Genomic DNA, 243368 nt, shown 5'->3' on the forward strand with positions numbered 1-243368 from the left:
GATTAGACTCTTGGGGCAGTCACCGGGGCAGTCATGGCCGGTCCACCGCGTCCGGAGTGTAGGCCTAATTTTGATACGCATTTCATGCATTCATTCGCTTCTGGCGAGAGCGTCATAACTGCTTCTGTCGTCTGCACTGCGAAAGGGACGCGGGAGGACACACAACACTGATACTGATGGATATTTTCGGCCCTACCCCAGGGGCCGAAGTCTATTTATAGCACGGCCAAGGTCGCTTTTAGCTTAGCAGTGTTTATTATCCATTGAGTGCGTTGTGGTCGTCGGCTATTTTTAGAATGAGAATATCACGGCGTGATTGGATAATTTGGATCACATGACCAATATGTGTGTTGTCCTCAATTAGCTGGCTTAAGAAGGATTCTATGTTGAAAATTGTGATATTTCTCGCTTAACTTACGGGTAAGATTAAATCAATGTGTATGGAACGTTAGAATATTTCATTTGATACAAAGTAAATTCGACGGTAGCGAGAAGAGTGCTCCGATTTTGTGGTATTTAATCAAAGTGTTCGACGATTTTCACCGATCGCCAGCCATTTTAGCACTAGCAGGTGCCCATTAAGTATGATACACATTGTATAAACGTGTAAGTTTTGCATGCATGGAGTGACTAGCTGTTGGTGTTGACTTTTTAGGCCATGAAGTTGTCAATTTTAGGGCCTGTATATTGTAGATTTAGTTCCTTATATGTTCAAAGGGCTTGTGCTACTGCCGGGTTTAGAGTGGTGTTGGCCCTAAAATAGGTCAAGACTCCATATCATGTCGTCAGTGGTTTCTCGTTGCTTTGCTGCTGTGCAACGTTCAGGCCAGCTGATCTCTCCCGATATGTCCACAGCTAGCTAGAGGGGGCTTGTCGATTGAGACAGTGGGGCCTACTTAAAGAGGTACGCCGTTCGTTCACATGTCGTATAGGCCTAGTAAGTGTTTTAGTTCCTATTTCTAACGCCAGGCAACGCCAAGAGTCAGTCATAATACATTGGCCTATGCTAGCCTACATGCTACATTTGGTTCCTACAGAACTGTCATTTGACAGGTCGTTAGAAGAGGATTTATCTCTCCGTATCCATTACAATTGACTATGGAAATCTCTCGACACATTGGGGTTGTGCATTCATTGCTGAGACATACATAACTAGCTGCCCACTTTAAATGTGTAGAGTTTGTGTATCTGCAGTTTGGTTGTGCCAGCCTAAGCCATCAGTTTGGTAACAGCTAAAGCAGTTTTCACATGTTACAAGGTTGGTCAGAAGACAGTCTTTACCTTTTGGCGTCGGCGCTCTTCAACAGGTAACCAGGTTCTTCAGACCCAAAGCAGTCCTTACATTTTAGCATAACTGCTTATCCACTGATGACAATGTTGGTCAGAATCTCTTTGTACATTGTGCCGGTGACCTGTCTGGCATTTGCACTAGAAGCAGAGGGGCTTTCCAGATCCCATTCACTGGAGTCAGCCTAACATATTACTGGCTCATAAGATAAACAAGTAGGCCAAATGTATACATTTCTTATGGACCTTGTGAGATTCACTATGTAGGTTAGTAGACCAGACGCTTCATTGGTCTCTGTGACAGAAATAATCTGGACTGGATTAATGGTATGAGTTCATTGACCCCTTGAAAATTACTGAAAGTAGTTATAAGTTTCATCGCTATGGTTGTACTGAATTTATGATTGATTTATACTGTAAAATACAATGCAAATACTGTCTTTCGTTTCATTGCTATGGTTGTACTGAATTTATGATTGATTTATACTACTGTAAAATACAATGCAAATGAGCCTTTCGTTTCATCGCTATGGTTGTACCGAATTTATGATTGATTTATACTGTAAAATACAATGCAAATACTGTCTTTCATTTCATTGCTATGGTTGTACTGAATTTATGATTGATTTGTACTGTAAAATACAATGCAAATACTGTCTTTCGTTTCATCGCTATGGTTGTACTGAATTTATGATTGATTTATTATACTGTAAAATAGAATGTAAATACTGTCTTTCGCTTCCACACCAACATTACTCACTTGATTCGTATGCTGGGTACAACTGGCCCACAGTGATCCGTACCAGTGTTACCCCCAATCATCAAAGCCCTGTGTCAGAATTCCTAGTCTCGGAAATGGCTATATATTGTTTAGCTAAATGCTTGATTTTCCTTCAATGCTACTGCTATTGGAAAAAGTTGTTTGGCCTGATGTACGGTAATTACAGGTTGGTAGTTTGATTATGCCATAGCAACGGAGAAGATAGGCTATAAATAGCAACGGATAGCTAAGGCTATTGATCTAGTAGTGATGAACCTATACTGTCCGATGGGTATGAGATTGCTTCCAGCATGTTGACAGTGGTGAGATGGCCACTGGGACTGTATGAAGTTGGTTTGGTTTTATTATATGAAGATGAAGAAATCAACATGCCTCGCAGTCCTTGCTGCTAACATGAGTCTTTTTTTTGCAGCACAAGTGAAATGTACAGTGTTGAGATGTGACAGGTTTTATGTCGAAGTTTATTTTTCAAAATCTCTGTATGATTGTGTCGTTTCAGATATTACATTAGATCAACTGTAACAACTTGGTAGTTGTTAGGATATGAACATTGTTGGATTATAGACGCCGGCTTACTGACCAAAGATAAGGATTACTACTAACTAGTGCTAGCGCCACCTGGTGCCAGGCATGAAAAAGGGTATAATTGAAGGTACATATAAAATCCATAATACAGAACCTCTCTTTTAAAAGGACACCCTCGGGACTGACAAATGCTGTCCTTTATAGAGAGGTGTCCTGATTAGAGAGGTGGAATTGAGTGGAAACAACCAATTTGTGACCAAAACAGGTGTCCTTAATAGAGAGGTTGTCCTTGATAGAGAGGAATCCGCCAAGTGACGTTCCACTGTAGTGAGCTTCTACAAGCACCCGGTTTGGTCAGCGACTAACATACTATTATTCGGACACACACACAGACAGACAAAATCACTCACTACTAAATATAGTCGCTTGCCTAACCGGGCGTTTGCGAAAACTCACTAAAAATGGATAAACAAATACTCTGACATGTAGTACATGTATATATTCGCATCAGAAGATACACGTATTTATTAAAATATCTTTAACAAAATATAGAGCTCAGCGTTGGATTGGATACAGACTTTGTATTCATCCACCCGGGATAAAGATGATGTATTACATGTACCGCTCTATTACCATTCCTCTTCTGATTGTTGTTCCATAAACAAGATAACGTCTATATATAGCGATAAGTTAAATGCCATCCAATTGGGTGAGGCAAAAATAGACGAGGATCTGTTGTGATAGGGCAGAGGTTAGCTGTGGAGTGAGTGTCCTGATCAAGTCCCAGGCAAGACTATTTAGCCGCTCTTGATTAGATTTCAGGGGACGTGCCTTCTTTACGGATATCCTCCATTCTCTCGGCGCCAGTGACCCAGTGTGTTTTGGGAGACATCTATAAAGCGACTTCATTTCCTGGAATTCGTAATATATGCCCCAGAAATGTCAGTTCGTGGTGGTGGTTTTCGGTTTTCGTGAATATAACCTCAAAAATATTTTGAAGCAAATAAATAGTGGTGAATTTTTTTGCAGGTTTCCATTTTTGGGAGTAAGAATGATGCTCCGTAGCACCCTCACTGGTGACCGGGCATAGCGTAGAACTTCCTGATAAAGTGCAGCACCCTGTCCTTGCAGCCTCCTCCTCCCAGGGACAACTTGGTCTATTCTTAGACATCCGCCATAATGAGAAGCTTCTCAGTGGCTGCGGCAGCGTCCAGGGTATGATCGTTCGCCGATTTCATGAGCTGGTGACCGTCCTAATATAACCTTCGCTCAGCTCCGCTATCTTCTAATCACTTGCTGTGAATCAAGCTGCACAATTTCCACAGCTCCGCATTGCGCTCCGTACAACGACGGTCTCGGGGCTACAGAGGAAAATCAATGAACTAAAAATAGCTCTGCGCCCTGTTTTATTGAAATTTCGTTAGGTTACTCTTCGTTGGATATATAGGAATTGGTTTGTCGGAGTTCTATAAATAGATCTGTGCGCTGTGCGAACGGTAGCTTTGGTCGTGATCAATAACGGTATGGACTAGCGTAACATTGTCTTATTAGAGTGCACGTAGCAGACGTATTTCCCTCTGTGCTGGTGATTCTCTGTGTCCTTACGTTAGTTCTTCCGCACTATTTTATAACAAGGTATGTATCGTGTGTAGGAGGAAGATTGATTTTTCATGGCGTCAACATTGATTGATTTATATACTTTAAAGCGTGACACGCGATATTGTTGTTTGTGTTCTTGTCTGAGCTGTCATTGATGAGGTGTCCTTACAATGTGGCTTCATTCTGGACTATTCTCGAGGAAGGTATGTTTTGTTTTTATTGATTTTCAATGTAATATCATTATGTGATTTTTAGCATCAATACCAGTACTAGCGTACAAAATTCGCTCATTTGCAGGGCGTCAGGTTTGTGAAGATACCTGTGGGGGAGGTGATCAGAATTCCATTGCTTTTTGCATCATGGGTTGCATACATAACAATGATGCATAAATGCCAGCACTACAAGCTACCATCGATTGCCTCGCCCTTCTCAATCTTATTTGTACACAAGGGATTATAACGTCTGTCATCCGAGTTTTCAATATCTGGTATGCTAGGGCTGTTTCTGTGTCACATGCCGTGGTACTAGGGCTTCCACTCTATCTTCAGGGATCTTTGTCATTGTATTTGCAATCGAGGCTATCTATACTGTTGTGAGTGACCGTCATTCGGGGGGGGGGGGGCTTGTGTGAGGGTGACATATCTAGAATGTGATTTGTGTTTGTCGGTCGCACAAACAAGTCAAAGGAGGGTCTCATTATGGGATGGGGCATCAGCTCACACCATTTCACATCGCCATTTTAAAAAAGTACATTTTGCAGAAAGGGAGTGGTCAATGAAAGTGATACACGCAATCAAATATAGATTAGAGAACATGCATTCGATGCAACTAGCCAAACTACAGAACAAAACAAAGCCACAATGTAAAGATAGCAAGAAAAACTTCAAAAGCCAATTGGCATCACTCAGAACTAGCTTTATTAGCATTTACACATGACAAATGAACAATATTTTACATTTATTTATACCCAGATCAATGTAGCCTAGGGCAGATTCGCGATTGAAATGATCAATGCATCACTGAGAATTGATACGCGGAACTTTCATCGATGTTCGATTTGTATGTTTGATGCGATGTAAATGAGTAGGTGCTTTGCGATCACATGACCGGCTTTTTGACAGTTGTAACAAATTTTAAAATTAGATGCTCTATAATGCGTCTTCTTGATATTTCAATCAATAGATGATGGTCAGCAGAGCTTTCTATCTGAAGTAAATTGGTTTGTCATTGACTTTCATGCTCCTCTCTTTTGTGATGGTGTGAAATCATGGGGGTGTACATGTAGTTGGCGACTTTTTGGTTTGCGTCAGTTGGCCTATGGTGGATGGCGAAACCATGGAAATTGGCAGTTGCACATTAGCCTGCATCAATTGATGTTGATTTGGTTCTAAAATCAGTGTTCCCTTTCTCTCATTACAGAACTGATTTGATGGGCCTGGTTGTCACATATCACAATGGACTATTCCAACAGTCACACCAAAAAACAACAAGGTAAGTCATCATGTACTTGTCATTCTTGCTGCTACAAAATGGTCCTATCCCAATTGAGACGCTCTCAAGACGAAAATTGTCTTGCTTTTACTGCTACGACCCTCGATAGCCTCGGCATTCCAGGTCACTTGCTTTAGGCATAACCAAACACAACGCCACTCTTCAAATTTGTCGCCAAATCTCTAAAAATACCCAAAGATGTCCTGCAATGGATGGATAGAAGCCCAAAATGTGCGCCCAAGTTCTAAAAATAACTGCCGTTCTTGTCATCACTTGTCAAGGGTGCGTTCAAGTGGATAGGACTTGTCTAAAAATAGCATCAATTCTCCACGCTATCCATAAAGAGATTATTTGTTGATCTAACGCAGCCAATGGCGGCGTAGAAATGGTGATTTATCAAATCGTAGAGTGAAGGTCGGGTTATTTTTACTGCGGTAGATTGGTCCCTTGATGGCTGGAGAGGGGAGGAATGGGTACGGATGTAACCAGTTGCAGGCGCAGATTTAAGGGGGGGCCCACCAGAGGCACGCCCCCCTTTCATGAAAAATCTTTGAAAAAAACACCCCTGCAACCCTGCAAACACCCCTTCCAAACCCACTGAAAATACCCCTGTAATTTTTGAGCAAGCACTCCTACTCTGCAATTAGAGATCACTAGTTGACAAAGTACTCAGTATTTCTCCTCTAGAGCAGATGTTGTCCACATCTCAGTTGATATCAGGTCGGAATGGAAAAAAACTAAATCTAGCCTAAATAATCAGCATATTTTTATGAAATTTCAAATTCGGATCCCCGCACAATATTATAATTGTGAAATTGCCATTGCAGTTCTGAGTCCTCTTGACATATGATGCCTAATTTGGCCAATCATCAGGAGACATAAGACCCCAGGAGACGTAGGAACCTACCCCTGGAAATATCACAATCTCCGCCAAGACTATAAGAGATAAACATGCCAATCTAAGCTGAAGGCAACACGCTAAGCGCATTAGAGCTATTCTGGTTATGATGTGCTATTTTCGTCATTGCAAATTGGCAATTTTGCGACTCGGCTGACTATCTTTAGCATGGGTGTTTTTTGTCCTCATGACACCCATATTGTAGACAATGTGCAAAATAGACTTAATGGTTGAACTGAAGACGATTATCTAAAAATATATATCATTTCCCTCGTCATAGAGCAGGGGACTGCAAACACCCTTTCCAACCCATAGGCTCGTAAAAATTGATGAAATTGGTTGGAGATGAACTTTTCTATCACTTTGGCTCTATATGTTACATGTAGGTAAGCTTTGGGATCACATGACCTGAAGGGGTTAAGTAAGATACTACAGTAACAGTATTACCAGTCCATTGGTATGTTTACTCTATTATACGATATTCTCATCCTGGTATGCAGGATGACCTTGACCTACATAGGCAGCCCAGAACCCGTGGCTGCGAAGTGATTTTAAATAGAGTGCCTTTCAGTGATTGTAAACCAGGGCAAAAGTGATATTACGAAGCATTTTAAATGTTCCAGAATTCTCATTGCTGTTAGCTTGTATCAAGATAAGAAATGAATCAACCCTTTATGGGCCACATCATAACTATCCTCGTCCCCTATTCAGGACAGATTGTTTGGCTCAGTGACCCAATTCTATAATCAGAAGTACATGTAAGATGACTGCCATTTGCTGTACGTCATCAGTTTATAAGGTTGCATTTAGAACCCAGCAAGATGATATGTTGACACAGGCAACTTAATAGTTGCGGTTCCACTACAGGAAAGTGCGGACTACATCCGAATTAGTTGTGATTCCATTACAGCTAGTCCGGACTAAACAAGTCCGGCTCTCACTAAGAGCGGTCTTATTAAGTGCGGATAGGACAAGCCGAACTTAGAATAGACCCGGATCTAAAGCAGAAATTACCTGTAATGGAACCGCATTAGTCTGGATTAAGATCAAGTTACTAAGTACGGCTACAGGTGGCGTGTCAATGTGAACGTATTGCGCATGAGCGGAAGTGTTGGTTCTGTCAAAACAACACCTAACGCGCATAGAGTGGCGCCGCCTGTAGCCGTATCTGTTAACTTACCAATCCTGTAGTCGAACTGCACCACATTCGTTAGTCCGGACTAAGCTAAGTTCGGACCTGATGCGGATGCGATAGAAAGGGATCTAAACCCTGTAGTGGAACCAAGACTATATAGTTGGGGACTTGGTTGCCCGGTTGATGACTTGAGCCTTGAACCTTTTGAACACTGCATCTCAAACCTAAAATAATGCCATAACAGTCCACCCTAACTTGAACAAACTTACAATGCATACTGACCTGTTATCCTCGATATATGTACACAATATATCACTTGCTAATAGTGCCACAACATCAGCTCAAACTTGTTACATACTAGCTGCTAAGCAGTGGTGATGATGGTTTCCGTTTTTCTGAGAAAGACTAAAAATATCTTCGGTTTTTCACAGGTAAAAAGTACTATGATGAGGAGTAAACTGGGCCGGCTTTTGGATTGGTTCCTTTAAAAATATGCTGCTTGTTTAACGGGTTACAAATGTAAAAGCCTTTTTAAGATGCCTCAAAGCTCTACGAGATAGCATCTCACCAACGTATTGCGTACCAGGACTTGTTATTTTTGACGAATGCTGCTTTGCTCAAGAATGTCTGAATGAAAGCCTTGTGCCAGTCTGTCACATTTGAAAGGCGAAGAGCTGTTTTTCACTCCTTTTTGGAGAAGTAAATCACTCCCCATTCTACAATCTACTGAACAAACCTAAGAATGTGAAAGCGCTCTACTAGAGGACATTTCACGGGTGTGATGCAGTGGGTATATAAAACCTTGCCCCGACTTTCTGGTTTTGAAACATTTAGTTTCAACGCCGCATCGACTGAGAGAACCACAGGTATTCAAAAGCAAGATTAAATTTATATACCAAGTCAACAACCCAACTAGCGCCACCCAAAGAAATATGTTCGGCCTGCGTTGAGACTAAGTGTGTTTACAAGTTCTCTTGAAGTAAAACCCATACACCTGTCCCGTGAAGGGTTATTTATGGAGAGGAATTTCTAAATATACGCAGGGTGAAAATACCAAGGGAACTAGTCAAGTCAGTGACCGAATGCACCTTTGAAGCAAAACACTTCTTGGAACGATCTTGAATATTTGGAATATTCATGATAAATTCAAATTGCTTGCAACTTGGCTATTTGTGATAACTTGCTATTTGGCCTGCAACACCACCTCTGATTTTACAACAGTTGGGGTAAATGAAAGATACAGTCGACTCCCTTAACTGACACCTCTATCTCCATTAAGGACACTTGTTTTGGTCCCAAGTTGGTTGTTTCCATACACTTTCTCCTCTCTAATCAGGACATCTCACTATTAAGGACAACACTTGTTAGTCCCGAGGGTGTCCTTAATAGAAAGGTTCTACTGTACATTCAAAATTGTACTTGTAATTGTACAATTTTGAATGTACAGTAGAACCTTTCTATTAAGGACAATTTGGCTATTTGTGATAACTTGCTATTTGGCCTGCAACACCACCTCTGATTTTACAACAGTTGGGGTAAATGAAAGATACAGTCCCTTAACTGACACCTTTATCTCCATTAAGGACACTTGTTTTGGTCCCAAGTTGGTTGTTTCCATACAATTTCTCCTCTCTAATCAGGACATCTCACTATTAAGGACAACACTTGTTAGTCCCGAGGGTGTCCTTAATAGAAAGGTTCTACTGTACATTCAAAATTGTAATCTCTTAAAACATTAGAACTAAGTATTTAAAGTACAAATTTTATTTGCTTGAGACAATACGAAACAGCTTTTTCGTCGAGAGTGAACCATTATGTTTTTCAGAACATGTGTATATTTTTCAGTTGCATCTCTTTTTATGAATGGGCGCCGCGAAAACCGAGCTGGTTAATTGAGGTACCGCGTTCTTTGTTCTAAAAATAGATTATCGGATTCACAACAAATGGTGAAATGAGAAACAGCGTCTAATTTTTTATCGATATTTAATCTATCGTTTGATTGAGTTGCACAGCCGATTGACACACGTTGAAAGCCTGCCTCGGGCGTTGAATGATTAACTTGATATTTTTCGCGAGAAGTCTCATGTTAAAGGTGTTATTTGGTTTTGAATGGCTGTACTCAGTTTTAAAAATTGACTTACAGTTAGGAAATTCTGCTAAACCCTGTTTGGCTGTTGTGTTTTATCTGATTTCTGACATTTCACTTTAGGATGTATACATGTAGTATCCTTTGACATACTCCCACTTCCACTGGGACTTTGACTCCAAACTTAGTATGCATACCTCTTGGGAAGAGGGTCAGGTGGCCTCTGGCTGACATCAAATTTCGGTTTGACCTGATTTTTAAATTAGCCACCAGGGGGCCAAAACAGAAAACACAGAGAGTACTGTGAGACCTTATACTAATTGTATCATCTCCAAATGTTTATTACATTTACATGTATGTTCTTCAACTTTGGATTCATGACATAATACCCAGGCTCTTACTTGACCTACTTTTCAAGGTCACAAAGGTCAAGCCACTTAAAAATTTCTGTGTAATTACAGCACATTTCTCACCCAAAAATCACTCTGGTGAGCACTACACAGTGGCCGCTACAGTTGCAGTTTTGAGACACCCTGTATACCATATGGCATGAGAGGTGGCGCCTCTTCTGTCTGGTTGGGTTGCATTCTGACATTCATTCAGAAAATCACCTGAATTATTTATTTTGATTGCTGATAGTGATATTATTAATATCATTGTGTGTGTTCTTATTGTCATGCCTGTGTCCAATACTAGCCTGGATCAATATGAAATACAGGTTTTGACTCATATATAGATTCCTGATCTGCAGTTTGGATTGGTTTCGAGGACAAAATCACCAAAAAGATGCTGATATTTTTCGTATTACATTTAGCAGTGCACCTGTGTCATCCACATGCACATTGTGTATAGTAGTTTCAAGTGAAGGTGAAATCCCCCCACGTGGATTTGTGTATTTTGCAGAGGTGCAAAAATTATCACTCGGAGCCTGGCTTATTGATTCAGTAGTATTGTGCTGGGGGGCAGCACATGTTGCTTCTTCCAATCTTTTCTGTCTTATACCTTGTATTTTGATTTTCTTTTTCGGGAAGGTCTGAGACATTTTTGGCTTATTCTTTTGGTTCAGTGAGTTGTTTTGACAACTGCGTTGAGGTGTGTTGGATTTTTTTTGTCTCTGTGATGAAATGGCGTGTTAATCTTGGCTACAGCTGAAAGGTCCACCCATTGATTCCAAAATGAATTGGTGTAAATAAAGCTTCGACAACTCTGTTAGGGATGGTGGATGGTTTTTGTCACTGTTGCTTTCTAAGAAAGTTAAATGGTGTGTTTATCGTGGCTAGCTTGAAGGGTTGTCTGTTGTTTAGCGAATTGGTATAAGTATGTCTCCAGACTGGTATTTTAACATCAGACACCCAGGTCTTCCCAATATCATCTCAAACTCGCATCTCGAGCGTGGGTTGCCGTCATTGTCATAGTTTTGCACATCCACAGATAATCAGAAGACACTCTACAAGCGTAGGCCCAAGTCCCCTGTCACCAACTTCTGCAGTAAAGCGTGGGCTGCAGCAGTCGGCCGCTGTATCATCCAAAATTGGACCGATGTAGCTATTAATATCATTAGCAGCCCTTAGTGGGTGCCTGAAATAGAAAATTGAGTAATCTCCGTAAATTAGTTGTTAAATATAGCTCGGTACTTTGAATGGACCTGGAGGCTGTGTGGACCAATATCTGGTTCAGCATCCGAACAGCTTGACTGATTATAAATTGTCCTTATCAACTAATTCAAATATTCCATAGAATAGAAGTGCATATTCATGGGCGGTGAAAATGTACCAAACTACTTCCAGTTCCTTTGGCCTGCAAGCTGCAGGGCGCGAGGACCATATTTTGTTTCCATGGAATGACACAAGAAATCATCCTCATCTTGCTGTGAGAGATTTTGTGAAAGTCATAATTTCCATTCATGACAAGTTCCAATCCCTGCTCTGGCCTCGTCTGCAGTTGATACTCTAAACAAGATTTCTGCTGATCCATCAGCTGCCCAGAAACTAAGAAATCATTGTGCTTGGCTTCACCGCAATTGAAACGTGACCTACTGTGATGTAACCTGATGAGAGCTGACTTGTGTCAACTTGTGATACTCGTTATGAAGTTCTTATGCAGTTCACTGCCACGCATTACACTGTCGGTTTCGATATTTTCGTAAGCCGATTTGGAATATTTTGGGCTGACCTGTGTTTGACCAAAGATCAACTTGTTTTTGTTCAAAAAAACTTGTTTGTTTTATGGAAAGTATGAGGTAATCTTTTTTCTATTTTTGGTTTCGAGTTGTTGGGATGTGGATATATATGGTGTTCTGTTTTGACTAGTTTTCATATTTGATCAGGCATCATTGATGTGAAGCTGCTTCTCGGCTAAATCAGCATCAATCGTCAATCGTTTTATAAAATATCTGGATGATGTCGTCTGAACGCGACTCATCGCTTGCCTTCACATTTTATCACTACAGCTTATCTATGGTATCGTGCAACAAGAATTTGCCAAAATATTTCTCAGTTTATTGTCTAGTTGGTCACAAAAAACATTCCGATACCTTTCCGAACTTGAGATTTCAATATAACGCTGATTAAAGTGTGTAGGTTGTATTGGGCAATCACAATGACCTTGCATGTTAAACATGCTAACGACTCGTGACTGTATTAAAGTGGATCATGTCGCTAGCAAGGTTAAAAGTTTACTTTGGGAATGAACCGTTCAAGGCTTTAACCGTCTGGGGCAACTCAGTAGGGTTTCCTGCTAAGTCTTCCTAACATCAGATTTAGAACTATTCTAGGGAATTATTATTAAGACCCAATATTTCATTTCAATGCATGATTTAAGACTTTAAAAAGGTAGATTAGTTTGACAGTCACTAAAGATTTCGACCTTGTAGGTGACATCTTAACCCAGATCTTTCATAACATTGATTTATGTATTGAATGGTTTTTAAGAGTTTTCAAAAAACGACCCTTTGAAATAAGCGGTTTAGGTTAACATCTCATCCAAAACTATTTTGGCCAAGGTTTAATACCTGGCGCTATAGTTTGACAAGGTCAAGAGGATTATCCTACAGGCTTCACCTCTGGTGACACATGACCGTTTCAAACTTACTCTACTGTGAGTGTCAATTCAGAAATCTTGCATCTGATTTATATCCCCTTAGCTATACTGGAGACCACTAGCAGTGGCTTCTCGCATAATTTTGAACTCGTCAGGTTGACTTGTTTGAAACAGCGTCACCTTGGCAAAAAAAATTAATTTTGAATTTTTTTTCTTTAGATATCAGTGACCTGTTCCCAGGGTCGTTTAAACCATCATGCAATGCATCCAGGGGACTATAAATGTCCTTAACGATGCATTTAAAGTCCATGAAACTGTAAAAATATTACTTTAAAAAAGTATATTACTGTAGAAGAAGAATCAAATAACAAAATCGGTTTCTGTCCAAGGAGGTTAAGGGGCGACGCGTTTAAACCAAAAGCAAAGGAAAGTACTGTAGGGAGTAGGGAGTCGAACCCACAACCACTTTACTCAAGAGTGCGGCACTCCTATACCACTAGACCACCATAGCTCGCCACCAGAGGTTGCAACTGTTACGTAATGTCGGCAGGAAGTCAGAGAACCAGGAATAACGAACGATTCTCAGAACGATATAAAAAACTCGCCAGAAATACAACAACAATCACACATTTTACCTCGTTTCGCGCCAAAGTTCTCAGAATGTGAAAGCCACGCCCATGAGGCTAATTCAGTCCTTATCGCCCACACTGTTTGTGGACGAAGTCGCCTAGAAAAATTATCTTGAATGGATGACAATTTGATGGATAAATGCCTTGTCTCGTGACAAGTTGGCTTGCGTAATCGTTATCTAAGAGTAGTGGCACAAAACAATACCATGAGCATTGGGGTCAGATAATGTAATCAGAAAAGTGGCTGATTAACCCATTTAATTATGATTTCATCGGTGTTGATGGGTCTGTTTGATGATGTTGGACATAAGGCCTTTCTACACGAGGACAGTTGGAACCGGCTTCGAGCCAGCTCGAGGCGGGTCAGGATAATTTGTACCGTGTAGAACGAAATCAGAACCGTCTCCAAGTGACCTGACCCGAGGCGCGTTAGCACTGCAGTCTCGAGTCACTTGAGGCGGGTTGGAGCCACTTCAAGACGCTTAATCTCTCGTGTAGAACCGATCTGGCCCTGAGTCACTTTGCGCACGGTACTAAAATCGAGTAGTGCGGTATATAGCAGTTCATGAAAACACGCGCCACCATGAGACTGGTTAGTGGTTTAAGTGGCCTGAACTGACCTGGGGCCGGCGATTTGATCCGTCTCCGTGTAGACAGCGCAAAGCCAGTTACAGGTGATCTGGCTTCAAGTGGCTCGAGGTGAGGAGGGCTAGAACCGTCCACGTGTAAAAGCAACAATTGGCCTCAAAGTTGGTATCTTCCAGAAATTAGGCCACTTTAGATATAGCTTTTGGATTCGATATTCATCCCAACAACCTATGGATGGGAATGGGTTGATTGGGGGAGAAAATAAAAACGCCTACTCTTTCACTGTCATGACCAAGGTGACTCTCTTCAAAGCAAATTTGTGAAAAATAACAAACTAATTTAGCTTTGTCTCAATTTATGCACTTATTAGTGGATTACATGTAAGAACGAATTCACGCAATATTTCACTACTACGACTTGATATAATCTGTCTGTGACAATCTAAAAAATCATCATGATCGAACTAATGGGTATCACAGGGTTTTTTTATCGATCATGATCTGCATGTTTATGGTTGAATACTTTGAGGTGGAAGATATCGAATATATATAGTAGGCGGGGAATAATAAAAAAGAAAGCAACTAAGTAACTGGATGAGGCCTTAGAATAGTAACTTCGATTGAGTCTCATACCTTGTTTGACATTATGATATTCCCAGTTAATATACTTGCCTGTACATAAACTTGTGACATTTGTGATTATCACGTTGCCATGGTTTCCGCTTAGGTTCTTCGGTTGAAAATGCCAATTGCTGGCATTTAGCCGCTAATGACTGTAATGAGTGACAAGACGGCAAAGGTCGAAGTTCACCATGATTTCCTGCAGTGTATCATGGGATAGTTGTGGTATTTTTAGAACAGGATATTGGACGATTGGTCTATTAATAACATCTGACTACTTAGCTTTATAAGGTCAGCGAGCGGATCCAACTCAATCTCGATTCCGGGTGAGAATTTTTAGTCATTTTATTCATCTCCAGCATGTATTGTAAATCGCCAAGTATTTGCACCTCGTTATTTTTGTGATTCCCGCAAATTAGAATCATATAATGCTACCTGCATTTGCTGAAAAAAGGAGGGGAAAAAATGTGACAAAAATTTTCTGTGTAATTTAAACAACGGAATTCCTCACCAAATTCCACCTTTTGAAATTTTCCTAAATATTTCCTTCCTTCCCGCCATTCTGTTCAAAATAAATATTCCCGGTTAGTCAGCTCTAAAAACACCCGGTGCAGTTTAACCTGCCACCACGGACACAGGCTGTTGTCACCACCGCACACCCAAATTTATCCGAACAAAACATTTTTTAAATTGCTCGTCTAAATTTACCCTAAAGTGACGTAAACTCCCAAAGTCAAACGCCTGTTACTCAATTTCAGATCCCTCATGTTAGTCCTCATCCCAGACAGGTCCGTCTATTCTAGCGTAATAATTTAAGGGCATTGCCGACATCTTAGAATATCATTTCTTAAACGAATGTTTGGGGATTGCGCGACGGTTGCGTCAGGGGTTATGTCATGATCGACGTTCGAGTAGGGCGGTCTGTTTGTTTGCGAAATTGTGAAAGTAGACGGGAAATTCTTTTGTGATGAGGTGCTGGGTTCAATGCGGTGCAAGATGGTCTGATTTAAACGAGATTTCAGGGGGTAGTGCCCTTGTTCTGCAATCGACACCAATTGATATGCCAAGCGTTGTTGAAGAGGAAAGATTTCATGGGATGTTGGATTCAACTGGGGCTTGAGAGTGGTATGACACAGTCTGTATTCATTTACTTATCATCTCCTCTCCTAGACGTAAGTTGAATAAACTCGTCAATAGGGTATATAGGGACAGAAAGGTTCTCAGTAAGATACAGTGTTACCTCCCCTAGTGGACACCTCTCTATCAATTACACCCTCTCTATTAAGGACATCACTTTTGGTATCAAACTGGTCATTTCCCTTCAATTTGACCTCTCTAATCAGGACACCTCTCTATTAAGGACAGCACTTGTCAGTCCTGAGGTTGTCCGTGATAGAGAGGTTCTGCTGTAATTATGTAATAAAACCAAGTCGGATAAGTCACAACGAAAAGATGAACAGAATTCTGACAATAGTTGGGTGGCCTTGAAGAAACAATGATTATTCGCAAATGGGCATCTTTATATCGGAAAACAATTCAAATTCTCCCAGAAGTCTGTAAAGGTGTCCATGCACAGGAGGCTATTAATATTTTCTTTGCTCAAACTGCGGCAAACGAGTGATCATAGACCATATAATTGCATGTAGGGGGCTGGTAATTTGAAAAACACACCGGGTTGCATTTGTGAAAGCTTGAGTAAAGAGCGGGGGTAAAACCATTAGAAAAAATATTTAGGCGTTGTTTGAATTGAGTGACCCGTATTGGTCTTCTCCAAACTTTTACTTTTCGTTAGCCGCCTCAGAAACCAACAGGAATTTGCCTTAAAATCTCTTCTGAAATGAAACTGTACAATCGGGGCAATGTTTGAGAGACACCTCCTTTTAATTTTGTTTATCTAAAGGGGGAATTACAAAGGTTCGGCAGTTTTGATGATTCAAAATGTTTTTGATCTTGCGGCAATAAAACTGTCAACATTGCAAATTATTTCCATTTTAGGTTATTTTCAACTTTCATCTTGGGAGAATTACGTGATTTTTTTTCTGCTCATTAGTTTATTTTTGGCCACGTATTACATGATTTTCCCCCCTCAACTTAGAGTTCTTTCGCACCAATGAGGGTATAGACCACACATAACTCTTCCCGCCAAAATTCCCTTTTTGGTCCAGAGCATCACAAAAATGTCCAAACAGCTAGTTCACACAAAGAAAAATCATCGGCTAAATTTAACTTTTTTGTAAAGAAAACAAGATAGTCGAACACAAAAGGACTTTGTAACTTTGGCTGTTTTTAGAGTCGACAATTCCTTTCCAAGGGTTGCTTAGCTTTTGTTCTCCTGGTGGTTGTTGCTCTAAGTGGAGGGTTCTTCCCTAACATTGCATAACTGTGTCACCAAAAATTTAAGGAACTTTTCGGACTGTCGTCTTCTGAGAATTCCTCTTGATGCGATCTTCTCCCAACTTCTGATATTTCTTGGTGTGAGACAGTTTGTGACTTCAGATCCTTCCTATTTGGTAAGAATTAGTTGATTATCCGGAAAATCTGTTTATAAATTTGTGCTGAATTTCAGGAATCCATCATTCAACCTGTGTCTTCTTCTGATTCATCTTTTTATATGAATTCCATTCTGAAACCTGTTTTGATGGCCTGTCTCAAGAAATGAATCATGTGCCAGATTGAAATCTGTTCTTCTTTTTATCACAACTAATAAGTGCTCCTTAACCAAGTGATCCTTGCACAATGATCTACAATTATGATCGCATGCAACAAAAATTGCCCATTCGCAGTCGCATCATCACCGGTGTCTTAGCTGTGAATAAAACCTTGTACCTCCGAGGTGACAGGCCATTGCGCCACTCTACGAGTCTCCAATGGGAAAATCTCAAAGTCAGTTACAAATTGTAAATGAAAGAATGTGAATCATAAATAGTTCCTCCTTCTTAAACCATCGTCGCCATGAGCAGGCAACAGATGCTTTGGGCGTCAAGTTGTTGCATAATTTTCAAATTCATCCAATTTTGCACAAATTTAGTTTTATTGAGCTGATAATGTGCGGGTTTCACCGAATATAAACACTCCGTATGCAAGGCTGCTTGAGGCATTGTCGGCAGATTTAGAATCTGTGATGCCGTTTCATCATCAGGAGATGATGGGGATCAGTGGCATAGTGCTCGGCTATGTGACTCCTTTTGTCGTGCTTCATATTGTACAACTGTCTCAATAACCATAGGCAGCAAACACGATATTTACGCTTTAGTCCACATCACAATTGACATCCTTTAATTTGCATCGTTGCGTACGTCGCGCGAGACACACGCAAGACATAGAGAGAGATAAGCGCATCATTGGTGCGCAACTCGCGCGTACGTTGTGCGTAACTGATGCAAGGCAGGATGGATGTCAATTGTGACTTGGACTGTATAGCGCCAAGAATTAATACTCGTCAGATATTGCCAATTTTAAAAATCAGCAAATTCACCAACTTTAGGTGTTGCCAAAATTTCGTTGTTTGCAGTAAACATTCTCAAAGTCGTTGTTGTTTCATGTTTTTATGTAAATTTCGACACCACACAGACTGCCATCAGGTCAGAGGTAACCAAAAGAGTGACATGTTCATTTGCCCCTGCTGTGTCCCTCTGGTGACAACCCAGGCTGCAACAGGCGCTTTTCAACCAAAATAACCATGTTTTCTCCCTATTTCTTCACTTATTTTGGGGGAGAATTGGCTGTACCCTGGATACGTTCATCCAGATGCTTTTTGCTCCCTCTGACAATAGCCTGGTAATTGCGTTGCTGAGATTGCCAGTTTATTTTGAGACGTGATGTTGTGAGTGAGGCTGTTAATTCTTAGGTAATAAGTCTCGTTAGTGTTAGGGTTAGAGGCTGTTCTGAAGTCAGAATCACAGAATATTTCTCCAACATTGTCCACGTAAAGTTGATTCCCAAACGTTAGATGTATTCAAAATTGGCCAGGCAACGCAGTTTGCGGATGTCCAGTTGTAAAATGTGCACAGATTTTTAGCTGAGCTGATCAACTTCAATCGTTTAGGCATCTGAATATGCTAAAAATGTTAATATTGAAAGCAAGCTGCCATGTACTTTCCAAACTGTAGGAGGAGGTCAACTAAGATCTCTCCCTGCCTGTTTCTTTAAATGGGCAGAGCCTACCGGTCAACTTGTAACCTGTTCGTCGCCATGTAGGCGGCTAATGTACATAGCCAGGAGGCTAATGTAACCAGGAAACTTAGTCTTGTTTAGCATAGAACCAGTGTGTATCAGTATTGTGGGCCCGAGAATTTATTAGCGGAATCTGCGGAAATATAACACCAGTGAAATTTGGTGGTTGACAGTGTACCAAAAGGGTTAAAGAGAGCGAAGACCCTTGCCGATAACGGGAGCCATTAAGAAGGGTTGACTTTATTTAGAGATGTCACCACATTTTCGGTAAAATAGGATTTAAGCACCTGTCATTGTGCTCTGACACAAAAAGTGTCCCGTCGAAACACCAGACCTGACGGCACCGTGAAGTTAGCCACCGTGAGTCGCCAGCGGTAATCAGATAGTCGGACAAGGTGGCGAACAATTAAGGGGTGTGCCGAACCGTCACTGCAGAGATTTAGTGCACAATGAAAAAGGGGCCGAAATAAAGGGATGAGGTTCTCAAAATAAAGGGATAGCGTTTTGTAAAAAGGGATTCGGATGCGGTGTGTGCAGATGGTGGTCTGGCGAGGATGCGTCGGTGATGATCTAAGGGGGCGTGTGGACACAGACGTCAGTGTGAGGCGGTGGAAATAATGGGGTTAGGGAGAGGAGGTAATAATAGACGATTCTTGCCTTAGAGGTGGTCGAAAATGAAAGATGTATGAGCAGAAAGTGGCTTGTGGAAACAATGTACAGGGCCCCGTTGTTCAAGACAAGTTTGGTTACTAAGGCTGGTGTTAACTTAAACTTAACTTAGCGTCTCGTCTAAGGGCTCAACTGGAGGAGATAATGCCAAGTAAGGTGGGAGGTGGGAGACCCTCGGAGAGGTTGTTGCCTCAACACAGAGAGGTGGCAGACCTCCAACAGGTTGTTGGCCTTGATTCAGTGAGGTTGCTGACCCTCAGAGAGGTTGTTGCCTCAACTCAGAGAGGTGGCAGACCTCCAACAGGTTGTTGGCCTTGATTCAGTGAGGTTGCTGACCCTCAGAGAGGTTGTTGCCTCAACTCAGAGAGGTGGCAGACCTCCAACAGGTTGTTGGCCTTGATTCAGTGAGGTTGCTGAACCTCAGAGAGGTTGTTGCCTCAACTCAGAGAGGTGGCGGACCTCCAACAGGTTGTTGGCCTTGATTCAGTGAGGTTGCTGACCCTCAGAGAGGTTGTTGCCTCAACTCAGAGAGGTGGCAGACCTCCAACAGGTTGTTGGCCTTGATTCAGTGAGGTTGCTGACCCTCAGAGAGGTTGTTGCCTCAACTCAGAGAGGTAGCGGACCTCCAACAGGTTGTTGGCCTTGAATCAGAGAGGTGGCCGACCCTCGGACAGGTTGTTGGCCTTGAATCAGAGAGGTGGCTGACCCTCGGACAGGTTGTTGGCCTCGACTCGGAGAGGTGGGAGACCCTCATAGAGGTTGTTGCCTCAACACAGAGAGGTAGCTGACCCTCAGACAGGTTGTTGGCCTCGACTCGGAGAGGTGGGAGACCCTCAGAGAGGTCATTGCTTATTCAACAGGGTGTTCTAGATTGAGAGTGAGATGAGAGTTTTGTTTCGCTAACCCATTGATAAATCTAAAAAAACATCAATAAGATATTGAATTCATAATGATATTTATCATTCTTTCCAATAGTGCAACAAGTACAAACGGAGCGATCAAAAGACCCAGGGACCTCAGAGCTTTTTGTGGCATTTGAATGAAGCGATTCTCGATCTAGGCCTAGGGAATATTCCCAATAAAACGTATCTTGACATTTCGAGACAATGACATCAGCAAGTTTTTGTACAATGGGTGACCTGACGATATTTTACATGAGGGAAGCAGTGTTTTTCAGATGACATTCTACATGTATTTGCAAAAAGTACAAGAAAATGGGTTCATTAATTTCGCCACTAATAATGGATAAATATCAAGAGGCCTGGGGACTCTGAAGGACTGATAATGTCACATGAATATGGCTGCCAGGCGGCCATCTTGGATTTCACATTTTGGACTGAAACTGCTGAATCATTCATCCTATAGTCTTCAATTTTCTGTGGCGTGTTGGGGCGAGTTGTTTCTCTCTTATGTTAGTCTCTGCATCCAATAGGCAATCCTGTTTTCTCTCCTCTTCGAAGTAAAACGTTCCTTAAAAGTTAGATAATCAGGGTTGTTTTTCATCTAAAATAGTTGTTCTCGGACAAAAGGCCTGTGTTGCCCATGGTTTCTTGCCATCATTGCCAGTCTGGTAAGGGTGGAATCTTGATAAAAATACAGTAATTGAAAAGAGGAACTAAATGTGGATACGGTGACTGAGGGTTCCAGTTGGGACCCTTATGGTGAAGTTCCTTTTCGACTTCAGGTTTATTTGTGATGACTTGGGGACCCTGGAGACCTAATACTACCTTTGCCTTTCTCAGGTTTCAATGTGTCCCGTATAATTGGACGTCACTACGTTAGTGCCTGGAGTTGTTTTAAAATAGGGCCGGTTTCGACTTTTTCCAGCTTCTAGTCCTCTTGGATTAGATAACCTTTGCCAGCTGGGGCAAGAGCGGCCGACCCTGGATGTGCAAATGATCAAGCAGGGCTTCAGGCCGAGATACCGCAAAGTTTTAAAATGTAAATGTTGGTGATATATGCAGTAACGCAGAATTGAAACAATTTCAGTTATCTTGATTTTGAGATTATTTGAATTTTTCCTTACCTTGAGATGAGAAGGAATTACGAGTTGTAAATATAACTTAGGGATCATGTTTAGTTTTGTTGTGTGAATTTTAAGGGAGGTTCATCGAACGGTAATATTTAGAAATCAGAATGCATTCACAATGTTTAGTTTAATGATTAAGATGGGATTCTTCTAGAGCACTTGAATTCTCAGGTGGCTTTTAGAAGCTGCAGGCAATGTCAACAGATGACAATGAGGTTGTAATTCTGAATGGATAATTTCAACGCCAATGATATGAATGAGAAATCAGACAGTACTGTTCTGTCCAGAAGTAACATTGCATGCTGTGCCCAATTCAACTCTAAAAACTGTTAACTGTTTTAATCTCCCTATCAAAATTTGGGGGGGGGGGGGCGTAATCCTGGGGTGGCGTTGACTCCAGAGCTTCTAGTACTGTATCGGCATCGATTCCTCAGATCCATGCAGGTAGAGGAATGTGACTTTGACATTCAACAGCTAAAAGTTTACAGTCATTAGAGGTTGATAGCAAATTACATATCATCATTGTTTAACCAATCATAATCATCTCATCTCCTGGTGGAGGTAATTTGTTACGTTATTCTCATCCCATGATAGGTCTATTTTTAGAAGAAAGGCTATTTTTATCTGTGATAACCCAGTTTTGCCATGGCGTGTGCTGGCATGCCCAGTCCATCTTCAGATCCTAATCCAGCTATTCCGCCCCCCTCCCACCACCCCAAACCATTCTATTAATAGAAATTACAAGCCTTAAACATTTTCATCGTTATTGTAAAAGGGCCTATATAATAAAGTACATATGTTTTGTTCTGATTCTATTCATAGTGTCTGCTACGTCTATTTATATCCGGAATATCCGATACCTCCCGGGCCTGTTTGTTAAGAAATAATGAACTCTATTTACAATCTAACTTCGTTCTACTATAAAAGAAAGACGCTTATTCCACGATATGTTTGCAAAGCGAATGTTCATTGATAAATACAGTTGAACCTCGTTATTAAGGCCACTCTTGGGACTGGCATATGCTGTCCTCTTCAGAGAGGTGTCCTGATTACAGAGGTCAATTTGAATAAAAAGGGCAGATTTTCTCTTGGAGGAGAACAAATTAAGTGTCTTGCTCGACAAGAGAGAAGACGTAGACCAACAGTGCTGGTTCATCCTGCTAACTGCAGTGAAACCTCCCTTTGTGATTGTTAACCTCTGTTAGAAGGACACCTTGTCGACGGCCAGGGATAATTATTTTGGTCCTAAATAGGTCCTCACTCCAAGAATTGTCTGGGTAGTTTTGAAAGCTCACGGTCAGGCGAGTGTTTAGGTGAGTGAAGGATTATGCTAGGGTAGCCTGAAGACTAGCTTTCCCTTGACTTCATTGACAAATAGAATCTGGGAAAGCGTTGCCGTTTTGCCAAGTATCCATGGTAACGCAGCATCTCTCCTGTCAGCTACGGATGTGTTTCTCCCGTAATAACAACTCCCACGTCTCACTATATTTAGCGGCTAGTGGCTATAAATAGCCTCGATAAAATCGGTGGGATACTATCACAAGAACTAGCATTGTACTATATTTGGCATATTTAGCGTCAGTGTGACTTGTGGCATCTTGGTTGTTCTAGTGCGGACAAATTTATCCCTCCGTTTTCTCGTATTTGATTTTGTGATGTTGTCTCATCAGTCAAGTAATTCCGGGTGAAACTTTTGAATAATTGTTGCTCAGAAATGAAGGGCCATATCTACAAGGGGCCGGAGGCACCATATGTCACAGGAAAACATATTAAAGGGAGATCCGAATGGTCTCCTCTACGCACCCTTTTATGCAGATTTGGTAGGAAAATTACATAAAGTAAGTGTCAGGGGCTGTCATCAAAAATTTGTCTAAAGCCAGCAACACGACATGCAGCAAGTTTTCATCATCAGTCAACGGCTGTTCAAAAACGAAAGGTTATTTTCGAATCTCCAAAAAGTTAAATTAACCAAAATAATGTGACGACAAAATTCAGAGAATGGGATTTGTCTGTGGGCGAATGGACTTGTTGGTTGTGACGGGTTATGCAAGATATTGAAAGATTAGTCTGCAGCTAAAACGAGCATTTCTAACTTTATCGCAAGTATTTTTAGCTGTGTTTGGAGGAAAATTAGCAGGTTGTCTCAGGTTGGGGTTAGTTGAGAATAAGCTGGGAGAGAGGACGGTCGTGAAATCTCAGATTCGTTGGAATTTCTGCTTGTTGGGTGCTTATTTGTCTTAGCAATGATGTTCTGAACGATTTGACGTTTTCGTGAGGTATATTTCAAATGAAGGGATAGTCTGCTATTTCTGGTGGTGAGGTTTCTTGAATTCGTGAACGTGGAATGGGCCGATTGAAAACTGTGTAGAAGGTTCTGAGAGATGACTCGATGTTGACTTCTCTCATTTCTGTTCTGTGATGCTGCTTTGCCTATAACTCAACTGCATGGTAACGTAATTGTATGAAAGTGGTTTGATGGGTCTGTTGTTCTACAAATTACGAAACTCGGAAAAAGCTTTGATTAAAACTAGGCGGACTTTGATCACATTTTTTATTCGATTCCTAAAATTTCAACTTTGTTTGTTCAACTTTGGTTAATGAAGTTCTCAGACAGTTTTAATCTCAGACGGCATAATTTTGCCCGACATTGATAATGTTATTTCATTCATGAATTACGTAGTGGCTTTATTTCACTGCATGGAATTGTCACCTGATATAAATTTATCGCGACTGGAAGTTCACCCATGTCGTATGCCTGAGAGAATATGTGGTCATCATTTAGACCTCCATTACTCTTCTTCTTGATTAATCAAAGTTCTAAAACATTGGCATCATCTGGATTTCAGGCAGTCGTGTGTACGATCTTAAAAAAGTAGAAACTGCTTGGACTTTTTTTCCTTAGGGGACCGTAGGCAGGAGCTGGGTTCGATTAGTCATATGATTCATGCACAGTCTGGCCTGGTGATACAGATAGTTTATGTTCTATTGTAAAAAGTTCTGCCGTACTGATAGTGGCGACACCTGTCAGCGACATTGTGTACTTAATCTGGCCTACCTGACTCCTGCTAGTCTCCCTTTAAGTTGTGACCAACCGGAATGATAGATTTATGGTGGGGGTGGGGGGGGGGGGGTAGGCTCACAATGACTTGCAAAAGACTGCCGAGTTGTTTTCAAACGTTGAAACGTTCAGATGTTCCAAAAACAACCTACCATTTAAAAATAAAATATAAAAATAGAGATAATTTTAAAAAGTAAAGCTTTGCACTTTGTACTGGCACTTCCTGTGGCCAGAACATTTATCATTTACCTCCGACTTTTAATACTATTTTCAGTCTAACTTGGTCTAAGGATTCAGTACAAATGTATTAGATGATGCATGGACGCTTCTATCTAAACAGTATCAACTAGGATGTCATTGACTTTGTTTACCTGGAGACGCTAGAGACACCCTGTGGTGATATGGTGTACTAACTTTTGTCACTGTTGGCAGTATGGTATTGAATGGCAAGACGTGCTGAGGGCAGGGACGGTGTACGACAACGGGCATGTCTATCGTGAAGAACTTTGCAAAGAATCCGTAACAGTTTATACTTCACTTAATTGGATATTGCTAAACATTTGGAATCACATGGACTAGATTTATTTGGATTACAAACTTGTTTTTCTGCTGCTAGTAAAATGGAATATACTGCAATAGTTTACCTCTTTCATGCTTGGAAGGAACATCTATTTTTGTAACTGAAAACTTCCTTGATGTTAGCATTGGAGTAGGCTGATTTGATGAAACTGTCTTTTTTGGGGATGGACGATATTCGGAAGTATCATTGGAGATGTGTAATTTATCATTCTTGTATGAGAATTCATGCATGCTAAAATAGTTTAGAAGGATTTTTATCAGGTTGTTAAGTCAAGAAATCTTTCGACTTGGGCCGTCACTTGGAATTGAAGATGAACTGACAAATTTGCTCGAACATCAGATGTTGGTAAAAACATTGCGAATAAGACTTATAAATTTTGTGTTATTGACGATCGAGATATGAAGGTGATGATGACGCAGTACGCCCAACAGGTCCAGCCCATCTTGGTGCATCCTTACCCTTTGACGCTAGGTCGGGGGGAGACCCCCACGCCTCTTCTCACCCCGACCACACCGACGACCCCAACCTCGGCTACGCGGGGGGGAGTATTCAGTTTTCACCAGGGACATATACTTAGCACGGTACAAGAATGCTCACAAGGTAGGAACGTAGTAATAGTTAGTCCCAATTTCATGACAGGTTTGCTTCAAAACTGAACTTTTTGAGAAAACGTCTTGTCGAAATCTGTATTACTCTGCCCACAATTTTCAGTTAAACCCCACAGACAATGACCAAATTCCAACCCAATTCTCTCGTCAAAATATCAAGTGTTTATTTGTTGACAGCCTTATAAACAGGTCAAAGATCAGATAAACAACTATCGAAATCAGGTTGGAGAAGATTGAGGTTACAATACCACACTGCATATCACTGACGTCATTGTTTAAGGTAACTGCACTTAATATGACTGACGTCATTGTTGTTGGTGTTCTTTCCTGGAACAGGCCTATCCATTGATTATACATATTTTTGCTGTTTGGTTTATCAGCTGTTTAGGTTATATGGTCTGGTTTGGTCCAGATTCATAGAACAGATTGAATCATATAGTGGATAGTTAATTGCGGGACAGGTCCACCATACTATGACAGATCCATCTAGCAGCACTGGGTAACTATCCGAAAACATTTCTGACTTTCTGCTCCGTGTGTGGTGATTTTAATGGTTTTGACTTTTTTCCTCTGGCGAAAAACGTCCAGATTTCACGTTTTTAGCTCACCTCTTAGCAGAGGTGAGCTTATCCCATACCGTGGCGTCCGTCGTCCGTCGTCGTCGTCGTCGTCGTCGTCGTCGTCGTCGTCGTCGTCCGTCGTCGTCCGTCGTCCGTTAGCAGGGCACGTTTCGTAACTGTTAGAGCTATTGAGTTGAAACTTGGGACACATGTACCCTTATGTAATGACACCTTGGAGACCATGTTTCGGTCCGATTCGTTTCATGGTTTGGCCACCAGGGGGCCAAACGTTAAAAGTGAAAATATGCAATATCTCCCTTAATAGTAGTCGGGAAATTTTGAAAAAAATATGGTAGGTACTTCTAGCAAAGGTGCATCATATATCCTCCGGGTTTTTGATTTGACCTCCTTTTCAAGGTCACAGAGGTCAAATGGTGTAAATTGGCCGTTGGGATGTAACGATGGCACGTTTCTAAACTGCAATGACTATTGATACCAAATTTGGTACACATTTACCCCTTAGTCAGGTGATCTCGGGGACCGAAGTTTGGTCCAATATGATTCACCACTTGACCACCAGGGGGCAAAATCCAAAAACCTTAAAAATGTGATTATTCCTTAACTTCTTGCCCGATTGCCACCAATTTGATAACATGGGTACATCTAACCACCATACAGTATATGTCACACAGGTTTTTAATTTGACCTTCTTGTCAAGGTCACAGAGGTCAAATGGCGTAAATTCGCCGTCAGGCGGTAACTATGGCACGTTTCTTAACTACAATGACTATTGATCACAAATTAATTACACATGTACCCCTTGGTCAGGTGATCTCAGGTACCGAAGTTTGGTGCAATCTGATTTGCCGTTTGGCCTCCAGGGAGGGGGCCAAATCCTAAATTCTTGAAAATGCCATTATTCCTAGTAATGACTTGCCTGATTGGCACCAATTTTATATCATAGGTACATCTAATTCTAACAACCATTCAATGTGTCACCCGGGTCTTCTTTGATTTGACCTACTTTTCAAGGTCACAGAGGTCGAATGTACTGTAAATTGGCCATTTTGGGGAAATTGTAATTGCTCGGACCTACATCAAACCTAACACTACATGACACAATACCATGCTCTTTATCCATCTTTCCTCCACATGAGGTGAGCACAATGGCCCTGGCCATTTCATTTGAGCAATCAACTTTGAATGATTGCCATTTCTTTTATAGATTCTGTATTGCCGCTCTTAATGACAGATTGAGATTAATGATCTTGTTAATTACAAGTTGTCTTCCTAATTACGGCAGTGTGGAGATACCGAGAAATCTGTCATTTGATTCATCGCCTTTAGAAATATTTTGTGAAAAGTCATCCTGAATAAGTCTTTTCCACCTTTTAGTTGACAAATTAAAACAATAATACCATAGTTAACCTTTTTGCTGGAGTCATCAGGATTGAAACGATTTGCTATTAATGAAATCAGTAGTAGTTTTTACAACCAGGACTGAATCACCATTAGATCTGTGAAATTACCCTTTGGGAGATTCCATGAGTGCTCATATCTGGGAGTTCCAGATAAAAATATGATATTTCCTATTTAAATCGTTGACTAAGTGTCAGCTATACTACGATTGTGAAAAATACCATCAGTCGCAAATGACTTCTGCTTAAAAAGCCATTTTCTGCGATTCTTTGAACGAATCAGCTTCCATTATCCGTTTTAAGATAAGTCGTCGCTAAATATAGAATGCTGTCACCGGTTATGGCAATTTTTGATCTATTTTCGAGATGCGTAGAGCTATATTTGTCGCCGATGAATAGGTCGTTAATTGATTTGAGGATGCTTGCTAGGGAGTCATCGAGGGTCGCGAAGGGATGCTGGGGACGAAGGGATGCCTTTGAGGGTCTTGAAGGGGCTGCTTGCATGGAAGTCGTAGCGCTGAGGCCATTGAAAAAGAGGTCTATGTGATCGAAGAATGGGTCCACTATACTATATCTTGGTCTAAATACCGCATACCCGGTAATCTCCCGTGCTGTACATTGCATTACACTTCTACCTGAATTCGAGCTTGTCGGGATATGTTGATAATTATGATGCGTATTTCAGTATACACACAGCAGTGACGTGCAGTCAATCGGTATTCTGTCGCAGATCTAACCCAGTGACAATCCCGATTCAGGTCACAGCGGTTCATTGGCCTATAATTCTATGAAATTCATTTTAAAATTGAACACAGCTGGTTAATTTCAGACTTGCTTATTCATCTATCTTTTTGATATATTGAAAATTTTCTTCATTGACTACGGCCTCATATCTCGAAATCCCAGGCTTTTTGATGCCATCTGGTTCATCCTTGATATGATTTATGCAGGGTCATTGTCCTTGATACCAACCTCATCCCTAGCTGGCATTACTTCGAATATGCGTGAATGTGGCCTTGAAACTTGCTACAGTAGGGGATTTGAAAGTTGCGGTGCAGCCATCATGACCAGGTTATGATCTTCATATCATTTTGCCTGCGGTCTAGTCCTGTCATAGATATGTTCAAAGGGCACAAGAGTATGAATAGGTCTGCTAATTCAGCCCTCTGGGAATGTCAGCGTGCAAGAGAAGTGGAGCAAGCAGCGTGGTATATCCTCTGTACCATTTCCTTCCCAGGAGTTTTTAGTGTCAAGCCATACACGCTTGACTTCTGTTTCAAATCAAGGACATCTGGAGGTCCTGCCAGGTCACCTGACGTGGCTATTTTTAGCATCAGCGAGTGGAAATAATTACGTCCTATGAATGCCCAACTGCTTGGAAACAGTCCAGTAATTAAGTTCCTGGTTGTTAGGTTATTGTTGTGATTAGTGGCGACATATCCTAGTTAGGGGCCCCGTGGGTCATGTGAGGTTGTTCTATAAATAGAACGGCTGATGACGTGGCGGCTGTCACCGTGATAAAATCCATTGTGAAATACATGGACATGAAGTGCTGAATTAGGAGGCCTTGGCTTACCCTTTAATCACCAATAAGTCCCCAATAACTCTAAGAGGGAGGATGGTCTTTCTGAAAATGCCTGCATGGGTTAAAGTCAGTCAAAGATCATAAAATTTTATCAGGATTCCATTTTGACAACAAAGGTATTTACAGGGTACGAATTGTATCAGCTGTTGTATGGGTGTGAATCTGGGTGATAACCCAACACATGGATAACGGCATCGACGATTTTGCAACATCAGTTAGACTGATGATGATCGAGGTTGATGATGATGACGATGACGATGCTGGTGATGGCGATGATGATGATGGTGACGATCAGGAGAAGTACATCGCCCCCTTGGAGTTCACCTCAAAGTGTGGATGCCCCTACCTCACTAATAAGAATAGTCTTATCTCCGGGACAATTGGCCATTCTCACTCTGAGGTGAACTCTTACGGTTTATTGTAGGGCACTGTCCTAAGGGTCGTGCCACGGCCACTGCTGGTCAGTTCTAAATTTAGAATGTTATGGTGTGAGCATTTTTCCTATCGGTAGCTCATAGGGGGGTCAAGCCAAATGCCCACAGGCATCAACATGCTTTTATGTTTCGGTGTATAATCTCTAGTCCCTATGTTCTTGATACATTCCAAGTCTAAGCCAAGGTGCCCCGTAGGTATAAAATCATATAAACTTCAGGAATAGGCCTCAAGGGGTTAACTGGTCATTTCTAAATCTAGCTCATCTTAGTTATTTATAATGTAGAACTATTTCAGTTTGTGCCAAGAATATACTCTCTGGGAGAGGGGCTGGTGGTTGAGACTACCTGTATTGTGGATTAAAGGTGCACTGACCTCGAAGCAGTCGCTAAATCAGGTTTGCATGCTACTGTAAAGTATCCGCCAAAAAGCAATTTTAATCGATTTGACCAGCTGATGAGAGACCCTTTTGTCACACAGCAATTATTATCACAGGGACAAAAATCGCTAGTTTGTGCGCGATTGACTGCAAAGTGCAAAGAAATTTGATTTGAAAAACAGAAAGGAATTTTGTAATTGTTGGCGAAAAGCATCCCCAAGATGAAATGGACACTGCAATCCACAGATGGAATCCCAAAAAAATGTTAGTTGGATGAAGCGCAACTTATTTCAGTCAGGAGATAATAAAATACACCAGCTTAATTAGTGGGGGCAGTGCGCCTTTAATATTTGACCCATACCTTGAATGTTGTGGAATTCCACCACAGACATCATTGATCAGGGTAAGTATATTTGGATGGAGCTCTTCCCAGCAGAACAAGGATTTATTTTCGGGACCCCGTGGAATTTAATAATTTCGGCGTGTTTGAATTATAAATTGCAAACGAATAATTTTTCATTGGAGGAAAGGATCGGTTATGATTTTGAAGATTTTGAATGGCTGCTTCAAAATCATGGAATAGTTCATCGAAATTGTATACTGTTCAATAAAGATCTTATAGTTGTATTTCCAGTGAGATATACACGTACTTGAAATGTTCTCCAATTTGTTATAATAAGTTACTGAATTCGTTTTGCCAATTTCTCTGTGGAATGTTTGATGGTTGTTTATTTGAGGTAAGCTGTGAGAAAATTGCCGGGTTTTAATACAGTTTGTGTCAGTTTGGTGTGTCTTTCGGAGGGGATTTTTCCCAGCTTCCTGGTTAAAAAAGTACTGTCTCTATTCCTGATAAGCAACTTCCGCACCAAGTCCGGGGAAAATCCCATAGTTCTATTAAAATTATAGGTGGACTTCTTGAATCTCAGCAGCATTTTTCTGCACATGCATTCCAAAAGCGACCGTTTCTCCCCAGCTTGACCACCAAGGTTTTTGCATCCCAGCCTGGCTAAGTTTAAAGGGAAAATATTGAGACCATGATGTTCAGGATGTTTCTCCCCTTATACTTGCTGTGACCCGACTGGATAAAAAAACCATCATAGTGTTTTTATAGGTATTTGTTTACAGCTACATCCCTCTCATTCCTTCTGTATCCCCATGTTGTCCAACTTCCCCGTAGTCCAATGTAATCCCAAAATAATCAGTCACAGCGCTATTCCTGGCAGCGGATTGCGCTATTTCGGTCTCAGATCAATGAATTCTCACACTCCTAGCCCATCGATGACTTTGTTGTTAGCGCATAGCGTCGTGCTATGCTACGGTTATTGAAAACCGAAAGGTCAGTCGTTAATTATAACTCTGTTGACGTCATTTGGACTTCCTCGGGAATCACAACAACGACTGTGTGGGGTATTATTACTTGGCATATTGTATGTGCGTTTGTGCAATGCGATGATTCTGTGCCGCTGCTGTGGTTTTCCGACTCTGTTACATGATCTGTCAGTTTGTGAGAGAACAGCAAGGTCAGAGGGGAGTGTCTCAGTCAGGCTCGATTACAGATTGAAATGAGGAATTCATGAGATCATCGATGTTGACATTTATCGTGTAGAATCTCGTTATCATTCTTACAAGGACAATTCGATGACGCTGTTCTCATTTCTTAACTTTTTTCGACAACAACGTGAAGTGGTTACAGTGTAGAATGTATGGCCTACTTCTTGGAAAAATAACTTCAAGTTCTGGAGGAACGTTCAAGTCTAAATAAAACAATTTCTGTTACACATATTTCACCATCGTTCAAAAAGTGTTTGAGTTTGTGGATTAGTGTGTACTCTGTCTCCATTAGTATCATTCGCCTGTGATTGAAAACAAATCTGTTCTTTTTCGGATTTTTACAAATCGTACATTCTATTGATTGTCCTATGATGCCCCATCTGGTACATGTAGGTAGGTCAGCCTCCACCCTTCATAGTTTATAAATGCTTGGCACTTGTATTCTAGCTTTCAGTATTCTAAAACCATGTATTGTGTTCGACTGCTGCATCAGCCAGTGTTGAATTTTGTTTTTGGCAGCGTTTAGTTTTCGCGAAATTTGTTGACAAAAATTCTAACAGCGCATTTGCTTCTTCTCATTTCAGATCCCCTTGGCCCGCGGGAGTCCGCCATGGAGATAAATAATCACTTTGGCCATTTACAACGAAAAGGTAAGCAAACTTTGAAATGATGCGTTATAACAAAAGCATGACGGTCACCGAGATTACCAGTGGTTGCTTGCAAGCGATTTGTAACGTCCAATTGCAACGTCAGAATCGCGGATGTTGAAAACTGGGTTTCACATGGTCACCCGCAAAAGGTAACAGCCTATCATTTCAAACCAACACTAGCAAGAGGCCTTTTCTCACTTCTCACCTTTTCAAATTTTCCGACATTGTAACTTTTCACCACGATCGCTTTCCCCGTAGACCTTCATGAATGTCGTCCATGTCCTTGCAGAGATTCCCCATTCTCCTCCGCTCGGCTCTCCCGTCATGCGAGGTCGCGATCTTACCGCGGTAACAGGTGAGGGACAGCAGCTCCATCATCAGCTCTCCGTACTCAAACAGCAACAGCAGTTACAACAGCAGATGTTACTTCAACAGTTCCAACATCAACAGCAACAACTGCAGTTACAACACGACAAGCAGATACAGGATCACATTAAAGTCAGCTATATACAAGTAAGTCGAGCATCCCGCAAACAGGTGATTTTTGTCGCTGCAACATGAGAACATCATCAGCATCTCTGTCGTCATCAAACCAAGGGATAACTGGTTTTACCTGCAGAGGACCAATCTTTTTATCGCTGATCTTGGCGATAATCACCACATAAATTGCCTGTGTGCTGGGTAAAGCAAGGTTGGTTATATTGAAGAAAAAAGGTCATTTTGCAAAATCTGCAAAACTGAAACTCTGACGAAAATTCGTTGGTCTTAAGTATCAATTGGTCTAAAAAATTGGGTCTTGAACTTTTGGGCTGATTGCATCATGTCTCGGTCGCATCGGTGAAACGGGGTCATCAGCCGAAGAGGGTAATCAGCTGTTTTCTGGGTCAGACAGGTTTGTCGTCTAGGTCAGGTAGAGGCCAAGTGGATTTGCAGCTTATCAGGTGTTCATAGTCGTAAACTAGGGATCCAGTATAAAAATTTGGGAAAGTATTTTCTGTTTCAAGTTATTGCTTAAATGCTTTGGTTTCGTATTGAGATTTACATATGATTTATACAGTCTAAATCACAATTAACATCCCTTGAATCACGTCAGTGGTGTGTCACTGATCACTGCTACCCAGTGCATAGGTCGCGCGTAATATCCTTGATCTTTTTAATAGGTATTAAATGCAGTTTAATCAGTGAAACGAATATTTTTCAGAAGCAACAAGAGTTCCTCGAACAACAACAGAAAGATGAGGTCGACCGGCAGGTGCGAGAGCAGCGCGAATTGGAACGTCTCGAACTTATCAAGCACAAGAAAAAAGATGAACAAAGTGCGGTGGCGTCGTCAGAGGTTAAGATGCGGTTACAAGAATTCGTGTTAAAGAAAAAACAGCACGAGGCGGCCATGGGTAGTTTAAAAGGATCTCCGCCACAGTTGCGGCAGTGGTGAGTGTCGCGGCCACAGGATGGCGCTACTGTCCTTGTCCCTGCTGTGCAACCCTGTGTACAATGCTGGGATGTGTCCAAATTTCTGTAAATTTGCCTCAAGGCGGTCTGCTATCCAACATCACAGATCTGGATTGATTTTAGGTTCAAAACTTGAAAACATCTTATGAATTGTTGTGTCCGTCCCAGCATTAACCCTCTGTCTTTCTGTCCTTTCTTGTCTCTCTTTTTGTGATAATCACAAAAATCTTGTTAGCAACTTGCATATTCAATTGTGTCATCACCATGACCTTATTGCAAACAAAAATATTGGAAAAACTAAAGAATTTCATCATCTACCGAAATAAAAATCGTAAAAAGTTTACGTTTTTCGTAAATTTTCACCAAAGATTTGGTGTTTTCGCATATTTCCTCCCATCCCTTGCTTCTCCTTCCCCTCTCTTCATCTTGCTCCGACACCTTGTCTCTTCCGCAGTAACTCTGTCATATCTTCCAGGTACCACAGCTCCATAGACCAGAGTTCTCCGCCTCAGAGTGGCCTCTCACCTCCCTACCACCCGCGGCTGCTCGGTGCCTACGAAGAGGACTTTCCCCCTTTACGCAAAACAGGTTAGTCTCATTCTCATTCTTCGAATCATGTGGCTTTCATTTCCCTTTTTGTAAACAAAGTATTTTGAAACGCCAATCAAGAAGTTTGTTTCATTACCCCTTTATATTATGAAACCCCCTTTATGGATGAGCCTCATAGCCTGGTGGTTAACACTGCCGGGCCAGGTTTTGATACCAGCGAGGACCCAGGATTGTATTTCTGGATGAACTGGCGTTGCTTTCAAGGAACAAAAATTCCTGGCTTTTCAAAGTCAAGCGAATGAGACATAAAACCGAGCTTCTCTATATCACTGTAGTACAAAAAAGTCGTTTATGCTAATAATTGCTTAAAAGCATGAAAGTGAGAAAAAACGTGGGAGGGCGTTGGTAGAAATAGAATGACTCTAAGAATGACAAAATGTCAAATGTATTAGTCTATTTGTAAAATGCGAGAGTGCACATGTATCAAAGGTCATCCTATGGACTTTCTTCGACTTTCTCAACTTGTGTGTGGCATTATACTTTGAAATTGACATTTATGAAATTGACATTTAAGTTGAAACAATCCTTACACGGCGGTATTAGAAACCTTTCTCGACGGAACCATTATTCTCACATTAAGATTTTTCAAGACGCTCAAGTCGATATCTTAACATAGTCTCGCGATCTAAAAATGATTCTTAATATAGACGCGCGCGGCTAAAAATAAAGCGCATATTAAAAAGTTCTTCGAAACGGCCGTGATAGTCTAAGATTGCACCCTGTCACCGCTCTATCGCCACGGCAACAACATCATCTTCCTCATCAAGATCGTGTATGTTGCACTCAGATTCTTAGCTCTCGCTAAACCGCCTCTTTACGTTACCATGGCAACGGGCTATTTTCAGCCAATATTCCATATTGTGCATTGCTATATTTAGATGCGGCTAATGTCGCTTCCTTTGAGGCGAGTTAAAAATGGATCGGTGGCATTTAACCCCCCTATTGGCGACGCACTCTTGTTTTCATTGCCGATAGGCCCGAGGATAGGCCTAACCCACTATGGTGACATTTTACTTCCCAAACAAAACTATTTCTTTGTCTTATTCTGCTGATGGCAGGGAGATTGGCATTTTTCTACCTCATTAACGCAAACCCAACCTTTTTGAAAATGACAAGAAATGCAATTGAAATCAACAAGGCGTTCTCTACGGCAATTTTTTTAATCCCGTGGTTGAATTTCATATTATTTGATATTTTTCAGTCCTGATACATTTGTACAATTAATGTACTATAATAACCTTTAAAAAGCGATAGTTAGTAATCTTTACCTGTTGTTGTCGCTCACTATAATCAATAACTTCATACATTGTTTATTGATCTAATCACTATAATCAATATCTTCATACATTGTTTATGGATTTAAAAAAATTCCTGCCTCTGTATTGCAATATGATTTGTATCGGATATTGTAAATCGAAATGAAAGTGGGTTGATTGAGACTATGATATTTTGGGCGCACGGCCGATAATTCTAAAATTGAGTTGCAGATTGATCGCTGTTGCGGGTATTTTGAGAGGTGGTCTTTAAAAGTGGAACAATCAATCAATAGCGGATTGATCAAAAACATGAAAAATGTATTCTATCGGCTTGATCGTGATTGATCTATAGAAAAAATTGCGTGACAAGTTTTGATCTTAAGCGGTTAATATGTAGGGGGCAGTCGGGATATTTTATAGATTTATGTGTATTTGAGTGCCTTTTGTTTCAAAACTGTTTGAACCATCCCACTTTGAAGCCGACACCGTTAGTTAAAAATTTGTAATTTGTAATTGAATTTGAAAATTTCCAATTGTAGAATGTTATAACTGCAATACAGCATTGTGTATAATTGCATTTCTATTTTCCTGACCAACGATTCCATATGTTGTCTTCACCATCTTTCAGCATCGGAGCCAAATCTGAAAGTGCGCTCCGTACTCAAACAGAAGGTGATGGATCGCCGGAGTAGTCCGTTATTAAAACGCAAAGACAAAGGGGTGTTTCTAAAACGGAAACCGCCGTTAACGAGTAAGTAAGAAACACACTAGCCAAAGCAATATGTATTACACTCCTGAGGTAGTGACTTCAGAAGCTATATATTACACTCCCGAGGTAGTGACTTCAGAAGCCATATATTTCACTCCAGATATAGTGATTATATAACCAGCACTCTGTCTCTTTGACCTTAGATAACTCTGTCGTCTTTCTTTCAGTAGATACCACACTTTGTAATAGCAATCCAAATTCTGGGCCCAACTCGCCTCCAAATAGCGCAACGGGGGTGCTGCCATCTGACGCCAACCTCGGAGCTCTTCAGTCACAAGAGGTACGTTTAAAAATGTCGTATATTCTGTTGCGTGAGGAAATTTGCATTTGGAAGTTTGGTTGCTGAAGTTAATATTCTTGACATTTTGACTTTTAATTCTTGTTCTAGCAAAAATTTAGCTCAGTCTTATTGGAAGCATCTTCCTTAAATTCTTGGTTTGATGTTAAAAGTCATATTTGGTGACAGTCAAAATCTGTTGATTTTGATGTTGACAGTGCCAACGCGACGACATATTCTTGTTGTGCAAACGGGACGACAATACTACAAAACTTAAGTTATTTGCGATGTTTCTTAGAAGAAAGTTCGATATTGAGATGAAAATGGCTCATAAAAACACACCTGAATACTTAAACAATTTCTCAGAATGAACTTGTTGTATGCGTTATCTGTTACCAAAGTTGGAAGAAAAAATTAATTTAAGAGAATGAGAGTTCATGGAGTGGTATCAGAGGTATTGAGTATAAATAATTTGAAATGGGAATGAAAATTGAGATTTTCGGTTGTATGTTTGTATATTTTAGGACGGGATATTTGTTGCTTGAAACTTGTCAATATTGTTATCACTAACATGCTTGCTTAATCAAAATGTCTTGTTTGAGACGGAGTCAATGGAAATATCTGTTTCTTTTCAACCCAGCCCTCGAAAGGCTTTTCCACTTTGCCCAAGTCCTGCTTCTCTCAAGTATAAAATTGATTGGACGTAACAACCAACCTGATTGGCCATTGCACACTGTCAGTTGATAATTGACCAATCACCTTTCCCTTTACAAATTTCAAATGTTGAAAATAATCTTGCTGATGTTATACTTGGCCTTGTACTCAGATTGAGTAGAAGTACTTTGATTTTTCCATTGACTCTGACTCCAGTATCAGAGATGTATGGGTTCTCTGTGATTTATATTTTGGTAAAAGTATAATGTAGTTCCTCAGTTTCTCCATAGAGGGTGACAGTGGGACCCATCTAAAAATCATGAGATTTTCAGACTTCACAAACTGACGATTTCCTGATTCACACCTTTGCCCTAGGTAGTCAAAATGTGGAACTACAGCATATTTTCCTAAATAAAATGAAAATCATTTGAGGATACTTACCCTTTAAATTTGTCCGACTAGTTTCTTCTGCTCCACTCATACCTTAGTGCATTGATGGCAGTGAAAAGTTTCAAATTTAGCTCAGCAGAATTAGAATTTTTAAATTTTTAAATTTATTTCATGTTTTTCCTTTTCCTTTTCTCGTCGCCATTCATTGGTAACTGGTGACTAAACGTCCAATAACAACACCATTCTGTACCACCTACGCATCATCAAGGTGCCATAGCTCACACTCAAAAGGTTTCATGCTCAGAGCAGCTAAATGTCAACGAGTCCTCGTCTCAGTCTCTATATTGATTCTTTCATAGGGACACTGCCATCAGTTTGAAAAGGTTGAGTCATGTTTAATGTGCTTTTAGCTTTCTCCGTTTGTCTGGCTTTCTTCGCTAATATCATCTAGTCGTTATTTTTGGGATACAGGTTTCTTCAGGGTGAATGATCCTGAGAAGGTTAGGGGTGGGCCTTCAAGAAGATATGATTCAGCTTCAACATTCTGAAGGTCAAATATTGACCCATAAGGCTGCCCTGCTTGAAGAAGGTTTGACCTTGAACTTCGACATCTTGACCTTGAAATTCCACATCTTGACCTTGGATGATGTCGCCACAGATTGAAATCCAGTGCAACGAAAGTTTTAACCTTGAAATTAGAGTTCATGTAGGTCAAAGATTAACTCGACCTAATCCTAATCGTCAAAGGTGTTAGCGCAGCTTGAAATGTGATTGTGAGCTATACAATTTTTGACCTTCACCTTAGTACATGTAAGTCAGATATTGAATGGGCCTGTCATTGTAAAAATCTGGAAGTTTTTATCCATTTGGGGGGTGGGGTAATCTGGAGAAGTGGGGGATTATTTATGAGGCCAAATTCAGCCACTGCAGTACTGCCCTGCGTCGTGTTCGAGTGATGTCGATAGGGATGGTTCATTCCAGTTACCAGTATCCCAGACAATCCTAGCTGAGTTGTATTTGTATTGTTGCAAACATACTAACAGGATGCCACGATTTTCCTTTACTTAACATGCTACTACACTGCAATAATATTTATAGACCCATATCAGCGGTCGCGATTGGATAGCTTAGCTATTTAGTTTAGGTACTCAAACGCATTACTTAAGATTAGTTTTCAATATGTTTGACCCCACGCATCATGTTTAATGGCATGTTTTGTCATATTTAATTATGAACTAGCATGCATGTGTCAACTAAGGTCACAGGCCCAAATCCTGTGTTACCCAAAACATTGCACAATTTTCAATACGTAGAAAAAAGTCTGTACGACTAATCCACTTCGACGAAAAAAGATTTTGTTATTTTGAGTCTTCCCAGGACCCCTACTGTTAGAATGAGCTGATCCCAGATCAGTGCATTTGGGATTGTTTCATTCTGACAAGGGGTGGTGGGAGCTCTTTAATGTCTCTTAGTATTGTAAAGTACCGTAACTTCTACAGTCTTCTGCAATAGAATATTGTACTATTAAACTGACTATTGGACAGAATTAGGCATTTCCAAATTTTGTGAATTTACCCCCAAAAAGTGTATAAGCATAGCAGCTACTGGTCAGTCGACGTCAATCTGGCCCCCACTGAAGGGCGTTTCTGATGTTTCGTACTGATTTCTGCTTGAATGTGATCACAGCACCGCTATGCCCGCACCACAGCGCTTCTAAATCTTAATCCACGCCGCCACACACAGCGCCACCTGCTGCCACCTCCTCGCACTAAACCGTAACCATGCTAATCCCGTGTCTCTCCCTCTTCGCTTCAGGTAGTGCCGAATCAGTTCTATCCTTTTTATCTCCAGGTGATGAAGAGTATGCTCGGCGCGAACGCTGATCTCAACCTTTACACGTCGCCTTCCATGCCAAACATATCGCTCGGAAAACCACCATCAGCGTCCTCGCTTACTCAGGTTAGTCCACGCACGTCATCTTGACCACCAAGGTTGCCATGGGTACATTTAAAGGGACTATAGACCATGGCTGATATGAATAAAGTCTAGCAAATGCTTTTACTTCAATTTTGTACAGAAAGGTGTAGTGTAAATGTACATGGCGATTTAGATAAAAGCATTTGCTAGTCTTTATTCATATCACCCCATGAGGTTCAAGATGACATACATGAGAATATTTGGATTTGTTTGGTCAAACTTGTCGGTTGGTAAACCACTGTCAGTGTTATCACTTACGCAGGTGAAAATTTTAAATCTGTGAAATATTTACTTTGTTATAAGCTTTATGTGTATTTTGTAGAAAACAAATTTTGGTAAAAAGTCATCCCCGCATACATGTGATTTTAGTCGCCGCAGCCTGCAATTTTAATCACATGCGATGATAGTGGTTCGTGTGCGGTGGTCACTGCACAATATCAAACCCAGTGGTTACTGGTTTTACACCAAGATGAGAGTACCTTTTGTCGCACAAAGCAGGTTGCTGCGATTTGAATTGCTTGTCTGCGGGTCGCTTAAGAAGTAGCCGAGTATGACCGTTGTATTTTCCCTTCCAGTCGAGTGTGGTGACGCCAGAAACCTCGGAAGCTGAACTACGCGCAATGGCTGCCGCACGACTCGGTTTGCCGTTGACCGGTCATATGCTTACTACATTACCATATTTTACTCCTTCACTGCCAGGTGAGTTATCGTGGGAGGAAACCAGAAAAGCCAGATGATATTTGTGAAATCGTTAAGTTAAAGGCCAGGTTGTGTGGCCCAAGGAAAATACAGTAAACTTTGTATTTATTGCGACGAGGTGCAACAACAGGATAAGAAGGGAAAGCTCCAATAATGATAATAAACTGCTCGTGGGAAACAACATTTCTGATTTTTGGGAAGATCTCCGTTTTCCTCCTCCTGAAGAGGGTTTAATTGGACAACAGAAAGGGATAGATCTATGCCTCAGCTCCCTGTAGAACTTTAAATCTTCAAAATCAGATCAAAATTAAACATTTTTGAGCCATATTTTTGTGAGGGCGATTCTTCGAGCACCCTCACATCCCTTTCAACTTCCAAACTTGTCTTTTCAGTTATTGACGGCGAGTTCACGCCACCCAACAGCCCTGCCTATATCTCTGCACAAATAAAAGCCCTCGAACAGCAGCAGCAGCAGCAGCAGCAGCAGGGGGCACTAGCAGGGGCCAAGCCGACGGGCCCGAGCCCGTTATTAATGGGCGGTGTAGCCATGATGGACACGTCGACATCGTCACAACAAACGCCACAGCAACAAGTCGCACAGGCGCGATTACATCGGTAAGGATCGATTCTGTGCAGAGATTTCCAAAAAAAGACATCAATGATCAGTTCTACATGCAGCCTGGCGATCTGTTTAGCACCCGGTGATAAATATCACACAGTGCAGGATGGATGAGATCAAGTTGGGCCAATTCTTGTTCACCAACAGCCACTTTGATACTTTGGCTCCTGTAGGTCCTCAAAGTTTTGTAGGTATTGAGGATTTCAGTAGTCGAGGATCAGCCTTATCCTGGGGTTATAGAACTTCGACTGTAGACCCAATTGTCACTTGCTTATTTCAGACATCGCCCTGAGAATTGCCCAGCTCTTGGAACTTCAACTTCAGACCCAATTCTACGCTTGTTATTTCAGACATCGGCCGCTTGAACGAACGCAATCTGCACCTCTGCCACTCGGTAACCCGTTATTACATCAAAAGAATATACTCTTACAACATCAACAATCGCAGCCTCATGAACAGCTTATGAACGAACAGATGTTAAAGGAGCACCAAAACCATTACATTAAACAGGTAAGATGAGTTATATGGCACTTAAACCAAATAGAATCTTATATTTACCATTTGGCACCAGTTGTCACGACTATCATACCAGTCGTCTAACCCCTGTCACCCATGTGACAGGCTTGCTGACGAACAATCTCCAGGGCTTAGTTGAAGGATCAAGAAAGCGGGGCAGTTCAAACCGGTGGTGGCTTAGTGACATTTAGGAGTGTACTGATCTGAGTCTTGAATACAACAAACAATATATGCGAAAACTAGAGTGTAAACTTGCAACCTGTTTAACTTATTTTGTTTATTTGGTGTAGAATTTATTGATTTGTTTGTGTGTCTCTGTTGAAAAAAAAATGGGTCACAAAATATTTATTCAGTACATATTTGCTCAGTCATTTGTTTACAAGGCTCTCCATAGTAGATTTGTGGACAAAACACTTGACTGTGGAGGTGAATGTCAAAAGGTTTGCACTAAAAAATATCGCCGTCATCTAGGACTGAGGTGGTTTTGATTCTTATCTAGATTCAGTTCATCTTTTCATCAAGTTAAGAATTTTATGAATTGAAGAATGTCTCTATACTTACACTCACTATTTCACGTAAAGATTTGCCAAATAAAAACTTTGTGGCCTTTCACATAACTTGTTTTTGTTCCCAAAATAGAAGCCATGAATATCCTGTCTGTGTGGAAAGTATTTGGAAAGCAGCCAGACAGCATTTTCTGCTAATAATACATCACCTGGGTTAAAGTGGTTGGTGTCAGTGATACTGGTGCCTCCTGGGAATTGAAAGTGGAAATTCCCGGAGGGAATTTGTGTGAAATGAAACACAGGATCAGGCCAACCTCTGCATAGGGGGGTTGCACATGCTATTACGGTTGCGATGGCCTCTCCTTGCCAACCCCTGCAGACACTTTCGCAAAAGTCAAGGAATTTCACCGGCTTACAATGTAGAATGTCATGTTGTTAAACTATGCCAAACCCTCCTGATTTACTTAGTTAAAAATGAAAAAAAATTACAGCTTTGCAGTGGCTGAAATGTTAACAAAAGTCGAGAAATCTGAAACACGCTGTCAATACCGCTGTCAATCACATCCTTCGTAATAAGCTATTTATAGACAATATTTCCCTATTTAGCGTAAATAGAGAGATGATTAATAATATATCTGCCAATTAAAGGGCAAAAAGATATTTCTACTCAAAATAATATATCCAGGCACGTGAATAATATCGCTAATCTTCCCATTAGGCCATACCAGTTTGATATCTGGGATAGCCGGTGATCAGGTTCATGTTTCTTAATTTGAGGAAGAGGAGAAAATTTCGCAAAAGAAGGAGGGAAAAAAGCGTGGTCATCTGATCATAAGTCCCACACGCTGCCTCTGTGCCATCGGGCCTTTAAAACAGTCAACCTCACGCATGCACTTATCTTTCCCTGGGAACGAGGTGATTCTATCTCAGTAGAGTATGGCTGCCCACGTTACAAACATAACAAAAGACTGGTTCAGGCCAGATATCCTGGTTACTTCTTACATTCCCAGGGTTCGGCCCAGGGCAGAGCTAGACCTAGTTTTATCCGCTCACGCAAGGTATTAAATTGGTGCGGCCCTACCGTTTGTCATCGAGAAAAAAACTTTTGCACAATTGAATGCACCCAAGGCAAAAGCATGTCAATCAATGAAAGCATATTCTTTGATAGTCTCATGAATGATAATCCATCCAATGCTATTATCATCGTGGAAGTGGGCTGCAGTCGATAGTCACACTACATCGGCGGAGATTACGACCTTTCATATTTGCGCTAAAGTATGACTCAATATATCCAGGGTAGCACAACTTTTTGATATCTATATGTTTTCGTTTGTAATGTGTAAACAATTTTTTTCATGTTGAAAATCTGACTGATGATCGATAGTATTTTGTTTTATATTTCAAGGAATGACTTTTGAAGTAAACAAATTCTGTTAGAAAATACGAGTCATTTGAAATGCCGTAGAAAAATATATGATTTTATTGATTTTTTCATCAACTGGTATTTTATAGTGTAGTTCGAAAAATAGGCAGGGGTTAATGTTGTAACGACCTGTGGGCATCCAAAGTGTTAATAATAATTGTACAACTAACAACAACAAAAATTTTCAATAAATCTATCACAAAAAAAGTGGATGATATTATTAAGAATATTTTCTTGCTTTTTTCATACTTTAGCTGCAATTGCATCTGAATGGTTAAAGTGTATTCTGACCCTGCAGCCGCGGGGACCTAGCTTAAGTTGTTTGTTTATGGTGTATAAACTTTCTCTATAACCAGTTGCAATGTTATGTAATGTGAGAGCAAGTAGAGTTCAGTGGGATCATACGTTACGTGTAACGTTGCCCCACGTGATTGCGTTGATAAGAATATCGTTGATTTATATAGCGCACTTTTCAACTCTATGTCTGATATGATAAAAAATTGATGAATGAAAAATACTGAATTCAGCTGCTACTTCAGGTCTGGTGATTAGGAGGTTGACCTCTGTTCACCAAGTCAGTTCAACCTCCCAGACCACCATGGCCTCCAGGACATCTCTATTCGCATCCTCGAATTTATGCACATCGCTCCAGATGGCACAACCGCTAAGGCCACTTGACTCTCCAGAGAGTCTTCCTGGATCCATCGCCTGCGCACCATGTCGCCGTTTGGACTTAACACAAAGGACAACACGTCCTGGTACCTCCCTCATATTCTTCTGGCGTTTCCATCACCAAGTCAGTGTTGAGTTGTAGCAGCTAGCGAACTAGCGATCTGTCACCAGCTGCGATGATGGCAAACTGTTTTGATGGCAACAGTATAAACAGAGTCTTGTTGCAAACACCCGCAATGATATGTTTGCGATTTTTATCGCAGGTCCCAGCAACAGAAATTGCTTGTTTTCATGGCGTTTTAGTCGCCCTTCAAAGTTAATCGAGCCTACGTTTTGAAGTCTTTGACGTCGTCTTTAAAAATGTCTCATTGCAGCACATACGAAATACAGTTTTACAGCGGGCGGGCAGCAAGAATCATATGGAGAATGTGGATGAGGAGACCGAGGCCAAATTAGCGCAGGTAGGCAACTAGTTCTCATATAGCCTTGGTTAGGTGGCGCCACTATCCAGTCGCTCACCGATCAATCTGACGATAGAAGTCAATACAGGTTCAGCAGTATTGTTTTTTTTGCCTCAGATCATGTATATTGCTTTTGTTTTCTGTAAGAAGCAAATATGATTCAGAATTTTTTACCTGGCCTTTGTTTGGCTAGGATGAACTTTTTATAAAGTCCGGCGTCTTTCTTCAGGAAATGAAAGAGGTGAAAGAAAAAGAAGACGACGATGTTGTGGTGATACAAGAAACGGAACCAACGCGGTCGCCGCCACCATTACAGGCCACGCCCCCTCAAGCCCCGCCTGCTCTGCTGCTGGCTAGCGAGCTCGAACTCCAGCAGAAAGAACGTGAATCATTCCTACAACAACAGAGAGAGCTAGTTGCTAGCCAAGCAGTAAGTTTGAACTTTCGTGTATTTAAAAAAAAAATTGTTAAAGGATGAGCTCTACTTGAAGTTAACTGTGTAGAAATGCCTTGCCAGATGTCAATCTGTCTGTTATTCTCAATCTTCTCTGTCTCTTTCACAGCAGCAGGTCTCCCCTCCGCGGCCCATCATCCACCGTCCCCTGTCGCGGACCCACTCAAGTCCCGTCGTCACATTCAACATGCAGTCGCAGGATCCGAATAAACGGTTACGCTACACGACAGGTATCGCCTACGACAGTTTGATGCTGAAGCATCAGTGCGCCTGCGGGAATAATACGACACACCCGGAGCATGCTGGGAGATTACAAAGTATTTGGGCGCGGTTGCAGGAGACGCGACTCGTCGACCGATGTGAGGTAAGTTGATTTTGCCGGCAGCCATTCTCCCAGGGCTAAAGTAGCACGGACAGGGTAGGCTGCTTGGTAAGTTGGAAAGTCTGATAAGATTCGGCAATCAGGGCAAGTAGTTCTCCAGGGTGAAAATGGCTGGGAAAATTTGTCAGTATTTCACGCACGTTGTACGTTATTGTCAACCTCTCTTTCTTTGTTACAGCGGGTCAAATCGAGAAAGGCCACCATCGAAGAGTTACAGTCAGTTCACAGTGAGGCTTATGCGTTATTGTACGGAACGAATCCCCACAATCGACAAAAACTTGATCCAAAATTATTGGAAACGTTGCCGTTGCGTTTCTGTTTACTGCCATGTGGGGGGATCGGTGTTGACTCCGACACGGTCTGGAATGAGGTGCATACGTCACATTCGGCCAGAATGGTAAGAGTTGTCAGTTTGACGTTTTCCTAGAGGTGGCAACACACACACATCACAACAGTGCTGGGCACGTGTTCTTGATAAAAGTACCAGTTTCCAAGGAAGTATCGCTATTGTCCAAGGCTCCAGAGAGGCTTTCCACAAGACCGCAGCAGTTCTGACTTCTGAATTTATTTCATTCAGACTTCTATCTAACGGTGCTTCATAGACCTATCCTCATCTTTCAATTCCAGGCTGCAGGATGCGTCGTCGAGCTTGCATTCAAAGTTGCCATGGGCGAGCTGAAAAATGGACTGGCGATAGTGCGGCCGCCGGGACACCACGCGGAGATCCAACAACCAATGGGATTCTGCTACTTCAATAGCATCGCGATCGCGGCAAGACAACTGAGGGAACGATTGAAAGTTGAGAAGATTCTCATCTTAGACTGGGTGAGTAGAAAAAGTACTTCCGTCTGCTTGCTATGTTGTTGTTTTCCATTCACTTCAGGCGCGTCTGCTCAGAAAGACAGAACAATGACCAATGCCTCTGACACAGGCAAATGATTCTGCATCAAACTCTGCGTAAAATAGCTTCAGTTCTTGTTCTTTATCGCCTCGTGTATGTAACTGAAGTTGGGCACCAAATCGTCAAAAGCTGTAAAATGATGGGGTGTCCTGAATTATTATACAGATATTTTGCCCTATTTCAAAAATAGTTTCATTATTTTGCCCTTCCAGGATGTTCATCACGGAAATGGAACGCAACAAATATTCTACAACGACCCGAACGTTTTGTATCTGTCGTTACATCGTCATGACAACGGGAACTTCTTCCCGGGAACGGGTGCGCCGGAGGAATGCGGCGAGGACCAGGGCCTGGGATTCAACGTGAATCTGGCGTGGTCAGGTGGTATCAGTCCACCAATGGGTGATGCGGAGTATATGGCGGCATTCAGGTTAGTTGACAAATCTTATGAGAATTTCGACGTGGGATATTCGTTAAATTTCAAACCCTCAAGTAGTTAGTGTTCAAATGATTACTGTAGTGTCTGGGGGAGAGAAGCAAGGATTGCGTTTCTGGATGAACCAACGCGACTTCCTTGCTCATCAAAGTCCTTCAGACATGACTTGAACCAAAGGTTGCCTTGGAGGAAAAGACTCCCTGGAGAATAGCACCACTCGCCAAAGTCGGACCACTAGGCCAATAAACCCAATTGGCACCTAACCGTAGTGGCACGCAGGATACGCTCATCCCGCCTTGGAGGAGGATTACTCCTAGGAGAATGACCCCTCCAAGTGCAGAGCGAACGCTGAAGAAGAAGAAGAAGAAGAAGAAGAAGCACTGAGTGCAGAGCAAAAGCTGAAGAAGAAGAAAAGTTTGAGATTTTGTTCTGACCTCTGATGCTTTTCCCTTCAGGACAGTGATTATGCCGATCGCGCGGGTGTTCAATCCAGACATTGTTCTGGTATCTGCAGGTTTTGATGCGGCTACGGGTCATGCGCCACCCCTTGGTGGCTACTTGGTATCATCTGCATGTAAGTAGAGGTTCTTGAGAGCTGTCGGTGTATTGTTTTAATGATGTCAGAGCCAAGTGCAGTGGAACTTAACTGAGCAGACACCTCTGTCAGCAAGTGCAATGGAACTTAACTGTGCAGACACCTCTGTCAGCAAGACACCCTCTGTGTGTAAGGGACACTGATTGGCTTGTTACATGACGTTGACACATTACCTCCTAGTCTAGGTTGAGAGATTCTAGTCCTGGTAAAGTTCAGGAACCAAAAAATTTGCAAATGTTACAGCAAAATACAGCATCTTACTTTAACATCTTCATAAATTGTCAACGTTCCAGGTTTCGGTCTCATGACGCGGCAGGTCATGACTCTGGCGAAAGGAAAGGTAGTTTTGGTGCTCGAGGGAGGTTACGATTTACCCGCAATCTGTGATGCGTCCGAAGTTTGTGCTCAGGCTTTATTAGGGGACGAGGTCAGTATTAATACGCGTATGAGCGTGCATTGGTTTTTAAAGGGCGCTGTGGCATTCTGGGTAAAGTGTCAACTCCCAGTCTGAGGGTCGTGGGTTCAAACCCCAGTCTGGTCACCCATTTATACTCTGTTCTAAGATTCCTGTTTGACAACAGTACTCTTAGTCTTAAATTGTCTGCTGGCAGCCGAATCACTCCCTTCTCTGCTCTTGCCAAGGTACCTAACTTTCCGCAGAAGTTCTCAAATTTCTCACCATTCCAATTTTCAGATCCCGCCTTTAAAAGAGGAGGAATTGTGTCGACCACCGTCAAAGCCTGCCATAGAGACACTGAACACTACAATCCAAATGCAGCGTGACTATTGGCCGGTCTTAATACGGCACGCCGGCTCCATAAACTATTCACTTGTCGAAGCACAAAAACTAGAACGGGAAGAGGCAGATACTGTGACGGCCCTGGCGTCATTGTCAATGGTTGCCGGGCATGGGAGTTTGAGTGATACGGGATCGTCGCAGGAATCTGAACCGATGGAAGAGTCATGAGGTGGCGCCATCTCTCTGTAAATGTTGACAACGTACAGTAGTTAGATCGCCTGCATGCCTTTCGTCCCGACACTATCTGGTGTTGTTCACGTGAAGTGTTAGAATAGGCCACGTACTCGGGTGAGCTTGGTCTACTGAAAAGTGACCAAGATTTGGAAGTACCCCCTAACCGGTTCAAAGATCCATTTCGGTTCACGTAGTGACTATGATTTGGAAGAAACTGGTTCTAAGATCCATTTCTGTGCAGTTGGTGACCAAGGTTTGGAAGAAACCAGTTTGGAGATCCGTTTCTCAACTGTCGAGATGTTGAGAGAGATGGCATTGGAAAGATTCGAAAGAGTTCATGAGAGAGTTTTGTCAATTGAAAAAGTTTGGAAATGATTGGATTTCAGAATGTGATTAACAAAAACAGTGCAATGTTAGCCAAATTACGACTAAATCTAGGACGTGTCGAGGTATTAGACTGATCAGTTCAGATGGTGAGGCGTGAAAAATCGGGTGAGGAGTACTGGAGTAAAGGATTGTAAAAATAGCACCGCTTGTGCGAAACAAGTACCAGGAATGTTTTAAGTTCGTACAATCTCAAAATATCTAAGATGTATTTTTGTGTCTGAACATCACGATTTTGCTACGGTAGCATGAGATAGGTCAGTATAAACGTGTTTTCGTATCTGGTTTAGAATTCTGTCGAATTTTCTGGGTCGCGGTCGATGTGGTCTCCATTAATTCATTTATTGTGACGTCGACATTGGGTGGGCAGTAACGAAAGCTTGACTGAGGGGTGGGGCCCATCAGCTGCCCTAAAAACATGTGTCAGACAAGATTGGAAACCATGGTAACAGCTTTAGCCGCACTTCTAGTTCTCGCATGTGCACTGTTTAGACGTGTAAAAACTGACAAAATTTGAATGGGCATATTTTTTTGCTAAGAGTGTTAGATGTTCATTGAAATTTATTTTGTATGATTTGAATATTTGAATGTCAAAAATTCACACAAATGTAGAGTTTACGTAACAATGAAAGATGGTTTATTTTCAAGTTTTTGTGCAATTTCACGAATGTGTCTGATCGTGTTGAAGCGTCAGAACCACCTCTGTAAAATACAATATTTTAAATAGTTTAGCCAAAATGTTTTCAGTTTTTTTAAAGCACTGGGCACCAATTTCAGTGTTCACTCCATTTGAGTTAAGTTGACTATAAATACTGTGTCGAGACTGCACCCCCATGTACATTGATGTACTAGTAAAATCGTCATGTTACTCTGCTGTCCTTACATAAAAGTAACTTCAGGACAATATTCCAGACACAAAATGGAAAGTGTTTACATGTTGTGACGAAATCCTATACGGTATTACCGCAACATCAGCCATGGGCCGCAATTCCTTTATAGAGGGCAGCACGGTGGCTCTCACGTGATTCACAACACGGAATAGGCTGCCCTGTTTTAGTTGTGGTTCATGCCTGATTTCTTGTGGTATTTGTAAATTGCGTTGAAATAGCACGTACTGTACAAAGGTTCGAGACTCTATCAAATGAAAAATGTTAGTGACATATTTAGTCTAAATTTGTATATCTGTCATCAGGTGGCCATGGCAACAACCAACGCGACCAAACTTAAAGGGGCTGTAAGAGCACCTCAGATTTTTATAAGTTGTTTTATAGTTTAATTTTGTCTGTTAGGCGGCGTTGTTTGTGGCGATGGTGGCCATTCTGTATGTGCTCAATCTTTGATTTTGTGATTGGATAGATCAATATGAACTTGTTGTGTACATTTCTAGTCATTTCAATGTATCAGTATTTGAACCTAATGTAGTAAAATATTGTATACATTTGGATTAATTATAAAGATATCGTTAGGTGGCGCCGACAAGAAGCCCCCCGGCAAATTTACGTAAAGCAATTCTATAATATAAAATAGATGTAGATGTCATATATATATATTGAGAAGATATCTATATGTTTATAAGAAATACTGTGTGCAGACGTCATTTAAGTGTGCTTAGATTTTGTGACCTTCGACCTCGGATGTTGCCTAAGGTCACAGTTTTTTTTTCCACAGTTTGGGCTGTGACATTTGTTATTGAAAATCCCATTGGAATATCACATAACTCTCTATTATTTTTCTTGTTTGACACTTCAGTCTCAATCAATATTAAAATAGCCAGCAATTTCACTTTCTAAAAAAAGGAATTATTTCAAGTTCTCACGTAGTGTTTGGATATTTTCAGGATGTCAGCAATTTATTTGAGCCTGGCACTCAGTTGCATAATAATAGACCAACGTTTCTCGCTTAACCCTTGCCTACTGAGAGAAAAAAGTCACAGTTACTTAGTTGCCTCACACTGTCACTCATTATAATTACACTTGGTGCTGCCATCTATTCATTAATTAGTGTACTAGGGGCCAGCGTAAATTTTGTGGTTATCGTGCAGAGGATGTTGTCGCTTGTTGTCATGGTAACAAAACAGACACATATTCTCGTGTATATTTCATTTGATATGCTAGCAGACGGTGATCGTTGACCCCATCCCCAGCCTTCCCCAGATCAACACCGCGAGTCATGGCCGACTCAATTATACTTGGTTGCATTAGAGATTGAAGAAGAGCCAATCACAGCAGGTTATTCTGGTATTCCCGTAAAATGGTCAGTTACTTTATGCATAGAATGTAAATATATTTAATAGAGACCTATCGTCTGCCTTTGTTGAGCTTTAATTGCTGATTACCAAAATATCACATAGTTATACTGTAAGCTCAGTTTTGTCTGTGACTGTATTGATTAACAAATGAAGGATTTTGTATCCTTGAGGAAAGAGCAATGTGTTTTGAGTAAGGTAGGCTGGTACAGTTATAGCCCCATGGCAATTATTACTCCCTGTGTGCATGAAAGGAAACACTTAAGGCATAAGGTTGGTATTAAGTTGAATGTGGCAGTGGTAGTGTGTAGTTTCGGATGTCTATGGAAAGTTCGCGGAATTGAGATGAAATATTACACTTGCAAACAAAACAGAGTTTACAGTAGACACACGTATCTTCCATTTTAAAATTACGTGGAAAGAGTAGAAATTATTTTTTATTTAGGTAGAATATTCTTATTCTTATTGGGTTTTAGAGTGATGCCCACTGAAGAATTATATGGTGGATTCTTCTTCAAACTGATTGAAGATCGGCATGAAAACATCACTGATATTAAATACGGGGCTGCTATTTATAAAACTTCTTCAAAACCAAAGACACATATTTGTGATATGAATTTGAAGCTGTAATATGTTGAGAGACTTCAAGCTAGGTGAATGAGGTGTACCCGCTGTAAGGATTCCCAGCACATTATCACTTCCTTCTTCTTGAAAATAACTCACCCCCTCACCCCATCCCCAGCACTCATCCAACCTTGTACAAATTCCCCTAGATTGTATACACCTAGTTTGCTTCTGATAAATCGTACCCTCATGATTCATCTTCGTTGTAAATCAGTACCTGATTAGTCTCCTGCTGTAGTCCCTTTCAATGAATCTTGAAGTAATCACGGGCGCATGAAGATATCAGAATCATAGGGATTGATCAGCCCCAAATAATACACCCACACAACTGATAGAATAATGCACATTTCACTATTTTGAGTCCCAAGTTTTATGTGGCTTTGGTGTTGGCTGTCGATCACTACAAAGGGTGGTTGAATTTGTTATATCTTCACTCGCCTGTGATCACATAGTGATATGGAAATGTTGTGTTGGCAGAGAGATAATCTTTCAATCTGCTTGTACCTGAACCAAAAGGCCATTTTCCAAAGTCACCTTGAATCCTTCCTGACTTGAAACTCTGAAATGTGTGTCATATTACAAGTAATCTTGGACCAAATTGCAATTTTTTCGATGTCAGTGTATTGTTTTTGTACAGATTGTCGTGTACACTCTTCAACATGGCGGAGAAAAGCTAGCGTATTTTCACAACAAACTATTGTGAAATTAAGCCATCTTGAGTTGCTTTTCATTATAATGCGATCTAGGGTCACTAAATGACGTTTATTTGACCAGCTCCCTGTTACACTGTTCATGTGGGCAGATAGTACATATGATTATCTCAGAGTCTTCTTTATCAAGCTAAGAGAAACACAATGTATAATATGGACTAAACAGGCCTAGATGATTCTGTAAACCTCGTAGAAAATGTTGGTATGGTTGTTGAAAATCTATCCTAGGAGAGTATCAGGCATTATGGTGCTTTACATATTTTGAGTTCTTGAACACATGTTGTTACATGTTGATTAAAAGCTTGCAAAAATCACCTATCAGAGTATGTGGCAGGTTTTGAACTTAGATGGCCGGAAATAATGAGTTTTACAGTTCAGAGTATGTGGCAGGTTTTGAACTTAGATGGCCGGAAATAATGAGTTTTACAGTATCATAAACATACCACCCAGTGTTGTACTCAATATGTTCGAAAGCACAAAGATTTCAAAACTATAAACATATTTTGTACTCAATCGGCGCATAGGTAATACAGCTTCAAGTTATCTGAATACTTAAATCCTGTTTAATTGAAAGTCACATTTGTTAGTACAGGTAATCTATTGATTTTGTAGTACCAGTATCATTTGGCTGGTATTCATGAAAGAATTTCATACCAGTAGCTCTTGATTTGACAGTGTCTGTAGAGTCTTTCTTTATTTTCAAAATGTATATTTTAAACTCATGAAAAATTGTGTAAAAATCGTCTGGATCATAAGAAATGTAAAAATTGATGATATATTTTCAAACTGACTTCTAGAGAGATGAACAGATATTGTTATCTAGTGAAAGTGTAGTAGCTGTCTTGTAACAAGTTGGGGCAACGAACAGAACCAATTGAGGGTATGCTAAACATTCTGCTAACTGAAATCTTGGGACAACACCAGCTTGTCCAAAACACACTGAATGCTCGATGATTTGGTCGCTAACCAATCCTAAGGCATTTCTCATGGTCTACTATCCCAACTTGATACAAGACTGCTGTACCTTTTATCTTGTTTTTTGTTCGACACACGTTCAAATGTAAATTACTTAATGCTTTTACTTTCGTTTTGTACAGGATGACCCAGTGTAAATGTACATGTACAGTAAAAGCATTTACTAGTCTTTGCTTATATCACCCATGAACTGTACAATGGTTGTCACCATCTGCAGTTGAGCGAAATGGTTTAAAGTTGCGATTATCCTTTGAGCGTGTGTTGAATCAAAAATACTGGCGATATGATTTTTGATGACTCTGGAAGGTGGCGTTGTGATTTGTTATTTTTGTGCATGGCGCACACTGAGGCGCCCCTTCCTTCGACTGGTTCTTTAGTATAGTATGGAGGACAGAAGAATTATGATTTATACGAAAATATGTCGACATGATTTGCGCGGAGACTATGAAGAAAAATCTATGAAATTTCACTCAACTATCTATCTTGTGGTAGTTCATGGAATTAGACGCGAGTGGTTTTAATGTTGTCTTAACAGTACTAATCCCTTTGCCAGATGGTCCTAGACCAATATTCTTGAAGTTTCGAAAACGTTTATGGCGATTTGTTTCTTTACATTCTCCGGGAAAAGGTGTCTCCTGCTATGGTTATGTTGTGGTATTATCTGTGATGATTTAAGCAGCAAGTTCATATACTCTGCGTAGCTACCATGTCATGTGACAGACAAGATGGCCGCCATTCAAAAGACAATTCGTTGGCCTGAACTTTTCAGTGATCAGGAGGTCTTGTGAAAGAAGTTGTGAATCTGACTGTATGAAGTTGGAGAGTGGGTGATCACTTTTCCCACAAATTTGTTAAAGGTTGAAGAATAATGTTTTGAATGGAGCCAACTTGATTGTCATCATTTAAAGTCATTGTAAAAATGCTTCAGATGGGAATAAACGTTGTATGTAAAATGGGATATTGGTCTCTGATATTCCTCTTTGGATTGTGCCAGTGGAATGACCCTATGGCTATGTACAAGACTCACTCTGTGCTATACATGTAGGGTATGTCAGTACACATGGTGGTGTTATGTACTGGCTATACACTGGTAGCAATGAATTGGACATTTTTCCACTATAAATGACAAAGAATGTGGCCTTTGGGCTGTTATTCCTGTCAGTGGAGCAATTCTTGATTTAGATGTGCTTGTAGTCAAGTGACACTGAAATGGCACTTTTTGCTATTACTGGACTTGCGACCGACAAATCAATGGATCTCCAGTCAATAACCTGTGAATACCAATGTCCTCAACCGTCTTTTGTCACCTCCAACATCATCTCTGAATCTCTTCACTCGCCTGTGAATAACACTGTCTGCAACAGTGTATTTTCACCACCAACCATCTCTTCACTCGCCTGTGAATACCACTGTCCTCAACAGTCTATTGTCACCTCCAACATCATCTCCAATCATCTGTGAATCTCTTCACTCGCCTGTGAATACCACTGTCTTCAACAGTGTATTGTCACCTCCAACCATCTCTGAATCTCTTCACTCGCCTGTGAATACCAATACCGTCTATGCCTTCTGTCACCTCCAACACCTCTATTGTCTTGTGTCACAAACCCAACAGCCCACAACAAAGGTCTTTTGTCACATTTGAATGCAAAAGTCCTCTACCATCACCTTCTCAAACCGTCCCCGAACATCTTCTGTCGCCACTGTCAATGTCCTCATCTGTCCCCTCCGAAAATCCCACCCAAGCCCCGAACGTCTTCTGTCGCCACTATCAATGCCTATCAATGTCCTCTGTCCCCACCCAAGCCATTCCTGAATGATCGTCATCTCATAATCATAAACATCATAACAGGCCTCTAAATAGTGGCAAATAGGAGGTGAGAGAAGACAGTAGAGAAGTACCCAGGGATTCCATGAGGTGTGACGTTCAGGGATGGCTTAAAGAACTAGGGAGATGAGCGCAGAATGTTGAGGACACCTCCTAACACCATGAGCCGTCCCTGGATATCATTTCTCGCCTCTAAAAGTGAACGTCCTCTACTGTTCTCAAGCCACCCCTGAACGTCATCTCTCGCCTCTGAATGCGAATAATGTCATATACTGTCTTCTGTCGCCTCCCAACACATCAAGCCATCTCTGAACATCGTCTCCCGCTCCTAAAAGCGAATGTTGGGAGGCAACAGAAGACAGTACGGGACAGTGACATTCAGGGGCGAGAGATGACATTCAGGGATGGCTTGAGATGTTTTGGGGTGACCATGACAGAAGAGGGTATTCGCTTTCACAGGCAAGAGATGACGTAGGGTTGACTGAATTAACTTGAAACGTTTGGAGGCGACAGAAGACGTTCTGGGATGGTTGGTGATGAGTTTGGGAGGTGACAGAAGACATTCGCATTCAGAGGCGGCAGAAGATGTTCAGGGACGGTTGGTGGTGTGTTGGGGAGGTGACTGAAGACAGTAGAGGACATTCGTGTTCAGAGGTGACAGCGATGACGTTCAGGGGTTGAGGTTGAAATGTTGTGAGGTGCCGGAAGACAGTGTGGGGCGTTCGCCTTCAGGGACGAGAGAGTGACGAAGTACGCGCGGGAAATGAAAGGACTTTTTGAATTATCCCGCCTAAAACTTCAGACATTATTACATTAGGCCTTGTGGGATTGTCACATGACCTACACGTCACATCCTAGGCCCTCTCTTGCGGCGAGCAGCAGGTCGAAATGGCAGAGAAATTTTTGATGCTAATTTATCCGGTGTTATCTCGTTAATCCTTTGCCCAAATCATTTTAATCTCTACGAATGGTAACTTCAGGACTCATCAAACTTGTGGAGAGAAACAGTTTGCTGTGAGTAGCAATTTTTGCATGATTTAGAACCACTTTGTGTTCGGATTTATCCCTCGTGCTTTGAACAAGGGTTGTGAGGAGCATTGCCGAAAACCCCGATAAGGTTGCCTAAATTGTCATACATTGTCATTGAGTAGTTGCCCCCTCAAACCCCCATCCCGAGTCTGTCGAGGCCTTCCCCTGTATATAATGAGGATAATAGACAGTTTCCAAAAATATTTTTCTGTTATTTCAAGGGTTGACAAAATGGCGGTACCTATGGTCAACCCTTAAAGATGCCCTTTTCACAGGCAACTGTGTGGGTTGCGATACCTGTCTAATGGAGACTCCACTGACGAAATGCTCCTCAAATCTTATAAATAAAGCAAATTCGCCCGATATTGTTCGTTATGTCAGACTAAGCACTTTTCACATCAAACCTTGTTGAAAAATAGAGAGGTTTAGCTGTCATCAACGTTCAGCGCAACAAGCGCTTGCGGAAATAAACATAGGACCCAATGACGTTATTTCAAGCTGATATATTCATGTGCCATTGGAAAAAGTAAACTAAAGATGGCAACGATATTTGACGAATTTATGGACCATTTTGTTGGCGATATCAGAACTAGTTTCCTCTAAATAGCGATGCAGTGGTCTAATCCTACCCTTGCCTAAAAACAAGGAATCGTCTTCAGGTAGAAGTGTATACGAAACATAGAATAGAATAGAATTTATTGCTCAACAAAATGAAACATTGCATTCAGCAAAGAAACCATACAATGTACATGAGATGGATTTTCGAAAGGATGGCTCCTACCAGAGTTAACAGTAGGGCCTATATAATAAGTGAGACAATGAGTCCCTATCAAGCACTGTTATTGTTAAGGGTATGGCCTAAAAGAATGGAGGATTCCGGGTTTACTCGAAGGGGAAAAAGCACCGGTCCCTTTCTCAAAGCCAATAATCGACCACATGGATTAGAACTATCGTTTTGACCACACCCACTGATATTAAAGCGCTTCAGCGTTAACTGAGTCAGTTCCATCATCACCCTGAAGATGGCGCTTGTGTTGTTTTGACGTCGGTGCCCACAATATACGTTTAGTTTTCAAATCATGGCCAACATCTCTACATTTTGAGTCAGTTCCATTATCACCCTCAAGATGGCGCTTGTGTTGTTTTGACGTCGGGGCCTACAATGTACTTTTAATTACGGCCATCATCTCTATATTGTATTGTAATTGAATATTCAAGTACCTTTTACTAATCGACCACAAGGATTAGAACTATCGTTTTGACCACACCCACTGATATTTAACCGCTTCAGCATTAACTGAGTCAGTTCCATTATCACCCTGAAGATGGCGCTTGTGTTAGTTATCAAATCGGGCACCTTGTCTAAGTTTATGAAAAATGAATAATATGTGTCTGATGTCCTGTCCGGTTTCTTTCAGTTTAGATGTCCGTCTGGCGTGTCTTCTCGTTGTCAACGGGACAGAGACGATGCACACCACATTCAATGTCGCGACGGCTCTTGACCGAGATGACAGTTAAACCGAAGGTCGTCGCTCATTACTGATGATAATCTGCAGAAGTATGATGTCACCATCGCCACTGTCGTGTTCGCAGTAGCTCCCGAGGCATCGGAGTGGTGCGCCATCAATAGAACCCGAGAGCATGATGCCCAACGGAAACGGTCAAGAATGTATGTCATGTGCTAAACATTGTGAGTAAAATCTGGTTTTCTATTGTTTTGAACTTAGTTTTTTTCTTGCTGCGGACGAAATACGCACGGGAGATGAAAGGACTTTTTGAATTATCCCGCCTAAAACTTCAGACATTATTACACTCGGCCTTGTGGGATTGTCACATGACCTACACGTCACATCCTGAACCCTGTCTTGCGGAGAGCGGCAGGTCAATGCTAATTTATCCGATGTTATCTCGGTGATCCTTGCGGAAATAAAGATAGGGCTTAATGCAATGTAATGGCGTTATTCCAAGGTGATATAATAAAACAATATATTGAAACTATACAATGACTTCATTTTGCCAAGCAATGGTTCTCATAGAGACCCAAGACATGCATTTGTCTCTGCGACATTCTCGACGAAGACTTGATTTCCCCTCCGCATTAGCTCACCGTCTCCAACGAAATGTCGCGACGGCTCCTGGGGTATTTCACTGTAATGGTAGTGTCCTGATGTCTGGTTGTGATTGTTTGAGTTAATGACGTAAAACAAACAATGCGGCAGCATTTGAATGATTAATATGCCCCCTAGCTGTATATATTTTGCTTTTGTGGTTATTAAGGGACAAAAATTGACCGAAAAGACCCCCTTTTCAGCACCCCCGACCCACTGAAGTCAGTTCCATTATTACCCTGAAGATGGCGTTTGTGTTGTTTTAATGTTAAAAAGCTTTCAGCGATCACTGAAGTCAGTGCCATCATAACCCTGAAGATGGCGTTTGTGTTGTTTTAATGTTGAAAAGCTTTCAGCGATCACTGAAGTCAGTGCATCATAACCATGAAGATGGCGTTTGTGTTGTTTTAATGTTAAAAAGCTTTCAGCGATCTATGCGGCGGGCGGGGAGGGGCATTTTGACAATAAATCATGTTGTAGGTTACGGCGGTGGTATATTTGGCCGAAAAAAAACTAGGAAAAACTTACCTTACACATAGGCCTACTTGTGTTTTAATTAATTATCCAAATCTTGGTTTAGTCGAATCCCGTACGCGGTTTGCACTCAAAAATTCGATTTAAAAAATAAAAACGGACTGCATTTTATTATTTTTATATTTTTTGGTGATCGAAATATAGTTTCAAAATAAGAGTTGACCATGGCACCATCATTTTGATTAGTGTCGAGCTCTAGTCATAATGCCTATGGCACTCTTATTTTGAAACTATATTTCGATCATCAAAAAATATAAAAATAATAAAATGCAGTCCGTTTTCACTTTTTGAATCGAATTTTTGATGGCAAACCGCGTACGGGATTCGAACTCACGACCATTGGGCTAAAAAACGCCCGCAAGTCGTGCGCCCTATCCACTAGGCCACTACGCGCACTGAAAGACAGGGGTATGTTTTTGTGACAGATTCTTGGCCAGTATTCATACGTCCTGAAGCCAATGATTACTTAATGTAGGCCTACGCTATTCATGTTGGCCGGGAGACACAATAGGTCTTATTTAAAAGCCTTTGAACTGCATATTGTTCCTTTGTTGTTAAAATAACTCAACACAATGTAAATCAACATATCGCGATAGTGAGTAAATTCTTAATTATCCACGAAATCAATTTCGCAATGAAATTAATTTTACTGACGCCTTCAAAAATCGCATATGTATATATATATGTCAGGAGAAAGTGCTATAAAACTCGTTTGAATAAAAGACAGTAGAGTAGTTTCCCCTTGCTTTTTGTGGGATTTTTGTTACAAAGGGACAAAAAGTGACCAATGAGAAATTAGTACCCCAGAGGTAGCCCATTCAAATAGGTTCGCAGATCGGCTACGGCCGTTTGCTAGTGACGAATTATCCACTCGCAGCCGTTCGGATAAATGTATAGTTGAAAGATTCTGGTCTGTCCCCATCTTGACCCGTAATGTTTTGAGATCGCAAATAGGTTCCGTTACTCATAGGCCTACTCCTACTTGTTTTAATTAATTATCCAAATCCCGTACGCGGTTTGCACTCAAAAATTCGATTTAAAAAATAAAAACGGACTGCATTTTATTATTTTTATATTTTTTGGTGATCGAAATATAGTTTCAAAATAAGAGTTGACCATGGCACCATCATTTTGATTAGAGTCGAGCTCTAGTCATAATGGCAGTGCCTATGGCACTCTTATTTTGAAACTATATTTCGATTACCAAAAAATATAAAAATAATAAAATGCAGTCCGTTTTTACTTTTTGAATCGAATTTTTGATGGCAAACCGCGTACGGGAATCGAACTCACGACCATTGGGCTAAAAAACGCCCGCAAGTCGTGCGCCCTATCCACTAGGCCACTACGCGCACTGAAAGACAGGGGTATGTTTTTGTGACAGATTCTTGGCCAGTATTCATACGTCATCAAGCCAATGAGGGAAATAAATGATTACTTAATATAGGCCTACGCTATTCATGTTGGCCGGGAGACACAATAGGTCTTATTTAAAAGTCTTTTGAACAGCATATTGTTCCTATTGTTAAAAGGACTTTAAGCACACTGGAGCGAACCACAGTGCCTGGTTTTAAAAGCATTCAGCGGCTTTATTGGAACACATCTCTTAGATGTTATGATGCGAGGGGCAAAGCAATATTTCCGATGCCCGTCCGCCTGAAAGTTTCGCACACATTGATTACCCTTATATATATATTGGCAGTTCCCCCCCCCCCCCCCCCGATACAGCTGGCCTTGAAAGTTGTCATTGTGTTCCCCAAAATAATTGCACCGCGTTCCTTGCTGGTACCAGCACACAATCGTTATATCCATATCAGTTTTAAACTGAAATTTAACCACGATCACTGAGATGCAATAGGTAAAATGTCCTGTTGTTGGACTTAGTGATTGGTCTGAACGATCACTTCCAAATGTCGCTTTTCATTTCAGTTGTGGAAGTGGCCTATGCACCCCCCCCCCCCCCCCAAAAAAAACATTTTTCTCTTCGTCCATGTGTGTCTGCTGAGGACTAACATATAATTTTCGTCTCATTTCAGGGAGATGTTTATACGAGAACGTAACCACCTGACCGTCTTCTATCGTGGCACCAGCTGGAATACGACGCCCGGCTCCTGATATCCATTGACATTCTTTATGATCGTAGGATGAGCTGTTTTGAGAGCTTGCCAATAAACAAAGAACATATCGTTTCATGAAAGTCCATTGTTCGTCTGTGTATTGAGGAGAAATGCATGGACAGACAGGTAATGAACAAGTGAATTGTTCTTCGATTCTCTACGGATTGGTGCTATTGTGTTTTGATGCATAGAAAGAAAGAACAAAGAAAAACATTGATAACTGTTTGTTGTTCTGTAAATAAACAAACAACATTGTAATTGTGTTTAGCTAATGCAAAGCATGTGAGGTGTTTTGAGAGCTTGATGTTGATTGCCAATAAACAAACAACATATTAGTTTATAAAAGTCCATTGTTCTTCTGTGTATTGAGGAGAAATGCACGGACAGACAGGTAATAAACAAGTCAATTGCATAGAACATTCATTACTGTTGATTGTTCTGTGAATGGCTTCAAACAATATCAATTGTTCTTTGCTGCATAGAACATTCATTACTGAATCTGTGATGGATACAGACGACTGTGACTTTAATGAAACAATGTTAAGTGTTGGTTTTAAAGAAGTCCAATTGTGTCTATTCGACTACATATTGTTTTATGAAAGTCCATTGTGGAGAAATGCATGGACAGACCGGTACAAGTCATTACGGTTTTTTGTGAATGGATACACAAACAGACTTGACTTTTTAATGAACATGGACAGACAATAAACAAGTCTAATTGTGTTTATTTTATGCATGTCTTCATTGGTAATGAACATTCATTAATGTTGATTGGTTATAAAGAAGTCTTATTGTGTCTATTTGATGCATATCTTCATTGTTCTTTGATTCCAGGATATAGAACATTCATTACTGTTGATTTTTTTGTGAATGGATACAAACAAAGAACATTATTCTGATTTGTTATAAAGAAGTCGAATTCTAATTGTGTTTATTTGATGCCAGGATATAGAACATTCATTACTGTTGATTGTTCTGTGAATGGATAGAAACAAAGAACATTGTTCAGACTGATTTGTTATAAAGAAGTCGAATTCTAATTGTGTTTATTTGATGCAGATCTTCTTTCATTCCAGGATATAGAACATTGTTTGATTTATGTCCTCGGTGTTATCAAAGACAGTGTTGATTACAGTGTTGATTACAATAGGATACAAACAACATTAGTTGATTAAAGTCATCCCTGCATATCTTCTGTCTTATCAATGAACATGTGTGAATAAAGAACAATGTTTTATGAAGGTCGATTGTTACATTAGTCTATTATGCAGGTCTTCTGTCTTATTAATCAACATGTATCCCTGTCAAGATGAATATTCATTGACTCCGGAGCCTAGAATATATGCCTGTCCTCGATATTTTAGAGAATACAGGAAACCAAAATAGTGGGTGCCGGTAGTGTATATGTTTTGAATATGTGTACTGTCATCGTGGATATTTTAGAGAAATCGTCAAGAGGAGGGGTAGTGTATATTTTAGAGATTTCCTAACAGCTGGCGCATGCCAAAAAAAAATCCGGCGTGGATTCGCTCCGTAACTTTTTGACGAGAAAAAGAGTTTTGAGGGGGTAGTCATGCAAATTGGCTGTTGTCATGACTATGAACCCCCTCTAAGGTTCAGTGAAGACACAAAAATTAATAATAGCTGTTTATTCATGATTGGAAAAGATGATACAGAAGAAGAGGTTTTACATACTGTTTTTACATACAGTTTTAAAGCCTTGGCCATATAGGTACAAGCATTTTAGCAAGAAGTTGAAATCTTCCCAACGGGAATTTTTTAAGTTGGTGCCAGCCTTGGCCCCCTTATAGTTTTCAAAGTTTATTATGATATTGTTTATTCATTATTGAAAATTACATTCAATACGAAAAGATGAATTGAAGAGAGCGAGACTTCGAGGATGGGCGGAGTCTTGGTGTCGGCGGACAATTTCGTTGAGAGGCTTAAACGAAAGAAGAGTAAAATTGTTAGAGAGGATTGTAAAAGTATACTAGACGGAAAAACGGAAAAGTTTCGATCACGTAGCGAATGTCTTGCTGTCATCAGCATCAGCTAAAAAGCAATGATCCTATAGCCTTATAGCCAACCCTTGAAAGACTGGATAATAAGCGGAATATCTCTAGTTTGATATCAACATGAGGAAGGGATTCCGATGAAAGTACATCATACGAACATCTGGCTGTTCAATGTGCATGGCTATAGAAACCACCCATTGAGAGAACAAGGATATGTAGAAAGCAAGAACCCAAACAAACAGTTGAGCTGATCTGGTATACTGTCTTAAAGGCCATGGATTGTTGGCCGAAATCGTCAAAACACGAGAATGAAGTGGACCTTAGAGGTCGAATAGTTAAAACATTTAATAGTCTACTGACCGTGTAAATGGTATCAATGGTTCGAGGACAAGGTAAAGCCGAGGTATCCTTATGTCAAGACATCAAAGTAGTTTTCCCATCGCCGCCAGCATCTATGAATATCATGAACTGACGGAAGGGCTGGTTGAGGTATCACAGCAGGGCTGGTTGAGGTATCACAGCAGGGCTGGTTGAGGTATCACAGCAGGGCTGGTTGAGGTATCACAGCAGGGCTGGTTGAGGTATCACAGCAGGGCTGGTTGAGGTGATATATGGTCAACATCCTCAAATAACCAGTCAGTCACATCCTCATCCTCATCCCCTTCCACTGGTCGTTAGTGCAGAGTGTTGTCAACTGCTCTATCCATTTACCTGGAAATTAAAGCAGAAATTTATAAGTATGCGGAAAGGGGCAACTCATGTCACCTGTGTTATAGATAAACAGGAAGTTCACAGTTAAATGGTTTCCTTTAAAAAAAAAAAAAAATCTAGGCCCACAAAGGGGGGGGGATATGAGAAGGTTCGGGTGCATGACTAATGCATGCCCTATCCAATAAATGAGGGTATATTAAAAATTGGCTAAAGTAGCATAACCATTCCCCTTTGTGGGCCTAGAATTGGACTTGGAAACATTTAGAATGTGAACTCTCTGTGTACTAGGCAGGTTTCGCAATCCATACAACGACAATGTCTCACGTGGTCTTGGTATGTGTCAGAGTGAAATACGACCATCCCACGCAATATGCATGTTACATCAATACGCGTCTTTGTTCGTAAACAAGGGAATAGTGGACCCATCAGACGCGACAGCCGTAACCCAAATCATTGCTTGTTACATAAGGGTTGACCAAACGTACAACTGTTTTGGCTTGAACTTGAAATCTAAAGGCAATTTAATCTCTTTCAAAACAAAGTGAATGGCAATTTCAAGGGTGGGAAGTTGTTCTTTGTCTTCTAGAGAACAGCCTCCCAGGTTTTAAATCGGCATTGACTTCATTTTGAAGGAATTCTAACTTGATTTTGGATTTCTGGTTCTCGCCAAAATGGTGGTACCCCTTGCCAACCCTTACGTTTCGCAAACCATCTGCAGACAAGCTGCGTATGAAATAAATGTCCGTCATTTTGAAAATACCCTTTCCTCCGGCAATGCATGTTTTCCGTTGAATAACAGTACAAATATACAAGCTTATAAATAATTTACTTGAAGTTGCCCACGTCTTCCAATGTCCATGTATTTTGAATGCTTTTGGTGATGATTTGATTTAAAACATGATTTTTATGTCATGGTAAACTTACGCTGCCCGTGAAAACTCCTTTTCAAAATGGCCGAAATTAATTTTCGCAAACTATCTATTACATGATTTTTACGCTTACATGTTATTTACATCGATACTGTTTAGAATAAGGCCTCCCTATGCAACTATCCTGAACCTATTAGGCCTACAGGAACCCCCCCCCCCCCCCCAAATAAAAACATGACTGTATTTCCACAACCGGATGGACTGCTGACTGTCAGAGAACTTTCTAGACTTCCATGTGCTCAGGCCGCCATGAAATATCTAGATGTCAGCAAAAGTCGTCCGACATGTCTAAAGGCCTAGATTACAAAGAGCCATATCGAGCCTACGAGAACTTTACTTCACACTTTATCAACAAAAACAATTTTCAGATATTATCTTACCGAAATAAAGACATAATATAGAAAAATCGGGACAGCAGGCCACACTAATTCTCAATGGTAGAGGACATTTTTTTTCGGACTGAAAGAGAGGCCAAGAACAAGGGCCTACAAATTCGCCAAGCAAGGGCCTAGGAAAGCGGGAGTTTCAAATATAATTTATTTGGAGGAACGATTAGTCCACAAGAACCCACCGAGCGCAGTAAAAGTTTCAGGCCGAAAATAATGACTACCATCGCAAAATATGATAAAGCTTTTCTCTTATTATCAAATAGAAATATTGACAAGGCCTAATCGGGCTTTGCTGGCCGCATCTTTCGAATAAGACAAGCCATAAGGTCACCCGGTTGCGGTAACGGGTAAATGGTATTTCTTCAGTATGAATACAGACATTGCACAAAAAGCATCGGGTAATCTGAATGTTTTTTCTCCCGTATTAATACATGGTACCTTTAGTTACGCTTGCGCTCTCGAGAGCTGCTTAGGGCGCAAACATCATGCTGACTTACCGGTAGTAAATGTCAATCCTTAAGTCTCACAACGATGGTAGATCGACATGCGCAAGCATGTCATTAGCCACTTTCTGTGCCCAAAACAAAGCACAAAGGACACGACACTGGTTGCGCTGTCGATGCCGTTCAATCGTGTTCTTGATATGCAGGCCGCCAAAGACCCAATGGCAAGGACCGCGTGGTTTCGGTCTCGCTTGTGACCTTATGGCCTTGGTGAAGGTACGTTAACATCGTTCGCCACGTTCTTTAAACGATGTAAAACACTCTATTTGAGGACAAACTGAGCTAGCCCATTTAAGTCATATTGAACTTCCAGCGCTTTTGCCTCTGTGTATTGACGCGCGTTGTCTGAAAGCTGAGCAGTGTCAATCAGTGAGGGTCAAGATTATTCAAATACGGTCCGATCCATTACGCTGCTCTTCTTAACGAAATGTCAGCCAAGCTCTTCTCGCCAGCCGCTGTTCGGCGCTAATGGGTTATTTTGCAATAGTGTTTTGAGGTGACACTCTGGTTGCAGCGAAATAGGCTTCATCCCTTCCGAAGAGGTACACTCCGGACGCACTGGACCGGTCTCGTCCTGTCGGACGCGGTATGGAAAGACAATGAGATTTTCCCGCCAAATTGACTGCATTGGAGTCAACGAAGAGGACGATAAACTCTAGAATTGGCAAATTCACTTCATGACAACACGACCTGGCCACTGACGTGAGACAGTAGGGGACATTTGCAATCTGAGTGGGAGATGACGTGTACGAATGGCTTGGATTTTGGGAGGTGACCGAAGACAGTAGAGGACATTTGCATTCAGAAGAGAGATATGACGTTCCGGGATAGCTTGACATGTTTGGGAGGTGACAGAAGAGGACATTTGCTTTCAGATATGACCGAAGACATTCCGAGGTGACTTGAAGTGTGAGGAGGTGACTGAAGACAGTAGATGATATTCCCTTTCAGAGATGAGAGATGACGTTTAGGGTTGGCTTGAGATGTTTGGAGGTGACAGAAGACAATAGAGGACATGCGCCTTTGGGGGACACAGTAGATGTTCAGAGATGGCTTGAGATGTCAAGGATGTGACAGAAGACAGTGGAGGATATTCGCATTCTGAGGCGACAGATGACATTCAGGGATGACCTGAGGTCCATTCTGCCTTTTGTAGAGCTTCTATCTGTTCTCAAACTCAGAAGTAGATCATGTAACTTATTTAACTAACAAACAAGAATAATGAAGGAGGTGCTCAAGATTGAGTGTAGGTCTTCTACTGAAGGCCGACTGGGGTCGGCTTAGATACTGAGGTGAGACTTTGATCAGGGGTTCTAGATATGAGGTAGAAACTCCACCAAAATCGTCCAGACATCCTTCTGTTGTACAGATGTGTCTCAGAAACCTTCTTGGTGCTGCCAGTCAAGGACATCGTGAAGACAACATCACCAATGACAATTGGCACAGAAGAGCAAATATGATAGGTTACTTTTATCACAGTCCTTCAAATAAATTGAAGAACTCTGCTTTTATTAACAAAGTGGCATTGCTTGCCTATCTTCAAATAACATTGTCTCTCATTTGACAAAATACATCTTTGGATTAGTTCTACCAGCGATCTGACAATTTCTGTCCACCTCATCCGGATGGACACTTAGTAATTTTACAAGTTACTTGGACGTGACAACGATAAATAGTTAGCCCTTGTACTACCACAGGGTTTTGACAGTGTACCATACCAATGGCCTGACCAGGTTTGACTGGGAAGCCTGGATCCCAAACCAATCTTAGGGTTGAGGTCTGCACTGAATTGAGTGCAGAGCTGCCAACTCGTTTTTTGAAGTGTAACCAACCGGAAACTTCTAGGGACTGTGGTGAACAGCAGAACTTGGGCAACATTCAACAGTACTGATTGCTGCATGCCAGTAGTACGCAGTATACGAACTTGGTCTATGCCTAGTGTGGCAGCAAAGAGTTGATAGGAGTTTTAGTCAAAATGCAGTGACGAGTAATGATGATTAGATTCTTTAAAGAGCAACATTGAGGACAGCATCAATGTGGTATATAAATGTTGATTATGATTGTTATCATTGACATAAATGGTTTTGCAACATGAGGCTATCGGATCATGCCGAATATCTCGTGGACTAATCACGTTTCAAATGCAACAGAGTAGTCAATGGTGGTCCTCTTAAATGGGAATCACCACTTCAAGAAGTGAAACCTAAGCAGAGCATTTCAATTAGAACACACCTCCTAAAGACACAACATTTAGCATCAGGAGTGCGTAATAAACATAAAATATATTACATACAATATACAAAATAATCATTACACAATAAAATGCACCAATTTACTACAAAAATACTTTGAATTTGAATAGTACCTAGGTAAAATGGACAGGTCTAACAGGTGAATCTGATGACTTTGAATAATTCGAGCTTTTATACATTTACTTTTATACAAAACCAAAATTGAGGGAATTGGTTGTCTCACCAAACACAGCAAGAGTGAAAATAAAATGTCGGCCAAAACTGAGGCGCTAAGGTTTGAGCAAAATTGTAGCTACACATAGCAATGTTTGGCAAGGCAACCCAAACCAACTACACCATTCACCAACAGCATTTTTGATTACCTGCGCGACACCTACACGTGTAAGCACAGCTTTCGTTAACCCTGATGACGTCACAACTAGGCCCTGTGGCAACTGGTCGAAGGAACCTCCTTGCCGACTAGATTACTTGGGCTTCCATCCACTAATATCGGACAAGTGCTGTCGTTCTTAGAGTGTCCTGATTACATATTTCGTTAACCCTGATGACGTCACAACTAGGCCCTGTGGCAAGTGGTCGAAGGAACCTCCTTGCCGACTAGATTACTTGGGCTTCCATCCACTGATATCGGACAAGTGCTGTCGTTCTTAGAGTGTCCTGATTACATACGTCAAATGCAATAGAACTGACCAGTTTGGGATTAAATGCGGCATCCTTAATAGAAAGGGTGTCCTTATGCAAGTATCAATTCGTGTCTTGTACCCCCCCTCCTCAAGGGTACGACACCTTATCACCCTATAACGACATCTTAAGGCTCAAGCATCACCCTTTTTTCACCAATGCTACTTTTTCTTTCGTCAAGACATCACCATCAACAATATATCAGTTATCACCGTCATATAAAGTAACCGAACTAATTTTACTGGGTAAGGCTGTATGTTCGACAAGACATCGACACATTAGCATCCTTATTCTTTCCAGCTTCGCCAAATTTTCACTAAAGGAAAAATAAATACTACTCAAGCATCGGCAAAGATTAGTGGTGATAGCTTAACTACCCTTGAGGAGGGGGGGTACAAGAAACGAATTGATACTTGCATTAATAGAGAGGTGTTCGTTTAGGGGGGTTCCACTGTACTCCGATTATTATATAAGTTGATTAACAATGAAAAAATATTAGTGTATGCCTTCAGTTTACAATAACACTATAAGTTCAATCTGATAACTGGATTCAAATTTACTGGAGAATGTCACCATTGTTCCCTGCCAATACCCTTGGTCTTCTAACGGGAAGTTGCACGATCGAACGTCAACAGTGTAAATCCCGACGAATTCATTTTCGACGATGGTAAATTTGAATCCAGCCAATGGATGGACTTCATCGAGTTTTAATACAACAATGAAAAAATATCCACCCCATGTTCTGATTTTCTCGTGCACAGAACCCTTTACAAAACTTGACATAATGTGGTTACAGAAATCTTTCCAACTGATTAAGTCAAGTAATCGATATCACAGCATGGACGGCGTAGTTTTTCTGAACAAAAAAACAGAATAGTTTATGCCTACATGAACAAAGGGTTCACATAATCAACTCGCGTAAAGACAATACAGTGTTTCTAACGGACAGAACAAGTTCAGTCTTCGTCCGGTGTAATCCCACACCGCTGACTTCCAGACACCGGACACACGTTCTCCCCACCTTCTTCGTCTGAATCGAACCGGTAGAAATACGGCAAATCGTAAAATAAATGTTCCTTTGTCACGTGATGTAGAACTCGCGCTAGAAGTAAACGCCGTCCATATCCGACTGCTTCGATTCGATCATGTGCCAGGCCGGCCTCGAGTAACCAATCGACAAATTCAGTGCCAGTGAAGACGGCTTGATACATCCGTAGACGCCACCTGGAGGTAGGAATAGGAATTCTGTCATAACATTGGGATACATTAGTGTTTGACAAATCATGTGCAACGTAGACTTGATCGACAATTAGCCTTAACTGCACTAGTATATCAGGGATGTGAGAGTGCCCAGCTGAAAATATTTCACGTGAAAATGTTGTCCTTGGAGTTAGGCAAAATATGCCTCGAAAATGGTTATTTTGCATCCGATTTTGAAAATTCAAAGTTTTACGGAGCGCTGTGGCATAGATTTTTCCATTTTTGCTGTCAATTAAACCTTTCACTTCGGAGAAAAACAATACTCCTCTCAAAATCAGATATGCCTCATCCCGATATTGCCCCGTAATGTACAGGATCAGTTTCTTACCTTCTGTCTTTCGCAAGTTCATTCCGGCAGTTCTCTTTGTGATAAACATTGAATTGATGGCTCGTGTGGAGAATTTCTTCATCTAAATCCTCTTGTCGAGGCAGGTGTAGAATTTCCACCCCATAGACGAACTTACGCCACCTGGAGGGGAGAATGAAACCATAAGCTATTACAGCAAATGAAGAATACATCATCAATGCCTACAGTCAGGCATGGTATTTAGATGGGGGGGGGGCTAGATCCTTTTAGATATGATTTCTGTCCATTCCCGACAATAAAAACACTGTTACACTGACTCCAAGTAAAATTTTTGGAATTGATAGTTATCAATAGGACAATAGCTAAGCGCCCCAAAGCTGGCTGAACGCATCAACGCTGGATATGCATCACCTTCCGAAAACATCCCGCTTCCAAGCACGCAAGAAAAGATTTGCAAGCAGTAAACTCTTCAAAATATTCAAAGATTTATTCAAGCTTTATTCGAAGTGAAATGGGAGCAAAAGGAAGCTCATATTGAAGAAATGGGTTAAGAATGACAACCACACCTACAGGCTCCAACTTTCAACTCAAACAGACTTAAAGGGACAACTTGGTGCGAGATTTACCAAGCCAGGAGGATAATGTCCAAACTAGACACCATGCGCCACCACTTGTACTATTACACTGATGCCACTTGTACTATTACACTGATGCCATTCTCTGATAATGATTTTCACCAGTGTGAGTGTTGGACAGCAGTTTTGGACATGGATTGCGAATTTCAGGCAGGCCTAATGTTACACCCCGTTCCGGTGCATTGTTCATTGATCCTGGTTTGAGAAATTGCGGGCCTGCTGGAAGCCGTTTTTGTCCAAAAAGCTAACATATCTTATTCCCAAGTTGTCCCTTTAACACACACACGACTTAACCAATCATTTACTGTCCATCCAACATGCTTGACCGACAATGTTTTCCTCAAGATAATCTACCTTTCTACTTTCTGTATTGACAACAAATACTTAAAACTCTTTGCTAGACACTGTGCCCTGAATAATGCAAGGGAAACTAAATGAATGTGAGGCCAGTTATCATGGTGTGGTATTTACTGGTCCCTCAAGTCCTTTCGCCTTGGGGGCAATTTTTCTGGAAAATGTACCATCCTGTGGAATTGGCAACTGATAAAAAGATTGGTCATCTACTGCGGGAAAAAGCAGAAATCACAACAGGTCAAGGTCGTCTGTCTGAAGAGGTCAAGGCCATTTGACTTACTTTCTGACGAATGGCATAATCACAAGCTCTGTGTCCAGTCCAAACACGGCAAACGCAAAGAACCCCTGGCCGAAACACGTCACCGCATCGAGGAACTCCAACTCTATATATAGACCAGATGATGACTCATTAAACATGCGCCACATACACAGGAAGAGACCCTGAAATAAGAAGGTCAAGGCAAAAGGTCATGGTTGCACACTAAAGGTCAAGGTTATCTGATGAGGCAATTAATGAATGAGATTTGGATTTCTTCAGCACTTTCATCACTGTCACCATGTTCAAAGCACTCATCATGGGAATAAGTTTCAGCGCACATTATATTTTACACAAACCCAAGCAGTTGCATCCGCTGCCATGAAAATGAGGCACAGTGCTTGTGCAATGTCAACAATGCCACGCTGCAACCAGGGTGTTTCAGAATAACTTACAACAAACATCGATAACGAATTCAACAAAAGCAGAACAACATGACGGGTGATCTGATATTCTCCGATCCTCTCCTCGAGGAGTTCATCACCGATATGTGGATGTGCCGAGCTGTCGTAGTCGCGTAATCGCTTGCGACAGATGCGGCGTTGTACCGTGTCGCATTTGTCGCCCAGGAGACAGGTCCGCTCTGTCATGGCGGCTTCTGTTGGCGGGAAGATAAAATATTAGTTTCTTTGAAGATATTGTAAAGTTGTTTCGATAGAACAGAACTGCTTTAGTTGCAAGTTTTGTTTCAGACATTATTCATTCACAACACAAGTGGTTGATAACTAATTCTGCGATTGAAATTTGGATGAAAATTGTTTTAAGGTTCTTACAGTCGAACCTCTCTATCACATGTATGAACACCCCTAGGGTTGATAAAGGCTGTCTCTAATTGAGAGATGTCCAGATTACAGAGGTCAAATTTATTCATAATAATATGTGGCACGTTACCTATAATGTCAGGGGAAGTGCTAGGAGAGTCACTGGCATCTGATCCTGCATGGACTCGGTGTGCGCCGCTAAGATTTATGGGAACTAAATCTTCAATGTTGATAGGCCTTCCTGAAATTAGAAATCAGAGATTATCCATTAATTGTTACGCTAGTTTAGAGCGTTTTTAGAAATGATTTAAGAATAATCTGCATAATCAAGTACAAGTAATGCCTCCATTGTCCACATCAAAAGAAGACTCTAAAATGGCATATATTTTTTCAGTATTTTTTCGTAATTTTGATTACCCGTATAATGATCGGCGCTAAGCTAAAACTGAAACTTAACCAAATGGCATTTGAAGTCCAGCAAAGAACATGAGAACACACTGGAACTATATAGAATATCGAATTTAGGCTGTTAAAATTAAACAAAATCTAAAAGGAGACACATGGGAACTGCCAACCGTCAAAATTTTGCGGCGCCTTCTTTTTGCCAAAATTTTCTTTTTGTTTTTCAAATTATTAAAGTATTTTCGCCATTAGAGATCTAAACGAACAGGCAAAATGAAAATGCCAGCTAAAATTTGTCGGTCAAATGCAGTAAATCTGCCATATTTTAGCATCGCAAAAATTTGATGGTTTACAGTATTTGGTTCATCTGAACAAGGTTAGGTGGGAACACACTCATATAATACTAATACAGTAGAACCTCTCTATTAAGGACACCCTCGGGACTGACAAGTGCTGTCCTTAATAGAGAGGTGCTGATTAGAGAGGTGAAATTGAATGGAAACAACCAATTTGGGATCAAAACTAGTGTCTTTAATAGAGAGGTGTCCGCTAAGGGAGGTTCCACTGTACTAAATGTTATTATCATGGAAACTGAAAATCTATAATTGGATTGGTTAGTATTTATACAAGCTTTTGGGTTGTGGGTGCATCAGCCCCAGATCGTGGCCCAATTTAAACTGGACACGACAAGAGAATCAGTTTGGCATGTGACTCAATTTGACTATCCTAAATCTGTACAGGGATCACCACCTAACCTTACCCTGGTCTGAGATGTGAAAAACACTACACTGGGCACTTGCACTCTCGTCTATGACACACATTTCAATGCCTTGTTGAAGAAAAATATTGAATAGTTGGAGAGAACTTTTCACATTCATCATTGTTATCGACTGCCAGCGCCAGCCCGATAATGGCTGCTGCAGAAAAAGGGTTAAACATTCCTTAAAGAGTCAGTTTACCTTTAAACTTGAGCATGTAAGGCAGGTACAATTCACCTTTAAACTTGAGCATGTAAGGGCAGGGTACCTGAGGATTACATGTCAATTAAAATGATTATTCAGTCCGTGAACCAATACCTACCAGCACAGCTTCCTGTTCCAGGACACTGCTCGCATGACGTCCGCGTCAAATGATCCCCACTGCCTCCGACACCACTCTCCGAATATGATAGGTTCGGCTCGTGATCAGGACTAGATGGCAGCGAATCAGATTGAAACGATTCCGTTATCTTTCGTGACGGCTCGGCTTTGACGCGGACCGATCTGTTGCTGTAGCTGTGGAGTTTGGATGTGGATTCGTTGAGTAGCGCGTAACTATGGAGACGATGGCGGTCGTAACGATGGCCGACCACAAGACTGACGATCGTCGTGACCAGACACAGGAAGATTATAATAGCGGAGCAGATGATCTGGAAGAAAGGGTTAACTCAAAATGATTGATGGCACTTATAAAATGCTCCATTGGACTCGCTCTTCAGTAGGCCAATAGGTTTTGACCTTGACTTAATAATCACGGCAGTTACCATTTACCAAATCTTTCAACAGAGAGCTCAATTAGGTTTTTCAAATATAGATACAACCAATAACAAGCCTTATCACCTTTAGTTATCACCTTAATTGACACAAGGACATACTAGAGGAAATTGATGTACTCAGTCAGATGTCTCAAAAGGCAGACAACAGTGAAATGAACAACCAGTCCGTCTCAACCTGTCAAGCTCAGAGTGACAAGCGACTTGTTTCATTATGGCGGGTCACATTTTTTACGCCGGGCATACCTGAGGCTGCCCATACTGGAACGCGGGATCTTCAACGACCTCACCCGCTTCATGCTTCACAGCCATCATGAGTACTCCGGTGATGAATACAGGACAACTGAAATGGAACAACCATATTGTTAGAATGAAAGTTATGAATAGATTTGATGCAGCACATATTGGATCAGCACGTCATGTATTGCCCCCTTAAAAATTGAATTCTCCACTTTCTTACACCCTCTCTAAACAATCCCATTTAATACTTTCTTCCTAAAATATAGATGGCAACAATTTTGAATATTTTCGACCAATCAGATAAAAGTAAGCTTGACTGATCAGTATTGGTATCCAATGTCAGCACAAGATGGAGCTGGCCAAAAAATGGCTGCCGCAGCATAAGCATTCAGAGAAGTTGAGTAACCAGGTAAGGCAACAGCAGTGTGATACTCCCCTCACAAAAAACACCAATATACCCCCAGCTAAAGTTTCTGAACATCCTAGAGTGTAAATAGTGCCGAGCCAGGGCGCAAATCTCAACAAGCAGACGGAAAACTCACCCCAATGCAAATATAAACAGCCAGACCCGCATCCTCAGCAGGAAGCAGAAACTACGCACTCGTACGAAACACAGCGCCAGGGCGATGGCCGCCGTCCAGCATCGCGTACTCAGGACACTTATTAGGAACATGATAAACCGCATGTAGTGCTGCCAGTTGACACTGTCGATGTCGTTGACAAAATAGTAGAGGAGGTTGCCAAGACACATGAAGAACTGAAACAAAATTATATGAGGAGTCATTGTTTGCTATGCAGCTGCTCAAGTGTGCCATCTTGAGCCAAACATTGAGGAAGAAAGCTGGAAAGGGGGAAGGCCAGGGTGCAATCCTGACTCACAATTATCTTGGCGTTAAACATAACCAAACCCCAGTGCCCACAAAAATTTGGCAGTTGAAAGTATTTTCGGACCAAGTCTACTCACCTGCATGACCAGCATGGTCAGTGTCAACTGGTGAGGAAGTTTCCGGAATCTTCGACTCAACACGAAGACTCCGATCACCCACACCTGAAAACAGACACGAAAAGTTCCCGTTATTTTTGCAAACAATCCTTTTTTCATTTAATTGAGGTTCATTCAGTTATAAAAACTCCTCCATTTTGAAAAGATATCAGACAACCACGATACGATGCAATAACTTGAGATCACATGATGTGAATCGAATAATACCATTGGCCAAAAACCCCTCGCCGGTCGTCCCAAAATAGCACTAAAAGCAACCTACCCCACAAACCATTCCGAGAATACTGACGTCAAATGCAGTACTCTGTATTAAGTCCTGATAGTCGGATCTGTTTTTGACCGACAGGGTTATCATCCGGGCGGAGACGAACATGAGTGGGGCTGAAAGGAATGTACACACGACCATACCAGTGGCAATCTGAAAGAGGCAGCATTTCATTATCCATTCATTACCGCATTCAAAATCGACAACGATAACCAACACAAATTTGAAAACACCATCCTAATTTAAGTTGCAAGTAACCGTCCTCCTTTTGACCACTGTTATGTGAATGTCACAGGAAGGTAATCAAACTGAATAAGATTTACTTAATCAAGCAAAATTATATCACTTCTTTGAATGAAACAAATTTTGTTAAAGATAGATACATCATACCTTATAAGCTGCCTATCGCGGCATGCCCACTGATCAGACTGCACCATGCATGACAAGTAGTGACTGATGCAGGCTTAGCTGCAGGCATAGCTTGATTGGGCTATGACTGGCCAATCTAATATCCCTGCCACGCCAGTAACTTTCTCTTTCCTTACCATGTCCAATGCCATGTTGTACTGCGATGCGTAAATCAAAACCGTTGGTGCCACGGGGAATGTACCGTACAGGAATCCAAATGAACCGAGACTGGCAGTTTCATTCGTCGAATTACCAGCACCAAGGATGTTTACAGCCTCACGAATGGCGAACGGAAGTAACACTCTGCAAAGGAAAATATATAGGTGTTCGAATATCCTACTATCCACAGAGAGTTTATATCTTTATGCCTCGTTGATGCCCCATGAGGATCACCTCCACGCAAGTCATGATCTGTGATGTGAGTCATCAAGTGGTCTCCCAACTCATTCCCGACATGCTTCCTTCACCTCCCCACAACATTTCAGTTAAGTTCCATACAGGTTTTCCATAAACGTCATGACATCACCTCACTTTCTCTGTAACACTTGACAAGTTTTCACAAGTCCTAAAGTTGTAATTCATACCTCAAAGTTTGTTTAATGTAAAACCACCCTATTATGAAGTTAGGATCCTCACTTGGTCTACAGAGTTTGATATATGCATGTATGCAGGTCTGTTAACTTCTCCATGATGGTGAACCCTATCCTGGCACCAACAACTTTGTCATCAATGCGACCTAGGTATTCACCCCAGGCTGCTAGGTATGAGCTTGTTTAACATGAGTCGAACATCTAGGAGCTAGGTATGAGCTTGTTCAACACAAGTGGAACCTCTAGACACATGGGTCGGTCAGAATCGATGCACGTCTGATGGAAATACTTACGACTTTGCAAAAATGAGCAGAACTGGGGTAAGGAGTGCTGTTCCAACTTGCGAAGTGATTTTTCCGACCAAGCTGAGTCCAAGGTAGAAGAGGGCACAGCTACTGAAGGAGTTTGCTGAAAAAGTAACAAACTACTGCTCAGTTGCTGATTTTATGATTATCAAAAGCACAATTCTTCAGGCGTAGGATGAAGGTGACCAGGAGAATAAGACCCCTACTGGCCACCATGCACCACCATACGCAGGATCACACAAATGCCGATCTCCTTATAATGATTTTTCGCTGTGTGGTTGTGACATGGCTTGGGAATTTCAGCAAGACCTACACGTACGGTGTTTTCCATTTTTGTGAATGGTGTACCGCAGTTGAATGATTTTTCTCTGATCCCGTTTGGAGCACAGTTTTCAAACATACACAAGCTCTTCTTCCCTTACCTAATAAAGTGAGTATTCCATCCAACACAACTGGCACCTTCTGACTGAATGCAAAATTCCCAATTATACCAATCACGGTCATAAAAACTATCGGGTTCGTAATCACGCCCTTGACGACATGCCATAGGACTTTGCAGCCACCGTCATGATGCTCGGAGGTGCGACGTTTCTGAATCTCCAGGAGAACGAATCCAATTGGGTTCAAAATGCAAAACGATATCGGCGCGACGAGGTAGATGTACTTGAGATATTCGGGGTGTGTTTCAGAGTAGAGCGCCAACACTGGAAAAGAAGAAAAAAGCTTTCTATTTTTAAAACAAGAGAACTTGGTTTGGAACATCGTTCACAAAAAAGTGAGCAGTACCCCAAAAAAATCTATTTCGAATAGTACAATGTATGGTTCAATATGCAAATAGCCAAAGAGAGTGAAAAAATTTATTTGAGCATTGTTCCCAATTAAAAATATGGATCTATAGATTGACATTCCCAACTGAAGTGACTTTGGCACACCCAAACATACAATAGCGCCTGCAGTCAGACTGCCAAGTTTAGATATGGCTTCATTACAGTATGACTCAGAAGAAAAAACCGATGTCTCTAGCACTCATCAGTTTTCTCCCAATACTCACTTATAGGGTATCCGAGAGCAAAATCATTACTCTGCGTAGCGAATATTCCATACAAGCCACACTTTCCAATGTTCCTCGGTCGCATCAAGACCAGAGTGAAACATATCACAACAACAAAGACAAGAGCTTTCGCGATTAAAATGCTTCCCAAAAACTTCCAATCGACGGCGGAGAACTCCAGTAGGACCATGCTCCGAAAGACGAGAGCAGGCAGGGCAAAGTTCGATGTGTAGGCACTCAATCCCTTGGCTTGAACGTGCGAGATCAAATTTATTCGCCCTGCGAAATATCCAAAGAGAATGACCACGAAGCATTGTATGATTGCTGGGTAGAGGTTGTCAAAAGCATCGTCGGCCATTTCGTCAGTTAAGTTGGCGTTGATCGCACGTGTGAGATTTTCTGTCTTGTTCTTGGGGTCATGGGCTGCGAACTGTGACCAGTTGAAGTCCCTGAAATAGAGAGAAGAGGACAACGTCTTAGATTTTGAAATTGAATTGAAAGCTTTGTTGATTCTGAGAAACCTTTCTGGAATTGTTTTTTTAAAGGTTGTCATGATCTGAAAAGGAATGAGGCACGTTAGGGGTTGACCCTTCGAGGTCTACTCTGTTTATTGAATTCATTCGTTCATTTGAGGGGCCTTAGGGGATTCTGAAAAGATATAGCTTCTTTTGTAGATAAAAAAATTATTTGCCAACTTTCTACCTACCCAAAATTTTCTTGAGAATGATATCACATAAACAAAGAAGCAAAAGGACTGCCTTCTGGCCCAACTATTCAATCACATTTATGCACACAGTGACACAAGTCCACTTTCCGGTCTTGTTATCTAAACTTCCACATATAGGTGTAATGAAATGTTTACCCACGAGGCACCACGTGTGCATGGTCTTTAGTTCACAACATTGATAACACTGTCGACTATGCCCTGCGATTGAGGTCACGGTCAGGACTGACAAGTGCTGTCCTTACTCGAGAGGTGTCCTGATAAGAGAGTTGAAATTAAGGGGAAACAACCGATTTGACCTAGACCAGTACCAGGTACACAAGCACTCATGTTTATCCATAATGTAGCTCATGAAAATGACATTAACAGCTGACATTGACATATTCTACAGAAAAAAAAATTACAAAAAAATTGATCTAACCTAGTTTCAACTGGCAGACAGTAATATTGGGGGGCCGACATTTGTTCAAAATTTGAATTTAAAATTTCCAATTGCATATGTGCTTGAGCTAAATATTAATTTAAACAATTCTGTTGTGCAAACAGATATACAGCTATACAGCAACAAGTTTCAGCAAATTTGTATGCATAATAACTGCACTATGGCATTGTGTATAACTGCATTTCTATTTTCCTGGACCACTAGTAATTACGAACGGCGTACCCCTTTAAATCTACGACACACACAAGATTATTTCACTTTTGGGAGGTTATAGATGAAGCTGTGCTGTTCACAAGGTCACTCTGACCCATTCCCTGCACGTCATATCTCCGTGGAGATAACAATCTTATTTGAGCAAGAAATCCAGCACGGCCTAGAAAAGACTTTTGAAATTTTGCCTCATGAAAAAAGATGATGAGGTTCTTTAGAAATTATCATTGTCACCTGATAAAACAATGGATAAGACTATAGAGTTAAGTATAATTTCTCTTCCTTTTTTAAAGTGATTCCTATCAAAAACTAAAAGTGATAAATATTCTTATAAAATAATATAAAGAATCTAAATGGCTAGGCTGATGTTATAAGTAAAATATCAATTACCACCAATGGGCATGTACATGAATAAAACAAACCAAATCTACTAAAGTCACCTACTTTGGAAAAGTTATCCTCATCTTGATCAAGTCTATCTTCAATTCAATGTCAAAATCCAAAAGAACAAATTCTCAAAAGTCAGGAAGAAGCCGACTGGGAAAACCAACAAATATCCTGGAGTGTGATCATCACAACATCCTTATGTGGAGTGTTCGCCTGTGCCAATTACAGTCCATCTGAGCCAGACAGGACGAGTGCTGTTCCAGTAACTGAGCACACCCACAGGATTAGTTGATGGGAAGACACAGCACGCTCCATTCTCCAGAACAGACATGATAATGAAGCATTCTCTCTCTGCCAGTATTAACAGTTACTTTACAATACATTTCAATTGCGCAGTGAAATTGGATTGAAAATGGTCACGGCCATAGATTTGAACACGCTTTGAGGATGAACACTGCAGCAAAAGATGGTGGGAATCCCCGGACAACGTAAATGAAGCAATATCTTCCATAAATCTTCCAATTGTTTAGAAGTTATGTGACGATGATTGATGACGCCGAATATCCCAAAACCAATTGGCACCACTTGTCATATATTGACACCTTTATTGGACATTACCGTGGCAACACATCCGCCTATTGTCCAACAAACAAGTGTTAAGTGAATATTTCCGAGGCGGAGGAGATTATTGTAAAGATAGTGATGAATATGAATATGATATGTGACATCACCTTTGTTGAGAAGGATGAAGATATGAACCTCCTGGCATTGAATTGAATGATGATTGATGTACAGAGGTCCGAGAGGAACCTCCCTCAGTGGAGACCTCTCTATTTAGGACAACCTCTATCAAGGACACTAGTTTTAGTCCCAAATAGGTTGTTTTCAATCAATTTAACCTCTTAATCAGGACACCTCTTTATTCAGGACAGCATTTGTCAATACCGAGGGTGTCCTTAATAGAGAGGTTTTACTGAATGCTCATAAATTTTCATTGCAGGCTGCAATCCAATCATTCGATTTAGTTATTGAGAGGTTATTTTTCAATGGCAGTTTTGTGATTATGGCATTGTCACCGAGTCTGATTACTGTACATGGTGGGACGGCCGGGGCAGGTCAAGCTCAAATAAATAGGCCTTTACGGCTTTAGGCCCTAGGCTATAGGCCTATGTGCCGGTTTATTGATGGAAGACTCGTACTGTCGTAGTCGTAACGAAAGGCACCATTTGTGTATATCATTGTATATGAACTGATCAGATACTGAAATGTTGACAATTTGAATGCCATTGCCACAGACACTGATGTACAGACTTTGACATTTGCACATGTCGACACTGCACACCAATCAGTGCAGAGACATGACGATGACAGATGAAGCATAGCAAAATGTACAGGAAGCTACACAGCAAACATATGCCGCAACATCAAAACCGATTAATTCGAAAACTATACAACCGAAGTTTGTCCACTAGGTATCAAATGAGAGAACAAACTTGAATGAACTTACGAATATACTTAAAATTGATTTTTGACCCCAACTTCCTTCATTAACAACGTTTTTCAACACTGTTTTCACAAATTTTGCGACTTCCTTTGCTCATGCGCAGTTACTAACTTCCTTTCTGCCATCTCAAACCCGAAGAAATGGTAGGTTGACAAATATTGTTTTTCAATCGTCGATTTCTTCATCCATCATTGATCCGATTGCGCCTAAAGTTAGATGTTAAGAAAGAATTCAATCTAATTTTGTAGTCATATCTGTCAGTTTGTTAATTTGCCGTGTTTAATTGCGGTTAATTTAGGTGTAAGTTCAATGCTTGTTCTTGCCTATCTCAATCTGGTGTGTACATTTTTGATAAAACCACTGTACATCATCACATACACACTACTACATGACATGTACTAGGTTACGCATGTATAAAATTATCCAGTAAGTAGGCACTAGAATAGAAGTAAGGAATCCTATCCTACCTCTGGCTTGAAAAAGTCCTGCCGGCTACCCAGCACTGACAGTTGTGCATAAAGATAAAGGCACTTACTCATCAATTTTCTTTTCACTTCAGGCCAAGCGTACGAAGAAGGTTGGAATCGTGGGAAAGTACGGTACCCGTTATGGTGCCTCGCTCCGTAAGACCATCAAGAAGATGGAGGTCACGCAGCACTCCAAGTATACCTGCCATTTCTGTGGCAAGGTAAGTTACAACCAACGCCTACCTCAGTTTGACCTAGCGACTCCGTAATGAAGCAGCGAGAAGAATCCATCTTGATTGAGATTGTGCATTTACTCGACTTGGCTTTGGGTAATGATCCCATATAGTAATAAATGTAAGCGTCTAGGTACGTTGCCGTCTGACAAATTAAACCATGTGTGCTTTGTTGTTACAGGATGCGATGAAGAGGCACGCTGTTGGAATCTGGCATTGCAAGGGATGCAAGAAGACCGTCGCTGGCGGTGCTTGGATTTATGCGTAAGTGTCTTTATTGGCATGTAAAACCCCACCATTGGGAAGAGAGGAAAACTAAGTTACAAGCAAGTTTGTATCTATAATGCATTGAGTCTTGTTTGTCTTCGTAGAGCTACTCGCAACAAGGACTCCGAGAATGTTCAAGTCTTATTCGATCACCTGTCAGTTGAAGTAAATGATTCGCCCCATTTCAATTAGTTTCTCATTACTTTCCCTCTTCTTTCCAGCACAACCACCGCTGCCTCAGCAAGAAGTGCAGTCCGACGATTCCGTGAGATGAAGGACTTGTAAAGACTTGGCTATTTTTTATGTAAATTAAGACTGTATAGAAGTGAGAAGAAAAAAAAGATCACAAAATACATATTTGCCTTGTGTTGGTCATGTCTAGTGTGAAAAACCGGAGAATATGACAAGACTGTTTGCTTAACCATTGTGCCTCGGGTCCCAATTTTTGGCCTTGCCATAAGTGCTGGACCCGGTCGACTTTGGTGGACTTTTACGGGCATTTACTGCCCTAGTTTTCCCTCTCCTAGACTAGTTGCCTGCCAGGGCTAAGGAGGCCAGTCGTCCCCCCTCAGAAACAAGTGGCACTGGTTTACAGGGTACCAGTGGCAAGAAGTCAAACCTGCCAGCAACTCGCATGTAGCCTGGTTGCACCTGCTCTGACCTGACCTGAACAGGTGAACTGGTTCAGAGGCTACCAAGTGATAACCAGTTTAACCTGCAGGCAAACTTGGCCCGATTGGTGAAATGTGAATGCAAAGAAGACAATACAATGGCAGTCCATTTCATGAGGAGGAGGTACCTCTGATGAGACTGGCACAGAACTCGCAGGAACAATTTTGCCAACTTATTGCAACAAGTACTGTTCCGACTCTGAAATGGACTCCATGCCAGAGCCTTTGCCCCCCTGCTCTCCGCAAGAGCCTGCACACAGCATTGCGTATGGAGACAAGGACACAATATTCAAACTTACATGATTAATTTGGCAATGAAAATCTGTCTTTACGACCTGTCCTTAGGATGCCCCATCCTGAGACAGAGTAGCATTTGGTCTGGAGACCAGGACACAAAGGATGGGGCATCCCAAGGACAGACTGTGAAGACAGATTATCATTGCAAAGTTCCTTGTGAAAGATGGCATACTGTGTCCTTGTTTGCTGACCAAATTCTAAGCAGACTCTGATCATGAAGACAGTGCATGGTTACACATGTACGGTAGACTGAAATACCGTCTGTAATGTCCTGACCGCTCACAGTCTGTTCTTAGGACGCCCCATCCTTAGACTAGCATTTGGTCTGGAGACAAGGACACAATATCCCAACTTTCACAAGGAAACTAGCAATAATATTCTGTCTTCACAGTAGAACCAACAAGAAATGTATAATCTGATCAGTATATTTATTCATCACAGATACACAGAGCACAGAAGGGTAGAAATCATACCTGGAGAAATAAACAATTTAGTTCACTACCAAATGATTGTGCAGAATTCTTGAACACATACACGCAATGAAATCATGAAAATAAATTTACATCAGATGTACTACATCAAACATATTTTAGCAAATGAACAAAGAATAATACCCAACCACTTGGTTCCACATAAAGAGTACTGAAGAGGGTGTCATAAACATTTTTTAAGGGCCTGTTCTTAGGACCCAATTCAGTGTTTCTTCAAATTGTGTGTGATCCACATCCTCAAGAAGTTCGTTACAGATAAGAGAAATCTTAAGATCCCCATTATACAACTACACCGAATCTGTCTGCATTACAGATTCAAAAACCTATAACAATCCATTAAACATTAACAGAGTCAACTGCATATAATTATCTACTTCCATCCATTTACAATATATTACAATATTTACAAAATAATGATAAATTTTATTCTAGGGACCACCTAAAACATATATACATGCACTGATCACAATATCCAAACAATGATCTCGGACCGTTTCTGAAGATTCAATTCGTTCCCCAAAATGAGAACATGGTGGTTAACACTGCTTTTGGTTTGCAAAAGAAGTCGTCCATCACATCAACACTTGGTTCATGCAATTCAGTTAAAAGTGAAATAATACAGGTTTCTGATCCAACAGAGTAGATTTTTCGCCTTAACATTGCACAACCCTCAGTAATAATATTTTGACTTAGATGCAGAACATAGACCCGTCTATTAACAATCTGTGGTAATTGACATTAAATATGATGACTTTAACTTTGTGGATGAAAAATACAGACACGTTTATCAAAGTGGGTTTGAGCTACACCATTCCATATCTCCACTCAGCAAAGTTAATTTTGGATAAAAGTATGGTAAAGCTGTACAATTTAGAGCCACTACAGTGTTGAAAAGAGCTGGTTGTACACACCAATGCACACTGAGTCTTAATTGTACCAGGGCTATGTACCACATTAACTTAATTGGCCACCACCCTGTTTTCATAGGATATGTTGCATTCTACCAAATGAAAACAAACCTAACAATTCTATTGAGTGTCATCTTGCATAGCATCCAATTCATTTTTGTCCAGAACTTCAAAATCGCCAAGATCTGAATCGGAATGTGAAAGTGATCGCCGTAATGTTCCGGCGTTATTGTTTTGTGTATTATCGTCAATTTCAGTAATCGTGGGCGTCGAACTCGGCACGCGGACCGTCTCGGTTAAACGAGCTAGGCCCGACAGAGTACCTGAAACCACGTTGGATAACGTCTGTGACATCACCTGACCTGCGACAGCGGCCATGACAACAGCCGACGCATCCTTTGACGTTTCCTCTGCCTCCTCACTTTCGTCAAACTTTCCGAAATCTAGTCCCTCGCTCAACGCCCCTTCACCGAGCGTATCGTCACCATTGTCCGAAGAATCGGAGTCCTGTTTAAAATGCGTTGAAACGAATTTCATAGATTCGTCGGTGCCTTCAGCAGTTGGAGTAGACACGCTCTCAGTCACGGTGTCTTCTTCCACCTCAGGGGGCGGTGTTTCATTCGCATCGCCAACCCTGTCCCCAGGCTCTAACTGACCGACCAAATCGGCTAAACTTGGATCAGTTTCGTCGAGGCGCGTGTCTGTGAAGGATGGTAGGCCATTCAAGCCAGCGGTGAAGTCTTCAAGGTCGCTGAGGTCATCATCATGGATATCTAGAAGAAAAGTTTTTGATTATGTCATGTTGTATCTCCAAAACTTATCAACTGAAAATCGGACTCAAAAAATGAGGGTATCAATATATGTTTATCGTATGTGATCTGATGTCTTTTCGATGCTGCTATCCAGTATTGCCTGCCAGTGTAAGGGCAGCAACTGACTCAACAAGAAACTCCCGTACACCGCACAAAATGAACCCCCGACTTACCATCAACAACTGGCATTTCTCTCTCGACACTCCGCTCCATTGGAGAAGGGCACGGTGACCCTTCGTCTTCGCTGTCCGTTATGGCACGAGCTAGGGCAGCGGTTGCCTCTGGGTCGTCAGAAGGCACAAACGATTCGATATCACTGTCAGTGTCGGTTTCTACGCGGTCTTTGTCTTCATCCTCTGGGGGCGTTGGCTTTTTTTCTGAAGTGGAAAATTGCGAGTGAGAAAAACTTCTTCCAAAATCTTTCATCTTTCATAGGTGACATGATTTGCGGATATTTTAATTGCAAGTTTGATGCATATGAAGAAGCTCTTTCAAGCCATTGGAACATGTTGGTAGCCTAATTTCTCAATACTTCTCACTACAGGGTACTTACGGTGAGCTCTCTTCCTTTTAATCTTCATGCTATAATGAAGCTGCATCAGTAGCGGTTCGAATTTGATATAAAATTTCTTCAAGAAATTATGGTAGTACATACAAGGCCAGAGAAGGAGGCTCATTACTGAAATGAAGAGAGACAGGCAAGATCAGTATCAATCCAAGCTTGGCACCTGAAGCTCACCATCATCTACGCCAGGAAAACAAACCATCTTTACGATAGATCTTCATGGTCAAAGGCGCCAGACAACTGAAACATTTCCCAGGTGACAACTTTGTATTTAGAGCTGCACCTACTTGCAAAATTATGCTAGTAAAATGCTTATTTTTGGTTTGATTCATGATGGGAAGGGGGAGGGGGGGGGGGGGAGGGCTGGCACACAATCACTTCAGACTCACCTGTAATGTATGATATCATTATTCCGGTGACGTATGTTCCAACTATGGCAAGCAGCAGACAACCGGAGCAGACATACAGACAAAACTGAAACATAGAAAAGGCACTATGTAGTTTGTCCAAAAGATATCAAGCAAGGTTATTTCAATCAGTCATACGGCATAATATCCCCAGTTGTAATTTTGCAGCCATTTGTGAGGCCACTTCCGATTATTGATTTTGTTCAGAGGACCCATGGCGAAAACCTAATTCTTCACTAAAGTGGTTGCAGGTCGCAATGATTTAAATCACTCGTTTGCCGGGTGCTACATGATTCCTTTTACCTACCTTTCTCGGTTTCGTCCTCCTCAGATCCCAGAATGCGTTACTATAGTATGTTAATGTCGTCCAGTACTCCGCGACGAGATGAGCAAGTTCAGGCACGCTAAGCAGCCGTGGGTGGACTGGTGTCCATCTGGAAAAGAAACAAGAAACCTTGTGCATAACTTCTTCCTCTTCTTCAGCATTAGATCTTGGAGGTGATTATCTCCAGAGAGTATTCCTCTTCCAAAGCGTTTTAACGTGCCACTACAGTTAAGTTACCAATGGGTTTATTGGCCTAGTGAGAGGGCCAAACCACAGACCAAGACGAGGTGTGGATAATGCCAGCAGCTGTTCATTCATTGGGACTGGGATACCAAACGTTTTGTTTTTCAAACATCACATTTAATAAACAATTCTTTTTCACTGGACAACTGATATTGAACCAGGGTTGATGACAGGCTAAGCACTCCACAATAAACGATTTGTTCAGATGTGCTGCGTACATCAATCGTTTATAGGCCCTCCCGAAGCAAAGCTGCGCGTACACCATGAAATATTGGTGGACCTGTAAATGCACCACACACACGGAATGAATCCTTTGGCTGACAGCAGTGTTTTATAACAGCTCAATAAATGCAATCTCAAAGTAATTCTGGATGCACATATACATTTTCATTTATATTTCACTCAATCGCACGACAGCTGTCCCAATCTCAAGACTTGCAACCCTGCACAAGTAATACAATATATTTAGCCGATTTCCCACAAAGGCTCACAATGACAACTGGTCAAATGAACACATGGTCTGACATCCTGAGTTCCAGGGTTTTCCCATTTCTGCCTCATATACAAAATAAACTGCAATATCGAGAGCAGAGTGTATAGCGTACCACTGGTATGCAGGATGATGGTCTGATGGACAATCCATAAGTGAATCAATACATACCCTTCACTGTCTTCATCATCAGGGGTTGGCACTGAAAAACAAGACAATGAGATGCAGATCATCCAGCTCACAAGCATTTTTATTTTACTAACAGGCAGGATTCGTTTTTAGGGGGCAAAAAAAACTTTGTTCATAACTACATGTACCTTCAGATGCATTTCCCAACTGATTTTCATCATAAACATAAACTTGAATACACAGTAATGTTCTAGGTGTAAATGCATGTAAGGTACGTATCCATACTCTTAACTTATTTGAGGGTACGTAAAACACATTCCAGACCATGATAGCATTAAGTGATTCAAAGTAGCCCTATTGTTATGTCATTTTTAGCAACTCCATGATAATAGCCAGTGGTATATAGCCACAGTCTAATTAACTTGGCCTTGGCCCAAACTTAGTTAAGTAACCTCTCTGTGGACGAGGCCTCTAGAGCAATCACATCTGAAAACAATAAACTAAGGCACCGTGCCAATAGACAATTATCTTAAGATTCCTTAGCTAGAACAGGAAAAGGTATGACATCACATACCTTTTCCTGTGGGTTACCATATCACACAACGATTCTCGGCAAAGTCTGTCAGTAGGCAGGCCATTCTGCGATTCTATTCTACAGCAACGAACCATCGTAAAACCTCGGTAACAAGATCACCTGATCAACCTACAAGTCGTGTGATTCTTATTTCCAAGAGGAAATTCACAGCAGAACCTTTCTATCAATCAAAGATCATAACTATGTAACTGGTCAATCCAAGGGAAAGTGAAATTGGAATATGCAACTGCAAGAGTTGTATCTTCTCGAAGAGCCACAGACTCTTAACTAACAATAACACACTATCAACATTTCTTTAAGATTACGACAAATAAGAGTCTCCGAAAAAAAACTTAGCTCAAGACCTCTCTTAAGTGTTAGTGAGTTTACTCATGCTTCGCATTTCTATCTGGGCAGCTAGCTTAGGGCCACAGTCAGCTGTTCTGAGATACACCTGTCTCGTATTTCTTGTTCCAATCCAACAAGCATAGTTTAAGCTTTACGATCACATTGGAACTTTGCCAAACATAGGCTACATGAATAGCCTGCTAGTGCTATCATGTAAATAGTACACAAGTACTAAACACAAAAGTATAATACTCCGTGCTAACAATAATAAACATTACTAAGTTCGAATGTTAAGGTCACGATATGGCCTGATCATTGACACTTAAACTGTATGCGAGATGATGTAATCTTAAGCGAATAAAAGTGATTCATTGTTAGGTAATTATCAGGGGAACTCCTCAAGTAAAGACAGCAACCTCTGCCATGATATTGATGCACTTCTGTTAACTGACTACTGAGGACAGAGAAGAACCTCCCTCACTTGATTATGCCCTTTTCTGCAGACCACCTATATGTATAAACAAATGACACAATTGAAATCAAATCCTGGATGCCTTTGTCAGGGAAATACCTCTCTACTAAAGACACAATTGTCGATAGGTCATCCAACGCCTCTGTCTAGAGGACACCTTTCTGTCAAGAGTGCCATGAAGTATGTAACTCTCACATCAGATCCACCCTCTAGATATCTCATATGTCATAACAGTGAGAGTCTGTGTACCTACCACGTATCTCTGGCCAGATACGATTCTTCCAGGTCTCTAGAAATATCACCACCAGGACCGCCATTGCCAGAAGGTAATAGAATCGAAGGCTAGTTGTTGTAGCCAACCTGAAGAAAAGAAGGTGATTTAATTACGTACTGCTCCAGTGTAATAACCATCACATTGGTTAACAAATATATCTTGGAAAAGGCGTATAGCCTAGGCACAATAAAGGACAATTTCTCGCAATGATTGAATGAGAGATTGAATCACGATTTTGTCATCATCATGGATACCGGTAGAAGTTGTGAGGTCTTTATCAATATGTGTCTATTTCAGATGGATGAAAAGTCATCATTGAGAATGGACATGGCCATGTCATCAGTGACATGTCACAAGTGATTACACAAATCACGCACGTGTATTTTTGTAAACAAACTTACCAAAACATGAAGTTCACGAACAGGAGCATGGCCACTGAAATCCTAGGCCTTTCCCACACTAATACACTCTGAATTCGCATGATCATGGGCTCTAAGGGATTGAGAATGCTTCTCAAGTTATCCTCCCTATTTTGCACTAAGTATTGGTACTCGGGGATGCTCAGGGGAGACATTATTGAAGCACTTTCAATGCCCCTGTCATCTAGCATTGCGAGCTTGCGTTTTGTTATTTAAATAAGCGATTGGTTACATCTTCCAGCGAGTCACGTTTTCTATCAATAATCGTGACGTCAGCATAGGTTTAAGGCGGCAAATACGAATGCGCACCTGGGCGAACACTGGTGTAGAAGTAGAAAATGTCCCCCGGGAAAATTTGTCCGACTCTAAATTGGCCACAGATTAATAGCCCGAATATCCTAGGACATTTTAAACTTCTACACCGGTGTAAAAGAAATACAAGTCTCCCGGAATCTAAGTCCGGTCCTTTTGTTAAAGTTAATGAGTCGCCGAGTTCCTTTGTTGAAAATTAGTCGCTAACCCTAACGAAACCATTAACCACATTCGTTGACAATACACAGCTATTGTATGGGGTCCTGCATTCCTAGGATGTCCATTTCATTTACACCGGGACCCCCACTCTCTGGGTCGAGAGGGCCGCATGCGCGTTCCACTTTCCTCGGGGAAAGGAGCCTTTTTGGCCTGCCGACTCGGACTCGGGGAAAATCCCCCGAGAAATACTGGCTTAGGGGTTGTTTTTCGAGAATTCTGAGAGAAATTCCCGAGAAAGCATTGATGGGGGGGGGGGGCATTAATTCTCCGAGGGGGATCATGAAATCCCCGAGGCAGATGAGCGCGTGGCCGCGAATTTTTTTCCTGAACCTTTCGGGCAGTACATTGTATGTTTGCACAGGGACTTTCAGCCAATCAGATTTCGACAAATACATGACGTCAGATGTCTTAGAAACATCAGAGCAGTTGGTAGAGCGCTCGTCAGGAATGGCAGAATACGATGTTCGATCCAAAGGTCGCGAGTTCGAATCCGGTTGTGGAAAACATTTTTCTTTTTCTTTTTTACTTCAGATTTGGCCGGCATGCTCTCCGGGGGATAACTGCGCCACAATCACGGGCTCCACCCGGTACATAAGGAGATCCAATTAGGATGACGCAATGGACTGCCCCCGTATCTGATAAGTACAGTGTGACCCAAAAAAGCAACCCATAATATATAATTTTCATATTGCTTTATTACTTCATTGTACACATGAGGTAGTGTAGCTTTATTGTCCTGATAACGAACTTGAAAGTGAAATGGTGGCGAACGTTCGGGGCATGTAATTGGTTATGATACGGTCCCGTCGGATAGAGGATCATAGGGGATGAGAGGTGTAAGGGCGCGGCACCGTATAGAATCCTTTGTTCTTACTCCGTTCTCGACTCTCCTCATCTGTGCATGTGGTCCCAAAGATTACGGGACTGCGCATTGTCTTTAGGCGTGGTTGCTGTCACCTCAATAGGCTATTTTAAGGAAGGCCCATCTCTCTATTAAGGACACCCTCGGGACTGACAAGTGCTGTCCTTAATTGAGAGGTATCCTGATTAGGGAGGTCAAATTGAATAGAAATAACCAATTTGGGACCAAGCCTATAGTGCCCTTAATTGGGAGGTTGTCCTTAATAGAGAGGTGTCGGCTAAGGGAGGTTCTACTGCAGTACCTAGTGTTGTTACTGGAGAGACCACTGCCAATCATCCTTGAATACCAGGGTCAGTTTCATGCTCCTCCCCTTGCACACATTGAAGCTCAGGATGCTGCCAATGGGGCAGTGGTCTTCAAAGTCAAGCTGTTCAATCGAATGAACATACCAGTTTATATGGGTCACAATGGACACATCCAAATCACCTCTCAACGAGTCAAGAGGGGGTGTAATATAATATGTATTCCTTATAGTCCTTAATCTCACTTGTCACAAAAGGTTGAGCAGGTTTATGGTTACCACTCTAGAATGGTCAATGGATTGGCCACTGTGATTAAGTGTAAAGAACCATTCCATGTGAGATGAGCCTGGCACTGTGGTAGGTTTGCTCCATCATGAAAATTACTTCAAGATCTAATCCATTGGGAAGAGTAGCCTCCAGAGGTCCACTTCTATCAGAGTTAATCCAACAACCAAACTCATCACCAAATCAAAATAATGATTTTATTATCTACAATGAAGTTACATGCAGTAAACTGTACAAAATTACATAATGAGTTTATGCATTTCAAATTAGCATAACAAAAATATTTGCATATTTACACAGAGATTGGTAGAGCCAGGGCAATATCACTTTCATCGTAAGATAATCTAACACATGGCTTTTTGATGCACATACTTGTTAGTTATCTCTGCATATTACATAAAGGTTATGAGAAATGGAAATACCCTGTTCTACCCTCTTAAACATTTTGGACGGATGAGGTGGACGGCGTTTGTAAATGATACACAGACATTGAGGAAGGTCTACAACAAAATGTACACAGCTTTTTCAACTGAGAAAACACCTGCAAGCACGAGTTAGCCAAAAATCTTAGGATCGGGAATGCTCTTGTAAGTTATGAAACTGTACAGCTGTCTCACCCAGACAGTATAAACTCTGAAGACACCAACAGTGATGACACCAACTTTTCCATCAACTGTGAAGGAGGAATGCTCGGTACGCTGGACCAAATCAGAACAGCCTAATTCAACTTCAAAAGTACGTCTACATGTGAGGTAAGGTGGTACGATTCCAGCTCTGGTACAATTATAGCCTTTATTGTGAGTGTACTGCCAGCTGTTCCCTACACTATGGGTCACAATAATTGCATCACTACCTTACCTGAAATAAACTTCAAGATCATTTCTGTTCACCCAATATTGTAAGCAGCCATCATTGTTGAGTGATACAACAAATCAGTTATCTCTTCTGATTGCTATTGAATTTAATCTGGACACCAGTACAACATTGCTTTAATTGCATATGTTTCAATGTAAAGGAGACAAACGAAGCCGCTGACAGGCTAGCAGACAAAATTGGGTTGACAGTTTGCATCTTGGAAATTCCCCATCAGCGCTATCACAATAATTTATAGTCCTAGAACGAAGGAGACTTGTCCTTGCTCAGTGGCGATATCATTGGTGAATCTGTGCTGTGATTGTGTAGGAAGCCTGTGATCTCGTGGGGTGTGGATTCAACTTCCACGTGGCGTCCGCTGAATGTCTGAAAGAGGAACAGGCAAAAGGTAACGACTCGCACAATATCATAACAGACAGAGCTGATGCCTCTGCTGTGTTTGATCACTAAAGTTGTTGATTGAGACAGCAGACAACTAGGCTGATATAATTCAATGGGATAAGCTGTTTGTATTTACTAGTGGCTAAGGAAAATGGAAATGCAGTTATACACATTACTGAAGTCCAATAATCGAGTACCTGTTTAAAATACATGTAAATTTATTTGGCACTCATGTTCTGAAACAGACAGCAGAGTTAACTGTTCATTTTGGCTTTCAATTGAAAATTAACTGGAATTAAGAAATGAATACTTACAGTTGTAACTAGGTTCTCAAGGTCTGTGCTATGGAACGTATCCCTAAAAGAGAAAAGAAACAATTACATGAACACACATGACAATTGTTATTTCTCAACTGTAGGGCTCTGAAGAAGTTGTGCCTACACAATGTCAGGTAACACTAACTTCCAGATAACACCCTAAGGAAACTCGCTGCAGACAGGTGTTACAGAGTGGCAGGATCGAATGAATTGTACCTAGAAACCCAATAGCAAAATGTCTTAAGAAATCTGCCTAAGGACACAAATACTAACAGGTCTTTGTATCTTGCTTGAATTCTTGATGCGTCGATTGACAATTCCTGTCTCTCCTTGGCCGCTTTCAGTAGTGAGTAGTTCGATGTCCTTGCAACATAGTCGGCGAAGTCCGTGAGGGCCTTCTCTTGCTGGCGGTGGTTCTCTCGAATCTAAAAGAGAAATGTATGCAATTGCAATCGAACTGTCTTTTCTGTGCCATAACATTCATTACGACAAGCATTGAACAGAATGGAGCTGTCATACTAAGAAAGCATACATACCTCAGCATAGTATTCCTGTTCGTCCATGAGGTTCTGTGAATGCTGCGCCTCAAGGAGCTCTGCCTGGGTCAGTGCACAACCCTGGGCCCTCTCCTCCACGGCCCGCTGAATCGTCTCCAAGGCCTCTTGGTCAGGCGTGACCGGCCGAACGCCCTCTTGTTCCAACTCCTCAAAGATTTCAGTCCAAACTTCTCCAAGCTGCAAAAAGATGTTGCTGTTTAGACAGTGCATATCATTCAGTTCCTAGTAAATCTTATAGATTCTAGAATGTGGTGACCGTCAGTCTGAATTCTAGATGAGAGTCAATGCAATGCAAACTGTTTGTATCTCACTTTCAAATTTAGACATCAGTGTTTACATGTTATCCAAACAATAAAACATCAGAAACATCAAACACCAAAATAAACGAGTTCAAGATTAAACTTTGTACTATTCAAGACTCACCTTGAAATCTAGGTATCTCTCGACTATGGAGAGTGTCACATGATCTTGTGTCGTCAACCCAGGAAGTTCCACAAAGCCTGAAAATAGGAAGAATAAGAAACTTAAATGCTTGTCTGACCTGTTGAAAGAGAAAGAGGATTGGAACTACAAACGACCCAGGAACTCCTGTGCAGATTTCTGGTCGCATATGGCCACCATGGGCCCATTTGTGTATGGCTGACCATTACCGCCAAATGAACTTGCCCCAGTGTTCTATGGAAGCTGCCATTTACATGGTGTGACATCATGGGACAGTCTATCATGTCATACCATACCTCTCTTACGCTGAGGATATCTCACTTAATTAAGCTGACCCAATGGGTGATATGAATAAAGACTAGCAAATGCTTTTATCTAAAACTCCATGTACATTTACGCTGGGCCTTTCTGTACAAAACTGGAGTAAAAGCAATTGCTAGTCTTTATTCATATCACCCATTGTCTCTTCATACCACTCTGACTCTGACCAATAACCGTCCAATATCTGATGGCCACTTACCCATCTTGCTGAAGAGAGCATAGATCTTCGCCCTCATGTTCTCCGAGATGTCCACAATGGCCTGGCTGGAATGGGCAGCCGGCTGGGACACCACACCCATGCTCTCCTGAAGTTCTCCCATCAGAGGTTTGGAGAGGTCTGCGGAGGCAAAGAAATCAACAATAAATCTTGTGCAATGGATGGGGGCAATAGTGGCTTTGCCTTTCATTTGGCATGTAGCCTAAACTGGCTAAAGCCCTAACTCGGACCTGGGTCCGACGAATGGAATGAATATTTTAATGGATTTAACGGTGGGACAGAATGTAAAGATTCATTTGAGGTAGGTTTAATGAAAATCCAAAAGATATTGTGAAAATGAGAGTGATATGCAACATTTCTCAACAACATTTTGGAGCAGACTATAGAACAACCGTTTCGATATCTCAAAGCAGTTATGTCCTATTTTGAAAAGCGAAACATGTCAGGTTATTATAGAATAAGAGAAGGTTGAGGAAGTTAGATTGATTAAAAGTTCACCAGGAAAACTGCTGAAGGTCAAGGATTTTCTGTTAAAGACAGCCTGAACTGATGGAGAAAAATTTCAAAGGATTACACCATATAAAATGATAGCTGAGGTAAAATTTCACCAACAATAGAATGAATTAAAGGGAAAAAACTGACAGAATAATTGAGAAGAAGGGATAAGCAAATATCCAAATACAACACGACTCAAACATGCTAACAGGTAGAAAAAAACCCTCGAGGGTGAGACTAGTTTCGAGTCATCTTAGTAGCAGTACAAGAGTTTGGGTAAAATTTGGCACGCTCACTCTCAAACGTTATCGAAACACACGGCAAGCATACAACTACCTCGAATGCTGAAGCGTCTGTCTTTACCGATGACTAGCAAATAAAAACAACTTATCAGGCACGAATAGTGTTGATCTTAGCTTGAACTGATCCTGAAAGAAAAGCTGTTATTTTGCAACCTTCCCTCCCTGACCCTGCATATTATATGTTAAAGGCCTACGCTGTTTGTTGATAATTTGAAATTTGTAATTGAATTTGAAAGTTTTCGATTGTGTAAAAACGTACTGGGAACAGATTTCAACATTGTCCTTGTGTAGGCAGATATATTCCAAGTCCTGACAGCAAAGTTGCATGCATGGTAACTGCATTACAGCATTGTGTATAACAGCATTTCTATTATCCTGACCAACAATTAAATATGAACGGCGTACCCCTTTAACATAACCTATTTCCTATTAAAATGAATGCAAAATGTAAGAGGCAAATTTGCCTAAGAAGCATCAATAGTAGAGTGAATAAAGGGTTCTTATTGGCAAAATATTTGTGAAGAAAATTTTCTCTAATTATAGATCAAAAGTCGGAAACGTCTCATCCATGTCTAAGGTATGATGGGAAACATCTGTTGCCGAGTCATTTCTCTTCTAAAGCGTTACAGGTCAATTGCCAATAAGAACCCTCCTCTGCACTATAAGAATGAGGAACCGGCGCGATTTATCCGCCGCGTGGCGCTGCAATCGATCATACCAAAACTCTCCATTTCCAATGCATCATCATGTTATTTCTGAGCCCGAAAACGATCGCTTATTTTCGACCGATTTCGGCGACGTTTGCATCTTCCTGTTTTAAATTTATTGAGCTATCAGTTTCTTAAGATAATTTTGCGGAAAATATGCGCGATGCCAGTTATTGGGCACGTTTTCTGTCGTTGAAATCCTGTGCAAAAATGTCCGCAATGGTTTCCCGTGATTGACCTCATGCGACGTCAACAGACCAGAAAATGACGGCATGGCGTCAGAAGGTACGATCGATTGTGGCGCCGCCACTGGCATTTATCTTAACGCCGGTTCCTCATTGAAGCCAAGCTACCAATGGAGAATACCCGACTTACCGGCAATTAATCCTGAAGATTTTAAGATGCAAATTATGTAGCAAGAGAATTATCTACAAAAGTACACTAGTGATCGGCCCCCTTGAGTAACACACCTTGTACAACCCACCCCACTTACTTACGTGTGCTTTTGGACTTCGCACGATTTCTAGTTCCATTCATTCCCAAAAATTGTTCAATGGCAAAGCAATTCTTAAAATGAAATGGCCAGGGCCATTGTGCTCACCTCATGTGGAGGAAAGATGGATAAAGAGCATGGTATTGTGTCATGTAGTGTTAGGTTTGATGTAGGTCCAAGCAATTACAATTTCCCCAAAATGGCCAATTTACAGTACATTTGACCTCTGTGACCTTGAAAAGTAGGTCAAATCAAAGAAGACCCGGGTGACACATTGAATGGTTGTTAGAATTAGATGTACCTATGATATAAAATTGGTGCCAATCGGGCAAGTCATTACAAGGAATAATGGCATTTTGAAGAATTTAGGATTTGGCCCCCTCCCTGGAGGCCAAACGGCAAATCAGATCGCACCAAACTTCGGTACCTAAGATCACCTGACCAAGGGGTACATGTGTACTTAATTTGTGATCAATAGTCATTGCAGTTAAGAAACGTGCCATAGTTACGGCCTGACAGCGAATTTACGCCATTTGACCTCTGTGACCTTGACAAGAAGGTCAAATTAAAAACCTGTGTGACATATACTGTATGGTGGTTAGATGTACCCATGATATCAAATTGGTGGCAATCGGGCAAGAAGTTAAGGAATAATCACATTTTTAAGGTTTTTGGATTTTGCCCCCTGGTGGTCAAGTGGTGAATCATATTGGACCAAACTTCGGTCCCTGAGATCACCTGACTAAGGGGTAAATGTGTACCAAATTTGGTATCAATAGTCATTGCAGTTTAGAAACGTGCCATCGTTACATCCTAACGGCCAATTTACACCATTTGACCTCTGTGACCTTGAAAAGGAGGTCAAATCAAAAACCCGGAGGATATATGATGCACCTTTGCTAGAAGTACCTACCATATTTTTTTCAAAATTTCCCGACTACTATTAAGGGAGATATTGCATATTTTCACCTTTAACGTTTGGCCCCCTGGTGGCCAAACCATGAAACGAATCGGACCGAAACTTGGTCTCCAAGGTGTCATTACATAAGGGTACATGTGTACCAAGTTTCAACTCAATAGCTCTAACAGTTACGAAACGTGCCCTGCTAACGGACGACGGACGACGACGACGACGACGACGACGACGACGACGACGACGACGACGACGACGACGACGACGGACGACGGACGCCACGGTATGGGATAAGCTCACCTCTGCTAAGAGGTGAGCTAACAAGTACAGCCCCTATTTTTCCAACTTACAGACCCAGCCATCCTGCAAGAGTGTCGTAAATTAGATATGAAGAGAAATTCAGAATCGAAAACCCAGTCCTTTACACCACACCCGCCTGCTAAATTACTGAATCTATTGTGAAGAAATACTAAAAGAACAGAAGTGAAAGGAAATCCTTACGACTTGTGATAGCTACATCTATCAGTGAAGGCTTCTACATTTTGGATTGACAGCTCTGGATGTGAAAGGGATCAGCGAAAGGAGAGAGTGCCAGAGTTGGACTAAGTCTAACACAAGGAGTCCAGGGAGACCAGTCCTTGCCATGCAGTCCTGTCTAAAGAAGTGCGGGTCACTCAGGAGAATACGTTTTGTTCTACTTGATGCATTGTCTGTCTAAACCTGTTTGTATCGTATCACGAAAATTCTTCAAACGAAAACTCACCTGCGATGGATCCAGACTCTTCTCGCTTCACTCCCATATCTCTCTCCTCGTCTCTCCAGATGTTACACAGAAGATGAGCCGCAGAGATGTCCTCCTTCCCCCGCCACGTGTTAATGTGGGCGATCGTCTTTCTGTTCTCGGACAGGTCCAGGAGGCAACCAAGGATTAGATTGTGCATCGACTTGGGACAATTCTGCAGAGAAGAAACAATGTCAATGTTATGATTGATTCAAAGGGTTGAATTGGTTGACACATGTAGATTAATCGAATATCTGATTTTGTCGATTCCTCCGCAACATACCCTCTGGCTGAGACCCAGACCCCTCTATTACTTGGTGGACTCCTCTGTATCACATTCTTACCAATTCAATTCAATTCAATTCAATTTATTGCACAACTATCAAAGGATAAGACAGTATGACAGTACATAAATACAAATAAAACACATACAAAAATATTTTTAAAAGAAAGTTACATGTATATGGTAATTAAAATAAGACCACAATGACTTATTAATTAGTGCCCCTGAAGAGCTGTCTTTCTTCAAAGGCTTTCGAGATAAAAATAGCAGTATCTAAAATAATCTTGTTGTCAGTAATACTCATAATAGAAATAAAGTCCAGATTTGAAAATAATTGACTACATTTATAAAAATTTATATTTGTGAGATACTCGTCTCTTAATTTATTGTTACCTCTAAGAGATCAAACAGGAGAAACACCCCTTCGCACTCCATAAAGTATTCCTCCGTCGTGTAGCAACCGACGATGGCACACCAGATTATGTCGACTGTGGCCAACATGAGGCGGTGATGTCCAAGGCCGCTGCTGAACTTCTGCGGATTGATTTTCATGTAGCGGACCAAAACGTCGACTCCTTGGCTGCCAAATAGCTCCTAAAATGTGACAAAAAGAAATTCAGTTTCTCTTTCATCATTCGATAACACCAACATATCAATAGTCTCGCTTCTAATTTGTTAATTTTTCTAATAGCAGTGTAAATTTCTGGTAGATAGGCTGCGGGCCAAGTGATTTGGGGGCAGTGCCCACACAGAGTAGTGGCCTCCATATGACCAGTATTATAACAATATTAGACACCTAAGGACAAAGTTTATCACAATTTCACCAACCTTTCTGTGCATGTCTCCCTCACAGATTGCCGACAGGATGAAGAGCATGTCACACTGCATCTCTACATCCACAGCATCATCTGCTTCATCTGATAAGCTCACACTGTTCAAGATGCCTGTAAATGAAACATGAGACAACATGATTCAACACGTTTTTCTCTGGGCAGGTCAATCCAGTGCAATGCGGGCTGTGCCTATGGAATAAACTGCCACCAGCCCCCAGGGCAGAGACAAGCATTAAACAGTTCGAGTCGGTTAAAAACGCTACTTTTCGACAAGTGGTGAGGGGCGCTTTGAGCGTGGTTTAACCGCGGGAAGGCGCGATACAAATGACATTTATTATTTATTATTATTATTATTTCATTACCTCATCTGGGTCTAGAAGTAGAAGCCAAGACAGATAAAACCATTTTTCTTCAAATTGAAGATGTGAATGACAATAACGGACACCGACACCAATGTTGAAAGATACCCGAAAGCCAAAATATTAATCTGACACGTACCAGTTAATTGGTTGATCGCCCCCTGGTCAACAAGGTCTTGAATGACGTTCTCCTCTGCTGTGGATATGACACTACGCATCAGACGCAGAGTGTGCCGCATCTGGGCGCGCTTGTTTCTACGGCCACCAGCACCGTGGAAACTGTTTCCATGACCGCCATATTTTGCTGAAATTGAAATCGGGAGATCATGAACAGTACATCTTAAACGCAGGGACTGACTCACCGATTGTCTCCATGAGTGAACAAGAGGAAGAGGAATAATCCACAGATTCTGAAGATGGGTACTTACTTGGGCCTACACACCACTCTAGAAGTAACAACAACCGCGTGCCTCCCTGACATGTCATGTAATCATCGAGCATCAACGGCGTGAGTGTCGCAAGTGCCGAGAGAGCGTGGAGTTGAATCTCTTCAAATTGTGCAGGTGACCAATCTCTTGGCCCTGACGTCTCATCGTTTGAGCGTACGTAGTGGAACAAGGCAAGAATCACGTGACCTTCGGACATTATCTGAAATACGACGAGGAACAATTTTGATATTTGAGATAATCATGATTGAAAAGATCCAGAAATTTGGGAAAGGGGGGAGAGCACCTAATGTGTGCTTTTGGAAACGATGGAGGGCCTGGAAGTCTTCCCCTTAAAAAATTATTATCATAACCATCAAAACTTACTGGGATAGTAGTCTGATTCTTTGATAAAACTACTAAGATGTTGATGAGAAGCTTCTTGAGTTCAAAATCTTCATGACTTTTTGAATATTTGAGATGTTTCACAAGGGCATGGTGACTTTTCACTTCTTCGAACGTGCTCAGCAGGACGAGCTGCTTGACGAATCCCGTCTCCACAAAAGGCGCTTGGTCGTTCAATGTTGCCACAAGCGATGCCAGGACGAGGAGGTCATTTCGTAGCTGCATATCGTAGTGACTGTAACCCTGGGTTAACTGTCCGATGAAGGCGTCGCGAAGTTGGCTGGAAACGTATGCGAGAATATTAAACAACAAATGAATAAAACTAGAAATCTAGTAACCTCAAGCTGCAGAAAGACTAGTCTGCTGTGGATTCACAACTCAAACTAATAGAGATTTGTGCAATCACTTGGCCAAGATGGCACTGGATATAGGCACTATCAACCACCTCCGGAGAAGTAGAAGATTATCTTCTTCTTTAGGATTCGCTCTGCACTTGGAGGTGCTATATTCCAAGATTTCGAGAGACAGAGAAGAGCCAGGAATTTTCGTTCCTTGAAAGACTGGTTCCTGCAGAAGTACAATCCCAGGTAACCACTAAGCTACTAGGATCCTCTAAAGATCATCTAAGAAACTGGAAACTTACGATATACACTCCACATTATTCAACTGTTCTGCCACGTCCTTGCTTTCACCATTCTCGAGCAAGTTCCACAGAATATCCGCCGATCGAAACAGGAGCTGCCCGGACGCATCAGGGTCGACCAGATGAAGGCAAAGTTTGTTGGCACCACTTGCTCTCAGCATCTGATCACAGGTCAAATCTGAAATTGACAAGAACAAAAATAAACCTATAGTTTACACTTACAGTGTATAACGCACAATGTGGCCACTGCACCTTGCAATTAACTTGTTTTGAAAGTACTTCACACTCAAAATACTAATTGCATTAGCCTACTCACTTGATTTTTTTGAAAATTTCTGCAAAACCTTTAGGACGGCAAGTTTGACCGGGAGGTCAGTCTCGAGCAAGGCTAAGGATTTCACAAGAGTCTCAGACACATCACTCTTCTCCACAATCTTTTGGTTATATGATAGTTTGGAGGCCATGTGTTCTGAAAGAAATGGAATTCATGAGTTAAAAACCGTTATGATTCCGGAACATACCGGGAAGGTAATCATTATTTCTAGAACTTGAGGTTGATTACAGTGGAACCCCCGTTATCGGACAGCTCTCTAATATTAAGGACAATTTCTCTAATCAGGACACCTCTATTTAGGAGAGCACTTGTAAGCTGTGAGTGTGTCCTTATAATAAAGAGGTTTTGTTGTAATACATCACATCTTTTTATAAATAGTTTTGATTAGTCTCTTTTATCTCTGTGTCTATATTTTATGTACAGTACATAGAAAATGTATCTTCATTAATGTTGCACTTTTAATTCAATAAATTATTATCATTATTATTATTATTACAATTATATCTTTCTCCTTGGTCTCTCGTGCATTTACTCTTCAAACCAACACTTACTTTGCACTTCTTGTTTTGGAGGTTTCCGCGTGTAAAAAGATATCAGTGCCTTGCAGATTTCTAATCTGATGTCTTTGTTTGGCACTCGCATTAAATAACCTGAAACAGGGATCCAAGAATGATCCAAGAATGTCACGCTAATTTGATTATTTGCAAACACTTATACCTCGCACCTCAAGCAAGAATCTGTGAATCTGATTGGCTAACTAAGTCACGTGAGCGGGCAACATTACTCTCTTTGGCTCCACAAGAGCAATGCTACATCTTAAGTTGCCTTATAAAAGAAGATTATTTTTTGCGGGCAACATTTCGTTTTGGTTTTTTCCTCAGCCCCTTAAATGCAATGGTACACAGTAAGCTGCTTCATAACAGAAGGTTATTTAAGCAACCGCCATTTCGGCATGGAACTTGATCAAATCAATTTGAGAGTTTTTATGTTGTGTACCTACCTAATTGTGACACAGACTCTATAGCAATTTGTTCGTAAGATATCTCATCTGATGTCTTCTCCCTGAGGAATGGTAGGCTAGCGATCTTCAGCAATTCCATCAGAGGTTCAATATACAAGGGTTGTTCATCAACACGGTCTGTACAGACGTTGAGAATCTTGAAAATGTGAACTAGATCTTTCATAATCTTAGAGAAATGGTCAAGGAAATGGAAGAAATATTTATCACTATCAGAGACATGATGACACAAAGGGTAGCACCCTAAATCTGGCTAAAAATGTAAAGAGAAATTGTGTGAAATTTTAATTGTGTTTAAGCTGTTGTGAGCCACGTCTACAAAAGGATACGAAGCCTTTCTGATAATGCTTGATGACTTTTTTCAGGGCATGAATATGCCGGTCATATAACATCGCCTGAAAAACATAACAGAATGAGTTTATTCAAAACAACATTTGAGGAAGAAGAGTATGACTATATGACAAGCAAGAATAAGACATGTATGTGTTTGAGAAGTCTCTGTGAAGTACCTCACATTTTTCTATTTTAGGGATTGAAAACTTGCATTGCAATAGATCTGAACTGACCCACTAACTGAAAGGCAATGTAAATTGAAGTAATTGTAGTATGAATTTATTATAAAGAAATAAGGTGTAACTTACTGAATGTGGATCAATAAGAAGTTTGATCAGTCTGTGTAAATTGACTGGCTCCAATTTACTTCCCTGAAAATAGAAGACAGTTCATTGATTGATTTTTTTAATATGATTTTGATGAATCTTATCCAGGACTTAATGATCAATAAAACAAACTGGGGCTCCTGGTACTTTTTGCCTTAACCCTGACAACTTTTCTCTGTAAGTGTAATGTTCATTTTGCTTGACTGAATAATAATAATAATAGGACTTACCATGAGCAAACCCATGTCTTCATCAGTGATTTTATGGCCGACAATTGGGATTCTGGGTGCATCCGGCACCACTGCCTGAATCCCTGGCCCAGTGGCCATCCTCGGCGCCATCTGCGTTTGAGCAGCAGCCATGATTACGAAGTGATCCTAACTTTCAAGATGCTTGTGATGAAAATCAGGACTTCTTTGCACTTTCACTGACGACTCGACCAGTGCCTCCCGCACAGCCGTCCAACCAATTCAATTGAAACTTCTCAATCAGGTATGCCAGCTGCGGATGCAATAAATGACACTGACAGTCAGACAGAAAGACACAAAATAGAAAGACATAGGGCCTACTTGTCGTCTTCAGACCAGGCATATGGTAAATCATGAGTGAGACTGAGGGCCAATCTCACTATCACTGACACAAGTGACACGGTCAGCATCACTGCTGAGCATGGGACAGCAGTCGCAGTGCGACTGTCCGTGACGACTGAGTCTAGTGTGACTGTGAGTGTCAATGAGAATTTCTCTGTCCTCTTCTTCCAATACTGGGATGTCGTCATCATATTGACCATCATGCCCAGGGCCTACCCTAGGCCTTTCGGACAAGGAAGGGGCAACTCACATGTATGTGTTGACTGTCCTGCACAATGCTTGCATCACAATATGCAATGCATGAATGGATTGGGATTGATGCGCGACTGACACTGTGCATGCATGCTGTGCGAGTGTGACAGCCAGAGCCGATGACAACAACACACTCACACACTTTCTATTGAATTTTAATAGGTCTTTTAAAGAGGGCATCACCACATTTACGCTATCAATTACTGCCTGGATCATAATTCACAACCCGGCATGACAATATACCTCAAATACGATGTTTTTACAGGTTTATTTCGCCTTTTTGTCAGGTCTGAGTGGTCTCTTTTGACAAAACAGGCGCCATGTTGCTTTTTCGTGTTGCTAGGAAGAAGCGCTGCATTCTGGGGTAGGTGTAAACTGTAGACAAAAGTGTTGACGAAAGTGTGGACAGCGGCCCTCTAAGTTTGGTGGGCTGGCATTTCTTTGTCTTTCAATATATTTAAAAGAAATTGCATTTTAATGGGTCAGCGAAAGTAAAAAAGGAAAAAAATTATTTTGATGGGTGATTTTGATTAGTGGGTGGACGGGCTTTCTACATCCTCATGACCTAACCTTTCAACAACAGGGCTTCAGTGGTGCCGCCATCTTGGATCAACGAAAGTTGGTCTGAGAGAGGGCCAACTATTTTTGCCTCCAACTGAATGATATTGTCATTGTCATTCAAATAAAAGTAGTTTTTGTGAAAGAATATTATTTGGACTAGTTAGAAATATCACAGTTTCAACAAATTCTTTGATAATTAGTCCACATTTGGACACTATACCTCGCATTTCCCCTCCACAAAGTCAAACGGCTTGAAAGGCCACTTCGAAAAAAGCCCGTCCAATTATTGATCAAAATCGCCCATCAAAATAATTTTTTTCCTTTTTTTTTCGCTGACCCATTAAAACGATTTTAATGCATAATATACTGCAATTTCTTTTAAATATATTGAAAGACAAAGAAATGCCAGCCCACCAAACTTAGCCGCTGTCCACACTTTCGTCCACAGTTTACACCTACCCTGCATTCTGGGATTTATTCAGCATTAGTGACGTCACAGCAGTTAAAGCAGAGGTCCCGCGGATCCTCTTCAAAATATGGGGAGTTTTGGGTGGCCCGGTTAAAACCTAAGGCGGGAATAAAGCTTTCATTGATAAATCTAAGGAGTTCCAAGCACTCCAAATCACTTGCAAGGTTCAAGGAATCCTGGTCTCTCATTGAAGCAGCTACAAGAAGATTTGAGGGAGCTGTGCAACCTGGAAACCGTCTGCTCCAAAATCAAAATGTTGAGAAAAAACTGCCGGTGGGAACCAGCCCTGAACAAGTCATTAATTCAAAAGCAAAAAATAGTTTCACTATAGATAATTAAGAAGCTTTATTCTTCCAGATTGATACAATGACTTAATGAAACAAATTTACAAGACTTGTGAAAATTTCATCAAGTCTCATGGAAACTTGATCAAGAGTTCATCAATTTACACTCTCTAGTGCCAACTGCCATGCAAACATAACTACAGGAAATTTTTATTGCAGCACCCTGCGACAGTTGTAGTTAGTGCGCAACAAAAATTCACTCCCTGCAGGGTCAGTGGAGGTGCATTTGAATCAGCATCAACTATTACGAGTGTAAAAGGTACCATGTCACGAGCAGCAAGAATGAGTAGTGTAAATGCATACTACAGAAAAGCCAAGTTGTTCAACAAAATCAAGTTTTTTTGTTACACACTGTACAGGCATTTGAAGGGATTTCTAAATGATGTACGATCTATTAAATGCACTGGCTTCATCATTACCTTCATCAATGCACATGATTACCCAACTATCATACAATATTGCAACAAAATATACGCACATGCACATAGTGACATGTTGATAGTTCTTCCTATTTGAAATTAGAAGAATCTTGAGTAGCCGACTCCCCCGACGAACAAATCGACAGAACCGCCCCCACGGCCAAGCAGATAAAAGCATCACGGCACAGGTCTACCTCAAGGAGGAATCTAGGAGTGCCTAACTCGAGTTCATAGGCGCGCGAAGAGGTTAAAAACTATGGACTTCATCGTAACATCTTTCTCGGAGAATGAAATGTCTTCATTTTGGCAATTTAGTCTATGCTTTATATCGAAATCACGCAAATGAAGAGGCCACTTATGATTACGCCCTAATATAGGGGTTGGAAAAGTCACACATGAAAATCAACTTTGAATGAAATAGTAAGCCATACAAGAAAGTCACACAAAATAATATTTTGAGATACTGTGTTTAATCATACATGTAACCAAGACAATATCATATTACACCAAGGGGTGCATAAAAAAATCAAATTCTCTTCTGAAATTGTATAAAGATTACAGAAGCCTTACTTTTTCAGTGAGAATAAATCACTTTGTATAAGTACGCAGTGCTCTCCATGGAATTTTCTAGGGGAGTGGTAGAATTGAATACATAGATTGGAGTTATAAGAGAGTTGGAAAAGAGGTTCTAGGCGGATGCAGCAACCCAATGGACAACCACTACAAAATTGAATTTAAGGGGAAAATGCAAAAAATCGAGAGGGGTGCCCCTCCCTTTTTTCTGATGGGTGTGGAGAACACTGGACTATATTTTCTTATATTGTGTTTATGACTGGTGCCTAATATTTTACTTCTAGCACATACATGCAGTACAGTAAATACACAGACGTGATGCAACCACCCTACACCTAAACTGCACAGTTGCGCAATAACAATGTCTCAATAGGCTGGGTTAAAATTGAATTCATGTTGTCACTTCTCATGATTCACTTGTCACTTGCCACAAGCCTGTCAGTAACATGTCATAACACGACAAGAGGCTGATAAGTTACATCATGAATCGATGTAGCCACTCTCTGGAAAAGACTTCTTCATGACAAGAAACAACAAAAAGCACATGACATTTTTCTGTTAGCCTTCAAGTATGGGCCTTTTGCATCCAGAGTCCTAGCGCAGGGCGTCTGTCCGTCATGCTATGTACATATGACTACTACAACACATATCCTGATTACAACCAATCAAAGTATGTACACAAAATTTGCATTTACAATTCGACAACTTCAGAATATGATTTTTTAAAATCAAATGGATACTTGCGAGTCTGACGAATGTTACGATTATACCATTATACACTTGCAAAATTCTACATATCAGTTCATTTTATCTCAAATTTGCTAAAACAGCATGCATCCTATGAAACAGGGTTGAGCTGTTGCCCTAAGACGTCAGAATCGACTTTAAGGCGGTCGTCGCTACTGTGCCCTGGTCTGGGCAAGGACCCTGTACAATTAAGCCAATCACATAGGTGACAAATTACCCTTGACAAGCGTAAAATCCTCGGAGTATTGCTTGATGTGAAATTAAAATAGTTCCTACAAAACACTCAACGACGGTTAAAATGTTCACATACACAAGCACCTTCCCTGGCAAATTTGAGATAAAGTAACTCTAAACGGCACTGGCTATGACAATGCTTTGATTTAAATACATTCATTTCAAGATTGAACGACAGTATTTGAAAATTTATCTACTGCCCATTTAGGTGCACTAGTTCCATCAACAAGAGCTTGTCGGTTATAGCTTTTACAGTGAGTAGGACAGAGAAGACATGTACTCCTAGCATCTAAACACTTACTGGGTAAACTAACGCTGTTGGTCTAAAACTGCATCATCCAGAGAAGAAACCATAGTGGGAGAAAAAAGTTATAAGAGTTTAGGAAACAAATGACTAGTCATACTTTTACTAAAACTACCCATTTCACATCTACGAACATGCGGCCATCTTGGTCACATACTCATAAGATGATATGGGACATTTCTCTTCAGTTGCCATGTACATAATCACCTAGAACACAACACGCGGTATTTTGTGTCAAATTTAAAGGGACCACACAGGATAACACATCACACAGCTATACTTGTCAGCTGCTCTTCAGGAATTCTGAAACTTACTTTTAATTTATAAACCTTAATTTTGCAGTTGGATGACATGATGAAAAAAGACATTAAAAGAAGCGATTTAAGATATCATGTTTCCAAAATAATATTATGAACACGAGACAATATCGAGTGGTAGATCCTAGCATATACAACAATCCAACTATCGATGCACTACCTTTTAAACATGGGCCTCTACTATAAAAGCAGACTGTGCAAAGATTACTAGTCATTCACTCCTTCAGCAACAGGTAGAGAGGTTCACCTCGTGCATCAAGTAATGCATTTTCCCATTATGTATTAGAAGGCAACATGGATTGTTCAATACTTGGTAGGATCCACGGTAGGCCCAGATTTAAAGACGACCACAGAACCTACAGTGATGAACCACTAGCAATTCCACAGCTGTACAAATTGGGACACTTTGTACCAAGACATACAGTACAGCATCCATCAGTTAATCAAGTTGATCAGAATTTCTAAGATCATAATGGATATTTCGCCATTCCAATACAACAAGAAACAAATTAACCAAAGCACATTTCAGAAAAGCACGTATTAAGAAAAAATTTGTTGTATTGGCACAAATCTAATCAAATCTTATCAATATTTACTGTACTTTTATAATGGCCGACTAATTGAAAGAGTCCTACTTGCAAAAAGATGATCAGCTTTACCAGATGTTTTATATACTGGTCTTCTAGACAGACTCTGCCAAAACAACACAAGTTATAAAGCTTAGGGCTTGGCTGTTCATTGGGTACATACACACAAAGGGGGAGATGGGTGTAAATTTAAGTTTATTCCACATACCTGTGTGTATAGGGGTGGGTGGGGCAAGGGGTTGAAAGATAATGGAACCTTTTTTACTTGCCAAGAAGATGATATGTTCTATTGCATTTGTACCAAAAAAGTGTTCTATCAAACAGCATAACGACACCAACCATTGCATTGTCTACATACACAAGTATCAACCGACATTTTTTTACACACCTACGTAGGAGGGTGTGTGGGCTCTTGCATACAATAGGGGAGGGGTTAATAAAATTCTGACAATCGTGTGTACGTACTAAATGACTGGTCCCTTATGAACTTGACCAACGCAATGAAGTTATTCAAACTCATAGAGGAATGAGACACAGTTCAGTTTCCAAGTTTAGTAAAACAATATGAAGATCCAAAGAATGATAAACCCTCATCAGAGATGTTCAATGCGTTCAAAGTAAGCGCTATGTTTTCATTGAGAGTTTTTGGTAACACATTTTTCGAATCGTTACCAAATTTTTAACATTGTTACACGTCCGCCTCAATCCTGTAATAGTTAGTAACATTACCAACATGAACCTAGATGACAATGATGCTATTACTCTTGTTCTTCTCTCTGGTATTTGACCTGAGAATAGTCAAACTTTTTTCCCATAGCACGCTCGTAGATGGCATCGATGTCTTCGCATGTCGTCTCGAAGTGGCTAGTTGCATCATATGACTTGCTGATGAATATCTAACGAAAAAAATTGAAAACTACGTGAGATTTTATTACTATAAAGTGACTGTAAAACATTTGTGATGAAATGTTCAAACAAAAGTTTGCAATGCATTTACTGATAGTTAAGTTCCAAACGTGCACGACGTTTTTCTCAAAATGACAAAATCTCGATGGTGATGAAACTCATTAATTTCCAATTGTTCACCGATGAGACTTTCAGACTTACATTACTTTCCTTGCCATCGTCGACAGGCACATACATTGGCGATACGTGATAGACCTTATCCATGCAGGGGCCCAGTAAGTCAATCGCGGGTTTGAGCTCATCCTCCGGTGTGGCCGTCTCAACCGTTGTGCTACACGTGGCGATGAAGTACCCCTTAGCAGTGACATTGTGGGTGGCTGACACCATCGATATATAGATGTCTGTAAGTAAAATCACCAAGCTGAACATTAGAGACCAGACTTGTGCTCATACCATTGATATATAGATGTCGGAAAGTAAAATCACCAAGCTGAACATTAGAGACCAGACTTGTGCTCATACCATCGATATATAGATGTCGGAAAGTAAAATCACCAAGCTGAACATTAGAGACCAGACTTGTGCTCATACCATCGATATATAGATGTCGGAAAGTAAAATCACCAAGCTGAATTTTAGAGACCAGATTTGTACTGAAAATTGCCAAATTGTCACAGGTGTTTTGTTTCTGTAGACTAGGTTACTCACGAAATCCAGGAAAATAACACAGAATAATGACACTTGACAGTAATGAGTCTCAGTCTGGCAGGGGTCTATCTCCAGCTACTTTCTGCCTGGATAAGATAATCTGCACGCCGTGTCAAAATATCATGGCTATACTTTTCACTTAAGTATGCATCAAAAAGATATACAACACCGTAACACAATGCAACGCCACACGAGTCATCTTGGAGAACAGTATAAGAACAAACTGGATGAGATCAACTACGCTGCCCCACCAGCAACTTTCATCACACGTACCTGACTTTCGCCTTGGGATCACTTGATTCTGCGGAATGATAATCTGCACGCCGTTGGAATTATTTGTGTTTGGTATGTGGTGATCCAGAAAACAGTAAGCTCTTACGACCTGCAAAACAACAAGAATCATGACAATTATTCGCTTGGGATTTTTCTTTTTGAACACTGGAATCCTTCATGTCTGGTTTCAACATTGAGGAGTTATTAAAAGAACTAAAAGTATTACTCTGACCCATAAGATGTATGCAGACAAGAAATTCCTTTATCTCCTCTGGCCCATAATCGGAATATTAATTTGAAATGCCAAAGCTGTGGAACAGGAGGATGATAGTTATCCTTTTTTCAATATGTTGGACATGAGACTCATTTTCACTTACATCACCAATTTTCTTGCATCTGTCAAGAGCATACGACGGATCGCAGACGACCATTTTGGCCCTGGCGATCTGGCCCTGGGACTTGACGCCGACACATTTCCCATCCTCCATAACAAGCTCTTCGATTGGTTTATCCAACATGTAGGTCCCGCCGTACACAGCGGACAGCCTGGAAAGAACACAAGACGATACAACCACATCGCTACAAATTCTCGCACTTTAACACAGCCTTTGTTAAATTGAAGTCAAGCAAGTATCATCAGAGGCACATTACTAACCCCAAAAAGATTCTAGAGCACGGACTCGGTCTCACAGGGTAAGTTAGCTTGGCACATATTTCTGGCCTTAAACTATCGAGATTGCTTACCTTGCAAATGCCTGTGGTAGTTCGCCTAAACCGTACAATGGGTACAGGTAAGGCGATTTGCCGTACTGATCAAGAGACCTTTGGTACAGTTTGATGGCCAGGAAAGTTTTATAGTAAGGCTGCGTCAAATAACTGAAATAGAAAAGAGGGCCTGGTTGTTAAAACAAGATTTGTTGCTATGACTGACGTTTAAAAGTTGGTGTCAAGACTGAGGACTTAACTGAAGGATAGAACACCAAGTTAAGTTAATGACTTATCTTGTTTTGGGCCCTGCGGTTGGTCAAGAAGTGTGAGGGACATTTTCCGAACCGACTTTTGAGTTTGGCCAGAAGTGGAAAACAGTTGTGTGCAGCTCGTGTTTTAAGACATTTTCTGTTCAGATATCCAGTGGGGTATCCTGACAAAAACTACCATGATATGCTGCAGTGACATCCCTTAAGACCCCAAATTTAATGATGACATTGTTGTTAGCTGATCAGTCAAAACTACTTGACAGGAAGAACCAAACTCACCTATCCTCTCTGTACAAAGCCAAAGCATGTCCAACAAAGTCTTGAGTGTTTTTGTCCAAGTTAAAGTGCAAGAATATCTCTGCCATGGTCATCTTATGGGGGTCCATTCCCTTCCAGGTCTTCTTGTCATTTTCTTCAAACTGATCCACGTGCATGATGAAGCTTCGAAACTTCCTCTTCTCGAAGATACCCATCAAGCCTGCAAGTGACATGGTGATATTTAGTAAAGTCCTTTTTAAAGAGAAAGTCGATAAAACTGGTCCACATGGCATGGGGAGTTCGTTAACACCCTTAATTTTCAAAAGCCTAATATTTCCATGAGTTTCGTGCAAGAGGGGTCAGAACAGAACTGAGATAATGATGTAATCATGGCAAACCCATCCAATCGCAGAATTCAAAGGTAGTGAAATCTGAAAAGTATTTTTTGGTAAATTCAGGGCTAAAAATAAAGGGGTTTATAGTATTCAATTCCTGAATTCCTGCTTTCAACACCCAGCGCACTCTATGACCTTTCCAGAACCCATAGATTTTCCTCCAATCTGTAGGATTTAAGAGCGGAGAATTTCTCACAAGCTTTGAGAAAAGATAGTCTTACTTGATTTAAGAGCCTCTTCAGCATTCGAGGGCACCTTGTGCAACTTTCCTGCACCAGTTTTCTCATTGGCCAATTTTTGAACGTAGCTTCCGTCGGCCAACTGGAAGTCCAGGTACTTGTCGGTGGTCGTATGGATTAGTAAGTGAGTGAGTTTACCTGAAGAAGTGTGCAACAAAACAATAGAGTGGTTCAGATCCGCGAAGCTGACATTATACGTAAAGACACGCATTTTCATTGCATTTCGAACAGCAGTCAATGCGATATCTGTTGTAAAACGCTACCTTGATCTTGCTTTTAGATTAAAATTCGAAAATCTCATCATGAAGGAATATCATTATGAAGGCGAGTGGAAAATAAGGTGTATATTTTATTTGGAAAAAGTGATAATCAGCAAGTCTGTTCTACTATCTGAATAGGATTTCATTTCATCTATGTTCTGTAAAATATGGGCATTTAGGGCTGAACTGAATATCTGAGCTACAAAATTTCAGTGGGTTCAATATTCTGAACTTTCTCAGTAAAAGAGAATATTTGCCGCAAGAAGTTGTAACAGTGCTTCCAATACCCTCAAGTTCAAAACCTAACAAGAACTTAAGTCTAAAGCTAGTAAAAACAGCAAACTACTGACACAGGAGATATAGGGGGCAACACATTATTTTTAAGAAAAAGATCTTACCCTTGGCCATAATGAGCTTAGGAACAGTGTCTATGTTCCAATCACGTGGCTTTCCATATTTTTTACAAAGTGCAGTGATTTCTTCAGCCGTCTTTTTTGGAGTGAACTTCTTCCAAAACTGAAACATAGTGCATTGAAAACGAAATTACATGATTAGGGCTTCTGTTAAGAAATGAAAATCAAAAGCATCATCGATTAATTTTTTGAATCTATTCTCAAAATTGGGGTAGCAGGCAGACACTTCCTATCTTTTTTTTTCATAGATGGTCTTACTCATAGACACCAGAGTAAGTCCACTGCAGGTTTCATTCTCCATGATGGAGGATTGACTCCTTTAACACATGCAAGAATGAAAACCCCTGATCATGATTTATATCTGCATGTCATCAGGAATTGTACCGCCATGTATCCAACAAAAGTGCTCCAGATCAATGGTATGGGTGGCCAACTTTTCTGAATAGCAGGTTTAGATCAGTGACTTATCACAGATCCTTCCTTATAGTTATACGGCTTGAAATGTAAACAAAATTCGTCCTCATTCTGTAGAGTTTTATCCCTATACATATATATAAAGGATCTGCGATATGTTGCTGTTGTGAAGAGTTCTCAACTTATGTGTTAAAGTGGAACCTCTCTTAGCGGGCACCTCTCTATTAAGGACACCCTCAATATTAAGGACACTATTATTAAGGACACAAGTTTTGGTCCAATTTTTTTGATTCCCTGCAATCTGACCTCTCTAATCAGGACATCTCTCTATTAGTATTAAGGACAGCAATTGTTGGTCCCATGGGTGTCCCTTATAGAGAGGTTCAACTTTAAGGTCACTTACCTCATCAATCGGCGTCAAGGAGGCACTTTCTCCACCATAGTATTTGTTTCTGTCCATGTGGAGTACCACCTTCTTATCTATGGAGAAGATTCCACTAAGAACACATTCCTGAAAAGAGAATACAGGTATTGTGCAGTGGGGAGTAAGAACGATTTGGTCAGTTTGGATACATTGATTCTGCATGTCATTCAGTTTAGGGAACTGTCATCGGTTAGAACCGAATATGAAAAATTCTTCTTCTTCTTGACAAAATTTCTTTGCGATGACCAGCTTTAAATTAATGGAAAGAGGTTGGCCAAGCGAGGGCTTCTAGTCTTCTAGTGTTCCGAGTGGGTTTGGCTTTGGTTCTGGTTTGTCCTTGTCGAAATCATCCATTCGAGGAACTACGTCCCCAGTAGACCCACTAACAGTCTAAAGTTAGATTGATAAAATGCCGGTGACAAGATATCTGTACACACGACACAACCATTCTGACCATGGCTGTCGTGACATGGCAGCTATCCAAACCAGGAAATGATGCACCGGTTGAAAAATAATGGTGGGTGGGCACTTTTCAGTCAAAATTTTGGACGCACCTTCAGACCAGTTCCAAGCACAATCACGTCATAGTCTTCATCCATTGTTGGATTTTGATGTTAGCCAACGTTCTAAAGATACTAAGAAGTTTGTTTTTAAGTGATTTTGCGGGGCAAAAAAGGATTTATTAGACCTTTATTGCACAAAAACTGATCACCAATTCGCTATCACAAGGAACTTCCGGTACAGTGCGCGAAATTGTATGCGCAGTAGCAATTTTAGTTTCATAACTTGTTAAGAGGTGGCAGCAGCTCCGAGCCCAATAATGGTGTAACGGTAAAAATATCCCTTGAAACTAAATCCTTCCTACAATAAAATTCCCCTGATCATTGCATGGACCTGAAGAGACAGCAGATACTGCAACAAATATACAATAACATGCTGCCACAACCAGACCTGATGATACAGCATAATGCTGTCACAACCAGACCTGACAGACAGGAGATGCTGGGACAACCAGACCTGATGAGATTGCAGATGCTGCCACAAACTAGACCTGATGAGCACGACAAGACCCCCCCCCCCCCCCCCATCAAGGGCAGCACGAGCAGATCCGCAACTGATAATCTATCTCAAAGCAGAACAATGGTCTTATCCGTAGTGGGAATAAAACGGCACCGCCTGGACGTCCCTAGTGACGTCACGAATGGAATGGGTCAATGGGGCTAGTAAAAACAAATTCGACTGTAAATCTTCATTTATTTGCGGACTCGCAACGGCAAGGGGATATCGTTTGAGAAACGGGATTGACGGAAATATAACCCTATAAAATGGTGAGTGAACTTTTTTATATCGTAGTTAGTTGATCTTTAATTAGGGCTGGGATGGGGTGCGTAAAGGGGACGAACGGGTTAGTCAATTTCGTTATCCTATCCATACTGTCTTGGGGCGGGACGAGGCTGGTCCACGGGGCACCGCGGCAGGAGTGTAATGAGGGGACGCCTCCCGTATTATTCGTGGGGTTATTTTCTTGCAAGCTGGGAACGAACAAAATTGTTAGATTTTGAGTCAAGACTATCAATTTGATCGATAAATTGTACTTTGGCGCACAAATGATATCAATTTTAATTAGCCAATAGTTTGCACAAGTAAGTTACTGTTTCCTTTTACTAGGCGTTGTCTGGGGTTGAACTAGGGCCCTCCTAACCGTAAGTCGCAGAGAGTCCGACCAGTGTCTCAACCATCCTTCCAGATTCAATGGTTTAGTTTAAAAAGTTGAAAGCGCTACTTATTCGTTGGATAAAAACCGGGGGTGAAAGTAATTAATACACAGTTCATGTATATTTGGTCGAGATATCCAATAATACCAGTCGTCTGGGCGAAATACATGTATATATACGCATAGACGACCGTTAATTTAATAAAAGAATGGGAAAATATAATTCGGGTCAGCTATTATGCGGCCAGATAGGTTAATTTCCAGATTTAAATACATAAATTCATATTCGTTGAACCCTAATAGTATATATAAAGAATGGGATGTTGCATCCTGAATCGCATTTATCGTCTTATCTTTGATACGATGCTGGCATGATGGTGATATTGATGGAGTACTGTAGAATAAACAGAAAACTTTTCGCGCCTTTTTATTTAATTTTTGCGATTTGCGAAAGGCCTTTAAAGCAACCAGTAGAAAAACAAAATCTACGTATAAAGGCCTTATCTTCCAGTAGCGAAAACAAGTTTTGACGGACCAAAACAAAGATATTGACCAGCAAACAACTCCATGTGTATCTGCGTTAAAACGGCTAATCATCTTTACATACCGGTATACTGAATAAAGCCTGATGTCCAAACCAGATTTGCTTTCCAAGTGTCACAGTTAAAGGATTTACCCGAAAATCCCCCAACATGCGCCGGAGCTAAACTGAAGGTCCATATACCCACATACGCGATTCAGAGAGCGTTTCACGCCCACAAACAAAGGTACTGGGCGACGAACCCAGTAAATGTCGTGAATGTGGGTTATGGAACCTTTATTCGAATCAGTCTGCGACACCGAAAAGACAATTTCTGTCACAACCAGTGTCCGTTGGCACAACCTATATCCGACCTCTGTTTGACGTTCTTAGTGACTCGGCCCTTTTAGGAAACGGATTTAGATTTGGAGTATTATGTACCCATAAAACCAAAACACGCATGTGAACAGATTGAAATAGTTTTAAGATTAGTGTCCAACACTCGACCTGCCGAAAACAAGTAGATCTAGTTGTTTACAAAGGTGACACGGGTATTTGAAACTTATTCCTTCATATTGTTTTCGAATTCTTGAGACAATGCCAACGAATACCATTTCTCAAGGTTTATACATGCAGTATCAATACTGGCAAGACATCTGTGAAAAACCAGAGTCAGTCGTATATATCTCCTCCCCTCCCACACGTTAGTGCCAAGTGTGGGCCTGAAGTTCAGGATGCCCAGCAGAGAACTGGACGCATCATAGAATGCGTTGGAAGCGTTTGGAACACATTGCATATCGTTCTGTGGTCACCTGATGAGATTTAAACCAATCACCACAAGGGCCGACGATATCCTGATGAGGCTTGATGTCACTTGTGATTTTAGAAAGGAGTGAAATGTAGTTATTTGGGAATTGCAATATCATGTCAGGCCAGACAACATGGCGGGAATTACCACTCTTTCAATACCTGGCATCAAGTAGAAAGCATAGACATCTACAGGAGTACGACCACAAGTGTGTCCCGTCGATTTCATTAGCAATATGAAGGCCACATACAGAACTCTTCAGCTACAATAATGTTCGTCAATAATGAAAGTAAACAAGTTGGCTTTGACAAGGAATGAGATGCAAAAGATGTCATTGCATTTTGCACCATCCAAGATGGCTGCCACAGAAGCCATCTTGAATGTTCGTCGGGATGGTTACTGAGAATAATCACGTCATTTATCGGGCAAACCTGGCCAGATGTTCTCTTGCACGTTAAACCCTTTTGATGACTTGAACTCGGGGAGCTGTCTGCATTACGACTCTCTGCAAGAATCAACACCATGCTCGGTCACATGGAGACCCCAATTGCACCCTCTGGCTCCTGCCTATAGCCCCCTTTAAGTAAAGAATACATATGTCAATATATTCTATTATTCTTGGTCTGAAAACTCGTCTGGGCGAAAACTAAGCGCAAACTGTAGGGGTCAGAGGTTCTCAACACAACCTACTCACATTCATGAGGTGCCAAGAAAAACGAAATTATCGAAATCGCTTCGGGAAATAGTTCGTGCAAAACATAATCAAGAAAAAGAAACATATATTTGGGCAGATTTGCAAGCTTGGCTGTATGTGCGATAATTGGTTTATTAGGAGTGGATGAAAAAAATCATTAGATTATACAAATGTTCTTTGGTTTAATTCTCAAGGGAGAACCTTTTAGTGTGGCACCGCTAGACACAATAATAATAATTCCGTTGGGACGGGTGGGCGAATGGAACACGGACATATCACGTGCAATGCGTGTCCATGCCATTTTACCCAAGAATATTAGAATCCTTACACATTTCATTCACCTTATAAATAAAACTCGACTCTCTTGAAATCTGTATTGGAAAAAAACTTTGAAAAATAAGACAACCTTTTTATAAAACGCGATGTACTTTTAAGGTCGACCTGAAATTCAAGTTGGCCGAAAATGTCCTTATGATATTCAAACCGATCAGCAGTGCCAGTCGCTATTTAGCAATAGCAATGCACAGCCGTTGTCATCTTTATTTGATTAATTTAATTGATGGGGACAACAAGAAAGGCAATGGTTCGATAAAAAAAAACTTTGGCGGCCATCTTGAATTTGTTTAATGTTGACACAAACGTTGAAATATCTCCCATTGTATTGTACTGCACTCAAAATAGGTTTATGGGTTTTCACCCAAATGCATTTCGACATTATGCAGGGGTTTTAGATCACAACGCATTGAAATCCTGCCTGTTTCGTTCGGTAGGGATCATGTGCTTGCTTGGCTATAAGATGCTTCAAATGCATAAAACATGTCCTATTTGTCATACTTGATATTTGCCGGAGCTAAAAGTGCCTTTCCAAACCAAGGCCAAATGCTAAGTATCAGAAATCGATAAAGCACCTCTCACAGAATAGTATTTCTTGAATTGCTGTAGCTAGGTGCTATTATAGTATTGAACATGCTAAAGTCCTCAAACCCAGAATACTTTAAATGGATTCCCATGTTGCGTGCTTCATCATTGCTGTTGGTTTTGAGAATAGCGCGTGAGAGAGTTCTGCGCACTTCTTTTACGCTGCGCAGAATTGAACTTTATCGAAAGCTTGACGCAAGTTTCATCGGATGCAGACCAGAGGTGGTTGCAGGGTTTCTATAATGGATGAAGTCTCTGCTCCTCAGCAGTCATCTGGGCCCACGCATTCTCTCCGATGCAGAAAGGGTTTTCTTTTCCTACAGGCAATGTGCCACGGGAAAACCTTTACAATCCTTTAAATTGGTTATTTCCCGGCATTACCTTTGTTACTTTTTACTTTGTTCTTTAGTAGATCAAAATGGAAACAATATACAGTAGAACCTCTCTATCATGGACACCCTCGAATGGAAACCGGGAAAAGGGCATTTTAACTTTTAAGACCAGAAGACCAATCGCGTGTTGAAGTGAATCATCTTTCCCACTCGTACATGAAAATCGCATCCCCTTTCCCAAAGACAAAGTAATTTCCTATTACATAACCGACATGTATTATAAATGACAGCGCTTTACATTGAAGATGTCCTCAATTATTCAAGCACTCTTCCAACCTGCGAGTTTCGTCATCGCTTTTGTTCGTAACGTCATTATTTTCGTTGTTACGTCATTACTTTTGAATGATAAGAAATCAATATTGACCAATCAGATGAATCACATTCACTTGAATTCACCAACGGACGGTCCAGATGAGGTCTCAAGATGGTGGGATTGGTGATTACAAGACAAATTTCTGAATAGCTGTAACGAACCGGAAAGCGATTTCTTCTCGTTTCGGCGCCTGGAAACTCATAAGTCAAGCGGTTAAAACGTCTACTGTCTCCTACAATTATGAAACTTGGGCAACCAGGGTAGAGCGAGGGTAACCATGGTGGAGTTATTAAAGGAAGAGAGGGTTACTAATCGTGCTTTGATGCCGAAGGGCCTCTTCATATCGCCCGGCCCGGTTCATGATGGGAAGACGATAAGGATGACGAAATGGACTGCGCAGGAGGTGTGTGACTGTGCCTTCGAAAGAAGGATTATATAAACTCGGGGCGTGTCTCTCGCTGATCATATATTTCAATGACTGTCCTCTTTACCACTGTGACAGGAACACACAATCACGTTCTTGATGAAAAAGGTACATGTATCAATTCACAGTGGAAATGAATGCTAATTACTGGACTGTCCTTGGTCACATCAAAGACGCACAAAATACACTCATGAACAATTAATATCGTCGTGACCATTGCTAAAGTCAAAATGTTAGTCTTTATTAATTCTTGCTACAATGCAAACCACAATAGATAGAAAATATACGACAATGATGCAGTTTCGGATGATGATCATGGAGTTAGTGATAATGGTAGTTAATGCTGCAATTGATGCCGAAATGTATACAAACTATAGGTTGTTTTTTATAGCATAGACTCTACATATTTTTTTCAATCTAGGCATGGTTATTCCATGTTGCTCTCGTCCAACAAATGGGTCTGCTACAGTCTCGGGAAAAAGTTATGTTCCTCAGGCAATCTTTTTCGCGTAACGGGCATGCGTGCATTTGGCAAATGAAGAATGATGATTGTGTAGAGTTAATCGTTGAGCCTACATATCATTGCGCATTGATGATTGTACCATATTACCTTATATGTTTGAGTTCTTAAATCCCAATGCTGACGGCAAGTGAGTTCCTTTACAGTTCATGTAGTTGGTGCTTGTTTTTAGCCGCAGGAAAGGCAAGCAAACTACAATTGTATATACATTATCAAACAGATCGGTTTAATGTGCGCTTTATAGTCAAAAGTCTTCATAAAAGACGTTTATTTTACTGCGTAAATATGTTCTTTGCGCCATGGCTATAGAGAAAGAGCGTGAAAACAAAAATGTAAGTTAATGCTATACCGTATTACTGTGATTTTTTACAGAGATATCTGCTCGCCACCTGGTGTATAGGCTTTTTGTGGACTTGTGTGAATATGTTGATAATTTTAAGCAAATATTCTTGGGAAGTCATAATACTTTATTGATATTGTCATTGACTAAATAAAATGTAGAAGTAAAAAGCGTTGGTTCTGGTCTGGGCATGTCTATCATCATATGGACAGGAACAGTTGTGACAGAGGTGGCGCTAGCACCAAGATATGACCAGACTTTGTCACCTTCAAGATCCGTTAAGCAATCCAATATGCCCGGGCCAATATATGGCTACAATTTCATTTGCTGCCAAGAATGTGTCATGCAGAACGCCATCCTCATATAACCAGAGGCTTTCAATACACTCCGCCTCTGGATTTTTTAAACATGAAACAGCCTGAATCTGAGGATGACCAGACACGGGATGCCATCAAACAAAACCATCCAAGATGGCGGCCATATTGGAATCCAAGATGGCAGACATACTGGAATTCGATATGGCAGCAGTGATGGATTGATGTTTTGTCCTGCCTTCTTGAGGCTGCTGGCGGCAAAGAAATGTGGCATTGATATGAACACGAGAGAATAATTGATGTGTTTCTTATAAACGAGCAGAAATGCTGCTTTAGCTAGAGGATATGGCCAAATGTGCATGGTCGACGGCCAATGTAGGGCAGTCATTCTGTGGGTATTTTACACAATGAAATACTGCAAACCCGGCGAGAAACGATTACCATTGTGACTGAAAGGGCAATATCATCCATTTTAGATGAATTTCACGGATGGTTCAATCATTGCACAACAGAAACTGTCATGGGTTAAAACCAAACCGAAGAGTCCTTCTGTTATTTCGTATTGATGCAGTTTGTTTTTCGGCTTTCACTGTTGGTTCAAATGGTATTGATCTGCAATGTACGTGTGATATACATGACATAGTTCACGTTAACGGCAGCTCTGTTCCGAAGAAACATCCCTGACTGTGCGCGCCATTTGCGTCATCAAAGAATTTAGTGGCAGATTATGTAGAACATAATATATGAATATAAGAATTGATACACCTAGCCCAGGAAAAAAAATTGCGACTCAAGATGATGTGAATATTGTTCAGTGTTTATTTTCATTATATTATTAGCTTAGATGATAAAGCGGCGTTGCACAAAAGTACAATCCAATGGCGCACATATGAAAACGATTTTTGTGCTCCTTTCAGAAAACAGGTATCAACTATGACGGGGATGACTCTACCAGCCGAAATATCAAACGATTTTACCAAAATACTATGCTCTTCACTATAGATTTTGAAACGTTGCAGCAAGCGGTCCACTTCAAAGTGGAGGGCTCAATTTCTCAGTGTTTTGAACAATCATGTAACTTCCCCTGTTCTGCAGAATACGATAGTTGTTAGGGCTTCTGCACAAGAGCGAGAGTTTTGGATGTAAAAAATTGACATGAGTCTGGGACAACAACTCACATACAACATGGGATGAAAAATCTCTGCCGGGCGATCCAAATACCCCTTTACAGTATAGACTCGACAAAGAGCCATCAAGGAAGCCGCACATGGCTTCTTGTAATGGGATTCATCCTTATAAAATTGATGTTGCTTTCAAATTCGCGACGGCTTCTGACCAAATTAAAGTTAGCTTCACCAGTTCGGATTGGAATATATATATATATCGGGTGTGACGGGATAATTGTTTCATAATTTGGTTAAGCCCAAGTCATTTCTCGGGGCTTAGGCAGCGCACATGTACCTGTTAATATACCTTAAGGGCCAACTGGTAGGCCTATGGTATAAGCCCAAGTGAGTCCACAAACCATTCTTCCATTTCAATAACCTAGCAGATTACCCTACTTCGAGTTTTCAAACAAATACAAACACTCAACACACATTGTTAATTTATTTGCACAAACCAGGCAATCAAGGAAATTATTTCCTAAATGCCGATTCTAGTATATATGCCCAAATACCTCAACGCTTTTTTATTCCTACTATTGATAAGTAAAGTGGTAATTGCGTTGAGCTGAGCGTCAACAAGGACATTATTAGCTCTACAAAATATATTGGGCGATTTGCAATAATAAGTAGGAGGAAACCGGAAACCAGGGATGATACTATGGTATAGTAGCCCCAAAAAGATGGAGAAAACAGCACCCAAAGGCTATAACGCCCCGATAGATCGGCATTGGTCTCGGAATGGCTCCCAGCACCTCCAGCATAAGTCAGTAAATCGGGGCCAGCAAATATTCGGTCCTCGCTATATGATTACAAAACATTACTAATGATATGATAACACCTTCAATAATGATTTAAGGTCATCAACTACTGAATGAATTAGATTGATTTTTTTTGTAGCAGCAAAACAGCGAAATATTGCCAGCACTTTTACGCCTGTCGAAACGATTCTGTTTGGAGACGGTCCAGATGAAAGTAATTTTTCAATGAAAACCAGCATATCCCATGCCAAGTTTACCCTTTAAGATTAAGTTTTAGCATCTGATTTATTATTTTGTATGTGTCTTGTTTTCTTCTTCCAAAGTGTGACCATGACAGGCACGAGTATATCTTAGAGGAGTATGGCGTCGATATGGATATACTCCGGAATGGGGTAGGTGGTACAGCCAGCTATATATCACCAAACTAACAAATATAATAACACCACAAACTGAACATCTTGACCACCAAGGTTTTTGCATCTTATAACATCTTAATATACCCCGGCTACTTTAAAGGAGTATAAGACCATGAGGTTCAGGATGCCAACTAAAAGGATCACCGCATTTCACCGAAATTCATCAATGAAACGTCCAAAAAAAGGTTTGGTCTTTTGAGGACAAAGTCACAACCAGAACGACGCAGGGACAAGTTGACTTTAAGGAGGGCACATCAAAGAGGCACATTTATTGTAAAATCTTATGTGGGGACATTTAGGTGAGAATGAAGTGCTATTTAACAAATACGGCCATAACGTGACCCATGATACTATACGTCAACACCAAGGTACCACATCAAGAGTCAAAAGATTAAGCAAACACTCTTTCCTTCCATACAAATATGATAGCATGTTTGCACAGAAAGTGATCTATAGTGGCCAAGTTTACTTTGTGATTAACTAATGTAAAGTTCCAAGGTAAAGGTTCATCTGCTGAGCTTAGAATGTCGGCTATATAGTTCCTTCACTTTCTGTTGTTTTTCAAATACCGCGGGCAGCATCAGCGAGGTGATTTCCTTTAGTCCCTTTTTACTTGCAAATACTGTATCTTCTGACCTGAAGAGAGACTGTTTTCAAATTTATGACATAAATTTGCAATCCCTTTTCTTTAAAAAGTGCAAAGGGGGAAAGAAATTCAAGATGGTTGCCCAAGCCGCCATATTGGAAGAGAGTAGTTGTAACGGTAATATATTCACCCTGGAAAAAGAGTCTTGCCCTTTGGTTAATTGGCAGATAAAGGCGCATGGCTTTAGAAATTTGTCTGCAGGACTCCAACAGTCTTCACGAAAAAGACCTGCAGCTGCTAAAATATTCTTCTATTTCTTATTTTTCTAGGCAGACCAATACACTGATGAACAGATTAAAGAATTCAAGGAGGCATTTGATCTCTTTGACGCGGACGGCAATGGCAACATAGACGTAGATGAACTTGGGGCCATCATGAAGTCACTAGGAAAGGCTCTCTCAAGGAAAGACCTCGAAAACATGATCGACGAAGTAGATGAAGATAGTAAGTTCATAGCTCCTTCAATGGGAAGGGGGGGGGGGGAGCGGTGAAATGTCCAATAAATGTTCACTGAAAAAAAACTATCATGGTACAAATGATAGCCAAAAGCGGTGAAGAAGAGCTTTCCAACGAATGGTTTTGTTGTTAAGTTTCACCACAGAATCAGAGAATGATATCTGACACCTTGAACTGACTTTGAACCAACTTAGCCATCAACTCTGACATTTGTTAAAATAGTCTAAATCACTTCTACTCTTCTGTTTTAGAAAATGGGACGATAGAGTTTGATGAATTTTTAAATTTAATGGCAAAAAATCAGCAGCCAGAAATGAGTATGAAGGAAGCATTTGATATGTTTGATAAGGATGGGGACGGATCAATCAGGTAAGTAAGATATGAGCAAGTAGTAAACGGGCCACTTCAGGTCAAATATGACCTAATGACCTAGTTTTCAAGACAACACTGCACTTTAGATAAACAGTCCAAAAGATTAATTAGCCAGGTTGTGATTGGTTCTAAGATGTTACTGAATAGGTTCAGTTCTTGTTTCCTGGTGATTATCAGTGACATTATGTGTTTCAGTGGAGTTGAGCTCCAGAATGCCATGCAAATAATGGGTATGCCAATGACGAAAGAAGAAGTAGAGCTGATGGTCAAAGAGGCAGATATGGATGGGGATGGAGAAATTAATTATGAAGGTAACCTCACTTTGTTTAGACTTCCTATCTGTATTTGAGGTTGATCAGTAGCCATTCAACCAATCACATCCATGCTTTCTGCACCTCACAAACATGAGGTTTCCTGATAGGCCACTGCTGAGAGAGCCTTTTTCTACTTGAAAAAAGTGGCTTATGGGTTGAAAAACATGGAATATATCAAAAGAGCTGGGAACAACAGATTGAAACACCGCTGCCCAACAAACTATGGGAAGAGAACCAAAATACTCAAACAATATTCTAACGACCTGTCCTAAATATTATTGTAACTGTCAAATCTCCACTGGGGATACATCAAGAAATTAGGCCTTCTGACATAAAGTTCATGACAAACAGCTGATCAGTATAACTCTATTTTTCAGAATTTGTCACCATGATGAACAGCCTATCACCAGATTGTGAGTGAATTCATTGCCATCGAGATTAAACACAGCCAATAAACTTTTTTTATTCTTGTCATTTTGAATCTCTGTCATCGGATTTTATACATGTACCCATCTCAGGCCACATTTTTTTATCAGTTGGATTACAAATCTGTTATCTTGAAGAAACAGAATGAAAAATCCCCTTCATTGACCTTTTTAAGCATCTCTGCGAAATTGAACAAACAATATATAACTTATTTTGACTTTTCTAGTTAATTTATGCAAGTTATTAAGCATGTATACTGTGTACATACGAAACTAAGGTCACATTCATGATACACGGATATACCTCCAATCTAAATTATTCAGGTCTGCATTTGGGAGGGATACTATTCCGAAGGGAAGCAGAGTCTTTTTGAACCGAAGATGGTTCCTTCTGGCTCGAGTCAATTCTATCATTTGTCTACCATCCCCCACTGAAATGGAAACAGATACACTTTCAGAGAAGCGTATATCCAAATGATTAAGGGGGCTCCATATTGCACCTGCAGACTATTGTGAATATTGGTCAACCTATTAAAGAACCATCAGCAAAAAGAAACTTGGAGACAGTAGAAATGCCAATGTTGTCAAAAATTTATTTATTGAAGGAAATAAGGTATCCTGAACTATGTCTTCATTGTCATTTCTACAGTTATTGGTTTCTACAGTTATCTCAATCACTTCGAAACATTTAAAAACCTTTTAAAAAGTTCATTCCTACTTCTGAGACATTACTTTGTTAAACAATAAAAAAGTTTTAAAGATAACCTTTGCCTCTGGATTATGATAGTAGGGGCGTCAAGATGACTACTCTTTGCAATTTGTTGTAAAATATTTATACTGTAAATTCATTGTTCATGTATCTATGAAGTTATTTTTACTGATGTGTAATAGGCCTGTCAAAGGTACCAGGGTGGTCGAATCATGGATATTTAACAAATCCACAGAGTTTACTGCAACTCTTCTGGGATTATTGTTCACTTTGAAGAACTAAGATATCTGATCTTGGTTTATTCAGTTTCCTTCTTCCGAAACCTTAAACCAGTCCTTGAAATACATTATACATTTAGTTCTTGATGTAGAAGTTAACAGACCCAAGCAAAATTGTGATTTCTCTTGCCCTATGTATGTTTTGCACCACAAGATAGTTAATCCTAGAAAGTTGGCATAATATCTGTTGTTTTGCAACACTACGACCACCCTAGGTATCTAGGCAACTTTTAGGGTCTTTTTTTGCTTTTTACTTCGTTTGGTATTTTTGCTATGGCTCATAGAATTACTGTAGTTAACATTATAAAAAATAAAGGAATTCTTAAATAAAGTTTGCGTTATTTGATCCTTTTACCATGATATCATACATATAAATGTTGGATAAAGGTCGCTTTGATCACACTTGCAAATTATTTTTTGTTAAACAAATAACTAAGAAATATACAATTTTATGTAACTTTATGTAATTTTATTACAAAAGATAATAAATACATAGAATTTGGACATGATCTTAAGTATTCTGCCCCCTTTAGGCGAAAGGCATTAACTGACATTTTGGTCACTTTCATCCAAATCTCCCTATCATTCTGACATGTGTTTGGATAAGACTTTAGTCTGAGAATACTGGAGATGTAATGGAATCAAGTGGAATACAGTATGCCCTTTGCCTCAATAGGGCAGTATTGACATCAGTGAAATATTATTATCACATTAATCACAGCCAAAGTTGACTTGTAGTCGGCTCATTTAGCTCTAAAAGTAGGCATGAGGTTTTCCTAAACCTTGTCAGCAAAATCTGAAAATCCCTTTTCCAAGAATATTTTAGTAGTGTGAAGAAGATGAACTAAAACCTCTGCCTTAAAAAAGTTTTGTCAGAATATTCGTTGGATATCTCATGGCCGTTAGAAATTAACACGAGTCAGAGATGAAGTCTGTCCATCCATCTTACCACATAAATTCAGCAAACGCTTTGCAGCTTTTGGGATTTCTGAGGGCAGCCACAGTGAGAATTTCAAGGTCTCTTCGGTGAGAACCACACCAAAGAGAGAACAAAATTCGATACTGTTTTTTCCACGAATCATTGTAACCTAGCAAGAACCATTTCTGCACTTGAGCTGACTGTTAGAATGAATGGACCTTCCTTGTTTGGGTAGAATGTACATGGAATGATGTTGTAGACTCCCCCTGCGATGTTGTCCAGCGCCAGCACGCAGAACCCTCTCCTGAAATGGTAAAAGTGTTAAGCTTAGAATGGGACAGGGATATCTGGGGAACAGTCATCAGGAGAGAGTGTAGTGTGGGAACAAAGTCCCGGGACTCTCACTAGGCATTGGTCACTGGTTTCTATAGCCATACATCTGAATCAGTCATTGAAAACGTGACTAGGAATTGTACTCCACAGAGATGTCATCTGCTCTATTTGATGTTCGGTACAAGCTTGTTGGAGGAGTTGAGTTTTGTAAACTTGAAAAGACGCCAGCTTACCTGAAATCCCCTGACGATTTTTTCTTGAAAGCACCGGAAGCTGTTGAATTGTTCTCAGTCACGGTGATGACTTCAAAGCCCACACTGTACTCCCTGAAAAAATTTCAACATTACTGTAAACTTTCATATAATTTGGCACATCATAGCAAGCACAAGTGTACAGTCCTATTGAGGACAACAGCTAGCAGGCATGGCATTGAGAATAACAATCAAGCACGGTTGAAAAAAAGTGTTTCATATTTGCAGGACTAAAAAGCCCATTATTAAAAGTTTTTAGTACTTACTTGGGACCCCTGACTTCTATTAGTATATGGTTGTCAGTAGTACTGTTGTCCAGCTGTATCTGATACATGGGGTTCTTTTTATGTGTGGCCGTGTTATTTGCACACCCTCCAGCAGTAGCACCTTTCCATTCACCAGTAACCTGAGAAAATGGAGACCATGGGTGATATGAATAAAGACTAGCGAATGCTTTTACTTCAATTTTGTACAGAAAGACCTAGTGTAAATGTACGCGGAGTTTTAGAAAAAAGCATTTGCTCGTCTTTAACTTTAATCAAATTCTGCTTGGCTCCATTGTCACTCGTCAAACTAGTTGGGAGCATACCTGAGTGAGAAACTACTGCTAAGGGTCGGCGTTGCTAAGATCCTGCACCAAGCATTCTAGGAATGACAGAAGTGATACTCAATAGGAACTTGCTTCAGAACTGGACAGCATTGTCTCCATGCCCACTGAAAGAGACTACATGTGCAGGACACTTAGTCAGTACAGGATGGAGGCTTCCTTCCTGTTGCGCACCCAAAGACAAATACCTCAAAACGACTCGATTCTGACCAAAATGCTTGAAACACGTACCTGTTTCTGATAACTCTGGATGTATGGGTCGGCAATTTTTGTGAGGGAGAACTCAGCAGTGGTGTAGGCACGTAGCGTGTAGTGAATGGTATTGTTCTTCTCATATTGCGAAATTACAAGGGTGTAGTGATAAACACCGGGGGCGTCTTCCACCATTTTGACTAAGTAGTGCGGACTGTTGATTCGTGTCCCATCTTTGTATGGGGGCGGGTCGACTGAAAAACACAATTTGAAAATACAAATGAAAAATATTAAATAATTGAACAAATACTTTCAAAGTTATTGTAACATTCATATTTTCTCATCATAACGAACGGAATGATTCAAAACACAATGGGCAGTTAATGCTTTTTCTTCAGGATGACTGAAACTAACCACAGACCTTATGAAGGCTATTCAGAGACTTGAGCCACTACACCACCGAGGCTTCTTAAATCAGTCGAAACAGTAATATCTACTTACATGGATAGTAAACACGTTTCCCTCCTGTCTTGTAAACAACTACCGTGATGAACTCCTTGTTGTCAGCGAAGTCGTCTTTGTCCGTGATATGCCGGGTTAGTAGGATCCAGATAGGCGTCGCCCCTGTAGCTTTGACTTCGAGACGATACTGGGGATTATCGCTGATATCGTATAGATCTTTCTTCGGGCCACTTTTGGCTGGCCAAGTACTGGAAGATAAAGTTTTAGTTCGAATAAGGTAGAATTGGCGGTATGAATAACAAGTTGATTGTTTAAAATCACTGGTGACAACCAAGAAAGTAAGATGTGTGAGCAAAGCATGCATGAAAGACAGAAAAAATGAAAATATGCCGACGTATTTTTATCAAAATTAACATGATGAAATATAGCGGTGTACTGGTTGTAGCTGACTACGACTCACAATCAGAACATTCTGGTTACCCCTTCCAGTGGCTTTTGCTGCACGAGGATTAATCCTCCTAGCATCTCTGTTCTTTCAAACCGAGTACTAGCAGTGACCGTTTTAAAGCCAGAACACACTCCATGGAAATTGAGGGAATCGTTGTTTTCTGAGCTCCCAAGAGGGCCGCCACTGCAGCAAATTCATCTTACTCTCTCACGGCCAAATGGTAGCTACTAACGAGTATGGACTTACTGGTGAATGCATGTGGTGTACGGGAAGAGATCTGGGTTCCAGTTGATGTACATCACGTCGTAATATCGGAGAACTGACTTGTAGTCTATCCAGAATACACCTAAAACACAACATAGATAAAAGAATTTGAAAGACTCTTCCATAACTGAGAAGCAAAAACAAGCCATTTGGTTACAGTCAAAGCTCTCTGCATGTGGGGTGTAATGTACAGTGGTGCGACAGCAAAATAATTCTCTTTCTCACCAACTAATATTGCTAGCTAAGAAACATGCCAAATCATAGTTGTTGAGCTACCTACCATTGTCTATCATTTGGGCACTCTCTGGGTCATAGTTCAGAGCCTTCTGCATGTCAGGTGTCCAGTGGACGGTGTCTGTCTCAGAATAGTTGCCTTTCCATCGCAAATGGCTCCATGGATTCTTCAACATCATCAACTGCTGACCCTAGATGAACAAAAATGGGGAAAAGGGGGATACTTTTTTAGGTTACACTGAGGGGAGCTGTCATTTTATGTACCGGTCAGCAGCCCAAGCGTACCTAAAGGTGAAAAACAGGTCAAATTCTTTTTGTGGGGCAGAAAAAACAAGGAAATTGACTCGAAGCATACAAACCTTGACTATTTTGATGTCTAGTAACGCATAGGCATGAGTTGAAACAAGGCCGGCTCTGTCTGCATCCACTTCTGATAATTCTCCAGTTGCCAAGGTAACCAAACAATGGCCTTTGTGGAATCGGTCCATGACTTTCTTGAACTCTTTGTCCGGATCGAAGCTATCCTTCCCGACTCGTATTGCCACCCTTTCTGGGATCCACCCGGTCAAGGCGTGAAGATCTATATTCTGAAATTATTGAAGAATATGATAGAGAGCACATTTTATGGTCCAACAATTAACGAATTAACGAAGGGTAAAGTGGTTATCACTCACCATCCTTAATAGAGAAGGGTGTCTTTATAAGACAGGTGTTCACTAAGGGAGGTTCAATTGTATCATCCAAAGAACTTACTGAATTTGATCCAGGGAAATCGTAACCACCCATCACTTTCATGTAAGCTTTCTCCAGCAGAGAGACCCAGAGTTCATTCTTGTTGTTAGAGAACGAGCAGAGGAGTTCACCACGGGAATCGACAGGCAGGTAGTCGTCAATTATCACCTGCACAGAAAGAGAGATAAAGATACATACTCAGAAGTATATACTTTTCTGGCACTGGGAAATTAAAGGTTTAACCCAAGTGGTTTGTTTAGAATTCTGAGATAGGACATACTTCAGGAGCCTCATAGCCAAGCCAACTGCTGGCTACCACGCATGATGGCCCTGGTTCTACCCAAGAGAACCCAGGATTGTATTTCTGGATGAACCGGCAAGGATTTCAAGGAACTAAAATTGTAGGCACCTCACAGTCTTTCAAGTGAGATGTAAACTTGAGGTTTCTTGTTTCTGGTGTCTATGCCAGGGCAAGCCAGAGACCCCAACAAGGGAGAAACATGAGTAGCTTGTGTGGACTCCACCTCTGGCCGAAGACGGAGTCACTAAGCCCTTATGGTACCTGTAGAGATACAATTGGAGTAAATTACAAACTTCATTGACATCACCAGGCATTGAACGTAACAGGGAAAGAAACAGAGCTCACCTTTCTCAATACACCATTAAGGTTCAGTTTGACCATGTATTTTCCACACGGATTGTACACCGGGTCACCCTGTCGGTTCTGCGGGTAGATAATACTCGTGATCAACTTGCGTTTGAATCTTCTCTCGTATTGTGCCGATATGGCCAGGGAGGCCACGAATGAACAGTCGGAGATTAACGTCTGAAACAAATTACGAGCATCGATATCAAGAAAGGAAAGGGGATTGGCCTGTCAGGGCTACCACTAATCTTTTTCCCATTTGCATATTTTGTCAAACTACTGTAGTGAATATTCTAGGCCCAATTTCAAGCAGTGGTAAAGGGCTCATAGCCTTGTGGTTAACACTGCTGGCTACCACGCAATTTAAAAAGGGCCTGGGTTCGTTCCCAGGGAGAACCTAGTATTGTATGTCAGGAAGAACTGGTGTGGCTTTCAAGGAACTGAAATTCCTGACTCTTTAAAACACAACGCCGCCATGATGAATATTATGAGGCAATTCAAAGGCGAACAGGCCAGTGGCCTTTGAACTTTTCAGATGATTGATTGATTGATTGATTAAATACCTGTTTTATAGAAAAACTTGACACGGCATATATCATTTTTGGCTCCTCGAAGATTTCATCTGGACGAACGAAAGCCTTAAAATGGTTTTTCTGTTTCGGAGCAAGTGCTAGCAACCCACTTTTGTCCCTGCAAGAAGAACAGGAGGTTATTTAACACTTTAAACCCAAAGCTCTGCAATGCTGTAACATGCCCTATTCGAAAATTTAACAACATCATACTTGACTTTAAACAACGGCATTTTTAAAGATCACAGACTTACGTAAATGGCACAGGATATCCAAACTTTTCCTTCATATCCACTGACATGAAAGGAACATATTCTCGGCCGTTGATGAATGATGTAGTTCTGAAAAGTATGAATGTATTGATATTAGAAAATCTGTGGGCAAACACAGTGCTTACTCCTCGATGGCTGAATTAGGATGCCTAGGCTGGCCTACATAACAGGAACAATCATTGTGAAGTACTAAAATCTTACTACAGTGGAACCTCCCTTAGTGGACACCTCTCTGTTAAGGACAACCTCTCTATTAAGGACACTAGTTTTGGTCCCAAATTGTTTTTTTCCATTCAATTTGACCTCTCTAATCAGGACACCTCTCTATTAAGGACAGCACTTGTCAGTCCCAAGGTGTCCTTAATAGAGAGGTTCTACTATAGAGAGGTTCTATCAAGGTTCTATCAAGAAAGAACTAACCTGAGAACCTTGATTTCTTCTTTTGTGTATGAGCCCCCACCACCGGGGGGCGCTTTATGCTGAACACTCGGGCTGGGCATTGGACTCCTCCGCGGCGCTGGCTTTTCATCGTCATCGAAAAGATTGAAGCCCAGTGGACGTGGTGCCACCTTTACTTTTGCAGGTGGTTGAATTGGCGGAGGAGGGGCGGGCTGTGATTGATTTGCCGTCTTCTTCTTTTTCAGGTCTTCAGCTCTAAAAAATAAATGTAATTACAATCTCAGACGAAGTCCTGGCGTCCGGAGTAAATTTTCAACCAAAACATTTTGAAGAAAATGAACTACTTGTCAAATCATAGAAATTTATGTGGTTTTAAATTTTCTCTTCAGCTCTGAAAAATAAAACAAAGTCATTCTAAAATGATCTTGAATAGAGAGGTTCTACTGTAATTGCAATCTCAGACAAAGTCCTGGCGTCCAGAGTAAATTTTCAACTGAACAAATTTTGAAGAAAATAAACTACTTGTCAAATCATAGAAAGTTTATGTGGTTCTACATTTTCTCAGTGTGCAGAACTAACCTGTCTAGAGCTTGGGTCGCCAACTTCACAACCTTCGCTTCCAATGTTTTATCTTGAGTTGCCTGTTTCTGAAATAAAACCGAAGACTTTGAGTGGCAAAGAATGAACAAAACAAGCCACCACATTCGTCATCTACATGACTGAAACACCATCAAATAGAAACTGGACACAAAAGAAGAGGAATGTTCGTACTTACAACGCTAAGTAACAGTTCGACAGCCTGAGAGTATAGTTCCAGAGCCTCTTTGTCATTCCCATTCTCATCCTCATCAAAGGCTTGTCTCAGTAAGAACTCGGCCCTTTCCTTGTTGTGTTGTTCTGGGGTCTTTGCCACAGTTTGTTGTCGAAATTGTTGGTTTTCTAGTCCTAAAGAGAAGTAATGCTTTTAGTGCTATTATCTTTTTTAATTCATTTCTTATACGCCATTCATCAACTTGTGCAAAAGCTACTTATGCAAAACAGTGCTACATTGCAGTCAACCCATGCTAGAATTCAACAATAGGCAAACTTACTGGCTTTCTTTAGCTGCTCTGCCCTCAAAATGTATTCATTTGCCTTATCCACAATCCCAGGTATTTGGGATCCAGCCATTGAAGCAGACAGCAATGCTTGAGCAGCTTCCTGAAAACAAGAAAGATCGGATGACAACTGAAACACATCAGCATGAATTGTCAACAAATACGGGGAACCTGCAGTTTGTTTCAGCCAGTCAGAAAAACACTATTTCTTGCCTTGACCCGCGGTCAAATGAACGACAAGAATAAATGTGAAGAATCCTAAATTGTTATGTTTTCAATGAGGTCATGCTCTCGACACAACCAACTACTTTTTCTCCTGCCTTTACTCAAGGATTAGTGATAGCATTACTGACTTAATAAATGTAGGCCCCATATCAGTTGTGGGGTTCTGAATTTGCTGAGTGAGATCTATCCTCGACAGGCTGGCTTTATCAGGAAAAAACAATTCTAAAGAGATTCAGATTCTTACTGTGTAATAGAATATTGCAGTGTTGATTTCGCCCAATTTATCGAAGGACACTGCGGATTGAGCAAAGGACATCCCGTCCTGCTCAAGGGCACTTGCATCTGCCATACTGATGCACAAATGTACCAGTTACCAGTTAAGAGGACTTGAATTTCTTGTGCAACCTGAAAAAAGACACTCAGTTAATTTACAACAAGGGCAATACAATAATTGACTCATCGACATTGTAATCTCAGCTATGAAACACTAGACTTACTGTCGAGACACTAGACTTACTCAAGTCAATCTTGCAGGCTGAGCTGGAGCCAGTCGAGGGACAAGTTCTGCAGACTGCTGCCAGAGCCAGATACTCTGGCAGCTCTCTATGGTTCAACTTGGTAAGGTGCATTTCCCTCCATCCACACTGATAACTGTGGCAGTTGGTGAGTGGTGTGGGCTGGCCTACAACTTCCCTGTAGGCCAATAGGCAATGCCAATAGACAAAGGGGCCTATTGTCGTGATACTCCGCCACTGCATCAGATTAGAAGTGCCCAGCGGCAGGAGTGGACGCAAAGAGTGTGTGGCACAATTGAAAGGATGAATTTGGTTGGAAGACTTTCCAATCATTAGTCTACAATTATTATTTTTTCACTTCCTGATGAAGTTTCAAGTTCAGTCGATTTCGAAACGTTTGTGTTTTTTCAACTTTCAACCTCAATATTTGATCCTCTATGGCATGCAACATAGAAATGAGAGAGTACCTTACAGTAAAAAAATACCTTACCTATATAATGAACGAAGGATCAAGTATTCTTGCCACTGATATTTCAGGTTTCGGAGGTTTTATTGGTGGGATTTTCCCATTTTCTCAACATGTTCACCATTTTGATTTAGGCCACCTAACGCCGAAAAATAGAACTAAAATTGAAAGAACCTCCCCATAAATCACGAAATACGCCTTATTCGCAATAGCTTTCACATAAATTGTACCCAATACTACTAAAGGATTGTCTATAGATTCAATATATTGTATGATCGATCACATTTAGGTTACTTTAGCCGCTCGATAACTCGTCAAAGTGTCAATTTAGCATAAATCACCGCATGGTGTCGCCACCTATCGAAACTACGAAAGACGATGTCAAAACGCTTTCTCATAAAATTTGTTTGTTGATGTCCTATTTTTGTTCATTTTCTCTCGATCAAAGACAGTAAAGACGATGTAAGTCACGTGCATCAGTTATCTTAACCAAATAAAACCGTACAAAATTGCCTGAAGTCGTTGATATATGAATTTGGCGACCGAAATTTGAGGTTGAACTGGGGAGTCCTCTCTCCTCTTGTCTTGGCTGTACAAAATGTACATGTGCATAATGTCTTCTTAAAAGTCTGCCTATGCACAGGATCGTTTGTTGATGTGACAATCACATGTTGTCCAGGGCATTGGCGAGTCCATACCAAGTCCTGTACCACATATGATTATGATACCTCCTTACCCAAGTGTGAGCATGTCAGTAACTTAAGGCCAAGAAGGGGTAGGCCTGATGACTGCTTATGACTTCATTCATGTATGGTTAAATCCATTGAAAGAGTCTCCACCATGTCCACATTCCAGGCTAACCCGCCCTGATCTTTTCAGAGTCCATCATGGATGAGTTCCAGCAATTGGAACACTTGTCACTGGTCTCGAAAGTTTGCACTGAACTCGACAACCACTTGGGCCTGAATGACAAGGATCTGGCGGAATTCGTCATTGATTTAGCGGCGAAGCATAACACTTTTGAGACATTCAAGAAGGCGCTGTTGGACAATGAGGCGGAATTTGCGGTAAGAAGGAGGTTCATAAAGTGTCGTCATCTTGTAAATAGCACTTGGGTCAAACTAAGGTTTCCTGAGTGCATTCGGCATGTTTTAGAGAGGCTGAGGAATCACAATCCAAATAGGGCATGGAAATGAGAGTTAAATTGCAAGCTGGATTCTGAGTTGCTAAACACTTGAACTATCCAAAGTTGTTTTTATGTTTTATCTAAAATCTTTTTACAGGATTCCCTAATTGCAAACCTGTTGAGGTTAATCCAGAAAATGGCTCCAAAAAAGCCAAAGAAACAAAAGAAGAAGGATACAGATGGGTCAGACGATGAGTTTGAGAAAGCTGACAATGATAAGGAAATGAAGAGGCATTTGTTCCCAGGTCTGGCAATCCCTGATGATCCCACTGTCAGGGTAAGTTCATTGGCATTCTGTTCAATTCAGGGATGCATTCCCAGCCTAATTATTAGAAAAATCACAGACCATACTGGTACCTGCTTTCTGAAAAGGTGAATGATTACCATTTGATTGTGTTTAGCTGAGAATCATTGCTGAAAAAGAAACGTGGCAGTCCCTTGACCTTTTCTCCTTTGTTTCCAGACTATGCTTCAAGACGAACTCAAAGCAGATGATGTTGAAGTCAAGGAAGAACCCAAGGAGGGTGGTTCTGATCTACAGGTGGCAGCATCAATGTTGGGTGAATTAGAAGCTTTATTCAAGCAAGAAAAAGAGTAAGTTTTCACATAAACACTTCATGCTTTTTTGAAGGTGTAGAGAAATCAGTTTGATTGTTTCTCCTCGATGTATAATCGGCCTGACACTGATTATGCCATCAGAAACAGCACAGGCAGTCTAGGACTCAAAAAGTGTCTAACTTAGGGTTGTAACTACCTTGCCTCTGCCGCATGACATTGCAATCATTACATGCTAATAACTGTTAGCTGAAAACCTAGCTATGCTTTCAGTAACCTGAAACATCATTGGCCTTGAACAGCTGTGCCTGCATCCTCTTTGAAATTATATCGTTGTTTTGTTTACTTACAGTCCAAAGAAATCATCGTCAGATAAAAAAGATCGGGATCGGGACAAAAAAAGACGCAACCGTAGTAGAAGTCGCAGCAGAGATAGGGACAGGAGGAGAGGACGTTCTAGGAGTAGGTCGCGGGATCGCAGAAGTCGGTCGCGGGATAGAGGTCGCAGGGACAGACACAGGAGGGGTGATTCTCGGGATAGGAAAAGGCGGAGCGACTCAAGAGACAGATATCGGAGTGACTCGAGAGACCGCAGGAGTCGTTCTAGGGACAGATCTAGACGGAGTCGTTCTCGGGAGCGAAACAGGAGGAGTAGATCTCGTGATCGGGATAGGAGGGGTCACAAAGATAGAGACTCGGGTAGAAAGAGGCGCGATTCAGATCATGGGGGTGGTGTCGAGTTGGCGACTGAGCCAGAAGTTACAGCTATTTACGATGGGAAAGTTACAAGTATCATGCAGTTTGGATGCTTTGTGCAGCTGGAGGGTTTAAAGAAGAGGTGGGAGGGACTTGTACATATTTCAGAGGTAAGTGAGATTGATCGTCATCGGCATAAAATCAGCAGGCTATGTCAAAATTAAATGAAACAAATCTAAGTTCGCTTGACGATCTTTATGCTGTACATACAAGAGTCTCTAAGTGCCTCACTCATCATATTATAGTCATGTTTACATTAGCATGCATATTGACAGTTAGAGGTTTTGTTACAGACTAAATATTGTTAAATCTTTGTTTTGCAGTTACGAAAAGAAGGCAGGGTCACAAGTGTTTCAGAAGTTGTTCAGAAAGGTCAAAAGGTCAAGGTTAAGGTGCTAACGTTCACAGGACAGAAAACCAGTCTTTCTATGAAGGTAAATTATAACACTTCTTTCCATTGCCAGCAGTGTATTCAAGTGTATATTGGTTGATTGAGGAATTGGTCCAATTCTCACAGTTTTGAAAGATTATGTTTTATTTCACAGGACGTTGATCAAGACACCGGTGAAGACATCAACCCACAGCGGACACAACGACTCACAGGCGGTGGAGAATCGGACGACATTGTCGCCAGGAATCCCGACCGCCCCTCGACGCTGCCGCTTGTCAGACTGCCAGAAATGGACATCGATCGAGAACGGCGGAAAGTACAACGGATCTCGTCGCCGGAAAAATGGGAAATTAAACAGATGATTGCGGCGAACGTAATCGACAAGTCGGAATTGCCCGACTTTGATGAAGAGAATGGTTTGTTGCCAAAGGAGGATGATTCGGATGAGGATGTTGAAGTGGAGTTGGTGGAAGAGGAGGCACCCTTCCTCAAGGGCTACGGCCGACAGAGCTTGCTCGATCTCAGCCCGGTGAAAATTGTAAAGGTATGTGATATCGGTCAAAAATGATGCCAGTAGGGTCGTTACATGGTACCAAACCAGACCAGGTCTGATCACATCGCTCATGACGCATCAATGATGTAAATATGTCACCCAAGTCTTCAGAACTACGTAGTCTTTACTACATGTAGTCTACTCTACAGTTTAAGTATCTCTTGCAGATATTGACGTTTACAGTTTGTTTATCATTGTTTGTTTGATCTTTTCCAGAACCCTGATGGCTCACTTTCGCAGTCGGCCATGATGCAATCAGCCCTGCAGAAGGAACGGCGAGAGATGAAGCAGGTAGCCAGGGAGGCTGAGATGGATGCCGTACCAGTCGGTCTAAATAAACATTGGATTGACCCCATGCCTGATGGTAAGTTATCCGTTAACTGAGGGGTTATAACTTGTTTTTGCAGGGGAAATTCTATCAATGGACTGAAAAATCCTGTTTAAAGACTTGTTTACTTCCACCACTAACCCCAATTTGCCACCAATATCCAGTCTAAACTCACATCGATCCTGCTAGACTCGGTGTCGATCCTATCACCTTTGATGTTAAACTCCCTATCATTCAGATTACTCTGAGGGCCAGCCCACATCGTTAATCGTTCGATAGTTTATCTGAATCCCCTTGGAATATGCTAAAATCAAAAATACATGTACAGACACAAACACCTTCGATGTCAATCTCTTGTCTTTTTGCCATGCAGAGGATGGACGTAAGCTAGCATCGAGCGTACGCGGTATGGGTGGGCAGACGACAGATATGCCTGAATGGAAAAAACACATCACTGGGGGCTCAAAGGCCTCGTACGGCAAGAAAGAGACTAAGTCACTGCTGGAACAGAGGCAGAGTTTACCAATCTATAAACTCAAGGACCAACTAGTTAAGGTGAGGACGCCAGTAATAATGGTGATGATGATGACTTACTACAGAGATCAGTTTGTGTCTGAGCTCTCTTATGAATAGTGTTTCTGCCAGGTAAAAATGGAAGGGCACAGCACCCTGCCCCCTAAACGTGCTCCCAGCCTTTCTTCAAAACAACTATGGTGCTAACCTAGCCCCTTTTCTCAGTTCCCCTTGCCCATTTCTTCGCTAATTTTCCAAATCTCTGCCATTCCAAATTTCTTGAAGAAACACAAATCATTTATCCCCCAATATTTCAGGCTGTCCATGACAATCAGATCCTTATTGTCATCGGAGAGACGGGCTCGGGAAAGACGACGCAGATGACCCAGTATCTTGCCGAGGCTGGCTACGTGGTAAAGGGAAAGATTGGGTGTACCCAGCCGCGTCGTGTGGCCGCTATGTCGGTTGCTAAGAGAGTGTCTGAAGAGTTTGGTTGTCGATTAGGGCAAGAGGTGAGACAATTTACAGTTACAGGGATGAGATATATCAGATTTTTGGAGGATTCCCTTTTTCCTTTTCCTAAAAAGGGCTTGATTTGAAAGACTATTGTCAGTGATTTGATAAGATGATAAAAAGTAAAAGAACAAGATAAGCTAGTTAATTTAATCTTGATGATCATCATATTCAACTTCTCTGCTTCAGGTCGGCTACGCCATGCGTTTCGAAGACTGCACAAGTGCGGAAACGGTCATCAAATACATGACGGAGGGTCTATTACTCCGAGAATGTCTCCTGGACCCTGATCTCACCAACTATAGCATCATCATGTTGGACGAGGCCCACGAGCGTACGATACACACAGACGTCTTGTTCGGGCTGCTGAAGAAAGCAATTGTCAAGAGGAAAGACATGAAACTTATTGTGACGTCTGCTACACTTGATGCTGTCAAATTTTCACAGTATTTCTTCGAAGCGGTAAGCGTTCTGTTGTCTCTGTGTTCAGTTAAAGTGAGCGTTTATTGCATTTTACTACGGTTGGGCACTAATCTGCCTCTTTTCAGATGAGCACCGCTTGCCCAGCATAGCCACAGGAATCTCAGGACATTGAAATCGAGGTAAAGTGTCTTGCCTATGGTCACAAGTGATGTATCTGTGTTAGATGTCAGATGTCAGAACCCTCGATTTTCAATGAATTTTGAAAAAACATGCGAATAAACAATTCATTTGGAAAGAGTATACTGTACGATATGAAATACCAATTGTCAGTTGTAATCAAGATTTATGTCCACCTATTATTGTCTCAATTGCATTGCAGCCTATTTTCACGATACCCGGCCGCACGTACCCAGTGGAGATCCTGTATACAAAGGAAGCAGAGACTGATTATCTGGATGCTTCCATGATTACAGTCATGCAGATACATCTGACAGAACCACCAGGTAAGTTAATAAACATAACAGAGATTGTGCACCATTAGGACTCCCACTCCAACTTCAACTTGGAGGATGACTGAAAATGTTTTGGCTGACGAAAACCTGTTCATGATTGGTACATTGATGCAATATTTTCAAATCCAATCTCACTAGGAAAATATCTTTCCTACTCTTTCGCACAGGTGACATCCTACTGTTTTTGACTGGTCAGGAGGAAATCGACAGCGCTTGCGAGATTCTGTACGAGAGAATGAAAGCGCTTGGGCCTGAGGTGCCCGACCTCATCATCTTGCCCGTATACAGTGCTCTGCCCAGCGAGATGCAAACGAGAATTTTCGAGCCAGCTCCTCCAGGATCCCGAAAGGTTGTGATTGCGACGAACATTGCTGAGACATCGCTGACAATCGACGGTATCTTTTACGTTGTCGACCCCGGCTTTGTCAAACAGAAAGTGTATAATTCCAAAACTGGGATGGATCAGCTGATTGTCACTCCCATTTCACAGGTGAGGAACTTGTTATTGTTCCGAGGTTTGAAAGGGTGCACCAATTCCAGGAATTGTTTCAACGAAAGTGCATTCTTTCTAACTATCATCATCATTATATTTGGCTTCTTAGCCAAGACTTGGGCCATATGCATAACTTAATTTTTTATTGACTCCTTACTTCGGGTTGAAATATTCGCTCTGATGATATAATTTCACACCAATAATATATTTTATGCTGAACTATCTCCTTATAACTCCAGGCCCAAGCTAAGCAGCGCTCCGGTCGTGCCGGTAGGACAGGCCCGGGAAAATGTTACCGCCTCTACACTGAGCGGGCCTACAGAGACGAGATGTTGAAAACGGCCGTGCCGGAGATCCAGCGAACCAATCTTGCCCCGACTGTGCTGTCACTCAAAGCCATGGGAATAAACGATTTGTTGTCGTTCGATTTTATGGATGCGCCTCCGATGCAGACGTTGATATCAGCTATGGAGCAGCTTCACGCGCTCAGTGCGCTGGACGATGAAGGTCTATTGACCAGGCTTGGGAGACGAGTGAGTTGGCTTAAATTGTTTGATTCTCAAGGGTGATAGATTTGATTATTCATCTACCGACTGTCAATCTTCCGATCAGTGGTGATTAAGCATTATGCTACAACACAGTGACACATTACAGTGAGAGATTTCTTGCAGATAAAGAATTCAATGACTTATAAGAGAAACGTTACAGAGAGAATTCGAATACTTAAAAAATTGAGCTGTTAAATGATTTTAACTTTCCCGCCTCTTTCAGATGGCCGAGTTCCCCCTGGACCCCCAGCTCTCCAAGATGTTGATCATGTCCGTACAGTTGGCCTGCAGCGATGAAGTCCTCACTGTGGTCTCCATGTTATCAGTACAGAACGTCTTCTACAGGCCTAAGGTAGGCTATATACAACACTCAAAGTGCCCCTCTCCACTCCTCAAAAAGCAACAACTGTCTCAACACTTACATGTACAGTTTCCAACACTTACATGTACAGTTTCCAACACTTACATATACAGTTTCCAACACTTACATGTACAGTTTCCAACACTTACATGAGCTGATCAAAAAACTTCTTGGTGGCACGCAGTCATCAACTCTGCATATCTTTGGCTGGAGGTTATTTTGTCCCTTTTTGACACTCCTGTTCCCTCAATGTTCTGCCCTTAGAAACTGATATGGTGTGGTGAGTGGCTTTTTCTTGATCTTTTTGCTGCATTTGTAGGAAGCAGTTGGATAAACCTCGAGACAGATATTATTATTTCATCTTTACAGGACAAGCAAGACTTGGCAGACTCCAGGAAGGCCAAGTTCCACCAGGCCGAGGGGGATCATCTGACACTCCTTTCCGTTTATAACTCGTGGAAAAATAACAAATTCTCCGCTCCATGGTGCTATGAAAACTTCGTGCAGATTCGAACGTTGAAACGGGCGCAGGACGTCAGGAAACAGATGTTAGGCATGATGGATAGGTGAGTAAAACTTTTCATTCTTCATCCCTGTCTGCTCTTGTGAGCATTTGTTTATGTTTAAGTGCCAATAGACGCTATTTCTGCAGCCAGGGAAGGCATCTACCTGTGGCTACTTTGAGTCTCAGTCTAATGGTGTCTTTATATGCCCTTGCACAGGCACCAGGTACAAAGAACCACACTTATCTCCATTTGTATTCATCTATCTTGAAAATTGTGTTAAACTTAAAATGTATCGTTTCACTTCAGGCACAAGTTGGATGTTGTGTCCTGCGGTAAGAACACCGCTCGAGTCCAGAAGGCCATTCTCAGTGGATTCTTCCGTAACGCGGCTAAGAAGGACCCCCAGGAAGGTTACAGGACGATCGTAGACAGCCAGGTGGTCTATATCCATCCATCAAGTTCCCTCTTCAACAGACAGCCTGAATGGTAAGTAGGCCTTGGTTGGGTCTCTTGCCTCCACTGGCATAGGCACCAAAAACAAGGAATGGTGGTTTTAGTCTGACAAAGCTGAGTAAATCTCACATTTGCATCAGCTTGTGGTCTCTTGACCCCTTCAATTTGTCATCAACTCTGATCCTTCCATCCATTCTTTTATTCCAGGGTTGTTTACCATGAACTCGTACTCACCACCAAGGAATACATGAGAGAATGTACCACAATAGATCCAAAATGGATGGTCGAATTCGCCCCAAAATTCTTCAAATTTTCTGATCCAACGCGCCTCTCGAAACAGAAGAAACAACAGAAGATCGAACCATTATACAACAAATATGAAGAACCGAATTCCTGGCGTATATCTCGAGCTTTCAAGAAAGTTCACACGAAAGTCACATTCTGAAGACGTTCTGTTGACTATGGTGTTTTCGATGGAATATTTGCCTCTGATCAGTACATGTTCTCTGTGAAGAGAGTGACATTTTAATATCAAAACACATCTCAGGACATTTTATGGACCATGATACTAATGGCTGCATGATCAAGCCATCTGCCTTGAGGAGCCGCGGTGGTGTAGAGGCTCGGGTGTCTGACAAGCAGTCATGAGGTCCCGGGTTCAATCCCCACTGTTGGGGTGAGACTCAAGGCAGGTGTCTTAGCCTTAAATACCTATCTCCACTCGAATGTATGAATGGGTTGAAGTCAGAAGTGCTCAGGTTGTAGCACTGATTGAACTCCTCAGCTGAGTTCTGCTAAAAAGTTTAAGGATAGACCAGGGACGTCATTTGAGAATGTTGTACATTATGAACCACTATATAAGAACTTGCATTTACCATTTTTAGCTCACCTCTTAGCAGAGGTGAGCTTATCCCATACCGTGGCGTCCGTCGTCCGTCGTCGTCGTCGTCGTCGTCGTCGTCGTCGTCCGTCGTCGTCCGTCGTCCGTTAGCAGGGCACGTTTCGTAACTGTTAGAGCTATTGAGTTGAAACTTGGTACGCATGTACCCTTATGTAATGACACCTTGGAGACCAAGTTTCGGTCCGATTCGTTTCATAGTTTGGCCACCAGGGGGCCAAACGTTAAAAGTGAAAATATGCAATATCTCCCTTAATAGTAGTCGGGAAATTTTGAAAAAAATATGGTAGGTACTTCTAGCAAAGGTGCATCATATATCCTCCGGGTTTTTGATTTGACCTCCTTTTCAAGGTCACAGAGGTCAAATGGTGTAAATTGGCCGTTAGGATGTAACGATGGCACGTTTCTAAACTGCAATGGCTATTGATACCAAATTTGGTACACATTTACCCCTTAGTCAGGTGATCTTAGGGACCAAAGTTTGGTCCAATATGATTCACCACTTGACCACCAGGGGGCAAAATCCAAAAACCTTAAAAATGTGATTATTCCTTAACTTCTTGCCCGATTGCCACCAATTTGATATCATGGGTACATCTAACCACCATACAGTATATGTCACACAGGTTTTTAATTTGACCTTCGTGTCAAGGTCACAGAGGTCAAATGGCGTAAATTCGCCGTCAGGCCGTGACTATGGCACGTTTCTTAACTGCAATGACTATTGATCACAAATTAAGTACACATGTACCCCTTGGTCAGGTGATCTCAGGTACCGAAGTTTGGTGCGACCTGATTTGCCGTTTGGCCTCCAGGGAGGGGGCCAAATCCTAAATTCTTCAAAATGCCATTATTCCTAGTAATGACTTGCCCGATTGGCACCAATTTTATATCATAGGTACATCTAATTCTAACAACCATTCAATGTGTCACCCGGGTCTTCTTTGATTTGACCTACTTTTCAAGGTCACAGAGGTCGAATGTATTGTAAATTGGCCATTTTGGGGAAATTGTAATTGCTTGGACCTACATCAAACCTAACACTACATGACACAATACCATGCTCTTTATCCATCTTTCCTCCGCATGAGGTGAGCACAATGGCCCTGGCCATTTCATTATCTATCTGACGACCAGGAGGTCCAAGGTTCAAGACACTCTAGTTGTCTTAGCTCCCTGCGATAATGCTGTTTGGTTGCCCCATAGCTTCTGCAGCTTTCTGGCTCAGTGCCTGGCAATGCTTGTAAAGGTGAGGAGAAAATAACTTTGATGGGCTGAAACTCATCTTGTCTGTTCATTACCAGGGACACAAAGATACTTTGAAATTTGCTTTTGAGTCTGTAACTGTATTGTTTTATATTTGCATTTGATCATGTACAAATTAAAATCTTCACGATGTAAATAATTGTGAATATAAACCAAAATAGCCATTGTCAAGTTGATTCATATGCCACTTGTAATATTGATCTATCTACTGGAAAATGTGAATAAAATAAACTGAGGTTTTTAAATTTCTCTCTTGTTCTCTGTGCATACTCAGCTAGAGTAGACTGCTAAAACCAGAGGATGGCTATATGATTCAATCTGTAGCTTGTGGTGGCAAAAGAACCCCTCATGATGTTCCCTTGACGGGCCCCAGTTGTGAGTTAGTCCTCTTCAAGCTCAAAGCCAGTCTCATGAAACTGCCCCATTACAGCAGAGTCGTGATTCACTAAATCCTTGCCCACTGTTGCATCGCAGGAAACTTCATAGCTGATCTACTTGTGAACGTTGGAAGCCAACAACATCAGGAAGAATCCAGAACCTCTTACAGGGATCACAAGACGCTCCTGAAACAAGCCCACAAAACACCTGGCAAGAGAGAAGACTGGGGACCTTAGATGCAACACCCTCAGACAGTGTTTAAAATGATAGTTTGTTTGTGCTTTTGAATGGTCATACCAGCAATCTGGCAGTGACTTTGTCCTCATCATGGCATTGACCATGTTGACAGAAAAGAGGCGACTACAATCTTTCGTCTTAGGGCAGGCCACTGCAGACTTAACACCAGACCATGTGCTCCAGGCCCACTCTGGGATCGAGTGACTGGCAACAGGGCCATACAGTGCATCAATGGAGACAGAGCTCTGGGGATCAAGGGAGGGAAAAGAGATGACAGCCAGGTTTATTAGAGACATAATAATGCTTGGTTCTGTAGTAGCCATGAAAAGAAAATCAAACGCTAAGAAGAACTAGAAACGATGAGTATGTTTGTGTCTTTGAAATGGTCTTTCCAGTCTTCTAGATGTGACTCTGTCCTCATCAGACTAAATAGGGGAGCATGGAGTTTAGCAAGAACGGATCTCTCTCTGACGTCAGACAGTGTTAAAAATGATAGTTTGGTTGTGCCTTTGATTGGTCATACCAGCAATCTGGCAGTGGCTTTGTCCTCATCAGACTAAATAGGGGAGCATGGAGGTATATAACAAGGAATCTTTCTCTGTGCAAGACATACCTCAGTAAGATGGTTTGTTATGTGCTTTTGAAGTCGTCATACCAGCATTCTAGCTGTGACTTTGTTCTCATCAGACTAAATAGTGGAGCATGGAGGTATATAATCAAACAACAAGGCACCTTTCTCTATGCGAGACAGCCCTCCAAGGATAGTTTGTTTGTGCCTTTGAAGTGGTCATACCAGTCTTCTCTTTGTCCTCATCAGACTCAATAGGGGAGCATGGAGTTTGACAGCAAGGGATCTCTCTCTCTGTCGTTTGTGCCTTTGCATGGTCATACCAGCAATCTGGCAGTGACTTGTCCTCATCAGACTGAATAGGGGGCATGGAGTTTAACAACAAGGGATCTCTCTCTCTGTCGTTTGTGCCTTTGATTGGTCATACCAGCAATCTGGCAGTGACTTGTCCTCATCAGACTGAATAGGGGAGCATGGAGTTTAACAACAAGGGATCTCTCTCTCTCTGTCGTTTGTGCCTTTGAATGGTCATACCAGCAATCTGGCAGTGACTTGTCCTCATCAGACTGAATAGGGGGATCAACCAACAAGAGATCGTTCTCTGTGCAAGACAGACCTTAGAAAGATGGTTTGGACCAGCATCCTGTTCAGTGGGAATGATACTGTTGGTCGGTTAAACAGCCCAGCATACTTGTTTTGTGTTTCCATTGCAGCTGGGGTCGCAATTGGCTCAATTTGGCCGATTGAGGGAGGACATTTTCACAGTCTACAACTCCTCCTAAGACAGTCCTTGTGAGGATGGCCGTTTGGTCATACCAGCCTTCTAGTTGTAACTTAGCTTTGTCCTTATCAGACTAATGCAGAGCATTCTGTTTGTGACTTTGTCCTCTTCACACTGAACAGGGAAGGATGGAAATAATACTCAAACAACAAAGGATCTTTCACTGTGCAATATAGTCCTTATTAGGAGGACTTATTTGGTTCTTTGGAGTGCTCCTGCCAGCCTTCTGGCTGTGACATTATGTCCTCATCAGACTGAATAGGGAAGAATGCAAATTGCATCCATTCAAACTACATGGAATCATTTTCTGTGCAAGACTCTCCTCATCTGATTGTTTTGTTTTGTGACTTTGAATTGGTCATGCCAGCATTCTCAACTGAATCAAATGCTGTCATTGTCATTTGGTATTGCTTTGTTATGTTTTATCCATTCAGCATTGCAGGTGATGATGACATGACGTGAAGCCACACTACAATGGCCTGTAAACAGTATATGTAGTAGATTCACCAGTGAGGTGCGATTGCAGTGGCCACAAGGCTAGTGAGGTGACCCACTGCATCGGCTAGTGCCATTACTCCTCTGCGGTCATCCAACCAGGCAAATCTTTTTACGGAGCCAATAAATCAAAGACAAGAAAAATCGAATTGAACCGTTCAAAATAATTTTATTGAAATATTCAAATACTTGTAAAGGGTATAAGGCACTCTTTTTTTAGGAGAGAAATGTGTACCAAAAGGCAAAATAAGCTGCCAGTTTCCATTTTCAATCTGATAAAATGCACATGATTTAAACTACACCTGTACGATTCAAGTTCTCGCATTGCAATGAACACATCTGTACAACAGCAATATGGCCACGATTTAAATGCAGTACCTGATACAAATTCATAACTTATAAACGGAGAAATGTTCTGAGTCAATATTTTCACATTTTAAGTTTGCATTTGGCAGTGCTTTCACAAAAAGTATACACTTCACCATAATCTCGCATTTTTATACAGTACACAGCAGCTTCTAAATTGAAGGGAGATTCCATTGTACAACAGCGTCAATATTCCTGATTTTCAAGCAACGAACTCATAAATATCGCCACCTTTTCGCGGGTCATCTCCTCAAATGACCAACCTGAAATCAGAAATTGATTGTTACATTGTATAAAGGGCTTTACAAAAATCTCTGACTCAAACCCGCAAGAACCGAAGCACAACACTTTTCCAAGAGTGACCACAGGGAAGTCACAGCTGCTCAGTAGAAGCAGTAACATTGATACAGTTAATCTTGGTAAAAATGTTCATTTTATGCTTTGTTTCATGCCCCTTAGATGATAGAAAATTTGTCTTCGTGACGCGTGCCACGAAAATAAGTTCTTGAAGCATGATATTTTGGCGTTAGTAGACTTTTACACTCCCACTCTAAATCGAGTTCAACTCACATGAAATCCATTAAGGTATCTTAAGGAAGGCGGCACTTGCTTTGTCGCTTCAATCAGAGACGATAACACCTTGAGGCAGAGTGAAGAAGGAAGCTCAATACTGTGGACCGTCATGTCACGCGACCATAGCTCAGCCGTTCTGAAAAATATCAAGAAAACTTGTTGTCACATGTTCTGTATGGGTCTGGAAAAGGGATATGACTCACAGTGCCACATACAAGGATATATCAGAGGTCTACTTGCACACCAAGAACTTACTCTTTATTCCTGCCTCCTATGCATCCTTGGTACAGCAACTTCACTACAGGCACAAATACCACTTCTTTAGCCGAGGTGTCGACGTCTGGCGTCCCCAGGTAGGCTTGCTGGTCCATCAACCACACCTGAAAAAAACAAAATGCTCCACTCAACTCAAACAAATACTTTTAAACCTATGAATGTTTTAGATTTACTGACAAACTTGAGCCCAGTTTGGTTTAGTAGTATCACATTTCGTAAATAAAGCTGCTTTCATGCATTTTCTGCCCTACATCTATCTATCATTATCACTGTAATGAAGCATCCGAGCACTCGAAGAAACCAACTCACCAATATAAAAGGTTTAAATTTGCCTCCAACTTTACTTTCGACAATAAATCTGAAACTGGTGAAGACCTGGGCTTGATCGAGGAGGAGCCGGCTGAAGAGCACATCACAATACTGGCTGAAAATATCAAGGGAGGACAATATTAAAGGAGGGTAAATACCGAACTTGCCACTCCTGTACATTTTGAAATTTGGCCATGTTGTGAATCAATTTTCCACGTTGCCATGAATCAGGGAGGAACCCAGACTGAGGAGAGGCTCATGTGACACAGAGAGACTGGCTATATAGCCCAACAGAGCATCAATTGAGACATAGCTCTGGGGATCAAGTGAGGAACGAGATTTAACAGCAAGGTTTATAAGAGATATAGGCTCGCTATTACAAGAACTCGGCTCACAACTACTTACTTCGTTGTTAAACTTGAAATAGTTGTCTTTTCTTCGTTTTCTTTTGAAGACGTCACTATGACAGAATGGATGTAGACCTCGGCAAACAATATATCATGGTCTTTATAACCTGTAAGGCAACATGGTATGCGTATCACGTGAGGGGATGTGATACAAATCTTCAAGTCCAGACTACTATCTTTAAAACTGGCAACCTTCTTTAGCGAATACTAAAGCCAGCACTTGGCCTTACTAAAAAGATTTACACTGAAAGTTAAATAAACTGGTTTGTAGCATCCTTACCTGCCCCTATCACTCTAGCACACCTGTCACACACAAGGTCCCCAGAATTCTCCTTCAATCTAAAACAGTGAGAAACACTCTTATTCAGCGCCATATAGAAGTCTGTCTCTCCGATAAGTATTTCATCCTGCCGTGGTTGCAACCTGCTGATCTCGGGAACATCGTCCTTTTCCTTGTGGCAGAACCAATTCTCCGCAACTTCTTGCCAACCGTCAGACGGCAGAGGGAGGACTTTCGAAAATGGCCTGGAGTGGAAGAAATGGGTTTTTTATAAGTATCTAACCCCATAACACCCTTGTTCATTGTTCCATCCCACCTTACACAGCGAACAAGATGTTAAACAAGATAACCACTGGAAAAGTTAGTTGTTAGGTCAACACCTTTTTTACAAGTCCAGTCTCTAGATTTAATGCTTTTCCAATTTGAAGAGTCTTTATACATAGAGTTTCAAGAAACTCTCATAAACCTGAGTGTTCAGCTAAGATCATAAACATCTCACTGTTCATCTTGAACCAAAAATTGGCATAACAGATCTGTTATCATTTATTAATTTACCAAAAAATATTAGAAGAAGTTGAAAAAGATATGGTTGGTACCTGTCCCTGACAAATAATTTCTTTCCACAATTCCGACATGAGACAGCAACTCCTCCATGCTCAAGCAGGCTCTGTACCTCAGACACTATTCTCTTGGTGACCAAACTGTTCTCCTCTATATTCGCAGTTTCATTGACCTTGTCACCGAACAATGACTTTAGCGTCATTCTCCACTGCATCTCTCCACCGGAGACGACATTGAGTCCGTTAGACGACAAGGGGTCGACTGTGAAATCTGTAAATTTGTATTGTTCTCTTCTGCCAGCCAGGGGAACGCGAACAGTTAGGGTATTTTTCTCAGCACGGATTATGGAATAGCTGAATATGGAAAAGGATTACTCGTTATTATTAGTGACATTAGAGAACGCATCGCAGAATCAATCAATCCCATGACAACATCGACCTATACCTGCCCTCCCTCTTTCAGAATGCTTGGCATGCATATCCTACAAAATTGGCCCTTTCAGAGGTTGCCGCGAAAAAATGACGATTGATGTCATGATGAAGTTGACTTGAAAAAAAATTAATGGGACAGACCATTGTCACAGACCATTGTGGTGGTGTTTACCTTTTCAAACAACCATACAAGACGAATTGCACAACAGACAGACGTGGTTTCATTTCTACATAAAGTATAGGAACAGCTGATCTGCTGTACTGGCTTTCGTCGGCCATATTCGCTTCATTCATGCCATCAGACAGATTTGTTGAGTGAAAATGTTGAAATCTGATGCAGTTCCCTTTAACTGGGGAATCCCTCGTGAAAGATGGGAATTCCTTCACGTTGTGCATACATGGTACCAGGTCGCAAAAGTGCAAAATGTCCACGCTGATTGCACGCACTGATCCCCGACAATCGCTACCTGCTTGTGAGTATGGAAAATATGTCGTCACAGCACGCGCGAAATTTAAATAGAACGCACATGGCATTGTTGCCGGAAATCAATGGCAGGGTGTCATGGGTGTGGTCGCTGGACGCTTTTAGGTTCAGCAACCGCATTTTCTCCGATTTTTCGACCTGATAGTGGTCTGAAATGTCACTTTCGTGACGTCTATGCTCGAAAATAGATAATAGTCAATAGACCTGAGTATTTTAGTGGCTGCTTGTGTTGTGTGAGCGCCATAAAACGTTGAAATGTTATCAAGTAAAGGGAAGGTCGGTCCAGGCCCAGATTTGGAAGTGGAGCTGGGAGTGGGGCTCGAAGATGTCCCAAACGCTTCAGAAGAAGATGATGAATTGCCTGTACCAAAGGAAGTGGTAGAAGATTTAGTGAGACGATTTAGCCATAATGCTGCAGACCCTTTCGTTGATGTTGAGGCGGAATCGAATGATGATGATGGGGAAGGTAGGACAATTCAGCACTAAGCCATGGTCCGGGTCACTGGTCACTGGTGGTCAGGCCAAGCCAGCCCAAGGCCAGGGTAGCATGCTTCCATGAACATTTTGAACTGAAAAAGTACCTGTCCACCCATCTCAATTGTCGAATTGATGATTCCTGGGTCACACTCGTTGACTCAAGTCACTATGTGCCTAGGGTAGGGGCCCAAATAACATCACATCAGAAGACATATGAATTTTATGATAATTGGGATTGGCACGTCCCCATCATGCCTGTACTTGACACTGGTAGACTGAGAGAGGTGCTGATCAAGAAAGAGGGGAATTGGCCACAAAAAATACTTCGGCGCCCTCACCCGGCTTTTGTCATGCATGGTCTTCTGTATCCACCCCTGTGCAACTGTGAAGTGTACTACAACTTGTAAAAAAGGTTTTATTTGGCATTTTTTCAGCTGAAACGAGGAGGATGAGCATAATAATGGGGTTGTCTTCCCTGAAAGCGTACACCAGGGCCAAAAAAAAGAAGGCAGGTGAAACACCTTGTGATGAGCAGTTGGCAAAATGGTTCAGGGTCTCCCCTAACAATCAGATGACGCAGAAGGTCTTCCGCAGTGGGGCTGCAATAACTTCAGAACGTACCAGGCAGTTGTCTGGCTGGAGCAAATTCATTATTCATCCATTCAGTTCATTCAGGTATGCTGATATTGAAGGTTCTTTTTCTGCCCTGATGCAATGGTCAGACTTGAATGTTCCCTCTAAATCAACTAGACTTAGATGTTTTCACCCCAAATGTTGGTTCAGTACTCAGACTGACATTATCTTCCATGTGATAAAGAAAATTTTCAAAAAATGTTCATATTTTACATTTCCCGAGGTGAGCACATGGTCCCTGGACCATTTCATTTTCAAAAATCGTCCGGTTGGCTAACTAAATAACTCTTTTCTTAAATTCCTAGGTGGTACTGGGACATGTTCATGGTCGCAGTCCTGATGACTGATATCATCATACTGCCCATCAATATCTCCTTCTTCTCTGAAGTCCAAGCCGAAGGACTCGAAGCCGACTACAACCATACTCTGAACATCATCATGCTGGCTTTTGACTTTGTCTTTCTCATTGACATCATCTTGAACTTTCGGACAGGGTATCTGAATGAGTGGACTGAGAAGGTTTGTAGGGCCTATCATCTAATTGTGCAAGACTGGAGCAGCCCTTAATCTTTTTTGGTCTGGTGAGCTACCAGATCACTAAGACTTATAAAAGTTTCTTACCACCAGAACAAATAGAGGAAAACTTCAATCTTAACAAAATATCAAAATCTAAGCTTCCAACCTGACCAAAAGAACAAATTATTTAGTTGAATTGAAGCCCAAGATTCCTGTGAGCAATCTGATTTTGCTCCTAAATTGTGCAATGTTAACCACCAGACAAAATGAGACACGCGTGATTGTTTGAAATTCTAAACTTCAGTTTAATGTAGATTGTGATGTCACTGAATATGATTCTGTGATTCCTTCAGGTGATTTTAGACGGGACGGAAGTAGCGAGACACTACGCTAAAACATGGTTTTCCCTTGACATCCTGTCTTCAGTACCATTTGATCAGTTGTACATGCTGTTCACAGGAGGGACAGGCCTGGAGAATGAAGACACTATTCTTGCCTTTAGAATATTGAAGTGAGTTTTTAATCATTCTAGTTTGGGCTGTGTTGTATTTTATCCATGTACAGTGACGTTAAAATATATATACAGTGAAACCACCCTTAGAGGACACCTCTCTACTAAGGACACCCTCTTTATGAAGGACACTACTGACCTCTTTAATCCCTCAGGAGAAAAGACGCTTTTATTACAATAGTTACATCAGGTTCTCTAATCTTGTTGGTTCCATTTCTTATTCCAGGCTGACAAAACTACTCTGTCTTCTTCGAGTTCTTCGCATGCTGAGATTGTTGAGATACATCAACAGACTGGAGGAGGTAAATGTAGTGTAGTGTAGGTCTAACCAAGAATAAACGACTTTGTTTCATCCAGATAAAACCTATTTGGCCAGGACCAAATATTTACTGATAAACATACATTTGGCTGGGAACGAATTTGCCCCAATAGAGAGGATATATCCGGCTAACAGAAGTTTTCGTAAAGAGAGTCTTCACTCTATCAAATGGTAATGGTTTTCCTTGTTATATTTTCAGGCTGTTGCAGAAGCAATCAACTTAGATGGAAGTGTCATCCGAGTGTTCAACTTGATTTTTCTTATAATGATGGTGTCTCACTGGAATGGATGCATTCAATACCTAAGTGTATTCATCGCCGAATTTCCTGAGAAATCATGGGTTATGATAGACGGTCTCAAGGTAAGCTTGCGGATTTCACCCTTCTACCAGGTGGGACAAAAAAAGGATGCATGATCCAAAATGATTCTGAGTCATTTTGATGTTAAGGCTGATGTGAATAGATACTAGCCCCACCTGTATCCTCCCAAGTTAATCTATTCGAAATTGAACTGAAAACTTTATTTTCAGAATGCAACTGCTGGAGAGAAATACACCAGTTCATTGTTCAGAGCCATGTCTCATATGCTGAGCATTGGGTATGGCAGTAAACCGCCATTTCACGTCGTGGATCAATGGACGGTTATGCTGAGCATGATGGTGGGGGCAACGTTTTACGCTCTCTTCATTGGTCACATGTCATCTCTTCTCGTCAATATGGACGCTGCTGGGAGAGTTTATAATGAAAAGGTGAGAGGTGGATGAAAACCAGTTGGACAGATGTAATGTACAAACGTTGACCAATATACTTTGAACCAACTTTAAGGTGGGAATGGGTGTACCTCAAACCCGAATCCTGCTAAAAATGCACTTGCTGACAGTAACGAGTCAGATAAGGAGCACAGGGAATTTGCCCTGCACGCTGGCAGAATCGACAGCTGAATGATCCCTCATGTCCAAGTCCTGTCTGCCATGGTAAGATTTACGAGGTTCCTCAAAGGTGCTGCATCTTTCAATCATATTTTCCAGGTGACGCAAGTTAAAGAATACATGAAGTATCGGCGTCTCCCGATGAGGCTTCAGCAGCGGGTTTTTGACTACTATGAACACAAGTATCAGAGGAAGTACTTCGACGAGGAGGACATTCTCAACATGAGCATGTCACATGTCCTGAAGAAGGTAAATAAGGCTGAAAGGGTGGATGTCGTCCTGGGTGCCGACAAATGGTACCCAGGTTCGAGATCGACTGGACAATAAACACCCTGGGTGCCATTACACTAGACAAATAGTACCCAGCTTCTTTTTGCCTGGCTTACGGATCTTAGGGACGACGTTTCTGTACTGCCACTGGGTGCTGTTTGTCTAGTGTAATGGCACCCAGGGTGCTTATTGTCCAGTCGATCTCAAACCTTGGTGCCATTTGTCGGCACCCAGGACGACATCCACCCTTTCAGCGTAAATAAGTGCGCCTGTGGTCCTGGGAGGGGGGGGGGCTAAGCTATAGCATGAATCCCGTCAACATTTCTGGATAGGTCTACCGGTACAATGCTTTGTCTTCTTTCAGGAAATCATGTCGCACAACTGCCAGAATTTGGTGAAGAAAGTCTCCTTTCTTTCAAATGGTCCTCCAGAGTTCATACTGGATATCATATCTCATCTCAAATTTGAGGTATTCATGCCTGGAGATTACATCATTGAGGCAGGCAAGAGGGGAAGCTGTATGTACTTTGTCGAGTATGGGAAGGTGGAGGTGATCCTTCCGAGTGGACAGGTGGTCAACCGTCTGGTGGATGGTAGTCACTTTGGGGGTAAGTAAAAGATGCATTGCAGTTATGCAATGTTTTCAACTTGTTCAACATGCAGATAGATGGATCCTACATCGGCAAAAGATCCTGAAATAGATTTATATGTAGAATTAGGCACATCCTGGCCTAAAGAATTGAGGTTTGGCAAGTCAGTTATTTTTCACGCTAATCTAGCTGTTATGATTTCCATTTCGTAGAAATTGCCCTGCTGATGGATGAACGAAGGGTGGCCTCTGTTAAAGCAGTAGAGGTGTGCGACTGCTACCGTTTGACCAGAAACCACTTCAATTCTGTGCTCCTAGATTTCCCCTACATGCGCAAACACATGGAGAAAGTTGTTCGGGATCGACTCATGAGCATCAAGAGGCACAGCCGTGAACCCTTGCCATCAGATGTGGAGATGTAAGTAGAAAGGAGAACACTGTATTTGTTGTTTAACTTAAGCTGCCAGTGTGATATCACGATCATCATCTTGACGCATCAGTGGAATTCGGCTTCATTGGCTTTTTTTCTTTTCTTTAACATGTCCTTTTCTTTTCAGAACTGACAGGCTAAATAAAATACAAAACAAGGGTGCCTCGGTGGGAGTTGTCGGGGAAGACCCAAGGTAAGTTCCATACTGAACTTGTACACTGACACTTCTTTCGTGAATATATTGTACTAGGTGAAAGTCCCGGGCTCGGGGTTGAAGTGCAAGGGTAACATGCCAAGCGGGACAGCCTGAACAGACAGTGCTGTCACAAGATCATTGCAGACACTTTGACATTCTCATTCTGAATAGACAAGAAAATTATTCACGCTCTTCTTCACTATACTCAATATTACAGATTTAGATTGACCTCCACGCTGTAGCAACTTCTACATGTATTTAAACTCTTTTCAGGCCCAATAGCTTGAGCTTGTGTCGTATCAGCGAGGACGAGAATACTGATCGAGCTGGGGATGCAGATTATGGAGAGGCTTTAGGACCAACTACAGATAGCGTCGAAAATACGCTTTCGCGGGAGGAACGTCCACAAAAACTTGGCACATGGAGCGTTCAAGACACAAGGAGGGAAGATGACTAGTGTTGCAAAATATTTGAACCATCTTCTCTAGATGTGGACTGGATGTGACAAGAGGATGAATCTTATAATGAACTGAGCCAGCATGTTCCCAAAGGCCTGCCTGGGAGGATAGTACCAAAGCAAGGACAGTAGAGACTGCCCGAGATGAATCCGAGTTGGATGGTTACTTGCTATGGCCTGTCATAGAACACTTAAATTCGCTAAAAATTACTCATTGCTTTTGTTGGAATCACCTTGTTTGGTTCATATCAAGGCAAATTCTACTGTAGACAGACAACGAAGACTTTGGCCCGCAGACATTGATCACAGCACTGTTAAATGCTAATGTAGATTGCGGATCACACATTGTTATGTTTGTGTGGTTCAGAGGAGAGTATGTGATAGACAATATGATAGATTATCTCAATATGTCAGTGCTCCTGCTCCATTCACTGGACTCTGTGCCATTGAGGAAATTGTCGATCGTAAATGATTGTTTTACTAGAAAGAAGTAATAAGACATTGGTTTCATTTATTCACGCAGTGATGGTTGATCAAATGTAATATAATCATTATCTTAGCATGCTTAGTGAATTGCTCATCCCAACGTTTTTTTAATAAATATCTAATCATTATAGTCCTATATCTTTGGCAAGAAATTTGAAATAATTATTGTTATTCATAAAAGATTCAGCATCATAGTGTTTATTTGTACATAGTGTCAATAGTATCATAATATATGCAGCTATCCAAATATTTTGTAGGTGAATGGTCGGTGATGAAAAAATTGAATTTGAAACATTCGTTCGTTATCATTTTGAATATTGAATATTGTTGGCCAAGTATTCCCAGTTTCAGCAGCATTACAGGTCATTATATGGATGTTTGGACATGAATCTAGATAGTTTAGCGAAGACGTTTTTATGTCCAAGGTGATATCTTGTCACCAGTAGGTAGCACTCAGTGAAATACATAGAACAATTATCGAGCCAAGTGTTTATCATAGAAAATAATTTATTCAAAAACATACACATTTGAACAAAGCAACATTATCTTTTAAAAGCATATTACAAGATGACATAACGTCGTACCAGTACATTATGAATATGTGGTTTATATGACGACCGATAGATGATTTCAAATCAAACTAACAATAGTAAAGGTACGTACATCAACTTTTACAAGCTATTTAACTTGTATAATACTAATTTTCAGAATCATAAAACAAACAGTTGAAATGTACATGAACATGTGTATAGCTTCTCTAATCTATACTTGATTATAATCACCATGTGTACGATTTGTCTCGCTCGTTCCCGGAGTAATTGGAAACAGTAATCGCAATGCAAGAAACAATGGTGTCACACTCTCGTCTAACTCTTGGCATCCCTTTCATTTTCGCAGAACAACTTTCCTCTTTGACTTAGTTGACTCGATGAGGTGTTTTCGGTGGGGACTCGGCAGACCGAGATCGGCTTTTGCAGGAGTGTGGGGTTCGACAATGTCCCATACGTTTTCTGTCTTCAGGTGAATGACGAGGAGGTCTGCTGCATGCAAGTGACCTGCAATGATGAATAAGACTTCCTTAGCCCATGCATCAGACATGTAAGAGAATGATCTAAACCAAAAGTCATTGCAACCGCATGAAATTATGTTGCATGGCTTGTTATGGCAATTTCCATATCAATAACTTTCAAGCATAGTCCCAATCTTATCTTAATTTATGCCAGATAACTTGAGCTGGGTGTTTTTTGGCCAAAACCCATTTCTACATACCAAGGGGACTACAGAGGTTCCTCACTGACGTCACATGATGACGTTGCCAATTGTTTTGCACTGCCATATTGGCCGTCGCACGTGGTCACGACGTAAAGGAAATGCATTGGCAGGTAGCTGTCAAAACATCACGTGAAGAACCTCTACACTTGAATGAACTTACTTGCACTGATTGCACTGTCAATAGGGTAAATGCCTGCAGTGTTAGAGATGTACGGATCAGCTCCTGCAAATATAAAATCATCATTTCCAAAACATCTATTGACAGGCTGCTGTGAAACAAAGAGAGTGGAGACTGATGAGTTAAGCCTCGGAAGCAGGCAGAGCAAATACATGGACATCGTATTTCTATCTTGAAGTACACTTCCTTTGCACTATTTCCTCTTCCTTTAATTCCAGTCATGGTGCCAAGGTCATAAAGATGTTACTGATTCGGCACAGAATGCTTCTTATCCTTACCATGTTTCAACAGGAATTTGATAAGAGGAACAATTCCTTTACTCGCTGCTCGGTGTAGGCACGTGTAACCAGAGCTGTTCTGCGCATTCACGTCACATCCTGCAAAGAAACTCAAGGATTTGTAGTTTTCAGACATGTCATCTTTATAGTGTGTTAAAAGCCAGAAGACGAAAACGCGCTGCCTGCAACTTAACTCACTTACCAGCTTTCATGAGATCTTCCAGTAGGTCATATTGGTCCTTCTCCGAGTTTATGATACCAAATGTAGCCAGGTAGAGAGGGGAGTCGCCAGCCTTGGTGGATACAGTTATATCTGCTCCAGCTAAGGTAAAAACACAAAATTTGTAAATTTGCTCCTGACCATCATGTGCTGTTTCAGTAATTCAATAAATTCGGAATGCTATTTTGTACCAGTACAGCATATTTGTTACCTCAGATTCCATATACAGTAGAACCTCTCTATTAAGGACACCCATGGGACTGACAATTGCTGTCCTTAATAGAGAGGTGTCCTGATTAGAGAGGTCAAATTGAATGGAAACAACCAATTTGGGACCAAAAGAAGTGTCCTTAATAGAGTGGTGTCCGCTAAGGGAGGTTCCACTGTATTTGCATTCTTTCAATGTATCATCCTAGGCTTAGCCATCAGAAAATGAATCCCTCATTATAGGAATTCAGGTTCCTTAACTAATCACCTGCCGCATAGCGGACGAACTAATTGAACGCAGCAGATGTTACCTTTGATACGTCAAGAATGACAAGGTGGACAGAAAGCCACTGTAGATTTACGCACCTTTCTCTAGCATGAAGTTTACAAGCTGTCTTTCTCCACTGATGCAGGCACACTGAAATAATCAACGAGAGTTTGAAAATTGAAGTGAGAGAGAGACCTTTGAGTCGATATTCAATCCATTTCCCAGTCAAAAACTGAGCAACTCATGTTTTTCCTGTAAAGGTTAGGCAAGCTGAAAAATATTGCCACTTGGCAGGGACGGGAAATATTTGAAGATAGCAACACGGTTTACTCTGTCGTTGCACATAAATTCATGCTTTTTTCCAAGTTCAAAAAGTACAAATGCATGTTGAGATTTCAGATGGATTCTTAGCTAACAATGCTCTTATAATGCTGATCTTACCAGGAATAGTGTCAATCCATTCCCAGGTAGTGTTCTGTTCACATCCAGTTTGAGTGTTTGCATCAGTTTGATGACAGCTTCTGTGTGGCCAGGTTGATCGGCAGTCTGAATGAGAAGACACATCACCGATATCAAAAATTGATAAAAAGACTTGTCTACAGTTGGTTGACATCAACCCATTTTAAACAAAGATTTACGAGTGAAATGACCTAAGTAAGCCATTATGCTATAACCATGGTTAGTTTCTACAATATCTAGGAATATAATCTTCTGAGTATCCCACTGCCAACATCTACAGATCTCTTAATTTATCATTCTCCGAAGCAGCGATAATATTGTTTGGGACTGTTCTATTCAACTTACCTTCGCCAAGTCAAAGATGCCAAGACCACCAGGAGTGTCAGCCTTGCCTTCCATTTCTTCTTGTTCCTTCTCAGATGGCTCATTGTCATTTTCATCTCCCTTTTTATCCTTCGGTACATTCCTCAGGATTTTGGCTGAAAACAATATTTGAAATTTTACTGTCAGTACGCTGTAGGGAGCTTTAGGCTTTTTTCTCTCCCACTCCCAGTACAAGTGGCATTGTTTGGTTTCAGCCACATCACAGTACTGCATCATCTAGTCATTCTAGAGAACCAGACTTACTTCAACAGATTAAACAAGTACCCATACTTACTTGTGGCCACAACAAGGACAAAATAAAGCACAAAACCAAGACAAATGCACAACGTTTTCAGGGTCCAAAGATTGGGGTACTGTTCTCCCAGGCGCTCAGTGAGAGCTGCAAGCCGGTCGCGTAGGTCTTTCAACACTTTGAGTAGTACAAACTGATCACTTGGGTCTTTCATCATTTCGAGAAACTTTTCAGATCCTGAAAGAAAAAACATACTTCAGAAAAATCTGAATGAGGAGATCGTTGCTAACCTGTCGACTTGTGATCAGAACCACATCATAGGCCATTGACCTCTCAATGCCACAGAGGGCAAGGCTCAAATGCACAACTGACATGGTGGAAACTAACAGAACAACCATTGTCAGTTGTCCATTAGGAAGCTCTAAATCGTGCGACTTGGCCTGACGTTATTTCAGCCCTCAACAGTTGTCATTGATCCTTTGTAACGTGAGGGTTTGTTCCAGGTGAAATGCATGACCAGTCAGTGCCCAAACAAATTTGGTCGCAACTGTCTAACACTACCATGCGGGTGCTATGCCTACCACTTTCAAAATATGGTCCAACTAGCTGTTGTAGATAAGCCACATTACGTCGGGAGAAATGACAGAAGACCATAAGAAACTGGTAGACATATGTCCACATGACCCCAGCACACCAGTTGACTGTATCCTGAAAGTGACGCAGGCTTTCTGGATTAAACTCCACAAATTGAAACCATTCCATTTTGAAATGTCAGGTAAGGGACTGAAATGGAAAGATGAAATATCAGAATGGTTTACAATTTTAAAAACACCTCAATATATAATATAGCCAATAGGCAGCCACAAGAAGCCTACGGCTACATCTTAAGCTAAGTCTTCACCAGTGCTGGGACAGAGAAGCAACATTGATTAACCCCTGAATAGGTGGATTACTGAAGGCTTTGTTCACACCAGAAAGGAAGGACATAGGCACAACCATGGCAAACGAAGACAAAAACGCTCATCATATTCTGCGGACAAGGAATATCAATATTCAATCAAGCAATGATATGATTGATTTCATGTGCCGTGGGATGTGGGATGTGCTCATGTATTGTAACACGCGCTGCAGTAGTGCCATGCTTTTCCTCGTCTTCATCATTATTCTTATTTGGCATTTTTGCTGGACCTGGTGTGGCACTGGAATGTGGACACGTCCTTCGACTACTTGGATCAATCAATATTTCATTGTTTTTAGTGATTAACTATCTTGCCTTTTAACAACAGTTTCTTCGAAATTATGATGTATTAAGGGCGTGAAGACAGTTTTATTCCTTCAAATTTCCCTCACTTTCTGCAAATCCGCCATCTTGGAAAAAGCAGACGATCCGGTTGCTGCTAAAATGAGGACTTGGAAACGCAGCTCAGCTGGCACGTGGATTGTCAGACTACTGAAGTTCATCATCATCTAAATTAGGCAGTTTATTGCCAGAAATAGACCTTAGGCCTTTGGTAATAATAGAAAAATGGCAGCATCTTCGAATACCAGAGTCAGTCACAAGCTCCTCCCATTGCACACTTCAGAGTTTTATGCATTATGGTCATCGGGCGACATCAACTTGCTGAACAAACAATCAGAATGAACTTGAGTAAGACAGAAGTTTGCTAGAATAATTTATTTCATGGTAGAAAAGGAGACTTGAACAGAAAAGGAACTGAACAATTCACCCAAAGGTCCACTTGACCGAAGATTCTTGTTTCTTTGTTTCTTTGTTTGTTTACATGGCAACCTATCTCCGTTTTACTACCATTTATTCTTTACGTGTCGATATTTTTTGCAGTTGTTCTTGTCAATAACAAGGAATCCAGGAACATGCTGGGATGAGCTGCGCCATAAAACACGTCAGGATTTCATCGAGGGTTAATCAATGTCGACATTTTCAACGTCCAACTGCTTTGTTTCAAAATGTGAAGACGACTTAACATCTACAAAGGGTATATTTATGCACAAGAAACCTATGTCTGATAATAATGTAAACCGTATGATAAGACTCATGTAATAATTCTCTAACATATTATAAAAGAAAACGTTTGGTTGTCTTAAGAAAAATGAGCCAAGTCTTCAAAAGTTTATAATGTTCGTCCAATATTGGGAATCAAAAAGTTCATGCCGCCTGTTTGACATATTTTTGTGCCCGATTCGAACACGGTATTAAGAAAAGCCACCCAACCCATTGATTTGTAAGATGAGAAAATGTTAAATTCTAACTGAATGAGACAATTTTTCTTCTGCTTTTGTGGTTATATGTTGACAAGTATATACATACAAGTAGTTATAGTAGTAAAGTAGTATAATGTGAAAATGTACGCCACTTCCTCCAGTTTTGAGGCAAGCGTAAAAATCCATAATTTCTGTCATAACTGTTACATAGCAGTGAAACGTCAAGTCGATTCTTCGTATTTTCCTAATTAAGACTGCTATGTAGCAGGTAGCAGTTTTTAACTTCCCGGTACTGAGGAAAATTCTGTAGACCTAACAAGTCATCGGAATTTCATGGAAAAGTCAGGAATCCAATGAAGTCCCTAGCTAGACAATATTCAAACTTGTTGGACCAGTCTTGAATAAATTTTCAAACAGTGAACTTTTTTAGAGGAAAACTTTGAGGGGAAAGAATCACAATTTGAAATCAAGTCAATTACTGTCACAATTCTCCTCAGTACCAGAAAGGACAACTTTACTGATTTAATGCTCTTAGAGGTTCGAAGACAAACCAGTTATTCATGATTTGAAATAGGTAGTCAACACTTTAACGCAATTCTGTAACAGTGCAAATTGACAGGAAGGAGTGTCACCCCTGAAACCATCAGAGCGATTGTCCAAAAACTCCAAAATAGTGTGAATTAAGTTTTAGAGAACACATAATCAATTATCAAGTACAGGTTTCAATCAATTGTCAATCAAAATTCTGCTCCTCATCAGAGCATTTTGTCACAAGTCTTATACAACAAGTTCATTTACGGCCAACTTTACTATTGTCGTAGTTATCCTACAATAATTCATCATGCACATAAAATGAAAAATCTTACTATCGAATTCATCGAAGAATGCAGACCCGCATTATTCTGCTGGGTGTCAATGAAATTTATGATATTTCATGTCAAATCTTCAAGAAAATGTTCATATGCAATATTATGAAATAGTAAACAAGCAATGGTTGGTTTGCATGCGGTTTTAGCAACATGCAAACAACCCACAGTTTAAGGTCAATCAACTCCTTTTTATAGTAAATTTTCTTTGCATTTTTTTGGCGGAATGACCAAGACAAATTACGCTTTGAAATAATGTAATCAATGTTACCACTCGGAAAAAGAAAATACAGCACTGTAACCTAGTCTATATAGCAAAATAATGAGAATTACAACAAACTGCAAAAATACATGTGTAGAAAGCCAGAAGAAAAATTTTACCCCGACTTGGCTCATTTTTATCCCGACTCATTTTGTCACTTGGTGTTACCAGAGGCATCCCGACAGCCAAAAGGCATAATACCGAAAATGTATGCCTCAATTTGCAATGTGGCAGGCAGTGCTCTTGCGGCTGAAGGCCCTGGCTCAACAGATCATAATCCCGCAGTATCAAGGAGTTAGAATCTGAACGCACAGACCAGGCCCAAAGAGCTCCTGCTTTGCCATTTATACTCTGGTCGACCTCTAGTTGATCCAAAGACAAATGGAACAAATAAACACTGCAGTCAGAGCACAACATTACCGGTTGTGAATTTTAGCTGAAGGTGTATTCTAGTTTGCATGGAACTCAAGACATGACTAGCAGGTCAAGTGAGCAAACTGTTCTTGTATGCCATTATGGCCTGTGTCAGCGTCTTGGATCAACACGGGATCGCCAGATTACCATTCTTTTTTAAGACAACCAATGCAAGATTCCAACCATGGTAATCATTCAAACTGTTAGCCAAATATTTATTAGGTCATAAAATGAATAACTAGATAACTGAAACGCTACTATCTTAACATTAGTTTGCTCTTGGTTTTAATCAGAGGGTACATGATGATGATAATGCATTATTCGACGATCAACCGGTTTTTGCGGCTTTTCGACGATCCACTGTTTGATGACCGTGTGGTAGGCCCGATACCATTTGGCACCAGAATCTACGCAACACCCGAATATAATCTTATGTGTATAATTGAAGATTTCTTCACTTAACAAGCAATAGCTTACTTATTTTTGCGAACTTTGATGTTAACCATTTACCATGGACCAATAAGGGAAGGTTCTGTTCCACAGGCTGTTTGGCCCAGCCACCCAAGACCACTAGCGCAAACCAAGCCAGGCATCAGAGGGTAGAACAGGATCAGTAGTTAATGACGCCAGCTGTTGGGTGCACTCTCACAGCCTTGGGGGCCAGACAACTCCACCCATGAAGGACCAATAGACTTCTTAGAGGGGAGGATTAATCGCCAAAACTGTAGGGTACTCTGTAGGAAGCTCTGGGCGATTATAACAACCCAATGAAAATCTTCAGAATCTGTCCTCCAAGGGCTTACCATAAACCCTCCAGAAGAAAGACCTTCCTAAGGTGGTATAATGTAGGTGGTGAAAAGGCGGCTTATATCCTACTATTTCAATAACTTTGGTAGTAGTTAAAGTAGGCCCGTAGGCATACTACGATATTTATCGTAAAATCACCTGTTATCAACCAAAAAAGTTGCCGCGTCCTTTTAAAAAGGCTCAACAAAAAAGTAGTGCCAACAAGTATCAAAAAATAAACTTCTTTTTACACAAAAGGCCATTACAATCAAACATCATTGACAATGGCCTCTTTTTTTAAGTTCGTTTTATCAAACTTAAAATTTTCGCTTTTGCAATTTTTTTTGTATAAATATAAAATCATACTAGAAAACCTTCAAAAATACCCATGCCTCCGACAGGATTGTGTTACACAGCATAGTGTACTCTTTTTGCCATTATCGTACCACTTATCTGCGGTTTTGAATTTGCCAAACCAACGAGGGAATACACAAGCCATCCCTGTTCAAAACTTGGAGCAAACTGAGGTGACATGTAAATACTATAGTATGGATTTGCTAAATCTACAAGTGGAACCATGTGGGGTTTTCTCGGTTGCCATGGGTCAAGATTCAGTTGTTACTTTCCATTGTGGTTGTGGTAATGGGGACCTTCGTGATGATGGCCCGGGTGTCCACCTTCCCGATGTTCACGACGTTCGTTTTGATAACCACGTTCGTTTTGATAGCCACCGCCGCCATTTCCTTGTGGATTTATTTTGGACTTGATGCGGCATAGGGCAGCTTGCGTGGCAGTGTAACTTCCAGTCACTTCGACAAACTTGTAGTCCTCAGAGCCGCAATGTACACTAGAGTCACCATCGGGGAGCTTCACAATGGCACCGGTTTGCTTTTGGATGGTTTTCACCTGAAAGGGGGATCAATAACAATTGAAGGAAAAGCGATTTGAAGAGATGAAATGAAATCACATGCACATTTAGAAGACGTTTTGTTTCTGTGATGGCAGCCAATGTTTCTTTGCCTATCAGTTATTACCGTATTTTCCGGATTATCCCCCGCACTGCCATATGACCCGCACCCCCTTTGACCATTACCTAAAGCCACGCAAGACCCGCACCTGATTATGACCCGCACTGCTCCAAGACCCGCATTCTCCAAAAATAGTAAGCCATTCATTGATGTTGAAATCCTAGAACCGCCATGTTTTTTTTAATTGTTAACCAAAGTGGATCAATTCCAGCATGGCCGTAACTTGTTTTCCCTAGCGGAGACATCACAAACTATGCGATCATGGCGGAAATATTGGTTGAAAACAATGCGAAAACGATGGACATAAATCCTTATCAAGTAACCAGTTTGGTCCCCTTTTTTTTCTTTGGGGTTGGGGCTTATCCCTCTCAGAATCCACGCAAGACCCGCACCTTTATATTACCCGCACCCCCACTTTTTGGGCCTGTTTGAGGGCAAAAAGTAGCGGGTCATACGCCGGAAAATACGGTACTCAACTGGCTAAAACAACTCAAGTGTATATGGTAGGCCTGGTACTTGGAACTTTTACTCCCATTCTAAATGGACAAGCCTTGTGCAAGGCATAAAGCAACAACATTCTTTCATAGAGAGCCAATCCATTGGCAGATGAATTGAAAGATTCAGAACTACTACTTACATTGTGACCTTGTTTGCCAATCACTTTGCCAACACAATGACATGGTACTTTCATCATAACTGTTAGTCGAACTTCATCATTGCATTCAGCGAAGCCTTGGGCTTTCAAGCATGTGAATACGTTCAAATGAGCCTGAAACAGTGAAAGAAAATAATCAGAAAATTTATCAATCAAGGGTATGAATCATCAGTATTGGCAACTGGGAACATAAGTTACATGATGCCTACCCAGCCTCACTGGTTAACTGCTATTCAAGATCTTGAGCATGGTTCACTTCATGGCCCAACACCAGGCACAGCTTGAGCCAAGACTGGAGGGCAGACCCAGTTCTATTTCTTCTATCAGCACATTGTAGGAACTACTTTTCCCTTCTCCACACATGCACATTTCTCACTGCTCCACACAAGCAAATTCCTGACAAACACTCACCTTCCATTGGGCATCCCTACACCCTCTCACAGTTATCACTCTCATTTTGGGATCTTTAGGTACAGGAACTCCTTCAGGGATACGAGGTGGGGTGGGGTCGTTCTTGTCCTTCTTCTCGGGATCGATGTGAATGTATGCACCAGACTCTGCTTTGATTTGCCGGATGTTATTACCCTTGGGGCCAATGATGATAGATGCAGCACCATCGGGAACCTGCAAGTGTGAAAACATATTTACAAGATATACCTTGGTAAAACATGCTCCTTATAATCATAAATCATAAATAACAAATCGCCAAGGAGTTTCAAAGCCATCTACTTTGACTAATTAACTCGAGTCTTACCTTGATAAACGTTTCTTCCTCTGCCTCCTGCTGCATGCCACCATACGGCCCCTGCATGCCTCCATTGACCATCTGATTACCATAGCCGCCCTGGTAAGGTTGGTTTGGGAAGTTGTGACCCTGAAATAGAAGAGACGATTCATCTCAAGGCCACGCATTTAGTATGTACACAAACTATGCTGAGACCACTGGGAAACTTTCACTCAACATACCAGTACACATTAAGTGAAGGAGACTTTTGGACTTAAAGGAAACAAGACCAAAACATACTGATGCATCATCGATGTTGCATCACTGATGACTAGGGAGTGCAGACTGACAAGTCACGCACCACTGACAATATAATCGAGTATGGATTAACCTCCCTCATGGATCTACCACTTGAAATAGAATATATCCGTTATATTGAGAAGACTTATTTATTGTCCAAGGTCTTGTTTGAGAGGGGTGAAAGATACTAATTCACTTATATTTTAGTAAATCAAGTGCGAAGAAGAAGACTTTTACCAATGAAATTCTCCACCAGATAAAAGCTGGCTCTGTAACATGTCGACAACTGCAAACAGAACATTGCAAAGGACAACTCAAAACAAAATTTCCCAGTGGTTCGAACGACTTCAGAGAAAAACTTGGTTGAAACTACATTTAGCCAACAGGACATTATCATTCTTTCCTTTCATTTTCACAGGCTGGAAAAAGATCCAATCTGTCGTCAGCACTGTGTCCTTGCTCCCGACTGCGGGATTTCAGGGAAAGCAGGCCCCCAATTCCCGAATTGACCACACAGCCTTTTTTTTGGTTTTGTGATTGACTGGCTCATGTAGAGTTTCAACCAAGTTCCCTGGAGATTTCTTAGTCTGCGTACATACTAAATGAGTGACACCCACTACCCTGCATGCTTGGTTTGAAGGAAAGAAAAGGGTAGACGACTTAAGAGTTGAAAAACTAAGAAAAGAAGATTTGGCTACCGTAGAATGTTGATGCAATAACGGAGGTTAAAATTTCACTTCAGTCTCAATGACAGCAGTGAAATTTCAAACCTACGTCACAACACACAAAATGATAAATCTATAGGATAAAGTAAACTTTTAAAGAATTAAAAAAATATCCACAGTAGAAAGTAATCATACCATTTGATAAGTAGTCTGTAGACCCATGTCATGGGACTTCAAAGGATTCTAAAAATTGAAATAGAAGTCGTCAAAATGGCCGCAAAATCTAAGGGGCGTTCTGACTTTCGATGCCAAGCAAACAAGGATTGTGGGTAAAGTGTGGTGAAGATAGTGCAATCATGATGCCAAGCCAGAAACCTACTTATATGCATATTTGGCTTGATTCAACACTGTCAATGTACAAAAGTACACGAGACATGCATCAAATCGTTGCAAAACATTAGAACTGCTGCTGCCACTTCGCAATAGCAGCTACCTTGCATTGCGCATTAACTTTTACTTGGCAAGCCAAATATGCAAGACAAGTTTTTCAACTAACACTGATTTCTGAACGCACAGCTCTATCACTTTCTTTAGCAATTGAAAGGTGTAACCAAATTTCTTGGATTTATATGATTTTAGTTTGGGCTGGTTTAGTTTTGGCATCATGCTGGATCAGTCCCAGCTACTTACATGCATGTCCATGTGACCACCTTGGTTGAAACCTTTAGGGGGCTGAAAGATCGAGAGGAAATATGTCAAGTCGATCAGATTGAGCGATTTTACATATTTTGAAGGGGTAGTCCTATAGTTTGCTTCAAGATGTTGAGAAATGATGCAAATTGCTCTCATTTCACGTTCGCTCTTGGACTGCTGTGAAGTAGGATGGTGTACTGTTATACTTCACAACCCATTATGAATATAATTGGCAAATGAAGATCATCAGTATTCTGTAACTTACAAGGAGATAGGGTCGACCACTGTGGTTCATGTAATGGTTCCCACCGTGGCCTCCACCATATCCACCCATCCCACCAGGCCCACCGTGTGCATGTGGCATCATATATTGGACTGGAATCATCGGCTGGAACTCGTTTCGTTTCTCATTTTGATGGCAAGCGCACACCTTCTGGCTAATTTCCTTCTCTGCTTCACACACGTTTTCCAGGCTGCCACGAATCTCAATAATACGATCCCAGTTGAAGGGATGTGGATTTTGTCTGAAAAGGTGAAGAATACTCTTGACCATTCCAGTCAACTGCAACGCATTGGATTACATCATCAAGTGGAGCAAGAACGGTCTCCACACAATGTCAAGTCAAAACTACTAAACACTATCAACATAAAGATGGATACATTTTTAGATCATGTGGTCGAAAAAGGTCCCACTTGTATGATTTTCAACAGACATGTCAGTTTATCCCACCACATCAGCAGGAGGAGGATACCTCAATGCCAAGCAAAGAATCACAAATTTAGGTCTGTCAGAAGGTGGCAGAATGACAATCAATGTGGCGAATTGAAAGGTCTCCAAACATTTGGTACGGTAGTAAGATTCTGTTTGCATTCGCATCATATACCTACTGTGAGACATGGATTTTAGCACAGCTATTTTCCCTCAGGGTCTTGATGTTCTTCCCACCCTTGCCGATAATGCTACCACAGTGTCGGTCCTCAACGAGCAGTTTAAGTACAACAGCGTCTTCTTTAGTTTCATTCTGTACAATTGACAAGATTTCTTTACAGGCGTTACTCGCGTTCTCAGGGTTACCGTAGATGAAGATGGGCGTTTCGGGCAGTCTGAACTTCTCTTCTTTTGACTGTCTTAGCACATCCACACTGAAATCAGAAAGGTGTGAACATAAAAAGAGGTGTGAGAGCGTTGTCACTGCCGAGGACTATCACAGGGTCCAAGCCACACTGGCCAAGATTCTAAGGAGTTTGAAGAATCCTTTCGAAATTGGTGTCAGATCTCTTCTTTCCACATGCCAAGTTTATTCATGCTTTGTAATTACTTACCCAGCTTTGCACCTTTTTGTTATGTCTGTGATTGTTACACCCTTGCTGCCAATAACAGCACCAACGCAGTCGCTTTTCACCAGGATTCTGAAAGGAAAACACACTCAATTTAAGTAATAATGCTCGACATCTTTCAGAAATAACCTTTTATAAAACAAGACATCGCCTTTACTTTGTACAAGCAATGACAACTACCTCAACACATTTTTTAAGTTCTTAAGAATAACGTCAACGACAGAATCTCGCACATGTCGAATATGTGCAGTTCTGTTTTGACAAATGCCTATGAAATAGATAACAGTGACACAACTTCTTCACACATAAAGGTGAAATGTTTTACTACTACCGTAGTTCTGCCATTACAATTAACACCTAAACATTTATCATGAGGTCAAGTTTTGAGGTCAAGTCTTGAGGTCAATACTCGAGGTCGGCTAGTTCAAGCAGTGTTTTTGAACTTTTGTAGTCTTACTTCGTTGACATTAATCAATGCGGGAAGAAGACACCATCCTGTATGACTGTCAAGGGGAGAGATGGATGGGGAGGTTCCGTATGATAGTAGGGAAGGAAATAATCCACAGCGACAGTTAGGCTACTCTTTACCAACGAGATGGTATTGTCAACACAAACAAAATGCAACTCCCCTTTATTCAGACCACCACAAGCCCAATACCAAGTAATCACACGCAAACTACAACTTTACATACCCATATTTCATGCAATGCTGTTAGCCTCATCATTTATTTTAGGTTAGGACAGTTAATTCACTGCACACCGGCTTATTCTCTGCTTTTCAGTTCTACAAGATGACTTCATTCAAACATCATCTCGACAGTCCTACTATTTGTAGCCAGTTTCCAATCCAAAGTAAGTCTTCTTATACCCTCTTATGATCAGGATTGTGAGATCTAGACATATTCTAACACATCCATTACACCCAAGTCGTTAATCTGGGATGACAGCATTTATACTCATCAAAGGAAAAAAGTACTTCAGACCCAAGGACCTACCTATGTAAACTTTTTCAGAAATAATACACTGATTTCAAGCCACACCAAAAGCTACAATGAAAGGCCAGTTTGCATTGCACACCAAAATTATTGTCACTGAATATCTCACGCCAAATAACCCCAAGAGAAAGAAGCCTTTAGTTAGTGTAGAATTGGACAGCCGGGCTCAATAAATGATTTTTTTACATTAGGACGCCTGTAAGATATGCTCATATAGACTGAACACTCAATCGTCGATTGGCAGTAAATGTTGCCAGGTAACACTTCACAGAGTCGCCAGTAAAGGCAATTTCATTTTGCAAACATGATAAGTTCCAAAAGCGATTCATTGAGCTCGACTGCCATGTTAATGAATGTTATATTATACCTGAGTGGATACTCGTCCTTCCTCCTCTGGTTGTTAGGGCCAGGTCTGCCACCGAGATCGTAATTTTTGCGGTGCATAAATTCGTTAGATTGGGGTGTTGTATACCTGAGGGGGTATTCATCCTTCCTCCGCATGTTTCTGCGATCACCCCGATCGCGATCATTTCTGTTGTCGTTTCCTCCCCTATTGTCATTATTTCTGTTCATGTTGTTCTTGCGATCGCGATTATCCCGGTTGAATAATGGGTGTACTTTCATACACTGTCCTTGATAGTCTTGTCCGTGGATGGCATCCACAGCCCTGGAAAATTGAAGGAAAGATCATGACTTCCTAACTCTAAACATAACCAGAAGGTGAATGACACGAATTCTTAACTATCATGGAGGAAGGAGAAAATGACAGAGAATTCCAACCAGTACACTTTTAAAATGGTGGAGGGAGAGACATTAGTTCCATTATTGAAGCGATTTTTCTCAATCACCATAAGTCTATCAATAGTCCCTTGGACATTGCCTTGGCTTTGCTTGTAATTTTCACTTACTGTTGGGCTTGATCTGGAGATTCGAAAGTTACAATGAATTGTCCGTCCCCTTCGGCCGCTTGTTCGATTTTCTGCACAGTCCCGTACTTATCGCACATTCCTTTCACCTCCTCCCGGTTAACGTATGATGGTAGGTTCTTAAGTGCGATTTTATTGGTCATTCTGCAATGAGACGGATAAAACAGAATATTCATCAAGGTGACACTCAGAGAACCGCTTAACAATTCATGATTTACAGCCAATTTTCACAGTGGGAACTGAGAACACACTGTGTGGTTTTAGCCCAAGTTCAACTGAGCACTCTGCTGTGAAAAATTATCTTGTCCTGTCATATTTCAAAACAGTTGGAGCGACATGTTCTCAATACGTACACTGTGTACAGTGTCTTGTGAGATTTACCAAAATGTAAAGTACAGCCAAGGAGAGGGAGGTCACAGGTTGTATTCACTGATATTGGGCAGTCTGGAGACTTCGCTCAGTTTCTTCAGCTTTGATTCACATTTTTGTGTCCGACAAAAGAAGTGATGCTTTATATTGGAGAAACACTCAAACAGAACAAAAGAAACACATCTTTGAAAATCTGAATGCTGAAATTCTGACAGAACCAAGTTCAATGCTGCGCAAAAAGGGATCTTATCAATGCAGAACTTTTAAGAATGTTCCCAAAATAGACTTCCAAAAATGAAACTTTTGTCATCACTGGTTTTATTCATCATTGCAAAGAGCAACACAATGACAATGCATCTCAATTTATCACATCACAGCATCCCAATTTACCAATTTAGCAACGATAGGCACTGAAGGGTTCACACATGTCGTTTGCAATGTAATATTAGAAAGCGCCATGCCAAGTCCATGATAGGCAACTGGGATGCGATTCATGCATATCAACTGCTTAAGTCATATAAACCTGCTTCAAAGTTCAAACCCACAAAGGACATCGCATCACAGAATTGGTCCTCGTGGATTTCTTACTGAAGACGAAGTGATAACCTCAGAAGTCAAAATTTCTATTTTTACATCATGCTGCCAGCAGAAACCCAGATGGATCAATAACGTGACTGTGAATGTGATCTTGAGTCTGCAATGCTGCAATTCACTGCGGAGGTTGCTAATCAATAGGGCAATGTATCCTAAGAGGATAGATAGCATCTCAAGATATTACAGAGACTGTTCTGAAATAGAGGGAATGCTTGAAGCCACACATGAGATGTAATAAATAGCATATGGATCGCAGATTGTACTATAACATGTAGGCAAAGAAACGTGAGAGGTGTCCTGATTTATAATGACATGACAGAGATCGAATTAGATGGAAACAAACAAATTGGGACCAAATTTGTTGTCCTTATAATAGAGAGGTTTTCCTTTTTTAAGAGGTGAAGCTGCCAGAGGTTTCACTGTAAAAAGTGTACAATGTAGGGATGTTAAAATTGACTCTGCATATGACCTTGGTTGCTATCTCATTCTCAGTACCTCAGTTAATTTCCCCTCACCAGGAATTTCGTATCCAACACTGAATTAGGAGGATAACAACGAATCAGATCACTTTTTTGAAGTCTCCGTTCACCACTACACCGCACCAGTACCAAAAGGCACACACACATGAAAGGACGACGTCGACGAAAATCACAAAATCAATAGCGGAGTTCCTCAACGCAGCCTCCAGCACACATCCTCGTGCGCACTGAAAATATCCACCACTACTATAGCGAGCGATGCATATCCGCTCACAGAAACCACTCGGTTATTTTTAGCTCGCCATTAATTGCATGCTGGCGAAGGTAGGATCGGTTGAGACTGGCTGGATCAGCAGCAAAGGAGTGGAATATTTTGATTGAGCAGTATTCAGGATGCAGATATGGAAATTAGAATTGGATCGTACACATTTCTTTTGCACATCACCGATGTGGTAATGATAGCCGAGGATAATCTTTGTAATTCGGATTGAACTGCCCCTCTAGCATCTATTACAATGCCTAATCGTAAATCGAATGACCCAATTACTCTAATGCAATTCACCGACAAACTCTATCGTATTGTACTTCAGGCCTCTCATTTGGGACACGCACCCCACTTTCCTTAATTTGGGCTTATTTGTTGGTGGCAAACATCAGCCTCTCATGCCAAAAACTAACCGTTTTTACCAAAATGAGAAGCAGTATACCACTGAATTTTTAACACCTGCCATACATGTATATGTAGCAGCAGACTGCATGCTTACAGACTTCCTTTGAAGAGTGCAGTCTTGGCAACACATAAGACTACGGGTTGCCATGGTAAACATACCTTAACATTTTCCACTACATACTTTCGCTGTATACAGCAATCTTTCATAAATTCTAAGATTTCAATTGGAATGACAACACGTAAACTCAACTGGAAATTGAACTTTTGTAGTAGTACTAGTAGTAGTATTAATCAATTTCAGAATCAGTAAACTTCGTGAATTGCTTTCGATTGACCATCATCGTCTTAACTGTGAGAATGACAAAACATTTCTAAACTGACCAATCAGAAGATTGTTGTCCATTTTGGTCTTGCGCTATTCCAGAAAGCCAATTTTAAAGATTTATTCATTCATATTCAGATTTCAAGTTTACAACCTTCTAAACGGTTCTATGTAGCCAAAGAAGTTGTTAACCTACCGTCGACCACCGTTAGTTTGACTGTTTCCTTTGTTGGCAGACATTGACGGCTCAACTTGCATGACGGACTCAAGTAAAGAAAATCCTGAAAATACAGACAAGCTGACAATAAAAGCACTTCATCTACTAATACACATTTCATGAAAAAAAGCATTTTGATTTTTGATGATTGGCACAGGAAATGCAACATTTTTGAACCAAATATTTATCTGACCCTTCGAAGCCCGAACACGCTCAACAGTAACATACTTACTTGGCCAGAACCTGACCAAGCATGACCAAGAACAAGCTGTTTGAAGCGATACACTGACAACTTTTCCAAGCCCTTTTACGACTGTTTTTTTTGTACAGAGAGAATAACTTCAACTGTCACGACTGAGGAGTGGTCAAAATTAGGCCTATCCAAATATCATGTCAATCACAATGCATTTTGCACGACTTGTCCAGGAAACATTTAATATGTGCGGTGCTGGATTTAGGCCTACAGGCCTTGGATTGCCGGAACAAAGCACTTTCATGACCACAAGGTCTACTACTCAGTACTACTAGGTCAGACACTTGAATCTAATTACTATATGAAGTAGGCCTTCATTTTTATGTCACGTACTGGCAGTGTTACAGGTCACAGGCAATTTGACCAATTTTACAGTTTTGTACAAATCAAGACATAGGTTTACAATACATGCACAATGATTAATAGTCTGATTGATTGGCACAATATGCTAACATTAACAATAATAGACAGCAATGGCATTGATTTTAAGTCAGCTGTCAGAGTGCTTTACTTTGTGCCCACTGGAAATGGGAGTGGCCTAACTTGACTGTCTCATCTGTCTCAAGCCCCTCCTCGATGCTATGGACAGTTTCGTCACAGCCTTGGACCACACTCATTGCATGCGTGGAGACCGAGTGTACTGAACAATATGGAAAGGCTTAAAATGATGTCTTTGTCAAACCTGTCCATTGACCACATACTACTACTAGTCGTAACTGATGCCAGTAAATTATAATGTGATGCTGGACCTCTGACAAACAGAGCAGAGCTGACTTACCGACTGCACAAGTTGCACTGCCAAGACATACTCATGCGAGAGTGAACATGGTGAATGACAGCTGTCAGTGCCACTGTCATTGTGTCAAGGCATGGGCGGCTGTCATTGTCAATATCATTCAACAAAGGGAGGACAGACTCGGGAGCATAAATCGAATTTATTATGCATCTGTCATACAAAACAATCTAAACGCGACAGCACAACAACCTTTCGTGATACTGACACTCACGGTCAGCATTGGTCAGACAGGCCGGCCGGCTGACACTTGACACTGACAGTGACACTGCGCAGGGCCAGGTTAAAGACAGATTTGGCAACTTGCCCAAGAACACATGCACAAATATGTCGGGTGTTGCCGTCTACAATACACAAGTAAAACAGGACAAACTAAAACCAAACAGTAGAACACAACGGAAGGAAGACATGTCAGCTTTTATTCTTTGTTGACAATGACCGAAAGAAGAAAGAAACCGTAATTTTCATCATCAGCCTCGTGGACACGATGTCGGACGGCCATCTTGAATTTTTATCTCAAAAATTCTCCACACATTTTATCAAATATCACATCAAATACAACGCCTAAAAGGCTATAAATTGGGAGTGCGGGGGTCAGAGACAGCAAAGAAGCGATTAGTACTGACCGTTGAGTTGGCTAATAGCGCTATCGGTAGTTTCCTGGGTAGGGAACTCGACGAACGCGTAGCCCCTTTTCAGCTGAATGTCGGAAGGAATGAGGCCGTGGTCGTCCAACACTTTCTGAATGTTATCCACGATGACATCCTTCGCTAAGTTACCAATCCAAACTTTCGGCATGACAGCAAGTGATTACAACCAATTTCTATTACAATAAGGGGAAAGTAGCGGCGTAGCCGCAAGGAACTACTACGTGTTCTGAGATGCCGGGGTATAGTTAATGCACTATTTCACGCGAGGATCGTTACAGTGAAGTGGAGCGGTGCAGGAGAAAATTTGGGTAATTTCTATTAATGACATAGGGGTGTTTATCTAATTAAGGTTTTATCGGCATGCAATCTCTGTAAAAAAAGGTAAAACTCTGGTTCAGTTTTACTTTCGGCAATATTTTAAAGTTGCTTTTTCGTATTCGGACCAAAATTTACAGACAGAAAAGGAACAGTTATTATTCATTTTATATTTTACTTTCCTGTCACCCCTAATAATGGCATGTTCTATTATGAGTAGCCCCCACGTGGTTTTTAGCAACCTAATCTCATTCCACGCCGGCTCGTCAGACCCGGGGCATCTCATGTACTGGTGCTGTACATTTTGTAGATAGATGGACACATCAGACATGGTCCTATACATTATGTATCCCATACTTACGCATAAAGCATACAGTATGTCCACACAAACTATAAAACTAATCATAAACTAATAAAGCCCGGCACTATGGCAGGGATGATCCAGAGGGGTTAGATAATCCCCTCCCCAATGAAAAAAATGAATTACAGTATGAGGAATTTGAGGATGATCCCCATACCGCACTCCAGGGATCCCCTATCCTGGTAAAACCAGTGGTTTTTCAATATCTCGATATTTCATAAATGCGCTGATTGCAAATGTCCTTATCGCCAGGATCTGTTGTGATTTAAGTTGGAAGCACATCATCCTAGTGAACCGGGATGTATTATTATCAGAATCTTGGTTACTGCATGCTGTATCGGTTTTAATCAAATTACTCCACACGGAATCTAGAGATGGCAGCATTAAATCACGGACTAAATTACTGTCAAGCCTTGTCAAGGGTGAAGATTGACATCATGAAAATCACAAAGAAAGCCTGGACTTGATTGATATACTTCATTTTATTTAAAATATACAGACCACCAACATACAATAGACTTGCCCAAATCATTTCATAATGATAAATCAAAATAAGCCAACTATGCACCTGAGCTGCCAACCCTTCATGAAAGCTATCAGGAACTGTTTCCAGAAACTCCTCTATATCAATACTTTTTCAGTATTTTTGCAAGTGCCACCTTCAGTGTTCCGAATATAATGGATTGTTGAAGAAAACCTTTTGTTGCTTTCATTACTATATCACACATTTTGACAAATTTCAGGACTAGATATACTGAAAGTACTGATGGGTTGGCAGCCCTGCCCAATGTTCTTTGACTTGACCTGATCTTTCTGGCAAAGTTTGAAATTTCGAAACTCCCAAACCTCGGACTATGCATCTATGTAGGCCTTCTATTCAATAACAATATCACCTCATGTGAACATAAATTTTACCAAGAATAAAAAAATTCAAGTACCAGATAGTCCAATTAATTCTTCATTTCATTCACTTGATGTAGCAACAAACAGTAAATTTCTCAGCAAATTAGAAGTAAAACACTTGGCATGGTCTGAACATCAAAGCCGTAGAATTTCTATACACTAACAATAAGCATGCACTATTTCTAACTCCCCCTGGACTCGTAAAATAGTACCTGGAGCCTTTTGTAATCCGTACACAATTTGGCCAATAAAGTAACACCTCCAACATGTCCAATGCAAAAAACAAGAAATTTGACCTTGTCTTCAGCAAGTGATACATCACATTGCCTGGCAAAATCTTTTGGGAACCAAATTTAAAGCCAGTACCAATTACCACACATTCCACCAGGGAAATTGTGTACAAAATCAAGAACACCTGATTTTAATTTTCACTTAACAGTTAAACTCCACTTCAATGAAGAAAAAGTTCTAACAGAGAACTGAATCGGCCAGATGTGCACCGCAAACTAGACTAGACTTCGACCTGGAAACGTAAAACAACAGTCAAGTACTGTAAATCCAGTCAGGAGCTACCACTTCAACCTCCAAGCTGGCATAACCTGCATTCATGACAGAAAATGTGCTGCAATCTGAAAAATTGTGTTGGTGCTTGATTGGTTTTACAGTTTACAGATTTAGTTAAGAGATAAAAATTGACATGTCAGAGAACAATATAACAGCTATGAACAAACATCCTCTAATAAACAGGGTTCACCAAAATAAATGCAACAAACCAATCAAATCAAATCTTCCCTTTTATGTTGTGCGAGACAGTTTTGAGCAGATAAGATGGACATAATAGCTTCAGGCACAAACCAATGGACCTAAAACTTTCAAGTATGAAAAGTAAAAGATAGGGCATGCGACGAGGACTGGTTGCTTTTGGAAATTGTTAATAAAAAAGATGTTTTCCACTTTCCAATCACGATAAATTTTAAACAATATCTACATACAGTTTTTGCGTGACTTATAAGCAGACGTTGATGGATATACGTCAAACTCCTGCTCTTATCGTTAATGCAGTTGCGCCACTGCCACTGAACAACAAGATACTGACACGCTACTTGCATCGATATTTACCTATCATTGCTGTGTATGTATACTAAGATCAGCAGTTGTTTGTCCCTTATCAGAGATGGTCACATGCTCTCATCTTGAGATATTTCATCCCGAATGCTACAAAGGTGATACAGCAAACACAGATTATAGCAAGTTTTATAAATGCACCTGAACATTTACATTTAATCATCTAAATACAAACACATCAAAATGATGCAGACCTATGATGATCAAAAACAACCCCAATTCATTGTAAAATCTATTTTAGACATTTCATACAATGGAAAAAACCTATTTGGACCCAAATGCGGTGTTGCTTGTAGAGAGGTGTCCGCTAAGAGAGGCGTTCCCACTGTAGCAACAATTAAAGCCATTATTATTTCTGATACAACCATTACATCAAGTGAACCATTAAACAACTTGTCTTATCCATTTTTATAAATAAAGCAGCACATTTCCTGTACAAAGCTTACTAATTTCAAACTTGCTTCATTTCCCTCTCTGGAAACATCAAGTGAACCAACAGCAATGTTTTGGAGAAATTGATACTTCCTCACTGTATTGGTTATCTCACCAAACACCATGAGGGTGTAGCTAAAATGTAGGACACTGGCATTGAGGTGTCGATTTCTATTCTAATACAGTCAATGAAAAGCGTTTTTATACCGCTAACAACTATTGAGATTGGCACAATGTTGCACCAACAACTAGTACATTCTAAAAGAAGACATAAACTTGCTGAAAGAATATATTTAAAACTAACTGACATTTTATTTTTGAGTATTTTCGGCTAGATATTGTCAACTCGTTTCAACTCCAAATGTGGATTTCTCGGGGATCTGGAAAAATCAGACCATTAATCAAAGAAGCGTTTCTCTACAAAGCTTAAACACAAATTCAGCACGTAATTAGGTGATTTCGAGGTTTATACAAAGACGGCTGGGGTCTATACTGCTGAAGGGTAAGACAGAGGTTGCTCATTATCAACAACTCCCCGACTTCAACTTTGAGAGTGAATTACAGTCGTCTTAATGACAACTTTGACTCCCTTTATTTTTGCGACCTGATATTTTCTCGATTTCCTCCAGGGGGGTTCCATTGCCAAACTTGGGATAACTTACTGGTTTTATCATTGGTAAATATACTGGAAATAAACGGCAACAAAATCTGGAAAAGTCGTTTTTTGAGAATATTCAGGGCTGCAAAAATAAAAGGGTTTACAGTATTGTATTTTGAGGTAAACAACTTCTACTGGCGAAACATTGCAGGAAAATGAGTGTGTGGTAGACTGAGTATTGACGTGACAATGACCGCATTATAAAATGGCGCACTTTCCCGACCGTCGCCCTCTACGCCTTCTCTTCTTTTGAATATCGATCGGTTGATTTCTGAAAATACAAGACACATCGTTCAGTGAAAGTTGTGAAATGGTTTCATTAACTTATCATTGGAATGGAACATAGTCGGTTTGATACCCAACACACAGATTCATTGCTTGTGGCCCTGGACAATACACTTTACTTCAATTGTTGTCATCTTAACGAGAGAGAGAGAAAGAGAGCCCTTGTCCCAAGACTGGGTCCAAAACAGTAATGTAGATGTAGCCTAGCCTTGAAATAAGCGATTTGGCATTGCAATTTGGGTTTCAGGAATTGCTCACAAAACCAATAACTTAAGATTGACAACTTTCCTCATCTGAGATCACTGAGCCACGGTAGATCCACTCACCTTATAACCCGTACAACTTCTTGGAAGGCAGCGTCAACATTCAAAGGTGGGTCCTTCGCACTGCTTTCTATATATGGAATCTGAAATGTTGATACATGCTTACAGTCATATGAAAAGTACAGTTCACTTGGGATCCATAATTTTCAACATTTTAAAGAGTCGGTACAAAGTTACGCCAGGGGTCGGGGGTCGGTGACAGGTGGTGACTGTTGATTATGTCATGCACCTCACATGTCAACAATGGTGCCTTCTCGTAGTCTCTTGTAACACTTGTTTCCAACTCATGTTACTTGAACGCATTTGGAAGAGGATGTTACTTACAGTGAGTTGGGCAGCCAAGTCTCTGCCTTGGTCTTCTGAAACTCTCCGTAAATGCACCAAATCGACTTTGTTCCCCACCAAGATCATTGGATATGTGCCCCTGAAAAACAGAACAAAAATTTCAGATATATCTTTACAAGCAATAAAGAGAGATTGGACAGTTCCTCTTGTGGTCACTGGTTTTCTTCAAGGAATGGCCGGAACTTTTGGCGAGTATATTTTTAAAGACACCTTAAACTTATGTTGGGACTTGCAAAAATTGTCTGTTTTCCAAGTACGGGTGTACAAAACTTAATGTATACACGACGCTAATAACCAAACCACAAAAAGGAACCAAAGTGTTACTCCCCTATATCTGGTTTCCCACTAATGAACACTACAAACCAACAATATCATTACTTTGCCATACAGCCGTTTTACATTAGGCCAATTAGCAGCTGCTCAATGTTTAATACGGAGAGACAATCCGGGTATTATGTAATTCATCCATCATGTCAATATATCACTGTAAGTTCTGATGTGTTCCTAAACTGCCAATCAATTTGTTGGGTTTAGAATATAGATACATGCACGAGATAACGTCGGTCTTACCTGTCTTTAACCCGTAGAATTTGAGTATGGAAATTGATGATGTTTTCAAAGCTTTGTTTATCTGTCACGGAATAAACAAGAAGGAATCCGTCCCCCTTTCTCATGTACTGTTCCCGCATTGCACTGAATTCTTCTTGCCCAGCTGTATCAAGCACTGAAATGAAAAAGAACAGTTTTAGAACCTTTAGCACCAGATGGTTCCACCCTCAAGGTCTTTCGGGCCTAGGAAAACCAATTGTGGACGTCTGGCTTTTCTTAGGCAGACATGTCTAGAGTGGAGGCAAAGACAAGGAAAAAGAACCCTCAAAATCAAAACGCATTCAAATTGGGCCATAATTGGTGACGACAGTGATACACTCTAACAACTTGGCAAGGGCTATATACAGAAGGAGAAGGCTTTCAACTACTTGTAGATGTAGAATTACACTTTCATTGATTGTAATGTAATAGATGAGAAAATCTCTTGTGACCATGAATACCAAGTAGGAATGTGAAGACAAAGGTTTACAGTATACACGTTTGTGAATTTTTACCATATCTTGCATGCTGGCTGCCTAGTGAATAGGAGTAATTGCTCACAAGTTAGACACTAATGACTCAGAACAAAGGTATAACCACTAATGATGGGAAATATAAATGTGTACTGATGTACAAGGCCAGCAATCACCAAATGGTAAGATGGTTGTACATTCACGATCACTCAGGGCAAAAAGTCCCATTGTGATAACGTGTAACAGTACTAACTAAACATAACACATATGACTGTCTGGGATCCTGGGTACTAGCCAGAATTATGGCCATTACTCACTCACCCTTGCATCAGTTTACAACAATTTACAAAGGTATCTCGTGGTCAATAGTGTAAGCAGCAGTACAAGCTACATGTAAATGTATGACTGGACCTATGACTAGACGATATTATGGGCACTATACACCAAACCATACAATGAAGAAAGGCTATACTTGTATCACAAGCTCCCTGCCCGACGGTTGTGGTACCATTACCAAGGGCAAATTCATGCCGTGGTAAGGCCATGGGAATTATTAATCCTGTTTACCGTCCACCTCCCGCATGGGTTCTGAGCGAACATGAAATATTTTCATTATTTTAAAAAAAATCTATTTATTTTATTGTTGCCATCATTTTTTTATTTAAATAATCTTTCCAGTGTTTCATCTTCACCTTAAATGATTGAAAAACACAATAAAAACTTGGCAGGGTAGGCTCTTTATCATAATAATGACATTTTTTCAATGCCTCATGTTGATGACGGACCTGATTTCCATTTACTGGAACTTGCTGAATCGCGTGTTTTGACCAGTAAATCAGACTGTAAACTGATAATGAATAATGAAAAATGAAAAAAAGCCTCATCATCTTTTTAAATCTCTCGGACGGTAAACAGGATTAATCATTCCCATGGCCTAAGAGTTAAACAAATTACGTCAACAGTATCATCAAAATCTTACCATCGAGTATACACCACTGTCCATCAATTTCCGTATGCTGAATATAAGAGTCCTCGATCGTTGGATCATAGTCTTGCACAAACATTTTTTGAAAGAATTGAATCGTCAACGCCGACTTTCCTACACCTCCATCTCCGACCACGACAAGTTTGTATGTCGGAACATTCTCATTCGGTGGCTTAGACATTTTAACTCTGATATCTTAGTTCATGAATATGGTTAGATCATTCTCACAAATGAACAAATGTTTTCTCGCGTATTAATGCAGGAGCGTACAAATGCCTTGTTCTTACAAGGTGATGTCCGAGTGAGATACGAGTCGCTGGTAATGTTTGCTTTTCTTGAAAATCAGTTCCTGCAAAATAAGGAAGTACAACAACTATAAATACAGTAGTGCCATTCGCTGGTGGAGCTGGGTTTTTTACACATTGTCATTGTGTGACATGCCTGAAGGCTGAAGACCATTTTTTCGTCCGGAACGAGTTTACAATCCCCGATCACGGCCCAAAAAAAGGTCATCGGTTGACTATCCAAGCACCACTGACACTGTTCAATGGATTTATAGTTGAATGCGATCAAACTACGTCACTTCCGGTCGGGGATTGTAAATTTTAACCTTTCGTCCCACTATGACTATCCGGATCCATCTCGGGTAAACGACTTCGCGATCACAAAACCTTGCGGGTCAAGATGCTATACAATACCAATACACAATACAGTGATACACACACATGGCCTTGACCTCATGGGAACTGCAACATTGTATACCCATATAACATTTACAACTCAAGATTCTAAAGTCTGCAGCCGAAAAGTTTCAAACCTGATTGTAAATACAATGGTACCTTATCAGTCCTTGTGATATGCTCTATAACTGGCATAAAGGAGAGATGGATTGTGTAACAAGAAATCGATGAAATACACTATTAGACACGAGGTAGTACTAAACTAATGTGATCATCTTCTGACATACACTAACTTTATATTCAACATGGCTGGCCTTTATATATTGGTTATTTTTAACCAGACAATCTCATTCGTCTAGACAGTTTTGACGTCACGTAAACTCTCATTATAATATCTAAATCGATGACCCCTGAACCCAAGTTATTCCGAGAAGTGATTTGCATCCCTATAAATAAACAAACAGCCTGGTCATCGTAGGGATTCATACTGGAGATAAACCATATCAACTCATGAACATTCAGTGTGGTCATCATCCGAGGGAGGGATTCATACTTGAGATAAACCATTCAGTGTGGTCATTGACATCATCTGAGCTGTGGGAGGGATTCATACTGGAGATAAACCATTCAGCGTGGTGATTATCTGAGGGAGGGATTCATACTAGAGATAAACCATTCAGTGCAATCCCGCTGAAAACACGGCACCCCCTAGAAGCACAACCCACTTAGTCTAATTGTCAGGGACATCCATTTTGTGGCTGACGTCAAAACTAATCACGCTTAGTGCCCTTACTTTGAATATAAAAAATGTAGATATACGTCACCAAAAGATTGTCAATTTAACCCCCCAGCTGCTCCTGCTTATAGCCCCCCCCCCCCTAGAAATTGTGAGTTCACCAGTCTCATAAGAAACTATCATTGCTGTGTTGTACACTTGTTAAGTGGTCCCTTGCCATCGGTGTTCAATTATAATTTCCTTTCATCCCAAATTGGACCTTTGAGGACAAAGTCACAACCAGAATGCAGAGACAAGTTCACTGTTGGGATGTTGGTTTTGGTATGTCAAGATGCCCAAGCACAAAATGGATGTGCTGCCTGACAATACACTCCGGGGGCAGTCCATTGCACGCGCTGCGTCATCCTAGTAAGATCTCCTTGGGGTGAGGGATGAGGCCGGTCCACTGTGTCCGGAGTGTACCCGACCAAGTCTCTGAACTATAGGTATTCAAACACGACTCTCATCCCACTGTCTGGCGTCTTTGCCTGGCTGTGAAGACCTATTACTCAGGACCACAGATATCACTTTCATGACAACTGGGCCCTAATTAATGTCTTCGCCTACGAAGACCTATTACTCGGGACCACAGACATCATTTTCATGGTAACTGGGCCATTAGCGTCTTTGTCTGCGCGAAGACCTGTTACTCGGGACCACAGACACCTCATGGCAACTGGGCCAATAACAGCTTTGCCTGCGAAGACCAATTACTCGCGACCAGAGACACCTCATGGCAACTGGTCTATCAGGTCATTTTCATAAGGAGCTGTTTGGTGACCAAGACTAAGGTAGCCAGTCTATCAAAGACCTACCACTTATGCCGGAGTGTACCTGGCCAAGTCTCTGAACTATAGGTATTCAAACTCGACTCTCGTCCCTCTGTCTGGCGTCTTTGCCTGGTTGTGAAGACCTATTACTCAGGACCACAGACATCACTTTCATGGCATGACTGGGCCAATAGCGTCTTTGCCTGCGAAGCCCTTTTACTCGGGACCACAGACACCTCATGGAAACTGAGCCATTAAAATCTTTCCCTGTGAAGACCAATTACTCGTGATCACAGACCAGACACCTCATGGCAACTGGTCTATCAGGTCATTTTCATAAGGAGCTAGTTGGTGACCAAGACTAAGGAAGCCAGTCTATCAAAGACCTATCACTTGCGCCCGGAGTGTACCTGACTCTCGTCCCACTGTCTGGCGTCTTTGCTTGGCAGTGAAGACCTATACTCAGGACCACAGACATCATTTTCATGGCAACTGGGCCATTAGTGTCTTTGCCTGCGAAGACCTTTTACTCGGGATCACAGACACTTCGTGGCAACTGGGCCATTAACATGTTTGCCTGTGAAGACCAATTACTCGTGATCACAGACACCTCATGGCAACTGGTCTATCAGGTCATTTTCATAAGGACCTGGTTGGTGACCAAGGCTAAGGAGGCCAGTCTATCAAAGTCCAGGAGAAGGAAAAACCGAAGTGGACCGAAGTTGTTGAAAGACAGAAGTGCTGAGCTCTTGAACTGTAGCCCCCCCCCCCCCCGCAACATTACACTCCTGAACACTCATTGAGTCAAAAGTAGGTCAGAGATGGATGGCTGAAGGCGGGAATAGATTCTCCAGTACTGGCCTCAAATAGGAAGGCCAAAACGTTGAAAAAACAAAGCCACAAAACATGCTTCAAGGTGAATTTAGGGCCATTTATTTCAATTATCAATTTCATGATTTCGGACTTAGAACAACAGACCGCATTTTGGGTCAAAGGGTCAAATGAATCTGCCACATGAACTGAATTTAGACAAATTGTGCTGCAAATACAGAGGATTATAGACTTACAAAGGCCAACTACTGTCGACTAATCCTGAAAATTCTGTCTATCAAGACATCAAGGGATTTAACTGTTTAATTTGCATTCGACCTTCTGCTATTAAAGATCACAGATTAAGGTTTCAACCCTATTTGTCGCTAAATCTGGGATAAAAATGTTAAATTTCCTGGAATATTATAAAAGATTCACACATGATATTTAAGAATCTTAGATGACCTTTGAGGAAATAATTCAGTCCCAAATAAAAAACTACAATTAGCCCAACTACATTTGCCAATTTTGAACAAAGGTCTAAACCCTTTTTGTCGCAAAATCTAAGATAAAAATTTTCACTTTCCTGAAAAATCATAGAAGATTCACCTACATATAAGATATAAGAATCTTAGATGACTTTTAAGGAAATTATTCAATCCCAAATAAAAAATTGCAAATGGCTCAACCACATTTAAATATTTCACGACGACATGTTCACACACATAAACATAAACTCACGCATTCTCACAATCATACTAGTGTTTCACACACACAATCACCACCATAAAAATTGTAGGCACCCCCTCTATTCCAATTTTTGGGTGAAAACTTTCCTTGCATCCACCTCACCAGCTCAGGCATACCCTCTAACATGCCTGGGCCTACTCTCTCCTGTGAAGCGACATGGTGCAGAAGACTTTCAGAACAGCCACAAAATGGCCTCTACCAGAGGCCTTCATATAAAACTATGCAAGGAGATTCAAAAGTTTCCATGAAGGTCAATGCCAAGCTGGTTTCATTTCTGGCTTGCCAGAACTTTGTGAACATCTTCACAGTAATCAAACACATGCAATGTTCACACGGTTGCCGTGGAACAAACTACAATGATCCTACGTTGCCCTTTCTGTTCCCATGGTTACATTATTGGTCGCCGTAGTTACCACAACGTTGCCACGGTTACCACGACATTGGTACAGTATAGCTGCAGTAGCTTTACAGGCCGGACTTGAGAATGTGAGCCCAATTCAAGTGTGCCTGTAACACTGTTCTGTACAAGATCGTAGAGATGAGCACAATTGAGTCGGGTACCAGCAGTTCAAAATGTTCTGGGCTCAGTACCTCTTATATTCATAACAAACCAGTCAAAAACAAGACTAGTCCAACAATGTCTTTCATTTTCGTGTACGGTAGTAATTCGACGATGATGTTTCCATCATTCGCGTGCATTTGATGTTTCTTGTGCTAAAACTGAACTCCAGCATCCTTGTATCCAAGGGATCATTTCAGGGGGCCGCTGGACCATCGATCAGGATCTTCAACATAGGTTTCGCCTCTTCTGTTTTAACCACTTAAGCTTATTGTGGTGAACTGCTTAAGGTACCGGTATCTAACTCTCTGTAATATTTTTCAACCTGAAATATAAATCAAATTGATAAGGGTTGAATAAAGTGCAGGGCAAATGCTGAAGAAGACTAACATGTCAGGCTTGGAGATAGAAACTGTTGCAAAGTTGAAATTTAACGAAACCTCGAAATGAAATTGCCACTGATACTTTTGGATTTATGGTATTGTTGAAGACATGACAGATGTGGATACTTACGATCTTTCTGACATGTTCGAGTGCCTTCTGACTGCTTGTTTGACCTTGTGCAGGGGTTCCCTCTCTACATCGGACATGTTCCACACAGTACGGTGGCACTATGGTCACTTGGTCAAACACCACTATCGTTTTACCCTCCCAATGCACTTCTTTAATTCTGGGAGATAAATTTAGGTTATAAAATATTATGAAAAACCGTGTGCTACATGGCTTTCAACTATAGCAAACTAATTTAAGCAGACTTTTTTTAAGTTTGGATTGTGCTCTGAATTTTAAAACCAAACAACTGAGATAGTCCTAGCCCCCTCCTTGACACATAACACCAAATATTCCTTGTGAGTGGCACCAATGATCGCCTTCTCCCTGGCAAAAGACTGAATAACTATGCCAATGGTAACACAAAATTCAGCAGAAAACACTAGAAGAGACACAAGCAAAAGCACGGCAGAAAAGACTTTTGATTCAAGATCCATTTTCTTTCTGTTGTACACTTACGTTTTAGTGATTGCATTAAATACATTCTGTCCTTCTGGAGTGACGTCCACACCAATGTAGTCAATTTGTCGCTGTTTTTCTTGAAGATTTGACTGAAGCCGACTCTGTAGCTGAAATAAGGAGATAAGATTGATTCACATTTGGGAGACCAGAGAAAAGTAAAGACATTTCAACAAACTACCGGTATGTTGTTAATAGGCTAGAATTATTATGTGATGTCAAGGACATAATGTACATGTCCACAGTTTTTCCGTCCTTTCGTTGCTTTAATAAAACTGAAAGATGAAGTTCCAACATTATTTCCAGATCTTTAGGAGACGTTTTGGCACCGGGCACTGTATCAGACACTGAACTGATCTTTGAATGAGCTACGCTTACCTTGTGTAAGTTTAGATTTGATAGCGCTGGTGGAGTCTGTGGCCCTTCCTTGATTAGATTCATGTCACTCACAAATGACAAGTTCACGAGTCGTACATCATTCTGTCCTGGTTTACCGCTGGTAGGAGGCATTTCTGGGATTGGTTAAGGAATATATTTCTGTCGAAACTGTATTTATTGTAATTTATATGGGCCTAAACTACAGAATCATCACCACAAGGGTGGGGCCTGGGGGTGATGTTCACACAGAACACAACCAGATATCAATGCAATCGAAAAGGTATCTTTCACTTCAACGTCAATGCCACAGGCACAGTGGCAAGGGGGTCCTTTTGGACACGGCACACCATCATCATGAGTTATGAATATGAGACTTATGAATATGAGACATGACTTATAGTGTATGACTATGAGACTGATTATGAGTATGGCGATGCCGATGTGTACGTACTAAATATCCATTTGGAGGTCTTCATATTTAGTTACGAATGGGACAACCTGTATTGAAACTAAACAACAAATGGCAGTGAAGGTCGGGTGGGATTGGGATGGGCAGGCCGAAGCCATACTTCTTCAGTGCACTGATCATGCACACACGAATGTACACAATGCATGCCGTGCATTGATGAATGAAAACAAGAAATGTCAACTTTAGACCGGCTCGAAATCGGGCCTGCGTGCGCTAAACTGGGGGGGATGGGTGTTCAACTTGGATACTTAAAGCAAGCATTCTTGATCCGTAATCAAATGCAATCACTTCCCCTTGGATCTTTTGCCCATGGCAGGTAGTACAAGCGATTGTACTCCCAATATTGAAGTAATCGCCTTCCGCCATGTTGATCTTCATTTCGGCTACTTGACTACCCCGCACCGAACAGCTACTTCAATAGTAATTGGTTTAAAATATTTAATAGGCTAAACCTCAAAATATATATTTAAATTGATAAAATCAATTGAATAAAAGATGCTTCCGCCCATTTTACAATTTTGGTGGCATATATCTATTTTTAAATGCCTGAAAAGGCTAACAAACATGATGTCCTTGAGCAAGACACTTTACTTGTCCCATCATTATTTGATGGGAAATCCATCTTTAGGGGAAATAGTATTGTTTCAGCTATTCAGAAGGCTCTTAGGTGGGGTTATTTCTGGTTAAATTCTGCTTTCAGAAATGAGAGAACCGAGACGAGTGAATAGGGACAGTCAAAATCCACATAGAGAAGATCACCCACCAGCCAATTGATCCCATTCAATTAGCAGACCATCTTCAATGTTTTGTCACCACAAGTAGTGGGTTCTCCCCTGGCATTATTGACTTGATGTCAGGACCTCTATCCATCCGTGTTCCATCAACAAGGTTGGTCACACCTTAGAGTAACCAGACTAAAGGTCACACAAGTCTCATCTTTCATAATCCTCTGTACAGATTTTGAAACTTTCGAGACCAGTTAGAAATACAATTAACTCTGTCATGCTGGTATGTTAGAAGATCAAAGCTGACAAGGTCATACACAATTCCATCCCAACTTCAGGACAACATTCAGCACAATGACCGAGCTCAGTAAGGTGTGCAAGGGGAGGAGCATGGGACTGACCCTATATTTGAGAATGAGCCAATCTTGATGAGAAGACATACAACATCTCAATAGTCAACTGACTAGAATAGAAGCAAATAGATAATCAGAGACAATGTCACAATGCACATGCTGGGTTACATCTCAACCAATTTTTACTGAGTGGAATCCTATTCTTGTGCTCTTTGGACTTTCTACCAGATTAGGGAAGTCACAACCACCCTTATTACAGAGGTACTACTTTCAAGGATGGACAATAATAATGACACAGAACTACAAATTGAAATGCATACTGTTGGTTTTATTTAGCACATGATACTAACTGCAGAGCAGTGACATACATGATATACAATGATATCCAGATTTATTTACACAACTTAGCTAAGGACGTAACAGTACGGTACAGTAGCCACAATAGACTGGTATTAGAACCCAGCTTTGTCACATCCATCAGATCGTCTGAACAAATCAAATTCTAAAAGTATGGCTGGATCAATTTTAAGCTGAAGTAACAGAACAATGACATTTTAATGGATTGCTTGAGACTCATCTTGGACAGATCCATCCTGACCTTGTACCAATTGAGGGGGAAACCATCGAGGCTACAGGTCCACTCTTCAAGTGACTGATATTTGGACAGACTCGAAACAGGCTGACCTCCAGTACTCATTTTTCAATGTTGTACACAAGTGCATCTCGATGCACAGGCGTAGGGATACTTGAAACAAATCCTAAAATAATTGCACACAAAAGTCATTTTGATGCATGTTTATGAATGAAAATAATCATATATTATCGAACAAACGGATCGTCACATGTGCGCAATGTATAATATTGGGTGTCTATCCCAAAATCCTGGCAGTTCTTCATTTGTGACTCGTCACACCAAAACCAGGTGCATGTCGCACAGAAGATGAGCCTAAATGACACCAGAAGATAATGGGAGAAATTGATGTGCTCATATTTCACAAAAGGCAGACAATAGAGAAATGAACAAACAGTCCGTCTCAACCTGCCAAGCTCAGAGCGACATGCGCCTGGTTTTGCTGTGACGGATCACATTTGTCAATCCAGGCATCTCAAAAAAAGCCATCCCCCTTCTTGTATATTGTTCTCGATCACACTCTGATGGGAGAGAACTTTCCCGGAATGGGTGCAACTGGAGGTGGTGAATTGCTGCCCCGACTTTTCTGCTCCTGGCGATGACTCTGACATACAGCTTTTGCTGCAATACAACGCCCTCTGCTGGTGGTGAGATCACACACGGAGAGGAGAAGGTCTGTCGTGAACGTACCAGGGAGGCTCTTCATCATTTGAGAAACCTGTAAGGAGAATGTCAGGGGTATGAATATTCTCAATAAATTCTTATCAAATGTGTTCGTTTAAACATGCAGCAGGGAGACCAGTGGCAATGTGACTTGAGCGTGCGGCTCATATAATCAGGAGGTCATGGGTTTGACTCTTGGATAGATCACTGATGTTTTGTCTTTGTGTCCTTGAAAATGTCACTCAACTCAAAATGGGAAAATTCATCTTTGGCCTGAGACGTACAACAGAAGTTCCTCGTACCTCGTATTTTTGCCAGGGCAAGAATGCCAGAGCATAAGCCAGCTGCAGCATCATCTAGCACCACTCATTCTGCGCAACTTACCATATTAGCCGGCATAAACTGGAGAATGAATCTCGTATAATTCCCGCCACACTTAATGGCCTCCTTCACGAAGCTGACAACAAAGCCCGTCCTTGGACTGACGAGGCTATCGCCGACGATACTAGAGAACAGACCAAACAGTTTCACCATGGCTTTATTGAGAGGGTCTCGCGTGTCGTACGTTGGCATGCTCTCTGCATCCTCTTTGGCTGTGATCATGTCTGGAGTTTAATACGAAAACATGAATGATTTGCATCAGTGATGGCCAACATTAACTCGTGCTACTCTGCCTTTAACGTTTCTTAAAGGACTGAGTGCGACGTTTGTTGCCAAAAGTTAGACACAGGTTTAGTTTTACTCAGGAGTTAACATAGGTGATGCCATTTTAGACGTGTCGGCTCGATATGATCAATACAGTTGTGGTTACTCTTAAGATTTATCACAACCTATTGACATGGACAGAACAAGCTCACCCAGGTTGAATCCCTCAGAGTCCAACGTAATCATCTCCTCTTCGAGAAGCTTCCGCTGTTTATTTGGTTTAGCTTCATCTTGGTCATCTTCAGCATCCTGGATGATAAGACATTAAAGATACATGAAGAAATGATAACTGCCTCCAGGTTCACTAAAGTGGGGCTATATTTGCATAAAGTTAAGAAGCTCCCTCCATGGCAAATTTAGATCTAAGAGGTCACATTTTCATCTTTGGTCAGAATGCCATCAATACTCTTGGGAGTTTCAATAAGTGCCACAATCAGCAGAAATGGAAACGAAACTTCCAAATTTTCTTCTGGTTAAATTTTTGCAAATCGCTTAAAATATTTTGGTGGTTTACAGAGGCAATTTTTTAAGGTAACAAGTCGCTGGAAAGATCCAGGGGTTTAGGTATGGTTCAGCACTCTTTGCTGCCAAAACCCGAGGATGCGCCCAGCCAGATTGGTTGATTGAGTGACCCGGAGAGAATGTGAGCTTGTGAAGTGTAGGTGAAATCTCTGGGGCATCTCGTTGACGAATAATCCTTGCGAAGTCACACTAAAGCACCATTGTCAAGCAAAATAATAGAAAGTTTTGAAGAAATAAACAAACAAACAAACAAAACAAAGCCATGCACAAAACAAAAGAAACAAAATGAGGGAAGAAACCAAAGATTTAGGCATAGGCAGGAGTAATAGTCTAAGAAAACATAAAATTTTTGCAGATTTTGGGAGCGTCAGAGAATACCTTATATTGGAGTGAAATAAATTGAAATAGTTTTTCTTTACAGCCATGAAATAAAGCTTAATGCCACCCTTGCTACACTTTGGTGACCGAGTATTCCCACAAGTACAACCAGGATTTCCGACTTTAAGGTATTTTCAAGACGCTCATTCAATGTCAGCAGATGACGTAACTCTAAGAGGATAGATGACGTTCGAAATGATTGACAATCACACATGCCTATCACAACCAAGGCAGCGGGAGGAGTGAAGTGTAAAAGTATTCTGGAGGGTTGGTCGAGTGATTCTGCAGCCAAACAAAACCATGGCAAACTGTCACCTGTCATCATGACGGGTCTGTGCTAAATTATTGTTAGAGGAGGGATGGGGCCAAAAACTCCTGCGTTATTTCCATAGATCCAATCTGGAGCACAACGGTGTAACTAACCCTGTCGATACATGCAATATAGATAATTCCCAAGCCGACCACCTTTTTCGACGCCACAGTGATTTGACCTGGGTGGCTAATTTTGATGCAGGTTCTCCCAGTCTGACATCATGACATTAGCCCCCCCCCCCCCCAGCATGGACCACCTGTGTTTGACCCCACATGACGTCATTCCTCCATTATGTCCTGGGAATCATCTACAATGTCACTGACATAACATCAAAGCCCAGGTCCTGAGTGTTGACAGAATGAGATGATTTTAGGATTTGTCAACATCAATTTCACAATGAATTTCTCATCAAAATGTCTTCCGGATAACTTCCCAATGAAGTTAAGGTAGAGCTACTTGTAGATTGTGTGCCAGACTGGATCATTGTCATTGTGTATATATACTAGGGGAGGGGAGGAAATCACCCCAATCAGCAACTCGAAATCAGTCACACCATCACATGGTCCTACTCCCCTCGGAACAAGATTGTGCTGTGGCCAAAATTACATTTATTTCTTCTCTTGCCAAATTTCAAAACATGCAAAAAGCAAGTGTTGAGATGTCATGTGACCTAAAGTGTTTGAAGAAAATACCTTTCATTTTATACTTTGTGTCCCAAAACACGGCCTAAGTCGGTTTTTGCATTTGAGCAGGGGCCAACCATGGGCGAATGCATTGCACAGTGCAGTACACTGCAAGCCATGGTGAGACGAAATTCTGCATTTAGAAACATTGGCCTGCAAGTACTGGCAGGCCAATGTTTCTAAAAAAGCTCTTTTTTACTGAGTATTCATCATCAAACATTAACAGTTTAAAAGAATTCTCTTACTTTGTGCTGAATTGACAGTTTACAAACAACAATTTTACACTGTTGCAGTATGACTTGTTTATTTTTCACATTGCATATTGAGCACAAAAATACATTCAGAAGAGACATATAACTCTGAGCGCATACCGCTATACGCACACCTAATCTTTAATGATGGAGTTTATAATGTGACTTGCATAAAATTAAAAAGTGATGTGAAATATGAAACAATGGAACAACAACTGTGATGTGTTTTAGTAAGACTTTGACCTTCTGACAGGTTTATAGACTTTCATTCAGGGTGGCACCCATAATATCTTTCATTCATATTTGTGATGGTGTGACACCGTTACCATGGTTACCAATCAAAACTCTTCGTACTGACCCGTGATTTTTTGCTACATTGCGTAGCAATTGTTGTATCCTCCTGTAATACAGAATCAAGTCATGGAAAAGCCGAAAGAATATTGATAGCTTTGTATGAAATATCAGGTTAAAAGAATAAAATGCAAAAAATCCATGACAACATCAACCCACATGAACATCTGAGTTTTTAACTTCAACAGAAAAAACAACGTAATTCTTTTTTCATTGCTGGCCCAGTTCGAAAGAGGAGATATAATTGTAGTTTACTCACGTCCATCTCGATTTCTTTCCTACCACGCTTTCGTGCGCGCCTCAGAGAACTCAGATCTGAAAGTAGAAATAGGAACGGGCCTAATGGGGACAGAGCGAACTAGGCCAGCCCGCCACTGAAACTCTGGCGACCACAGGCTCCGTTCACCTTGCTGTGGTTGATGCTGCCAGTGGCTGGACACCTCTCATCTAGACAAATGACTGCAACTATTCTCTATAAAGGGCAATTAAGCTCAATAAGCCGTCGTCCGGATAGCACATCACATCTTGAAGGGGACAAAGGCACGAACGAAGGAGCAAAAAGCTGACCTCACTGCTGCTGGATGCCATGACACCCCAACAACCATAAGTCATGCGTAGGAGTGGTTATGAGAGAAGGACAAATACAATGAAACCATAGCAAAGTGACTTGACCAAAATCAGGCAAGTGCAGTCCGTTTGAGTTGAAACCTACCTTTACTGTACTGCTTCATTTGATGCGACACCGTGATACACATGACGACAAGCTGTGCTAGTGCCTTGCCACGTGGATCGATCAACACGAGCATCTTGTACTCCGATCCCTGGAGCAGACGCGGGATGGTGTTAGTGATGAGGCACAGGGTCAGCTGCTCAATGTCCATGTAGAATAGACCGTACACCATGCAAACGGCTTGTTGGAGTTCTTCTGGGTGGCTGTGGGTCAACATTTCCTGTTTCAAGAAAGGAAGATGTTAAAAACAACTCACTGCAGATTTCCAGAGCTTTGTCTCCATTGATGCACTATTTGGCCATGTTGCCAGTCTCTCGGTGTCCCAGAGTGGGCAGTTCTGAAGTACATACTCGGGTGTTCGATCTACGGAAAGTCTGCAGTGGCCTGCAGGAATAAATACGAAATTTACCTTGATGATACAGTCGCAGAACCAGACAGCGCCACCAACATTTAACAGCTGCTCCATGGTGTGGACTGACTTTATGTCCGTGCATCCTTTCTTAAAAATTGACTTCAGCGTGGAGACGAGGAGGTCATAGGCGAGTTGGTCGTTTTTCAGATACTGCTGAGACTCGACGGTCTGTTTCCCCGGTTGGGCGGGCACCAGGTCCTGTGTCATGCGCTTGAGGACGATACTCATGAGGTGTGACCTGAAAAGATAAGGGATAATTTCAGGTTAGAACTCGAGGAATGATGTTGAGAGTGTGCTTCTTTCTAGCTGGTTATTGAACCATCTTCTAATTTCCGCTGGCATGATTGGACCCAATTTGGAGGTTTCCTCAGAAGACAGTCACCTAAGTCGTCACGCAACACTTGGCCCGGAGGTGCAATCGTGCCGCATGCAAAATATGTTTGAACAAGTTGCGCTGCGGTCAAACCTTACACAAAAGTGCCAAGGCCCATCATGATCTGGTGACCACATCAAGATCATCTATCAATTGAACACAAAGCAGACAAAACTTTCTGACGAAATATTTCATGAACAAACCACAACATGAAATCAGAAACATCAGAATAGTGCAAACAAGCAAAAAGGAGAAATTTGAAAAGGATAAAGTTATGTGGTTTGGCATCTTTGTTAGCATTATTCATCAGGTGATCCTAAAATGATGTGATGATGATCAAAGTGCTTTTCATTTCATGAAGAAGTTCTTACTAGTTTAGGAAAGATGGTCAATTCTGTTGGGAATTTGGGGATCCTGAGAATTTCTTCAAATCAAGTCATTTGACAATCATTATACACCAATGACGAGTACTCCTAGTCTTAAGTACTCCCACTTTGTAGGATCCTAACAATGAGTGGCCCACCCTGGAGTGTCTTAACATGGAACATCTGGACTCAGTGGATCCAAACACATGGCGTACCTCGAGGACTGTATAAATTCTTCTTACCTGTCTTGATAATACTGGTTGTTCTCACCAGAGGGGGCTGGACTCTTGAGCTGCTGCATGTTGGGCCTGAATAATACATTTAAAGCATAAAACGTCGTGGCATACCATTTGACTGCACTGCCAAACAAATTTAACATAATTATCATGGTCAGATTCAGATTCAAACATTTATTCACGTTTACAGCAGCATTTTTAGAAACGCATCAGTCCGTGCCCAGCAGCCAGCAGACTAGAATGGGATGTGGGATTTCCTGACCTAAGGTTAAGAAATGTGGTGATAAGCGTTTGCTTAAAACCCTCTTGTGACCATTTTGTGTCAGGTTTAGGACAAATTGTAACTGCTCCAAAAATCTAATATTAGGAGCAGTCTCTAGAGATCAGGTAGCAAAGATATTTAGAAATAGATTGAACAGGTAGCTAAAAGCAGTGATGAGACTACTATTACTGACACTACAAGAAGCAAACTCGACTGTAGACCGCAAAGTTTTCACGCCTCTTAAAGGGTAACTCGTGTCAAATTTCACCATATAATGTTTTAGCTGTTTTTGACAAATGACTATGTCACTTTCTCATAAATCGGTAAGGTTTTCGAATTGAAATGCACATTTTCTAGAAATTGATGGTTTAATCCCCCCCGGACAGCTTGCTTCGATGCCGTTTTCGTTGATGACGTCACAACATGAACATTTTCGTGGTCGCGGTGGTTTACATTCCATGATTTTATAATAAATCTAATCAAAAATGGAAAATTTGAGCTTTACATTTGTGATCAACAATTAAAAACGGACGTATTTCCGCAAAGTTGTAAACCACATCATAGTATCACTTTAAATAAAATTGTCACGTTATCTATGTGGCGGATTAGAAAATTTCTGTTAGTTTTTCCAATTGAGGTTATTCGTGAACACAAAATACCATGGAAATTTGGCAGTCTGCAGTTAACCTGTCAGCAAACACGCAATGACGTCTGCTATAAAATGAAAACTGAGAGAACAACACTGAAAGAAAGGGCATGCCAAAGAAAGAAAACTAGAATTGCCAAATAGGTGGCTGAGTAGAAAACTCTTATAACAACCTAAGCAAAACTGCTAATTCCCATTCCCAAACTTATTCCTGAGTGGGGAGACTTTGTTCAATCCAGTGGTACAAGTTTCCAGCGGAGATTTTCTGGACTTTGATTTCAATAGTCCAGGCCACTGAATCACAGCTCCATGAAATGAGTCATCGCATCTTACCGTTCGTTGTAGTACTGGCTTGGGTCAGGTGGTGCCGGTGCCTTGAGTTGCTGTAGCATGTTCAGGGGATGCTGGCGGATGTCCTCGGAGCTGATGTTAATGTAGCTGCAGAGCCAGGCGCCAACGACGACCGGTAGCGAACACATCTTACTGCGGATGTTATCCAGAATGATCTGAAAGTTGAGTAATTTTGATCGAACCAGCTAAATTTTATTTGTTGGCTAGGATGCAAGCTTGGCTATTCGAATGTCTTAAGAGGGGCTTGAACCTCATGAGAATAGCATTTTCTTATCAGGCTGAAAAGCACTACGAACTTAGTTAAACTATCTTGTGAAACAAATCAAATGACAACCAGCCATCAGTAGCAATAAGCATTGAATAGTAGTTGAATTATCTTGTAAAAGCCCCCTATTGTCAGAATTTGGTACATAGTTCAAGATAAGTATTGCTTCTACATTCTCAGTCCATAAAAAATGGACTTGATAGTGATTCTGATAGATACATACCTTGACATTATCATACGATAGCGCTCCATGTTCTAAGGCGATGAGGACTTCTTGTATAACTGCCGGTGTGTTGTTGCAAACTTCATGCCACTTTGCCAAGCTGCAAACCACAATTACGAAGTTTTTATGGTGAGATTTTAAAAGATATATATATGTATAAGAACTTTGCCATAAATAGACAAAATACAAACCAATTAGGTTTGTACAGCAGATTATACCACATCTGAAAGGACATGGCCTTCATCCAACTGCAACACTGTGGCTTGACTTGGCGACCACATGCCGAGGCAGCCATAGGACGTACGTAGTCACAGATCATCTGTCAGGGCAGACACTGTTTACCTACCCCTGTTTGAGTTCACCTCCCACATTGAACTGTGTGATCAGGCTGTCCACTTTTGCCTGGTCGGGCGGTAAGTAGGCATCCAGTGATCGGAACCTTCCATCTTCGGGCAGACATCGAAGGGCCCACTGAGCGAAGAAGGATTCTGCAGATTCTCTTTGCTGAGTGATTATCTGAAGAAAAGAAGGAAATATAGGGTGTAAAAAAACATTTCCAAAGAAAGGTTTACTCATTATTGACACCAGTTGCCCAGAAGCTTTCGGAAAATTTTCAAACAACTCTGCATACAGGAATGTGCTGTCGTTAGTCCATAACAAGCTGTTGAAAAAGGAGTATCATCTTCTGCCTTTAGGTCATACAAGTCATCAATATTCTACACCCACCTCGACTCCATATAACTGTGTGATATGGCACAACATGAGGAATGATATATCAAAGAGAAGTGCGCGTATATGTGCGGCCTTTCCTCCCTCCCCGGTAGTGCTCTTGGCAAACTCATTGAACCTGAAATGAGAAGTGTGATACTGTTTAAAACATACACAGAGACTATTGGCATGTGAAGTGTTCAAATGCAAGAGCACCTGAACGCAATTTTGAAAAAATTGAGATAAGTAGAAACAGTAGAGATACGTATTGTAAATGAAAAGGATATCACCATGTAAACACTGTCAGTTGCTTTGACTTACTTGATTAATTTCACAGCAAAGCTCTGCAGTTTTCCAGTCGCTGCTGCTGCGGCCAAAATCAGCTCGAAGCTCTTGCCGGACATCATGTGACATAGGACCCCCAGCAGAGCATCCTGGTTCTTCGAGTAATCGGCATCAAGGGTCTGAAGAGATCAGTTAATTCAAGACGTGCATGATGTCCGTTTTAAAATGTTGGGTTATACGGATGACTTTCATAACAAAAAGGCGGACTGACATCAGGAATCCACCAGACGTCGCAAACGATCCGTTGTATTTCTAACATCAATTCGCCATCTAAGTCATCCATACTCTGGTCATTCAGGATATATTACAAGGTTATAAATGGCATACTTTACTGCTATAGTAGTAATATACAAGGCAAGCTCATATATTTTTATAGCAGTTATATGCAATGGTATATCTGTCAATATCTACAGAGTTTTACATGTACATGTACCTTCAATATACTTATACTCGTAGATAAAGCTTGTGGAGTGACGGTAGTTTGAACTTTCTGCAACATAAATGGCGTCTTTAAGAAACACCAGTATCATATAGTTTGGCCACCAAACCAGTCTTTTGCGTCATAAGTTACTCTCAATCTTCCATAAAAAACGCTCCGAGCCCCGAAATCGCTAATATGTGTGTTTTAGGTTATATGGAAGCAGAAATCAGTGCAAAGCCGATGGCTCAATCAAAGGGGATAAAGGAGTGTAGCAATAATTTCTGTATTGATTTATGATACTCTGGTCTTGAGAAGCTATTGCAAAGACAGTTTTCTCTGGGGCCTCTCTGGAGGGGGATGGTCGTCCAGCCATGAAAGACTTCATGTAAACACAACAAACTATACCTTGAGTATACTGGTGACAGTGGGCTCCGCTCTTAGGATCAAACTTGGGCTGGGCTGAGATGTATTCTGCTCGGGGTTCTTTGACTTTCTACTCTCACTTTGCCTAAAGACAAGACCACGAAGAAAGATAAGAGGATTACATTTGTAGCAGATAAACAATTGATATTCTCTAGTCTTAATCTGGAGAATCACAATTCTGAACTCCGGGCATTAGGTGCCAAATCCAGTTGGCTAACTTGTAATAAAGCATCATATCATGCAGTTCATTTTCTTTTCGGGGGGGGGGGGGAGGGTATCATTTCATACCTTTTTGCCATCAGTTTCCTGCACTGGTGCTCCGTCAGATTGTTGTATTTATTCCATAACTCAAGCAGAAGAAAATGGAGACAGTCGCAGCTGAAAAATGCAAGTACAAAAAACGATTTACCTCACATCCTGTAAACCCGAGTATATTTGGTTTTGGTGTTTAGTACACTCTTGTCTAGAAATGAATGAAGTTTTTATGGATCTCAAAGGGCAGGCACTGTTGTTTCACTTTAATTCTGGTCTTTTGCTCTGTCAATTTTGTGACCACAGACTGCATCCTTTTGATGCAGCAGAAGGTTAAATCGAGCCTGGGCGAAGTGAATAACTGTGGAAACAGAAATGTGGTGGGACTTTTGTCACTTGTTCTGTATACAAATGCAGCACATTTGCAATAAACTTTGAAACAAAATTTCAATTTTCACTCACTTGCATCTAGTGTCCGTCAAGTCCAAGAGCGGTGTAAATCGTAATAATAGTTCGATTCCTTGTTCCATACTGGTTCCACTCTCACGAAATGACGGCTGAATCTGCTCCATCTTTTGGAGGATCTGAGGTAACTGGAACAAGAGTGGGAAACAATTGGTAAGAATTACTGCAAAGGGTAGAATAGTGGATATAAAACTGAATTAAGAAGATTTAAATCTGCCCCACATGCCTTGTCACTCACTGCCAGACCACTTTGGCTAAGTTTTCTCAGAGAGGGTCACACATGGTATTGGAAATGAAAACAACATGACCTTGACCTCATACCTTCAAAAAGCTTACTAACCTTAAGGAATGTGAAGGCGACCCATTTCAGTTCCTCCTGGCTTCCACCTGCATCGATCAAGCCATAAAAACAAGCCTTGATGACATCACAATACACAGACGGCCGATTCAAACCCTGTAATTCAAACATTACCAGGTTGATTAAACCTACTTTTAAGTGAGAAGTCATTAAGATTTCTTGCACAGCGATTAAAGTTACTTAATTATGACCATTGTCGCTTTGAAACAATATCGACAGTCACTTTGTGTTTAAGTTGACCTACCTACCTGCAATTTCTCCACCAAAATCAATTGGTCAATGAACGGTTGAATCTCGCCAGTGGGATTCAAGATGGCTTCCTGTGGCAGTAGGATACTAATCGTTGGGTTGCCAAGGACTGTCGACATGTTGAGGACGCCCGGCGCGTCTGCATCCATCTCGGAGATTCTGGGGGACGGCGAAGGTAAAGATTAGAGGACACATAATCAACGTCCAATAGAAGGGCTGGATCAGTTTGACAGAACTTAGTCTTAGACTCACCAGGGAGAGTGTGGCCATTGGTTTGAAGCTAGTATTCTGCGAATCCTTGGTCTCCTCACCAAGGCAAGCTATGGTTGCTGAACAGCCTTTCAAAACTCTTCATGGGGTAAAATTTCATTGATGCCAGGGCCAGCAAAACTTTAGAATCACCCAAGTCGGATTTTGAGTGGTGGCCATTGGGAGGCATGACGAAAATCATGGAAGACAAGACAGAAGCCAATGATATTGCAAATATTAAGAGAATCTCATTGAAGTATAAGTTGATGGCTTGTGGTATGGGTAGCTGAGGTTGATCGAGTTGCACAAACCTGTTAAGTAGCTTTAGGCTCGAGTCTACTTTACTTCTGAGCGCCGACGTGATGGTTGCAGAGTGAAGCTGTCCTAAAGTCCCACGAACGTTCGCCTCGGTTTGTTCGATCTGACGGAATGTTTCTGCTTCGTCTAATATGGCGATGTGAAGCATAGCCCTCGTCGTCCGATTTTCTATGAGCACGCTGAGGACGTCGCAAGCCTTATCGAGAATGTTGGTGAATTCAGGTTCTCCTTTGCTGTCGTTGACTTTCTGTAGGGCTTTGTGAGAACAGGCCAACAGCCACTCGATAAAGTTGAGGAGGACTTTTGACAGGGCCATGGCCTCTTCTGTGACTCCGTAGTGACTGAAAAAAGTCACCTCAGTTTAGTTTTTTAAGCTCTGTACAAACCAGTGATTTTAATCACTGTGACCTACAGTCATAATTGCTGGTATGTGGGACAAAAATATCTAGGTCATCTGAATACTCTACCTTGCTCTACTGAGGAATCCCTCGGTTAACTCCATCAGACTCTTGATACAGTAAGGCTTGTTCAAGTCGTCATACTTCATTATGGCACGCAACGTAGCGGTCAATGATACAACCTGCGTACTGATACAGTACTTGAGGTAGATGAGGACCTGTGCGTTTGGACTGATGCCAACCAGGGCCTGCTCCAATATCAGTTCTGAAAAGAAATATAATAATCATTATCATCATTGACATCAAATAAGACTTGAGCCTTTGCCATAAAGTCATGACAGGAACATTCACACATTTTAAAGATTACTTCGACAGCACTCTGAACATTCTGCCAACTGATGCTGATGTCAATGCTCCACATCTGTGCACAGTGAGTTAATAGAGTTAGTGAATACGGTGCCACTGCAGATTGCTGGTAGTCTATCATATTCATATCTGAGGACGTTTAACACGGAGGTCGGGAGTTTGTGTTTTATAACTTGGCAACTGGGTTTTTATGGATGCTTGTCAACTTTAAAATGAAATAATTGCTCACCTGACAAACTATAAGTATCTCCATTATGATTATGTGACAACGGCAAATGTTTCTTCAGGTTGATGCCCCACTGTATATCTGACCAACGCTCTCGCCAGGCTTGCAGTAGCAGACATTTTATGGCCTTAGTGTTGCTGTTGTGATTTTTAGCACCGATGCTGAAAAAAAGGATACAAGTGCAGATAGACTACTGGTACCAGAACGAGTTAGATACAAAAGAATTAGAATAATAGAATAGAATGCAGATTGTGAGATTGAGATTCTGTCATTTTCTTTTGCCATCAAAACAATCAATGAACAAAACACATTCAACCAACAAAACCTCAACACATTACACATCAAACGATTCTAGAAATACTATAGATAATGCACATCACTTTGAATTCACCATCACTTGCATCGTTATTTAGTTAGCAGGGTGTTTTTGTACCTAATTTGAGACACAGAAGTGCTATTGTATTCCATTTTGGTTCATTTGTCTCCCAGTAGATGGCGTTTAGCAAAAGTCTTGCCCCGCGCATAAAACCTGTGTGTACATTTTTCTATGAAGGCAAATAATTTCTGTGCGTCTGACTTGGTATTGCAGTCACATAACTAGCAGATGAAAATTTCTGATAAAAAATGAAATAAATGCATACTTATTGTCAATATTTCATCAATTTTGAGTGATGCGCAAGTTGTCATCTTGATTCCACCATGAATACTGTCAAGCTGAATACAGGAGCACTGATGCCAATCATTGGATGTAAATATTTTGTCGAGGAAATTTAAATTTTATTGATTTCTGAAAACCTCTGACTTGAGATCATCAATGACATCATGCGATTACGAGATAGATAGGCCAGGCCTAGCTCGAGCAAATCAAAAGCGAAACTGTCAAATCTGAAGTTGAGACATTACATAATCCAGAGGAAATCATTCTTCCTTAATCCCATAAATCATGAAATAGCGTAAATCCCTGACGTCTGAAATAGACCCGGCTGTATCAGTGTATGTTCTTTGACTTTATTTCAGTGGGGACATTCCAAATCAAAGGAAGTGAGCTTATTCATAAAATCTTGGATGTGGCTTTGAGAGCCGGTTACAGATCAATTGGTAAGAATCTCATAGAGAGGAAGGACTGGCTCATAATCTAGGTCCTGGGTTCGACTCTCAAGAGGGTCACCACTGTTTTGTTTTAGTGAACTTGACACACAACCGTAAATTGATTTGTCCTTTAAATGAGGTATAAGGCCAAGGATCCTTGTACCTGTGTGTCCTTGTCAGGGCAAGTAAAAGCCCCACCAAGTAGGAAACATGAGTAACATGTGATGGACTCTACCTCTTGCCGAAGTCTGACTGACTAGGCCACTAAACCTAATTGTGTATTAATCTGTTACCAATATCATGCTTCACTTTTCAGACACAGCAGGTGGCTACAGAAATGAAGAAGACATTGGGAAGAGCTTGAAGGAAATGCTTCCCAAGTATAACTTAAAACGGTCCGATGTCTTTATAACAAGCAAACTTCGTAAGTATCTGTAGGGTAAAAAATACTACCAGTGTATCAAAAATCTATGTGTCATGAATATGTAAGTAACTTCAAATCTTCTAGTTATAAGAATGACTTACTTCCCTACCTTTGGTCTATCAAGCCATCATGGACATCTCTGCTTGTATTTCAGCTCCGAAATTCCAAGGTAAATCCAAGAGCCGTGAATCGTGCCTTCAGTCACTCAAGGACCTCCAATGTGACTATCTTGATTTGTATCTTATCCACTGGCCAGGCACCCAAGGAATGAAGACAGATGATCCAAGAAACGTGGAGTTGAGGAAGGAAAGTTGGCTGGAGTTGGAGCAGTTGTGTAAAGAAGGAAAACTAAAGGCCATTGGGGTGTCAAATTATATGATACCACATCTAGAAGAACTGTTGAAATTCTGTTCAATAAAGCCAGCCCTTCTTCAGGTATGGTACTTCACAACTTGCAAAGTACACTTTTGAATTACCCCAGGAAGATCTATGACATAAGGGCAATCATTCATTGAAAGCCCCAGTAGTATTTGTTTGGGAAAAGACGTATATATCCACAATGAAAGGTCTTAAACATCAATGTTGACTGCAGACATAAATTTCATATAAATGTTATGGGTTTTCTATTGCAGATTGAACACCATCCTTACTTGAATCAGAAAGATATTGTAAGCTTTTGTAAAGAACATGACATAGCCTACCAGGCTTATTCTTCATTGGGATCTCACTCGGACCAGAACAAGGTTTGTTACCATAAATTGGCATGTGTCAGTGTGGACTGCTTGGCACAATGCTTCCACATGTATATTCATGTCAGTTGCTTTGTTTACATTCCAATGTCTCATGACAACTAGGGACACAGGTCATGTACTGATGACAACCAGGGATTGTAGAAAGACACTCTCACACTCTCTCTCAGTTAAACCAATTGCCAATATCATCAAGGGCTGTAGGAGTAAGACAATACAGTGCTATACCAGTCTTCGACTATAGCATCTCATCTCATAGTTCTCCTTTCTCTTGCAGTTGAAGGACGACCCTGTTATACTAGAACTGGCCAAAAGACACCAGAAAACCCCAGCTCAGATTCTATTGAGGTGGGCCGTACAACAAGATATAGGTAAGTGGCAGGTCCTCATCATGACCCAAAACGAAGCAGCTTGTCCAACTCAAGCAGACACAACCTTGGAATCTCTCTCATAGTCATAATCTTGAATAACTGTCGCCGAGAGTCTCATCCCATGACATATACGATTGATGAAAGCAGATTTATTTCAAAAGTACTAGTACTAATCATGCTTTTTGTTCACCGTTTTGCAGGTGTCCTTCCTCGGTCAACAAATACAGTTCACGTGGAGGAGAATTTCAACATATTCGACTTCGATTTGCCAGAGGAGGATATCACCAAAATCAACTCGTTAGATCAACAGTTACATTACTGTTGGGATCCAAGGACTATTGTATGAACATTTGGATTGTATTCAGGATCCATGGACGATTGTATGAACATTTGGATTGTATTCGGGATCCATGGACTATTGTATGGACATTTGGATTGTATTCGGGATCCATGGATTATTGTATGAACATTTGGATTGTATTCGGGATCCATGGACTATTGTATGAACATTTGGACTGTATTCGGGATCCATGGACTATTGTATGAACATTTGCATTGTATTCGGGATCCATGGACTATTGTATGAAGAGACAATGACCAAACATTAGGATACATAGGTGGAAGTTGAACCAAAATGTAGCTTATAACCTAAGCTAATGAACATGTGGGTTACTCTATGCGCCCCACTTTTGACTTCAGTACCCAAGTTGGTGTAATAGTTTAAATATCTACATGTACTCGACAGCAAATAAATGACAAATCTTTACTTGAATTCTAATATGGTTTGTTTTTATTTATATATTTCAAATATTCACAGCAATAACAGGATGACAAGATAATTTCACAGGGATGATCTGCTGAACAATCAACCTGAAATAAAATGACTTCATTGCGGCTGGTAATTTTAAATCAAATTACGCAGAAATCAACATGTGGAGGCATCAGTTGTTGATTGCGCCACATTCGGGGATCAAAAGTTCGCTTCCTCATTCAAAAAGAATTCCATTAGCTATACGTGAATTGGGACTTTACAATTGGACATACATGTAGCTGCATCACTTTTCTAAACAAACATTAAAACACAACTAAGGTAATGTTCATATTCAAAAAGAATTCCAAGATACTGCTTCAAGCTAAATATCCAAATTGCGAAAATTTGCACCTTTTACCTGATTGACCACATGAACAAATTGCTACCAGAGCATAAGATTAATATCAAAACCTAAAACTGCAACTTGATTGGTAATCGATCAATATTTAAAAAGTTTCATCAAAGAAAGTGACTATAAATATATCATTTGTAGGTTATATCATAATATCCACAAAAAAAATGGCGCAAGACTACAAGTCCTATATGACAGTAACACAACATCTGAAGTCCAGATAAAATCACTGTACATTTCTCTCGCAGAGAATTTTTGAAATGTACACATGTATCGTATCATAATAAAGCAGTCACATGAAAAATAATCTTAACTACGGGTAATAACCATGGCAGTACATTTCGCCTTTCATTGAGAAATACATACATGTACAATTGCAACAATATAAATGCTTGTGACTCAACTGGCCTAGACTAATTTTGTTAAAGAACGATGACTTCGGGAGCAGTCTCCTCCTCTATAACGAACGGCAATTTCAAGCCATCTTTCGACCCGATTATACTCTTAATTATCTTGAACTGCTCGTGAGTTTTGATATGGTCCTGCAGAGCCTGACTGTCCGTTATCGTCTCCTCGCAAAACGCGCACACGTATGGGTTGTGTTTCACATGATCTGAATACACGTGGATCAACATTTGCAACGGCTCCGTGAACATCTTAGGACAATGGATGCACTTTATTGTGTTTTCATTTTGCAGAATTCTTGTCGGCTCTTCGATTTCATCATCTGAATCCTCAGTGAGATCAACAATGGCAGTTATTTTTGGCCCGGTTGTATTTTTCACAGGCGGTTGACCGGGTCTCTGCACGCCTGATGGAATTAGTCTTGGTTGACTCGAAATTCTCTCCCTTGGTGGTAGATTTGGTGTACTGCTCAAGTGTGTGACACTCCTAGGCAGTCCACCAGCTGTACTGGACACAGGCCTAGCTTGCGAGGACATGGCATGTGAAGACCCAGGCCTAGGTTGCCCTGCACTGCTACCAGGACCTGCTACCTGATTTGAAGCATGATTCTGTCCAATGGCCGGGTTTTCTCTTCTTACAATTTGTTGATTAAGTCTTTGTCGGACATTCTGACTTGCAGTGGGAGCCTGCCTTTCACCCATTGAGGAAGCGCCTGGTGGACGAACAGCTCCTTGCTGGACTTGCCTATTCAACTGCCCACCAGGACATCCACCGCCTTGCCGGTTCATCTTCACACCTCGACGAACCATATCTGGCCCAACGTTCCGGTTCACAGGAACACCTGGGCGCTGTGGCTGCTGCTGGCGATCATTAGAGTGATGATGACCTCGTCCTTGCTGTCCCATACCGACGGGTGCGACCTGGTTACCTGGTGTTCTTTTGATAATTTTCAGTTTTGGTATTGGCTCTTTCTCAACAGGATCATCATCTGTCAAATCTATTACATCAGGTGTACTAGGATTCTCTTTCGGTACAATTTTAACTGGCGCTGATGAACAAGAAGCCGGTACAGCTACAGGGTCTGGTTTTCCAATCCTCCCTGCTGGAAGGAAACCCCCTCGGAGGGGTCGGCGAGACGACTCTCCTGTTGGTCGATTTCCTGCTGTGTACATCGCCACTGGAAATGGCCCTTCTTGCTCCTCTGTGTCATCATTGAAATCTTCCTTCGCTGCATCATCGATTTTCTTCTTCAAAAGAAACTCCCCAAGTACACCATTACCATGAACCTCAAGAACGTGCAGATACAGGTACGCTTTGCCCCAGTATTTTCCGGTACACTTTGGACAATTCAACGGCCTTTCCCCTTCATTGTGAACAATGGCCCGCCGTTTCGGTAATTGGCGCTTCGGTTGCGACGACGGACGACAATTGTTCCTTCGGGCGTGTTTATCCAAGAACTTCTTCTTACTGAAGTACTCAAGGCAGATGAGGCATTGATGCGTTCGTCTTCTATCATCTTCAGGCTCCTTTCGTCTCCCACCCATTATGTCATTCTCGTCCTGTTTGTGGTACGAAACAAGATGTAATGTTATCGAGTTCAACTGCATGAACCGTTTGTCACAAAGTAAGCATCCATATGGTTTTTTCTCGCGGCGATTTGGCGCAATAGCAAGACGATGTATCGAGACGATGTGGTCCTCTAAATCAGCCTCTCTATTAAAGCCTTCCTCACAAACCGCGCAAGCATAGTAAAACCTTCTTGCAGCTTCTGTTGTTCCCGTTTTTTTAGTCTGAACAGAGTGATTTGATTTCGAGGACGGCAACTGATGATTTGAACTAAACGATGCTGGCGGAGTTGCATTTACTTTACTCTCATCGTGATCCGAACGAATGTGATTGAGAAGGATTTCCATTTGCCGGTACGATTTTTTACAAAGATGGCAGTGATACTGCTGCAGCTGGTGTCTCTCGAAATGACACCTCTTCATGTGGTCATTCAAACACAGCGACCCCAAGAACTGCTGCCCGCAAATCTTACAGCTCATAAGCGAAAGAGCAGGCACAACCGCATTGGGCTTTGAATGCTTTTCCAATAACTCTTTTAAGGAGTGATAGTAACCGATGTGTTTCTGGACCAGCATCTTTGTTCGAAATGCTTTCGCACAGTATGGGCACAAAAAAAACCCCGCTAACCCCCCAACTATTGGTTTTAAATGCGTACTCATGACATGGTTTTTCAGGTCTAAAATTTTGAAAAAAGTCAGATAACAGATTGTACAGTTCCATGCCCGCATAGTTCGACCTTCTGGGAGTTTTGCAATCTGAGGGTCGACATCAGGTGGAATTACATCCGGTTGCAACTTTTTTGCGTCCACAACAACATCCGCTATCTTTGCTTTGGGTTTTGGCGAGTTGTCATCATCATCATCATCATCGTCGCTAGATGCCGCTGGTTCATAGAGTGGATCCTCCTCCTCTTTGTCAAACATCATAGGACTATTCTGCGGACTACCACTGGGTTCCGACTCATCCCTCAATTCCTGTACCCTCGGTTTTCGGGATTTCGTCCCGCTACACTGGGATGATTTCCTTTTGCGTTTTATTAGGTTTTCAAGTCGAGACAGGCGGACGACTTCACCATAATCATTCAAAAATGAGTTGTGTCGCTCCTTCAGATGAGCCTTGTACTCATTCTCCGTAGCAAAGCGTCTTTTACACAGCTTGCAACCATAAACCAGACTCCCAAGATAGGCAACGCGACGAGACCTGCGGCGTTTTGAAGGCGTGCCATCATCGCCAGAATCAGAACAATCCGCAGACGGCATCTGCTTTAATATTTCATTATCCGTCTGCTTTGAATGTTCATCTTGCGTCTGCCCCACTTCTTTACCAATGACCTGCTCGACAGCTGAAAGGAACATTTTTGCCTCGCCAATTATCGGAGATGACACAGAGGAAATTTCGCGATGTCCACCTGAAGGAATTAAAGTGATATTTCTACCAAGGGAGCTGAGCTTCGGTCCAAGAATAGGCGCTCTGTTCAATTCAGATACAGTTGAAGCTGATGCATCAGGAACATTTACACTAACAGGCCTATGCCCTTTGCGCTTGTGCAGTTCAAACCCTTGCCGATCAAAATATATCCGCGAACAGACTTTGCATGTGTACTGACGTTTTCTTTTCTTTCCACTTTTCTTGAGTTTCTTAGCATGTTTTAGTCTCATGTGGAAGTCAAGATCTTCTTGACTTAGGAACGACATTGTGCAGAAATCACACCTGGCAGACAACTCCTTTTTGTGAATTTTCCGCAAATGCGCCCCAAGCATTGAGAGTGATTTGAACATTTTGTCGCACTCTGAACATTTAAAAGGGCGATCGACATTATGAATTTTATTAACGTGATCTTCTAAGTCTTTTCTCTCACTAAATGTTTTATTGCAAACTGTACACTTGTTAACATTATTCAAGTGATTTTTCAAGTGCTCCTCGTACAGTGAGAATTCAGGAAACATCACGAGACAAATTGGACACGTCGACCAGCCATCGTCATCCATCGTATCGGCCGTTAAACTATTCTGCACAAGATGGCCGACGACGTGTTCCTGGAATTCTTCCGAGGTATTATACCAAGTTTCGCACTGCTGACATTTGAACGAGTTGTCAGATTCATAGATTGCTGTTCCCTGCGAGTTCTGCGAGTACATTAGCTCGTCCGTCATCATATCGGCTGTCCCCTGCGAGTATCGCGAATCGTACATTAGCTCATCTGTCCTACTGTCCATTGGTGTTGGCGTTGAATATTCCTCATGAAGCGATTCCACAAGATCACCGATCACATTTGCATCTCCCATCAAGTATCTACTCAAATCATCATCTACGTCCATTTTAACTTCCTCATTGGCTTTTTCAACTGTCTCGTTTTGTTCAGTCTTTTCCACAGGAGGCCCAGCAACATCCTTCTCCTTGTCCACAGTTTCACCTGCACATGTTTCCTTAGAAACAATGTCCGACTCTTTGGAACCCTCGTCCAAATCAGCAACCTTTTCCTCTTTGGTAACCACTTTGTCCTTAACATCAGGAGCCTCACTAGAATCTGAATCGAAATTGACAACCTCAGTTTGAGAAACATTTTTTAAACGCTGCCCCTTTTTGAGTCCTTCGTTACCCTCACTTGGTCTCAAAGCATCAAAATTATTTCGTCCTGATTTTCCATCATCTACTTTTAAACTTGCTCCTACAATGGCATCTGAGCTATCCTCAACAAGGTTAACGACGTGACGACTATTACTAGCAAGGTCTACTTTGTAATTTAAATCAATGTCTTCAGCATCCATGGAAACGGAATCCACAGTATCCATGGAAACAGGAATGCTTTTATCAAGTTTTTCACTTGAATCAACTGCGGCAGATTCAGACTCATTTTTCTCACCTGAAGCAACCTTTATGCCAACATCTACACTTTCAGATGTTTCCACAACTGGTTGATCTTTGCAATCAAGAATGTCACTATGTTCCACTGGAAGAACTCCACAATCAAGTTCATCGGAAACTTGACCCGTGTCACCAGATTCAATGTCATTTGAACTGTCACAACTTGCAATGCCATTTCTTTCATTAGAAGTACCATGTTCATTTTTCATATCGCCATTCACGATATGATCGAAATGGGAATGGTTTAAATCAATGTCAGTCTCTTTTAAAAGTTCAGGACCACCAGTGATTTTGCTCATGTCGGTATCTCCCTCACACGACCTGTCAACATTATTTTTGATAGGAAGTTTTGCAGTACAATTCAGCAACGTGCTGGCATCTGCATCACTCCTCCTTCCAACAGAGTTTCCATCTGTTACAACTTGCTCATCCATGCTGAGATTCGATACGAGGACCTCCTCAGGAAGACCGACGTCTCTAAAAACACATCATCCTCAGCTTCATCGACTTGGCTACATCTTCTAAGCATGTAACTGACATCAATCATACCTTATACCTGAAAAGACAGTGAACACAGAAACTGAGTAACTGGCAGTACATTAAGTTAACACCCTGGTAGAAGGTGAATGATGGTTGGTATAATAATGAAATAAACAATGACAAGAGAAGGCCTCTGTACAATGTATGCATTACACATGCACTACAGACTACAGTACATTATGCACTGTAACCAGCATGCCAGACATACACTATACAGTTACACTAGACTAGTGTAGTCCAGCACACACTATACACTTCTTACTATACTTTGTAAGTTTGTTCTCATCTGACAAGATGAATGCATCATTTTCCACAAAATACAACATGCAACTTCAGGTGAATATATTGAATAATCAACCTACACATCACTGAGCCAAAATAGTGCTATCTTGATGGTTATTCGGCTTTGTCTTTTGCCTGATCATAAATTTTGTAAACAACCAACAGATTTCAGAAAAACTGCAGGTCGAGGTCGGTTAAAGTGTATCTATGTACAGACATTACAGAAAATTTCCTATGCTAAGAATTGAATAGGTCGAGGTAAGATTTAGCACTGCTGTGACACAGCACTGCACGAAAGTTGAAACCTCGATTCCGGGATTTTATCCTATCCGAATGTACGCAAAATTTCTGAAAATACACAGTAGAATTTTCTGAAGACAAGGTTGGAAAAGAATGGTCGCCGGCGAAAATTGAACTAGAATTTTTCTCATAAATGTTCGCAAATTCGGTGTTAAATAGTGATCAGATGGCTTCAACTTCGACTACGCAGCAAGCTGCGTTATCAGAGAATCAAGTGGTGGCAATAAAAAATCTCCTGTGGGGAAATGATCTCCGAGAGGAGGTGTTTTTGAGGTGGACACAGGGTAAAGCATTTTTTCACTCAATTCTCCAAGTTCCAGTACAGCATTACAGTTGGTTACAGTCATGAGTCATGAGAGTGGTACATGGTCACTAGACTATAGATCGATGCACTTGATTGGGGATAACGTTTACGTCACGTTACAGTAATGTAAAACCGTCAGAGCTGCATTGCATCGTGACGTGTCACGTGACAACGGCCAACACTTTGTAAACGTTGTTCCCAATCAAGTGCATGAATCTATAGTAAGTACTGTAACTGTATAGGCCTACACAGTAACACAGTATACAGTACACAGATCACTCCCTCTATCTTTTTAAGGGACAATGGTTTTAGTCCCAATTCGGTCGTTTCCATTCGATTTGATCATCATGACCTCTTTAATCAGGACACCACAATGACAGTACGATATTTCTAACTTCTAGTTGTCCGTAGCCACAGCCATAGTAAGGTTCTTCTAGTCTACTGTACTTTTCTATTGCAGGTTTCACTTTTAGTAAAGATGAACCGTCTGCACTTCTTCAACTCCAGGGAGGACCTTGTGCGGTGATTGCTCCAGTTCAAGCTTTCGTTGTGAAGAACATTATCTTTGACCAAAAGAAAACCATGGCTGGCCTCACTGGTGAGTATACTACTGTAACTAAGTGCGTAGTTTTTCATCAGTTTTCCTTCATGGGTTGTGGTAGGCCTACTGTTGAGAGTTACTGACAACTGTGAATGATAACAGTTTTGTTTGCTGAAAACCGCAAAATGTTTGTGAAATTTGGTTATGTTCAAAATCTGCAAGAAGAGAAAGCCCCCCCCCCCAAATTTGGGGTTTACAGTACCAGTATATCCCTGACTACATAGCACAGATACAAGAAAATGTGAAAACAACTTTGTTCTCAAAAGAAAGTCTGAAATTTGAAAGTCATAATAATAAGATGAAGAGAACAGCTTTGAAGGTATCTCTGACAACTAAAATTTACCATTCATCTTCTTTTACTTCAGCCTCTGAATGCCAGGAATGCCTAATTAACGCTTTGGTGGAGGTGTTAACCCAAGCCGCTAGTACTGACATCTGTTACTTAATCACCCACAATGGGCTTGAAGAGAGGGACGCGGATACTGTACTCAATCTGCCAGCGAATTCTGAGGATAATCAGGTCCAAGTTAATGACAATGAGGTCCGGAGCCCCAAGAGACAGAAACTGTCCAATCAGTGGTTCCACAGCAATCTTAGGTAAATATCAATCACAATTTGCTGAGCATTTTTGGCAACCTTACAGTGTCAAATTCTTCTGTCATCATCCCACATTAATTCTGGAGTAGATTTTCTATTTGAAATTGTGAAAGCGGAGTTCCTGGCCCTTGGGCCTCTTGTTCATTCTTGAGAAATGTCTATCTCCCATTGTATCTTTAGGTGCCAGCAATGCAACAGTAATGCGGAGGTGAAGGATGCAATCCATGCTCACATCTCAACATTCCAAGGACAATACGGTGTACTCCTATTCTTGTATTCACTGGTGCTGACCAAGGGCATTGAACAAATTAAGAACGAAGTTGAAGACCCTGGTGAACCTCTCATAGACAACACACATGGACATGGAAGGTACGGTATGGCCTAGTATGCTATTGGCTAATGAAAGCACATGTTCTGTATGATGTATGAGGTCCCGGATTTATTTCCCGGTCGGTTGCGGTACACTCAAGTGATAGAGCGGACGACTCTCTTCGACTGTGTAGGTTACCTGTGGGGTCTCCGGTTTCCTCCTACCTACATTACAAATTTGAACGCTATAAGTGTTAGAGCTGGTACTAGTACAAAGTGGGTAGGCAGTGCTTTTCATTGCCTGGTGTTATTCGGGATGTGTTCTGTGACTCCTTTAAAAAATTTATCATCATTCATCATCATCTCCAGAAATTTTGCTTCTGTGTTTCAGCCAGAGTATGATAAATCTTCTCTTATGTGGTAAAGCTGTATCGAACGTATTTGATAATGACAAAGATATATCGGGAATGCGTAAGTATGCTATATGTTCAGCAAAATGTTGACAGATATTTTCAAGAATTTCAAGGACACGTCCTCTTCTTTGCGTCTGCTTGTATGTTGGTTTCGGTTGCATTTGGTTACATCGATTAGGTGCCAGAAATCCTAGCTCAGTGCATTCGTCTTCACCACTGCTATTTCACCCATAGCTGGCGATTGGATTGGTGAGTGCCAGGGCAGTTCTACGTTGCCGATGGGCCAGCACACTGCACCTTCAAGGTTCCAATCTACTTTGAGATCCCGGGTTTTCAGTGACTGCTGCATTATAAGGGAACCAGTAATATGTAACCAATCTTTCTTTCAGAGCTTCATGGTATCTCTAAACAGTGTACGATAGGTTTCCTCACCCAATTAGAACATCTTCGATATTGTGAGGTAAGAGTTAAGTCTTGGTTTGTTTTCATTTCTGCTGACCTAAAAAATAAAATGTCCCTTTAGATGCAGCTCAGATTTTACATCTTCTCTTTCTATAGATTAATATCTCCGTCATTCTGAAGAATAAATCCTGAATATGATTTTAGTACAAGAGCTGCTGTACATGATGGGTTAAACATTATTGTAGTATTGAGAGAAATATAACAAAAGTGCAGCAAAAGGGTTTCTAAAATAAGGAAGTATGAAAAATTAATGTGTATTTCGACTTCAATTCTTGGCTTTGATATTTTAGGTTGGCTGGTACTTAAAGAATCCCTGTGTTCCTGTTTGGCTGTTGGCGAGTGAGACACATATAACAGTATTGTTTGCCTATGTAAGTACAAGTGTTTATCTATGTAAGTACAAGTGTTCATCTATGTAAATACACCGTTTGTCGGTGTAAGTACAAATGTTTGCCTATGTGAATACACAAAAATGGCGTAACACCATGTGAAATCTGACTTCCGCCAGATATTAACTCTTGGCCTTCGGAATTTTTCTTTTGCACTGAGAGTGATGTCTTTCAAAATCATATTGAAAAAAGATATACTGTAAGGCTGGACTCAATAAATCATGGTTATTTTTCAGGAGAGAGGGTTGGTGACTCATGAGACAGCATCGCAAGCGGCGCGAAGGATCTTTAAAAGTTTCGACCCTGACGGGAATGGTTTCATAACCGTGTCTCGACTCGTTGAGCTGATGGATGCGCTGGAGCTAGTCTCAGAACCTGAGTAGTAAGTATGAATGGGGGGAGTTTCTCAAGCTTTATTATATTCCACCAGAAAATGACTGATCCAAGATATTTGGATCGGGGCTGTCTCGGTTAGGCTGCCCCCCCCCTTCCAAAATATCTGGATCTGCCACTGAACCAGAAGACTGGGATAAGGTCACTTTATGCCCTCATCTTGTTACTTTATAATCACGATGAATTTACCTCTCATTTTTTCAGCGTCAACATCATGCAGAGCAAAATGGATCCCGAGGGTTTAGGCATCATTCTATTGGGTGTGTTCCTGGAGGAGTTTTTCCCAGAACTAGACAGGGAGGAGACACCGGAGAAGTTCTTAGTCTATCATTACAACGGCCTGGAGAGGTCGTGTCCGGACAAACAGGTAAGATAACACCTTTCTTCTTTGTAGCATTTGTCAGCGCCCTGCAGGCAGACAAATTTTGTTGCTGCGACCTGTGATAATATTTGCTGCAACACAGCTAGAGAAAGAAGCTGACTTTAACGGAATTCATTTCATTTAAGGTAAAATACTTGGAGGGAACAGCAAAGATAGCAGACATTCAAGACATCGTCGTGACAACTGACATCACCCCGATATTGACATGTCTGCAGACAAAATGGCCGACAGTCGAACTTCACTGGAAGGATAATATCGTGCCGTCCATGAATTGATGAACAAGGTCTTTAGGTTCCCATTTTGAATTGCATAATCAAAATTAGTGCTTAATATTGAGGTTGGCTGAACGAACTGTCTCTTGGACTAGGACTGTCTTTTGTGAAAACTACTTTTGGACTGGAAACGATATTTGAAACATGTTCTGTGATTGTGAAATAATGAACTGAGAGAAATTCTTCAGCTTATGGTCATCAAGGCTTTAAGGGGATGACTCACTGGCTGGGGCAAAGGCTGGTCAAATTCACTTCAGCCCCAACTTCCCAATTGATATCCATAAGTAGGATGAATTCTCTGGGGAGAAATGCTGCCATGGTCTAATAAAGTTAACTGATCTATGTAAATGTACTGTTCTGTTTTCATGCATTGACTGTCACAGGACCAATGCACCATTAGGCACTTGGATCGCGGGCCAACCTACCAAACTATTTCTCCAATGTGGAAGAAGTTTTTTTCTTTATAACACTCGCCAAATGTTAATAAAAGTCAAGTGGGCTGATATGGTGTTGTTCACAATATATATTGTGGATTTAATGATATAGTCGAACAAAGTTTTTATTCTCCAAATAAGAAAACTTTGCCTCCTCACCCATTATCCAAGGCATTAAATTGATGTGGCCTTATTTGTAGGTTTGTACTTTGATGTCTATTGCTGTTCTTCATGTGCAGATCCTTCTCCCCAGCATTATTTTACCGATTAAGTTGGGCAGTGAGATTTTTTCAGGGGCCTGTTGATCTATAAATGATGGGTATTTATCTGTACACCTCGTACGTGTACTTAATAACAGTTAATTTGAGGCAGTATCCATCTGGCCTATACCTGCAGATCTTCTATTAGCTGTACTGTCTGCCTGATCAGACCTTCTCTTCATGAACCCCACTCAGTTGAGCACAGTGCACTTAGCATTGCTTATATAACTAAACAGCATCTATTTTGATATGAAACTTGGTGAAAACCAGGTAAATCTATTTAATACAATTTTAGATTTACACAGCTTTTTGCTGTACTTGAAAAAATGGTATCAATTTAAACGAATTGGTGAACAAATACAATGCACAGGAACACTCTTGGCGATATGTACTTTTGGCATGGCCACGATTCCAAGAGAATATGTATAGAGGGTTTTTGAGGTCCGGGTTTGCACTGGGGACAAATTATCATGAATGTCATAGCAGAGGAAATGGGCTATGTCATAACTGCACCAATTTTTGTATGTTTGTCTTTTTAAGTTATTTATGTACTGTTAGTTACATAGACTTATATGAATATAGTAACTTCGAGGTTATTTATGTACCATTTGTTACGTTACATGTAACTTGTAAGTTTGTGACTTATGTTGTACTTTAATGACCATTCTTGTTTACACAACATTGTATTTCTTATTGTAAGCCAATATAAAAGACTTTCGTAAAGTGATGCTTGAAGTTCTTTTCAACCGGGAAGGACTTTGTTGTCGGAGGAGCAGGGACAGAGCCTGAAGGATTTCATAACCCCATGTGCTGTAGGCTTCAGGCTTCAGGCTGCATTACATCATATACTGGCTATTGTCAACCCGAGCAGGGTCTCTAAGACGGCGTATCCATAACAAGCCCATGAGTCCACAACAGATCTGTGGCATCTGGCAAAAGAACCAAGCATTCCTTCTATAACCAGTGAAACCTGTAGTCTCAGGCTGCAGTGTCTATAATTTCTCAGTTGCTCATGAGGAATTGGCAACAGCCTGCCCCAAGATTCTCCCACCTCTCCCAGTCATGGCAAATTACGTCTCCAAACAAACCAGCCTCGCACTGAAAGCCACCTCCAACAAAGGCCTCTGGTCTTCTCTGAATGGAATACATCCAACTTGCCACCTCAGTGTGGTGAGGCTGTGCCAGGACAACCGAGGGGGCATGTTCACATCTTCAACTAATGTTGCATTGCCCTCGAGGCCCTACTGTCAGCAGGTCCCTTTGCCTTCCATGCCTTCCTCCAGCTGGGCGTACAAATGGGTCCAAGTCAGAGATCTCAGGTGGTACAATGTAGCACTGATTAAACTGCTCATCTGAGTTCCATTGAAAGGTTTCAAGATAGACTGGGATTACAAGTCTGATGATAACCTCAACTGACATCAGATTACAACCCTAATTTGGCCTAAGCTTTAAAATATGTTAAAAACAACCAACTGATTTTCACATTTTGTACTTTTATTGTGGTAATGTGAATAACAGAACCCAACAGACATTACAGGTATCAACAAACATCACTTCGGTAGTACTTTCTACTTTTCCCCACATACAAATCATGGGAAACCTCTGTGGAAATAGCACTGCTTAACACCTTCATTACTGAAGTCACTCCACACATACCCTCTTCAGATCCCCAGAGAAAAGTTTTGATAAGACGTAACTGCATAAGAGCTTTTGTACAGCTTCTCAAAGACTGAGTAGCATGACAACGTTCTGAGTGACTGCCTGGTGAATCTCATGTATTGTGTACAGGAGAAACCTAACTTCCGAGTTATCACCCACCCAGTCACTGTTATAAAAGTTGTTGTGAGCGACCAGCAATCATATATTTTCTGTCAAAAGTGTACGTTCTCCTCAGCTGCTTCCCGGCACAGTCGAATATCTGAATATTTTGATTTCATTGTCTGCGCCTCCGCTTAGCATGAGATCTGGTAGCGACCAATCAACTGCCATTATCTTATCCTCGTGGCCGGTCATGTTGTACATTGGTGTCTTCGGACTGGAAGAAAGACGTGTTTACTTAGATTAAGTATAAAGAACCAGCGAAAAATATATTTTTGCGTGTTCAAGGCTTAAAATAATGAGACGTGGTGGTGTAGTGGCTTTGTTTTCCACCGTCAGCATGAGATTCTAGGCCTCTTGGCCTTACACACCTTACTCCACCCAGGTGTGTAAATGGGTACAGATCGGAAATTCTCAGATTGTATCACTGAATGAGCAGCTCATCTGAGTTCTCATGAAACGTTTCAGCATACCGAATAGACTGGGGAATAAATACATGTGAAACGCCTTGAGAAGACATTTGTAGATATCATCATTCACTTACCTTCTGGTGTCCCAGAGTTTCATGACAGTGTCGTAAGATCCCGAGATGAATAGATGTTCATTAATCGGTGACCATGATACGCTGGATATCCAGCCAGTGTGTGATGTATATGTGCACTTTACTACTGCACCATCTAGACAAAGGAGAGAAATCGAAATTAGGTTTTAACCTTACAGTACACTGTAAACAGTGACATGTTTGTGAAGGAGTTCATGAAAGGTCTGCATCCTCATTTTTCGTAAACATTTCATGCGTCCATAAAATTGCAAATTCATCATCATCACCATAATAACGCATATAATAGCCGTCACCGGCTGTTGCGACTCAATGAGTTAGACTTACGGTCGGTGCCAAAAAGTTTATTTACACTATGTACACTATATTTACACTATGTACATTTAAATCCAAAAGTCCCATCATCACATTACAAACCCAAAAAGTTCCAGGGATATGATATATCAGTCAATATTGCTTAGGATCCTTTCATCATCATCATCATTATCATCATCATTATCATCATCTCCCTCCCATTGCCTGCTTGCAACAATTCAAACTCACGAAAAATTGTTCATAGTCTTTGATGATACTCACCTCTTATTCTTGGGTCCCATAATCTAACGTGTCTGTCCGCAGAACCAGAGATTATCATTCTGTTGAGGGGCGAATAGGAAATATCCAGGAACACTTTGGTACCAGCCTTAAAATACAAATCAAGTCATCAGTTACCAAAGTACAATTGGAGGTCTGAAGAACAGATCATCCTAAACAGCACCCACCACATCCACCGGGTTTAAACTCATCAAAAGTCATCAGTTTGGTCTAAGTGAATCAAATATTAGCAAGTTTTTCTGGCACTTGTTCCTGATACTCACCAACACAGACTTTTCAACGCCCTGTTGCACATCCCATAATTTCATCGTATGATCCCACGACGCAGAGCAGATCTCACTTGAACTTAACCACTGAATCGCTGCCACACCTTCCTTGTGACCAGATAGGGTCATCAGGGGAACCCTCGTAGGGACCTTCTGTCCGTCTGTTCTCTTCTTCTTTTTCTGATGCCCTTCGTCCTCCTCCACCATCTCATCGGACCCCCCTTTACCGGCCGCCCAGATCTTGATCATGCGGTCGAATGAACCACTGCAGAACTAGAAGATAAAGACTATGTTACCCTTTACACCCTCACTTTAAAGAATGGACTCTTCTAATGCATATAACTGGAAGAGCCTATGATGGGAAATGGGGTGACAGTATGTCACCTCGTGAAGAATTACATGTACTTTGTTCCAGAGACACCAGGCAATCATATTTTACCAGACTGAGCTAGGATATCATGCTATGAATGCACTTACAATGTTCTTAAAAATACTTTTTGATCCATTCTATTCCTTACCCGTGACTTTGTCTCGTCCACAGCCAGGCAATCGATGCTTCCAGCGTGACCTTTACACATGTACAGACATTCCATCGCATTGGTCGTCCGGTTCCATTCCCATATAAGGATCGTCTGATCATGTGACCCACTCAGGAAAGTGCTTGACGCTTCATCCTGGGCAATCCACGATATCGACTTGACAGGTGCCGAGTGTCCAGGTATCGTCAGGATAATGTCCCCTCTGCTTGTCCATAACTTGACTGTGTTGTCATAGCAACCGCTAAGGATACTGAAAATGAACCGAACGAAATATGTTCTACAATTTGGAATTGTCTATTTGGCAAGTTTCGATGCAACATGCTGCGGTCTTTGAATGAGACACAAAAACGTTTCACTTGGCGAGATGGTTGGAGTACCTCACCTTCGCATACTGCACTGTTTAAATATGATATCCTCCTTTTTCAACCTGATACCTGAAGTGTGATAGATACAGAGATGCCAACCCAATTGTTGGAAGAATGAGAATAAGATGGCAACTTACTGCTCCCCCTGTGCATGTAAACAGCTAACCCAATCATCATGTTGAAGCGAGTCTTGCGGGGCAGGTGCAGGCTGTCTCTCCAAGTATTCTAGTTCAAGGACTTCTTCCTATAATAGAGATAACATTGTGCAATTCTTTTGTAGTTCTCTTCCGAGTATAGTAAAAACTCTCCAAAACCAAACACTATCACTAAATGATCTTGCTATATAATTGGCCCATAAAAGAACCTCTATGTATTCTACTTTAAAGTCTTTATATGGTAACATTACATTCCTACAGAGTCAAAAGTCCAGATCAGGAAGTATCGGGCTTGTCCATTTGGAAAATTCATACTTTACTTCAACTTACTGTAGATCTTTCCGTTTGTTCAATGTGTTTTTCAAGTGTTGTCCTCAAGAATTGTCCTTCGACCAAGAAATCAAACTCAGTAGGATGCAGGCCACCAGTTCCAGCTGAAATGGATTCATCAGTGAGAACCATATTGCATTTTTATAACTTAGTTCATCATCATGCCCTGCAGGGATTGTGGTGACCCTGAGCTAATGACGAAGTAGCCCACCTAGGTAACCAAGGAACATCCCATAAATTGAGGAATGGTGTTACACTATGAGTTTTAGCCAGAATACGACCATCAGGACAATGTTTCACTCATAGGTGCTCTAGTTACATTTCTTCAGTTTTGTTAGTGCAAACAGCCCAAAAATGCCCCAGACATAGGCTGATATTTACTCTTACCTGACTGGAGTAACCCATTTATCAGGTCACTTAGCTCCTTCAATCCACAGCTCGAAGGAACAGAGAATGGGTTGTCTGGCACAGAAAATCTGGAAGAATGCAAAAAGGGTAAGTCAGGACTCAGAATAGACATAGGCCATGAGATGACATATACATGTACCATTTTAATGCTAACTTCAACTTGTAAACATAGACATGACTCTTGGCTTTGCGTGGCCAGGCCAAAGCATCCACCACCACCACGTTCATGAGGCACGACCGTGAAACAAACAAAGCTGTTTATACCCTTATCTATTTCAGACACACCCTGGCCATGTTTACTATGCTGAAGATGATCTCCAAGTGTCAGCTGCCAGGCATGGGGACCTGCCAGGCATGGGGACTAAGTCATAGGTGCAAATTCAGCTAGTTGAGGACAGGGCGAAATAAGGTTTTCTTCTTGATTTTGCAACATATCGAGCGATTTTAACATTGCAGATGCAAGATTTATGATAAAAACCCATGATTTTCTGATTGCATGTACTCAGGGCTATGCAATAAGAGTAACAAAGGTATGATTTAATCCTTACTGGGGTTGTTTGGTGAAGAATTTCACCTGTAAATGCGACACGGTGCCCTCAACAGAAGCCATGCTTTTTCTTTGAAGTTGCAGTGCGTTTGTAATGAATTTTTTCCAAGCACCCGATGTAACGAATTATTTTTGATCGGTTCGATGTTCCTAATGGGAATGAATTGTATAACCTTAGGCAAAAATTTAATTTATCTTTTGAAATGAAAAGTTTTGACTTTTAGAATCCTGCAAAGATGCCCAAAACGCCTTTGTACCGATTTTGTCTCCGGCTGAAGTGGAACCACATTTTTCAATTTCGTCTCGGCACCAACAAATCCGGAACCGGAAATGCAGTTGTTTATGCGGTGATTTTGAAATTTTTGTAAATTTTGCTTCAAAAAGTCCCTGTTTTATCTATGAAATCTCGACCAAGATCACAATGTTAGTATCTCTTTAAAAGAAGTCAATGTTGCTCCTTTTAGAGAAATAGTCAGAGTGAAAATCGTGTGAGAAACTGTGACGAAAACTAAACAAAAGAGTCTTTGGCTTGAAAAATTGTTCAAGAAGCCTGCAACAAAACAAACAAGTTTGAACACGTTGAACTCGTTGTTCGTCATTTTCACTTTGGTTGATCAGCAGATTGAGACAGATCATCAACATCATCACCATCATCCTCTTCTAAGGCAAAGTTTGTGCATATCCTCTTCCTATTCTGTCCATGTTGCATTTGCTGTAGCTGTCTTCCTTCCTTACTTACCAACCATGCGATGCTTCACCATGAGATGAGATGTCGTGCACACCTTGAGTTTAAGTAAGCATACAGATTGACTGGGGCTTTTTCTTCTTCAGACTACATGAAATACTAAACCACTGAAACTGCCACCAAAGATGGATTCATTGACCACCCCAATCCATATTGACCTGTATGACTTTGAGGACCCAAAATATGAAGACAGCAAGTATGTGCTTACAAGTCCAAGATCTCTGGAGGCATGTGCAAGAGTGGGAGTCAAGGTAAGGATGTTTGTTTTAGACAGGAATATCATGGCCATGGGAAAGTGGTATTTTGGAGAGTGTACTCTTGACAATGTTTCATCTAGCCTTTGGAGTAACTGTAGTCGGTTGAGCCATTTCAGACTATTTCAAAGAGGAGAAGACCCGTGTATCACTTATGACTGTGAGAAACATCCTATTCTTGCATTTAAAGGGGGTTACAGGCAGAAGCTACGGGGTTGTCTTCATGTGACTTGTTTGTGTCATATATTCATCCTCTTTCAAATCGTTTAGTTTTCTTTTTTAAATTGATAATTCTCTTTTATTCCAGCCCATGGAGCTGCTATACAAACCTCTTGCCGATTTTCAAGAAGAGCACCTGGCTGAAGGCACATCTCTGCAAACAATCTATAACATGTATGACGAACAAGAAAATGAAAGAATACGTAAGCATTCATTTGATTTTGTGAAGAATATATAATGTCTGCTAATAGCATTCCGCGAAGATGAGGTCACTGCAGCTGCTGCCCTCTATTTCCCCATCGCTGAATTACAGGCAATGTCGGACAAACATGCGGTTTCGTAATGGATTAAGGCTTTCTAACTAGGGCAGTTAGATTCAATCTGGCACATGTCCGAGTGTTGGAAATACTGCTGTACATAATTGTTCTGAATATTTCTCTCTCTGACTCTGTGGTATCATTCATGCTAAAATCAATGCTGGGTCAAAGATAATTGACTTTGAAATAAGCTCAAATGCGTATAAATAAGTGTCGATGTCCGACTGTCACGTGACTAAAACGTCATCAATATCTTATGCAAATGACCTTGTGAGCTATAAATAGTAACTTCGCGGAATGCTATTAAACATTTAAAGGTAATGTCGCGTCGCCTGCTCGGTACAATGCCCCTTTATCATCGGCGCCTCAGTCGATATCAAAGCAAGCATGAGTCATCACTATGGAATTCCATGACATGAGTTTCTGAATAGAATTCCACCTACTATGAGTTCAGCAGCCCAAGTCTACCTAACTGCATTTTCTTCTGCGCTACAGGAATTGAGAAGGGACATTTTCATTGGCGTTGAAAATGTGAAGGCTAAAATCTAGCCGTGTGAAATTTACTTATTTATCAATCAGAATTGTTATTTTGTAAATCAGTCAATATAACCATGGCAGCTACAACACTTTCACACATCTTTATACATCGTTTTGCTTCAAGTAATTTGATTAGCAGCTCACTTGTGTAAATGCACATTAAATCATGATACCTTGAATAAAAATCTTTTCTGTCACGTTCCTGCAGGATGTGTCAACTTGTTGAGCAATTATGTTAAAGAGTAAGTAGATTGCATTTAACATTTTTCGACGTGCAGTTCAGTGTTTAGTGTGAGTGTCGTGTGATCTGTGACCTTTCTTTTCAGGCGTGCTCAAATTATGTCGTCATGAACGCGACCACTTAGTCAGCGAAGATGAGGTGAAGAGCATCTCTAGATTATCTCCGATCGCCGGTTCGTACATAAGGCCAACATCACCGGGGTCAGAAATGAGGTCAAGGTCGCCTGCTACAAATAAGATGTCATTTGCGTCCAAGTCGGCGACACTTTTACTTGATGACAAATTAAGGAATTTGGAGAGGAAAACAGAGGCTGGTAGGTTTGTCTTGATATTAATGCAGCAGTTTTTTGGAAGGGCAGGGATTTAGGACACAAGCTTTCAGGCTGGATAAAATCATCTCGTGCGATCTGGTGGCTCGGATCAGCCACTCATGCAGTTTTCTTAGTTCATCAATCAGGTTCTGCGTTCAAAATGATTACCTCAAAGAGAAGTGTTTCAATGCAAATATCAGCTCATAACCTTGTTTTCGTTGTCTTCATTCTAGATAACAGCAGGGACTCTCCAGTTGATAAAGGCTCGCTCCAACGCATCAGGACTGCCTGGGCAACATCTGGTGGCGATGGAGACAAACACGAAACAGGCGAGGAAAAAGATATCGAGGATAAGTAAGTCGTAAAGTTTTTATACAAATGATTCTGTAACTTTGGCGTGACAATCAGGTAGTACATTGTCAGGCCTAGTATTGAGCAATCACCGACAATATAAAATTATGTCACACGATCCACTTTCAAATTATGACTTATATAAACTAAAATCAACTTTTGTTCTCACTTGGTATTTTTTTCTTCAGGGAAAAGCATCTTTTTGAAAAGTCCGAGAAAGGGGCGGGGAAATCGATCCTTCGACAGAGGGCATCGTCACTAGAGAGACCTCGCCGGCTGGCATCACACTCTTCCAGGGAATCCTCCATCAGAAGTCGGACCAATTCAGAAAGAAGTTTCCCACTCGACAACACCTGGGCGTCGGTTTTGAAAAATTCAATCTCGTCAGCAAAGCCAATCCTCGATTCTAAACTTCGCAACAGGCTGAGAGGTTGTAATGTCGCAGGGGTTAGAATACCTGAGCGGGTAAGTTTCAAAGCTTTTTAGCTCACCTCTTAGCAGAGGTGAGCTTATCCCATACCGTGGCGTCCGTCGTCCGTCGTCGTCGTCGTCGTCGTCGTCGTCGTCGTCGTCGTCGTCGTCGTCGTCGTCGTCCGTCGTCCGTTAGCAGGGCACGTTTCGTAACTGTTAGAGCTATTGAGTTGAAACTTGGTACACATGTACCCTTATGTAATGACACCTGGGAGACCAAGTTTCGGTCCGATTCGTTTCATGGTTTGGCCACCAGGGGGCCAAACGTTAAAAGTGAAAATATGCAATATCTCCCTTAATAGTAGTCGGGAAATTTTGAAAAAAATATGGTAGGTACTTCTAGCAAAGGTGCATCATATATCGTCCGGGTTTTTGATTTGACCTCCTTTTCAAGGTCACAGAGGTCAAATGGTGTAAATTAGCCGTTAGGATGTAACGATGGCACGTTTCTAAACTGCAATGACTATTGATACCAAATTTGGTACACATTTACCCCTTAGTCAGGTGATCTCAGGAACCAAAGTTTGGTCCAATATGATTCACCACTTGACCACCAGGGGGCAAAATCCAAAAACCTTAAAAATGTGATTATTCCTTAACTTCTTGCCCGATTGCCACCAATTTGATATCATGGGTATATCTAACCACCATACAGTATATGTCACACAGGTTTTTAATTTGACCTTCTTGTCAAGGTCACAGAGGTCAAATGGCGTAAATTCGCCGTCAGGCCGTAACTATGGCACGTTTCTTAACTGCAACGACTATTGATCACAAATTAAGTACACATGTACCCCTTGGTCAGGTGATCTCAGGTACCGAAGTTTGGTGCGATCTGATTTGCCGTTTGGCCTCCAGGGAGGGGGCCAAATCCTAAATTCTTCAAAATGCCATTATTCCTAGTAATGACTTGCCCGATTGGCACCAATTTTATATCATAGGTACATCTAATTCTAACATCCATTCAATGTGTCACCCGGGTCTTCTTTGATTTGACCTACTTTTCAAGGTCACAGAGGTCGAATGTACTGTAAATTGGCCATTTTGGGGAAATTGTAATTGCTTGGACCTACATCAAACCTAACACTACATGACACAAGACCATGCTCTTTATCCATCTTTCCTCCACATGAGGTGAGCACAATGGCCCTGGCCATTTCATTTATCTATGTAAATTCAAATAATGTATCAAGACCTTTGACCAATAGACAGTTGATCAAGAACAGGTGTTTTATTCTCTCTGCTAAAGCTTGCAAAGCAGTGTGGTTTTCGTTTCGTTTGGCTCTTAAATTTACCTCGGGTTGTCATTTCTCTTTAGGATCAAAAGATACTCTCGTGTCTCATGGCCAAAGAAGAAGACGAGAAGGAGCGGGCACGGATGCGGGAATCGGCTCTGAACGTCTGGGAGGAGGAGAGAAAGAAGGAGCTGAGGCAGAGGCAGAGGGAGGAGGCGGATAGACGCAGAGCTTTATTGACAAAGAGCGGAGAGAGACAAAAAAAACTGGTGAGTTCTTGCCTTCTTTTGTGTTATCACCGATACCACTAGGCGCTGAGGTTTGGTGGCAGTTTGATTTATTGGCCCCATGTCGATTTCCTTGGGTAAAGAAGTGTAGTTCGATCCAAGTGATAATCTTTTGCTTGACCTGCTGTAGGGTACAATGTGAGGCTTACAAGGAATCTAAGTAATACAGCTCATTCAAAGGGCATGGCTGATGAAGTAAGGCAGCTTGCCTGAAGATGCAAGGGATTTGATATGTCTACAGAAGTCAGGTATTAAACCCTGGGCCTGGATGCGTAGATCATGAGTCTAATACATTCACCAATCTGCCGCATTGAATTGAAACATTTAGAAGAGCAAATTTCTTATTCGTCCTTTCCAGTCAGCCAATGAGAGCAAGCGAAAGGAGGCTGAAGAAGCAGACCTAAAACAACGCGAGCAGAAGATAGAAATGTCTGATAAACATTGGCAGGAGCAGGCGGCAAAGTTGGAACGTGATCGGGTAGGTTAGAGTTTTATCTTTGATAGTTTCTCTGTTTTGCTGGGCTTAGTCTGTTCCCCCATACAACTTTGGGTTTTGCTGGGCTTAGTCTGTTCCCCCATACAACTTTGGCTTGTCTTCTGTGTGCTAGAAATGTTTAGGGAATGGATGCAGTGTATTTCTCTTCTTACTACGGAGCTGTGACGGTGTAGTGGCTTGGGTCTCTAACTTGCAGTCATCAGTTTGCTGGTCTTCTGTGTGTTAGAAATGTTTAGGTAATGGATGCAGTGTATTTCTCTTCTTACTAAGGAGTGAAGTGGCTTGGGTCTCTAACTTGCAGTCATGAGTTTGCTGGTTTGATCCCTGGTCGGCGTGAGTCTCTAGACAGGTCTCTTTGCCTTGATGAAAACGCAAGAAGAGTATGAGGGAGGTTACCAGGACGTGTTGTCCTTGATGTTGAGTCCTAACGGCGACATGGTGCACAGGCGATGGATCCAGGAAGACTCTCTGGAGAGTCAAGTGGCCTTAGCGGTTGTGCCATCTAGGGCGATGTGCATAAATTCAAGGACGTGGATGGAGATGTCCTGGAGGCTATGGTGGTCTGAGAGGTTGAAGTGATGTCTCTCTGCCTTACTCCAGCCATGTGTAAAAATGGGTGCCAGTCCGAACTGCTCAGGTTGTACTGCTGATTGAGCAGTTCATCTGAGTACTACAGAAAGGTTTCAGTGTAGACTAGAGGATAACTGTCCTACTATTCAAATAGAAAAGTTGTTGCTCAGAAGCTGAAATACCAAAAAACTTTGATTGGTAAACTATTTTTTCCATTTTCAGCGCCAAAAACTGATCGAGAAGAAACAACAAGAAATGCAGAGACGACGCAGCGTTGAACGTAACCTGCAGGCGAAGGAGAAGGAGAATGAAGAATTTGGAAAGATGGTCATTCAGTATCAGGACAACGCGATCAAGAAAGCCTTGACAGCCAAGGAGGCGCAGTTACACGAGGAGAAAATGGTAGGACAAACATTCACGAGGTGCAGTTCTGTCGATTTCCCTGTTTGGAGCTTTTTGTCTGTTGTTATTGAAGTCTTTTTTGTTCTCTTTTTCTGCTACTACTACTGAATGGTTTTATTTGTTACAGAGGCGTCGACTGCAAAATCAACGTGAAATGAGAGACTTCAAGTCGAGGCATCAACAAGTCGAAAAGATGACCGAGTAAGTCCTTGAAATCATTGTCTCGAATAAGATACTAAGGCCCTAGTAATAGGATTGTGCAAAGAGTACATTCTGAGCCAAGTAAAAGCTCTATGCTCTGGGCTCAAATAAGATACTAAGGCCCTAGTAATAGGATTGTGCAAAGAGTACATTCTGAGCCAAGTAAAAGCTCTATGCTCTGGGCTCAAGTAAGATACTAAGGCCCTAGTAATAGGATTGTCCAAAGAGTAATTACTGAGCCAAGTAAAAGCTCTATGCTCTGGGCTCAAATAAGATACTAAGGCCCTAGTAATAGGATTGTGCAAAGAGTACATTCTGAGCCAAGTAAAAGCTCTATGCTCTGGGCTCAGTTCCAAAGAGGTTATGTGGTGTGATTCTCAACCAAAAACATGCATGATCTGTTGATTCTGGAAAGTGTTTTGGTATTTCTGATTGGCTATTGCACGGCTCTTACTACCAGGGGTCGGTTTGTCAAAACAGGTTTTGTCACTAACACTGCCTCAACTTGACAAAAAGTCTGAGGGCTTCACTGATGGAGATAAACGCCAGGTTACAAATATAACCAGCGTTAGTGAGAAGATTTGATTTGATCAACCAGGCCCTGGATATCATTGTTGGTACTAGTTTATTCGGTTTATTTTTTAGGGAAGAGATTGAAGCCATGAGAGCAAGCATCGAGTACAAACACAAGAAAGCTGAGGAAAATTATGAGAATATTAACGTCAAGAAGTATCATGAAATTGAGGCACATCAGTAAGTCAATGTGGTAGTTTCTGCCAGAAAAATTTAAGTCTTGCTGACTCCATTGCTGTGTCCAAACCAGCATAGTCTGCTCCTTTTCACCAACAGAAAGACTTTGAAAAAAAGGATTCGCCAACAGTCAGCCTTTAATAATAAGGGCATGGTGATGAAAATGAAGAGGTTTGCAGTAATGATATATAGGTAATAGATCATTGTTTTTTTCCCTTCAGTCGTGAGAGAGAGAAACAGGACAGGCTTTTGAAACAGAATCTCGAGAAAATGGAGAAAGAAATGGAAGACTATAAGAAGAATTTGAGAGTCTACAGACAAGTGGTAAGATTAAACTTCTTCAAACTGACATTCTTGAATCCAAGATATTTTGAAGTTTGGAAAGTTTTTGTTGGTAACTTATCATATTCAAATCAACAATAAACTATAATGTTTGTCTCTGTAGATGTATCTGATGTCTTCATAATTCGCCTTGGGGTGGTATTCTCATCATCAATCATCACTAGTTTTATCAACTTCCATCAGATGATAGTATGTTGCTGGATGTAAATGTGGAGCTGGAATCCACAGACACCCAGCCTTGCTACTTCAGATCTCCTCTCTAATAAAGTATACAGAGAAATACTGGCAAAGTGACACCATCCTGGCCACAAAAGTCTGGTGCTCCTTGGCAGAACTCTCCAGGATAACTGATTTCATTACTGGAACAGAAAATAGACTGGCTGTTTTAGAATGCACCTCAAAAGTTCCAATTGCTGATAGAGAAGAACATGATAGGCTTCTTATCTGTGTCTTGTCTCCAGATCAGAATTATCATCAATGATTCATATGATTTGTTTATTTTTTGTTTTGTTTTCAGAAAGAGCAGCAGGCGGATGAGATTGTAAACACAGTGACGTTGAAGAAGAAACTGCGTGCACAGGAGGAGAGAGCGCAGAGAGAGGCATTGCAGAGAGCAAATTACAGAAAGTAAGTTATCAATTTTGCAAACTTCCTCAATGGTCGCTTACCCTGGGGTCGCTTACCGTGGTCCCCTGACACTTGGGCTTCGCAGTGGAAACATCAGTGCCTGTCACCTCTGAGGTCCCGGGTTCAATTCCTGTTTGGTCTCGGTACACTCATGTGATGAAATTTGCTTTAATACTCAACTGAGGCCTCCTTCAAATTTTAAACTGGTACAAATTTCAAGAAAATATCCAATTTTCCAGGGAACGAAAGAAAGAAGCTGCCCGCCTCCATGATATGAAGGAGACGATCGCGTGGAAGGATGCCAAGGCCCAGGTCATCCAGGAAGAAAAGGAACAAACTGTATCGCAGGTGAGAATCGTCCATTGTATATATTCGCTATGTCCATCCTGATGGGTTTTGTTTATAATCCTGATTTCGCTGATAGCTGGGGGAAATTGTCGTAGAAATCTTCAAATCTACCTTTGGCCTGGTAATGAGAGACGCTGCTACCTGCTGTGCTGGTACTTGATAAGATGCTATTATCTACCTGAGACAATAGACAACCTGTTGTCAACTGGTAGAATGAGCCTAGAATTATTTCCTTATGAATTAAGTGGGAATGTGTCAGCTCGCCATCAGTGATAATTTTCAGCTCTCCAGCGCAGATTTGTGGTGATGATCAGACAGTGGCGTGAAAAGTTAGCAGTGTACATTACTCCCCTCTTGTCGATTTGTTCCCATTCAGTTTACTTATTGATATCCTTCTGTCACTTCAGCTGCGAGCTCTTGCTCATACATCGGAGCTCCTGAGAGGTGAGCTCATGCAGAGATACAACAAGGATTCGTTTGACCAGAAGGTGAAAAAGGTCGAACTCGAGACGAAAATTGGAGTAGGAAATCGAAACAGTTTGCGGAATTCATCGTCTGTGAAATTATATTGAGGGGTGTCATTGGTCTGAATGAAAGTAAATAGACTCGGAGAATAATTTAGTTCATTCTGAACTGTCAGCGAACTCAGGTCAAATTCGGACTATGAATATTTTGTTTGTATGAGACATTTGTGAGGCCTATCTATTGTAAATCATGATATCCTGTCCCACTGTGTGGTACTCGGGCGAGATAACTGTAAACAGTATTGGATAAGTTGGGTACCTAAACCCCTAGGCTTGCACCTGGTACTTCAAAATGTAGTCACAACTCCTCCAGCCCAAGAGTGACCCTTTTGTTGTGATTGTCTTAAAAGTTAACTTGTTTGATGACTCCGTCATAGCTGAAATGGTAATGAGTAGTCGAAGGCTAAAGCTTGTATGTGAGGAGGTGGGTTATACCAAAGAATTCCTGGGACAACAAAGTTTTATTTTGGCATTATATTTATTTGACTTTTCATTTAAAATAGCATTTGATATTATAGATTACTTAGAATAGTCAAACAGTTTTATATGAAACCTTGGCAGGCCAAGTTTGTAACTAGCATTTTACATTTTTGTTTGTAAGATTTTATTGTAGTGTATTTAATGTTTATTAGGTCCATCTCGAATCATCTTGAATTGTCAAATGTAAGAGACCATCTCAGACTCAGCGTTGCTTCAAGCCAGTAATTAATAAAGGCATTTAAGCCCTTGCTATCTCCTTTTTGAAGAATTAAAAAAAGGCTTGAAAGTGGAGTTAAGGCAAAAACATTGAGTCTTTTTCAGCTTTTATTCTCTTTGAGATGGTCTCATACATTACCTGTCAGCTTATCGTATCGAAAATTTGATTGTAATAGTGAAGATGTGAATGTTTACTGTTGGTCGGTCAAGATGTTTTGGATAGGACATTGATTGTAGTTGTTAGATGTAAATATGCCTGAATATGAATTTCACCGATGCCACTGTCTGGACAGATATACAACTAAATGCCAACTTTCAGCAGATTTGCATGCATAATAACTGCACAACAGCACTATGTATTTCTGTTTACCTCAGCCACCAGTAAACACCAAACTCCTGAAAAGATGTGAAAACTGTATATTGTCCAGCACCTCCCTCCACCTCAAAGACAGTAAAAGTATTTGTACATGTCATGAAATTACAGCGAAATGTATGACTGTGCGATCTGTTTGATGACAAAAAAAAGTTCACAACACATGATATTGCTATTGTTCATTACTAGGTTGGAATGTACATGTACATGTATCAGCATTGTGATCTGCTGGCACTGTGTATATTATCCATCCTTCACCCCTGGTACACTTTCCCCCTGATCAGACGTCACTCGCCTCCCATCACCTCGGGCTAACACTGACCAACACCTGTCACTGCTGAAAGCAAATGTCCCTCCCGGTCACCTCCCAGCATCTCAAGCCATCCCTGAACATCATCTCACGCCTCTGAGCGCAAATGCCTCTTCTGTTTTCGGTCACCTTCCAATACCTCAAGTCGTCCCTGAACATCATCTCCCGCCCCTGAAGACGAATGTCCTCTACTGTTGTCGGTCACCTCCAAACACCTCAAGTTTGTCCCAAACGTCATATCATGCCCTGAAATGCAAATGGCTCTACCGTCATCGCGCACATCACAACACTGCGAACCATCGCTGAATATCTTTGGTCACCTCCAAACACCTCAAGTTGTCCCGAATGTCATATCATGCCTTGAAATGCAAATGCCTCTACTGTCTTCGGGCACATCCGAACACTACCAGCCATCGGTGAACGCCATCTCACGACTCTGAATGGAATATTGTGTCCTGTCTTTGGTCACCTCCCAACACCTAAAACTAACAGTGAATGACACCTCTTGCCTCTGAAAGCAAATATCCTCAATTGTCTTCGGCCATTTCCCAATATCTCAGGCCATCCCTGAACGACATCTTTAGTCCATGCTGGTGAATGTATTCCACTGACTTCAATCACCTCCCAACACCTAAACCCTGAATGGCATCGCTTGCCTCTGAAAGCAAGTGTCCGCAACTGTCTTCGGTCACCTCCAAACACCTCAAGCTATGACTGATCGCCATCTCTCGCCCCCGAAACCGAATATCCTCATGTTCAGTACCTCAGGTTCATTGGCTACTTCCAAGTAGTGTAGTAGGGTACTTCCCACACAGCGAGACAAACGTGTGGGCAGCCGGAGGCTTGGAAACTGCCCTTTCCTGTGGGCTCGGGTTGTTCTTATTCCTCCTCTCTCTCTTGTTTGTTGTTACCAAGACACAGCCAGCTCCTGCTTCACCAACGTTGGTGCTGGGAGACCAAGCTGTGAAAGACACACGGGGGCTATTCCTCCTGCAGCACCAGCAGCTTGTTGTGAACCTAGGAGAGAGATGTGACGTTCAGTGATGGCTTGAGGTGTTGAAAGGTGACAGAAGTCTGTAAAGGACGTTCACACTCAGGCATGAGAGATGACGTTCATGGATTGCTTTACGTGTGGGGCGGTGACCGAAGACAGTCGAGGACATTCGCTTTGAGATGCGAGAGATGTGACGTTCAGTGTTGAGGTGTTAGGAAGTGACCAAAGACATGGAGGTGACACAAGGCAAAGACATTCGCCTCTATAGACGAGATGTGACGTTCAGTAATGAGGTGTTAGGAAGTGACCGAAGACAGTAGCGAACATTTGCATGTAGAGGTGAGAGATAACATTCAGGGATGGCTTGAAATGATTAGAGGTCACTGAAGACAGTAGAGTACTTTCGCTTTGAGAGGCGAGAGATGCCGCCCCCGAGTCCGAATATCTTCAACTGTCTTCGGGTCCGCCTATCTGTTAACACCTTAAACCAGGCCATGAACGTCTTCGGTCAGTTCCCATTGCCTCGAGGTCTCCCTGAACATCTGTCACGTCTTAATAGCCCCTATTTAGAGACGAGAGATATTGTTCAGGATTGGCTAGATGTGTTCAGAGGTGACCGAAGAGAGCATAGGGCATTTGCTTTACGGGACTGCAGATGACGCGACGTTCGGGGCTCGCTTAAAGTGATAGGATTTGACCAAATTTAGTAGAGGACGTTTACAATTCAAGGGGCGAGATCGAGATGACGTTCAGGGATATAGGTTGAGATGTTGGGAGGTGCCGAAAGACAGTAAGGGGCATTCGCCTTCAGGGTCTGGAAGGCGAAGTACGCGCGGCGCGGGAAATGAAAGGACTTTTTGATTATCCCGCCATAACCTCCGACATATTTTGCTAGGCCTTGTGGGATTGTCACACCCGGATGACCTACACGTCACATCCTAGGCCCTGTCTTGAGGCGAGCAGCAGGTCAACATGGCAGAGTAATTTTTTTGATGCTAATTTATCCGATGTTGTCTCGGTAATCCTTTGCCAAAATAATTTCAATCTCTACGAATAGTAACTTCAGGACTCATCAAACTTGTGGAGAGGAACAGTTTGCTGTAAGTAGCAATTTTTGCGTGATTTAGAACCACTTTGTGTTCGGATTTGTACCTCGTGCTTTGAACAAGGCCTATGAGAAGCATTGCATTGCCGAAAATGCGGATACCTTTCCTTCTAAGGTTGCCTGAATTGCCCATCCCGTCGAAGCCTTCCCTGTATAAATGAAGATTCTAGACAGTTTGCAAAAATACCTTTCGACTATTTTAATAGAAATCCTAAAGCAATTAGATCTTTTTCAAAACGTAGTGAATGAACATTTCAAGGGCTGGAATCTGGTCTTTGTTTTCCAGATAACAGCCTCCAGGGTTTTAAATCACCTCAATAAGTATTTTGCAATAGCTTATACCCAATACTAGGCCTATAGCTGGCTGAATCAAAAGAGAAAAGATTGCTCTGCCCCCTAGTTGTATATATTTCGTTTTTGTAGTTTTGTAGAAACGACCCCCTTTATGATTTCAGGTGGAGTGCAGTGCATGAATGTTCATTCTCAACCAAAAATAAGTGGTTGATAGGTGACCGAAACGACCCCTTTTCACCACCCACTGAAGTCAGTTCCATCATCAGCCTGAAGATGGCGCTTGTGTTGTTTTAGCGTTAAAAAGCTTTCAGGGATCAAATGCGGCGGGGAGTCGTGTTGTAGGCCCTGTTTTGAAGTCAGTTCAATCATCAGCCTGAAGGTGGCGCTTGTGTTGTTTTAACGTTAACAAGCTTTCAGTGATCAATGCGCCGGGGGGGGGGGGGGATCCTGAGAATATCAGGGGAAGTCGTGTTGTAGGCCCTGTTTGCCAGAGGATGCGGCGGTGGTTAATAAGTGACCGAAACGACCCCCTTTTCACCACCCACTGAAGTCAGTTCCATCATCAGCCTGTAGATGGCGCTTGTGTTGTTTTAATGTTAAAAAGCTTTCAGCGATCAATGCGGCGGGGATCCTGGCAATATCAGGGGAAGTCGTGTTGTAGGCCCTGTTTACCAGAAGCCGTTGATATTGTTTTTTTTCATCCAGGACTCCTCAGAAATCCATAAAATTTTCTATTTTCAACTTTTTTTCTCTCTTATCGCTCTAGTTATTTGTAATTTATTCGCGTGTTCGAATCCCCGTATGCGGTTTGCCATCAAAAATTCGAATCAAAAAGTAAAAACGGACTGCATTTTATTATTTTTATATTTTTTGGTGATCGAAATATGGTTTCAAAAAAAGAGTTGACCATGGCACCATCATTTTGATTAGAGTCGAGCTCTAGTCATAATGGCAGTGCCTATGGCACTCTTTTTTTGAAACTATATTTCGATCACCAAAAAATATAAAAATAGTAAAATGCAGTCCGTTTTTACTTTTTGAATCGAATTTTTGATGGCAAACCGCGTACGGGATTCGAACTCACGACCATTGGGCTAAAAAACGCCCGCAAGTCGTGCGCCCTATCCACTAGGCCACTACGCGCACTGGATGACAGGGGTATGTTTTTGTGACAGATTCTTGGCAAGTACTCATACGTCATCAAGCCAATGAGGGAAATAAATGATTACTTAATATAGGCCTACGCTATTCATGTTGGCCAGGGAGACACAATAGGTCTTATTTAAAAGCCTTTATATTGCATATTGTTCCTTCGTTGTTAAAAGGACACTGGGGCGAACCACAGTGCCTGGTTTTAAGAGCCTTCAGCGGTTCTTTATGCACAGATTGATATATGCCTATATTGGAACACATCTCTTTGATGTTATGATGCGAGGGTCAAAGCAATACTTGTCCCCCGATCCTCGTCCGTCTGAAAGTTTTACACATTGATTATTCTTAGATATCGCCAGTTGTCACCCCCCCCCCCCCCCCCCCCCCAAGTCAGCTGGCCTTGAACGTTGCATTAGCAAAGAATCGTTATATCATATACAGATCGGGGTTATTTTTAACCACGATCCCTAATAGGTAAAATGTCCTGACATTCTATTAGACTGCAATATACTATAGTCGTGCCGGACTGTTGTTGGACTTGCTGATCGATTACTTGCAATGCCCCTTTTGTTTTCAGTTGTCCAAGTGGCCTTTATGCAGGAGGAATGGCCAATGCCTGTCCCCCCCCCCCCCCCAACACCCTTCGTCCGTGTGTGTCTCCGCAGGACTAACCATATAAATTTTCGTCTCATTTCAGCAGTTCAGGGAGATGTTCATACGAGAATGTAACGCCCGGAGGGCTGCTGACAGTCTTTCATCGTGGAACTCAACGCCCGGCTCCTGATATCCATTGACATTGTTTATGATCGTAGCAGGAGCTGTTTTGAGAGTTTGATTGCCAATAAACAAAGAACATATTGTTTCATGAAAGTCCATTGTTCTTCTGTGCATTGAGGAGAAATGCACGGGCAGACAGGTAATGATTTGTGTCATTGCTAATGAAGATGTGCAATTGTTTTAATTTGATGCATAGAAAGAAAGAAAGAACATAGAACATTCCTGTGTGAATAAACAAACAACATTGTTTGATTAAAGTCCATTCTTCTTTGTTGAGCTTGATTGCCAATAAACAAACAACATATTGTTTTATGAAAGTCGATTGTTCTTTGATTCTGTACGGATTGGTGTTATTGCCAACGAAGAAGTCCAATCGTGTTTATTTGATGCAAAGATTCATTACTGTTGATTGTTCTGTGAACGGATAGAACATTGTTCAGACTGATTGGTTATAAAGAAGTGGAATTCTAATTGTGTTTATTTGATTCCAGGCAATAGAACATTCATTTCTGTTGAATGGATACAAACAAAGAACACTGTTGAGACTGATTTGTTATAAAGAAGTGGAATTTTAATTGTGTTTATTTGATGCAGATCTTCATTGTTCTTTGATTCCAGGATATAGAACATTCATTACTGTTGATTGTTCTGTGAATGGATACAAACAAAGAACATTATTCAGACTGATTTGTTATAAAGAAGTCGAATTCTAATTGTGTTTATTTTATGCCAGGATATAGAACATGCATTACTGTTGATTGTTCTGTGAATAGATACAAACAAAGAACATTATTCAGACTGATTTGTTATAAAGAAGTCGAATTCTAATTGTGTTTATTTGATGCAGATCTTCTTTGATTCCAGGCTATAGAACATTCATTACTGTTGATTGTTCTGTGAATGGATACAAACAAAGAACATTGTTCAGACTGATTGGTTACAAGAAGTGGAATTCTAATTGTGTCTATTTGATGCAGATCTTCATTGTTCTTTCATTCCAGGATATAGAACATTCATTACTGTTGATTGTTCTGACTGATTTGTTATAAAGAAGTCGAATTCTAATTGTGTTTATTTGATGCAGATCTTCTTTCATTCCAGGATATAGAACATTGTTTGATGTATGTCCTCGGTCTTATCAAAGACAGTGTTGATTACAATAGGATACAAACAACATTAGTTGATTAAAGTCATCCCTGCATATCTTCTGTCTTATCAATGAACATGTGTGAATAAAGAACAATGTTTTATGAAGGTCGATTGTTACATTAGTCTATTATGCAGGTCTTCTGTCTTATTAATCAACATGTATCCCTGTCAAGATGAATAGAGCATGTCATGGATGAATATTCATTGACTCCGGAGCCTAGAATATATGTGTGCCTGTCCTCGATATTTTAGAGAATACAGGAAACCAAAATAGTGGGTGCCGGTAGTGTATATGTTTTGAATATGTGTACTGTCATCGTGGATATTTTAGAGAAATCGTCAAGAGGAGGGGGGTAGTGTATATTTTAGAGAAGTTTTAACAGCTGGCGCATGCCAAAAAAAAATCCGGCGTGGATTCGCTCCGTAACTTTTTGACGAGAAAAAGAGTTTTGAGGGGGTAGTCATGCAAATTGGCTGTTGTCATGACTATGAACCCCCTCTAAGGTTCAGTGAAGACACAAAAGTCAGTAAACAGGTGTTTATTCATGATCGGAAAATATGATACAGCAGAAGAGTTTTACATACGGTTTTAAAGCGTTGGCCATATGATTTTAAGTTGGTGCGAGTAGTACCTATGGCCAACAATTGTTCCTTATAGTTCCAAAGTTCATTATGGTATTGTTTATTCATGATTGAAAATTACATTCAATACGTTAAGATGACTTCGAGGATTGGCGGAGTCTTGGTGTCGAACGGATGTCAAGGGAAGTGGACGATTTCGATTTCGTTGAGGGGACGTGGACGATTTCGTTGAGAGGCTTAAACGAAAGAAAAGTAAAATTTTGAGAGAGGATTGTAAAAGTATAAACTAGACAGAAAAACGAACGAACAAGTTTCGATCACGTAGCGAATACGGGTCTTGCTGTCATAAGCATCAGCTAAAAAGCAATGATCCTATATAGCCAACCCTTGAAAGACTGGATAATAAGAATATCTCTAGTTTGATATCAACATGAGGAAGGGATTCCGATGAAAGTACATCATACTAACACCAATGTGCATGGCTATAGAAACCATCAACCTATTGAGAGAACAAGGCACATGGCTATGTAGAAAGAAAGAACCCAAACAGTTGAGCTGATCTTGCATTGTTGGCCGAAATCACGTAACAAATGCCAAAACGCGAGAATGAAGATTGACCTTTATGGTCATTTTAATGAGAGGTCAAATAGTAAAAACATTTACAAATCTACTTACCATATCATTTTCTCTGGTATCGATGGCTCGATGACAAGTTAAAGGTATCCTAATATCCTTATATCCAGATATCAATGTGGTTTTCCCATCGCCGGCAAGTGGCGCCAGCATCTATGAATATCATAAACTGACGTAAGAGATCCTTGAGGCATGGCGGCACAGATATCACAGCAGGGCCGGTTAACTCAATATGGTCAACATCCTCGAATAATCAGTCAGTCGTATCTTCCTCCCCTTCCACCGGTCGTTAGTGCCGAGTATTGTCGATTGCTTTATCAATTTATCTGAAAAAAAATAAGAACGTTTGAAATTTATAAGTTTGCACAAAGGAGCAGCTCATGTCACCTGTCTTCATCATAGACACCTTTCGAAAATAAATGTCGTTTACCATGAAATCAAAGTCATCATCACCAAAAGCATGCATTCAAAATATCATGAACATTGGAAGACATGGACAGCTTCAAGTAAATTGTTTGAATAAGCTTGTATATTTGTACTATTATTCCATAGTAAACATACGTTGCCTGTGAAAAGGGTCTTTTCAAAATGGCCGACATTTATTTACCCAGGTTGCCTTTCACTATCAGAATTGAAAGACTCTGATACTAACCATGAGGTTTTGGAAAGAACTAGTTTTGAACTCACCTTCCACTGAAGGCCAATGTCCAGAAATGGGTATAGGCCAACACATTTGTATGACGTTGATCATATGACAAATCTATACCTTTCCAGGAATTTTATTTCATAATCCTAAAGATGTAACAGCCAGCATGGCCATAAACAGTGACGTAAGAGCTTGGTGAAATGACATGTTATTCACATTACATGACTTGTAACTGAGGTGGAGACAAAACCGCACAGCGAAGACAGGCAGTTTTGCCATGGAAGAAATTGAAAAAAACTGCCAATAAAATCACCATTTACTCATAAACTATAGACGATTTTTTCTTCAAAACGCCAGCTTGCCCGAGCAATAACCCTTAATTACGCATTGATAACGTTTTTTGGCAGATACCGCCATTTTGGCTAGACCTAAATCCTAAAGCAATTAGAACACTTTTCAATTAATTAAATACAAAAAATGTACTCATTTAAATCCCAGGAGGACGTTTTAAAGGAGTTCTGGGCTGCTCAAAGAACTTTCTAGACTTCCATGTGCTCAAGCCGCAATGAAGTATAGAGATTACACCAAAAAGTCGTCTGACATGTCTAAAGGCCTATTACAAAGAGCCATATCGAACCCGCGAGAACTTTACTCCACTCACTATCGACAAAAGCGATTTTCAGATATTCTCTTACCGGAATAAAGACATAATATAGAAAAATCGGGAGAGCAGGCCCGATTCTCAATGGCATCGGACATTTTTTTTCTGACTCAAACTGAGGCCGAGAACAAGGGCCTCAAATTCGCCAAGCAAGGGTTTAGGAAAGCGGGAGTTTCAAATATGATTTATTTGGAGGAACGATCAGTCCACAAGAACCCACCGACCGCAGTAAAACTTTCATGCCGAAAATAATGACTGCCGTCGTAAATCTCTCATATCAAATGAAACATTGACAAGGCCTGATCGGGCGTTACGGCAGCAGATACTATCGAACAAGAAAAGCCATGCAGCCACCGCGTGCAGTCGCGAGTAAATTGGTCTTTCTCCAGTAAATGGTATTTTTCCAGTAGGAATACAATCGGGTTTATTTACCAGCGGA

At 41.2% G+C, this 243368-nt stretch overlaps 21 protein-coding genes and 3 long non-coding RNA genes across 39 annotated transcripts; 9 read left to right on the forward strand and 15 right to left on the reverse strand.

Annotated features, from left to right (window-relative positions):
* The first annotated feature begins 354 nt into the window (after positions 1-354).
* Positions 355-54287, forward strand: LOC135500870 (histone deacetylase 4-like). Of its 8 annotated transcripts, XM_064792542.1 has the most exons (22): positions 355-420; positions 2568-2720; positions 5612-5683; positions 32305-32370; positions 32660-32883; positions 33572-33801; positions 34298-34410; positions 36316-36438; positions 36624-36736; positions 39593-39736; positions 40330-40453; positions 40846-41068; positions 41423-41582; positions 44564-44650; positions 44880-45080; positions 45214-45468; positions 45665-45883; positions 46114-46311; positions 46600-46817; positions 47279-47397; positions 47712-47845; positions 48113-54287. In XM_064792542.1, exons 3-22 carry the CDS (start codon positions 5647-5649, stop codon positions 48383-48385), a joined length of 3261 nt encoding a protein of 1086 aa, XP_064648612.1. In that variant the 5' UTR covers positions 355-420; positions 2568-2720; positions 5612-5646; the 3' UTR covers positions 48386-54287. The 8 variants fall into 8 exon arrangements, with proteins under 8 accessions (XP_064648612.1, XP_064648613.1, XP_064648607.1 ...); XM_064792543.1 differs by lacking the exon at positions 2568-2720; XM_064792537.1 differs by lacking the exons at positions 355-420; positions 2568-2720; positions 5612-5683 and adding an exon at positions 25080-25787.
* A 1745-nt stretch (positions 54288-56032) lies between these two features.
* On the forward strand, positions 56033-61333 carry LOC135500869 (uncharacterized). Its single transcript, XR_010449526.1, has 3 exons — positions 56033-56171; positions 57605-57876; positions 60865-61333. It is a non-coding gene; the product is annotated as an uncharacterized LOC135500869 (long non-coding RNA).
* A 1261-nt stretch (positions 61334-62594) lies between these two features.
* Positions 62595-65086, reverse strand: LOC135500721 (uncharacterized). Its single transcript, XR_010449511.1, has 3 exons — positions 64981-65086; positions 63321-63671; positions 62595-62887 (listed from the first exon to the last, which is right to left on the reverse strand). It is a non-coding gene; the product is annotated as an uncharacterized LOC135500721 (long non-coding RNA).
* A 2441-nt stretch (positions 65087-67527) lies between these two features.
* On the reverse strand, positions 67528-80017 carry LOC135500281 (lysosomal cholesterol signaling protein-like). Of its 2 annotated transcripts, XM_064791631.1 has the most exons (17): positions 79674-80017; positions 77854-78302; positions 77225-77506; positions 76791-76905; positions 76045-76210; positions 75497-75652; positions 75196-75279; positions 74774-74988; positions 74238-74334; positions 73541-73868; positions 73221-73289; positions 72189-72299; positions 71693-71895; positions 71262-71422; positions 70982-71038; positions 70014-70154; positions 67528-69649 (listed from the first exon to the last, which is right to left on the reverse strand). In XM_064791631.1, the coding sequence occupies exons 1-17, from the start codon at positions 79691-79693 to the stop codon at positions 69382-69384; spliced, it is 2922 nt and encodes a 973-aa protein (XP_064647701.1). In that variant the 5' UTR covers positions 79694-80017; the 3' UTR covers positions 67528-69381. The 2 variants fall into 2 exon arrangements, with proteins under 2 accessions (XP_064647701.1, XP_064647702.1); XM_064791632.1 differs by lacking the exon at positions 73221-73289 and having other exon boundaries at positions 79674-80015.
* A 1219-nt stretch (positions 80018-81236) lies between these two features.
* On the forward strand, positions 81237-82442 carry LOC135500282 (large ribosomal subunit protein eL43). The gene is made up of 4 exons (XM_064791633.1): positions 81237-81263; positions 81680-81808; positions 82002-82084; positions 82309-82442. The coding sequence occupies exons 1-4, from the start codon at positions 81261-81263 to the stop codon at positions 82370-82372; spliced, it is 279 nt and encodes a 92-aa protein (XP_064647703.1). The 5' UTR covers positions 81237-81260; the 3' UTR covers positions 82373-82442.
* A 1024-nt stretch (positions 82443-83466) lies between these two features.
* LOC135500708 (reticulophagy regulator 3-like) lies at positions 83467-89713 on the reverse strand. The gene is made up of 8 exons (XM_064792326.1): positions 89495-89713; positions 89073-89179; positions 87468-87498; positions 86546-86672; positions 86221-86305; positions 85820-85945; positions 85440-85643; positions 83467-85227 (listed from the first exon to the last, which is right to left on the reverse strand). The coding sequence occupies exons 1-8, from the start codon at positions 89701-89703 to the stop codon at positions 84575-84577; spliced, it is 1542 nt and encodes a 513-aa protein (XP_064648396.1). The 5' UTR covers positions 89704-89713; the 3' UTR covers positions 83467-84574.
* Positions 89714-91664: 1951 nt separating this feature from the next.
* LOC135500366 (cilia- and flagella-associated protein 69-like) lies at positions 91665-104427 on the reverse strand. 2 transcript variants are annotated; one of them, XM_064791798.1, is made up of 21 exons: positions 104335-104427; positions 103480-103750; positions 103232-103294; positions 102920-102985; positions 102573-102759; positions 102124-102222; positions 101555-101707; positions 101239-101416; positions 100578-100875; positions 100194-100413; positions 99905-100069; positions 99402-99517; positions 98967-99167; positions 98273-98465; positions 96479-96490; positions 94582-94719; positions 94044-94120; positions 93600-93797; positions 93337-93488; positions 93061-93103; positions 91665-92731 (listed from the first exon to the last, which is right to left on the reverse strand). In XM_064791798.1, exons 2-21 carry the CDS (start codon positions 103609-103611, stop codon positions 92606-92608), a joined length of 2817 nt encoding a protein of 938 aa, XP_064647868.1. In that variant the 5' UTR covers positions 103612-103750; positions 104335-104427; the 3' UTR covers positions 91665-92605. The 2 variants fall into 2 exon arrangements, with proteins under 2 accessions (XP_064647868.1, XP_064647870.1); XM_064791800.1 differs by lacking the exon at positions 96479-96490.
* Positions 104428-105441: 1014 nt separating this feature from the next.
* On the reverse strand, positions 105442-114646 carry LOC135500123 (rab GDP dissociation inhibitor beta-like). The gene is made up of 10 exons (XM_064791360.1): positions 114468-114646; positions 113893-114000; positions 113061-113178; positions 112385-112540; positions 111790-111988; positions 111278-111409; positions 110911-111079; positions 110534-110642; positions 109754-109953; positions 105442-109542 (listed from the first exon to the last, which is right to left on the reverse strand). Exons 1-10 carry the CDS (start codon positions 114510-114512, stop codon positions 109405-109407), a joined length of 1374 nt encoding a protein of 457 aa, XP_064647430.1. The 5' UTR covers positions 114513-114646; the 3' UTR covers positions 105442-109404.
* A 480-nt stretch (positions 114647-115126) lies between these two features.
* LOC135500401 (calmodulin-like) lies at positions 115127-126698 on the forward strand. Of its 2 annotated transcripts, none has more exons than XM_064791853.1 (5): positions 115127-115241; positions 124126-124300; positions 124564-124681; positions 124880-124995; positions 125376-126696. In XM_064791853.1, exons 1-5 carry the CDS (start codon positions 115239-115241, stop codon positions 125417-125419), a joined length of 456 nt encoding a protein of 151 aa, XP_064647923.1. In that variant the 5' UTR covers positions 115127-115238; the 3' UTR covers positions 125420-126696. The 2 variants fall into 2 exon arrangements, with proteins under 2 accessions (XP_064647923.1, XP_064647922.1); XM_064791852.1 differs by lacking the exon at positions 115127-115241 and adding an exon at positions 123150-123186 and having other exon boundaries at positions 125376-126698.
* A 70-nt stretch (positions 126699-126768) lies between these two features.
* Positions 126769-135177, reverse strand: LOC135500400 (calpain-7-like). The gene is made up of 18 exons (XM_064791850.1): positions 135066-135177; positions 134305-134465; positions 133830-133938; positions 133514-133683; positions 133318-133385; positions 132760-132993; positions 132322-132408; positions 132062-132188; positions 131499-131678; positions 130874-131020; positions 130480-130707; positions 130167-130311; positions 129869-129968; positions 129214-129422; positions 128752-128966; positions 128180-128319; positions 127896-127988; positions 126769-127633 (listed from the first exon to the last, which is right to left on the reverse strand). The coding sequence occupies exons 2-18, from the start codon at positions 134407-134409 to the stop codon at positions 127489-127491; spliced, it is 2502 nt and encodes an 833-aa protein (XP_064647920.1). The 5' UTR covers positions 134410-134465; positions 135066-135177; the 3' UTR covers positions 126769-127488.
* A 233-nt stretch (positions 135178-135410) lies between these two features.
* On the forward strand, positions 135411-144591 carry LOC135500439 (ATP-dependent RNA helicase DHX8-like). The gene is made up of 18 exons (XM_064791912.1): positions 135411-135503; positions 135921-136108; positions 136325-136504; positions 136691-136821; positions 137135-137648; positions 137862-137972; positions 138084-138473; positions 138699-138846; positions 139184-139365; positions 139641-139835; positions 140026-140298; positions 140639-140762; positions 140939-141261; positions 141504-141797; positions 142036-142164; positions 142543-142739; positions 142986-143165; positions 143340-144591. Exons 2-18 carry the CDS (start codon positions 135929-135931, stop codon positions 143575-143577), a joined length of 3789 nt encoding a protein of 1262 aa, XP_064647982.1. The 5' UTR covers positions 135411-135503; positions 135921-135928; the 3' UTR covers positions 143578-144591.
* Positions 144592-147913: 3322 nt separating this feature from the next.
* LOC135500581 (E3 ubiquitin-protein ligase E3D-like) lies at positions 147914-151307 on the reverse strand. Its single transcript, XM_064792124.1, has 8 exons — positions 151131-151307; positions 150563-150880; positions 149967-150211; positions 149685-149793; positions 149280-149394; positions 148950-149074; positions 148692-148830; positions 147914-148384 (listed from the first exon to the last, which is right to left on the reverse strand). The coding sequence occupies exons 1-8, from the start codon at positions 151250-151252 to the stop codon at positions 148364-148366; spliced, it is 1194 nt and encodes a 397-aa protein (XP_064648194.1). The 5' UTR covers positions 151253-151307; the 3' UTR covers positions 147914-148363.
* A 390-nt stretch (positions 151308-151697) lies between these two features.
* Positions 151698-156768, forward strand: LOC135500802 (potassium/sodium hyperpolarization-activated cyclic nucleotide-gated channel 1-like). Its single transcript, XM_064792453.1, is given in 12 exon segments — positions 151698-151908; positions 152354-152594; positions 152858-153071; positions 153422-153579; positions 153806-153897; positions 154111-154259; positions 154428-154646; positions 154926-155075; positions 155461-155704; positions 155899-156103; positions 156243-156308; positions 156585-156768. Coding segments are annotated over 12 exon segments (2133 nt in total).
* Positions 156769-158024: 1256 nt separating this feature from the next.
* LOC135500803 (ankyrin-3-like) lies at positions 158025-162120 on the reverse strand. The gene is made up of 10 exons (XM_064792454.1): positions 162103-162120; positions 161334-161460; positions 160795-160989; positions 160482-160615; positions 160119-160223; positions 159776-159827; positions 159185-159304; positions 158983-159081; positions 158687-158749; positions 158025-158309 (listed from the first exon to the last, which is right to left on the reverse strand). Exons 1-10 carry the CDS (start codon positions 162118-162120, stop codon positions 158140-158142), a joined length of 1083 nt encoding a protein of 360 aa, XP_064648524.1. The 3' UTR covers positions 158025-158139.
* A 292-nt stretch (positions 162121-162412) lies between these two features.
* LOC135500063 (insulin-like growth factor 2 mRNA-binding protein 2) lies at positions 162413-177215 on the reverse strand. 5 transcript variants are annotated; one of them, XM_064791207.1, is made up of 13 exons: positions 176948-177215; positions 175255-175339; positions 172607-172768; positions 172171-172365; positions 170689-170775; positions 170254-170508; positions 169631-169889; positions 169363-169404; positions 168868-168915; positions 167738-167857; positions 167395-167607; positions 166966-167097; positions 162413-166206 (listed from the first exon to the last, which is right to left on the reverse strand). In XM_064791207.1, exons 1-13 carry the CDS (start codon positions 177117-177119, stop codon positions 165919-165921), a joined length of 2058 nt encoding a protein of 685 aa, XP_064647277.1. In that variant the 5' UTR covers positions 177120-177215; the 3' UTR covers positions 162413-165918. The 5 variants fall into 5 exon arrangements, with proteins under 5 accessions (XP_064647277.1, XP_064647274.1, XP_064647273.1 ...); XM_064791204.1 differs by having other exon boundaries at positions 167738-167827; positions 172066-172365; positions 176948-177214; XM_064791203.1 differs by having other exon boundaries at positions 172066-172365; positions 176948-177214.
* Positions 177216-178110: 895 nt separating this feature from the next.
* On the reverse strand, positions 178111-184719 carry LOC135500433 (ras-related protein M-Ras-like). Its single transcript, XM_064791899.1, has 6 exons — positions 184604-184719; positions 183759-184113; positions 182289-182442; positions 181698-181797; positions 181377-181456; positions 178111-181036 (listed from the first exon to the last, which is right to left on the reverse strand). Exons 2-6 carry the CDS (start codon positions 183943-183945, stop codon positions 180964-180966), a joined length of 594 nt encoding a protein of 197 aa, XP_064647969.1. The 5' UTR covers positions 183946-184113; positions 184604-184719; the 3' UTR covers positions 178111-180963.
* Positions 184720-186899: 2180 nt separating this feature from the next.
* LOC135500245 (protein LSM12-like) lies at positions 186900-190341 on the reverse strand. The gene is made up of 5 exons (XM_064791572.1): positions 190212-190341; positions 189495-189628; positions 189117-189226; positions 188622-188778; positions 186900-188433 (listed from the first exon to the last, which is right to left on the reverse strand). The coding sequence occupies exons 1-5, from the start codon at positions 190339-190341 to the stop codon at positions 188377-188379; spliced, it is 588 nt and encodes a 195-aa protein (XP_064647642.1). The 3' UTR covers positions 186900-188376.
* A 1007-nt stretch (positions 190342-191348) lies between these two features.
* On the reverse strand, positions 191349-204647 carry LOC135500804 (mediator of RNA polymerase II transcription subunit 24-like). Its single transcript, XM_064792455.1, has 23 exons — positions 204613-204647; positions 204183-204340; positions 203657-203852; positions 203183-203530; positions 202622-202781; positions 202356-202469; positions 202013-202143; positions 201587-201676; positions 201281-201383; positions 200888-200944; positions 200431-200573; positions 200128-200248; positions 199748-199917; positions 199402-199501; positions 198896-199068; positions 197661-197726; positions 196678-196918; positions 196251-196488; positions 195798-195853; positions 195546-195587; positions 193193-193289; positions 192720-192940; positions 191349-192390 (listed from the first exon to the last, which is right to left on the reverse strand). The coding sequence occupies exons 1-23, from the start codon at positions 204645-204647 to the stop codon at positions 192187-192189; spliced, it is 3264 nt and encodes a 1087-aa protein (XP_064648525.1). The 3' UTR covers positions 191349-192186.
* Positions 204648-204791: 144 nt separating this feature from the next.
* Positions 204792-207551, forward strand: LOC135500595 (glyoxal reductase-like). Its single transcript, XM_064792144.1, has 7 exons — positions 204792-204927; positions 205197-205277; positions 205585-205692; positions 205847-206127; positions 206325-206435; positions 206719-206812; positions 207013-207551. Exons 1-7 carry the CDS (start codon positions 204879-204881, stop codon positions 207156-207158), a joined length of 870 nt encoding a protein of 289 aa, XP_064648214.1. The 5' UTR covers positions 204792-204878; the 3' UTR covers positions 207159-207551.
* A 49-nt stretch (positions 207552-207600) lies between these two features.
* Positions 207601-213792, reverse strand: LOC135500634 (zinc finger protein 521-like). Of its 2 annotated transcripts, XM_064792193.1 has the most exons (3): positions 213714-213792; positions 212810-213367; positions 207601-212473 (listed from the first exon to the last, which is right to left on the reverse strand). In XM_064792193.1, exons 2-3 carry the CDS (start codon positions 213243-213245, stop codon positions 208398-208400), a joined length of 4512 nt encoding a protein of 1503 aa, XP_064648263.1. In that variant the 5' UTR covers positions 213246-213367; positions 213714-213792; the 3' UTR covers positions 207601-208397. The 2 variants fall into 2 exon arrangements, with proteins under 2 accessions (XP_064648263.1, XP_064648262.1); XM_064792192.1 differs by having other exon boundaries at positions 207601-213367.
* Positions 213793-214026: 234 nt separating this feature from the next.
* LOC135500390 (ubiquitin carboxyl-terminal hydrolase MINDY-3-like) lies at positions 214027-219446 on the forward strand. Its single transcript, XM_064791833.1, has 10 exons — positions 214027-214217; positions 214698-214835; positions 215204-215435; positions 215616-215804; positions 216136-216215; positions 216547-216617; positions 216910-216990; positions 217245-217390; positions 217606-217768; positions 217909-219446. Exons 1-10 carry the CDS (start codon positions 214067-214069, stop codon positions 218056-218058), a joined length of 1401 nt encoding a protein of 466 aa, XP_064647903.1. The 5' UTR covers positions 214027-214066; the 3' UTR covers positions 218059-219446.
* Positions 219447-220222: 776 nt separating this feature from the next.
* On the reverse strand, positions 220223-224428 carry LOC135500407 (ribosome biogenesis protein WDR12 homolog). Its single transcript, XM_064791863.1, has 9 exons — positions 224332-224428; positions 223763-223851; positions 223376-223479; positions 223028-223134; positions 222505-222775; positions 221984-222259; positions 221703-221808; positions 221112-221244; positions 220223-220784 (listed from the first exon to the last, which is right to left on the reverse strand). Exons 1-9 carry the CDS (start codon positions 224391-224393, stop codon positions 220640-220642), a joined length of 1293 nt encoding a protein of 430 aa, XP_064647933.1. The 5' UTR covers positions 224394-224428; the 3' UTR covers positions 220223-220639.
* Positions 224429-224674: 246 nt separating this feature from the next.
* LOC135500389 (coiled-coil domain-containing protein 177-like) lies at positions 224675-234790 on the forward strand. The gene is made up of 15 exons (XM_064791832.1): positions 224675-224753; positions 225162-225326; positions 225637-225751; positions 226729-226956; positions 227187-227307; positions 227493-227769; positions 229094-229279; positions 229656-229775; positions 230586-230765; positions 230893-230966; positions 231612-231719; positions 231938-232040; positions 232576-232685; positions 232925-233033; positions 233441-234790. The coding sequence occupies exons 2-15, from the start codon at positions 225201-225203 to the stop codon at positions 233603-233605; spliced, it is 2022 nt and encodes a 673-aa protein (XP_064647902.1). The 5' UTR covers positions 224675-224753; positions 225162-225200; the 3' UTR covers positions 233606-234790.
* A 6141-nt stretch (positions 234791-240931) lies between these two features.
* LOC135500866 (uncharacterized) lies at positions 240932-243032 on the reverse strand. The gene is made up of 3 exons (XR_010449525.1): positions 242964-243032; positions 241665-241948; positions 240932-241225 (listed from the first exon to the last, which is right to left on the reverse strand). It is a non-coding gene; the product is annotated as an uncharacterized LOC135500866 (long non-coding RNA).
* Between the last annotated feature and the right edge of the window lie 336 nt (positions 243033-243368).

Source organism: Lineus longissimus, chromosome 16 (assembly GCF_910592395.1).
Source record: "Lineus longissimus chromosome 16, tnLinLong1.2, whole genome shotgun sequence".
Taxonomy (NCBI): domain Eukaryota; kingdom Metazoa; phylum Nemertea; class Pilidiophora; order Heteronemertea; family Lineidae; genus Lineus; species Lineus longissimus.

Bases quoted from the DNA above. Each gene is read 5' to 3' on its own strand.
- LOC135500870 (XM_064792537.1), top strand. From the start codon at position 25,586: ATGAAGGTGATGATGACGCAGTACGCCCAACAGGTCCAGCCCATCTTG. The intron at 33,802-34,297 runs GTGAGTGTCGCG...CATATCTTCCAG, and splicing joins CCGCCACAGTTGCGGCAGTG to GTACCACAGCTCCATAGACC. The intron at 36,737-39,592 runs GTACGTTTAAAA...TCTTCGCTTCAG, and splicing joins GAGCTCTTCAGTCACAAGAG to GTAGTGCCGAATCAGTTCTA.
- LOC135500708 (XM_064792326.1), bottom strand. From the start codon at position 89,703: ATGCTAGATGACAGGGGCATTGAAAGTGCTTCAATAATGTCTCCCCTG. The intron at 85,946-86,220 runs GTGAGTCTGAAG...TCTTCATTTCAG, and splicing joins AATGATATCATACATTACAG to TAATGAGCCTCCTTCTCTGG. The intron at 85,644-85,819 runs GTAAGTACCCTG...TTTCCACTTCAG, and splicing joins TAAAAGGAAGAGAGCTCACC to AAAAAAAGCCAACGCCCCCA.
- LOC135500581 (XM_064792124.1), bottom strand. From the start codon at position 151,252: ATGAATGAAGCGAATATGGCCGACGAAAGCCAGTACAGCAGATCAGCT. The intron at 150,212-150,562 runs GTACCAACCATA...CTTCCACTCCAG, and splicing joins AAATTATTTGTCAGGGACAG to GCCATTTTCGAAAGTCCTCC. The intron at 149,395-149,684 runs GTAAGTAGTTGT...TGATATTTTCAG, and splicing joins ATTTCAAGTTTAACAACGAA to CCAGTATTGTGATGTGCTCT.
- LOC135500433 (XM_064791899.1), bottom strand. From the start codon at position 183,945: ATGTCTAAGCCACCGAATGAGAATGTTCCGACATACAAACTTGTCGTG. The intron at 181,457-181,697 runs GTAAGTAACATC...TCAACATTTCAG, and splicing joins ACTTGGCTGCCCAACTCACT to ATTCCATATATAGAAAGCAG. The intron at 181,037-181,376 runs GTGAGTGGATCT...TTGTATTTTCAG, and splicing joins GAAGTTGTACGGGTTATAAG to AAATCAACCGATCGATATTC.
- LOC135500389 (XM_064791832.1), top strand. From the start codon at position 225,201: ATGGATTCATTGACCACCCCAATCCATATTGACCTGTATGACTTTGAG. The intron at 227,308-227,492 runs GTAAGTCGTAAA...TTTTTTCTTCAG, and splicing joins GAAAAAGATATCGAGGATAA to GGAAAAGCATCTTTTTGAAA. The intron at 230,766-230,892 runs GTAGGACAAACA...TATTTGTTACAG, and splicing joins AGTTACACGAGGAGAAAATG to AGGCGTCGACTGCAAAATCA.
- LOC135500803 (XM_064792454.1), bottom strand. The intron at 160,990-161,333 runs GTAGGCATAGCA...TTTTTCTTTCAG, and splicing joins TGGACCATATTTTGAAAGTG to GATCTGAAAAGTTTCTCGAA. The intron at 158,310-158,686 runs GTAAGTTCATTC...TCATCATTGCAG, and splicing joins TGACAGTGCAATCAGTGCAA to GTCACTTGCATGCAGCAGAC.
- LOC135500281 (XM_064791631.1), bottom strand. From the start codon at position 79,693: ATGAGGATAACTTTTCCAAA. The intron at 76,211-76,790 runs GTAAGTATTTCC...TTTCCTTTGCAG, and splicing joins CTGCTCATTTTTGCAAAGTC to AGTGTTACTTCCGTTCGCCA. The intron at 69,650-70,013 runs GTAAGAAACTGA...TCCTACCTCCAG, and splicing joins GAACTTGCGAAAGACAGAAG to GTGGCGTCTACGGATGTATC.
- LOC135500400 (XM_064791850.1), bottom strand. From the start codon at position 134,409: ATGGCAGATGCAAGTGCCCTTGAGCAGGACGGGATGTCCTTTGCTCAA. The intron at 129,969-130,166 runs GTAGGTAGCTCA...GTTGTGTTTTAG, and splicing joins TGCCCAAATGATAGACAATG to GTGTATTCTGGATAGACTAC. The intron at 129,423-129,868 runs GTAAGTCCATAC...TTTATCTTCCAG, and splicing joins TACACCACATGCATTCACCA to TACTTGGCCAGCCAAAAGTG.
- LOC135500804 (XM_064792455.1), bottom strand. From the start codon at position 204,647: ATGGAATACAATAGCACTTCTGTGTCTCAAATTAG. The intron at 203,531-203,656 runs GTAGAGTATTCA...GACTTTTTTCAG, and splicing joins GGATTCCTCAGTAGAGCAAG to TCACTACGGAGTCACAGAAG. The intron at 200,574-200,887 runs GTACATGTACAT...TGATCTCTTCAG, and splicing joins CGAGTATAAGTATATTGAAG to ACCCTTGATGCCGATTACTC.
- LOC135500245 (XM_064791572.1), bottom strand. From the start codon at position 190,341: ATGAAGATCAACATGGCGGAAGGCGATTACTTCAATATTGGGAGTACA. The intron at 189,629-190,211 runs GTATCCAAGTTG...AACCAATCCCAG, and splicing joins ATCAAGAATGCTTGCTTTAA to AAATGCCTCCTACCAGCGGT. The intron at 189,227-189,494 runs GTAAGCGTAGCT...TCCTTATTTCAG, and splicing joins CAAATCTAAACTTACACAAG to CTACAGAGTCGGCTTCAGTC.
- LOC135500401 (XM_064791852.1), top strand. From the start codon at position 123,166: ATGGATATACTCCGGAATGGG. The intron at 123,187-124,125 runs GTAGGTGGTACA...TTATTTTTCTAG, and splicing joins TGGATATACTCCGGAATGGG to GCAGACCAATACACTGATGA. The intron at 124,301-124,563 runs GTAAGTTCATAG...CTTCTGTTTTAG, and splicing joins CGACGAAGTAGATGAAGATA to AAAATGGGACGATAGAGTTT.
- LOC135500634 (XM_064792192.1), bottom strand. From the start codon at position 213,245: ATGGATGAGCAAGTTGTAACAGATGGAAACTCTGTTGGAAGGAGGAGT.
- LOC135500595 (XM_064792144.1), top strand. From the start codon at position 204,879: ATGAATACTGTCAAGCTGAATACAGGAGCACTGATGCCAATCATTGGA. The intron at 205,278-205,584 runs GTAAGAATCTCA...TTCACTTTTCAG, and splicing joins AGCCGGTTACAGATCAATTG to ACACAGCAGGTGGCTACAGA. The intron at 206,128-206,324 runs GTATGGTACTTC...TTTCTATTGCAG, and splicing joins TAAAGCCAGCCCTTCTTCAG to ATTGAACACCATCCTTACTT.
- LOC135500123 (XM_064791360.1), bottom strand. From the start codon at position 114,512: ATGGATGAAGACTATGACGTGATTGTGCTTGGAACTGGTCTGAAG. The intron at 111,080-111,277 runs GTAAGCAATCTC...TGTTCTTTCCAG, and splicing joins CTACCACAGGCATTTGCAAG to GCTGTCCGCTGTGTACGGCG. The intron at 110,643-110,910 runs GTAAGTGAAAAT...GTTGTTTTGCAG, and splicing joins GATGCAAGAAAATTGGTGAT to GTCGTAAGAGCTTACTGTTT.
- LOC135500282 (XM_064791633.1), top strand. The intron at 81,809-82,001 runs GTAAGTTACAAC...TTGTTGTTACAG, and splicing joins CCTGCCATTTCTGTGGCAAG to GATGCGATGAAGAGGCACGC. The intron at 82,085-82,308 runs GTAAGTGTCTTT...TCTTCTTTCCAG, and splicing joins GGCGGTGCTTGGATTTATGC to CACAACCACCGCTGCCTCAG.
- LOC135500063 (XM_064791203.1), bottom strand. From the start codon at position 177,119: ATGCCGAAAGTTTGGATTGGTAACTTAGCGAAGGATGTCATCGTGGAT. The intron at 172,769-175,254 runs GTAGGTTAACAA...GTCTCATTGCAG, and splicing joins CAAACTAACGGTGGTCGACG to AATGACCAATAAAATCGCAC. The intron at 170,776-172,065 runs GTATAATATAAC...TTTTCCTTTCAG, and splicing joins AAGGACGAGTATCCACTCAG to AATCCTGGTGAAAAGCGACT.
- LOC135500390 (XM_064791833.1), top strand. From the start codon at position 214,067: ATGTTCGCAAATTCGGTGTTAAATAGTGATCAGATGGCTTCAACTTCG. The intron at 216,216-216,546 runs GTAAGTATGCTA...TCTTTCTTTCAG, and splicing joins CAAAGATATATCGGGAATGC to AGCTTCATGGTATCTCTAAA. The intron at 216,618-216,909 runs GTAAGAGTTAAG...TTGATATTTTAG, and splicing joins AACATCTTCGATATTGTGAG to GTTGGCTGGTACTTAAAGAA.
- LOC135500407 (XM_064791863.1), bottom strand. From the start codon at position 224,393: ATGGCTTCTGTTGAGGGCACCGTGTCGCATTTACAGGTGAAATTCTTC. The intron at 222,260-222,504 runs GTAAGGAATAGA...TTTATCTTCTAG, and splicing joins TGGACGAGACAAAGTCACGG to TTCTGCAGTGGTTCATTCGA. The intron at 221,245-221,702 runs GTGAGTATCATC...TCCTTTGTCTAG, and splicing joins ATGGGACCCAAGAATAAGAG to ATGGTGCAGTAGTAAAGTGC.
- LOC135500366 (XM_064791798.1), bottom strand. From the start codon at position 103,611: ATGGCTGCTGCTCAAACGCAGATGGCGCCGAGGATGGCCACTGGGCCA. The intron at 102,223-102,572 runs GTAGGTACACAA...TCCCTGTTTCAG, and splicing joins AGAGTCTGTGTCACAATTAG to GTTATTTAATGCGAGTGCCA. The intron at 92,732-93,060 runs GTAAGTATTCAT...TTCCTCTTTCAG, and splicing joins TTGAGAACCTAGTTACAACT to ACATTCAGCGGACGCCACGT.
- LOC135500439 (XM_064791912.1), top strand. From the start codon at position 135,929: ATGGATGAGTTCCAGCAATTGGAACACTTGTCACTGGTCTCGAAAGTT. The intron at 138,847-139,183 runs GTAAGTTATCCG...TTTGCCATGCAG, and splicing joins GATTGACCCCATGCCTGATG to AGGATGGACGTAAGCTAGCA. The intron at 141,798-142,035 runs GTGAGTTGGCTT...CGCCTCTTTCAG, and splicing joins TGACCAGGCTTGGGAGACGA to ATGGCCGAGTTCCCCCTGGA.